Consider the following 288358-nt stretch of genomic DNA (forward strand, 5'->3'; position numbering starts at 1 on the left):
AAGTGCGGTATATTTAGACGGGGACCGAACGCATGCGGCCGTTCGTTCGGTCATGCGCTCGACACATAAAAGCTGGTCGGTACATCAAGGCGTTCGCCGCCTGCGTGCGCTTTCCAGATTTAAGAGTGCGTATTCTTATCAGAACGAACTTGAACGGTGAACAGACGAACGAATGAAAGTGCGGTATATTTAGACGAGGGACGGAACGAATGCGGCCGTTCTGGATTCGGTCGTGCGCTCGACCATCCGCTTCGAGTCGGTACACATCAAAGGCGTTCGCCTGCGTGCGCTTTCAGATTTAGGTGCGTATTCATTATCCGAACGAACGAACGAACGAATGAAAGTGCGGTATATTTAGACGGGGACCGAACGCATGCGGCCGTTCGTTCGTTCGTGCGCTCGACCATCCGCTTCGAGTCGGTACATCAAAGGCGTTTAGACGTCATGGTACAAAGAATACAAGGTATGCTCGATAGCGGCTCCAATTTCGTTCAGTTCGCGCATACCACCTGTGACGTCACTAGGAAAATAATGAATAAATAAAAAATAAAGAAAGTTGACAGGAGATCTGCATTTTTGAGGTTATGGTTAAGAATTGTTTATTTTTAAGACTTTTTAGTTCGTTTAATTTAATAACTACTAAAACCAGCAGTTCCAAAAATATATTTAAAAATAATAATTATCTATTAACATGGATTTGGACGATAATAGGTAAAAATACTAAATTTATTTCTATATTCGGTATAAAATTGTTTATTAGGTTTTTATTTTGCGATGTTATGGTAAATAATTTTCATTTTCATTGCCTCTGAATTCACATGAGGACAGAGTTGAGGATATCTATGGAAAAGTAACCACAAGAGGAATTGTTACATCATTTAAAAAATATTGGGAAGTTTATTGTTTCCCATCGAAAAGTAGAAAATGCCAATGCAGATGAACGTATTGTAATTGTGATAGAAGTAATTCTAAGGGTGAAGTTTATTATAATTAGTGGAAGTAATACCAAGGGTGAAGTTTATTATAATTAGTGACCTCTGCTTCTTTTTATATGTAGAAGTTTCTGGTTTTGAGAATAAATCGGTTGAACGACACCCAAAATTTAAAGGAAGTGTTTGCATACCCAGAATATGCCCATCAAGGATTATATAGCTCAAATTTCCTTTAATGGTAGGCAATTATTCAATGCAAATTAACTTTTTCAGTGACTGAAATATAAAAAATAAATAGTTTACAATATGGTATATCACTAAAAATATATTACTTTTAGGTACAATTAGAGCCCGATACATTTCAAAAAGTAGAATATTATTTTATATTAAATGAGGTATTGTACTAACAATCAATTTATATTAATAACGGAGATTAAAAAATAACAGAATAAATAGTTCTTTTTTTCATACTACAAAAATAAACTATAGAATACAACAGTATTCAAAAAAATAAATAAAAAGTTATGTCCCGGCCGAGATTCGAACTCCGGTCTCTCGCTTCCTAGCCCGACTCCTTACGCACTGCTCCACAGTAACTTGCTTAGCGATAATTCAATGACGGTATATAAACAAAAAAAAAAACAGGTTTATAACAATATCTTGACATTTGATTTGAACTGGCGCGCGAATGAAGAGAAATGCGTGCGGTCTTCTCAGTACGGATTTCTCATCATTGCGTTCCCCGTCCACTAGCAATTCGTTCGTTCGTTCGTCTGTGAATGTGAATACGCACCTTCAGCGATTTTTCTTGACGTATCGCAAAAATCAATGCTGTACCCTGCCAGTTGGAATCAATACAATTGGGGGTATACCAAAAAAGAGAGCGGAATTTCTTGGACTCTCCAACGCCATTGAATACACAGTGCCGGACTTAGGCCTAGGCCAACTAGGCCCGGGCCTGGGGCGGCAGATTTTTAGGGGCGGCAAATTTTGAGCATACCAAAATATTTATCTTTTTATTTAACTTTTATTTGTTCATAAAATATTTCGAATATTGCCTTAGCCGATTACATATTTGATGGCTGGCTTCTCTAAATTGCGTCAGCTTACAACACCTGATCTCCGAGACCGCCGCAGCGTGGCCCTTCTTTGAAAAACAAAGCTGGAGCAATATTGCGAATGTTGCATCATTCTTATAAGTTTAGTCAGTTTAGATCGACTTTCGAACCAGGTGGATGACACTTCTTATGGGAGAACTGGCAATGGTTGAAAACTTGACTACAAGCGATTTTCTAGGAATCTTCCTTACCGATAAATTATTGACAAGAGTGACAGATAAAACCTTGACGTTCTTTCAGTTTTCCAGTTCATCTCTTTTTCTTTCTAAAGTGTGCGTTGAAAGGAGACAAAAACAATTTTTGGTGACCCATAATTTGTTATTCGAACACCACTTTTCTCCTTGTCGGGTCGTTGACGTTGACTTGTCGCCATTTTATTTCTTTTGTTTACACGCTGCAGTTTGCTTTGTAAATTGAATACATAAATTATTTAGGCAAATATAGGTTTTTGATAAAACTCCTTGGACTAACGTGTAGGTAAGTGTTGATAAATAAGTTTTTTTTCATCTTAACATGCTCATTGTCATTCTCCTGATTTAGGTGACAGAAAAGGATCATCAAATGAAATTGAATTTTATATTTTTTCATCCCAGGACCGATAATAAAATATATATTTTATGGATACCTTCCTAAATATCAACGAGATGAGCCATCGGAAGAAAGGGACCATAGTACAAAACAGAAAGGTGATCTTTTTTCTTTCCACTTAGGATATTGAAATTATTATATACTGTAGTCGTGTTTGGCATTATGCTCTTAGAAATATAGGTAAACAAAGAAGAACAGATATAAAGCATCCCAGAGGAAAAGAGAGGCAATACCTGTACTCTCTCTCTGATATTTGTGAAAGTTACGGCAAAGTATTGTTGTAAATGTCATCTTTTTAATCGACCTGAAAACTTCGAGCAAAAAGATGACACTTTCAACAAAACCCTGACAGATATCAGAGACGATACAGGTTTTTCCTCTCTTTTTCCCTGGAATACTTTTAATTTATTATTCTTTGTTTATCTAGATTTCTCAGAGCACTATGAACGAACTCAGCTTGTATGTTTGAAATAATCGTCCAGTTGGCTTCAAAATGATGATCGATGACATTTCCTATATAATTTTACTTTCAAAATTATGATATATATCGTCATTTCTAAGCCATCTATGACGCCATTTTTTTCAGTTTTGTTATAATTAATTTTGTCTCTTGATCTACTTGTAACATTATTTTTTAATTTTATTAATTTATTGTGGTGAAATTAATTTCTGTTGTATATTTGATATTGATATTAAACATATTTTTAAAAAATGGTGTATTTTTTGTGTTTTTATCTATGTCATAATTAAAAATAAATGAAGAATTAAAAATTTTTATTTTTTTAAACTTCCCGCCATGCGTGACAATCTAGTCCGTAGTTCCTACAAGCGATATTGGGGGCGCTAGTAGCAGTAGACTTGTCAACAGTGTCAAATTTAAACGTCAATTTCACTTTCCAATATTTAGCAAGGCGCTCGCACTTCTCCTTGTGTATGTGTTTTGTGTTTCGAACTGTTCACGTACTTTTAAGCGGAATAAAACGTATTTTACAGGAATATAGTGGTTTAATTTAAGTAAAAAGACTAATTATCTGTCCTTAATCTAACATCAGAAGTGAGAGTATGCCCCAGTGTGCCCAAAAGTAGTGAAAAGTGAAGTTTTTGAACATTAAGACAGTATTGCGTAACATGACGAAATGTGCCAGTTAGCACTAGTGCCTAAAAGAATGTCATTTCGAATCTCAAATAAATATCAAAAACTGTCAATTTTGAAACGCCTTCACAAAAAACTATTTAAAATATCGTTTTGAAAGTTTATAATTTACCTGAGCAAGCCAAAGGAAAGAGTTGGGAAATCCCAAGCTAAATACGTATCCATTAGAGCACATTAAGTGTCTGAAATATTTAGACAGAGATGACCACACCTGCGTTGTCTCTGGATTAACGATAATACCAGAAGATATTAAAACGTGGGCCCGAGACATGACCGGGTGCCAAAGCTCAGGCTTAGGGTTCTTAAATTTTCTAATGAGACCCTTAAAATCATCGGTCGTAGGAATTTTTGAGTTTATCTTAGTATAATTCCTTTTGTTCAAATTGAATTTTACGGTTTATATATTTGAATTGTGCCCTCCAATCTATTTTTTTTTAATATGCAGAAGATAGTAGCACCACAGACATGTACAGTATTGTACAGAGTGTCCCATTTTCATGTGTTTTAGCGGGTTTCTCGTTTAGGAGTCCTGAAGTCAGTCTTACTGTTTAAAATAAACATTTATAAATGTTTACAATGTCAAAGAATAAAAAAATAAAAATAAGATTTAAAAATATCTAGTAAGTTTATACTAAATATAGTAATAGCAAACATTAGACCAGTGTTTACAAGATCAAATTCGATTATCAAAATATAAGTCATTTACGGCGTAGAAAGCCTTGTCTAGTAAATAAGAGTTCAATGCTTTGCGAAATGAAGAAAATGATGTTATGGATTTGATTTCAAATGGCAGGTGATTGTGCATTTTTTTCGAGTTGTATAATATTAACTCTAACTCTGAGCGTGGGGTAGGTAAATAAAGATCTTGCTCCGCGTTCCTGATTGGATAAGTGTGAGATGGCCTTTCTTGAGAAGCTGATACATGCTTACGTATTAGGCAAACGGATTCAAATATAAATAAGGAAGAAGGAGTTAATATTTTTAATTTTTTAAAAAAGTCCTGGCAATGAGTTCTGCTGTTTAGTCCCAGTGAATATCGAACAGCTTGAAAATGCGGTCAAATTGAGTCGCACAACACGTACCCCAGAATGGAAGGGCATATCTGAGATGTGATTCAAAAAGTGCATAATAAACAGTTCTAGCCACTGACAAGTTAAGCTCCTTAGAAACAGATCTTAATGCAAAACAGGCAGAGTTTAATTTTTTCGACAAAGCGTCGATATGCACGTCCCATTTTAGAGGATTGTCTACAACAAGCCCTAAGAATTTTACAGATTTTACGACGTTAATGGTGATGTTGTTAAGTACAAAAGGGTGCAGCGAGTTTTTATACGACAAAGCTTTAGTTTTAGAAATGTTGGAAGATTCGAATCGCGGCAAGATTTAATGGTGATTAAGTCATTTGATATAATCCTATGAAGTGCCGTGACGTTCTTGTTGCTCCAAGTGAAGCTAGTGTCGTCATTAAGAGACCTAGAGGAAGGCCAAGCCTAAGATGGGACCATGATATGTATTTGGAAATGATCGAATAAAAAAAACAAAGTTTGAGTTTTTTTATTTAGAAAATGACAGCTCCCAGCGAGTTACGCCACTGGATTCTACGTGGAAAACTCTACGGAACGCAGTTTTTACCACTTCCATAAATTATAAGATAACAATGTGATAATGGTCGAAAAATGCATTTTTTACAACATTTAGGACAAATCTGTGTAAAAACCGCTCTTAAACAAGAAACCCCGTAAAACGCACGAAGATGGGACACACTGTACAGTAAAAGTTGTCTATTTTATTTGCCTGAAATATTACTTCACATTTTTAACTGAATAATAAGAAACTTTTTGAACAAAACGTTTTTTTTTTGAAGAGTTCTTATCTCAGGCACTTAATTCGAAATTACTATTTTCTGTTTAATTTTGTACTTTACGAAAACAATTTTACAGAAAAAAAAACAATAAGATAAACCACACATTAGCCACAGAAACAATTCGTAGCAATCTGTGCATCAAATCTCACCAAAAAAAAAGATTCCTACATCAATTAAAATCCGTTTTACACGTTGTAAAAGCTGTCGAAATCGTCTTCCGTTTCGGAAAACCTTTTCTGACAATCGTATCGGCAACCATCTCGTCCGCCTAATGCCATTCTTTGTCCTGTCACCAGTTTTGTACCTCTTTAACCCCGAAAGATGAATAGATAAGCTATGCGATTTGTATCTGGTGGTTCTTTCACGTCTAATGATGTTCTTCCCCGTAATTTATAACGCCAAACAAATGTAAGAGAGGTGAAAAATCGTGACAAATTTGTTTGAAAATGGTAGGTAATGTTTGAAGTTTGCTCGTTTTTAACTCAAATTTATTAAGGTGATATTATGACTTACAGAGAAATGATGTAAAAATGTTTCCACAGCTTAGGGAGTGACAAATGGATCACCTGGAATGGAGAAGCAGGCAAAGACAGGAGTCCGAAAAGGAAGATCTAGGACTGGAGACTTGTAAACATCAGCAGGAATCTGAAATCAAAAAAATAAACACTCAAAAAACATATATAAAAATAAAAAACTACAATATTGTATTTGGATTTTTATGAACATATGACACACAATTGTATAGATATTATTATAGCTGGAGCAATATTGCGAATGTTGCATCATTCTTATAAGTTTAGTCAGTTTAGATCGACTTTCGAACTGTTCACGTACTTTTAAGCGGAATAAAACGTATTTTAGAGGAATATAGTGGTTTAATTTAAGTAAAAAGACTAATTATCTGTCCCTAATCTAACATCAGAAGTGAGAGTATGCCCCAGTGTGCCCAAAAGTAGTGAAAAGTGAAGTTTTTGAACATTAAGACAGTATTGCGTAACATGACGAAATGTGCCAGTTAGCGCTAGTGCCTAAAAGAATGTCATTTCGAATCTCAAATAAATATCAAAAACTATTAAGTTAAGTTATTAATATTAAGTTATTATTCTTCCCCAACTCAGTTTACAATAGTACCTAGTACCAGCAAATTGTCTCAAAAAAATATAGTTGGTAGTGCTACAATTTGTAATAATTGATTTTCATCTAAATTTCAAAGTACAATATGAATATTCTCTGACACAAATTGTGAGAATTACCATCACACCTTGTTCACTATTTTTGAATAAAATCAAGCATATTTAAATATACGAAATAAAATAAATGTACTGATTTCTTTCGAAAATCGACAACTATGAAAATATGAACCCTTCCTGGACACAAACGGTACATCGTGAGACAGGAAATTGTAGAGAAAAACAAGCCCTATAACATAGGATACAACATTTTAATGAACAGAGCTTGCCATTAAATCAATAAAATGAAAACTATACGAAATAAAATAAATGTACTGATTTCTTTCGAAAATCGACAACTATGAAAATATGAACCCTTCCTGGACACAAACGGTACATTGTGAGATAGGAAATTGTAGAGAGAAACAAGCCCTATAACATAGGATACCACATTTTAATGAACAGAGCTTTCCATTAAATCAATAAAATGAAAAATACATTGATAATTTCGATTCTAAATATCTCGAGAACCCTTACTCGTAGTGATTTTTAACAATAGACCCTTTTTACGTAAAAACATCGTAAATGTATATTTTTTATTCACTTCAAAATAGTTAAAACCTATGTAGGTGGCGCCCCCTACAAATAGGAGTCATATTGACCTCAAAATTCTTTCTAATCTTTCTCATGTTAAAAAACTCCCAGACACCAATTTTCATCCAAATATTGACGTTAATTCAGAAATTATTTTGAAAAAATCGAAATAAAGATGAAACTTTTACACCCTGTATCTCCGAAACTAGGCATTTTTGGACATAGAATTATACGAACTTAATAGTAGAACATAATAGAACTAACTACTACTGGCGGTAAGCACCATTAAAAAATAAAGAAGAGTACGGACCAAGTAAATGACGTCTAGAGGTTGACCTCGCCAAAATTATTATCGATTGTCCTCGGCCGTCTGTGATGCCGTTTTTTTTCGATCGTATGGTATAAGTAAGGGTATAAGTTCCTTGCCCCTCTCTAATGTCGTATTGTATCGAAACAGCAGAAGCATAAAATCGACGATTTTCTTTTTCATCGATTCGCATCGTGTTACCTACTTGCCAATCAAATTCGGCAACAAAAGAGCATCGGGGGCACAGACTATACAGGTCCTGCACGAAATCAGAGCCGGCCCTGTGTAATGAGCCATTAATTAAATGTGTATAGATTTCACAGGTTTGTAATTTTAAACTGCCTTTAAGTATCGCTATCGTTTTTGGAGGGCAATTTTCTTAATTTTCTTTGACTCTAAAGGCTTCTAAATAAATATCTCTATTTACGAAAATATTATAACTTTTTTCCAAGAATAATTAATGTTCTTAAAAATAAACAAAATATATTATTTTTATTTAATCTTTCGAGGACTTTAATAAACTTCTTCGGAAAGCATTTTAGTGCATATGTTCATAGGAACTTTTTGTTTTATTTTTAACTGCACAATCACCCACCAAAGTTAGATATACTATCTTTTGACACTCTGTATAACGCAATATCATACTTCATCAGCTAATTGTACTTATACAGGGTGTCCCAGAAATAAGTGCAAATGTTTTAAGGGGTGGTAGATCTCGATAAAAGAAACATATTTTCTCTTTATCGTTTTTCAAATAAGTCCAAAATAACGGAGCTATTTTACTTTGAAAATTTCCAAAAAAAAAATATTTTTTGCTAAAATTTTGAGAACCACTGGATCTTTTCTGGATTTTCTTTCTTGTAAATTTAATCTAATACCCATGTTGCCATATTATCAAGAAATTATGTTTTTGATAAAAACAAAAAAAAAATTTCGAATTTTCAAAATTTTTTTTCGCGAAAAAAACCTCATAGGCGTGTTTCTGGGGTTGAACTATACTACCAGTTAAAATATCTGCACTTATTTTTGGGACACCCTGTATTGTAGATTGTATGTGAGGAGGAAACTTAGATTTACAGCAAAATAACGAAGATACAGAATAAAAAACAGTATCTTCAATGTGATCGGTATAACAAAGCAACTTTTACTCTTAATTTCTGGAGCCGTCTCAGATACTGGCTTTTCTTAAAGCCCTGAGACTGTATGATGAGTTATAACTCGTTATAACTCAAGAAAGGGGAACACACAATAGATCTATAAGGTCGCGGTGATTAACTCCCCTTCTAAACATTCTACATTCTACATTCTACTCTTAATTTCTCACAAAAACATTTTTTTAATATACTGTGTTTTTCATTGGGACAGCCAATTTTTTTATATTATTTTTTCTCTGCATTGTTTATATCGTCGCACTGACAAAAGTTAATATCTCTGTACAACCCCGACAACTAAAACGCTTCGAAAATACACCGCTAGGAGGCCTTTTACCACCTAATCGCCTTAAATAAACGGTGAAGAATGGAAAAAACACGCAAACAGCACCACCGCAGCCGAGATCCCCGTCCCCCTGTATCTGGGGGCCGTTAATCCCTCTCCGTGGGGTGCTGAAAGCGGATTTGGGTGTCGGTGATTGACACCTCTGCTGCCTGATGCGATGGCCACATCAGATTTGCAGCCAGAGCTGGGTGTATTGTCCACCAATCTATTCCTACCTACGTATATTATGTATCGAGTTTCAGATTCTGGTTTTACTTACCGCAGAGAAAATGTATACATTTTTATTTCATGGTTTGGTATTCAATACTACGACGTTTTCAGTTCTAGGTTCCAGCTAACAACTCTTTATTTTGGATATTTTTATATCTACAAGGTTGCTCACTACATACGACACGGAGTATTGTAGCTAAACGATTACATTTTTACAAATTGTAAGTTTTGGGTTCGTCGAAGGACTATTAGAGCTACAATTAAAAAATATTTTTGCTAAAAGTTAAAAAAAAAGTTAAAAAAAGTTATATTTTTTAAATGGAACACCTCGTATATTATTACATTTTCAGTTTCTACCATTAAAATAAATGTAAATTTGATTAAGGTTTACGGTATTTTAATCTTACCGTTTTTGAAATATTTAGGTTTTTGTCAAAATACAGTAATAATTTTAATGCTTTATTTTTCCAAGGGTATCAAAGTTTTTTAAACCGAATATTGTATTAAAGTATTTCTATTTACTAAATTTTGTGTTGCACTAATATAAAATTATACTACCTTATACAGAGTCTCTAAAAATTATTTTAAATAATTACTAGTTTTAAACGGCAATAACTTGTTTAATTTAAACGGAACACTCTATATATTTTATGAGAATGAGATGCACAATTTAATTGTCTATCAAATTGTATTATACCATTTCTTACCTATCTCTTCAAGTTTTCGTAGAAAATGCATTTTATTATAATTTAGACCTCTTTTATCAATATACCCATGGAATATTGACATTTTAGATTATTTTTAAAGATGTAACAAATTTTTAAAGCAATTATACTACCTTTATATAAATTATTTATTTATTTACATAAAGGTAGTATAATTTTTTTATTATAAATAATATTTTAAATAATTACTAGTTTTAAACGGCAATAACTTTTTTAATTTAAATGGAACACCCTATATATTTTATGAGAATCAAATGCACAATTTAATTGTCTATCAAATTGTATTATACCATTTTTTACCTATCTCTTCAAGTTTTCCTAGAAAATGCATTTTATTATAATTTAGACCTCATTTATCAATATACCCATGGAATATTGACATTTTAGATTATTTTTAAAGATGTAACAAATTTTTAAAGCATACAGATACTAATATTGTCAATATAGTGCGTTTATTTCATTAAAAAATATAAAAAAACTGTTTAAATATTTGTTAAAGAGGACCAATTAATATGATTCCAGTGTTCAAACTACATTAATTGACTGTTTGCGTTGATTAATAATAATTGCTCCGAATACTAAAAAACTGAATTTGGTAGTAAAAAAGTACAGAATTACCTCCTAAATACTAGCATGTCATTAGGGAACACTCTGTATAGCTGCATTACTAGATCTAGACGACGATATATTAAAATATTTTAGAACGCATCTAAGTTTACTATTTTTCCAAGATTTATTCTTTTTTTATGTTTAAAAATGTTGTAATTATCTTATAAGTACAAGAAACCTTTATCCTTTAGCTTTAGTAACTTAAAGAAGCACACAAAAGCTCTGTTTGGTTAAACATCTCGTACAAACAACAGTCAGGATCCACTAGAGCACTCTAAAAAAGGGTACCCGGCGTCTTACTTACGCCCTCCCGACGCCAGGAGAGTCTTCTGGGGCCCCACATGGCCCCGAAAATGTTTCGGTTTTAAGTTTCAGCCCCATATTCTTATATTCTTCGGCGGGGTGAAACATAATGCCCGCGTTAGTACGCTTTTTTGAGTTTCAGGCTTCGCTGGACCACTAAAATCGTGACGTCGTTGTTGTTTTCCGCTATTTTCGTCCGATCCGGTGTCTGGTATACCGGGTGTATCGAGTTTGATAGCTCTTAAATAGGTTCACGTTTCAATGAGTTTTATCGTGTGATTATGGATTGTGCTGTTGGAGCTTAAACCATGAGACAGATAGACACGTTTTTTTGTTTCTAGTATATCATTATACCGATATAAAAAATTTAGAACATTACCTCAAAAAAATTTCGCCACTGCAAGAAAATCTACAAAATAAAATAGTTATTTTTTGTAAACACTGCTGTGCATGCAAACAAGCAAATAAATACAAAGAATAAAGAAAAAAACAATTTAAAATATTTAAATGCAACTATTCCAGAACATTTTTTTAAACAGATACGTCTACAAAAACCGTTGACGTTCTGTTAAAATTTAAAATGACATTATATCAAGTTAAACTTCAAAATTAACAATTAATTACCTAATAACAACTATTTATGGTAAAACCAGGGGCCGGAAAGTGATATAGCAAAAGCGGTTCCACCGTTTCCACGGAAATTTCAAATAAAATAGTTCCAGCCTCAGGCGCTAGGTGGTGGTGCAATTAATTTTAGCGCCAATCATCAAAAATGATTATCAAACCGTTTTTCAAACTATAATTTGTCATATGTGTTTTTATTAGACAATTCCTTTTGTTTGTGGCCCTAAAAATATAATGTAAGTCTTTTATTTTTGCCATCATTTAAGTACCTATTTATATTAACTCCATTTACAAAAATTTGGGCGTATTACGTTGGTCTTGTTTTATTATAATAAACGATGTTTAAATATTTGATTTATAAATAAAAACTTTAAATAATAAATAATATTTACACATGTTTGGCTTTAATTTTATTTAATAATTGTATAAATTATACTGTTAAATCATATTGTTTACACATCACAACGATACTTGTTATTAGTATTGTTGAATTTGTGTAAAAAATAAGATTTAATAATCAAATTTAATTATTTTATAGCAAAATTCAATAAATCCGCTGATTTAAAAAGCCCGCGCTTCGATCCATTTAAAACAAGCCCTACTCAATAGATGGCGCCACTTCTGAAGGACCATTTTTCAGTATAGCAGAGTCCATTCTTTTTCTAGCTAGGTATATTCTTTGGGTAAAATCAAAAAGCTTCAAACTTTCTGTATGATTATTTTTAATTTGTTTTTAATTTTTACGTATGTTATGTCCTTTAAAATCAAAGAAGCGATTGCAATACATTACTAACATCTACAGATTCATGAGCAATACATTTATTTTTATTAGATTGAATTAAAAAAGCCTCTTTTCTTTTTCTTTAGAGGCTATTGCTTCTTTCATTATAATTTTGGCGTTGTTAAAATCTGTTCTGTGCCCTGTGTCCCATGTATGCTGACAAATCTTAGGTTTGTGAAAGTCGCCCTTTCTAAAATAATATTTATGTTCTTAAATTCGAACATTTAACATTGATTATTAAATTCAGTATATTTAATTCTATTAAAAAAGTAGTGTAGATTCAATAATTATTATATTAGACTTTTCAGATGGCCAACCTTTCCATATTATTGTGGTCCTCTTCTACGGGTTTACATCCTCCAATCCTATCATTTTCAGAGATGGAAAACCGTATCAGATACTAGCTTTTGTCAAATCCTCAACTCAAGAAAGGGAAACACAAACAATCAACAGTAGCAGTAATAATTACAAGTTACAATTACAATTTCAATCTCAAACAATTTAAGGAAAAAATCATCCTCTATTTCTGCGTGAATTACTTTTCAGAAATATACGTTCCACCTATACACTCCTAATTGTTACAGTTCCTTCTCATTTCTCCCAATGAAAGATCCCCCCTCCTTCCCTCCGCGTAAGAGAGGAAAATTGAAAGGGGAGCACAGCGATCGGCACGTGTCGATGATCCCAACGTCGCCGAGCGTGAACGATGCGTAATTGTAACGATCTTACATTATTGATGCGACACCAATTTGAATACGACGTCATAAATATTGTAATTTGATGACAGAGTTCCTTTTACCCCGATCTAGTCTCTTTTTTAACTCCCTGCAACGTAATAGGGCGATTAAAAGCAGAACAATCCTCAGAGTAATAGGATAGAGGAAGTGAAAGTATTTTGGAATAGTAGTTACAAAAAAAATTGCAGAAAATTTAAATGTTGATTATTTTGAATAAAATAAGTAGCGTGCTTTAGATCTACGTATGTTGAATGCCATGCGAAAGTTTCAACGTATTTAATAGTTATTTAAAAAAGGATATAAATCTAAAAGTATATAAATAGTTATTTTTAAAGGAGGACTCAGTCCTCTACTACAACTTTTATCTGAAAACTTGTTGTCTAAAATAAATTATAATGGCATTAAGTTTGAGGTTAAGAATAATGGTTAAAATCAGAACTTACAAACATTAAACAATGTTATAATATTAAGTAAATATCTCATACTGTGCTAGAATATCAAACCCCAGCCTTTTTTTTAACAAAACTACCCAGTAGATAATAACCCAACTAAATCCTGTGTCTAGGTATCCCCATGAGACCTTATTTCGGAAAGGGAATAATATCCAGGACCGGAGGACTAACGAGGACACAAAAAGGAGAAGCGGGATAGAATGGAATCAGTATCCTCCCTCCTCCTCCTTTCAATGCTACTCCACCTGTCACCGTTTTGGGGAGTCTAACTGAGCAGACTGTGGGGGATATGGACATTTAGGGGATAGTGGGGGGAGTCGTATAGGGGATGGAGGAAAATTTGCTTCCGTTGTGGACACGGAAGAGTAGTGGATAGACCGGCTTTGTACAGGGTGAGTGCATCTGTAAATTAAAAATAATATTTCGTAATTCTAGCCAAGTAGGTAGGTAACTTTTTTTTTCGGAAAAACAATCAAAATTGGTATAATATATTTAACAAAAATATGTACCTACGGTTAAAAGTAATTTGATTTTCATGATATTATCAACAAAGGAAACTTATTAAGTTTTCTTTCTTTTAGGTAGTTTTTCACACAAACTCTCTTATCAGGATGATAACATGTTGTGTTGTGTAATGATGTGTCGGATTAGAAATAATAAAAAAAGAACAATAAATATAAATAGACCAGTAATTTTTGATGCCCCTGTATACATTAAAGAAAGCAATACAAGTTTTCAGTAAAGTATATTTCTCTGGCTTAAAATTCAAAACAAAAATTAATTCTGAAAAGTAATATACAGGGTGTTGACAAATTTATTTATTATAGATTGCATATTTTTAAATAATCTAGGTAGGTATAGTAGGTAAATTACATTTTTTACGCCCAGGGTTCCAAAACTGAAATAAAATACTGGATGATTCCATAAGAAAAAAAAAATGTTTAGTTCTGAAATATACAGTATATTTCCGTTTTTGTAGAATGAACCGAAGCGAATGAGACGCACCTAAGTGTATACTTTTAGAATCATTACAATGATTATTAAAGTTTTAATTAACGAATGTTGTTATCTAACACAAAAAACTCTGCAATTTAACAAAATTTTATTTTAATTTTTGTATTCACAACATCAAATTTAATATTTGAAAAAAAATTCCATAAAAAATCCATAAATTTTTCAAGCCAAAAACTGAAATTCCACACACATTTTTATTTATCGAAAAAGAACAAATCACCCGTATATCAACCCGACGCGACGTATATATACAGGGTGTCCCAGAAATAAGTGCAGATATTTTAACTGGTAGTATAGTTCAACCCCAGAAACACGCCTATGAGGTTTTTTTTTCGAAAAAAAAATTTTGAAAATTTAAAATTTTTCTTGACATTTTCCGGGAAATTTGAAAAAACTTTTTAGTGCCACTTGTTTATTCACCTGAGATTTCTCTACGGTGTATCTAAACCATGCAGTGTTGTAACCTCCTATGTTATCCACATTCTACATAGTTCTACATTTATAAATTCATAGAAAAATTTCTACTCAAAAATTAAGAATGTTAAATTTTCCTCAGTGCTCATTATTAATAATTATTATAGAAAAAAAAACACATTTATTATTTTTAGTACTTACCCTTTCAATGAAAACTTAACAAAAACCACCGAAAATTAACTAAAACATTACGTTTATGACGTTTACGAAAATGATTCATCATATTATTCACAACCAGGTCACAAAAAAGAAATTCCTAAAATGTTTATCGTAATTTAGAATTCAATATATGTTTTCTTTCACGTTTTTCTCTGTTTTATTTGAACCACTGATTTACAAAACACCTTGAAAAGCGCACATTACTTTGAATACCGTCTCTTATCGCCACTTTACGAACTACTTTCAATTTAAGACATGTTTCACTCAACAATTTTAAATACCTATTTTATTTTTTCGCTATTTTTTCGATGTATTTTGACAGACGACGTGTGACGTGAAGAGTGCCACGTGTGAACTGGTCCTTTGAGCCGCGCCGTCGTGGCAGGCTTGCGTCAGACGACGATGTTAAGCAACGTTGCCGTAGTTACAACAATTTCAAATTCAAGAGATTCGAAGCAATCAAATTTGTATTAAATTTTAAAAATAAAACAGAGAAACATGAAAGGAAACAAACAAAACGAAAATGAATTGATTATTCGTCGGGCTGTTTTCGATATATTGAATTCTGAATTACGATAAACAATTTAGAAATTTCTTTTTTGTGACCTTATCAATAATCAATTCATTTGTGTTTTGTCTGTTTCCTTTCATGTTTTTCTGTTTTATTTTTAAAATTTAATAAGAATTTGATTGCTTCGAGTGTCTTGAATTTGAAATTGGTGAAACTACGGCAACCTCGCATGACGCAAGCTCGACACGCCGGCGCGACAAAGAAGCAGTGAGCAGTTACCAACCAGTGATGCGTGGCTGTCTTGGCAGACAGATAGTTGAGCTGTTGACGGAATTGTCGAAATACATCGAAAAAATAGCGAAAAAGCAAAATACGTATTTAAAATTGTTGAGTGAAACATGTATTTTCTTAGATTGAAAGTAGTTCGTAAAGTGGCGGTAAAAGACAATAATTCTCAACATTTATTCATTCAGAAAGATTCAAAGTAATGTGTAATGTGTGCTTTTCAAGGTGTTTTGTAAATCAGTGGTTCAAATTGTAATGAAGCCTATACGAAAATAATGTGTTAAGTTAAAAATGGGGACTGTTATTTTAGCAGTTTTTATAATAGCACGTACAAGTAAAGCAGCACAATGAAGTGTATTTAGTTAAGTGTGTATCGAAAAAGAGAACTGTCGCAGTTACATCGATCTGCCATAAGTATCTTTTTTAATGTTGGGTAAGTTTTTTTAATTTAACTTTTAAACATTTAACTTTTAATTTATTTTATGTAATAATATCACAATCTTAAAAATGTAATGCATCTCTGCAAACTCCTCAGGTGTTGTGATTTTATGACTTACTTGTAAACATAGACTTTCTTGTCCATATGGCAACACAGTGCGTCGAATTAACTGAAATCCGGGCTTGATCCGGGTAATTGGATGTAGTTGGCAATATCTGCCGGCGGTTCTCAAAATGTTGCGATTATTTTTTTAACTTTTCAAAGTTAAATAACTCAGTTATTTTCAATTTATTTTAAAAATGGTAGAGAGAAAATATGTTTATTTTGACCAGATCTACCACCTCTTAAAATATCTGCACTCATTTCTGGGACACCCTGTATATACATCGGAATTTTCGCCGTTAATCAATACACCAACCCGACTCCCTTTCAAGTGACACTAATAATAACAGTCCCACCGTGTATAACCCCCAATCCTCGACACCCATACACAGCCTAGGTATCGAAACGAACCCCCACCCCCCTTTATCCCACCTCACCCTCCGGAAAGCTCAAACTTCCGCACATTCCCCCCGTTTGAAAAGAACAGGGGGGACCAGCGACGAAGGGGGGGACACCTATCCCCACGAGATTACCGCCCGCAGTCTTGGAATAACAGAGAAGGCGTATCTGAGCCGAGATCATGGTCCGGACGCTATTGAGCCGGCACGCGCGCAAATCCCGCCTTTTTACACAAATACCTTCACCCTATTGGTCGAGCGCATTAAGTAGAGGGTGGGGCTAAGTCAGCGGCGCAAGCGTAAAGAGTCAGGACTCAAATCTTCCGCGTATTGAGCTACCGGAGTGTTAGTTCTGTTGCGCTCGCGGTCGAAGTTTGGTTACATAACTTAACGCCGCGCGTCGTTGTGTATATATACATAGAGTAAACACGAACAAGTTTGTGATTGTTATGGTGCTGAGGTGAGAAAGCTGAGCATCCTGGCCGCTCACATGGCCCTGGGGCTGTGTTCCGGGAGCTCCGGGGCCCCCTCTGATGCCTCGTCATCCCCCGGAGTCGTGGCACCCGCTCCCTTGCTTCCTAGTCCTTTGTTCGCACTACCCACCCTGAATTTCTCGGTAGGCCAAGTAGCTGCAGTTTGCGAAACCCTGGAAGAATCAGGAGATATCGAACGCCTAGCTAGATTCCTCTGGTCACTACCTGTAGCTCATCCAAACGTCGCGGAGTTAAACAAAAGCGAAGCAGTACTCAGAGCCAGAGCGATTGTCTCTTTCCACAGCGGAAACTTCCGAGAGTTATACACCATCCTGGAATCGCACAAGTTCACCAAAGGTTCCCATGGAAAACTGCAGGCTATGTGGCTGGAAGCGCACTACCAGGAGGCCGAGAAGTTACGGGGGAGAGCGTTGGGACCGGTCGATAAGTACAGGGTGCGTAAAAAGTTTCCGTTGCCGAGGACTATATGGGACGGTGAGCAGAAGACGCACTGTTTCAAGGAGAGGACCAGGTCGTTGTTGAGGGAGTGGTATCTGCAGGATCCGTACCCGAACCCGACGAAAAAACGGGAGTTGGCGCAGGCGACTGGATTGACGCCCACGCAGGTTGGGAATTGGTTCAAGAACAGGAGGCAGAGGGATAGGGCGGCTGCAGCTAAGAATAGGTAAGTCGTAAATGCTAATTTTGTATTGGAATAAGGTGTTATAAGCTAAAAAGTATTGGAGATTTGTTGTTTTTGTACAGAATATAAAAAAAATATCGTAATAAACCCCACGATTGTAGAAAACACTACTGCATTTTGCGTCTAAGACGGTACTAGGTATCACGTTGTACGTTTTATTTCTATCAATTTGTAGGCTTCCAAAATAGTTAAATATGCTTGATTTTAAACGAAAATTGCGAACAAGTGTGGTGGTACTTCTCGCAATTTGTGCCAGAGAATATTCAGATTGTACTCGTTGAAATTTAAATAAAAATTATTATTACAAATTGTAGCACTACTACGAGTATATAACTATATTTTTTTGACACCATTTGCTCTTATTAGCCGCTATTATAAATAATAACAAGTAAATTGAGTTGGGGAAGAATAATAACTTAGTACCTATACAATGTTGTAATTTTTTACTTTTATATGTTTTTTTTTTTGAGTGTATTGAGACGGAGAATGAGCTATAATGGGAGAAGTATTGAAATTTGTTCGTTTTGTACAGAAATCGTTAACAAAAAATGAAAATATATTCACAAATGAATTGGGAGTAAGTTAACTATTTAATTGCAATCGTTCTTTTTTATTGGTCACTTTAGGAATGTGCGTCTATAGAGTTCCGTGATCGATGGGAACACAGTAGTTTATCTCAGATCATCAACAACTAAATATATTGCTTTTAATAATGTTAAACTAGAATAGATACATATTAATCTCTAGCTACAGCTAAACAACCTTTATTTTTCTCGTCCATTTCCTTCAACCATTTACATCAGTCTTCTTCTCTCATTTCTTTTATTTCTGCCTTTTCTGCATCTCCTTTAAGTCCTGGTAGGGTATATATGGCTTCGGCATCATCGCTTTCTAAAAAAAAATATTTCTTTTTGATAACAATTCGAAAGAATGGATTACAAATTCAAAATTGAAAAAAGTGATGTAGGTATTGGATTTGAAGGTTGGAAAAATTACATATTTAGGCATTTTTAGCACATTTCTTTATTTTAAAAATTCGTTTTGATTAATGGTATGGTTGTAATTAAAATAATATAGTCCGAAAAAGTAACAAAATAAGCGTTCGGCATTTAACGTTTTATGTAAAACTGATGGCTAGGTACTTTTTCCACAAATGAAGAAGGAACTTAAAGATATAGAATTATACTATATCCGATATTGATCACAAAGGCCAATTGTAAAGTAACAGTTGTATAGAAACATTACAATCAACTACTCCTAATCTTAAGAAAATCAAAAATATTATCTTTGATATCTTGTAAAAATAAGAGAACGAAATATCTCGAAAGCTTTTGACATTATGCTTCGTTGCAAAGCAGAAAAATGTATTCAGCGGGCAAAATAAGTTACAACAGAGCGAGATCCGACGCAGATTGCCGGCCATCCGGTAGTCTGCAGGCCTGAAAGGGGCCGTATATCATATTTTAAAGCTGTAATTAACGCCAGGTAAGAGCGAGAAGCTTCGTGGTACCGGTGCTACTGTTTTGCTCCACCGTTTTGTTCCTTTTTGCCTTATCTGAATACGTAAAACCGGCATTTTCGACAGGACTAAGTGTGTACAAGATAGAGAATAAGTTATAAAGTTTGTCAAAGTGATGGCTCATGGTCAAAATTAAAGCTAGCATTGAAGTTTGTTCCTCAATTGCAATGTAAACATTCAGCACGTTATAATTAGTGGTAGTAATCAGAGCTGTAACAAGTCAGTTTTAAAAAGACTTAAGTCATTTCCAAAATCAAAATGATTTAAATCTTAAGTCGAATTCACCATAAAGTTCAAATTTTCAACATAACAAATTCAACATAAAGGACAATTTTATTTCAAGTCAAGTCATTTTTGTAAAGACTTAAATCAATATTACGTTATTTAAGTCATTTTTATTACTTAAGTCTATATTTTTGACTTAAATCATGATGATCTGCAAGTTAAGTCAGTAAAATGACATAAAACAATATAATTTCCTTAAGTCAAGATAACAAGAATTCAATTTAAGCACCTTTTTTAAATGTTAGTATTACGTTTCTTGTATTCCAATTAGGCGATTTTTTTACCAAGAATCATTATTAATTTATTGTAGATACAGATGAGAATAAAACTATCTTAAAACAAAACGATTTATTTTCAGAATAACTAATATAATCAGCAATACAAAAATAAACATAAAAGCATAAAGAACATAAAAACACAACTTATACTAAATTAAATTTTATGATACTTTGTACAGGATGACCCATTTTCGCGTGTATTACAGGGTTACTCGTTTATGAGCAGAAGTACAAAGATGCGGTTTTCACATTGCTATGCTACTTTTTTATGAAACTATAAATGGTACACATATATTTGTCCTAGCCCTCTAAGTTCCTGAAATACAGGGCGAAATTGAAATTGTTGCATTTTTCGACTCCCCCCATATCTCGGACATAAAACCAAGATACGAAGAGGGTCGAAAGATGCAATATTTTAAAATTCACCTTGTATTTCAGGAACTAAGAACACTCGGTGTGTGCGTGTGAAAAAGAAATGATGCAATGTTTCCTCACTACTCGCTTTTTCTTTTCAAGAAGATTCGTTAGGTTTCATCAAACCGTTACTGTTTATCATTTATTTTCACCGATTTATGTATTTGATCAAATAAATATTTTTATGGTGTACTATAATTCACCACTAGGTATAATTATAAAGCTCTGTAATTATACATTGCTGAGATCTATAAATAGAAATATCTTTCAACCCCAAAACAATAAAAATATCATTCAGTACCAATTACATTTGATTTTATTGCTGGAAATTGCAAAGGGTCTTAAATGCCCTAATCTGGTATCAAGAATAATAATTTATTCAAAATCCCCACCATGTCACAATAGTGCCGTCATAATCATCGTTTAAAAGCAATGTTCACTGTCACCTCTTTGGGAATTCCCATCATTAGGCTAAGCAATAGTATACGCTCAAAGGATTTAAATTCCTTTTTGAATCACCTTTCGATAATGGATTTGAGGATTATCATTAAGGGATAATAAGTCTGCTACCTGGGTAGTGTATTTCCGAAAACCAGATTTTTTATTCAGAAGAAGTTTTCGATGACAATTTCGTATATTGTGGTCGTTTTGGGTAGTGACAAACGTTTGAATGAAACTGGAATTTGAAGTTTTTTTTATCTTTTCGTCTTTTATAGATCCTTACATTATTTCTTAAAATTGAAATAATTATTGAAATTAAGGTTCCTAATCTACAGATACTGTTTCCCAATTTCTATAATTTTTTCCGAGAATTTTTATATATTTTTTAATACAAATTATATTCAAAGAGTTTGAAGCTTTTTGGTTTCACTTCATTAATAAATTGAGAAACTCGAAATTAGTAGAACAAATTAGTGGTTTCAATTAGCGTAGAAGATTGTTCCTCTAATTTCAATTTCAGCATTAACAACATCAAAATTATTTGTAGTAATTTCCAATTAAGTGTTTCAAGTAATTTTCAAGTACACTTTATACTTTTTACTTTACGATCATTCAAAATGTTTAAGAAACATAATTAAAATTAATAGAATATCCTAGCAACAGCTTGCGGTAATCAGTTGGATCCATAGAGAAAGCCCAATATTTAGCTGATAAAACAATCAACTTTTGATTTTTAACCACAATTTCTAAAAAAATTTAATTTCACAATATAACTATTGGTTAGTCAATCTTTTATAATCAACTCATGTAGAAAATTATCATAAATACACTGTAAAAAATCAGCCTGAGTGAACACATATTTCTCAGGGAGTGAATTTTTTGAGTGAAATAATTGAGTACATTTTTATCTAAAATAGAGTAAATTCATCATTTTACTCAAATATGATCTCTATTTAATCAATAGCTATTGAATAAGCTCATGTTCGAGTTATAACCCCTATCTTTGAGTAATGGAATAGAAAAATTCACTTAAAAACTCATGTTATAGTTTTACACAACAAAAATTTGAGTGAAATCACCCAGTTTAGAGTATTTTCGCTCATTACTAATCATACGTCATACGCGCTTCTTCGATACCGAATAAGCTATTTCCCTGTTCCTCAGTTTTTAATTATCTGTTCGAGTCGTAGGTTGTCTTGTTCCTTCGAAGGTGCCCAGGTTACAAGTCCATAGTGTATGTGTGTGTGATGTAAAGTGTGACAGTGGCCGCGTGGCGTGGTGAAGCGAATACGAACTCATAACTCCTAAATATGTTTTATGTTAAGAACATTTTTTTTCACATCGCAGAAATCCGCCTAACATATATTCAAATTCGACTGCGTCTACTGATTGCCGCAATGCTCGGATGTTTCCTGGACTAATTAGCGTAGCGAAAATCTAGGTACTTTCCCTCAATCTGGAACTGGGAACTGGAACATTTGGCAGAATAACATTTTTTTTTAATTTTCAGGAGGAAAAGTATCTGGATTTTCCGGAGGATTTTCGTTATTAAAAGTTAGTTTAGAAATTAGAAATATTCGAGAATGTTGGTAGCCGAGCTGACGAATGCTCTTAATAAAGCGGATTTTTGCGATGTGATGCAACTTTTCTAGACATCTAGCTTAAAAAGTTCCTGTATTTTTTCCAAAAAGAGTTGAAAACTTTTTAAAATGTTTTTGATATTATAATAATAGTGTTATATTTGGTTTTATTTGTTTTTTTGTCAAATAAAAATGACAAATAAAAATATTTTTGAAGGTTCTACAGTTTTTTATTTGGTTTGTTAAAAAAAACGAAATATTCTAAATGATTTTTTTAAAAGCTATGTAAGCTAACTTGTTATTTTATTACAAGTGACCAGATGCCTCCCAAAAGTGAATTTTAGGAAATGGACATGTTCGAGACCATGTCCTAAACTGAAACTTACCTTTGAAAGGCACCTGCCCACCTGTTATAAAATAACAAGTTAGCTTACATATAGCTTTTAAAAAAATAATTTAGAATATATTTCTCAATACTGAGTGAAATTAATACTCAGATATGAGTACTAATCGAGTTAAGTGTAACACAAATTTGAGTAAAAGTCACTCAATAAAAGGTGTCTTGAACTCAACACTTAGTGAGTTCACTCATTTTAAAGTGAATAAATTATCAAAATCGATCAAAATCCTACTCAAGGTAAACAATATGAGTAAAAAGGAGTCTTTCGTCTAATCTCGATTGAGTGAAAACACTCAGTGCTTTTCACTCTGAGAATTGAAGATTCACTCGGTTCTGTAGAGTGGAAATTTCACTCAATCGGGTGTGGACAGAAATTGAGAAAGTATTGAGTGAAATCTGAGTGAAATTTCACTCATTTTTTTTTACAGTGTAAAGCTAAAACCCATTAGTTTGATTTTTTTACTTAACAAACAGCTAAAAAGAAATTCCATCGGTCACAGAATCGATAGTAAACTAGTTGAACACGTTATTTTTTAACAAAACCACTATAATCAGCGTTCTGATAAAACACAAAAGATTAATAGCCTATTTGTATACTCGGAGTGACATAAATCATAAGTAGAAAAGCCTTGGGGAGTAAACCATAGTTGTCAGAAACAACAAGTCTCGATACGACCGTAAATCTATTATTTAAAGTCTGTACAAGTATGTCAGTTCGAATTAGGGATGTTTAAAAGTATCGAATTTTTTTTTAGTCAAATAATTTTTAAATTTGAGCAGGAATCGTAGATGGTTAAGCCTTTTTGCTTACCCATCTACGCTACGATTACAATTGATTTTATGGAATTTGATTGGTTTATATAAAAAATAACAGCTCATATTTAAATACGAATGAACGAACGGATAGACGGTAGTAGTCACTTCGTGAAGCAACAGGAAGGGGATCATAATTTTCAAACAAAGCATCCCTCAATAGAATCCTCTATATCGATATATTTTCATTAAGATAGACATTCCTAGATCGAATATGGATTCAGGTTAGCCGATATTTTATTCCTTTCGTATTTGGGGGGGGGGGGATAATTTGTTTTGCTCCCCCATTTTTAATAGAACTCTCCATTTGTCAGCGTCACCCGACGAATTAGTTGACTAGAAACACCCATGGGGGAGGTTTTTGTTTGTTTTGTTTGCAATGCTTGTTGTTGCCGTGATACCATCGGCATTGCTTCTAATGATTTCTGTTGTTTGTGAGAATGTATGCTCAACCACTGGTCAGCGTAATGACTGTGACCAATATGACGAATAACTGAAGATATAAAAATTATAATATCTGTTTTAGAAGTGCATATTAAGTTTCTTTGAGAAAAAATGTATTCAAATATATTTTTCGGACACAAGCAAATATTATTTAATTTTTTATTGAATATCAGAAAAATTCCAGAAACATAAAGTCCTATCTACTCTGCATTGGGCTATGGAGAAGGCAGCATAAACAGTACCGCTAAATGAGTAAATTTCATCTAAGTCAATAATTTAAAATAACACTTATTATAATGCAAATTTTATCTGTGACACTGCATAAGAAATAAATAGTATCAAGTATTAGTTATTTTTTATACAAGACAATAATTTCGGGAGACGATAATGCAATTTTATCGTCTTGTATCAAACAATATTTTTTCCATAGCGAGTTACGTTTTAAAAAATATTCAGAAATTATTATTTCAAGGAATTTATTATGAGTAGAAAAAATATTGTGCTGGGTTGGCGTTGGTTTCTATGTAATTTGACAAATAAATAAAGCTGTCTCTTTAGTTGTTAGTTTTGAGTCAATATTTTTTTATTCTCTTTCGTGTCGATTGCTGATTGAATTGGAGCCAGAAATGACTCAAAACGAAATAAGCAAATTACCAACAGATATTCAGGCTGAGGCGACAAACGCCATATCCAAACTACTTCCATTTAAATCCCGAATAACTTATGAAAAGGAATACCTACAAAAATTTTCAAAAATGGAAGCAATTAAAAAACGTGCGAGAAGAAATAAAGTTTTTAACCTACCCTCGCTGTTACAGTATCATTTAATCTACTATTTTATTTTTGATAGATATAAGAATAAGGCAATTTTAATAGTTGCTATGGAAAAAAAAAATTAACTATCTATATTAATTCTAAACACCCTGTAGCGATACTGGGTGGCAGCCATGCTTAATCGATTTAATAGTGGAAACAATAAGCTCAGGTTATTAAACTGGGATTAGACTGATACTTAAAGTTTAATAAGACAAGCTATTAGAGCTGAAATTTGGTGGTCTGTCTGGTTCGTTACAATAAACTTGACATTAAAGTGGAATTTTTCAATTTTTGACCTGCCAAATATTATCGTTTTCTAATTTGTCTATTTTCTCTTTTATACCATATAGGAAATATATTTTCCAGACTTTAAATAAAAAGACTGAGTAAGGAATAAATAAAAAAAACTTAGGCGATGAGGACCAAAAATGGCCGACTTAAATCCCAGTTTATCAGTACAGTTCTAATTTTATTCAAAACGTGTAAAAATATAATGTAAGCTAGATTCAGTAATTTGTTGTTTTATTTTAGGTTGTCAATTAAAGTTGGTTGTTATTAAAATTGTTATAAAAATATATAATTCCAATAAAAATAGATAAGTTATAATAATTATTTATTAACACAAACATACGATACGCTACTGAAGCAGGTAAGTCAAATTGACGTATCTAAATTCTTTGACATCTAAGTGAGAAGCGATGGCGACAGCGCTGCCAGATTGTGATGAATTTATGAGATGAATCTTAATGTAAAATTGGAAAACGATATATTTATATAACTTTTTAAAGATTTTTACGTTTTATTTTTAATTTAATAATTAATATTTTAGTAATTGATGTAACAAGCACAGTAGAAATATTTAAATTTAAGACAGCTGCTACTCGCAGTGGCGGATACAGAGGGGGGGCTCATGGGGCCCGGCCTCCCCCTAAAATCTGTAAATTGGGTTAAAAAAAAATAATTAAATTATAAAAAATTAAATCAAATTCAAATATGTCAAACGAATGGTCAAACAGAACTGTCAAGGATCCCTACCCTAGGTCCTCACCTTCCTCTACCATGCACGAAAGTCACAAATAAACTCGGAAGAAAAAAAAAATTCTCCGGATATCAGAGCACACATTTTTGTCATTTCCAAAAACTTGCATGGAAAACCTACTTATCAACTAATGTTCCTAACATTTTCCGCTGTTTGTTTACGTAATTCGGGCATCTGTCACCTACTGCGTGAACTCACCCGTGCTCCTGCGACGCCATTTGTCCGAGAGGCACTTGTAGCGCCCCCTGGGGAGCACGGGACGACAACACGGAGAAACGTCAAAAGAAAAAAAAACGCCGCGGAGGGTGTGCAAATTGAGCACGTTGGCGGCGGCACTCCCGCTAAATTGTTTTGCTTAAACGCCGTTTTATGTTCTTACCGCTTAATTTTCGACAGCTCGAGGGCTGCAAAGGGGGTGGAAACTACCACGCAGGTCCCCAAACCACCCCCCTGGTGTTTAGGTAGGGGGAGTCGGGGTAAAAAAGACGGACGAGGAGTTGCAGTGTATAAAAAGAGGCGAGATGACGACGCTTTTTTATTGACTTTAATAAAAACGGCTTGATGAAGTGGCTTTATTAGAGAGAGGGAGTGAGTTTATTATAAAAATTAAGCGTTGTTTTATTTTGTAGAGGAAAAATGGGATTTGCATAGCAAAAATCTTCTTGTTTTCTGCCACTACAGATTAATTACCGACTTTAAAACCCTATACTCACTATAAGGGGTGGATGGGGAAGTGGAAACCGGTTCGGTATACCATTCTGGTCATCATAAATGCGTGGTCTGGAATTTAAAGTGTATGACAGTGATGCAACCAGCTTAATGGAAAATCAAACGTATTAAAAAGAGATAAAAATTGGGTTGACACATTTCTTCTATGCGGTATTGCCGGATTTTAAATCAAAATTTCAAACCGCACAGGTAGGCGTTAAGGAAAAATGTTGCATCTAGTATTGGAACTTTATTTTCCACAATTAGTTATTCATTTTACTACAGCTGCAATATATTATTTTTCCTACACCGGTAAAAACTGGCAACACTATGTGCCGCTTTTTATTTTGTCTCTCTTTTTGTCAACCTGTCATTTATACTTATCTCTGTCGCATGCGTTAAAATACAGACCAAGCAGATGAAGTGTCCAGGATGGTATACGGACATGGATTATGTTTAAAGTCGTTTCTCATCACGTTGTTTGATAAATGATTTCGAATTTTGATAAATTCACAAAAAGTATATACACAAAATTTATCCTTACCTTCCAAGACGAGGTAACCAATGTTATATAAACAATTAATCTTCAATCTGAAACAAACAAAAAAACATGTTAAACATTTTTGATAAAATTTTCCCAATAATTACGCTTGAAAAAAATGTACAATACTTGAAAATGCATAGCTCATTAAATTATTGTTATATTCATATTTTGTAAAAGCCCAAATGAGTACTACTGATTTTTATCAGGTGCTACCTACTTAGGTACGTCTTTAGAACGAACCAATGCGATAAAATCTTCACAGGTTGACAGAATAAAAATGCAAATGACAAATTTGGGTAACGACCCGTGGCAAACGATGATTTTTGGAAGTGACAACGAAAGAATAGACATTTCCTTTATAGGTACATAGATTTCTATCTTAGAAGTTTACAATGTTTTTTTCTGTCTATTTTAATTAACTGTTATAACCTTTGTTAGTCATTACTGAGTTTTTATTTAGATGTAATTAATTAAAATGCTACCGTGACAGATTGTTTTTTATTTCTGTAACATATGCAGAAATCGTTTGACAGATCTGGTTAGACATATACAGGGTGAGTTTCCTACGATGTTCTCTACTGGAGATAGAGAATCAGTTAAATGGGGAAAGAATTGCAGTTTTGTGGGATCATAAATATGCGTTTTTCAGATTTTCGAAAAAGTTCATGGCTTACTAGATATTTCGAAAAAAACAAATTACGTAATAAAAGTAACGACAGGAAAAAAATAAAATAGATTTTCCAAACCAAAAAACTCAGCAATCCTTGAAATTTTTAAAACTTTTTTAATGGCATTTTGGTGAACATCCCAAGACAACGGTTTCCGAGATACCAATGCTCGTACCACGAATTTGTAGCACCCTGTATACAGTTTAAAAAAAATATTAATAAAGATACGAAACAATTAAAACTATAGGTACTATTATAGTAGTGTCTGCAATTTTATGCTCTTTTAGTACATGCCTTTAATTTGATCTAAAAATGTTATGCTTAAAAGATCTGCCGTAAATTTGTATTAAGTAGTAAGTATTACATACTGATGGCTTATTTTAATGGCACTTTACTTTATTTACTAATTACATACCGACAAATCTTGAAAAAAAACATCATGCAAATGCACAAACCTTGTTCAGATTTACATTACTCGCGATTCCCGATGACGATAATCGCCACACCATTATGAAACATCTGCCTCGTGCCAAAATATGGACTGAACAGGCCTCAATAAAGTATCAAATAATTACAACGACCCCACTGCAATGAGGAGAAGATAACAAAGAAAGGAATTGGATCGATAAAGCCTCCCTTCCCAAATTTAAAACGACTTTTTATTTTAATTCGATATAGAAAGCAGTATGCACGTTCTTAATGGACGGGGTTGGTTTGTAGATTAGTATCTAGAGTATACTTCCGGGTGTAGGTATAATATACACGAAAAATAAAGTAGTGTTCATTTTTGAAATGTTAAAAATGGAAATGTATTTGTGTAGTACCTACGTCCGAACTCCAGTTGGAATGGTTTGAGGTTATTAATTTCCTTATGTTGGCATCATCTGTACAAACAAATTCAGCGTTCTAAACCAGTCCAATTTACAAAATTGGATTTGCAAAAAACGCAAGGGACATTTTTTTCATCAAGTTTAACTGTTTTTTAACCGACCAGTAGACCAGTAGTTTCCGAGATACCCATAGAGAACATCGTAGGAAACTCACCCTGTATATAAATCTATTAACTTTAATTCTTAAACTCAGTTTTTTATAAAATTTAGTATTTGGTTTATTATACAGGGTTAAATAATACGAAATGTATATGAATAAATAAAAAATAAATGTTTCAGGAAAATTTGCTCACGAAATTATTGCACAGGGTGTTTTAAAGAGAGGGTAAAAAAATAACTCTTTGATTAACCCTGTATAATAAGTCAAATACTAAAGTTTATAATAAACTGAGTTTACAAATTAAAGTTGATATATTTATATACATATTTGCCAAAAAAATATAACATTTTAAACTTAACCAAAAATTTGACTGTAGTTATAAGGAATATTATGTCATTATTATAAGAGTATATACATATTCTAAAATATATTCTTCTGTTGAAACAAAAGGACCCTCTTTATAGAGTACCATTTAGACCACTTGTGTTATATAATCACACCGGCGATACCCTAATGAAAAACTATACAGTATAGTTATGTTTCAAGAGCTCTTTATTTGACTCTTTGGTTTCTTTTCCTTTCCCATTGACTACTGTGAGAAATAACTGTGAGCAGAGGGGAAACTATGAGTACTTAGCTGGGTTGATTGTCGATGATATTGTTATAAAAAGTACTCGAAGAAGTCGAAAGCGTTTTAAAAAATAAGTGTAGAATTGTACGAGTAGAAGTGTATAGAGCTTGTATGAGAAAATTTTGACTTGAAAAATGAGTTTTGATTGGTTTCAACTAGTGATGTTAATATTTAACCTATCCTCGCTGTTAAAATATCATTTAATCTACCCTTGCGGTTAAAGTACTATTTTATTTGCTATTTTATGCTAACTTAATTCTTCGGTTGATTTCTGGTAGTAGAGATCCCGAGCTGTGCATTAGTTGTCTTAAATATGTATTCTTCTACTATTTCCAATGTTGCGTTATTTATCAGAATGTCTTTTCTGTCCACTAGTTCGTTGTACATTACTTTAGTTTTTGCTAAATTCATTATAAGACCTACCTTATTGCTGGCTGTATTTAGTTCTTTAGTCTGTAACATATAATAGACGAATAAATTTATTGTTGTTTGTTAGTCTAGTATGTTTAATAGTAACAGTATTATGCGTATTGTGCCCCCCTGACTGGGAAAAACTAGCTTTCAAATAAAATACTCCATATTTACAAATTCCATTGACAAATGAAAACAAATTTAAACTCTACGAAAAAATAAACTCGAAATATAAAAATATCAGTTTTCTAAAGTAGCGAACGGCCAATATCCTAAAAATCCCCATATATCCATCTCCCCAAATTGAGTTTATCGCACACTATACACTCCGGTAACGAGTCCAGAGATTGAATATCATAAACTTCTCCGTCAAATCGAAAAATAAAATTCGCCGCCTCGAAATTGTCACTCTCAACGCCTGGATTTTCCCATGGGGGGAATCCCCAACGGACCGGTCATTACGTCTTTTGTGGGGAGCAACTCTCTCTCCCCCTCCCCCCAGCAAATTGAATTTTCTGCCATTCACGGTTCTAATTCGAATGCGGTGGTTTTGACGTTTGGTCTAGATCGACCTGTATTTGAGTGCGCCTGTGGGTGTTTATGTACGTGGTCCTCTTAATTCACTGTGACGTTTATGTTTGGTCGTTTTTCGGTTTTCGATTGAGAGGAGGGACGAAACATTTACACAACGGGAGTGTATGAACGCCATATACTTATGAGGCTTTTCGGACATTCTATGGGTAAAAGTATGTGGTTAAATTTTCAGGATGGAAATCTTAGACTAATTTGTATAATTTTCTTATCATTTGAACTTTGAGGACTGATCTTGTCTAGTTTGTATGGATAGAGCCTTTTTTGCTGGATAGAACCTTTGAATAAAAAGTTAATATAATACTATAATGCTACTCATTCATGCATGGACCCTAAGGTAGGGATCCTTGACAGTTCTGTTTGACGATTCATTTAATACATGTTGATTTGAAATTGTGTGGATTTTAAGTCTTTACTGAGCTTTATTATGTTATTTATTATTTATTCTACAACTGGTAGTTAGAGGTAGTAAACTAGAAGGAAATTTATTGTGGAAGAACTTAAATTAACAGTGACACTATTGCGATTTATCGAAAAATACTCTAAAATAGTTGGTTGTATAGTTGTATAGCGTGCGGTAGATCTCGGTCAAAAATCAAAGGAAATAATGGAATAACTTTTCGCTAGTAAGTGACTATATGTACCTATAATATACATATACGTGTAGTAAACCGATCATTTATGAAATTGACGTAAAATTAACTAATTATATATTTTTTCTTGCATTTTTGCTTTTATTTACTACTTGTCAAAGATTAGATGTCAAAAAATTTAGATACGACCTATGGATACGACAACTTGACTTATCTGTTTCAGTAGCGTATCGGATGTTTGGTGGATTAGAATTATATATTTTAATAACAATTTTAATAACTACCAACATTAATTGACAACGTATAATAAAACAACAAATTATTGATTCTACCCTACATTATATTTTTAAACGTTTTGAATAAAATTAGAACGGCACTGATAAACCGGAATTTAAGTCGGCCATTTTAGGACTCTTCGGCGTTCGATCTAAGATTTTTGATATGCTCCGTCCTTACTCTTTTTATTTAAAGGATAGTACCTATACAAACTCAGGGAATAACAGTCCATCCACTGGAAAACGGACGATTTTTTTTCTCGAAGAAAACCTTATGCCTAGACATATTCTGGGGTCGAAATATACCAGCCCTAAAATATTTGCTTATAAACTTATTTAAGACCCACCCTGTATATACAACCCCTCGAAACGACACAAAATCAACTGGCCTCGTTTTTACCCTCTTCCTCCAGTTTATTCTAAATTCTCCAACTTCGTTACATCACCGTCTCCATCCAGTCCTTTCTACAGAGAACGTTACCTCCCCCTCACTCTTCTCCCTCATCCTAACGAGAGGGATAATGCCACACGGCACGAGGCCCAGGCAGTCGTCAACGACTGCGACTCCCAATCTAATAAAAGAGTAATTTCAAGGTTTGTTTAACCGTGTACCCGGCCTTAGTCCTACGGCTGGATCGTTGGAAAATTACTTTGCATGGTCTTGCCAGAGATCACAGAGAAACGAAACAATGGGGGTACGGAGGGGTACAGGGGGTTAGAATGTGGAGAGACTTGTTAGCAGACTGTCGACAATACTCAATACAAGATTTAATGTATAGGGTGTTCCCTCAACATTAAATCTTGTATTGTTATCTGACATTCCCCAGATAAAAATAAGTAAAAAATTTCCTATAAATGTATGTCCTAAAATGTTTAGTCGAAAATTCAAACTTCAGGAAAGATGGAAGATGTACAGGGTGGTCCGAACTGTATTTCGAAAACTTTGGCAGCATATTCTGCAGATAAAAATAAGTAAAGAGATTCGTGTAAATGTATGTCCTGAAATGCGTAGTTTTGGAGATACAGGGTGTACACGTTAGTTATAGAAGTCGTAAATTTTATGTTTTTGTGCCAAAAGTTCAACAGAAACTTATTTATCATCATTTTTTCGCAGAAAAATTTATGACTAATTTAAAAAAATAGTTTGAAACATGTAGCCCCGTTATTTATAAAAAAAATGATATTTGTGTCTTTGTTTCCCCATTAGAGGATATTCATGTATATTATTTTGTTGGGTTTTTCTTTGTTACATTTTACTCCCCTCCTCCTCAACACGAACGACGTCATCATCACCCTCCTCCGACTGTTTACCGAACTAATCATCCCGAACAAAAGACTAGCGTTTGAAATTTTAAATTCAATTTCGTTTGGCGCCGTTTCAAACGCACTGGCAATTGGCTTAAGTTGTCACGAGGTGCGATCGTCGGATTTTTCAAGCTTTACAGGGCCAAACCCGAACCCTCTGCCAGCAGTTTTCCCTTTTGTAATCGTGCCCGGTCCACATTAATTATTAAAATGGTTACAATGAGCGCCGCTGACCCTCTTTGAAATCGCTAAAATGAAATTTGAAAATAGTCAGGGGGGCACAATACGCATAATACTGTTACTGTTGTTAAACGTAATAGACTAACAAACTACAATAAATTAAAGAACTAAATGCAGCCAGCAATAAAGTAGGTCTTATTATGAATTTAACATAAACTAAAATAATGTACCACGAACTAGTTTACAGAAAAGACATTCTGATAAATAACACAACCCTGGAAATAGTAGAAGAATACATATTTGGGAAAACTTGCGACTTCGTCCACATAAAATTCGAATATCTAAATTATTTGACTCATCTTTGACAAGTAGTAAATAAAAGCAAAAATGCAAGAAAAAATATACAATAATTAGTTAATTTTAAATGAATTTCACAATTCACAAATGATCGGTTTACTACACGTGTATGTGCATTATATGTATAGTCACCCTGCTAAATAGTGTCACTAAATTTACTACCACTAAACAATAAACAACTACCAGTAGTAACATAAATAACATAAAATAAGTTCAGTAAAGACAAATTTATTAAAAAAAAAATAAAAATACAAATAGCTGAAATACTGTTGTTTCCAGTCTGGTTTTCATACAAATAGGAAATTGTAGACTAATTTCCTAATTGACCTACGTCTCCAAAAATAAAAAAAAGACTCTACTGACATTAATTAAACGTGTTCTGATTGATATAGTAAACAGATATTATACATAATTTTATGTTAATTTTACTTTAAACGCGCTTATTTAAATAAATGAAAATAATTATCAGTTCGGAATAAATCATATATGTATGATATTTATTTTAATATATATGGTATTAAGTCTAAATATGAAAAGTCTGTGCACGTTGGCATTTCTAGTGTTAATTTCCAATATTAAAAACAGCTATTAAAATAAATATGTTATAAAAAAGGTGATTTTAATTAAAAATTAATTTAAAAATAGCTGATTTAGAAAAATCGCTGCCTAGAGAGGGAGTTAATGATTGAAGATTTACTTGAATCACATGTTTTTGAAGTCAGTGAACAAGAATTCAAAAAGCTGGAGCAAAAATAATGAGATGAAGATGTAGTCCTGGCATCATAAGAGTTAACACTGAAAACTCTACACAAATGTCTTACCATAGTCTATGATCTTTGAAAATTGAGAAGAAAGAAGTTGGAAAATTAAACAGGGGATCTTTATTTATGTATCATGATATATTATTTATGTTCAAAGATACATATTTTATGTACTAATGTATATAATATTTACATACCATACTTGTAGAAATGTTCTTCATAATACAAATGTATTTACTATACAGGGTGGTCCAAACTCTATTCCGGAAACCTCGGTGACATATTCTGCAGATAAAAATAAGTAAAAAAGTTCGTATAAATGTAATGTAAACATTTTTATTTTTTTCAAATAATTTTTGAAGTAACGTCAATATTTGGATGAAAATTGGTGTCTGGAGGTTTTTTGACATGAGAAATTTGATTTTGATGTCAATATGACCCTTACTGGTAGGGGGCGCTACCTAAACTTTTTTAACTGATTTGAAGTGAAAAAAATACAGTTCGGACCACCCTGTATAGTTTATGTAATAAAAAGCTTACTCCTCCTGTATGAACTTGCACATATAGTGACACTTTAAAACTTCAACATCGATTTACAAAGAACTTTTCACAAACTGTGCCAGTTTATCGAAATTTTAAAGCCCAACCAGCTTGTTAAACGTATCGTATGTCCTTGAAAAGGTAATTTGATACTCAGAAATTAAATAAAGCTGATCAAATACCTTGCGGGCTTGGGTTACCTTTACCACAGCTCTTAATCGCCTATGGTAAAGGTCTTTAAGCTTGAATGGGAATAAAGGACTTTGAATTCAACAAAAAAATCTTATTTTCCAAGAAGTAAGAGCCAAAGAGTATAAATTTAATTTATTTAGAAAATTTTAATAGTTATTTTTTATACAAGACGATAAAATGGTATTTTATCGTCGTGTCTAAAACAATATTTATTTCCATAGCGAGTTACGTTTTGAAAAATATTCAGAAATTATTATTTCAAGGAATTTATTACGAGTAGAAAAAATATTGTGCTGGATTGGCGTTGGTTTCTATGTAATTTGACAAATAAATAAAGCTGTTCTTTAGTTGAGCTGTTTTGAGTCAATGTTTTTTAATTCTCTTTCGTGTCGATTGCTGATTGAATTGGAGCCAGAAATGGCTCAAAACGAAATAAGTAAATTACCAACAGATATTCAGGCTGAGGCGACAAATGCCATATCCAAACTACTTCCATTTAAATCCCGAATAACTTATGAAAAGGAATACAAACATTTTCAAAAATGGAAGCAATTAAAAAACGTGCGAGAAGAAATAAAGTTTTTAACCTATCCTCGCTGTTAAAGCAGTTGAAGCTAATTTTTATTGATTATATACTCCCATGAAAATTTTTCTATTTTTGATGACTAAAATCAACGAATCAGGCGATCAGAATGTAAAATAAACCGCCTAGCCTGTCTATTGTAACGCGCAGCCTTGTTGCTACGACCTTCTATTGTAAACAAATGCCTGTACAGATATCTATAATGCCGGCACGTCAAATTTGACGTTTCGGAAATGGCGCGAATATGATGAATGTTGACGGGGAATATGAATTATTGAATTTTTTCTTCGCTCGCCAAGGCATGTAAAACGTTATCATACCGTGATGAAGTTTGAACGTAACATTGAGATGAGGTTATTGATGAGACTTGAAACGAAGAATGAGGAATTCAACTTTTTTTTAATTTGTAATTGAAGGTCTAAGAATATCTATGTCGATTTTGTATTCATTTAGGTATATTTCGAGGTATCTACTTGTTTTAATTTGGTATTTTCTTTATTTTTAAAATTTCGGTAAACTATTTTGTTGGTTGTCTCACCTAAATATACCATAAAATTTTATTTGGAGAGGAATAATAAATAATGGAGAGGAACAATAAAAAAAATAAAACGTTTCCAAATTTATCATTTTAGTCAAATATCTATCTATTCAACATTTTTATTTTTTGTCAATAATGACATGTATTGATCATTTCCATTTTACATATCTTGAGAACGGTTGCTCGTAGAGATTTTTACCGAGAGGCATTTTTTGGGTAAAAAATCACGGAAATGTATATTATTTCACTAGGTAGTTTTATACAGGTACGGATAAAAAGTTATTACTCTTCAAAACACATGTAGGTGGCGCCTCCTACAAATAGGAGGATCAAAATCAAATTTCTCATGTCAAAAAACTTCCAGACACCAATCTTTGTCTAAATATTTACGTTATTTCATAAATTATTTGAAAAAAATCGAAATAAAAATAAAACTTCTACACCCAGTATCTCCAAAACTAAGCATTTCAGGACATACATTTTTACAAATTACTTATTTTTATCTGCAGAATATGTTGCCAAAGTTTCCGAAATACAGTTCGGACCACCCTGTACATCTTCCATCTTTCCTGAAGTTTGAATTTTCGACTTACGTTCAGTTTTAAAACTGAAATACTCCTCTATGCGTTTTGTCTTAAGTAAAATTACCTTTGTACCTTACAGAACTCTTTTAAACACTGGACAGTAAAAGGCAACATAAACTTTGCGCAGCCCGCGTTTAGGCCTCAATTTAACCTAGTTAAAAAAACGTTTTTACGCTGCCCTAATGACGGGTTGAAGTTAAAGGAAGGGCCTCTACCGGCCAAAATTGCCACAAATAATCATATGCCGGTAGAAGTTTTACTGTCTTATAAGTTTCAGCTTGGAGAAGGTAAAAAGAGGAAAACATTATTGTGCAGTAAATCTTCATTTTAAAATGAGAAGGCGCACGTGAAGTACCCTCGGGTCGGTACGTTTGCTAGATTTACTTGAATGTTTACCTCATAGAGTAAAGAATATTTGCAAAAGAGGCACCATAATTATAGAACGGCTAGAGGAAGACGTAGTAAATGAAATCTCGCAAAAACAAAGATGTTTCTCTGAATGTGGTAGCAGAGCTGCAATAAGTTTTAACGAGTCTATTACGCTGTATTCAGGGTTCGGGGAGAGTGGGTGTGCTGGCCGAAGGATATATATATCATATTTCAGAAATCTGCCTAATGCTTAGCCACACCCACCATCCAAACACACGTGCTTGGATTAACGCTTGATTAAGGTTTACAGAGCTTCAGCATTTGCCATAAAATATCGAGCAATTTGTTACAAAACCATATACATTATATATCACTGTAATCACAAAACTTCAATCTATTTCCGTATTGTAACGGAATTTGAAATTATATCTTTATTTTCGAGAACATTTAGTCCAAACATAAGGAATATTTTGTTGATGTTCCGCCTGTTTGCGGTGTTCGCTGCGTTCCCACCAGTAATCAGTGTGTGAATCAGTGTTAGTGTGTTTGTCGATAAGGATGCATCTGATATTACCATAGCCGCTGGTGCTTTTTTATTTATAGAGGCATTAGCGAGTAACAAAAAAGAGAAGAAAAGGAAAGGACGAAAAATGTGGGCAAGACGCCTCTTTTTGCGCCGTCAATATAATATGGCCTTACTTAGTGACCTAGATTATATGCATAAGAAGAATTTAATTAATTTAATATAATTAATTATTAATTTAATAAAATAGGCCGCCTTTCAAACCTCATCAATTAACTCTAAACACTTTGGTTCGTTCGGAGTGTTTTGTTGCAAGTGAATACCCACCTTTAATTAAAATTATTCAAAAAGTCAATTTCAACATAGTCAAGTTCAAATGATTTAAGTTTTAAGTCTTTGACTAATTATTTTCTTTCAAGTCAAGACATTTTTGTAAAGACTTTTATCAATGTAACGTCACTTAAGTCGTTTATATAAAATTAAATTTTGTGGTGCTTTGTTCATGGTGTCCCAATTTTGCCTGTTTTACAGGGTCTCCCGTTTATGAGCAGATATACAGAGATGCGGTTTCCACATTATTGTGTTACTTTTTTGGTACACACAGATTTGTCGTAGCCCTCTTAGTTTTGATGTTAATTCTTCATCTTCGTTTCTTTCTTCAGTTTCAATATATGTGAGTTCAATAATATATGATTCAAGTAGATCATTTACATCTTTCTAATGCAAATAATTAAATCCCTCTCCGGGTAACGACTTCTCTAAATCAGGAATTTCTTTAATTTGATCTCTGATATCAAGCACCTGCGCGTGGAACAGATTCTGGCCATATTATGTAGCCAATATTAGTTAGCATTTCTCATCGTATGCGATAACTTGATAACTCTTTGATTTCTAAACCTTTACAATCTAATATGGGATTAATAAAACCGTCTATAAACGAACAGCGTATAAAAATGCCGCGTATAAATGAGGGACTCATGTACTACCCAAAATACTATATCACATTTTACTTAAAATAATTCATTCAAATCGCTAAAATCTCACTTTCTGGCAATTCGTGTCTACTTGAAACTTTCCCGAATCAATACCCAATCAGTTCGGAACTTTCAATTTTCAATTGAAAAGACCGAAATCCGGCCTGGAAAATCGGTGCCGTCGGTGTAACGATCCCGTTCCAGACATTTGCAATTTCCGAAACCATGTCTGGTCTTCAGAGCGACAAAAAGTTATACCCATCCTTTTAAAAATTTGTGAAATTAATATGTTTGTTAAATTACAGTAAAAATGCTAAAATTTGACTTATATCGTTATACATAGAATGGAAAATAAATTTCTTGCAGTTTTTAGGTATATAATAAAATTATATAAGTGTTTCTTGCCTTGAACTGCTAATATAGAAATTAATTCCACGCTGTGTTCGATATAATGTGGATCAACCTGCTCTCACTACCGGTTTCGGGGCCCTACCCAATCATCAGGTGAGCTTGGGTCGTTTCGACAAAATGTCGAGCACAGCGCAGAGTATATAAATACGACTTCTCGTAAAGTAGCGGTAAGATCTCGCGAAGTATCTCTAGCGATGCGGGACTTAATATCTTACCGCTACTTTACGACAAGTCGTATTTATATACTCTGCGCTGTGCTCGACATTTTGTGGAAACGACCCAAGCTCACCTGATGATGGGGTAGGGCCCCGAAATCGGTAGTGAGAACAGGTTGATCCACATTATGTCTGCAACATGTATATTACCCATCTTTCTTGTATATTAACTTAATATTTATCAGTTTCTCTTCTTGTTAAATCATTTACTCAACAAATACTTCACTCTACAACCCCGTTGCCTCTCCACATACATCTCCAAATCGCCAGATCAAGCGGCAAGTTCCGTATAGGACAATTACCGGGACTCTGGCTAGAAAGGTTCGATCCCTCGGGACTCGAGGGCTTTATTAAATCTGCAGGAAGGGCTCGATCCACCCTCTGGACCGACTCGCGTCTCCGCTTATCCTAATATGAATATCTCGTTGTATGTGTATGTTTAGTCGTTTTGAGCTTTCCTTCTTCAAATCTTGTTACGTACGTATAAGGATAGAAACGATTTTGTTTGTTGTTTCAATGTAGTATATGTTTCGCCTCTTGAAGTTTGAGTTTCTTTAATAACACCGTTTAAGGGAATGTTCTTTGCGTTCTACTTGGAAAATATACAGGGTGGTCCGAACTGTATTCCGGAAATTTCGGCAGCATATTCTGCAGATAAAGATAAGTAAAATGTTAAGCATCAAAATTTAAAAGAAAAACATTAAAAACTACTAACAAAAAATAATTGTACAAAAGTTCGGTACCGTTCCCCATTCCTATTCTCATATACCTACGCCTATCGATAACATAACCGCACATATAAGGTGATTTCGTGTGGAAAATCGTCCGGCGGACCTACCGACTTACAAATGCGGAGGATCCGGTATACACCAATTAAATTCCGCCTAATCGGGCCGCAAGATCTTCATCGCGAGACACCGAGAACGCAGCAGATCGAATTTACCTGCTCGGAAACGCGATACGGGATAATTAGGAGGTCGATATCGATACCCTATATGCTACGCCGCTGATGGTCCGACGTGCCTAATGAGGCTGAAAAAGAGCAACCAGTGGCGTGGGTGCAGATGAATAATCTTATTTAATGGTAAAAACTATATTATATTATGTTTGGGTGTAACTAAAAACGTTACATATATATTGTACAAGAATTTTGGCCAATTGGGAAATTAAAAAAAAAACAAACAGGTGAAAGAGGCAATTGGCAAAAGGTATCGAAAAGACAATTGAAATTTGCCCTTAAATTAGCTTGGTACTCAATATAACCTAAATTTTCTAGATTCTGTCAATATATTTAGGGCACACACAAAATACAGGGTGAGTTTCCTATCTCGGAAACTACTGGAGATAGAGAGTCGGTTAAATGGGGAAAGAATTGCAGCTTTGTGGGGTCATAAATATGCGCCTTTCAAATTTTTGAAAAAGTTCATGGCTTAAAAAAACAAATTTCGGCTATTTTAAAAATTTCAAAAAATAAGCTATTTTAGACAAAAAGTTTTCAGATAAAAGTTGTAGATAATCACATTCTTAATGAGATTGTGTCCTCCGATTTTTCTAAAGCCTGTCATTTTTGACATATGACAAACATATGTTTTTTTTTAAATGGAAACCATAGTTGGCCATGACTTCATAAAAAGCGCTATTTTGAAGCTTTTCAGCGATATAAGCTATAATATATTTTCTTTTTTCTTCGAAAAATTACTGAGTTATAGCCAATTCTTATAATTTTTAAACAATTTCACTTAGTTAGTCATGGAAACAAGTTTAATCGTCTTTGCTCTCAGAAATGTGAAGCTGTCACATCCAAACTTTGTAAATTAAAATAAACAAGAATTGTAAATAAGAATTTTTTAAATGAAGAAAAGCGTGTAGGATTATTGGTTCAACTTTTCTTGACCATACATTTTCGAGGATACGTTGACCTGTGAATGTTACGTTTTTTTAGAGAACGGTTTTCAAGACATGTTAGAAAAGTTAAATTTAGTTATAGCCAATTCTTATCTTTCTCGACTAATTTCACTTAGATAGCATGGCATTCTTATTCTGTTATGATTTATAACTTATAAAAAGTCAGAAATTATTATTAGACGGTTCTTTACAATTTACATTACACAAACTAAAACTTAAAAAAATAATATCACTACATAGACTTTAAGTTATTTGAGAAAATGTTCAAAAATCAGCCATTGTTTTGAGTTGCATCTTTTTAAAACTGAATTACTACCTATTCTTCTCTCGTACCTCCACTTCGAGTGCCCCTCTATTAAGAGGGGCACTGAATTATCATAAGTTCTTTTGTAAACCTTGTTGTTAACCATACCGCATAAAAAAAATATAAAATGGATAGGTCAGGTGATCGGAGGAGACAGATTAGAATCTAGAATTTGCTTATACGGCAACAGAATAGGGCTTTCTGATTGTATGTTTCATCCACATCAATCACAATTTAATCAAACAAACCGAAAGGTACGCTACTGATTCTTTTCTACTGTAAACCGTCCCTTAGCGATACGCGAACCATAATATACACACGCCATTTGGCCTCTATATAAAGATTCAAAAAAGACGCTTATTCGCATTTTGCGGCGAAATCAGAGCTTGCGGGCCTCTCGAGTTACTCCCGCAGGTCCGCTTGGTTGGAAATCGGCCACCAGGTGGCCTCTGTCATTACCGTTTAGCTCTATTAGAGTTGGCTCACCGAAATTCGATAGCTAGCTGCTGACGATGACAGTTTGGAGGAGTTTTACCACCGGAGATGTTGGTCGTGTTCTTGAAGGTGGTTATTATTAAATTAAAAGATATTTCAAGAAAAATATTTCGGAAATTTTAAATATGTACGATTATTATTAAAACTTGTAGATATCTATACTAATATATAAAACCCTTAAGTGACTGACTCACTGATCAATCACGATCCTGCTTAAACCACTCAACGTAAGAAGCTCAATTTTGGCATACAGGTTGATTCTAGGGTTTAAAGGTTCGATAAGAAGGGATTTTTCGAAATTCCAGTTCCAAGGGGGTGTATGTATATGCAATATTTTTTATTTAAAAAAAACGGTCAAGTTTCCGAAAAAAAACGCTTAAACACGTATATTTTAATTTGTTTTTTACATATTTTAAGATTTTTTAAAAATGTATACAGGGTGTTTCATAAAATATGACCATTGAGTTATCACGATTCTGCTTAAACTGCTTGACGTTTAAAGCTGATTTTTGGCAAACGGATTGATTGTGGGGTGTAGAGGTTCGATAAAGAGGGGTTTCTCGAATCTCAAATTCCAAGAGGGTGAAAACGCCACTCAAATATTACAATATTTGTTATTTAAAAAACGGTTAGTCTTTCGTGAAAACGCTTGGACACGCATAATTTATTTTGTTTTTTACATATTTTGAAATTTTTTAAAAAATTATACAGGGTGTCCCAAATATTTGGGTAATTGATTAACCACGATTTTGCTTAAACTAAACTGCTTGACGTAAAAAGCTTATTTTTGGCAAACGGATTTTTCGAAAGTCAAATTCCAACGAGATGAACCCCTCAAATATTACCAAGTTATATAATAATATCGCCATACTGTTTTTTCTCATTCCGACATAAATGTGAGAAAATTTTATCCAGTTTGTATGTTAATAGAAATTCTTGCTTTGCTTTATCATCACCATTACAAATGATTAATTCGACGCGAACGAAGTCGCGGGTATGCTATATTTATATAAAGATATATTATAAAACAAACCCAGATAACGATTGAGAAAATAGATGGTGAATATCTTAACCATCTAAGATTCACTGATGACATAATTGCCAATAGTCCTGAAGACGAAACTGACGAACTAAATACAGTCAGCAATAAAACAGACCTCAAAATGATTTTAGCAAAAATTAAAGTAATGTTAAAAACGAACTGGCAGACAAAAAAGACATTCTAATTAATAACACAACCCTGGAAATGGTAGCAAAATATATGTATATATTTGGGACAACAAAGCTCAGGATCTCTACTTACAGAAATCAACCGAAAAACTCAGTTTAGCATGGAGTACATATGGATGAAACTTAAAAATATAATTCAGTGTCTTTATCCTTTAATGTGGCAAACTTTTAATTCGATCATATATCATGCTTTTCTACGTGTAACAAATCCTGTTTATTTTCTATTTATTTCCACTCTCCGTCGTCTTTTTTAATAAATTCACGTGCTTCACGATGCGCAACAATGGAAAAGACAAATCTAAAACGATTCGCAATTGCATAAGCAGATAATCGAAAAATGTCGGACAAAGACATCGACGGGGGCGCAACAATTGCATTTAGTTGACACAATTCGTCCTCTAACCTAATGCCCGGGGCGGTAAACTTGATTCTATGGGGGTAAAACGGGTGGCATAAGATAGGGGATGCCTTAATCCCCTATACCTCACGTCAAGTAAGATTTTAGTCATTAAAATCTGGTCTAAAATTAGATCTGGATTGTTGAAATTATACATTGCACGAATAATTTTTATACAAATATCTAGTTTTTATTATTATACAGGGTGGCCCATCGAAAACGTTCCGCAAGGCATAACGGCCAGGGTAATTTTTTTTTCAGAAAATTCAAAAACACGTCAATTTTGTGAGGGGGACAACTTTTGCCCCAAAGATGATTGCAAAATCTTCAACCCTCTAAGCGGGGGTGTCATCCCCCAACTTTTTTCAAATAGGAAAGGGGGTCAAGTGGCGCCGCAATGAAAAGCGCTTTCTATTCTCTATATTTCCCCGCTTTGTTTTTATAAATCGGTCGAGTCATTTTGAAAATATGAAGGATTGAAATTTGAAAAGTATTTTTTGCAAAAAAAAACGCATAAATTGAATTAATTAAAAAAAACTTACCTAATTAATGAAGCAAATGCTGAAAATGTTGCTCGTCAACCTCCATACAGTAATATAAATTATTTTCAAACCGTTCTCGAACATTCTGAAGAACTTGCGACAAACATCAATAATTCCTCTTCGCAGGTCTTCTAATGAGGCGGGTGGAGTGCTATACACTTTACTTTTTATGTGTCCCCATAGATAAAAGTCTAAAGGAGTCAAGTCGGGTGACCGGGGAGGCCACTCAACTGCACCCCTTCGTCCTATCCACCGACCGGGAAAGTTATTGTTTAAATAATTACGCACATTTTGAGAGTAATGTGGAGGCGCACCGTCTTGTTGAAATATTAGTTCCGCTTCAACGTATCCAGGATTGTTCTCTATGATGTCAGTTAGGGCTGGGTCGATGGTATTTTCCAGTAAATCCAAGTACATATTACCTGTTAGATTTCCAGGAAGAAAAAAAGGACCCACAATAGAATTTCCAAAAATACCAGCCCACACGTTCAATTTCTGAGGGTTTTGGGTGTGCACCTCGTGAAAAACCCTGGGGTTGTCCTGAGCCCAGTATCGACAGTTGTGCCGATTAACTACACAGTTCAAAAAGAAAATACACTCATCCAAAAAACACACATTAAATAGGAAATTATTATCATTCGCCACTCGTTCACGCATTGTTTCACAAAATTGCGAACGACCGCGACGCGACGATCAAAATCGTCTTCGTTGAGTTCTTGTACCAACTGAATTTTGTACGGGTAGAACTTGTGTTTTTTTTAATATCCTTTGGACACTTGTACAATTCACGCCGGTCTTATTGGCTAATTTTCTTGTACTCAGCGTACTATCCATGGCAACTTCGCCCAATACGAATACCTCCATAGCTTCATTTAAAAGATTATTTTTGGCAAACGGATTTTTAGAAAGTCAAATTCCAACGAGATGAAACTACCCTTCAAATCTATTATCTAATTATCGCCATATTGTTTTTTCTCATGCTGACATAAATGTGAAAATTTTTTATCCAGTTTGTATATTAATAGAAATTTTTGCTTTGCTTTATCATCATTATTACAAATGAATAATTCGACGCGAACGAATTCGCGGGTACACGCTAGTAATTGATATACAGGGCGTCCGAACTGTATTACGGAAATTTCGGCAGCATATTCTTCAGATAAAAATATGTAAAAAAAATCGTATATCCTAAAATGCTTAATTTCAGAGATACAGGGTGTAGAAGTTTCATTTTTATTTCGATTTTTTACAAATAATTTCTATTAAAAGTTCGAAATACAGTTCGGACCACCCTGTATAAATGATATGAAAAGAATCCGCCAAAGAAATAAAAGTATTTTTTATATTTTAAACGATTGTAAGAAAATAGGAAAATTTAGATATTGAGTAAAAGCAAACTATGTGTATATGTCTGGTCTATAAGTAAGACGTCAAAATAATACTTCATTACTCCTTAAAAGCTTTAAGCCAGATTCACACTTCCTCCTGCGTCAATTAATTTTAAGCACCCTTCTTCACACAATACCTACCGTCAAAATCTTTTGCGGCTTTTGTATACGCTTTGTTTGGAGACACGTAGCAGGAAAAACAAAGCGGCCGTTGTGTTTCCTGCTGTCCTGCGTCCACTTCATTGTCCATTGCCGGTCGCTGGACAAATATTTGGACAGGTCTAAATATTTGTCTGTGCTTTATTGTCCGGAAAGGTCGCTATATTGTCGCCAGCAGGAATCATCAGGTTCCTGAAGGGTTTTGTTTTATACGCTGAGGCTTTGTATTAATTACTTTTGATTTGATTTAAGATTAAAACTAAATATGAGTTTTTTAGAAAGAGTGACGAGTGATTTGATTTTGATCTGTTATTTTTTAAAAAAAAAACTATTTGCGACTTCGCTATATTTTCTTTTAATCAAAATATTTCAGGAAACAAAAATAAATTAATTATAAATATATACAGGGTGCTACAAATTCGAGGTACGAGCATTGGTATCTCGGTAACCGTAATAGATACGAACATGATTAAATTGGGCCAAAGTTGGCTTTGTGATGTTTACCAAGATGCCATCAAAAAAGTTTTAAAAATTTCAAGGATTGCCGAGTTTTTTGGAAAAACGGATTTTTTTGAAAATCAATTTTATTTTTTCCTGTCGTAACTTTAAAGAAAATCAAAAAACTAATTGCACATTCTCATAGCCACTTTATTAGGACTATCTGATAGTATTTTTAGATTTTCAAATTAGCTGATAGTTTGTGAGATACAGAGGCCAACTTAATTTTTTTAAATACGGACCTGCATTTTTTATTTTCTGTTTTGAAAGAACTCGGTCTCCTGAGTACAATGATATGCCACAATTTATACTTTTTTTGTTTTTGGTACCTTAACAACAAAAAACTATATAATTATTATTTAAAATAATTTCAAGTCCGACTCTGCTTTTTTTTAATTATTTAATCTGATTATATTCATCGTAATATACATATTGATCAGCGCTAATTAACATTGAATAAGGAAAATCGAGCCAATTGAAATAAATTATATCCAGGTCAGCAATTTAAAGATATTATTTTTATTTGTTTTATTGTGAATTTGAAATCTCAGTTTGGCGATCTAATAATATGCGTAATATTCATCGCAGTTATTATATATAAATAAACTTCTATAAACTAGTTTCTAATGTTCTACGAAAGGGTTACAACCCTCCCTATTGCACAAATTTATTTTTCGTTCAATTTTATTTATAGCTCTTTAAACTTTCTTCTTATACTTCCAAAAGCATTTTGTACTCTTTATTCTAAATGTTGAGATGTATTGATTTCACTTTTACAAATGACGTGAAGTAATGTATTGATTTGTATATTATTTTTTATTATTTTATTGCATTTGATTTTCAATATTCAATGTTTTACCCCACGTCATTTTTAAGTTTGAAAGCTTATCGATATGGTAACGATGAATAGATTAAATATTTAAAAAAAACAGAGCCGGACTTGAAATTAGTTTAAATAAATTGTGTTCAAATGTCTGAAACAAAAAAAAAATTAAGTGTGGCATATCATTGTACTCAGGAGATCGAGTTCTTTCAAAATCTGAAATAAAAAATGCAGGTCCGTATTTTAAAAAAAAACCTTTTTTGGCCTTTGTATCTCACAAATTAACAGCTAAATTTGAAAATATAAAAATACTATCAGATAGCCCTAATAAAGTGGTAATGAGAATGTGCAATTAGTTTTTTTTGCTTTTCTAAAAAGCAACGACAGAAAAAAATCTAATGCCGGGTCCAGACCAAGTAGACAACACAACGACAAGACAGAAACATTCATGTTTTACGACAAAATTGTGTCAAATCCAACAGGTACATTTCTGCGACATATTTGTCTCATTTTTGTTTTGTTTCAAAATTCGGAGACTTTTCAATGCCCCGTCTCGAGTCGGGAAAGATCAAAGCGTCTATGTTTTGTTCGTATATTTTGCGACAAATTGTCGGCGCAGCGTGGAAAGCTTGTGCTGCCAACAGTAGGAGACCAGTGAAATCACACATGGTTAATAAAACACATTCGCAATAACTAAACTTTTGACTTTGTTGTACTTTTGTCGTTGCGGTGTGAACAATTTGTCTCAAGTTTGTCTTGTCAGAATTTCCCATTTTTTGTCGCAAGTTTGTCTTGTTTTTTTCTCAAAATCGTCGCCTTGGTCTGGACTCGGCATAAGATTTTAACCAAAAACAGAAACAAAAGCCACAGTCTAGTGACGTTACTAGGGGGCCAAGGGGGCTTCACTCGCTCATTTCCAGCACGGCATTATTACCGTGGGGCCCCGTTAGTAGTACAATGGAACTTGGAGATGCGGAAGGGTTAATCGTTGGGAAAAATACGGGGTTCGCGCGCTCTTCACAAGCGGCTGCATGCGAACAAGTGCGCCGCAATTGGCACAAAGGCTCAATTTTCTATTTATTTTACCCCGGATGCTGTTGAATATGTATCTATTGGTCGCATTGTCGACGCAGCGAGTTAAATATAAATAAATGCCTTTATTGTCAAAAAATTTTTCAATTTGTGGACAAAGGTAAACTAACAAACATAGTAAAAAAAAACAAGGTACACAAACAAACAAACAAAAGATAATACAAAACATTATACAAATAATATTGTCAGTCTTATTGTTAAAATAAACATATATAAATGTTTACAATGTCAAAGAACAAAAAAATTAAATAATATTCAAAAATATTTAGCCAGTTTATAGCAAAATATCAATGACCTCTAAATAAATTAATTTCGATGTCATTAGTAAATATAGCAATAGCAAACATTAGACCAGTGTTTTCAAGATCAAATTCGATTTTCAATTCAAATATAATTCATTAACGGCGTAGAAAGCCTTGCCTAGTAAATAAGAGTTCAATGCTTTGCGAAATGAAAAAAATGATGTTATGGATTTGATTTCAAATGGCAGGTGATTGTGCATTTTTTTCGAGTTGTATAATATTGAACTTTTAACTAACTCTGAGCGTGGGGTAGGTAGATAAAGATCTTGCTCCGCGTTCCTGAGTGGATAAGTGTGAGATGGCCTTTCTTGAGAAGCTGATACATGTTTACGTATTAGGCAAACGGATTCAAATATAAATAAGGAAGGAAGAGTCAATATTTTTAATTCTCTAAAAAAGCCCCGGCAATGAGTTCTGCTGTTTAGTCCCAGTGAATATCGAACAGCTCTCTTCTGGAGCTTGAAAATGCGGTCAAATTGAGCCGCACAACACGTACCCCAGAATGGAAGGGCATACCTGAGGTGCGACTCAAAAAGTGCATAATAAACAGTTCTAGCCACTGACAAGTTAAGCTCCTTAGAAACAGACCTTAATGCAAAACAGGCAGAGCTCAATTTTTTCGACAAAGCTTCGATATGTATGTCCCATTTCAGAGAATTGTCCACAACAAGCCCTAAGAATTTTACGGATTTTACGACGTCAATGGTGGTGTTGTCAAGTACAAAAGGCTGCAACGAGTTTTTATACGACAAAGCCTTAGTTTTAGAAATGTTGAGACTCAGGAGGTTCGAATCGCACCAAGATTTAATGGTGATTAAGTCATTTGATATAATCCTATGAAGTGCCGTGATGTCCTTGTTGCTCCAAGTGAAGCTAGTGTCGTCCGCAAAAAGACATATTTTGCCACTGATGTTTATGTTAGCAATGTCGTTAATAAAAAGAAGAAACAAAACAGGGCCTAGTACTGAGCCTTGTGGTACTCCACATTCTATTGGCTTTCTAGAAGACAACGTGGTATCCACCCTCACAAGTTGACTTCTGTTGCTCAGATACGACTTAAACTATCCGAGAGATGATCCCCTGAACCCATAGTGCTGCAGTTTATTAATTAAGATCTTATGATTAACAATCGAACGCCTTAGAAAAATCACAGAAAATTGTTGCTGTAGAATGATGGTTGTTTAGGCTGGAGTAAACTTTATTAAGGAGGGAAAACATAGCGTCATTTGTGGACTTGTTGCTTAGAAATCCAAATTGATATTCAGTAAGTATTTCGTACTTAAACAGAAAAGATACCAGCCTTCTTTTAACCAACCTTTCTATGATCTTAGATAGCGTTGGAAGGAGTGCAATTGGGCGATAGTTAGAAGCTTCATCTTTGTCTCCTCCTTTGTGCAGAGGAATGATTATTGCCGTCTTAAGACATTTTGGAAAAACACCATTTTGGAACGACATGTTTATTAAAGTTGTTAGGTGATTCAGAGTGCTTTCTGGCAGATTCGAAAACATTTTTAAAGTTAGCCCGTCGGTCCCAGAAGAGGATTTATTTTTGATGGTATTAATTGTACTCCGAAGCTCTTCAAGAACTACGGGCGAAAAAAAGAAACTGTGTAAGTTTACATTATCATTAGAGAGATAAGAAAGTGGATCATGAGGAGGACATATGGTATTAGTTAAGTTTTTCGCTACATTTACAAAGTAATCGTTAAGGTTCTCAGGCGAGGTAGAGATATTGCTAGACGAAGAAAAGCTTTGTTTCTCAACTCATTCACAATAGACCATGTTTCCTTAGCAACATTACCAGAATTGACTATTCTCCTATTATAATAAAGGTCCTTAGCGGCTCTTATAGTCTTATGATAAATTTTTCTGTATAGTTTTACGTAATTGTGGAAGAGACTGTCTGAGAATATTTTTAAGTGATATAATGAACGTATGTTTTTAGAAGATATGCGTAGACCTTTAGTGATCCAAGGTTTATTATGCTTATTTTTTATAGGCCTAAGAGGAAAGGATTTGAACGCTAGACTGGTTAATGTTTTTACGAAAATAGAAAATTCGGTGTCGACATCATAAGAGCTAGTATCCCAGTTGGTTGTTTTACATGTGTCTGAAGCATTCTTTTCTGAAAAAATACGGCATAATTTACGAGGGGCATTTTTGATTTTGGACTTTATCGAAAATTCAGTTAAAACTGCTTCATGATCAGAGAGACCCGAGCTAAAGACGTTGCAGGCGATGGAGTTAGGATCAAAAGAGGACACAACATAGTCTATAGTACTAGAACTGGTATTGGATATTTTGGTAGGCGAGCCTACATGCATGGCTATTCCAAAAGAATCAAAAATGGACTGAAGAAACTCCTGAGCAGCACATACACTAAGAAAGTTAATATTAGGATCACCACACAAAATTAATTTGCTTTTTAAGGACAGGGACTCAAGCAAGCTTAGTAGATTATGACAGAATAATTACACGTCAGAGTCAGGTGTTCTATAAATACAAATAATGTAAAGGTCATAAGCATTATGGTGGACAATAGAAAATTCGAATACTTTTTCAGATAGCAAATCATTGTACCTACTATATAACTATAGTTACCTCGTTAAAAGTCGTTGTTTAAAGACATTATCATAGTACCTCCATGAGAAAAATTTGTTCTATTAAATCTAGCCAATGTGGTATAATTTTTAACAAACGCAGGCTCATCAAAATTTAACCAGTGCTCAGTTATGGCAATGATATCTAATTCAAGTTCTTCTAGTAAAAGATATAATTCATCTGTTTTATGTCTTAAGGACTGAATATTAATAAGGAGTAGACCAAGCTTGCTATCGCTTAACTTTTCAGAGGGTGTTTGATCCTCTGTTCGCGTCAATTCAACTAAAAATTTTTACTCTTATTTGGGGAGCCACTGGAATAATATTTGCCATGAGTTTCCCTAATCTTTTGAAGTCGTAGAAGGCTCTCCGCAGAAAGAATGACCTGAAAGCTGAAAGATCTGCATCAACTTCAGTTGAACCAATACCATAGGCGTTGTGGAAGCGGTAGTACAACTTACGCAAGGACTCCAGGTCACTAGGTAGCCCTTCTGATGCAAGCATCAATTTGATGCTGGTACTAGTGTGTCCTTCAAAACACACACTGGATGGTTGGTCGTGAAGATAGGCAAGGAATAGCCTAAGAGATTTCAAAATGGAGGGGTCCCTCAACCTGGCCAACACGTAACGTCCATTTACCGCATCTGAGTCCTGAGACAGCCGTACTATAGGTGGGGTCATCGGGTCCATAACTGCCAAACCATCTCTCTTCGCACTTCCCTGCACAATAATTTCTGGATTTTCCATCGCCAGGGACTTGCAAGCAGCTATAGCCTCCCTGTCAGACCCAATCTTAATAGTTCTTACCTCCCTTGGCATAGTTGCCAGTGGTGGGTCAAGTAGGTGAGGTAGCTTGCGGTTCTCAATGATGTTTATTTTGAGATTTTGAGCAGGTTCAACCGAAGAAGTAAACGAAGCTTGGCTTAAGGATGTTGAGGTTGAATCTATTATGGTTCCCGGCGGCCACATATTTATGTCCTTAAGCTGCACCAAGTGACACCTCTTTTGCACTCCAATTTTGAAATCGGAATGGGAACTGTCCTTATTTTTCAGCATTGGAAAGCATCTGATGAAGTCGGTGGTTCCTAGTTTTTCTTTAACATAGTGCGCAAGTTGATTCGCTGTGTAAGGAGGTGGAATTCTGGACACCACCACATAATTCCAGTCTTCTCTTATGGCGGCCTTAGGAGGTTGCGATGACACTATTTTGGGTGAAACTATTTTTTTTGGCGAATCTATAAAAGCTAAAGTACTATCTAAAGTACTATTTTGGTGATCTATAGGGCCCGTCTGCGTTGAAATGGATTTTTTCCGCTGCATATTATGATCTGTACAGGTCTTATCCCTTGTAACAAGCTTTTCCAATGTGAGCGACATTTGTTTAACGCTCTTCCTAAGGTCAGCCATTTCCTTCGCCATTTCTTCCTTAGATGGGTCATGAACTTGGACTTTAACAGACCCATCATGGTTGTCCATTAAAATTGATGATAAATTGAAAGTGTCTTGCTTTATCTCATTTATAGACTTAAATAAGGATTCTTGTGTGGTATCTGATATCCTGGATATGTCATCAATTTTCTTGAGTAAAATTTTCCACTTGGAATCGTGGTCACTCAGCATGTCATACATTTCAGTTATGACTGGAAAAATGTCAATATTTTTTTTTAAACAGAATCCTAGTGCTTCGATGATTTCTGGTTGGACCTGGCATTCTTGAAGCTGTGTAATTCTATCATGAACATATTTTAATGTAGGAGAATCGCAGACAGTGCAGAAAAATCTAACGTTGTGGTACTTTTGTTGACATAGCACCTTTGTTGTTGCCTTATCCAGTCCTGTACAGGTCATACAAATACTTCTTCGACACTCTCCACTCAGCGAACCTTATAACTGTCCTTTGGATTTTTTTGACAAGAGTCGCACTTAAATTCAGCCATAATAATGTAAATGATTAATAATATTAATAAAAAGTCGATGACAGCTGAATAAAATTCGGAAGTATAAACAAGCTAAAACTCACGCACAGCGGAAACAAGTACGGCGAAAAATTATCAATTAATGTTGCAAAAAACTAACACACGTAAACAAAGTCAAGTTTAAACGAACAGTGAACTTTGAGTTGATTTCGGGTCAGGAACAAAAACAAGTCAAATCAAAACAAAACAAAACGTTCAATAACCGGCAGACAAAACGCACGATCGGTAACACAACCTTCTCGTACGACTGCTAAACTGTTACTGAAAATGTCATTATTTTTGAAATAGCAAATGAAATGTGTGGAAAATTATGGATGAAATTAGTGTTGCACAAGACAAGAAATCTTGTCTTGAAAATCAATTTCCTGTCTTGTCTTGAAATTGAAGACAAGAAATTTTCAAAGTCTTGTTTTGCAGATTTCTTGAATGGCAAAGTCTTGTCTTGCAAGGCTCTTGAAATTTCTTGTCTTGAAAAATTTTACATTTTAACAAAAAGGTAATAATATTTCTATATTTTATTTCATAGAAAGCGTCGTATAGAAAATGTAATACGGAAAAATGAACAACAACGATGCTAATTTTAGCAAAAAAAAATCTTAACGGACCGCAAACGAACTACGTCAACTCGCTTGTTTGACGAAACAGGAGCCATTAGCAAATAAGTAAGGTTAAGTTCATTTTTTAGTTCTAGTTATTAATTCTTGTTAGTTTATTATGTTCTATTTTGGTTACCCGTTTGTTACTTTTATTTTTTATGGTATTTATTTTATTTTTTTATTATGGAAGATTGGTTGGAAAAGTTTGGACACAGGGTGTATACGTGTACGGAAAGGTCATGCTAGAGTTTTTTACTATTTGCGCTATTTGATACTATTTTTTGTTCGCGAAGAAATTTCGTGCATGAAAAGTAGTACCAAATAGCGCAAATAGCGTGCTCCACGAACCAACCATTAGTTTCAACTATATACCGTTATTTTTTTTATAATACCAATATACCAATATAATTTTGTGTTTAATACCAATTACCAATAAACTTTGCCTTGACTTTATTTTATTTCATTCATTTTCTTTCAAGAAATTTTGAAAGTCTTGTCTTGAATTTCTTGCAAGAGTCTTGATCTTGCAAGACTGTTTCAAGACTCTCTAACGAGTCGGGGAACATTCAAAAATGATAGACACACTCTTACTGTCATGGATCCTCCCATGGGACAGACCATAATTTGATGACATTAATTCTATGATGATTTTTACAAATTAATACAAACTTTTTAGTTATTCCAAAAATCTTTTTTTTTATTGCGAGGGGTGTTTTAAAAAACATGTGCCATCTCTTGTGGGGAGAATCCTTCATTAAATCTAATGAAATATCCACAGAGTATAATAATTATCCGCTCCCATATAAAACGGTAGGAAGTACAATACTTTGCATACTACTTTGATTCAGCCACTTTTTCTACCTCTTGTTTTTCATCTGGGTGATGAAAAACCTTTTCAGACATTCCGAGAGGAAGGCGACTGGACTTAACGCCATGCATATTCAATCAACGGCTAATGAGCTGTAGTAAATGCACGTCGAAAATAAGTAAAAAAGAAAAAGATATTCTATCGACCGACTGAGCAGCGTGTATTGATTCGGATCATTCAAACGAGCTAGGCGAAGTGAATGGTAAACAGAAATTAATACAGGATGGAGAAAAATTTAATTTAGCTATAAAGAAACCTGATAATATTGACTGTAAGCAAATTATATTCTATTAAGTGGTGATTCTTGCTAATATTTCTTCTGACAAAAATCATCTGCAGAGATAGTCTCACAACAAAGTTTACTAAATAAAATGGAAATAATGTCATGTTGTTGTATTAATGTTGAACTGACTGTATCCATTGAGATATACTTACAAGATAGTTAAGTGAGAAACTACTCTCTACCCTAATGAAAAGGTAGGTACCCTTTCAGAGCTGTTACAAATTTTGTACACTATTTTAACATTGCACTCGTTTTGACATTACAATTTGTGTAAGAATACCAAATTCCAAAGAAAATGGTTTAACAATTTTCTAGAATAGACAAAATACATTATTTTTATGTACCTTTTGTGTTACGCCACAGCGAAAATTCCAAACACACGTGCTTTGATTAAGGCTTGATTAAGGTTTGCAGAGCTTCAGCATTTGCTATGAAATAGCGAGCGATTTGTTACAAAACCATAGAAATTATATATCACCGTAATCACAAAACTTCAATCTATTTCCGTATTGTAACGGAATTTTAAATTATGTCTTTATTTTCGAGAAAATTTAGTCCAAACATAAGGAATATTTTGTTGATGTTTGACCATCGAAATCTTAAAAATAAAGAACTCGTCTAAAAATGTGCTACAATACGAATATAGTATAATCCTTTATCTTTAATTTTCTTCTTCATTTGTGTAAAAATACTTAGCCAGTTTTACATATAACGTTAAATGCCGATCGCTTATTTTGCTACTTTTTCTAGTCTTAGTAGAAACATTTTGATTTATTTTTATTCTGGCAGTATCACCCATAAAATAATTAACTAGAAAGAAGTGTCAACTCTGTGTTAAATCGTGGAAACACGATACGCCACCGAAAGCCTTCGTTGTCGTCTGGAGAACTAGTTTTCCAATTGACAGGTTGACATGATGGCTTCATTTTTATTTCCGTTTCCGGTTATTCAGTGGCGGGCCCTCTTTCAGTTTAAATGTATTTTGCACTCTTTCTTATCATAAATAAAACAAAACAAAATTTTATTCAAACATATTTATTTGAAATATGAGACAACGGGACTAAATAAATATAAAAAATAAAGAATTGAATGATTTCTACAGCAATTACTTAATTATATGCAATTTTAACGTAAATTAGTGAGGTATAAGCATGACTTACAGTAATTTGTAAATAAATATGCGTATTCACAGCCATCAAGGATAGAAAATGGGGCAGACATGAAAACGGGAGCCTTATACAAAAATCTGAAAACAGAAAAAAAAATTTTTTTATACTAAAATTAACAATGTAAAAATATCAAGGTATAAAATATAAATATACTGTTTAAAAAAAGCGTCCATTATTCCCAAAGAGACCTGGTTTGTAGATCAAAAAGAAGCAAAAAGAGACTTTTAGTCGGATAACAATCAGATTGTATCAGTCAGATTTACTGCATTATTGACAATAAATCGCACATACTGGAGATAACTAATGTTGACTATAGTTAAAAATGATCTTACCTTGCTGTAAATTGTTTCCATTTTCAAAAAAATCGCCGATCATAAACATAACAAAATTTTCTTGCATCTAAAAAATACAGAAATAGTGTTTATTTACTACCTATTTTTAATATACATGGGACATACCTAGTACTGCAGAAACGTCTTTTTCTCCAGGATTGTTCATGTAATAATATATTTTATATGCTTTACTACCTTTATATTTATAAATTTCTGCCGAAATATCAAATTGAATTTACATAACAAAACTAACCGGAGAGAATTAAAATGGCGTCGAAATTTGTTCTAGAACAAATCTGAAGTTGTCTCTGAAATCTGTGAATTCTAAACTGTGAAGTTAGACAATAGTTAGACAGAAACATTGCTGTCCTTGTCTAGGCGGCCATACTTGTCGTCAGGAGATGACAGGATTGACACTAATGACTGTTTCCAATTTTCCTATTTCACTGTCACCCCCCTGGTATCACCCACTGAAGTTTGGTACACTGTTTTTTTACACCCTGTATAATCTGAAAGTATTATACCCAAGAACGGTAAACTAATAGGATTGCTCATCCTCATAAGACGTGCGTTCGCCTCTTCCCGCGCTTCAGCTGACAGTTGTGACGTCATTGTAGTCCTTGTCAAAGCCTTTGTGGCCTTGTCATGATAGTGTGTATTATTAGTTGCCTATGGTAAACTTATAAAAATAACAGCTGAGAAATTTTGAGTTAATTATTTTGTCAATTTTAAATGTGAAAAGGTGTCTTTAAAGTTTTAGAGCTATAGAGTGTATAAATACGTTCATTTTGTGTTGTGGATTGTGACAAAGTGCATACTAAGTGCCCACGATTTTGTTTATTAATTATTTTAAAGCAAAATATGGAAGTACTCTAAAAAGAATGCTTGCAAAAGGTGATGCTGGGAACTGCTCTTCTTAAAAATGCATTATCCGAGTATTTAATACGATTTATACAGTTAATTTTCTATACTGCATACAAATAAGGTGTTTAAATAAATAAACTAAATAATGAACGTTTTGCATTCGGCAACCAATAATGCACGTGTGTGTATTATTGGTTGCCGGATCAGGACTAATAACCATGACAAGGACTACAATGACGTCACAAAGCGAGTAGTTTTCGCATGCACCTGGCGGACACTTTTGGTTGAATGAGCAGTCCTATTAGGTTAACTGTTCTTGTATTATACCTATATATATATCGATATGAAGTAGAGAAAATCTATAAGCGATAAGTAACGACACAAAGACGCGTCAAAGTAAAATAGAAAAAATCACATCGGTCCCCTCTGTAATTAGATCTCCTGCAACTAGCAGAATCGCCACAGTTTTGTCACATCCAAGCGCACCGACCAATCGTCTTAATTACTCTGCAGTAGCCTGCGGAACCGGAATCAGCTGTTCCACCATAGACATTCTAACGCATAGATCGCACGGTTAGTTGGTTAAAATGGCGAATACGACCGCTTGTGCAGACGAACTATACCTGAATAGATATTTTGATACCACTCACTCTCTTGGGACCCTATCCCTAATAGGGATAATACAATTGGACTGTTTCCCTGAGGACTGAGCCCATTTCATTAGTCCGAAAAAGTAGCATAATAAGCGTTCGGCATTTAACGTTTTATGTAAAACTGGCTAGGTATTTTTACACAAATGAAGAAGGAAATTAAAGATAAAGGATTATACTATATCCGTATTGTAGCACATTTTTAGACAACTTCTTCATTTTTAAGATTTTGATGGTCAAACATCGACAAAATATTCCTTATGTTTGGACTAAGTTTTCCCAAAAATAAAGACATAATTTAAAATTCCGTTACAATACGAAAATAGATTGAAGCTTTGTGTATACAGTGATATATAATTTATGTGGTTTTGTAACAAATTTTTCGCTATTCTACGGCAAATGCTGAAGCTCTGCAAACTGAAGCTTAATAAAGCACGCGTGTTAAAGCATTAATTTCAATTTAAGATTAGGAATAATATTTGCAACAAAATTTGTAATAACATCAAAATCAGTCAAAGTCGCAGTTTTTGAGATATTTCGTGTTTCCGTAGTCCGTTTTTGCGAAAATCCGTGTGGAGAACTCCAAACTCCCATCGTACGCGACCCCAGGTGGCGGATAGGGGAAATCACCGTGGACCAAAATTGGAAAAATTCCTTTACTTTGAAACAAAAAGAACTGCCTACCAACTTTTTATTAATATATTTTAGTATGGGCGGCTATACGTGCCTCCCGGCGCACGGTGGGGTATTAGCATGAAAAAGGTGATCGAAATTCGAAAAAGCAAATGTGTTTAAGATTTCCCAAAAAAAGATAAATGATAAGTTAAATCATCTCTGCCATGAATGGCGTTGCTATGGGTGTGTTTAGTTGCATCCATTTGTTTCAACGAACCGTCAAAGTTGTTACTTCTCACAGATAAGAGGTAAATGGCTAAATTTTATGTTTAAAATTATAAATTGTTGTTGTTCTTGTGCTCTTTTTACGTTTATATTATTGTTTTGATTGAAAATGGCTCAGCAAGCTGGAGGTATGTATTCTACAAAAACGTATTATTTATTTTGATATTCTCTATATTAACGATTTTTTTTGCAACTAGAAGTTAGGCGTTCAGAAAATTTGATTAAATTTGTGACATTTTTATTATTACTTAGAGATTTAGTTGCGCATTTCGAAGAATTCAGCATATTGTCTATATACGTTTTACTTAGTAAACATTGGGCTTTCATACAGTAAAATAAAATACTGCGACTTTTTGCGATTTTGCTGATAAAATGAGAAAAACATTCTTGATTTCCCCTAATTTGCCAATCAGTGATATACTAATGCGAGGTGTAAACTGCGATGGCATTGTTGTGTACAAAGCGATTGCATTAGTGCTATTAGCAGTATAGCACAATTTGGCATTAGTAGCAACTTTAGTGGTATGGGCATTGCTCGCGGATCAGTCGTAGCATTAGTAGTAGTAGTTGCGATATTACTACTGGCACTGACCGTGGAAACACTGGAACAGTGATTTTTCTTTCTTTTTTTAGAATCGACGAATTATCCTTTATTTTGTTCATATTATTTCCTCTTTAAATGAAAATAGCAATAATTTATATAAGGTCTACATAAAAAAATTTCGATCAACTATCAGTGTCAAATACCCCACTGTGCGGCGCCAATTTTTTGTCACATTTAACATCAATGTGTTTGCTATCTCTTACTTCTAATATCTATATGCTCGAACCAGCAGCTAAATCGATGAAGGAATAGCAAAGAAACAAGAAGACAGAGACAGATTAAGGCAACCAGAGGCATCTAAGCTCTAATTAGCACTTTGCGGAATTAAAGACTGGTTTTTGTCGATTTTCATGTGGTGTAGTACACGGCGAATCGTGGGAATTCAAGTACGTGTGTGTTTTCCTGCGTTATATGTCACACACGTCATTGATGGGGAGAATATTTATTGAGATATAGTGTGTACGGTCTACTGACCTACAAACCCAGTAGAGATTGAAGGTAGCTAAATGTGCATTAAAACTAATAGATGTTTGTGTGATATACTATTATTAATATTACTTTTTTTAATTCTCTTTCGTGTCGATTGCTGATTGAATTGGAGGCGGAAATGGCCCAAAACGAAATAAGTAAATTACCAACAGATATTCAGGCTGAGGCGACAAACGCCATATCCAAACTACTTCCATTTAAATTCCGAATAACTTATGAAAAGGAATGCAAACATTTTCAAAAATGGAAGCAATTAAAAAACGTGCGAGAAGAAATAAAGTTTTTAACATATCCTCGCTGTTAAAGTATCATTTAATCTACCCTTGCGGTTAAAGCACTATTTTATCTGCTATTTTTGATAGATATAACGCAATTTTAACCACAATTGATCTGGAAAGGTTACAGTGATTAATTTTATAGATACTCAGACACATTTTATAGATATAGTATGTAAACTGGCTGAATAGTATACGAATAAAACTAACAATTATTCGTAGATACTTTAGTAAAGGTATACAAATTTTACAGAGTATATATTATACAATTATATTTCATTCATGTTATTTTTATAATACTTTAGAGTCTTGAAAACCTATTAAAAATACATACTAATTATAGTGGTTTCGTTTAACTAAAATGATCTTTTTTCAAACCTATTCGTACCTAAATTACTCAGGTGATATATATCAATCTACCCGTATATCCGTACCAACTCTACCAAATACCATTAACTTAAGCCCCGAATCAACCTCATCGCGCCAGAGATAAACAAAAATAAACGTGAAAAAACGATATAGAAATAATAAAAATAACACGTCGTGGCGCCACACTTCCTGTATGGCGCTGGTATCGCTGCATGTGAACTGTCAACGCAACGTCACCGAACGTCGTCGTTCTTCTTCGCTCTTCATCTCCGGTTACAGTGCACACAAATTCGGGGTTTGCCTGCTGTTATTTCAATAAACAAACCTTCTGAAGAGTGCCCAAATAAGTTTGTTTTCACGAAGCGTGGAAATGGTAATTTATTTTTCATCGGCTGATGGGAATCGAATTTTGATATTCACGTCTCAAAATTCGGAAGTAAGATAAGTTTTAATATATCTTTACTAAAAAATTTAATCAATTTGACCGCATTTTCAGGCTCCAGAAGAGAGCTGTTCGATATTCACTGGGACTAAACAGCAGAACTCATTGCCGGGACTTTTTTAAAAAATTAAAAATATTGACTCCTCCTTCCTTATTTATATTTGAATCCGTTTGCCTAATACGTAAACATGTATCAGCTTCTCAAGAAAGGCCATCTCACACTTATCCACTCAGGAACGCGGAGCAAGATCTTTATCTACCTACCCCACGCTCAGAGTTAGTTAAAAGTTCAATATTATACAACTCGAAAAAAATGCACAATCACCTGCCATTTGAAACATCATTTTTTTCATTTCGCAAAGCATTGAACTCTTATTTACTAGACAAGGCTTTCTACGCCGTAAATGAATTATATTTTGAAAATCAAATTTGATCTTGTAAACACTGGTCTAATGTTTGCTATTGCTATATTTACTAATGACATCGAAATGAATTTATTTAGAGGTCATTGATATTTTACTATAAATTAACTAAATATTTTTGAATATTATTTTTATTTTGTGTTCTTTGACATTATAAACATTTATAAATGTTTATTTTAACAATAAGACTGACAATATTATTTGTATAATCTTTTGTATTATCTTTTGTTTGTTTGTTTGTGTACCTTGTTTTTTTACTTTGTTTGTTAGTTTACCTTTGTATACAAATTGAAAAATTTTTTGACAATAAAGGCATTTATTTATTTATTTATAGAGGCAACAACTAACCGTAATCAATGAGGAAAAAAAATCCTACTCGTGAAAGCAATTTTTAGTTACAGGTATGCAGGGTATCTCCAGGCTGAGCTTGCATTAGAAATTTCTAGAGAACTACAATATCTAGAACGACGATTTTTCGCTCGTCATTATTTCACAATAAAATCTATCAGTTAAAATATTTTCAATATGACGGCACTTCCCGATATACCGAAAGTTGATAACAACTTTCTTATTTTAAATGGGTAGAAAAAAGTTTTTCAATTCGTTAGTTTTTGATTATACATATGTTCCTATAAAGCAGAGCCCAGGGCAGGATGATATCCCAAACGAATTACTTAAATATGGCGGCCAAAGTCTCATACAGCAGCTAACATCCCTGATTCAAAAAATTCTTTATCAACACAGGATACCCGATGAATGGCGAACCAGCACCACTATCTTGATGTTTAAAAGAGGAGATAAGAAGCTGCCCTCAAACTATAGAGGCATAAATCTTCTAAGCACCACACTAAAACTTACGACAAAAGTGATAACAACCAAAATAAACGACTTAACGTGCTTAGCAGATGAACAGCAAGGTTTCAGACCGGGCAGATCATGCACAGACGCGGTTTTTGTCATAAGACAGATAACAGAAAAATCAATCGAATATAACAAACCAGCGTATATGTGTTTTATTGATTTAGAAAAAGCGTTCGACCGTGTGCAGCTAAGAGACGTTATACACCATCTTTACAATAGGCAAATCCCACACAACCTCGTTAAAACCATACGAAACATATATGAAGCGAACCAAATTCAAGCTAAAATTAACGAGGTCCTGACCGAACCAATAAATGTAGGCTGTGGTATCCGACAAGGTGACTCCCTGAGCCCTCTTCTTTTCAACATCACTATGGACGAAATAATAGGAAATGTACGTTTACTGAAGGGATACTTTGAAATACCAGGAAATTACTATTCTATGCTATGCCGATGACGCCATATTGGTAGCTGAAAATGAGAACGATCTACAGCGCTTATTACATCGATTTAATTGCACTGCCAAATCACTTAATATGATAATATCGACCCAGAAAACTAAATGCATGACGACATCAAAAGTACCACTAAGATGCAAACTGGAAGTCGAGGGCAATGTTATTCAGCAAGAGATGAAGTTTAAGTATCTAGGCATAGAAATCTCAGGATATGGTGATGTAGAAGCGGAGGTGCGAGAACGGACAACGAAGGCAACTAGAATAGCAAGATGCCTGAATGATACAATATAGCGAAATAAAAACATTGAGGTGGAGACTAAAGCGAGAATTTACAAGGCAACGGTACGACCAATAATGACATACACTGCAGAAACTCGACCTGATACAGCGAAAACTAAACAACTACTAGAAACAACCGAAATGAGAGTACTACGCAGAATAGCTGGAAAGACGCTTCTGGACAGGGAGAGAAATGAAAGCATAAGAAGAGCGTGCAAGGTGGAAAATGTAAATGAGTGGGTACTCAGAAGAAAGGAAGAATGGAACGAGCATATCAGCAGAATGGACAACAGAAGGATAGTGAGGGTTGCACGCGACAAATCACCGCTAGGTCGCAGAAGCTTAGGACGTCCACGAAAACGATAGAGTGACAACTTGTCAGTCTGACCGGTAGAGACGACGAAACCAAACAGGCGATTCGCCTAATATGAAGAAGGAAGAAGAAGAAGAATAATTAATAATAATATTATTATTTATTATATAATTCAGGATTTCCCTGGGGGGTGCCCAGCAGTACCCAGGGGGGTGCCCAGCAGTACCCAGGGGTGGCCCGGCACCCCCGGGCTCCCCTGTAGTTACGCCAATGTCTTTACGTCACAGTGGCTGTGGTGATTACTAAATTTGACGTTTAGGCCACGCATTTTTTTGACAGGCAGTGTTTTTCGTCCAAATATTTTAAATATTTTTTTCTGAAAAACGGTTAATGTAATTTTATAGAGAATTTAAATATGTAATAAAAAAGGGGGTAGCCATTTAAAATAAGAAAGTGTCGCTATATTGAAAATATTTTTAATCGATAGATCTCATTGTAAAACAATGATGTGCAAAGAATCTCCGATCAAGATATTGTATTTTTCTGGAAACTTTTAATGCACGCTCGGCCAGGGACACCCTGTATATATAATGGAGACTTAAAAAATAGTAAAGGTCTCCTAAATGGACATTATACGCTATCGAAATATGCGTACAACTTATCTTAGATAGGAATTATCGAAAACAAGAAATATACGTTTTATCCGATAGTGAATCAATCTTCAAGGAATAATTTTCAAATAATCCTTTGAAATTTTTTTTTTTTGGAAAATAACGCTGTTTGGGAGATTTTTTCATATATACTTTGTAACATTGAATTTACATCTAAAAACAAAAAATATATATTTAAAGGATTCAAAACTTCCTGAGGATATACACATTATAGGATATAAACATATTTAATCACAATTACAGTATTATTCGTTTACCAAGAGTGGGTTTATGGTGTTTTTCCAACGAAAACTGGAAGTAGCCGTGTTCTCACGTCCATCTCTATCGGCAAAAACGTGAGATTTGATGCCTACCTCGTCCGTTAGTTATCAATTATTCATCATAGATTATTTAAAATTGTCAATTAAATGCTTATTCGATCCGGATGTGTTTGTTCTAAGATGGTAAGAGCACCTTCCTTAACATATTCCGCTTCAGTTTTACACAATATAATATACGGAAAACATTGAAGAAACTAACTCTGCGATAATTAAAATACATATATTATTTAGTTTTTACCTTACTAAAAAACTTAAGAACTATGGTATAACTGATATATTTGGTACCAAACTTTTAGTTACGTACGTATAAAAGAAACATATTTTCTCTTTATCGTTTTTCAAATGAGTCCAAAATAACGGAGTAATTTTACTTTGAAAATTTCCAAAAAAAATGATTTTTTGCTAAAATTTTGAGAGCCACTGGATCTTTTCTGGATTTTTTTTTCTCATAAATTATGTATTATCTAATAGCTATGTTGCCATATTATCAAGAAATTATGTTTTTTTAACTAAAAACTAAAAAAAATTGCAAAACATTTTTAAAAAAATTTTGATTTTCAAATTTTTTTTTTGCGAAAAAAACCTGATAGGCGTGTGTTTCTGTGGTTGAACTATCTACCAGTTAAAATACTTGCACATATTTCTGGGACACCCTGTATAAAGTTGGCATTAGTTTTTGTTTTTGGAATCAATTAATTCAGGTGAAATAATATAACTTTTTCGTTAAGTTTGCCATACAAATGCAGTTTTTCTTCAAAACTATGCAGTGTTATTCAAAAAAAATACGCTGTTATTCAAAACAGTTTTTTGAATAGGATATTGTGGACTATACAGTCCATTGACAGCCTTATTTTACAATACTGTATCTCTGAAAGTTCAAATCTTGAGGAAAAACTCAAAAACTAAGTATGTAGTAGTGACGAAAGGTCACTATAGTCTGTCAATGACAGGAAAAATACCATTAGCCTGTGAATTAAAATGACAGATAACAACTGTCACTGTCAGTTATCATCTCGCTGAACAAACTTTAGCGTTAAACGACTCACTTTTAAGCCTTCACGAATATGAAAAATAAGTTGATCGACTACTGGCGCCGGATGATGTAATATTTTATTTTATACAGTTATATTTATTGATTTTAATTATACGTTCCTATAAGTAGTAACGTAAAAAGAGGGAAATCTGTCATAGTAAACAACGTTTTAATCACAGGGAGTATGAATCGGGCTATCGGCTTGTAAGCGATCTAGTTCCAGCAAAAAGCCGATTTTCTCACGATTAGCACGGCAGCTCTAATCATATTTTACCGGTTCATGTTAATATAGTCGTTCTACAGGGTGTTGCAAGTAAAAAGTCGCCATTATGAGATAGGAAAATACATAGACGTTAGTTTATATTTTTAAATAAATAAATAAAGCTTTTGTAAAACTTGGAAAATAAGTTCGTCATAATAATGCTTTTATTTATTCACTATTCTAATAAACAATATGCATTCCTTCGGAAACTCTCTATTTATTTATCTAGTAATGCTAAAACACTCTATTTTAAAGTCGATTAGAGAAAATAGTATGATTCAGCAGGTCAGTAGTTGTTAGGCCGGCAGGCTGTTGTGTTGTGTTTTGTCATAGAGCTGATATTTGGGGGTTGAGAGTCTTTTAACTAAACGTTGCAAGTACTGTAAGGCAACGGGTCGTTTGACCAGAAGAAAACCTCTTGTGACGTCTTGCCTTCGAGGTTGGTCTTGAGAGTTTGAGGTCTCCCTTGTCTTCTCGATTGACACGATACGGCGTTGGTGTAGAGAGACTAGTGAGGTACCCCAATTAGAGCTTATTCGATTGGGATGCGAATCTGTTTAGCGGCAGAATTGCGTCCGGGGGAAGCCCCTATACTATTTCAGGTGACACTAGCTAGTTGTTGAAGATGATTAATCAATATATAACCGAATTATATTTGAATTAGATGGAAAATATGGAATGGGATATATTGAATAGAATATAACAGTGGCTAGGGGGCGGTGTACCCCCGGGTGAGTCTTACTATTTAATTATCAATTTTATCCAGATCAGTAAATGTTTGTTTTGTTATTTTCATGTACAATGAGAGAGTGCTTGCCATTGACCATCTAAATGGATATTTGAGGTGAATTTGCATTGTGAGACCCGGTTGAGTAAGCCCCAGAAATAAGCGATTTTACACTTTATTGTACAAAAAGCCAAAATAGCTTCATCGACAAAGCATTTAAAAAACAAACAAAAGCACAAACATATACAAATAATAAAAAATATCATACAACTCAAAAAAATACGTCATTAAAATCACAAATAGAACATACATACATACATTGCAGAACACAAATTTTATTTTTATTTTAATTATTAATAAATTCACAATTGTTCAAGATTAAACATCAACAAAAAAGTCGCTTACCGCATATAGGGATGATTTCAGAGCTTGGCGAAATGCGGGAAATAATGAAAACGACTTGATATCCAACGGCAGATGATTGTACATTTTTTTGGCATTCTAGAATATTGAGTCTTTAACTAGTTCTGAGCTCGGGGTTGGCAGATCGTGCTCCGGCATTCTTAACTAGATAGTTGTTAGGTGGCCTTTCGGGAATAGTAGATATGTGCTTGCGGATTCAAAAACGAATAAAGACGGAAGAGTCAGTATTTTGAAGTTTTTAAAGAAATTCTGGTAGTGAGTTTCTACTACTGTTCAGTCCCAAAAAATATCGAACTGCTCTCTTTTGAAGTTTGGAAATACAATCAAATTTTGTCGTGCAGCAAGTACCCCAGAATAGAAGGGCATAACGAAGATGCGACTCAAAAAGACCATAATAGACTACTCTAAAGGTTGATATAAGTTAAGTTCCTTAAAATCCTGATCTTAGCGCAAAACAGGCAGCGCTTAGTTTCTTTGATAAAGCTTCGATGTGCAAGTCCCATTTTAGCGAGTTGTCTGTCCTAAGAATTTCACAGAGTCCACGACGTCATTAGTGGTGTTATTAAGTACAAAAGGTTGTATATAGTACTTTTATATGGCAAAACTTTAGTTTTTGATAGGTTGAGGCATAGGAGATTAGAATCTCACCAAGATTTAATGGTGCGTAGGTCACTGGATATAGTATCATATAGTGCCGTAACATCTGGGCCGCTCCAAGTGAAACTAGTATCGTCCGTAAAAATGCAGATTTTACCGCTGATGTTGGAATTTTGACGAAGTCAATCTCTAGACGTCACTTACTAAAAATTGATATAAAACTTGTCACAAATCTGTTTCCAAAAAAAAATTTTCTCCCGAATTTTAAACTATACACAATTTAAAATCATTTTTACTCAAGATAAAAATAAATTACAACCTTCCTGGTAGGCCAACTGGTAGTAAGTACCATTAAAAAATAAAGAAGAGTAGCGGCCAAGTAAATAACGTCTAGGGGTTGACCTCGCCAAAATTATCATCTATTGTCATCCTCCAGCCATTTGACGCCGTTTTTTTTTCGTTCGTATGGTACTTTTTCCATAATATTTTGATTCAAAGATGTTCTAACTAAATAAAATAGAATTATAAGTTCCAAAAATAACATAAAAAATTTCCTAAAATTCTGATGATGTTTTTTCTTCTTGTTACTATCCCGGTGGCACCGAAATCTCCAGTTTTGACTACTGGCGTAGCTTTTTAATTTCGTAATCTTGCCAAAGAAGAACTAAGAGGATGGACTGACACTAATCTAGATAATGCGACCTAGAACTGGTCTTTTCCATTACGCGAGCGACTGATCTGGTTCGTTCGGACTTCGGAGCAACGTATCATGGATTTAATCGTTGAGGACGAGCCAAACAAAAGCCTCGAAACGTTTTAATAAGGCGCTCGATAGGAGTAAAAAATAACACCGAGGATTAAACCACTATTAGATAAGCTAGACTTGTATTTTATTATTGTTTATAGGATTGTTTCTGTTGTTGTTTCAGAATGTAATTATAATGATAATGAATCGGTGTTAATAATTCTGTTTTAGTTAAAATAATCGTATACTACGGATATACAGGAGTTTTGCAAGGCATATCTAAACGCATTTTATAGACATACTAGCGTGTACCAGCGACTTCGTTCGCGTCGAATTAATCATTTGTAATGGTGATGATAAAGCAAAGCAAGAATTTCCATTAACATACAAACTGGATAAAATTTTCTCACATTTATGTCAGCATGAGAAAAAACAACATGGCAATATTATTATATAACTTGGTAATATTTCAGGGGTAGTTTCATCTCGTTGGAATTTGACTTTCGAAAAATCCGTTTGCCAAAAATAAGCTTTTTACGTCAAGCAGTTTAAGCAGAATCGTGGTTAAGAAATTACCCAACTTTTTGGAACACCCTGTATGATTTTTTAAGAAATTATTATTTTTTTACGTCATCTTATTCCCTCTTCATATTCCCTATATTCCCCATTTTCAATATTCACCCAGAATTGAATCCAGTGAGCGTACACGCATTTCCTAGCCAAAACAAACGCGATTAGGGATTATTTGGTTTGCCTTGCCGTCAAAATTAAGTGTTCGTTAAGTCTGGATGAGGGATTAGCCGGCGTAGGGCAATTATGGGGCCCTTTGTGGTCCTTCTTAACCGATTTTCTACCGAGAAGCACTAACCTAGTTTGTGTCGCGAAAATGAGAAGCCTCCGGGGCAGAGATTGACGATCATGATCTTGTATCATCGATAATCAAATCGAGGAAGCAAAGAGAATGGCGCTATAGGAAACGCTGAAACGGAGTGGCGAGACAGGGTATATATATCCCTTTGAGGTGGTAATTTACGATATAAAGTGACATCACGATTTTTATTAGCAAAAAGAGTTTAAAAAGTAACCAAATCGACATTACCAAGTTCTTAAAAAAGGCTTACCAGTTCTTAAACAAGCCGAAACATATTTTATTGATTATATGGAAAGTACTGTTCATTAAAATGTTGTATCCTATGTTATAGGGCTTGTTTCTCTCTACAATTTTCTGTCTCACAATGTACCGTTTGTGTCCAGGAAGGGTTCATAGTTTCATAGATGTCAATTTTCGAAAGAAATCAGAACATGCATATTATTTCGTATATTTTTCATTTTATTTATTTTATGGAAAGTACTGTTCATTAAAATGTTGTATCCTATGTTATAGGGCTTGTTTCTCCCAACAATTTCCTATCTCACAATGTACCGTTTGTGTCCAGGAAGGGTTCATATTTTCATAGCTGTCGATTTTCGAAAGAAATCAGAACATGTATATTATTTCGTATATTTTTCATTTTATTGATTTTATGGAAAGCACTGTTCATTAAAATGTTGTATCCTATATTATAGGGCTTGTTTCTCTCTACAATTTCCTGTCTCACAATGTACCGTTTGTGTCCAGGAAGGGTTCATAGTTTCATAGATGTCGATTTTCGAAAGAAATCAGAACATGTATATTATTTCGTATATTTTTCATTTTATTGATTTTATGGAAAGCACTGTTCATTAAAATGTTGTATCCTATGTTATAGGGCTTGTTTCTCTCTACAATTTCCTGTCTCACAATGTACCGTTTGTGTCCGGGAAGGGTTCATATTTTCATAGATGTCGATTTTCGAGAGAAATGGGTACATGTGTAGAGTTAAAGTTGCTCTTATTAAAAGTTTTTTGATACATCTAAAAGCGTGTTTTATTAAAATAGTAATATTTCATCGATGTTTCACAAGGAACCAACCACAGCTTCAGTACTATCTTTTTATAAATTGTACTTTTAAGAACTAAATTTTTGAGTTTTTGTACAGCATTTCTTGAAATTGTGTGTTGAAAATATGCCGAAGCAAAGAACTTGTTGCTTCCCTGATAATATAAATAATGCTTAGAATAATCTTCATAATGGACTAGTTTTTGCCAATATGTAATAAGTAAAATAAGCTATAAATCAATTAATTACTAAAATATTAGTTATTAAATTAAAAAACGTAAAAATATTTAAAAAATATATATATAATATAATATATTGTTTGTTATAATATAATATATTGTTGATATAATAAATTTATTGTTTGTCAATTTTAAATTAAGATTCATCTCATAAATCCATCACAATCTGGCAGCGCTGTCGCCATCGCTTGTCACTCAAAGTTGATCATTACGTGTATTTGAAATTGTTTTGCGATTACCATATCTGATCACCTTTTTCGATCACTATTTTCATTTCAAAAAATTAGAAAAAAAATTATATTATAAACGGTCAATATTCACAGCGTAACAACTGTTATGACTGCATCAACTACGTTTTTTTTTTCTGATGAAATAGGAGGGGAGATACGCTTAGAACGCGTTTAGCCCTCCTGGAGGCGTACCTCGCCGAAAATCCCTTCACAAAGGGTCTCCGCTGAGCGCGAACCTCTCGCGCACAAAGGGCATTAGTTCGATACACTGTGATTAGGGCGGTACAACAGTAACTTGATAGCATCGCGCACAATCTGCTTGTTAATCGGGAAAAAACTGGGACGTCATGGGAAAAAAGTCGACGTGCTTTGAACAATAACCACGCACCCTGTATAAATATAATAATATAATCTTCGATGTACGCAGTGTAGTGTTTAGTAAATGATTTGATACCAGAGATATGAATGGTACTGATACAGAAAGTGCTTTAATAATAATATAAAATTTAAATAATAATTAAATAATAATAACGAAAAAAAAAAAATAAAAATTAAATAATAATAACAAATTTTTAAGAAGTATTTAATACACTCTGACCATTATCATATAATGACGTTGTCTTTTGTGCCTAATCCTCCCAGTTTAGCCGGCCTACGCCGTCCCAGGATTAACACCCCGAGCGTCTTAAGAGCCCTAAGGGCAATTTGCCATGGCGAAGGGCCAAAACAGACCACCCCACGCCGCGGGGGTTCCTTCTAAGCCTAAAGGGTATTTCCGCACTTTCGACAGAGAACTCTGAAAGCCCCGTCTTAACGCTTGGTCTGACACAGGCAGCCCTTTGCTGAACAAGGGCATATATTTTGAAGGTTTGCTTTTAACATATAACGGGAATTTCCAGATTTTGAATACTTACGATTTTTTTTTATCTTAGACGAACAATATGTAGGTAATTTTTGAAATATTAAATTTAACTTTTTTCATTTATTATTATTTTTCTTATTTCTTATTATACCTAAGCTTACAAGTATATTGGTAAAAAACGCTACGAGCAACTTTAACAAAAAATAAACACGTTGAGTAGATAGTTATTTGACAGAAATAATAAATTTGGGAAATTTTTATTTTATTAAATTAATCATAAATTTTTCTGCCAAAAAATAAAGATAAAACAGTTTCTGTTGAACTTTTGGCACAAAATCATTTCAAATTTTTTGATTTCAGTTTAATAACTATTTAGTCAACATATTTAATTTATGTCAATGATGACAGGTATTGATAATTTCGATTCCAAATATCTCCAGAACCATTACTCGGTAGCAATTTTCACCAAAAGACCTTTTTTACGTAAAAAACGTCGTAAATATATATTTTTTTACTCAGTAGTTTTATACAGGTATGGACGAAAAGTTATTACTCTTTAACAGGAGTAATATTGACTTCAAAATCAAATTTCTCATGGCAAAAAACTTTCAGACACCAATTTTATCCAAATATTGACGTTACTTCAGAAATTATTTGGAAAAAATCAAAATAAAAATGCAACTTCTACACTGTATCTTCGAAATTAAACATTTTAGGGCATACATTTATACGAACTTTTTTACTTATTTTTATTTGCAGAATATGCTGCCGAAGTTTTCGGAATACAGTTCGGACCACCCTGTATATGGAATTGACCTACTATTAATAACATGCATAAAGATTACTTACAATCTTCTAAAGCAATCAAAAACTCGATAAAAACATAAAATACTTTAAAAGAATTAGGCATAACCATAAGAGTGTATTTATAGACAAAAACCAAATTTAAAATACCAGAAAACCATCATTCATAAAAACCACTTGCGCACAAAATTGCTCTTTTTACTGAACATTATTTAAAAAAAAAGACTCAAGTTACCCCATCGCATTCTTTACATCGTCCATTCTACCATCAATCAACGTGTAACGTACACCCTTATTTAAACCATATAATACCCTCAGAACAAAACTATACCCGTAACTATTGAAAAAAAATCCTCCTACTACTTTTGTTTAGCCTGTACAAAAGGCAGTATTGGTTTCAGAGCAGAGAGTCTTTTTTTTGTGAATAGTACACTGAGAAAAAAGGAAGATTGCATAAAATAAACCGCAGATTCCGTTCAAATCAATAATAAATATGTAAAAATACGTAAAAATAAAAAAAAAACATTAAAAAAAGTCTTCTTGCCTAGGATTCGAACCTACCTTACAACGGCTCCAACGTCATAGCAGTAAAGTCCTATCGCTTTAAATGCGACCACCGAGAACTTGAAAGATTCTATGTAAAATTCTTACTTTTTACTCCCGTTTTTACCCTTTGGGTACGGAACCCTAAAAACAACCCTGGTATACCCTATTAACCAGACGTTTTTCTTTGTTTCAGAATGCAACAGCAGCAGCTAGCGGCTCAACTGGCTCACCACGGTGGAGACAGGAGGCCACCCTTGAGTCCAGTCCCGTCGGACAGCGATTCTGACATTTCTTTGGGCGCCCATTCGCCAGTAGGCTCACCCACGCCACTCCGATTGGGACCTCAGAGTCCCAATCCGATGACGTCGTTCAGGTTTGGGCCTCATAGTCCCGGACCTATGCCTCCGCAGTTTAGGTTTGGGGGAGCGCATACTCCTCCAAATTATAAGTAAGTATTTTTTATTAAGTGACCATTTGCTTGTCCGAAAAAGTAATGAAATAAGAGTTCGGCACATTTTTAGACAACTTATTTATTTTTAAGGTTTTGATGGTCACAAACAACCAAATTGATTGATCTCCGAAACTAAAGTTCCAAGAAAAGTCGTAATATATCTACAAATTCATTTACCCACTAGTAGATATAAAAAGCATTTTTGGTAAACTCTGTCTCAAATAGTTTCTGAAAAATAAAATTATTTTTTTTAAAAAGGTCCGATTAAATGTATATCTACGAAACTAAAGTTCCAAGAAAAGTCGTAATATAATTCATTTACCCACTAGTAGATACATATAAAAAGTATTTTTGGTAAACTCTGTCCCAAAATGATTTGATGGTCAACGTTTACAACCAAATGTCAACAAAATATTCGTTATGTTTGGACTAAATTTTCTCGAACAGTACAGCGTGATAGATTCTTAAAATATAAAATTCTCTTAGATTTAAGTGTATAACAAAAATATAAATTATTTTATTTTTCTAAACTTCTCATTGGTTTTATGCTTTTAAAAAAAATTGCCTAACCAACAAGAACCGCTCTATTTCTATGTTTGGTTAGATTTTTGTAAAAATTGCATTTAAGAAGCTTGTTTTCATACTGAATAGCAATCCCAAATCATCAAGGAGACATTCGTTCGTTCAAGCTAATCTCAGTATCTTTGTTTGGTTTTAAAAATACGTAATAGAGAGTTTTTTTCTATTTATTCTAAATAATGACGTTAGGACTATATCGATTTTGTTTTGTTCCAGACTGGATAGACAATCCAGTACACCACCTAGTTATCGTCTGGATAGAGGTAGCTCAAAACTTGATGACTCTCCTCCAGGGGGAGCAGGTCATTACTCCGACGTAGTCAATTTAAGATTAGGAGGAGGCGATGAGAGTCCTATTGACGTCGATTCCAACGATTATGAGGTTAGGGTAAGTGTTTTTTTTATCTCAGACAAATAAAATAAATAAACAAATCTTACTCTACAAATCGAAGGTAGTCTACAATAGTGTTTATTGGTTTTGGAATGTTAAAATTCATATTATTATTGTTAGTTATCGGCTATTGTTACATTAATTAAACATGGTAGAGATGAACTAGATCTGCTAGAGTAACTGACAAAAAACCAATAAAAATATGACTTTTCAATGACAGTGACATTGCAAAAATAATAAACTCTATTTCATATACAGTATGTCCCCGGATTGTCTTTACAAGAGGACAAATTTTTCGTTATCGACATTTTGAGAAAAATGCATTCTTCATAAAAATTTTCGCTTGTTCTAAAATGGTTAATCCCGTATATACTTTCCAAATTTCCATACCGTTTTAGAGAAAATGAAAAAAAGCATGAAAGTAAGGTTGATTTTTTTGAATAAAATCCAAATTATATATTACCATAGAAACGCATTTCAATTTTTAGGACTTAGGAAAAATCAATCAGATTTTCATGGTTTTTATAATTTTCTCTAAAACTGTATGGAAATTTGGAAAAGTATGAACGAGATTAACCGTTTTAGAATAAGCAAAAATTTTTATGATGAATGTATTTTTCTCAAAATGTGTCAATAATAAAAGGTTTTTCGTCTTGTAAAGAACATCCTGGGACATACTGTATAGGAGTATTGCTGAGGCAAGGCATGTTTCTAATAGTAAAATGACTCTAAGTCGTTATACCATCTTGTTCAAAGGCAAATATTTCAGAAAAAGTTATTAAGAAACGTTCATCTTCATAACTTATTATAATATTGATTCTGAGCCAAATTCACACACACATTTATATTTAGAATACTTTATTAATTAAACTAAAACTAATTTTTGGTCGGAAATAATGGATATGTATATTTAATTGGTATACTCTTTCACAAAGATTTAAATAGTTTTTTTTGTATACCAATGGGCTTGCAATACATTTTGTACATATATGTTGCTTTAAAAAAATCTGAAATGTCAATATTCCATGGGTATAGTGATAAATGAGGTCTAAATTAAAAGAAAATGCATTTTCTACGAAAACTTGAAGAGATGGGTAAAAATCGTATAATACAATTTGATAGACAATTATATTGTGCATCTGATTCACCTAAAATATATAGGGTGTTCTATTTAAATTAAACAAGTTATTGCCGTTTAAAGCTAGTAATTATTTAATATACATTTTTGGACACTCTGTATAAGGTAGTAAAATTTTTATTATTGCCAACCAAACACAATATCTGATCAATAAATAATCGTCAGTAAATATTTAGTATTAAAAACTTTGATACCCTTGGAGAAATGAAGCCTTAAAATTTTTACTGCAATTTCATAAAATTGAAAATATTTAAAAAATGGTAAGGTTTAAGTGTGATAAACCTTAATCAAATTTACCTTTATTTCAATCGTAGAATCCAAAAATATAATAATATACAGGGTGTTCCATTTAAAAAAATACAACTATAATATTTTTTACTTATTTGGTACACTCTGTATCTTGTAAAAATATTTTTAAATTGTAGCTCTAATAGTCCTTCAACGAACCCAAAACTTACAATTTATAAAAATCTAATCGTTTAGCTGCAATAGTCCGTGTCGTATGTGGTGAACAACCCTGTATGTTTTTAGAGAGAGTGTTAAAGCGGGTTAAAGTGTGTATTAATTCAAATTATTCTTTACAGGATAAACTAAGTGGCAACAGTCCCATCCGGTTGGACCGCACTCCTCCACAAACAACCCTCCGACCTTCACCTCCGATGAACCTCAGCGGAGTCTTGCGACCGTGTCCCCCACCTCCGGAACTGTCCAAAATCGAAGCCCCTTTAGCACTACGTCCCCCCTTAACGACCCCCCTGCAAGTCCAGGTAGCTTCGCAGCAGTCCCGGATGATGGCGAATCCATCGCCTCACACTCACCTACTGGGACCCCACGGGGGGATAGTCCGGATAGCCCCCCCGAGTCCTCAAGGTGGGGGGCCTGTGCTGCACAGGCCTTATTCGCCGTCCAGGCTAACGTGATACGGGGGGACAAATACTAAAGAGATTTTCGTGTGAATAGTTTATTTAATAGAACTGAGAAAATTTTGGGGGGAAGACAGATAATTGTTGCAATATGTTTTTTAGGTTATGTTTGAGTACGGTTTTCGTGTACAGTTCTCGCGCTTGGATAATGCATAATACAGGGTGTCCCAGAAATAAGTGCAAGTATTTTAGGGGGTGGTAGATCTGGATTTAAGAAACATATTTTCTCTTTATCGTTTTTCAAATAAGTCCAAAATAACGGAGTTATTTTACTTTGAAAATTTTCAAAAAAAATAATCATTCAAAATAAAATTCCATCATTCATCATTTCAAATAAAATTCCAAAATTTTTTTTTCGCGAAAAGAACTCTAGGCGTTTTTCTGGGGTTGAAAACTATACCACCAGTTGCACTTCCACCAGTCCACCATACTTGCACTTATTTCTGGGACACCCTGTATAGGTTTGTGCCGCGTTGTGCTGTGAGGATTCTGGATAGAATAAGTGTACAGTGTGTCCCGTTTAGCTATTTTTTATGAAACTATGTTATGTCATACACAAATTTGTCCTAGTCCTCTTAGTTCATGTAATTCAGGGCGAATTTTAAAATGTTGCATTTTTCTACCTTTTATTTAATAAAAATATAGTAAAATCCAGTGGCGTAATTAGATTTTAGCTGGGAGCAACAAAGCCTATAAAATATATAAAAATATATTGTAGAATTTTGCTGATTTTTTTCTTTCTTTAGTCTTCAGGACGATACTGTTTTTCAAAGACAATAACAAATAAAATATTTGTAGTTCCTATCAAATAAACTTTTAGTCACGTGATTAAGCTTGACCGGCACAGCGTTGCCTACTTTTACATATTTTCTTTTAATCAAAATATTTTAGGAAACCAAAATAAATTAATTAAAGATATATTAACTATCTTGTACCCACTTCGCACTAAAAGAGGTTCTAAAAAGAACAATGTTCGACTGCAAGGTCTGCTAGTATAAACATTTCTAAGCTTAAAGTATCACAACACTATACAGGGTGTCCCAGAAATAAGTGAATGTATTTTAAGGGATAGTAGATCTGGTCAAAAGAAACACTTTTACTCTTTACGATTTTTCAAAAAAAAAGTCCAAAATAACCAAGTTAATTTACTTTGAAAATTTAAACAAAAAATACTTTTTCTACTACCCATGTTGCTATATTATCAAAAAAATATGTTTTTTAAGTTAAAACTAAAAAAATTTCCAAACATTTTTTCAAAAAATTCCAAATTTTCAAAAAATTTTTCACAAAAAAGACCTCATAGGCGTGTTTCTGAGGCCGAAATATACCTACTATCAGTTAAAATATTTGTACTTTTTTCTGGGACAGCCTGTATATTTAAATCAAAAACTAGTTATACAAAACTAAAGTGTCAAAACGAATGACAATGTCAGGAAATAAATAAATAAATCTGGCAACTTGACATTTTTTACATCAGAGCTAGCACTTGAATCTCCAGCACGAAATTTAAATTCCAATAATTAGTTAGCCCGGCGCCGAATATGTCCACAGTTGGCCAATCACGCCCTCGATTAGGTAAGTAAAAGTTTAATTGGTATCGAATATAATATGAATCAAGCACTATGTTTCTAAAATTCTAGGTGAATTACAAAAAGTCAATGAAATTAAATGAAACATAATGGAATTAAATGCATACTTATTCTATCCAAAACAAAAAACTTGCAGCACAATCAAATACAATGATTTTTTTAGTAGTTAGAAATATTATTTTTTTAGTTCAAGAAATTTCAAAAATATTTATTTATATTTTCTTTATATCGAAATATTGTCTTTTTTGTATAAAACTATTTGTTATACACTCTGTTACAATTTCTTGGACTAAAAAAATATAATTTCTAACTATAAGAAAGAAAAAAATCTAGAATCTATAATCAACTTTAGTCACATCAGGGTAAGTATCAACAAAAATATAGAAAAACTATACAGTGTGGAACAAAATTTATTTTTGACTGATGTTATCTTGAACGTTAATGTCCATTCAAGATAATGTCAGCAGTACATTAATACATTTTATTTTATTATTGATCATTGCCTACCGCTTTTAAGCAATAATATACAGAGTGTTCATGAAATAAAGAGGGTTTTAAAATATTTTTTTTTTGTAGTTAGATGGCTGTGACTGTGTGAAATATAACACCACTTTTTATAATGAGCTACATAACCAATTAACTTATTTTACGTTTTTTGTTGAATTTTACCATTTTTTTGAAGTTCCCCTGTAGATACACAAAAGCAAAAAAATATTCTTAGAAATTTAAAATAATTTTTTCTCATATAATATTATGTAGCCAGTATTTCTTGAACATACTGTATATAAATAAAATAATTTCTTATAAAATCCTAAAAGATAAATTTTCAATTAGAATTATATACCAAACGATCGAGAAAAAAAACGGCGTCAACACGGCTGGGAATGACAATCGATGAAAATTTTGGCGAGGTCAAGGTCTAGACGTCATTTACACATCGCCCGTACTCTTCTTTATAACGTTCTATATATAACCTTTTTAATCTTTCTATAATTATTAGTGTTTATTTTTGACAAGTTGTTTGTCAATTTTTAGTAAATGACATCGAGAGACTGATCTAGCCAAAGTTATCATTGATTGTCATTTCCTGGCTTATTTGACGCCGTTTTTTTTTCGATCATACGGTATAAACAAAATTTGTGTGGTTTTTAAAATGGTGATACTTATTCTGACTTTGGTCAAATTATTAAAAAAAAATCTTAGCTAAAAAATGAAAATTATGTCGATATACACTATTTAATAACATGTAAGATAAATATAAATATACTATTAAAGTTTGTATAATAAAGGTTTTTTTAGTTGAAGCACTGAGTCCAGAAAAATAATGGTTTTCCTTATAGAGCTTTCTGTTGGAAATAGTCCTAATATTTATTTTGAGATCATACTGTATAATTTATCCAGTACAGATTTATTCAGAACCTTAATTTTAAGGAAAAAAATAGTTAATGAAGTTAATAATTTTTTTTTCCATCATACATTTAATTGGCAAATGAATATTAATAATAAGTTTGTTGATTATTTCTGAACATTCAATTCGATTTTTGACATAATGACATTGACTTTTTTTCTGACAGAAAGCGCTATTAGTTTTTTTATGTACAGGATGATCGCTCCAAGTGGTCCAGTCCTCTATAAATAAATATTTTATATATTTAAATTGTATATATGCCTCTCTATTTTTTGTTTAATTTTGACAGTACGTAGTTATTATGGCCGAAATCGAACATATATTGTGTTATTTGCATCGTCCATCAGAATATAAATACAGTATAGATGATATATTTACTCTTGGCGTTTTATTTATTTGACATAATTTGACATTTAATTAGTGTGGGGGAGATTGGAGCAGTAGTAAAAGCAAGGTAAGACAAGTATTTTATATTTTATTATTTAGTTTTTATAATTTTTTGATAATTATTATTACCTCTACGTACCGGGTGTCTTTTAAACATTGTGAATGATCGTAAACTAAAAAGTGTAAAGTGTAATTGAAACCACTAATTCATTCCACTAATTGCGAGGTTCCGAGTGAAGCTTAAGCGTTAAAATGACGTTTTTATATAGTCAATCACGTCGCAAAAATTAATACTCTTGCGACGTTTGAAGAAATAACTTTTACATGTTTAAATTGAATGATTTTAATTTAAAGATATTTTTCACTAGCTTCCCCTACTTTCATTTAATAGCTCCAGAAATAGCAACGTTTTACCACGAACTAATGTGATTACAGGCATGCTAACGAGTCTTTCTTTACTCTAGCTTTAATTAGACCAGTTATAACGGATTATTCTGCTCACTATTGGCAAGAATGACAAAAAGCCGTCGCTAAAAATTGAAATAGATGACGAAAAAAGCTCAGAACCGGTCTGAGGCGCCTGCCCCGCCATAATAGGGCTTCGCTACGTCCGTTAATCGTTTTTAATTAATCAATTGGCTTAATTGGGGCGTCTAAGCGCCCAATTACCGCTAATAACGTTCAATTTTTCGACCAGTCAGAGACAATGCCGACGGAGGAAGAGGTAATTTAGTGGTGCGTCCCGCCAAACGTTGTCCTTCCCCTACGCAGCGGTCGGAAATGTTTTTTTTTGTCGGGACAAATATATAATTGAATAATTATTTAATAACATTTGTTGTTGTAAAATGGTTCAAATTTAGATACATTGTTGTCAAAGGAAGGTTTCTGGGGTTATGGGGTTGGAACTGTTTCTGGGGTTATGTGTAAGATTTACAGGGTAACCTATCTAGTTTATTAGGTTTGGTTTGGACCAAAATTGATTAATCATCTTAAATAAATGCCGAGGTTGGAAAGAATGTTTTTTGAAGATTTCTTTAGAGACTTTAAAATATTCATATGCACACTAGGGAAGGGAAATCTGATATACCTACATATTGAAAAATTAAAATTTTCATCAGATATACCGAGTGCGTCTCAAAAGTGACTCACCCGTATAACTCTTTTATTAGTGGTAATCTCTCTATATAACCTCGACAGGAGTAGGAGACAAGTAGGAGTCAAATTTCTCATAAAAAAACTACCAGACATCGATATAGGTACCTATATAGACAATTTGAGATCAATAAAAAGCGTTTTCAAATTAATATATCCATATTTTAATTTTTTGAAATATTTTTCTGCCAAGTGTATTCAGATTTCTATTGTAAAAAAGGTGATTTATGTATGTGTTCAATCCTAGTTCTTATTATTACTTTATGTTTCTTCAATACTACATACCGCATAGGTGTCTTAACCAGAACATCCTATATGTATTGATTTTCTGGGACATCTTCAACTTAAATACCGTGTTAGTTATTTTTACCATTTATAGAGTGATGCAATGTGCCAAGATGTTTGTTGTTCCTGAGAGTTTTTAATTTAATAAAAAAATGTAAAATTTTAAGTGTTTTATTTATAATCAATATTTACCAATCTTTAAAAAATGTAATGTAATATTACCGGTTATTCCTTGTTAATATTGTTTATACTCTGTTTATGTTTTTAATTTAGATAGTATTTATACGAACAAGTCTCTGACTTTATAACGTATACTATTTATTTATTTATATGTATTTATATGTATTTATGAATAAATTATTATTACAATTAAATAAAGTAAAAAGTTGGTAGTTTTACTACCATTATCGTAGTTAACTTCAAGTAAAACTATAGTAAAACAGTTTTAAAATTACCCTTAATTTACAGTCCATTGCTGTAAAATGTTGGTAATAGTGTGGTAATTCCACAGGAGTTTTCCATAAATTTACATTTTTTTTGGAAAATTACATGTTTATTCTAGTAGTTGTACATACGATTTACAATTAAAGAATGTAATTTGAGTGAAATAATTAAGTAATATTGCGTTAATTTTCACTGTAAAATTACTGACACAATATTACTTTTAACTTACAATGATTATGTAATATTACTAAAAAAAAGTAAACATACTATCAATATGGTAGGCATTAAATGACCTCCGATATTTGTAGTAAATTTAATTAATTTATTTTTACAGTGTGGCGTTGTTTTCAAAAAGTCTTTAATAGTTGTTTATGTATGTAGGAAATTGTAAGGGTGTGTAATTGCCCTAGGTTATCCACACTTTATAGGTCCCGGGGTACATAGATAATTTTATTCATTACTGGATTTAGTATATTTTGTCCCATTTTAAAACGACACAAATGTTGCATTTATTAATCTTCCCGTATATTTGTATTATAACGCTGCTGGTAAAAATGTTTTGTTGCTAGGTTATTATTGTATTAAATGACCTGTTTCTAAATTGACGGTTATAGACAATTTTTAAAAATGTCCAATTAAATGAATATCTCCGAAACTAAAGTTCCAAAAAAATTCGTAATATATCTAGAAATTCATTTACCCACTAGTAGATATAAAAAGCATTTTTGGTAAACTCTGTCTCAAATAGTTTCTGAAAAATAAAATTAATTTTCTTAAAAAGGTCCGATTAAATTTATATCTCCGAAACTAAAGTTCCAAAAAAATTCGTAATATATCTAGAAATTCATTTACCCACTAGTAGATATAAAAAGCATTTTTGGTAAACTCTGTCTCAAATAGTTTCTGAAAAATAAAATTAATTTTTTTAAAAATGTCCAATTAAATGAATATCTCCGAAACTAAAGTTCCAAAAAAATTCGTAATATATCTAGAAATTCATTTACCCACTAGTAGTTATAAAAAGCATTTTTGGTAAACTCTGTCTCAAATAGTTTCTGAAAAATAAAATTAATTTTCTTAAAAAGGTCCAATTAAATTTATATCTCCGAAACTAAAGTTCCAAGAAAAGTCGTAATATATCTACAAATTCATTTACCCACTAGTAGATATAAAAAGCATTTTTGGTAAACTCTGTCTCAAACAGTTTCTGAAAAATAAAATTAATTTTCTTAAAAATGTCCGATTAAATGAATATCTCCGAAACTAAAGTTCCAAGAAAAGTCGTAATATATCTATATTAGCGTTCAGTTTTTTTGACAAAAAACTGAACGCCTTTCGCACGAATTCGGCACACGTTCGGAGTACGTTTCCATTAAAATGGAGGAAATATTAAAAAAAAAACTGAAGGAGCACGACAAGCATTACTTTCACTTGGACATCACCAAAATGACAAAAAAATCAAAAGCCCGAAACGAAAGGTGCATCGTAATTTTTCTCCATCATTTCCTGCTGTGTGCTGTACGCGTTCCTGCAGCGAGAAGCCTCCTGCTTCGCTGGGCTCGGCTCAAGGCCACCGGGGGTATCGGTTTCATTGGGCGCCGCTTCTCGCCAGCTGATTGGCCGCGGTTGTTGACTGGCCCGCCCCCTGTTTGTCGCGGATGATTGATGATGAGAGCGTCTCTTTCCGTTGGGCTCGAAGGACCAAAAATCAGGCAGTGTTGATTCGGTAATGACAACAGCCGTGTCAGTTTTTGTTGACAAGATGGATAGATATACTGTGTAGTAGTACACTGATCTTGATGCATTAAAAAATACAATTCTTGAAGTTTATTAGGTTTGGTTTGGACCAAAATTGATTAATCATCTTAAATAAATGCCGAGGTTGGAAAGAAGGTTTTTTGTAGATTTCTCGAATTTCTCTCTTGGAGATGTCATTGCTCTGTATACAGATATTATCGACTTTAAAATATTCATATGCACACTAGGGAAGGGAAATCTGATATACCTACATATTGAAAAATTAAAATTTTCATCAGATATACCGAGTGCGTCTCAAAAGTGACTCACCCGTATAACTCTTTTATTTTTTCAGATAAAGAAACGAGATTTGGTATGTTAGGATTGATTGACGTATTCAATTGTTTTTGGTCACTTCCTGGTTTACCGGAAATGACTACATTTCCCTACACTTCTTGATAGAAAATGACACTCTAATAGAATGACTTATCATATATCAAATTTTGACATTTTCGCTTAAAAACCGTATTTTAAATTCCAATCTAGAGTGCCATGGCTGTGTTAAAAACACTAATTTTTAATTAAGGAAAAATATATTTGATCCACTAATGTTTTTCGTGCCGTGTCCTGGTCGGTTAAAAGATGCCCAAATCGTATTTTTAATCATATCTCAATTTTTTCAAATGGAACGAGGGTGGCTCATTAGCATATTTGGGAAAAACATTTTTTTACGAATAATTTGGTTCCACTCACTGGGTATTTCGACAAATTGTCTTTATGAACAGCATATTAGAATTTCAAATAAACCATATGAGAAAATATCAAAAGTTGACATGACATGTCATTCTTTTCAGAGTGTCTTTTTCTATTGAATAAAGCAAAAAAACCGAGGGTGCCATTTAAAAATCAAAAGTTGTAGTCATCCGGTGACACAGGAAGTGACCAAAAACAATTGAATACGTCAATCAATCCTAATTAATGTCATATACTAACATACCAAATCTCGTTTTTTATTATTAATCTCGTATACAGGGTGTTTCAAAACAAATGCGAAACACTTCAGGGGGTGATTCCTTGTTCAAAATAAAGGGTAGTTTGCTTTATAAACGTTGGGTCAAAAGTCAACCATTAGGGAGATATCGCGGTACAAAGATGGCGGAAAAATAATGTTTTTATTTTTTATCTTGAAAACTAAAAAAGATAGACTAATGAAATTTTACCGAATCATTACTGTTATGAAAACACACTTTCTGGTAATTTTTTCACTTTTTTAAAATGAGTGGAAGGGGTTGAAATAAACTACCCCTATCATTCTTGTTAATGAAATTTAAAGAAAAATCTTATCAAACACATGTAAAAAAAATTAATTTTGATAGTTTAGTTTATTTAGAAACTTTTTTATCTCTTGTGTTTTTTTTGATAAAATTCACCGATTTGAAATTAAAAAATAAAATGTAAAGCATTACATGTCAGGACAAAAAACATTTTTAGATAAAGAATCTAGTGGGCATCTGTGATTTTTTTAGGAAAAAATCTAGTCGGCCGCTGTCACTTTTTAGGATGTTTCTAATATTGTTTTATTTGACATTACCCTACTGCAATACGTTATTATCTAGATTATTATTATTATCATTATTATCACTAGATTCTTAATCTAAAAATATTTTTAGTCCTGACATGTAATGCTTTACATTTTATTTTTAATTTCAAATCGGTAAGTTTTATCAAAAAACACAAGAGATAAAAAAAGTTTCTAAATAAACTAAACTATCAAAATTATTTTTTTTGCATGTGTTTGATAAGATTTTTCTTTAAATTTCACAAGAATGATAGGGGTAGTTTATTTCAACCCCTCCACTCATTTTAAAAAGTGAAAAATTACCAGAAAGTGTGTTTTCATAACAGTAATGATTCGGTAAAATTTCATTAGTCTATCTCTTTTTGTTTTCAAGATAAAAAATAAGAACATTATTTTTCCGCCATCTTTGTACCGCGATATCTCCCTAATGGTTGACTTTTGACCCAACGTTTATGAAGCAAACTACCCTTTATTTTGAACAAGGAATCACCCCCTGAAGTTTTTCGCATTTGTTTTGAAACACCCTGTATATACAGAGTGGTCCGAACTGTATTTTGGACACATAAAGATACTTTTATCCCATTTTTATACTCGCGATTTCATCGCTGGGGAATTAATCTTTTCGGTCGACGATACAATACCACTATATTTATCGTCTTGTATAAAAAATAACTATTTTACTCAATAACTCTGACAAGGATGCCTTAAACGTCATCATCTTATTCCAAACCCATTAATTGATTTATTTCGGAATAGACAGATGACAGATGAGGGCGACGCCTCCCAACAAGGTGGCTCGTGTTTGTGCCGGCGACTGTACTACGTGTTAGATAAACAGACCAGATAAAATACGTTTTACTTTAGGAAAACATTGCCGATGGTGAAAATGAACGAGAAAGAAAGAGAGATGAGAGAGAGGGAATAGGAGAGAATGAAAGGGGGCAGCTGTTTGCTTTTGTGTCTGTGTGTGCGTGTATTTAAAAGCAATGTAGTGGCGCCAGGTGTCAGGCGGAATGAAGGAACACAAAACGTTTGTTGGTGCTTCTGCTGCTGATGATGATTAGCGATGGGAAATATCGAATGAATTAGACAATCGAATGGTTACTGAATGAATGATTTCAACTATCGAATGGTTTTATTCGAATAAAATCATTCATTCATTTGTATACTAAAGCATATGTGACAACCTCGCCGTGCAACTAAATGGTTATTGTTGAGCCACGACTATCGAATGCTTTTGATAAATGAAATTTAGTATTCGTTTGATTTCTGTGTGCGTCAGTGCATTATTAGTTCTTCCAAATATTTATAACTTCACCTTATAAATACTGTGCTATTTTTGCGTTTATTAAAATATTTAAAATACTAAAATAGTAGTTTTATTTAATTGATGATTGTGTGCGTGTGCAGGTGTCAAAATTTTTCCGAAAATTTGTGTGATTTTCCCTAGCCCGATCTCTCAATTATTTTATTTTATATGGTATATATGGTCTATTTTTTAATGGTAAATTTTGAGAAGTAGCAATTTTTAAGAGAGATGAGATGAACTTAGAATTAATTTTAAAAATACATATTTGTATTTTAGATGTTTTAATAATATGAATTAGTTGAACTTAATAATCATATTTAAGCAATGTGGTTAAGTAAATGGAGTTATCGAACTCAAACTATGGGGTGAGAAAATTAAATTGAAAGTTTTACACGTGCCAATTTAAAAAAAAAGTTAACGATGTTTGTATTTTGTTTATGCTCTTACATGTAGTTTTTTGCGAAGAAATATTTAATTTATTTTTTAAAGTAAATGCCAGTAAAAGTAAATATTATTTTTAAATAGTAATATAAAGTACCTAATATAAATAATTTTGATTTTTAATTTTTTATTTATATTTTTCTTCCATTACACTGCATGCTTAGAAAATTAATAAATGTTTATATATAATGATTTTAAAGTTTGTTGTTAATATAACAAATTAGTTCTGTAATTATTATTATTTAATAAACCAACGTTGCCACAAAAAATTTAAAGACTATATTATTTTTAAATAGGATCTAATATAAATAATTTTGACATCTAATTTGTTATTTATACTTTTCTACTACGCAAAAAAAAATTTATATTAAATTATTTTAAATTTTGTTGTTAATAGGTATAACAAATTATTACTGTTATTATTATTTTTATTAAACCAGTCTTTGCTTAAAAACATTAAAAATAATTTTCCTACATCCAAAATAACAAGTATTATTGCAGTGTAACAACAGAATATTAATAAAAAAAATGCAAAATATATAGACATACTATCCCTAACTAACTAAAGCCAAACAATAGTATTCTTTGCTAATATCAACTAATACCAATATATGGCAACAGCGCCCTTCGTAATGTATTTTCTGTGTAATGGTGGGTTCATACAGCCAAATAAAATAAAATAAGAATAAAATAAAATAAAATAAGAAAGTTGGTTATATGGGATACCGTACATGCGTTCATACAGCCAAATAAAATAACAAATAAAATAAGAAGTCTTTATCTTTTAACTTCTTGTTTTATTTTATGTGAAAACGGCTTTGCGCACGCTTAATTCTAACCTACAAATATTTTCAGTTTGGATTTAATTTATTTTATAATTTCACATAAGTAAAATGTATAATATAGTAGGCAACGAATAAATAAATATACTATAAATAGTAAAATTACTATAAACAATCGTAAAGTTAACTTTTATCCAGCCTCATCGTACTGCGCATGAGCAAATATATATTTCTTATTTTATTTTATTTGACTGTATGAACGCACACAAATAAGAATTCCTTATTTCTTATTTTATTTTATTCTTATTTTATTTTATTTGGCTGTATGAACCCACCATAAATACTAGCACCTCAATAAAAAAAATAATGTGTCCTTATCTTTATATGACTCCGCAAAAAATCAAAGATGCCGGCTTCTTTCATAGCATTGCCACCGACCGCTGTCGGGTTTCTCGGAAAAAAACCTACATCGCCGGGCGACAACTAAAATCCAGTTAATATTTTATTATAATCGATCCTGACGAATAAATGAATTTCATAAATGAATGAATTTTATAAATGAATGGTTTTTGCTGCCGAATTACTAGAATACAATATTTCTAGGCAGATGACGCATCTATTCGATAATTTTTATTCGAATAGTTTTCAACGAATGTTTTTTTACTAGCTATCGAATTATTCGAATGAATTGCAACTATCGAATGTTTCGATAGTATTCATTCGATAGTTCCCACTACTAATGATGATTATGATGAAGATTTCTATGGTGATACGTTGTTCTATATCGCGTACTTTGTAAATGCTGATGGCGGATTGGTTAAAAATGGACGGATAAATGTTTAAGGACTATGGTTTTATACATATAAAATTCCTTACAAGGTATTACTTTTAAATCTATTTATATTACTTGCAATGTTTGAAATTGTATATGGTTTTATTAGAAGTGAAAATGACACTTTTTGTGCCGAGCTGTACATTTGACATACAGGCCAGGCACAAAGAGTATCATTTTTACTCCTAATAAAACAATACACCTATTATTTCGAAAATAAGTGAAAATAGGGTTTCCATCGTTTCCCTACTGAACATTGACATCTTCCTAGGCTTACTAATAAGTCACTAACACAGACAAACTAAAATTTAAAAAAAACCTAACACATTTCTCCAATGTAAAACCTATTTATTTTATCTATATCCTCACGATCAAAAACAATAAGCTTATTCGAACTTTTTCGAAAAACATTTTAGTCCGAATCCATTAAAATACAAGTATTTCGGAATGCCACTGCGATTGCTGTCAAAACTTTGTAAAAAGGGGCCCCTTTTAGACTGGTGAGGGCTTAAAACCACCACAGATTTAATCCGGCGGAGGTAACTAATCCCCAAAGTGCGAGAAGTGACGAGGTAGAAACTCTGATGAAGAGAGACAATCTAACGACCTTGTGGTACGTGCTTTCTGTTGTTTACCACCTCTTATTTTCAAAAAAAAGTTAACGGACATCTGATTGGGATAAACTGTGTCATCAGTCTTCAAAACTCATATACCGTAAAGTTGGGTATTTTTGTTTGTTTTTTTTTAATAATTTTGTGAAAAAAAAAACATATAGCCTATATCGAAATGCTGAAAAGCTTAAAAATGGCACTTTTTGATTTCTTTCGAAAATCGACAACTATGTAATTATAATCCCTTCCCCGACACAAACGAAACATAGTGAGACAGGAAATTGTAGAGAGAAACAAGCCCTATAATATAGGATACAACATTTTAATGAACAGTGCTTTCCATAAAATGAATAAAATGAAAAATATACAAAATAATATACATGTACTGATTTCTTTCGAAAATCGACAACTATGAAACTATGATTCCTTCCCCGACACAAACGGTACATTGTAAGACAGGAAATTGTAGAGAGAAACAAGCCCTATAACATAGGATAGAACATTTTAATGAACAGTGCTTTCCATAAAATGAATAAAATGAAAAATATACAAAATAATATACATGTACTGATTTCTTTCGAAAATCGACAACTATGAAACTATGAACCCTTCCCGGACACAAACGGTACATTGTGAGACAGGAAATTGTAGAGAGAAACAAGCCCTATAACATAGGATAGAACATTTTAATGAACAGTGCTTTCCATAAAATGAATAAAATGAAAAATATACGAAATAATATACATGTACTGATTTCTTTCGAAAATCGACAATTATGAAGCTATAAACCCTTCTCGGACACAAACGGCACATTGTGAGACAGGAAATTGTAGAGAGAAGCAAGCCCTATAACATAGGATAGAACATTTTAATGAACAGTGCTTTCCATAAAATGAATAAAATGAAAAATATACGAAATAATATACATGTACTGATTTCTTTCGAAAATCAACAACTATGAAACTATGAACCCTTCCCGGACACAAACGGTACATTGTGAGACAGGAAATTGTAGAGAGAAACATATGTTTGTGTCATATGTCGAAAATAAAAGGCTTTAGAAAAAATCGGAGAACACAAACTCATTAGGAATGTGATTATCTACAACTTTTATCTGAAAACTATTTGTCTAAAATAGATTATAATGGAATTAGGGAGAATTTTTAAAATAGCCAAAACTTGTTTTTTTTTCGAAATATCTCGTAAGTCATGAATTTTTTCAAAAATCTGAAAGGCGCGTATTTATAACCCCACAAAACTGTAATTCTTTCCCCATTTAACCGACTCTCTATCTCCAGTAGTTTCCGAGATACCCATAGAGAACGTCGTAGGAAATTCACCCTGTATAGCTGTGTGTCCTTTTTTGGTACAAAATGCTTCTTTACCGCTATATTTACTTCTAAAATTTATCTGTCCCAAAGTTACCCTGACAGAAGAGGTTTCTTTAGGACAACTTTAAAGTGCAATAACTAAAATACTGCTTAGAATTTTAGTTTCATATTTTGGCTAGTTTTGTGTTATAATATAGAGGTTAATTGACACTGCTTGGGTTTAAATATTTTAAATAACAAGGACACTATATCAACAAAAATAGTATTTTTTCCATAGCAACTGTTAAAATTGCCTTATATCTATGGAAAGCTATGGAAAAATCCAATATAAACGTAGAGCTAATAAAAGCAGTGAAATCATTATATAAACAAACAAAAACTAGAATAAAAGTCGGCAAAAAGTTAACAACAGGATTTAATGGAACCAAAGATCTGAAACGAGGGTGCTGTATTTCACCAACACTGTTCAAGATATATCTCGAACACAAGTTCTCAAAGGTTGGAAGCAAAAATGTAGAAATATGGGAGTACCCATAGGGGATAACATGCTCTACACACTTTGCTTCGCGGACGATCAGGTGATCATAGCACAAGATTACGATGACATAAATTATATGACACGTAAGCTTATAGAAGAATATCAGAAATGGTGACTCGAGATCAATACTAACAAAATAGAATATATGTGTATCGGAGGAGAACAACAAGATCTAATACTAGAAGAAGGGAAGAAAATTAAGTGCTGCACAAAATACAAATATTTGGGTATGTAAATCACAAATGATGAACTGTTGGATACAGCAATTAAAGAACGAAACCAACTTGGAAGGAATGCTATCACGGTATTGAATGGGATACTGTGGGACAGAAGCATAAACAACAAGAACAAAACTAATATACAATACCATCATAAAGAGTATAACCACGTACAGCTGTGAAGTCTGGCCAATTAAGGAAACAACAAAACGAATGCTGGCAGCTACAGAGATGGATTTTTGGAGAAGATCAGCAGGCAAATCAAGACTCGAGCGAATAACTAATGAACGCATAAGAGAGATTATGGAAGTTAAACATACGATAGTGGACGACATAAACAGTCAACTCATATGGTACGGGCATGTCCAAAGAATGGCAGAACTAAGAATCCCAAAGCAAATTATAAACTGGAAACCTGCAGGAAGAAGAAAACCGGGTAGATCGAGAAGAAGTTGGCAGGAAGGGACTGACACGTTTATGGAGGAAAGATCTCTCGGAGACGGTGCATGGAGAGACAGACAGGCATGGAGAGATGGCATCGGAAGACGTAGAACGTTTTAAACCGATTAATATATATATATAAAAAATAACTCATTTTTGAACAGAAAAAAAATTGAGAAAAAAATCAAAAGTAACACATACTAAAACCTATAGGTCTTCCGAAAAAAAATCAACCAAGCGAACCAAATATACAGCACTTCCCAGAAAGAAAGAATGAAAGTACTGGCTTCTTCCGGCTCTCATTGTACAGGGGCGGTAGGTACCAAGGTGAGAAGGGTATTAGTTTGGTCCGTCGAGCCCGTACAATTCCTGTTTACCTAATGCCGGGATAATCCGGCTAAAGTGACAAAAATAGCCCGTAATAATCGGCCTTATCTCGCCAAGCTGTGGTGTGCGCACAGAATAGTCAATCAGAGACATACGACTCTATACCCAGTAAACACAGTTATGTCAAATATACAGGGTGTAAAGAAAAAGGTCTTATGAATGTTTTTATAGCCTTCACTTGAAATGTAGTATCTTGTCGATTTTCGATTTCTTCTACTTTCGAGTTTCAGTTTAGGCAACCATTCATGAGCGATGAAATCGCGAGTGAATTAATTTCGGGAGATGATAATGCAATTTTATCGTCGTGTAGAAAACAATATTTTTTTTCCATAGCGAGTTACGATATAAAAAATATTCAGAAATTATTATTTCAAGGAATTTATTACGAATGGAAAAAATATTGTGCTGGGTTATTTGACAAATAAATAAAGTTGTCTCTTTAGTTGTCAGTTTTGAGTCAATATTTTTTTGGAGAATGTAATAATACGAGTTATGACTTTATTTATGGTTAGCGCAACCACAAGACGATACAAGCTTATATTAATTCAGTAAGAAAATCACTAAGAACCTTAGTTCTATTATTAAATACCTTTTCACATACACAGGACAAACCCGAAAAAAAAAACTGACTTCTCATCGTGTTCTCGGGGCGCCGTATCTCTGTCTGGTGGCGCCCCGTAGCGGGACGCAGCCCTACATTACACGCCGAATTTTCCCATTTAAATTGAGATGTCTCGAGCGGCCTCGTATTTGTTCTAGATCGTAATCGGGCAGCGCGCAATCAATTTCACGTCGGACGCCGCCGCCGCTGGTCGAGGATGATGACGGGGCCGTTTCGGACGAAGAAACGTCGGGACGGAGTGGAGGAAGTGAGGAGGAGTACGAGGAAAAGAGGGAGGAAACTACGAGAGGTAGTACAGCGTTTAATTTTGTTGCGTGTTTATAAACACAACTCGGCAAAAATGATCGCATCGAGGTGCACTATTAAAAAAAAATTTCGTTAACAAAGTGTGTATTCCGTTGCTTACCTTGGTTATGGTTTTATGTTCCGTTTCTATCGGTTTCCTGAAAGTTTTCTTATTACGGAATATGGTTCCTGAAAAATTCGGTTATAACTGTCACCAAACTAACCAGCGCGAGAAGGCTGGTTTTTCTGGTTTTGTTTGTCAATCAATGTCATTTGTGTTTCAGTTTTTTAGTATTTGGAGCATTTATTATTAATCAACGCAAAAACTTAATTAATGTAGTTTGAATACTGGAATCATATTAACTGGTCCTTTTTAACAAATATTTAAACAGTTTTTTTAATTTTTTAATGAAATAAACGAACTATATCGACTATATTAATATCTGTACTCTTTAAAAAGCTCTTACAACTTTAGAAATAATCTAATATGTCAATATTCCATGGGTATATTGATAAATGAGGTCTAAATTATAACAAAATGCATTTTCTACGAAAACTTGAAGAGATAGGTAAAAAATGGCATAATACAATTTGATAGACAATTAAATTGTGCATCTGATTCTCATAAAATTTACAGGGTGTTCCATTTAAATTAAACAACTTATTGCCGTTTAAAGCTAGTAATTACTTAAATCAAGTTTTAGACTGCATAAGGTAGTATAATTTTTGTTACTTCAATACAAAATTTAGTAAATAGAAATACTTCAGTACAATATTTGGTTTTTAAAACTTAAATACGCCTAGAGAAGTGAAGCCTTAACATTATTACTGTATTTTGACAAAGATCTAAATATTTCGGAAACAGTAATTAAAATGCGGTAAATCATAATCAAATTTACATTTATTTTAATTGTAGAAACTAAAATTGTAATGATATACAGCGTGTTCCATTTAAAAAATACAACTTTGATATTTTTTATTTATTTGGGACACTCTGTACCTTTTAAAATAATTTTAAATTGTAGCCTTTTGTAGTCTTCCAACGCGATCCCATCACTCACAATTTGTAAAAATCTAATCGTTTAGCTACAATACTCCGTGTCGAATGTGGTGAACAACCCTGTAAAATTTAGTTAATAAATTATTAAAAAAATGAAAAAAAAAACCTTAAAATCTATCGAGTACGCCCCTGAGCGGGCTTCCAAACATCCGACGTATCGATTTTGGAAGCGCTCCCGTCCTCATCATCACTCCAATCGCGCCGACGATTTTTCACAAAGAGATTTGCGGCAGATCAGCAGGGCATCGCTACTACGTCCCCCCGAACCGGCGCTTTACATCCCCCTCGGATTCCCCACGACCCCCTTTTACATTTCGCGCTGGCAGTGGGGAGAATGGGGAGCTTTATAGAGCGGGGAGACGAAATCGCGTGGAGAAAAGAAAAAGCTGTGTGTGTTACTTTGACACGTTTTCTTTTCGGGGAAGTTCTTTTGCGAAGTGGGGGTGGATTTGGCTCGGGGTATCTGTATTAGATTTGTCTGATTTCTTTTTATATTTTTCTCGTCTTTTTCTGTGTATTTTTACTCTGTTCTGAGAAGGAAAAACGAGTTAGGTACGTGTTTCGTATAGATTATACAGGGTGTCCCAGAAATAAGTGCTGGTATTTTAAGGGGTGATGGTAGATTTCGATAAAAGAAACATATTTTCCCTTTATCGTTGAAAATTTTCAAAAAAAATATTTTTTGCTAAAATTTTGAGAACCACTGGATCTTTTCTGGATTTTTTTTCTTGTAAATTTAATTTCATACCTATGTTTATTATCAAGAAATTATAATTTTTAACTAAAAACTAAAAAAAAATCGAATTTTCAATTTTTTTTTCGCGAAAAGAACCTCATAGGCGTGTTTCTGGGGTTGAACTATATTACCAGTTAAAATACTTGCACTTATTTCTGGGACACCCTGTATAGGGTGATTCACGGCGATAGCACTTTAGACGTTTATGGAGAACTGCGGATAGATTTTTTTTGAATATTTGGATTTTTACCTAAAAATCTTTCTAAAATATTTTTAGCGTTACAGTGTTACCGCATCATTCGAAAAGTGATAGCATCTTTCTTATTTTAAATGGAACACCCAGTATATTATTACATTTTTTGAAACTACTTTCGTATCTATCTCATAATTTTTCTATTATACTAACCTATACTTATCTATCGCATTAATAATGCATTTCTTCTGCAACCAAGAGTCACAGCAAAGAATGAATGGATGACAGAGAATATCTTACAACTAATGGAGAATCGCAGGAAATGCAAAGTCAGTGGAGACCGTGATGGCTATACTTCTTATCAAAGAGGAGTTCGAAACGAGATAAGATTGGCAAAAGAGAAATGGCTAACGGAGCGTTGCGAGGAGGCTGAAAACTTTGTTCGTCTGGGGGACAGTTTTCATCTACACAAAAAAGTAAAAGAAATTGCTGGTATCTACAACAAAAGACCTACAACCACTCTTAGAAATGATCAAAACGAACCGATCATAGACCCAGACGAGTTACAGGAAACCTGGAAATCATACGTGTCCAGCCTTTTCAGTGACGACAGAACGCAGAGTACGCCCGAAGTTATTAACAATATACCGGAGGGACCGAGCATATTGGAGAGTGAAGTAAGATATGCCATGAAACTAATGAAGAACAACAAAGCTCCCGGGCCAGATGATATGTATGCAGAGACTATACACATGCTAAACGAAAATAACATGAAAAAATTAGTCAAGCTTTTCAACATCATATATGACACCGGACAACTCCCTAAAGACTGGCTGAGATCCACGTTCATCACTCTTCCAAAGACGGCCAATGCAAAATTATGTAGGGATTACCGACTGATAAGCCTCATGAGCCATTTTTTAAAACTCTTTTTACGCATCCTACATACTAGGCTATACAAAAAATGTGAAGCAGCCAGTGGGTACAGTCAGTTTGGATTTAAAAATGGGTTTGGCACGAGAGAAGCTATATTTAGTCTACAAACACTGGTCCAGAACTGCCTCGACCGGGGAAGGGATGTATTCATGGTGTTCATTGACTACGAAAAAGCGTTCGACAATGTGAAACATGACCTGTTGATAAGATACATGCAAGACCTAGGACTAGACAATAAAGATATCAGAATAATAGCTAACCTGTACTGGAACCAAACTGCCGAAGTAAGGCTTCAAAATTTTAAAACCACCGAAGACATTGAAATAAAGAAAGGGGTAAGGCAGGGCTGTATTCTCTCACCTATGCTATTTAACCTGTATGTAGAAAGAGCGTTTGCCGAGGTAATGTCAATGTGTACAATTGGTATAAGAGTAAATGGCATCCCAATCAATAATATTAGATATGCCGATGACACAGTAATCTTGGCAGACAACGCTGACGACCTTCAAGCACTTCTGCATATGGTTCAGGAGAAAAGTGAGCACCTGGGCCTAAAAATTAACTCAAAGAAGACCAAGTTTATGGTGGTTAGCAAAAATAACATCCCTGCCACCCCTTTATATCTAAACGGCATTCTAATAGAGGAAGTCACTAAATTTAAATACCTAGGCTGCCTCGTTACAAACAGATGGGATCCAGAAGTCGAGATCAGAAGCAGAATTGAACAAGCTCGATCAACTTTTCTTAAACTTAAAAAATTCCTAACGAATAATGATCTCAGCTTTCAACTCAGATATAGAATGGTTAAATGTTATGTCTGGTCCGTCTTGTTGTATGGTGTCGAAGCCTGGACTCTTAAAGTAACCTCGATAAACAGACTGGAGGCATTTGAAATGTGGACTCTTAGAAGAATGTTTAGAATCCCTTGGACAGACCTGGTAAGAAATGAAGAAGTCCTTGGAAAAGCCGGTCTGACTAGCCGTGAACTATTCGACGCCATTAAGAAAAGAAAGACGTCTTATTTGGGACACATCCTGCGTGGTCCTCGTTATGAATTCCAACGTCTTATCCTACAAGGAAAAATCGAAGGAAAAAGGGGAATAGGAAGAAAAAAACTTTCATGGCTCAGGAACATTCGACAATGGACGGGAATACATGACTTTATGTCTCTCCAAAATGCTGCTTTAAATAGAGAAATCTGACAGGATGCAAATGGACGGTCGCCTACGCAGGAATCTGCTTGGCACTTTAAGAAGAAGAAGAATACTTATCTATAATAGTTTTTGAGATAGAAACAAAAACATGGGTAAAATTGACCAAAACATGATCGTGAATAAGCATTGGTAAAATCATAGAGATTAGTACAGGTTAGTATAAGAGAATAATTTTGAGATATCAAAGAAATTAGAATAAAATAAACTATGTTAAAAATGTTCATGTATACTACTGAAATGAAGATAATATATTTAAGCTAAATGTAATCTATTACAGTTGTAGTAAAATGAGTAACTAATTGTTGAAAATCCAGATCCAACCCTAGATGCCACATTTTTTTGAAACGTCTACTTATGCGGTTTGAAATTTTGATGCAAAATCTGGCAATACCGGTCAGAAGAAATGTTCCCACCCATACCCACCCAACTTTTTTCTCTTTTTAATACATTTGATTTGCCATTAAGCTGCCTACATCACTGTCTTACACGTTAAAATCCTATACACAGAGTTGACCTGTCCCGATGTGTATAATGTGAAACACATCTGATTGGTTGTTGGCTCTTAATCAATTAAATCAGTAGCTAGAAGTGTCAAGTCGACACCTAATTGATGACATTACCTAACATTGAAACTGATGAAATATCACTTAGATTAAGCTGTAATTAAGGATAGTTAATTAGTTTGTTTTTATTAATATTATGTTATAAATTGCAACATAGAAAAAGTGGAAAAACACTGCTTATAGACTTGTCTGTAATCCTTGTAAATAATTATTTTTTTTAACTTTTTAAATATATTAATAAAAGCAAAACAGGACACTAATACACCACAATACACCAAAATACTTTACTTTAAAAGTGAGTTTTGATGTGTTACTGATGTGGGATTTTTTTTCTATATACAGGGTGGTCCGAACTGTATTCCGGAAACTTCGGCAGCATATTCTGCAGATAAAAATAAGTAAAAAAGTTCGTATAAATGTATGTCCTAAAATGCTTCGTTTCGGTGATACAGGGTGTAGAAGTTTCATTTTTATTTGGATTTTTTCCAAATAATTTCTGAAGTAACGTCAATATTTGGATCAAAATTGGTGTCTGGGAGTTTTTTGACATGGGAAATTTGATTTTGATGTCAATATGACTCCTATTTGTCGGGGGCGCCACCTACATGTGTTTTAACTGTTTTGAAGAGTAATAACTTTTCGTCGGTACCTGTATAAAATTACTAAGTAAAAAAATATACATTTCCTTCATTTTTTACGTAAAAAATGTATCTTGGTAAAAATCGTTACGCGCAACCGTTCTCAAGATATTTAGAATGGAAATTGGAATGGAATTGACAAAAAAAAATTGACTGAAATATAACAAATTTGCGAATTTTTTTTAATTATAGTCAAACTTTTCTGCGAAAAATATACGATAAAACAGTTTTTGTCGAACCTTTGGCAAAAAAACATTTCAAATTTATGATTTCAGTCTAATAACTATTTAGTCAACATGTTTAATTTATGTCAATGATGACAGGTACTGATAATTTCGATTATAAAAATATTTCAAGAACCATTACTGGTAGCGATTTTTACCAAGAGACCTTTTTTACTCAAAAAACGTCGTAAATGTATATTTTTTTACTCAGTAGTTTTATACAGGTATGGACGAAAAGTTATTTCTCTTCAAACCAGTTAAAAAACATGTAGGTGGCGCCCTCTTCTAACAGGAGTCATATTGACATCAAAATCAAATTTCACATGTCAAAAAACTTCCAGACACCAATTTTCATCCAAATATTGACGTTACTTCATAAATTATTTAGAAAAAATCGAAATAAAAATGAAACTTCTACACCCTGTATCTCCGAAACTAAGCATTTTAGAACACACATTTACACGAACTTTTTTACTTATTTTCATATGCAGAATATGCTGCCGAAGTTTCCGGAATACAGTTCGGACCACCCTGTATAGCACAAGTATATTTATAAGTCAGCGGTTCATAATAAATTTCTCATTTATTTTTCTTGGTTTTCGAAAAAAAAAACATTTTTTTGAGCTTTATACCTCCTCACAGCGCTGTACTCGTGGCCGCGCGATCGTTACAAAGCAAAAGGAGCCCGATGAATGGCAAGTCCGGAAAACTCCGGGGCTTTTCCAGCTATCGATCCGGCGGATATCCGGTCAGCGACCAATCCAGCGGCGACACGCCCTCTGGTGGCCGATGCGATCACTTTCATTATTTATATTCGGCTTTGTAGGGATGAAAAAAGGGATTGCGGACCCTTTTGTGGTTGTCTGGTCTAAATTGGCATCGAATTCCTACTACAAAATTACATTTTTGATGGTTTTATTATTTTAGTTACAACCATATCATATGTTAAGGTGCGTATACATCAAAGAAATACTGAAAAACAATATTCCAGATGATTGTTTGGCCTGGAAAGTATATGATAAGATGATTGTATGGTCTCGCGGGTAGAGGGTGTGGGGGGGGGGTCTTGGCTTAACCGCCTGGACCAAAAGGAGACAATCTCGGCAAAAACCTAAATCCTATGATGGCGGGACCAGGTCAAAGGGGTGCGTGGCTAGATAGAGGACTAGCCATTACTGGCCTCAACGTTGGGGCATCAGGGGGCACCCCATTGTATTTACCCCTTACTTCTACATGCGGGGCTCTGTAGAAGTTGGCTGACTATCCCTAGCGACTCGTGGGAACACTATGAGATCTAGCATTAAAAACACTAACGGTGAAGTTGTGGGGAAGCCCCCTAGCGACACTGGGAACATTACAAATGAAAGTTCCAAGGGACCAAATCCAAAGGAAACTACAAGAGGGGCGGCTGACACTTGCTTGGGATCATCCTCAACAAGTGGCACACAAGCTACCACCTTCTCCAGCAAGGGTCGGGAGCCTACCCAATAAGCGACATAAGCTACTGTTTCGTCTACCCGGCCTGGGTCAACCAGGCGGGCTAGACGATCCTCTGAGAGTAGGACCGCTGTAGGTTAGACTGGTCCACGAAGGACTTGCTCCAGAGGAAGTAAAAGCGAAAACACTCCTCCAAAAAGGGGAGAGTAAAGAAACCAAGAAACAACCTGACTCATCTCCATCAAAGAGCAAGAGAGGGAGAGAGAATATCTCACCTTTTCTCCGGCAGGGAGAGAAAAAAGTCAGGATGGAAAGCCGTCCAACACCGGGAGGCAAGCAGGGACGTATCACCAGCTTTGCTGCTATTGCTGGATAAGTGAAAATGGCGGTGCTGCCAAAGGATTTCCCAGAGGTCCTCTGACCACCGACCAGCAAACGTCTCTAGAAGAGGCTATACTGGACGAAGTAGTGGTTATCGGATCGCAACACAACGATCTACATAAATGTGGGTCAGCTGCGTTTTGCTGGGATACCCTTTGGGGTGGGCATGATCCTCATAGATTGTGTATCTCAAGAATCGGCGAATTGGTTGGTGGAAATCGCATATAAGCTTAAAAATTGGCAAGGGCCGAAACTGGTTGCAGTGAAGGGAGAAAATATCCCTAAAGAGGCAGCCATCATGGTCTGTCTGCCGAGGAGCAAGGGGAAAGACACAGGTCAGGTCCTCACAATAGGAATTGACCTCAAATCCAAGGAGGCGATAGAGAAAGAGGGACATATCCTCTATTACAGATACCTCTATTACAGAACAACACCGGTATCAGGTCTAATGAGAGACCAAGATAAAGAGGTGGAGAAAATGGTGAGAGCCTCCACCTCACGGGTTCCTCAGCCGGAGGCAAGCTCCTCGACTGTGAAGGGCACGGAGGGCCAAACTCCAACTGTGAAAGGGTGTGTACCCTCGGAGGAAGAACTGTTGTCAGAGGAAGATGGGAAATACTCCCCTCTACAACAGGGGTATGATGAGTTATAGTCTGTGTGATGACTCAAGGAAGGGGGGCACAATAGATCTTCAAGGTCGCAGTGATTAACCCCCCTCTTACTCATTCTATATTCTACATGGCCTGGAAAATGCTTGTAAATGCTTATTAACTTGCTGTCCAGACCGAAGTGGCAATTTGTTACAACAGTTGTTTGCAAAAACCGACCTAATTGCTTTACCACGTGATTAAAAAAAGTTGATTTAATAAAAATATATTTCTTATTACATACAATAATTAATATTAATACTATTTAATAATAAAGAGAACAGTTAACGTTTTTATCATCAAGCAAACCAGTTTTAGCAAACCCATCATCATCAACGCAATAGTACTTCAATGTATTTGTGTCATCCTGGTAATGTTGTACTATTACGTAGTTCCCATTACCTTCACAGTCCATGGAGTGGCTGTACTGTTTAAAATCCCTGGCACAATCTATCATAACGAGAAAAACGAGTTAATAAAGTACTGTCAAAGAAGAAAAAAAAATGAATTAATAATAAAAATATACTTACTGCAATTCAAATTTGCTGTGTTTGAAGCTATGTTAGACTGCCATGTTCCTATTTTACTGTTATCCCTCCAAGTACAATAAGCTCTGTAAAAGAGAAATTATGAAACGTACTGTATTATCTTATTTCAAAGTCATATTTTTATCGACAATTTTTTTAAACTATTTGGAATTTTTGGAATTTTGCCAATGTATCAAAAAATAATGTCACAATCTAATTGAATCTATACAGGGTTGCTCACCACGATTAAACGATTAGATTTTTACAAATTGTAAGTTTTGGGTTCGTTGAAGGACTATTAGAGCTACAATTTAAAAATATATTTATTAATTATTATTAATCAACGCAAACAGTCAATTAATGTAGTTTGAATACTGAAATCATATTAATTGGTCCTCTTTAACAAATATTTAAACAGTTTTTTTTTACTTTTTAATGAAATAAACGAACTATATCTGTACTCTTTAAAAATTTAGAACGCCTTTAAAAATAATCTAAAATGTCAGTATTCCATGGGTATATTGAGAAATGAGTTCTAAATTACAAGAAAATGCATTTTCCACGGAAACTTGAAGAGATCGGTAAAAAATGGTATGATACAATTTCATAGACAATTAAATTGTGCATCTGCTTCTCATAAAATATACAGTGGGTTCCATTTAAATTAAACAAGTTATTGCCGTTTAAAGCTAGTAATTATTTAAAATAAATTTGTAGACACTCTGTATAAGGTAGTATAATTTTTATCATTGTAACACAATAACTGATCAATAAATAAACTTCAGTAAATATTTAGTATTAAAAACTTTGATACCCTTGGAGAAATGAAGCCTTAAAATTTTCACTGCAATTTCACAAAATTGAACATATTTCAAAAACGGTAAGGTTTAAATGTAATAAACCTTAATCAAATTTACCTTTATTTTAATCGTAGAAACTAAAAATGTAATAATATACAGGGCGTTACATTTAAAAAAATACAACTTTGGTATTTTTTATTTATTTGGGACACTCTGTATCTTGTAAAAATATTTTTAAATTGTAGCCCTAATAGTCCTTCAACGAACCTAAAACTTACAATTTCTAAATATCTAATCGTTTAGCTACAACAATACTCCGTGTCGTATTTGGTGAACAACCCTGTATATTATTTTTGAGGAAATCACCGATAGAGTAAAATAAGAAGATTTAACCTACATTCCGGATGAAACAGAATATGCTCCGTAACTTCCATCAGCATTACACAATAATGTATCAGTTTGAACATATTTGGCACCATGGGCCTTCAATTTAGCTGTGATCATCGACTGAGCATACTTTTTACTCTCACATTGTCTCAAGTATTGTGAACCAACTGTTGTCGATATATCTAAGTAGAGAAAAAAGATAATAACAAATAAATTTTATAACAAAATAAAAATAATACCTATGTAAATTTTTGGATATACTTTACTTACAACATGGTAGTTTCTCCTTGGCTTTTTCTGGAACAAATGGTGCTGTTGGTTCACCTGTCTTAGATTCAGCACACCAACATATTTCTTTCTCCATGTCACACTGTAAACTTTCATAGTTACCCATACTGTCGCAATGTAACGTTACCATTGTTCTACCATTGGATTCCATGTCATTTTTCTTTCTACTGCAAGCTAGTGTTAATTCATTAGTAATATAATTCATCTATGGGTTCAATTCGAATTATACTTACCACAAGTCATATTATCTGCTTTTTGGTACAAAGCTTCACCAAACAACCGAACACCTGTGGAACTGTAACAAATACACCTAAAAAATATTAAGAAGATTAGTCAAAACTTACAAGTTGGACTAGAGAGACCAAGTTAGCAAAAGAGCATTGCATATTTCATAAAAAAATAACATGTTTTTGTAATTGGAATTTGTTTAATGGAACAGGAGCTAGAGTTTTTAGGGAAAGTCTAATGGTGCGTTTAGACTTGAGCACGCACGCACTGATCCTCCGCGAATGCTCAAGTGTAAACGGCTGTGCGCGCACTCTCACTCTGAATCTGCCTGTGCGCGAGCAGCCGCAAACGTGAGCCGTCTGGTGTCGGTTTTTGGTCCGTGCTCAAAGGGATTTTATGTGTGCGCTAACGCTCAGTTTGCACCAGCAATTTGTTTTGTCTGCGTTCGTGCGTGCGTGTGTGATTTTTTTTTTCGTTTTCTTTATTAAAATTATGGAGTGGATCAAGAAATCTTCTTATCTGATAGTCAAGCAGCGTTAAAGGCGATCAACTCAGTATCAATCAATTCGAAATTGGTCAAAGAATGCATAGAGAAGCTGAATAAATTAGGCAAAGAAAACAAAGTCCTCCTACACTGGGTGCCTGCTCACCAAGGGATAGAAGGCAATGAAAAAGCAAATAATCCAGCTAGGAAAGGAGCGAACACTCCACTAACTGGACCAGAACCGTTCTGCTTTCCAAGTGGTAACCAACTCAAGGCGGAACTCAAGAACTTGGAAGATTCCATCCGCAACCTGGAATGGAAATCTTGCAATGGTCTAAGACACTCGAAGAAGTTTCTGAGGGCTTATGATCAAGAAAAATCACAGATCTTCCTGGGTCTGACTAAGAACAATCTTCGGATTGTCACGGGGTTTTTAACAGGACACTGTCTCATCAATGAACACCTCAGTAGATTGAAACTAAGAAGAAACGGCGAATGCAGATTCTGTGGGGAAGATGGTGAAACACCAGTACACCTCATCACTGAGTGCGCCGAGACGACAACCATTCGTGCCATGAATTTTGGTACGACTGATATTGGAGATGGAGAACTACCCTCTATAAAGCCGTCCCAGATACTGGCTTTTGTCAAAGCCCTGGGACTGTATGATGAGTTATGATTCAAGAAAGGGGGACACAATGGATCTGTAAGGTCGAAGTGATTAACCCCCCTCCCACTCATTCTAAATTCTAAAAAAAATTCTAAGAAATCTTCGTTATTATTAATTGAAGAATATGAAAAGTTGCCTATATTATGGAATGTTAAACATTCTTTGAATTATTAAAAAATAAAAAAAACGCATGGCAAGATCTTGTAAATAAAATTAATATTGAATATGTCGATATTAATGAAATTGCTATTCTAAAATTTGTATCTTTTGTTCGTAAATTTTGGTGTTATTAAATTTTGTAAATATTCAAAGTCGGGTCTGGTCATTCTTGTAAAGTTTTTGAACTGATCATAGCCCATATCAAATTATATCGATTTTTAAAAATTTGGGTTTGCCACCAGCGACGATGTTTTCGATTTTTCTCCTTTTTAATGCGTTCATGTGTCGGCGGTACGGCACCCTGGTTTTGCTTCTATATAACATGGTGAGGATTATTATTGCTCGGTACACTGCAAACTGCAAGTTTCGTTTTTGTGCTCAAATCACGATTGTAGAAAACCATGTCTTTTAATTTCCAGAATGTTCTAACGTTCCCTTACATCCCCTTAATAGCGAGAAAAAAAAGTGAAACACTTGGATAGTTTAGTTATTTTTGATTTTACTACCCTGGGAAGTGAATTATTGACTAACTTTTATCATAATATATCGTATGCAATACTAACTTTCCGTGAACACCTCCTTTGCACTGTTTGGCTTCCCAATCCCCGTCATCGTTGCAAACTGGCTTAAAAATCAGCGCAGTCCAGTAACTATTTACAAATTCTGGCAAATTCGAGTGGTATGACATACAGGTCACTGCAAATCAACTTGAGATCAATTAAGAAATATATACAGAGAAGACCAGGCTACCAGTAACATAGCAAGTTGCCGGACGAATTTACGTTTACCCGTTTTGCGTTCGTACTCGAGATTGCCGGCTAGTCGGCTGGTCAGGCAGTACGCAGTTGCAGTTGTGCTTGGACGGGTCGGTCGTGACAGACTAGGAATACGACGCGAGGAGTGCCGAGTATTTATTATTTTCATTTTAAGGCCCGGTTGTACCAAAATAAACTGAACGAGAGTTCAACTGATCTGTTGGTCAAAGTTGAACTTGGATTGCGTTGCACCAACTCGCGTTCAGTAGAACGTCGATCAATATTTAGTTTCTTATGTTGGTATTGAATTTCACAGTAACTTTTGGAGTTTTTATATAAGTTGGCGTAAATGCTTTTAAAAGTTTGTTTTATTGATTGGCGGGTTCTCCTAAAATATAAATTATGGTACCTTTTTTCCTTTCTGTTGCCATAAAATACGACTTTTTAATACCTGTTCGCGGCTGACCGATTCGTTCATTTACTTTTTAGACCAGACTTTCTAGCTAATACATCTGTACATCATACCTTATTTTTTATATTATATTATTATATAAAGTGAAATATATATTTAGAGGGTATGTAAGGGGTTTAACAAAAAAATTAACAGATTGGAGTAGTTCAAAAATTGAACTAGCTGAGCTTCAAAAGAAATGTTTCCTAGAACAGCACAATTTAAAAATGTCTCAAATGCAAGAAAAGCAAGAAGCCTTTATGAGGCAGCAAGAAAGGGAGCATGATGAGAGAATTCAATTTTTAAAATTTAGCAAGGAACTAATAAAAAAAATAATTGACCAATAAATACTCTGTAAATATATAATTATTAAAAAATATCATATAAACACTTAACACACAATATATATGAATTTTGAAAATATGCATACATATTATATCGTTTTATTTCTTTTACATATTACATATCTAGTACAAACAAGTATACTGAATTGTATTAATTTAATATCATTTATTAATTATTGTTATTTAATTATCTACTTATAATCAGAATTATCAAAAATATAAAAATAATCCTATACATACAATAAAAAATATTAATATTATATACATAAATCAAAATATATACAAGAGTATGTAATGGTAATTTATTTTACGGTAATTATAATCACAATTTAATTAATTAACAAGTTATTTTGACTTTAAAACATTAAGACATTTTAAGAATGTTTTAGTAAAATAATATTGAAACATTTTCTAGACGTAAATAATTAGTTCTAGATGTAAATAATTAATACTCAGCAATATATTCTATATCGTAAAATAACATATTTACAGTGATTCAAAATATTCATTAATTAAACTATATCTAAAACTATTATTTATATCACCCAAGTCATTTGGAACATGTTCTCTTATATTATTTCCAATGTTTATTTCCGCTTTGACTTCCGTCAATTTCATCAGTTACTAATGGTGTTGGATCTGCAAAATGACACGCTATGTTATGAAGAACAGTAGCGGAAACCACTATTGCTTCTACTTTATCAACATTTAAACGGATTCCTGTCGCTAATATAGGAAATCTTCTTTTTAGTACACCAAAACACCTTTCTATTGGGTTTCTTGTTCTTATCTGAGCTTCGTTAAATAAGTTTTCAGCCCTCGTTGTTGGATTCGCCAAAGGGGTTATTAGGTATGGTTTTACTCCATACCCACTGTCCCCTAGTAATAAATTATTTCCATATACTCCATTTTCAAACTCAGCCTTTACTCTAGAATTTCTAAAAATCATTGAATCATGTGTAGAACCAGGCCATCTACACACAATGTTAGATATTTTCAAATCGCTGTCACAAATTGCTTGGACATTAAATGAAAAAAATCCTTTCCTATTGCGGTAATTCTCTGCATTTGCCCCTCCAGGAGATTGTATCTTCACATGCGTACAATCAACTGCTCCTATGCATCTTGGAAAGCGACAAATATTATAAAATCCTTGTGCCTTTGAATTTCTATCTTCCACTCCCATTGGCATTTTAATAAAGTCCTTGCTTAAAGATGCTATAGCTCTAGTTACTTTTGTAATCACGCGGCTCGTAGTAGACTTGTCTACACCACTGATATCACCAACACTTTGTAGAAAACATCCTGTTGCTAAGAACCGTAATGTGATAAATACCATGTCAGCTGGTGTTAAAGCATGATTTCTAAAAATAAAAGCTTAAATAAGATACAGTAAATATACATAATTAAACTTACTTGTTTGTTTTAGATGCAATTAAACCGGAAATTTCCTCTATTAAATAATTCACAATAGGTTTAGCAAGTCGAAATCTTTTTTTAAAATCCACGTCATTCCATTTTTCGAAATTGTTTGGTCGAAATCGTACTGTTTGTGGTCTCCTTAGCCGTTCATGTTGTCTCACTAATTCTAAAAAGTCTTCGTCGTCAGTTAATTCACCTAATAAAGGATCCATTACGAAAAATCTTAAGAACAACAACAAAACGATAATCAAAACAACGAAAAAGGCTTGGTACAACGCATTTTTTGCTTTGATCGTCGTTCACAGTTGATCTGTCGGTGAACTTCGTTGGTACAACCGGGCCTAAGTGTTTACCTTCACTTAAGGTAACATTTAAAATGAAAATACTTAAATATTTATTATTTGAGTGTGTTTACAAGCCAAAACTAAAAATAAATAAATTCTCTAAACCCAAAAAAAAACGAAATATTACTCTAAATAAGAAAAAGTTATAACAAGTGTTCAAAAAGACCATCTCCTTGTGCTAGACAGAAGCCTAGGCGGTCGTAAAATCCTCGTCTGACATTGGATAACATAATAGGGCTAATAGTTTGGAAAGCCCCTTGTATTTTAACTTGAAGCTCATCCAGGTTATTAGCCCTATTATGACCATACACTTTGGATTTTACATAACCCCACAAAAATAAGTCATTGGGAGAAAGATCTGGTGATCTAGCCGGCCACAAAATTGTTCCATATCCACTAATTAAACGGTTGGGAAAAGTATTGTTCAAATATTCTTGAACAATACGGGCATTGTGGGCAGGACAACCACCTCAGCAATTTGATTACTTGAAAACGTGGGATTTTGATCCGCGGTAGCACAAATGAACACTTGCTTTAACTCCTGTTCTTCATTAATCAACACATCAGGCTTTTTGTGTTTTTGTGGGAACAAGCACTCATGTGTTTCAAAATTATTAATAACTCTTGATACAGTAGGTAAAGATGGAATTGGCCTTTTTACAAAAGTTTGTGGAAAAATTGTTTGTATATTCCGATAAGACCTATTTTGGAAATACCATTTTACAATTTGAATTTTCTCACGAACTTCGTAAACATCCATTATTTTACTTAAAAAATAAATTTTACACGAGAACTGTCGCGAGAATATATGTATTCGTTTAGGCTATTAAAACACGAATAAATACAAATTATGAAACATTCTTATCACATATCTACCTATTTTTATTTTATCGCATTTTTTCGCCTGCTTTTTATCTGGCGGACGGGTATACGCTAATTCGTCCGGTTCTGCCTATGTTACTACTACGGTGGTCCGGTCTGTATACAACCTTTTTAAGGTATTTAGTACTTACCTCCACCGGTGGTACTTGGCAAAACGCAGTACTTCAGGCATTTGGATCTACCTCCCTCGGGTAAAGCTTGACAATCAGAATCGGTTTCACAAGTGTAATCTCTAAGATTATCTGTAATAAAATAAAGAAGGAAAAATAACGGAGTGATTTTGTGAAACGTCCTGTATATGTTGGCGTGTGATTTTGTTATTTTTTCAAATAAAAAACGAGATTTAATATGAAATGAGTCTAGTATCGATATGATATGAATGTAGTATAGTAATGATATGAGTATAGTCCTTATTTTTTTTTGACAATTATTACAACTTTAAATTATTACAATTTTAAATAGTACTACTCACGGTATTATTTAATTTATTTGATAGAAAATAACATTCTGAATAGAATGACATATCATGTTCAAATTTTGACACTTTAGTTTAAAAGTAAAAGTTCAAAAAATAGTACAAATTACTCGTATAAAAATGTTTGTGAAACAGTAAGTGACCAAAACTAATTGAATACATCAATCAATTCTGATTTGTGTCATATACTAATACACGAAATCTCGCTTTTTTATGTGAACAAATAAAAAAGTTATAGAGGTGAGTCACTTTTGAAACGCCCCCGGTATAATAAAAAAAAATAAACTTACTTTTTGGTCCACACCGGTTTTCACAGTAATAACCAGAAATACAGTCAGTGTTATCAGTACACTGGCCCTCCTCCACACCTAAAACACTAATTTGAGTTAAAAAACAGAAAAATAAAACACTAATTTTTTACTCACTGGTTGGGTATATTTTACATTTAGGAATACACTCGGTCCTGTCCAGGTAGTAAGCTTCTGTACCCGTAGCTCTATCTGTACAGTTTTTTTGATGAAAATTTGACACTAGTGTCCCTGGACAAGTTTCACTTCCGTTGACACACGCGTAAAAAAGTGACACTAAAGCGTAAACTAACGTAACTAATTTTAGGAATTGTGTCATGGTGACTATGTCGTGAATTACCGCAAAACACTAAACAATTTTGGTAAGGTTTAGTTTATCTTATCTCACTAGCTGAGATTAAAAAAATCTGACAGTTTGATTAATTTGATATTTTCTTTAAACAGAGATTATTAGACAATGTGAGTTTATCTAAAGTATTCGATACAGAGTAAACTAAAATATATTACTTTATTTTTTTACAAAATTCAAACAAAAAGAACTAAATTGCTAGATAAACAAAAAATTCTATGTAAAAAAAACAAGAAAATCTGCTTCTTCTCTAGAAAATAACCGAAAAAAATGATTTATTTGTTTTAATTAAAAAAGAAACACCCCTGTACAAGTGACGGGAAGAAGCAATTTTTCAAAAAAAGCAGAAACGGTTGCCCGTGAATTGAGTCATTAGTCATTTTGGCGCAAAAAAATTGGCCACAGGCGTGACCGATGGCCAAGTTGATTCCTGTATTTTTTTTTTTGGTGGCATGTGCCTACTATCTCAGCCATTAATTATATTATACCTTCCAAAAAAAAAATAAGAATGAGGAATAGTATTTCACTTTCATGTAGAATTATATCTATTATAGTATATTATTATATTTTTGTATTTTATAGTGAAATTGAACGAATCAATAATTATTTTTAAAGAAAAATTAAATTTACTTTAAGAAATACGAATAACTGTCTCATTTATCAATGTAATGTTATTCCAATAATATAATGCTTCCTTCGTTTATAATAGACGTTCATGGTTGGCAACAATGCATTTCAAATCGCGCCCTCGATAAATATACATATGTATATTAGTATTCGTGTTTTAGATCTAAATTTTAATGCTATTCAATTACTTTAACGCGATAAAAAGTTAATGTTATTTTTTAATACCTTTGTGTATAATATTTTTCATATTTATATCTGGCGAAACTATCAATAAATACTATTATTTATGCAAAAACTATATGCAGTACCATATGGCACAATACAAAAGCCCGACTATTGCGGTGACGTCACAAATCGATGTCTCTGGCCTGTATCTCACGTTGGTTATGATACATATTTAGTACTGTGTAAATAAGATTTCAGGGATTACATTTTACAATTTTATGAAAAAGTTTGTTACTTTTCATAATGAATGTGTATTTTTGAATATATTTTTTTTTATTTTCGATTCGAAAGATCGCTCTGTATTATACAGGGATTAATGTTTATCTACGTATCATTCATTAATACTAAAAAGTGTATATGACTTATTTCAATCAAAAAACCACTTAGAAATGAGTGTTATCAGGTTTTCAATATCAAAATCTTTCTTGATGGACTTATTTGAGGCTAAGATTGATTTGATATTTTTTTTAATTTTTGAAAATCTGGACTACATAATATTATCACTAATACTGCTAATGATAACATCAGTGTCTTTTTTATTGAGATTCGGATACTTTAACACTGGTAAAAAATGCTGATATACAGGGTCCGGCAATAGTGCGTCGGAAAACTTGGGAATTTTGTTTAAGTTCAAATCTAGTTTTTTTAAATGGAACAGCCTGTATAATATTGCATTTTTGGTTTCCTTTCAGATCACTTTACATAATCCTAAGATATGAGGAAATATATTTCGATAGTTTCCGAAATTATACGCCAAAAAAACATAAAATATAAAATAATTTTTCTTCGGTTTTTTTTTAAATGAAACTCCCTGTATATTATTTCTTCAGTAGAGGGAGAATTAAAAAATGAACATTTTTTGTATTTAGAGTATTTCAAAATTTTTAACGGTTTCGCAGATATTCGCGGTTTCGCACCCAATGAATTTTCTCTCGTATTTTACCGTTGAAAGATCCATATGAAATAATCTACATGTATCTATATCAAAATTAAATTATATTGTATGACATACAGGGAACTTTAAAAATGTAAAATTTTCTTGAGAGTAGTTTTTCAAAAATAGAAAAAAAAACACAAATAGGAGCGAGGAGAGTACGAAAGGAATACAAAATACAAACTAAGAATGAAAAATATCATAAAAAACGGAATATATTTCATTTAATTGAACAAGCAAACCAGAGAGCAGAGAATTTGTTCTGCCTCGTAATTATAGCCACTGATTAATGGGAATATTATGCAAAAATGAAGTCGGTATATTTTTTATGCAACGACCAGTGTACGTTACATACGCGTAACAAGTCAAAAAGAATAATTTAGACAGATTAATTATGTGATAAAAATAATTACTGCACTTTGTTTCACTGATAAATTACTGAAAGAAATACTGCGAAGAAATAAGTTATTGACTTAAAGTACTGTATGCAAATTTAAAACATTTCAATTTGTTTTTTTCAAGAGAAAAATTGTTTTAAACAAAAAAATAGGGCTAGGTGTGACTGTCAGAATTTATTATAGTTATTAATGGTACAAGTTCGATACGAACATCATAATGAAACGCGAACATCATAATGAACAACACAGTGTAACGTTAAGACTTCGTTACACAAGTTTCATTAAAAAGTTCGTATCGAACGTGTATCATTCAAAATCTAATCCACGACGCGACAAGAGGGATGATCCAAAGAGATTTGATTTAATTTAAAATATCAGAGATATCCTCATAAAAATTAATAAATTAAATTCAAAATTATCAGGTGCCCATATTAGTCGACGCCGTGGTAACCGTGCTTGTTGATTGTTTCCATTTTGACTTTGACAACTCAATTATTGATGTTCAATTTTGTGTTAAACGTTCAGTTTTAGCAAAAAGTAAAAAATAATATTAATATGGGTGATTCTGATTCTGAAAGTGTCCCTTCGGATATTGAAGGCATTGCGCAAAACGTTGTCGATTCCCTACTTCCTGAAAAATCAAGACAAACGTAGAGCAAGCCTATGTAAAACTTGAGAAGATTGGTGTAAAGGGAAAGGAATTAAGAATAGTAGTAACGAAAAGGTTCTCCTGGCATATTTTGAACATCTTTCAAAACATAGGAAGGCTTCATCACTTTGGGTATATTATTTCATGCTACGTTCAGTTATATCAGTGAAGAAAAATACAAATATTAGTAAGTACGTCAATTTAATTGCATTTCTAAAAAGAAAATCGAAAGGATTTCGGTCAAAAAAATCGAGAATTTTAAGAAAAGAAGACATAACTCGTTTTTTGTTGGAAGCTGATGATAAAACTTATTTCCTGACAAAAGTTTCATTGATAGTGGGACTTGCGGGAGCCTGCCGGCGTATCGAGTTGACAAATCTGCAGCTGCAAAATGTTAAAGATGAAGGACAATGCATTCATGTCATTATTCCCTTTACGAAAACACAGATATCACGAGATATTTTTATAACGAAAGGGAATGTTGAAGGAATAAATATGGTGGAAATGGTTCGAAGATATATAGCTATGCGGCCAAGCAACACAGAGCATACTCGATTTTTTATGGGGTACAGAAATGCAAAATGTATTAAGCAACCCGTTGGCATTAATACTTTAGGGAAAATGCCTTATAAAATAGCATTGTTGCTAAGTCTTCCAAATCCATAACAATACACTGGACATTCTTTCCGTAGATCGTCTGCGTCGTTGCTTGCAGATTCAGGAGTGGATTTATTAACTGTTAAAAGACATGGTGGTTGGCGCTCTAACACAGTGGCAGAGAGCTTTATAGAAAATTCCAAAGAAAATAAGAAAAAAGTGTCATGTAATATTTTGGGTAACATTTCTGGCAATGATGGGTCTTCAAGTTCAAGCACTCAGGAAATAAATTTACTTTCTAAAAATTCAACTCACCTGTCATCGTCTGGAATTAATTTAACCCATTGTACTGATATTATAATTAATATTTACAATAAATAAACGTATTTAGGTACCTTTTTTTGCTTGTTTCTTATTTTAAAATTTGCGTGTTATTATGAGTTCATAATAGCACTAGTGCTATTATGAAAGCCATAATGACATCCAAATGACAATGTTAAATTTGTCATAATGACATTGTCGTAGATTATTAAATTAGAAATAGTAGTATTAGCAAATTAAAAAATTCTCAAGTCCTGACTGACAAAATACAATGTTGGTATAACGCTAATTTGACTTTTGACATCTGATATGATTCTTTTGTCCAATTCTGACGTTAAAGGGTTCTTTTTTGTTATTTTTAAACTTATAATATAGTATTTCTCCCGGAAGAACCGCTATACTAAAACAACAACAGAGGGGAAAAATAGCTAACAACGAATAAAACCATTCGGGTACTAATGGTTCCACGCTCGAATCGACACATTCAGGTGTCAAAATGGTCTTTTATACGTTGTTACACCTGCTACCGCCCAAACGCTTACAATTAATTTGACATTACTGCTCGTTTAAGCAATTGAAGTCAAGAAAAAGGAAGTAAAATAAATTTAAAACCTTTTTTTTATATTAACTAAATAAAAGCTGTCTCTTTAGTTGTCAGTTTTGAGTCAATATTTTTTAATTCTCTTTCGTGTCGATTGCTGATTGAATTGGAGCAAGAAATGGCTCAAAACGAAATAAGTAAATTACCAACAGATATTCAGGCTGAGGCGGCAAACGCCATATGCAAACTACTTCCATTTAAATCCCGAATAACTTATGAAAAGGAATACAAAAATTTTCAAAAATGGAAGCGATTAAAAAAACGTGCGAGAAGAAGTAAAGTTTTTAACCTATCCTCGCTGTTAAAGTATCTTTTAATCTACCCTTGTGGTTAAAGTACTATTTTATCTACTATTTTTGACAGACATAAGACAATTTTAACAAATTGTACTGAAGCTGTGGTTGGTTCCTTGTGAAACATCGTTGAAATATTAGTATTTTAATAAAGCATGCTTTTAGATGTTTCAAAAAACTTTTAATAAGAGTAACTTTAACTCTACATATATGTTTCGGCTTGTTAGGCCTTTTTCAAGAGTTTTTTAAGAACTAATCGTCTAACTACACTGTAACTCTATATATATTTGCTATGGGGGTGGGTTCAGAGAGTTTACAATAGGGGTAATAAAAAATGTGTTTAGAAATCCTTGTTGGTCGTTAACATTATTTTCGTTTTTAACAGATTTTAGTATTTCTAACTATTCAATGTAATTTAAGGGTCTACCTTTTGTTTCTCTGTGTAGTAACTTAATTGAGTTTTCATTAATTTTGTGATTATATACTATACAATGAGTTGCAAGACCAGAACTATGCTGGAGATTATTAATAGACTTTACATGTTCTTTAATCCTTATATCTAAATTTCTACCTGTTTGGCCTATGTACACGGCATCACAATCATTGCAATCCACCCTATATACACCCGACTTATTTTTGACATTTGTTTTGTCTTTATTATTTAATAAAATTTGACCTAAATTTCTTTTATTTACGTTAATAGTTTTACATCCTATTTTATTGAGATTATTTGATATTTTGTTAGTTAAATTAGGAATGTAGTTTAAAAAGTCGTAATTGTTATTGTCTTTAGAATTAGCGGAATAAAAATTTTTCATTAATATTTTCTTTTGTTTTTCTTTAGCATATTATCAATAAGGGAACACTTATATCCATTGTTGATGGCGATTTGTTTAATAATATTTAACTCTTTTTTAAAATTCTCTGGGCTCAATGAAAACATTACTAATCTATGAATTAAACTATGAAAGGGTGACATTTTGATTTGCCAGGATTGGTGTGATTGACTATGTATTACAATGTCTGTGGTAGTGGGTTTTCTGTAAATATCAAATTGTAATCTATTAGACTGTTTTATAATTGTAACATCAAGAAAATTGATGGTATTAATACCTTTTTCAATACTAAATTGTATTCTCGGGTTAATTGAATTTATTAATGTTAAAAAACTGTTTAAATTTCTCTCGGTGCCTGACCAAATACAAAAAATGTCATCTACATATCTTGCCCAATAATTTATTTTTGATATTAAACTACTCTTGTTTTTAAATAGCTTCTTTTCAAAATCTGCCATAAATATTTCTGCGAATAACGGTGAAATTGGGGAACCCATCGGTAACCCATCTTTCTGTTTAAATATGTCATTGTTATACTGAAAATAGTTTTGTTCTAAACAAGTTTCAATTATTGTTATTAAATCTGATTTTACTATTATATTAAGATTAGATTTATCAATTAGTTCATAAATAATAGAGGACAATTCATGGGTTGGGATAGAAGTGAACAGGCTTTTGACATCGAAAGAAACGAGTGTTGCATTATGTGGAACTTCAATATTTTTCAAACTATCTAGGAACTCAAAAGAATTCTTTATGGCAAATTTTGATTAAAAATTGATCATGGAAGGAAGTGTTTTAGCTAGTATTTGACATAATTTATAAGAGGGAGCATTTATGTATTTTATTACATCGACAAAACTCACCTTCTTAACAGCGCTTAAGGGATATAAAGGGCTATTACTACCGCATTGTTTTTCTACAATTCTAGAGACTTGCTGACCACTCACTGTTTCCAAGTGAATTTTTAATTGCTGCACCACGGAGGGGTTTTAACCTGTGAATATCATTCTTCAATGAGATCATATTTGATTTCATATTGCTCTTCGCCTTAGCAAAAAAAAAACCCGTTAGATTCTGGTTCATTTAGATGTCCCTAACTTGATTGGCTATTTCTAAATTTATGATAAGAATGTCCAAAAATTCAGCTCCAAGTTATTCTCAAATATATGACGTCATTCCCTACGTTTCTCCTTATTCTTTATTCGTTTTATTTATTTATCAAATAAAAACGCTTGGTATTCATGCGATGTAGGTACCATTAAGGAACCTCTAACAAAACAGAATTAAATACCACAAAACATATAATACGCGGATACCAACAGGTGTGACGGCTTTTAGCTAGCCGTACCAAAGATTGATGGTTCTTTTTTTATCATCATCATATACCGGGTGCCTCTCAAAAGTGGTTCAGCTTCCCAAGTGAACCCACTCAAGAACGTGGAAGAATTTTCCAACGGTCTATAGACACTCGAAGAAATTTCCTTGATGAAAAGATTTTCCTTGATGTAAGAAGTACTGTCTTCGAAATGTCGGACTGTAAAATCTAACAGATATTTCTGAGTACTATTGTTCAAAATTATCACCCTGTCTATACGTATATTTAATGAACCATAAATGTGAAATAGAAAAAAAGGTGTGTTTCCGACAATATTATCCTAATGACCAGTTTTTAGACGACGCCGACGGAGGTCAATAGTTTCACCTCTGTGATGCTGCAACTGGACCACTTCTCACCCTTTGATCAGCTGTCAGCGTATTTTTTCAGCTGAACTTATCTCGCTGAATATGAACAGATATATTTAGGTTGTCGTTAAAATCAAAATAAACATTTTTACCGCAATATGAGGCTGCTAAACCGGTCTATAACCCATTCAAGAATGGATTTCTAACCAATGAATAATATTAAACCAGATTTGAAGAAGTCTAAAGGTGGTAATGACAGTAGTAGTAGTAGGGAGAAATATTGTATGTAAAATATTAGTAATTTTTTAGGTAAACTCAATATACAAACTAAACATCAAACTCAAATTTTACCTAAATTGATAAATAAATAAATAAATTTATTGTCAAATTTTTTTTCAATTTGTAGACAAAGGTAAACCAACAAACAAAGTAAAAAAACAAGGTACACAAACAAACAAACAAAAGATAATACAAAACATTATACAAATAATATTGCCAGTCTTATTGTTAAAATAAACATTTATAAATGTTTACAATGTCAAAGAACAAAAAAATAAAAATAATATTCAAAAATATTTAGTTAGTTTATAATATATCAATGACCTCTAAATACATTTATTTCGATGTCATTAGTAAATATAGCAATAGCAAACATTAGACCAGTGTTTACAAGATCAAATTCGATTTTCAAAATATAATTCATTGACGGCGTAGAAAGCCTTATCTAGTAAATAAGAGTTCAACGCTTTGCGAAATGAAAAAAATGATGTTATGGATTTGATTTCAACTGGCAGGTGATTGTGCATTTTTTTTATAATATTGAACTTTTAACTAACTATGAGCGTGGGGTAGGTAGATAAAGATCTTGCTCCGCGTTCCTGAGTGGATAAGTGTGAGATGGCCTTTCTTGAGAAGCTGATACATGTTTACGTATTGGGCAAACGGATTCAAATATAAATAAGGAAGAAAGAGTCAATATTTTTAATTCTTTAAAAAAGCCCCGGCAATGAGTTCTGCTGTTTAGTCCCAGTGAATATCGAACAGCTCTCTTCTGGAGCTTGAAAATGCGGTCAAATTGAGTCGCACAACACGTACCCCAGAATGGAAGGGCATACCTGAGGTGCGACTCAAAAAGTACATAATAAACAGTTCTAGCCACTGACAAGTTAAGCTCCTTAGAAACAGACCTTAATGCAAAACAGGCAGAGCTCAATTTTTTCGACAAAGCTTCGATATGTATGTCCCATTTCAGAGAATTGTCCACAACAAGCCCTAAGAATTTTACAGATTTTACGACGTCAATGGTGGTGTTGTTAAGTACAAAAGGCTGCAACGAGTTTTTTATACGACAAAGCTTTAGTTTTAGAAATGTTGAGACTCAGGAGGTTCGAATCGCACCAAGATTTAATGGTGATTAAGTCATTTGATATAATCCTATGAAGTGCCTTGATGTCCTTGTTGCTCCAAGTGAAGCTAGTGTCGTTCGCAAAAAGACATATTTTGCCACTGATGTTTATGTTAGCAATGTCGTTAATAAAAAGAAGAAACAAAATAGGGTGTAGTACTGAGCCTTGTGGTACTCCACATTCTATTAGTTTGCTAGCAGACAACGTGGTATCCCTCACAAGTTGACTTCTGTTGCTCAGATACGACTTAAACCATTCGAGAGATGATCCCCTGAACCCATAGTGCTGCAGTTTATTGAATTTATATCTGTCATTTTATTTTGATGATAATGATTACATATGGCAAATACAAGAAAAAACAAAATTATCACCACTATAAAAGGATGTTAAAGAACAAAATATAAATTAAATGTAGAATTTCAAAGAGTTGAATATTATTTTAACGTTGAACCCGTCATAAAATAATATTTAGGTAACGTTAGAGATACAAAAAGCTGATTAAAATGTAACAGTTATCGCCTATTACATGTGAAGGAACTGGTAAAAATTCACGCCTACCAACTGTCACTAATTTTATTTTTATAGGGACTGCTCAGGTGGTACGTCTTGAGCTGTTGGCATATTATTTAATTTTTTGACATAAATGTTCTATAATAATTAGGGCCGTGTTCTTAATACGTTATAGATAAATTAAACATTTTTTACACAGAAATAAAATATTTTTCTGCTATACTTTTGGAAATAATTTTGTAGTAAAAAAACATGTCTAAGTGGCATTCTAAATTTGAATATGATCGAATTTCTTCCATAATGAAACAAGACGATATCATAAAGTATAATACACACACACCGGAAAAATATAGGGATATCATTTTATTAAAGTTAAAAATAAATGTTTTGAATAAACAACCACATATTTGTAGGCCGATTCTTTCTACTTCGATTGAAACGAAGTAGTCACACTAGTTATTTCTAAATTTGGGATATTTGCAGATGTGTTTGTGCATTTTTTGTCAAATGTATAAAAAGCACCTAGCATCAATTGTTCGAATTTAACCTGTACTGGCTATGTTTTTATGACAACTGGCCAGAATTCATTCAAATAACTCTGTTTAGTATTAAACGACACTATGGAGCGTAGACATCTTAACAGAGACGAAATGCTAAGGGCCATGGGTATGCTCGAAGCTGGAATGCGCCAAATCGACGTAGCTAGAGCATTAAATACAATGCAAAGTGTAATATCGCGATTAAGTACACGCTACCGTGAAAGTGGTGATGTTGCTGAAAGGCACACACGGCGACATCGCATTACTACCTCTCAGCAAGATCATTTTTTACAATTAAATGCTCGACGCCGACCGACTCTTACAGCACCAGAGCTTAGTTTAATTCTCCAGGAAACACATAATGTAACCGTTAGTCCTGACACTGTTCGCAATAGATTAAGAGAGGTCAACTTAAGAAGCAGACGCCCCTGGAGAACTCAACCCTTAACGAGAGGAAACCGAGAGGTACGATATTTGTGGGCTCAAGATCATGTTCAGTGGTCGAATGAACAATGGGCCAATGTTCTCTTCACGGATGTGTCACGCTTTGGAATTCATCCGGATTCGAGAAGGCTTAGGGTATGGAGAGAACCCTGAAATCTTATTCGGTTGGATCATGTTCAGGAAGTGCACCCTTATCAAGGTGGAACAGTTATGGTCTGGGGAGGAGTCCAGTTAGGCCGAAAAACCGATCTCGTTTTTCTTGAAAGGTTTCTAACAGAAATCACATATCGTGATTTAATTCTTGAGCCTGTCGTGTTACCATATGCCCAATGATTTTGGGAGAAACTTCATTCTCATGCATGACAGTGCACGGCCTCATACAGCCAGAGTGGTAAGTGGGTTTATCAATGCTCATCAATTAAACATCTTACCCTGGCCGGCACAATCTCTTAACCTCAACCCCATCGAGCACGTATGGAACGCGGTCCAGAAAATTTTGAGGATGGGTATGCCTCGTGAAACTCGTAGGGATCTGGTTCGGGCCGTGAATGCAGCGTGGCAAGCTGTACATCAAGAAGAGATCGACAACCTGATCAGGAGCATGGAGAGACGATGGAGGGCTGTAATGAACAGTAGAGGAGGCCATACCCTTTATTAAGTAAAAATGGTTTTATCTTTTTTTTTAATTCACAGTTTAGAATAAAAAAACATGTGTGTATTTTTTTGAGTTCAATAAAAATCAAGGTAAATTTGAAAAATTCGGTAAATTTCGCATTTTTATTTCCAATACGTCTTGTAAACTATTTGTTTATTTTAATTTTATTATATCAGAAATGCAAATAATAAAATTACTGATAATGGCTAGATAAAATTGTAATATCCCTAGACTTTTCCGGTGTGTGTATATACAGAAAAATAAACAGGACAGTAATACCATACTATTTACATACTACGTCAGAGACATAACCCATCCCTGGTATACCCAGTAATTATTTTCTGATTTTATCTCTTTTGCCACACTTTAATTTAATTCCACCCGGTATATTGTAGAATATAATAACGCCCGGGTCTAATGACCGGCCACCGAAAGGATCATCATCATCATTATTATTTTAAGCGAGATAAATAAGACGGATTTGATTCTGCCCCGTCTTCGGTTGTGATTATTTCTTCTTCTCTATAGACGTTGGTTTTTTTGTGAGGTCCGTGGTCCTTTCTTCTTGCTTCAGGCTTCTTCTATTTGATCTAGCACACTGTATGGGAATAATAGAGATTTTAATCCGGTAGCTGAAGTTTGAGGTGAATATTCATTCATACAGGGTGTCACAAATTTTAAAAGATATCATTTTGTTTAAAAAATTTACCTGAAAAATTATAGAGTGTGTTTTAATAGTTCAATATGATGGGTATATTTCAAATAAAAAAAAATAAACATAGTGTAGAGTTATGTAGTTCACGATAGAACTAGAAGTAATTAATTAAAATTAGTAATTTACTCTGGTCCAGATAATGGTGTGTTCGCTCCTTTTCTAGCTAGATCATTTGCTTTTCAGTATTTCTTCAGCCTCTCTAGGCATTCTTAGACCAACCTGAAGGATGCTGGGGAAGCCCATATCCCTTAGACCAAGCCTGAAGGATGCCCATTGATTTGGAGTATTTAGTTTTCGGCCCAAACACTCTTATACCCCTTATACTACTCCACCCTTTTATTCCTGCTTTAGTAAGTTCCTCTTCCAATAGTACTATTACTAAGTACTACGAGTTTCTTCCAATTCTTTTTGTTAATTTTACACTGCTGATGGACACATGCCATTCAGTTCAGAAGAACCCAGTCCAAGAGAGCTTTCTCGTTATATTTCGGTTTTAATATATTCTTTTGATGATAATAATGTTATTTAAAAATGAAATTATACCCCACAATCCAAGAAACGTACTTCTTCAGCTTATAGTAAACTGCTGATGGACACATGCCATCCAGTTCAAAAGGACCCAGTCCAAGGGAGCTTTCTCGTTATATTTCGATTTTAATATATTCTTTTGATGATAATAATGTTATTTAAAAATGAAATTATACCCCCCATTCCAAGAAACGTACTTCTTCAGCTTATGGAAAACTGCTGATGGACACATGCCATCCAGTTCAAAAGGATCCAGTCCAATTGAGCTTTCTCGTTATATTTCGGTTTTAATATATTCTTTTGATGATAATAATGTTATATAAAAATTAATTTATACCCCCCAAACCCAGAAACGTACTTCTTCAGCTTATGGTAAACTGCTGATGGACACATGCCATCCAGTTCAAAAGGACCCAGTCCTAGAGAGCTTTCTCGTTATATTTCGGTTTTAATAAATTCTTTTGATGATAATAATGTTATTTAAAAATAAAATCATACCCCCCAATCCAAGAAACGTACTTCTTCAGCTTATGGTAAACTGCTGATGGACACATGCCATCCAGTTCAAAAGGACCCAGTCCAAGGGAGCTTTCTCGTTATATTTCGATTTTAATATATTCTTTTGATGATAATAATGTTATTTAAAAATGAAATTATACCCCCCATTCCAAGAAACGTACTTCTTCAGCTTATGGAAAACTGCTGATGGACACATGCCATCCAGTTCGAAAAGACCCAGTCCAAGAGAGCTTTCTCGTTATATTTCGGTTTTAATATATTCTATTGATGATAATAATGTTATTTAAAAATAAAATCATACCCCCCAATCCAAGAAACGTACTTCTTCAGCTTATGGTAAACTGCTGATGGACGCATGCCATCCAGTTCAAAAGGACCCAGTCCAAGAGAGCTTTCTCGTTATATTTCGGTTTTAATAAATTCTTTTGATGATAATAATGTTATTTAAAAATAAAATCATACCCCCCATTCCAAGAAACGTACTTCTTCAGCTTACGGTAAACTGCTGATGGACACATGCCATCCAGTTCAAAAGGACCCAGTCCAAGGGAGCTTTCTCGTTATATTTCGGTTTTAATATATTCTTTTGATGATAATAATGTTATTTAAAAATGAAATTATACCCTCCATTCCAAGAAACGTACTTCTTCAGCTTATGATAAACTGCTGATGGACACATGCCATCCAGTTCGAAAAGACCCAGTCAAGAGAGCTTTCTCGTTATATTTCGGTTTTAATATATTCTTTTGATGATAATAATGATATTTAATAATGAATTTATACCCCTCAAACCAAGAAACGTACTTCTTCAGCTTATGGTCAACTGCTGATGGACACATGCCATCCAGTTCAAAAGGACCCAGTCCAAGGGAGCTTTCTCGTTATATTTCGGTTTTAATATATTCTTTTGATGATAATAATGTTATTTAAAAATGAAATTATACCCTCCATTCAAGAAACGTACTTCTTCAGCTTATGATAAACTGCTGATGGACACATGCCATCCAGTTCGAAAAGACCCAGTCCAAGAGAGCTTTCTCGTTATATTTCGGTTTTAATATATTCTTTTGATGATAATAATGATATTTAATAATGAATTTATACCCCTCAAACCAAGAAACGTACTTCTTCAGCTTATGGTCAACTGCTGATGGACACATGCCATCCAGTTCAAAAGGACCCAGTCAAGGGAGCTTTCTCGTTATATTTCGGTTTTAATATATTCTTTTGATGATAATAATGATATTTAATAATGAATTTATACCCTCAAACCAAGAAACGTACTTCTTCAGCTTATGGTCAACTGCTGATGGACACATGCCATCAGTTCAAAAGGACCCAGTCCAAGGGAGCTTTCTCGTTATATTTCGGTTTTAATATATTCTTTTGATGATAATAATGATATTTAATAATGAATTTATACCCCTCAAACCAAGAAACGTACTTCTTCAGCTTATGGTCAACTGCTGATGGACACATACCATCCAGTTCAAAAGGACCCAGTCCAAGGGAGCTTTCTCGTTATATTTCGGTTTTAATATATTCTTTTGATGATAATAATGATATTTAATTATGAATTTATACCCCTCAAACCAAGAAACGTACTTCTTCAGCTTATGGTCAACTGCTGATGGACACATGCCATCCAGTTCAAAAGGACCCAGTCCAAGGGAGCTTTCTCGTTATATTTCGGTTTTAATATATTCTTTTTGATGATAATAATGATATTTAATAATGAATTTATACCCCTCAAACCAAGAAACGTACTTCTTCAGCTTATGGTCAACTGCTGATGGATACATGCCATCCAGTTCAAAAGGACCCAGTCAAGGGAGCTTTCTCGTTATATTTCGGTTTTAATATATTCTTTTGATGATAATAATGATATTTAATAATGAATTTATACCCCTCAAACCAAGAAACGTACTTCTTCAGCTTATGGTCAACTGCTGATGGACACATGCCATCAGTTCAAGGACCCAGTCAAGGGAGCTTTCTCGTTATATTTCGGTTTTAATATATTCTTTTGATGATAATAATGATATTTAATAATGAATTTATACCCCTCAAACCAAGAAACGTACTTCTTCAGCTTATGGTCAACTGCTGATGGACACATGCCATCCAGTTCAAAAGGACCCAGTCAAAGGGAGCTTTCTCGTTATATTTCGGTTTTAATATATTCTTTTGATGATAATAATGATATTTAATAATGAATTTATACCCCTCAAACCAAGAAACGTACTTCTTCAGCTTATGGTCAACTGCTGATGGACACATGCCATCCAGTTCAAAAGGACCCAGTCCAAGGGAGCTTTCTCGTTATATTTCGGTTTTAATATATTCTTTTGATGATAATAATGATATTTAATAATGAATTTATACCCCTCAAACCAAGAAACGTACTTCTTCAGCTTATGGTCAACTGCTGATGGACACATGCCATCCAGTTCAAAAGGACCCAGTCCAAGGGAGCTTTCTCGTTATATTTCGGTTTTAATATATTCTTTTGATGATAATAATGATATTTAATAATGAATTTATACCCCTCAAACCAAGAAACGTACTTCTTCAGCTTATGGTCAACTGCTGATGGACACATGCCATCCAGTTCAAAAGGACCCAGTCCAAGGGCTTTCTCGTTATATTTCGGTTTTAATATATTCTTTTGATGATAATAATGATATTTAATAATGAATTTATACCCCTCAAACCAAGAAACGTACTTCTTCAGCTTATGGTCAACTGCTGATGGACACATGCCATCCAGTTCAAAAGGACCCAGTCCAAGGGAGCTTTCTCGTTATATTTCGGTTTTAATATATTCTTTTGATGATAATAATGATATTTAATAATGAATTTATACCCCTCAAACCAAGAAACGTACTTCTTCAGCTTATGGTCAACTGCTGATGGACACATGCAAATCCAGTTCAAAAGGACCCAGTCCAAGGGAGCTTTCTCGTTATATTTCGGTTTTAATATATTCTTTTGATGATAATAATGATATTTAATAATGAATTTATACCCCTCAAACCAAGAAACGTACTTCTTCAGCTTATGGTCAACTGCTGATGGACATGCCATCCAGTTCAAAAGGACCCAGTCCAAGGAGCTTTCTCGTTATATTTCGGTTTTAATAAATTCTTTTGATGATAATAATGTTATTTAAAAAATAAAATCATACCCCCCATTCCAAGAAACGTACTTCTTCAGCTTACGGTAAACTGCTGATGGACACATGCCATCAGTTCAAAAGGACCCAGTCAAGGGAGCTTTTCTCGTTATATTTCGGTTTTAATATATTCTTTTGATGATAATAATGTTATTTAAAAATGAAATTATACCCTCCATTCCAAGAAACGTACTTCTTCAGCTTATGATAAACTGCTGATGGACACATGCCATCCAGTTCGAAAAGACCCAGTCCAAGAGAGCTTTCTCGTTATATTTCGGTTTTAATATATTCTTTTGATGATAATAATGATATTTAATAATGAATTTATACCCCTCAAACCAAGAAACGTACTTCTTCAGCTTTTGGTCAACTGCTGATGGACACACATGCCATCCAGTTCAAAAGGACCCAGTCCAAGGAGCTTTCTCGTTATATTTCGGTTTTAATATATTCTTTTGATGATAATAATGATATTTAATAATGAATTTATACCCCTCAAACCAAGAAACGTACTTCTTCAGCTTATGGTCAACTGCTGATGGACACATGCCATCCAGTTCAAAAGGACCCAGTCCAAGGGAGCTTTCTCGTTATATTTCGGTTTTAATATATTCTTTTGATGATAATAATGTTATTTAAAAATGAAATTATACCCTCCATTCCAAGAAACGTACTTCTTCAGCTTATGATAAACTGCTGATGGACACATGCCATCCAGTTCGAAAAGACCCAGTCCAAGAGAGCTTTCTCGTTATATTTCGGTTTTAATATATTCTTTTGATGATAATAATGATATTTAATAATGAATTTATACCCCTCAAACCAAGAAACGTACTTCTTCAGCTTATGGTCAACTGCTGATGGACACATGCCATCCAGTTCAAAAGGACCCAGTCCAAGGGAGCTTTCTCGTTATATTTCGGTTTTAATATATTCTTTTGATGATAATAATGTTATTTAAAAATGAAATTATACCCTCCATTCCAAGAAACGTACTTCTTCAGCTTATGATAAACTGCTGATGGACACATGCCATCCAGTTCGAAAAGACCCAGTCCAAGAGAGCTTTCTCGTTATATTTCGGTTTTAATATATTCTTTTGATGATAATAATGATATTTAATAATGAATTTATACCCCTCAAACCAAGAAACGTACTTCTTCAGCTTACGGTAAACTGCTGATGGACACATGCCATCCAGTTCAAAAGGACCCAGTCCAAGGGAGCTTTCTCGTTATATTTCGGTTTTAATATATTCTTTTGATGATAATAATGTTATTTAAAAATGAAATTATACCCTCCATTCCAAGAAACGTACTTCTTCAGCTTATGATAAACTGCTGATGGACACATGCCATCCAGTTCGAAAGACCCAGTCCAGAGAGCTTTCTCGTTATATTTCGGTTTTAATATATTCTTTTGATGATAATAATGATATTTAATAATGAATTTATACCCTCAAACCAAGAAACGTACTTCTTCAGCTTATGGTCAACTGCTGATGGACACATGCCATCAGTTCAAAAGGACCCAGTCAAGGGGAGCTTTCTCGTTATATTTCGGTTTTAATATATTCTTTTGATGATAATAATATTTTAAAAATGAAATTATACCCTCCATTCAAGAAACGTACTTCTTCAGCTTATGATAAACTGCTGATGGACACATGCCATCCAGTTCGAAAAAGACCCAGTCCAAGAGAGCTTTCTCGTTATATTTCGGTTTTAATATATTCTTTTGATGATAATAATGATATTTAATAATGAATTTATACCCCTCAAACCAAGAAACGTACTTCTTCAGCTTATGGTCAACTGCTGATGGACACATGCCATCCAGTTCAAAAGGACCCAGTCCAAGGGAGCTTTCTCGTTATATTTCGGTTTTAATATATTCTTTTGATGATAATAATGTTATTTAAAAATGAAATTATACCCTCCATTCAAGAAACGTACTTCTTCAGCTTATGATAAACTGCTGATGGACACATGCCATCCAGTTCAGAAAAGACCCAGTCAAAGAGCTTTCTCGTTATATTTCGGTTTTTAATATATTCTTTTGATGATAATAATGATATTTAATAATGAATTTATACCCCTCAAACCAAGAAACGTACTTCTTCAGCTTATGGTCAACTGCTGATGGACACATGCCATCAGTTCAAAAAGGACCCAGTCCAAGGGAGCTTTCTCGTTATATTTCGGTTTTAATATATTCTTTTTGATGATAATAATGTTATTTAAAAATGAAATTATACCCTCCATTCCAAGAAACGTACTTCTTCAGCTTATGATAAACTGCTGATGGACACATGCCATCCAGTTCGAAAAGACCCAGTCCAAGAGAGCTTTCTCGTTATATTTCGGTTTTAATATATTCTTTTGATGATAATAATGATATTTAATAATGAATTTATACCCCTCAAACCAAGAAACGTACTTCTTCAGCTTATGGTCAACTGCTGATGGACACATGCCATCCAGTTCAAAATGACCCAGTCCAAAGAGAGCTTTCACGTTATATTTCGGTTTTAATATATTCTGTTGGTGATAATAATGTTATTAAATAATGAATTTATACCCCCAATGCAAGATATGTACTTCTTCAGCTTATGGTAAACTGCTGATGGACACATGCCATCCAGTTCAAAAGGACCCAGTCCAAGAGAGCTTTCTCGTTGTATTTCGGTTTTAATATATTCTTTTGGCGATAATAATGTTATTTAAAATGAAATTATACCCCCAATCAAGAAACGTACTTCTTCAGCTTCTGGTAAACTGCTGATGGACACATGCCATCCAGTTCGAAAAGCCCCAGTCCAGGATAGCTCTCTCGTTATATTTCGGTTTTAATATATTCTTTTGATGATAATAAAGTTATTTAATAATGAATTTATACCCCCAATCCAAGAAACGTACTTCTTCAGCTTATGGTAAACTGCGGATGGACACATGCCAGCCAGTTCAAAGGACCCAGTCCAAGAGAACTTTCTCGTTATATTTCGGTTTTAATATATTCTTTTGATGATAATAATGATATTTAATAATGAATTTATACCCCCAAACCAAGAAACGTACTTCTTCAGCTTATGGTAAACTGCTGATGGACACATGCCATCCAGTTCAAAAGGACCCAGTCCAAGAGAGCTTTCTCGTTATATTTCGGTTTTAATATATTCTTTTGATGATAATAATGATATTTAATAATGAATTTATACCCCTCAAACCAAGAAACGTACTTCTTCAGCTTATGGTCAACTGCTGATGGACACATGCCATCCAGTTCAAAAGGACCCAGTCCAAGAGAGCTTTCACGTTATATTTCGGTTTTAATATATTCTTTTGATGATAATAATGATATTTAATAATGAATTTATACCCCTCAAACCAAGAACGTACTTCTTCAGCTTATGGTCAACTGCTGATGGACACATGCCATCCAGTTCAAAAGGACCCAGTCCAAGAGAGCTTTCTCGTTATATTTCGGTTTTAATATATTCTTTTGATGATAATAATGATATTTAATAATGAATTTATACCCCTCAAACCAAGAAACGTACTTCTTCAGCTTATGGTCAACTGCTGATGGACACATGCCATCCAGTTCAAAGGACCCAGTCAAAGAGAGCTTTCACGTTATATTTCGGTTTTAATATATTCTTTTGATGATAATAATGATATTTAATAATGAATTTATACCCCTCAAACCAAGAAACGTACTTCTTCAGCTTATGGTCAACTGCTGATGGACACATGCCATCCAGTTCAAAAGGACCCAGTCCAAGGGAGCTTTCACGTTATATTTCGGTTTTAATATATTCTTTTGATGATAATAATGATATTTAATAATGAATTTATACCCCTCAAACCAAGAAACGTACTTCTTCAGCTTATGGTCAACTGCTGATGGACACATGCCATCCAGTTCAAAAAAGGACCCAGTCCAAGAGAGCTTTCTCGTTATATTTCGGTTTTAATATATTCTTTTGATGATAATAATGATATTTAATAATGAATTTATACCCCTCAAACCAAGAAACGTACTTCTTCAGCTTATGGTCAACTGCTGATGGACACATGCCATCCAGTTCAAAAGGACCCAGTCCAAGAGAGCTTTCACGTTATATTTCGGTTTTAATATATTCTTTTGATGATAATAATGATATTTAATAATGAATTTATACCCTCAAACCAAGAAACGTACTTCTTCAGCTTATGGTCAACTGCTGATGGACACATGCCATCCAGTTCAAAAGGACCCAGTCCAAGGGAGCTTTCTCGTTATATTTCGGTTTTAATATATTCTTTTGATGATAATAATGATATTTAATAATGAATTTATACCCCTCAAACCAAGAAACGTACTTCTTCAGCTTATGGTCAACTGCTGATGGACACATGCCATCAGTTCAAAAGGACCCAGTCCAAGAGAGCTTTCACGTTATATTTCGGTTTTAATATATTCTTTTGATGATAATAATGATATTTAATAATGAATTTATACCCCTCAAACCAAGAAACGTACTTCTTCAGCTTATGGTCAACTGCTGATGGACACATGCCATCCAGTTCAAAAGGACCCAGTCCAAGAGAGCTTTCTCGTTATATTTCGGTTTTAATATATTCTTTTGATGATAATAATGATATTTAATAATGAATTTATACCCCTCAAACCAAGAAACGTACTTCTTCAGCTTATGGTCAACTGCTGATGGACACATGCCATCCAGTTCAAAAGGACCCAGTCAAGAGAGCTTTCACGTTATATTTCGGTTTTAATATATTCTTTTGATGATAATAATGATATTTAATAATGAATTTATACCCCCAAACCAAGAAACGTACTTCTTCAGCTTATGGTAAACTGCTGATGGACACATGCCATCCAGTTCAAAAGGACCCAGTCAAGAGAGCTTTCTCGTTATATTTCGGTTTTAATATATTCTTTTGATGATAATAATGATATTTAATAATGAATTTATACCCCTCAAACCAAGAAACGTACTTCTTCAGCTTATGGTCAACTGCTGATGGACACATGCCATCCAGTTCAAAAGGACCCAGTCCAAGAGAGCTTTCACGTTATATTTCGGTTTTAATATATTCTTTTGATGATAATAATGATATTTAATAATGAATTTATACCCCTCAAACCAAGAAACGTACTTCTTCAGCTTATGGTCAACTGCTGATGGACACATGCCATCCAGTTCAAAAGGACCCAGTCAAGAGAGCTTTCTCGTTATATTTCGGTTTTAATATATTCTTTTGATGATAATAATGATATTTAATAATGAATTTATACCCCTCAAACCAAGAAACGTACTTCTTCAGCTTATGGTCAACTGCTGATGGACACATGCCATCCAGTTCAAAAGGACCCAGTCAAGAGAGCTTTCACGTTATATTTCGGTTTTAATATATTCTTTTGATGATAATAATGATATTTAATAATGAATTTATACCCCTCAAACCAAGAAACGTACTTCTTCAGCTTATGGTCAACTGCTGATGGACACATGCCATCAGTTCAAAAGGACCCAGTCAAGGGAGCTTTCTCGTTATATTTCGGTTTTAATATATTCTTTTGATGATAATAATGTTATTTAAAAATGAAATTATACCCTCCATTCAAGAAACGTACTTCTTCAGCTTATGATAAACTGCTGATGGACACATGCCATCCAGTTCGAAAAGACCCAGTCCAAGAGAGCTTTCTCGTTATATTTCGGTTTTAATATATTCTTTTGATGATAATAATGATATTTAATAATGAATTTATACCCTCAAACCAAGAAACGTACTTCTTCAGCTTATGGTCAACTGCTGATGGACACATGCCATCAGTTCAAAAGGACCCAGTCAAAGGGAGCTTTCTCGTTATATTTCGGTTTTTAATATATTCTTTTGATGATAATAATGTTATTTAAAATGAAATTATACCCTCCATTCAAACGTACTTCTTCAGCTTATGATAAACTGCTGATGGACACATGCCATCCAGTTCGAAAAGACCCAGTCCAAGAGAGCTTTCTCGTTATATTTCGGTTTTAATATATTCTTTTGATGATAATAATGATATTTAATAATGAATTTATACCCTCAAACCAAGAAACGTACTTCTTCAGCTTATGGTCAACTGCTGATGGACACATGCCATCCAGTTCAAAAGGACCCAGTCCAAGGGAGCTTTCTCGTTATATTTCGGTTTTTAATATATTCTTTTGATGATAATAATGTTATTTAAAAATGAAATTATACCCTCCATTCCAAGAAACGTACTTCTTCAGCTTATGATAAACTGCTGATGGACACATGCCATCCAGTTCGAAAAAGACCCAGTCCAAGAGAGCTTTCTCGTTATATTTCGGTTTTAATATATTCTTTTGATGATAATAATGATATTTAATAATGAATTTATACCCCTCAAACCAAGAAACGTACTTCTTCAGCTTATGGTCAACTGCTGATGGACACATGCCATCCAGTTCAAAAGGACCCAGTCCAAGAGAGCTTTCACGTTATATTTCGGTTTTAATATATTCTGTTGGTGATAATAATGTTATTAAATAATGAATTTATACCCCCCAATGCAAGATATGTACTTCTTCAGCTTATGGTAAACTGCTGATGGACACATGCCATCCAGTTCAAAAGGACCCAGTCCAAGAGAGCTTTCTCGTTGTATTTCGGTTTTAATATATTCTTTTGGCGATAATAATGTTATTTAAAAATGAAATTATACCCCCAATCCAAGAAACGTACTTCTTCAGCTTCTGGTAAACTGCTGATGGACACATGCCATCCAGTTCGAAAAGCCCCAGTCCAGGATAGCTCTCTCGTTATATTTCGGTTTTAATATATTCTTTTGATGATAATAAAGTTATTTAATAATGAATTTATACCCCCCAATCCAAGAAACGTACTTCTTCAGCTTATGGTAAACTGCGGATGGACACATGCCAGCCAGTTCAAAAGGACCCAGTCCAAGAGAACTTTCTCGTTATATTTCGGTTTTAATATATTCTTTTGATGATAATAATGATATTTAATAATGAATTTATACCCCCCAAACCAAGAAACGTACTTCTTCAGCTTATGGTAAACTGCTGATGGACACATGCCATCCAGTTCAAAAGGACCCAGTCCAAGAGAGCTTTCTCGTTATATTTCGGTTTTAATATATTCTTTTGATGATAATAATGATATTTAATAATGAATTTATACCCCTCAAACCAAGAAACGTACTTCTTCAGCTTATGGTCAACTGCTGATGGACACATGCCATCCAGTTCAAAGGACCCAGTCAAGAGAGCTTTCACGTTATATTTCGGTTTTAATATATTCTGTTGGTGATAATAATGTTATTAAATAATGAATTTATACCCCCCAATGCAAGATATGTACTTCTTCAGCTTATGGTAAACTGCTGATGGACACATGCCATCCAGTTCAAAAGGACCCAGTCAAAGAGAGCTTTCTCGTTGTATTTCGGTTTTAATATATTCTTTTGGCGATAATAATGTTATTTAAAAATGAAATTATACCCCCAATCCAGAAACGTACTTCTTCAGCTTCTGGTAAACTGCTGATGGACACATGCCATCCAGTTCGAAAAGCCCCAGTCCAGGATAGCTCTCTCGTTATATTTCGGTTTTAATATATTCTTTTGATGATAATAAAGTTATTTAATAATGAATTTATACCCCCAATCCAAAAACGTACTTCTTCAGCTTATGGTAAACTGCGGATGGACACATGCCAGCCAGTTCAAAAAGGACCCAGTCAAGAGAACTTTCTCGTTATATTTCGGTTTTAATATATTCTTTTGATGATAATAATGATATTTAATAATGAATTTATACCCCCCAAACCAAGAAACGTACTTCTTCAGCTTATGGTAAACTGCTGATGGACACATGCCATCCAGTTCAAAAGGACCCAGTCCAAGAGAGCTTTCTCGTTATATTTCGGTTTTAATATATTCTTTTGATGATAATAATGATATTTAATAATGAATTTATACCCCCCAAACCAAAAAACGTACTTCTTCAGCTTATGGTAAACTGCTGATGGACACATGCCATCCAGTTCAAAAGGACCCAGTCCAAGAGAGCTTTCTCGTTATGTTTCGGTTTTAATATATTCTTTTGATGATAATAATGTTATTTAATAATGAATTTATACCCCCCAAGCCAAGAAACGTACTTCTTCAGATTATGGTAAACTGCTGATGGACACATGCGATCCAGTTCAAAAGGACCCAGTCCAAGAGAGCTTTCTCGTTATATTTCGGTTTTAATATATTTTTTGATGATAATAATGTTATTTAATAATGAATTTATACCCCCCAATCCAAGAAACGTACTTCTTCACCTTATGATAAACTGCTGATGGACACATGCCATCCAGTTTTATAGTAAAAATAGTAAAACAACAAACCTAACCGACAAACACGCACTATGTTAACCGCTCTATCTCACTATCGTAATCAAAAAATCAAAAAACTATTAGAAAAAAAGCTGCGCCAACACATGACGCATCAGGCCAAGATTAAGACGTCGAATAGGCACCCCCACGGACTTAAACACGTAGCTGGGCTTGTACCTGTCCAATGACGGGGCGATTTCCATCGTTCGATGATTATTTTATTTATTGGCGCAGGTATCGATCGATGCGGCCACGTCCAAACATCCTTTTCTCGAGAATCAATTAGACGATTACGAGGCGCATATCGACTGACGGTGGAAAATAGCCCTAAATAAATGCCGACGGGGTTCCATGCTGGGATTGAGTTGGCATATCAAGAGGCGTATAGTTAAAGGTCTGTTGGAACCACGAAATACTCGTGGAACGTGACATAGAAAATTTTTGTATTCCTTTTCATAAGTTATTCGGGATTTAAATGGAAGTAGTTTGGATATGGCGTTTGTCACCTCAGCCTGAATGTCTGTTGGTAATTTACTTATTTCGTTTTGAGCCATTTCTGGCTCCAATTCAATCAGCAATCGACACGAAAGAGAATTAAAAAATATTGACTCAAAACTGACAACTAAAGAGACAGCTTTATTTATTTGTCAACTTACATAGAAACCAACGCCAACCCAGCGCAATATTTTTTCTACTCGTAATAAATTCCTTGAAATAATAATTTCTGAATATTTTTTAAAACGTAACTCGTTATGGAAAAAATATTTACAGTATAAAAAAAATATTTACAAACATAAAATATCATATTTTATGTTTTTGAGCCCTTTTTTTGGTGCACCGTAGTGTCCTTCCTTACTACAATATCACCCTCACCCATATTATCTAAATCTAACGTAAGACGATAATAATGTTCTAACACAGAACTCTTGATTGCGTATATCCTCAATGACTCTCTGTTCGAGGGTGTTCAAAAAAGTCGAAAAACTGCTCATTTTTGGCTATTTTTTACTCATTTTCAAAGGTTTTAGAGAAATAGTAAACATAACACTAAAATTATGAAAATTTCAGCATTTGTAGGAAATTTTATGTAGATTCAGAATATATATAACATTCGAGGCTTAGATATTTTGGTTTTGTGAGAAAAATAATTTTTTGAACCCCTGTTTTTGAGGTATTTTTGATGGTGGTTTAAACGTCTTCTACATCCATTACTGTTCTCGTAAGACTATAATAGCCTATATTTCCTTATTCTACGCCTTTTAATTAGCAAAATAACAGCAATTTTGACCAAAATCACCAATTTTCATGACTATATGCATAAAAAAAAGTCAAAAAATGCATAACACTAAAATTATGAAATTTTCAGCTTTTGTAGGAAATTTTATGTAGATTCAGAATATATACACCTTTGGAGGCTTACATATTTTGGTTTTGCGGGAAAATTATTTTTTTGAACCCCTGTTTTTGGCTATATATAAGTATAGAAAAAAATTCTATTCTTTGTACACTTTCAAAGGCCTTGGTACAACTTGTACAACTAAAATTGCGTTTTTAATTATATTCAGCTATTCAGTATTGTTTTCCTATACCCTTATTATATTCTCCGAAACGCCCCAAATATCAAATGCAATATAAAATATTGATCATTTCGAAAAATAAAGAAAAAATATTTCCTAAAAACCACGCATCCTCGACAAGTTACTCTTTCTTGTAACCCTAACCTCTTTATACATTTACCCCGGTCCTCGAGAAGTTAGACAATACTCGAAATATCCTTTTGGCCGATTACAAACATCAAATATTTGCCTACCGCGACCGTCCACCGGTGGAAAAGACGCCTGTCATTGATTTGGCGCCGGTAAAACACCGAAAAACAGCCCGGACAATGACTCGAGTGCTTCCCGAAAACCGCCGTTCTCTTGGGAGAGTCAATAAAAATAAACCAGCGAGAGCACTCGAGGAGAGGTCGAGGTAGTGCACACACAGGTAGGAGAAGTGCAGGTAAAACAAGGTAATTGGCACTAGGTTTCGAGTGTTTTCTTTGTCAAAAAGAGTCAATGTAGCCATATAGAAAAGTAATACTATAGGTATACTGTTTATAACACACCTCCAAAAATACGATACTTTATATGCTAAATTAAAAAAAAAACGTTAAAGACTAAAGATATACAGTCCGAGTTTTAATAAACATTAATAACGATAACAGAACTAACGATATTAAAGAAAACATTTGTACTGTAAGTAAACAAACAGAAAAAAAAGTCAAAAAATATTATGTTAAAAATATTTTAGAAATATTATTATATTGCTAACTTCCCTTAATTACTGTTCAAAATTCATTTATTATTTTTGTTCCAAACATGCCAAAAAACAACGAAAAAACGAGCGATTTTTTACGGACCGTAAATATTTCGAATTAATTTAAAAAAAAACAATCCATTAATCACAGGCGGCGTGGCGAATTTTTGGCACAGGCCATTTTTCTTTGAGACGTCCGGTTTGGTGGCATTATTACTATACAGGGTGTCCCAAATTATTATTTTCTATACAATATTTTATTTTGAAAATGAAAAAAGGTTTTCAATTCTTTAGTTTTAACCTTTGAATAATAATATTAAGGAAACTTAGATCTATAATATAGATAGATTATTAGATGAAAGAAATCAGTACATGTATATTATTTCGTATATTTTTTATTTTATTCATTTTATGGAAAGCACTGGGCCCGAATTCTGTAACTTTGACATAAAACCGTTACGCTTTCAAAGCGGTGAGCGAAAGTATGCGATAAGCGGAACGTCAAGCAGTCGATTTTGGTATTCTCGTTGCTGTGCGAATCGTTTTCTGGATACGCGTTGAGCACATATTGACAGCATCGTAATTTCGCAGGTATCTAATAGTCAAATGTGACTAAAACAATGAAAAATGTCAATGTTACGTGAATTTTATAACCTATTGTTGAGTTATGTCAACCAATTTTTTTATGGATATGTCATTATTCTTATTATACGAGGGAAATGTTGAAGACGCTTCTCAGCATTTTCGATGTTTTGAACAATATTTATAGCTACCAACTTGTAATTTGTCGATTACTTATTTAGGAATTTATAGAACAAGAAGTAGTTTTCACTAAAGAGCAAGATAACGCACGAAATCACAATTTTTTAGATTTTCACTGACAGTTTGACAAGCAAAACGATCCTTTAAGGCAACCGTTTTCAAAGCGCTTAGCGCAATCAGTAAAGACGCTAAGCGAGTCAGACGAGAATACCCAAATCGTTAGTTAAGTGCGCGCTCAGCAAAAATTAACGTCATATACGCTGAGCGTCTAAAAGCGCTTAGCGTTTTCTACGTTACAGAATTCGGGCCCTGTTCATTAAAATGTTGTATCCTATGTTATAGGGCTTGTTTCTCTCTACAATTTCCTGTCTCACAATGTACCGTTTGTGTCCGGGAAGGGATCATAGTTTCATAGTTGTCGATTTTTGAAAGAAATCAGTACAGGTATATTATTTCGTATATTTTTTATTTTATTGATTTTATGGAAAGCACTGTTCATTAAAATGTTGTATCCTATGTTATAGGGCTTGTTTCTCTCTACAATTTTCTGTCTCACAATGTACCCTTTGTGTCGGGGAAGGGATCATAGTTTCATAGTTATCGATTTTTGAAAGAAATCAGTACAGGTATATTATTTCGTATGTTTTTCATTTTATTGATTTTATGGAAAGCACTGTTCATTAAAATGTTGTATCCTATGTTATAGGGCTTGTTTTTCTCTACAATTTCCTGCCTCACAATGTACCCTTTGTGTCGGGGAAGGGATCATAGTTTCATAGTTGTCGATTTTTGAAAGAAATCAGTACAGGTATATTATTTCGTATATTTTTCATTTTATTGATTTTATGGAAAGCACTGTTCATTAAAATGTTGTATCCTATGTTATAGGGCTTGCTTCTCTCTACAATTTCCTGCCTCACAATGTACCCTTTGTGTCGGGGAATGGATCATAGTTTCATAGTTATCGATTTTTGAAAGAAATCAGTACAGGTATATTATTTCGTATATTTTTTATTTTATTGATTTTATGGAAAGCACTGTTCATTAAAATGTTGTATCCTATGTTATAGGGCGGTTCTCTCTACAATTTCCTGCCTCACAATGTACCGTTTGTGTCGGGGAAGGGATCATAGTTTCATAGTTAACGATTTTTGAAAGAAATCAGTACAGTTTCAATGAATCACAACATTACAGTTTTAATGAAAGCACTGTTCATTAAAATGTCGTATCCTACGTTATAGGGCTTTCTCTCTACAATTTGTAATTGTCGAAACGTTTGTCTATAGACTAAATAAATATTTTTAAACAAAGTGAAAACATAACTCAGCATTTTCGCAACCTAATGTCCCAAGAAAATTAATTTAAGAATATATCGATACAAGGTTCGAGAACTTGAAATTTCCAAGGATATATGTTTGATATACCCTGTATATCGCTGACGAGTATCAAACGACTTTACTCGTCCAGTCTAAACGATAATGAAGACGCTAATCGATTTGCTTTTGAAATTCTTAACTACCGGTCTTTCCAACGTTTTTTTTTGTATTATATCTACACTTAATGGCATAGAACCGAAAAAAAAGAATTATATTTCTTGATCTATGAATTGATTAATTATCGCGTAGGTTATTAATGTTTTTCTTTTGATAGCTGTTTCTATAGAAGGTTTACACTAAATAAATTCATCAGCTAATGGGTCGTCTATTTTTTAAGGTATCATATTTTTTAACTGTCTGTATCAAAGTAAAAGAATAACAGTAAAACTACTGATGACGACATGGTTAGACAGTCAACTGAATATGAAAGATACTTTGGTGATGGCCAGTTTAAAATCGGAAAAGTACAGACCAAGTAAATGACTTCTAGGGCTTAACCTCGACAAAATTATCATCGACTGTCATTCCCCAGGCTCTTTGACGCCGTTTTTTTTTGATCGTATGGTACCTACCTATTCAAAAATAGATTCAAGAATTTATAAAACATATAGTTGCCTTGAATTAATTTTTAATTTTAAAAATATTTACGAAAACCTCTTACTTTTTTCCATTATTCCATAGAACGAAAGAGACCCAAACAAATAAAGTCCTGTTGTGAAACAACACGGAGACATTATGGCATCAAATTTCGATACCATTTTAAAGAAGGTTTTGTTTGTACAAACAGAGCAGATTTCCAGCACATGTGGCGCCTGATATGAGACTCACAGGATACAGTTTCCTAAATGTTATTTTCAGAGCACTGTAACTTTGTCTTTTTACTTTATCTTGTATATATTTTTAGGTGTTTTTGTTACAAAGAATCCGTTTCCATATTGACAAAAAAATTCCTTTGGATTCAACTGATTGTATTCTTAAAACAAACCATTTTTGACTCTATGTTGATATGAAATTTTCATCTAAAAATAGGTTTTAAGGACTATTAAAATCCCGCTATTAAAAACTTGACCACTCTGTAGATTTTTCTTTTACAATTTATAAAAGTCAGGCAGCCCTGTATATGTAGCATATATCATTCAGTATCTTTTTTTGATTAATTGAATCCCAGAAAAAAATGAAATTCTAAGGCTTTTATATGGATTTTTGACCAGTCACTTTGAGGATATCCCAGCTAAAGCATCGTTCACACGCACAAACGATGTTTTGACGTGAACCACAACAAAGTTAATGTGCAAGTCAACGTTTGTCTAGCCGAATTATCAGGTAATTGACAGGATATTAAGGTATTTTCGTCCGTGTATACTGAATGAAGAAAAAATATTAACGGGTTGTAACGTTTTTAGTTCGTTACACGTCTTTTTTATATATAATATATAATGTCTGGGCCTATCATCATCGGATTCCCTCTCGTTCAGGCCGGATAGTTTATTTGACGCGTAATTTTTACGTTCCCTAGTCGCCAACCCTGTTATCGTTCGACACAACCCTGTTATCGCTCTGAGGAGGCGCTGTCAACATCGCTTCTGTCAACTCTCTCCGTGCTTAACCTCACTTTGTTTTGACGCTCTGTTGTATCCCAGCTTTTAGAAATGGTGATTATTTAAATCTTGCTGTATAATTTGAATCAGCTGCTATTTCGAGGCTACAGGTAAAGATGAGGTATTACCTTTTATAGATTCGATATTATTATTGAATATTTTTAGGGTAGAGTTACCGATGTCCCAACTTGTATTTGTATTTTGCTGGCACGTTGGCGTCCCTTTTCTTTTGTCCTCCAGAATGTCACATGGAAGAAAGGACAGGTTGTTTATTATTTATTGAGCCCTCGGAAGTATTTCGAGGTAGGTTTATTTTGTTTATTAGACCTTGTTTGGTTTTAAACAAGAGTTTCATATTTTTAGGGTCCAAGGTACGGGTAGTGTCTTATGTACGGACATTATCTTATGTACAGATGTCCTGTAGACGAGTGTCCCCAGTAAGAACGATTTTTTCTTACATCTAAGTGCCACAGCGTGGATGTAGCTTGAGTCCCATGCTGCTTCACTCGCATTTCTAAGCCTAGTCAGTAGCTACAGCTGTAAGGATTCATGGTGTCCTCAATCTGGCCCCTTTTGTTGTTTTGACCAACAGGATCGCCGACAGACAGTACAGAGATGCTAGACCACCTCACGCTGCTACTGTTTGAAGCAAGGTTACATAAAAGAACAGCTAAGTGTATAGTTCTAGTTTTACATTTAACATCTAAAACATATTCAGTCTTAAGTTGTTATCACTCCTTACTTAATGTTTTTATTCAAAGGGTGTAAAGTACGCTCATGGCGTCTCCTAGCGGCTGGGAATAGCGTCAGGTGGCTTTGGGAAGACTTAACCAGACTTAACTCGAAAACCACAACATCCCCAACCCTCCACTCTGCATTCCGCGCCATCTACATGCACGTTAACCCAACTTTCCACTCCGATATAATCTGATTATGGCGATTATTTGAATATTTATACACATAAAAATGGCGGCGGGAAGCGGAAGCGGCCGCCTTGAGCATAAAGGCCGGATTTGAAAAATTGATGCAGTTCCCGCGGAGTTTTTCCGGAGTTTTCACTCGGAGTTTCCACTCTAATCGAGACCGGTGGAGTTTTCTTTACCGGGAAAGTTTTGTTTTTGTTTAAAAAATACCGAGAAAAGTCGTCCTTTGAATTATTGGAGTGTTGGAATCGTTAAAAAAACATTTTTTTTATTATTATGAATGCAAAAATAGTTGCTCTGTCTTGATTTGCGAATCATTAACAACTGTCAAATCATTTGGTCTCTATTATTCCAGATTATTTGGTCAATCAGTAATGCAAAAAATGCAAAAGCTATATCGCAAATATTTCTCACTGTCCAGAATGTTGGTTACTTGACATATACCGGATGTTGCATCGTCGAGCGGGACATAGGAAATCCCATGTAAATTTTAATGGGGTCAATTATTGACTTCCCTAATTATTTTAGAGAATAATTCTATTTAGGTTTATTGAAGAGCACTAAAACCCACATTCAAAAGAATAATTTTAGATATTTTGGATTAGCCCGTTTACGAGTTATCGCCGATTTCTTTTTAAATATTTCTCCTTTCTTATGGCCCTGTATTTACTTATGAGCACAATTCAAGGTAAAAGATAACTGTCAAATTAAGTTGTCATTTCAGGAATTTATCTATTTAGTGCCTTATTATTATTATTAAAAACTCATACCTACATCGAAAATATTAGCCATGAATTACACTACCGAAAAAAAAGTATTGATGGTATTATCAAGGAAATAGTTATCAAAAGGTGTCTGACATGTTTGCTGCTCTGTATCCGAATAGACCGATACCTGGAAAATCTACAATCGCAAGGAATATCCAGAGATTTGAGACCAAAGGTACCCTAATAAATAACTGCAGATGTGAAGCAAGGCAGGAACAAAGAGAAGTTGCAAGAAATGATACCGACTTGGAAGTTTTATTGTGCGTGGAAGAGAACGATGGAAAGATCAGCACAAGGAAACTTGAGGATGAAATTGGAATAGATCACACTACAGCGTTTCCAATTTTAAAACGACATAAATACTATTCCTTAAAATATGAAAAGCACCAAGAGCTACGAGATGGGGATGAAATACGGAGGCAGGCGTTTTGTTTTGATATGATGGAAAGTGCAAACACGGATAGGGAATTTTTAAAAAACATTGACGAATGCACGTTTACCTTAAATAATGAACCCAATGTTCAAAATTATCCATATTGGAACAAAGAAAACCAACACAGGCTTGTTGAAACAAGGACGCAATATCCACAGAAAGTAAATGTTTGGGCAGGTATATTCGGACACAATATTATCGGGCCATTATTTCTTACGCGAAATTTAAATGCAGAATCTTATTTGGAACTACTCGAAAATCATATTTTACCTGCTTTACATGATGCCGCCGCAATATTTAGACAATAGTTTAACGGAAACGTTATTGACCTAAATCATACAGTAAATTGGCCAGCAAGGTCTCCTGATATTTCGCCAAATGATTTCTTTCTCTGGGGCCATTTAAAAAACAGGACATACAAAGATAAAAAATACCCAAATCTAGACGAGTTAAAAAATGCTATTTCTGCCGAATGCAATAGAATTTCAGTTTACCAACTAGCGAATGTAAGAAGAGAATTTTATGATCGCCTGGGTTATTGTCTAGCAGTCGATGGAGGAATATTTGAACATCTTCTTAAATCCTAAAGTTCTAACAATTTAATAGTATCTAAATTAATAAGTTATTGAATATTGTAATAATACTATAGTTAACCTTCTAATTGATTACTTTATTTTATTTTAATTCATATTAATTTGTATTTATAAATACATCTTTAAGATTTCCGATGTAGGAATGAGTTTTCAATAATAATAAAACACTAAATAGAAATAGGTAAATTTCTGAAATGACAACTTCATTTGACAGTTATCTTTTACCTTGACTGGTGCTCATAAGTAAATACAGGGCCATAAGAAAGGAGAAATATTTAAAAAGAAATCGGCGATAACTCGTAAACGAGCTAATCAAAAATATCTAAAGTTATTCTTTTGAATGTGGGTTTTAGTGCTCTTCAATAAACCTAAATAGAATTATTTTCTAAAAAAATTAGGGAAGCCAATAATTGACCCCATTAAAATTAACATGGGATTTCCTATGTCCCGTCCGACGATGCAACACCCGGTATATAATTTGACACAAGTAATATTCTTTAATTTGACAAGTGTTTGACAAGTTTTAAGTCGACTTTGTACGCATCTGCGAACATGCGTCGTCCATTGTTCCGTCGCTCCAATCATATTGAGGTATGATCTGTATTTTTGAGAGAAACCAAAAAAACTAACAGTTATGTAATATAGAAAATAGAAACTTTTTTTAGTGAAATAGATGGATTGGTATGGCCGCCATATCTGCCTCTTTTCTGTCGAAATCTTCCCTGATATGTTTTCACTGTGCGACGGTTGTTTGAAATGGCCCCGATGCTATGGTCGAAAAAAGCAGTAGCCTGGGCTGTCAGTGTGTCATTCTTTGGGCCCCTTTTCGATAAAAGGTCTCAAATTAAGCTCTCGCTTACCTTTGGAGTGGCGCGTTTTGGTAGACCAGCCACAACAAGCGGCCATGACTTGCCGAAAGTAAGCTCAGTGACTTGAGAGCATTGGCGTACCTATAAATATTTGTTCCTTCTTTTGTTTACATATATCCTAACCTTAACATCAACCGTAAGAAATTAACGTTAAGAACTTAAAAAATTCCGTTCATACTTCTCTTACTTGTCAAAAGAATATTTTAATATGCGCTTAAGTTTATCTAATATAGACATTTTTACAATTTAGAAATCTGGATAGACTAATTCACAATTGATAAGATACACTTCTCTGTGAATTAACATTCATCATTTCTAGATCAAAAAAATAGATAATTATTAACATTTATATACCGTCAAATTCAACATATCCAATATTATTTCGAAAATTCTTAAATATCCTAGGTTTGAGCATGCACAAATTAATTTTGATTTAGCATTAGCCCGAAGAATGTAAAGTGTCCCATATTTTTTAAAAGTTGGATCATGAACACCAGCGTTCGTTAACTACTGTTCTTCTAATGTACATTATTCTAAAATTTAACAAAATGTCTGGTGATTGTGGCAATTTATATATCATTGAACATTTCGTTATGGAAAACAACATAATATTGATAAAAAAAAACAATATTTGCAAGGAAAATACATCGAGCTGTGTTAACTACGCCACTGCATCAGCAGATTGTTTTAACGAATTCTGTGCTTGAGGTAGACAGAGGTAGAAGATGCTATGGCCTGTATCATTATGAACTTAATTAGAACATATATTACGCTACCCTCAAGTAGCTAGCTTATAGAAATAAAACAGTTACTTAGATAGAAAAATAATATAACATGATATGGTGATTCAATTAAAAATATATGGTTTTCAGATTTTTCTCTTCTCTACAGATTGGTAGATGTTTAAAACAATCTACAAAAAAAATTGGTCAGCCATACATAGTTATGAGCGCGTACTTCACATAAAAACGTTTACGTACTTTAAATAAAAACCTGTGTAAAAACTATAAGGCACTGTTGGACTGGTCATAGCTTTTTCGTCTTATTCTTTTCACGTTAATTGTTATTATTCGTTCGTTATTATTCAACGTTTCCAGCGATGCTCGGCAGCAGGACGGGGCTCGTTAAAAAATTTTGTTTCAATGACTAGATAATGACCAGTGTGGTAGCATTAATGGAAGGTGTGGATACATAAAGCTGCCAAAGAGTTAGTGTTAGTGTTAGTGCGAAACGACTAACTAGATCGCATGGTATGATGATTTCTATAAAATAAATTCATCAATAAAAACATATTAAATATTGTTTTAATGAATATTAACTAACTGAATCATTTTCTTGGAATTTGATTTTAAGGTAATCATTTATATAAATACATTATAAACAGATATGATAAGATTTAAGAAACGCTTTAAAACTCAAGGTACCGATTTCTCAAAATGGTAAGCCTTAAGCGTTAGAGATAAATGACCATAATCAAGCTTCCTCGCTACCGTACTGCTGGGAATACCGGCTGTACTACCAACCGTATACACACAAAAAACCGACGAAAAATGAGCTGCCTGATTGGACGTGAATTCATGAATAATTATCGTTCATTCATCGGATTACTATTCACACGGTACGATGTGAGTTGTCCCCTCATTAAAGAAAGATGAAATTTTCTTTTTTCTTGTGAATCAATATAAGTATACAGTTTAGAGTGACAAAAACATAAATATAAATATTTCAATAAAATCAGTTAGTTATACAGGGTGAATCTTAAATTAGTGTAAATATTTTAGGGTAGCTAGATCTCGAAAAAAGAAACATATTTTCTCTATACCGTTTTTCAAGTAAGTCCAAAATTACCGAGTTATTTTACTTTGAAAATTTCCGAAAAAAAATTATTTTTTGCTTAAATTTTGAGAACCACTGGATTTTTTCTGGGTTTTCTTTCTTGTAAATTTAATCTACTACCTCTGTTGCCATATTATCAAGAAATTATGTTTTTTTTTAAGTCAAAACTAAAAAATATTTTCAAAAAAATCCAAATTTTCAATTTTTTTCGTTATATACTACCCCTAAAAATATTTGCACTTATTTAAGACTCGCCCTGTATATATGCTCTACATTATGTAAATAAATAAATACGAAAAAATGTGATTGCAAAAAATCATAAAAATAAAAATATCTACAAAAATTTTGGAGAGACACGAATTTTCCACTGAATATCGGTATACTATACTGGGTGTTCCGTTTAAAATAAAGGAATAATTTGCTTTTAAAAGTGACTAATGTTCAATATTAATTTTGTCTCACCTTGTATAACTTTTTGGGTCAAGTTTTTATTTGATTTAAAGTACAGTGGTTATTTTAACTACATATTAGACTATACCGGGTAAATTCGAATTTAGATAGCTTTTATTGAAATTCAAAATTTATTTTTTATTTATAGAAAATGTTAAATATTTCAAAAACCTTACACTTTAGTTACATGCATCTCTTATAAAACTCACATTATTTTTTTTTCTAGAATACGAAAATCAATTAATATATAGAGTATTCCATTACAAAAAAATACAACTTTGATGAGTACCTTTTTTAGGGACACCCTGTAGAACTCTATATAAAAATGCTATAAATTAACATACGTACATATACTCACAAAATTACATTACATTAAGTTCCTAGAAAAACTGTTTTTTAAAGATTTTCTATGTATAAATCATTTGCCTCTTATAAAAATTTAACAAATAAGTGCAAGAATTGCAAGACTCTTGCAGCAAGACTGAAAAATTAGACTGTCATTTGGTCATCATTAGATTATTTTTCAAAAATACTAGGAAAATAAAAAAAATAGTTAAAAGTAAAATAATGCAAGTTCGAGGTAGTTATTTAAACACTCTGTATACGACAGTACCAATACATCATTCTATCGAAAAACTTGGTTTAATTAGTACTATCAACACACTAAATTTCAATTTTCTCGTCCATGTTGTTTTTGAAATATATACCTAAGTCGATAATGTTGTGGATTTGGTCCACCCTGTATAATTAAATAACTTTCTAAAGAAACATTACATCAAAAGAAAAGTTATTTGAAAAACTCTTCTTAATTTTTAACAAACAGTAATCCTGTGTGTATCATTTACAGAAAAAATATTGTATAATTTCAAAAAAAAAAAATTTAACTGCATACCTTTATATTAATATTGTTCAAGCGAAACTTCACTATCAAAATCAAAAAAAGTACGTCCTTACCTTGATTTATACGGCCATAATAAAATATATCTAATTTTTGGTATTTCCCTGTATGAAGAGTTCACTGGTTTGATACGGATAGTTTATCGTATACACTAACCTGCAGAAAAAGAATAAAAATAGATAAAACAATCAATTCTCCTAGACAAACAGTACAAAACAATCGTTATATTGTATTTATATCAAAACTTTATTAAAAATATTCAAAATACCTTATGAGATCTCGAAGAAAAGCACCATCCTGTAGCTTAAATACCGCTTGTTTCTGTCTAATTATACAAAATGGGGCCCCTGTAATACAAAACATACCATAAATAAACGATAGAGTTAGGTAAAATAACTATATTTTAATAAAAACAGAATTGGCATCGATAATTTCTTACAGCTGTCAACAAATCCGCTCAAAATCGCCCAAAACAAACGACAAAGCGTAGTTTTTCGATCTATGCTGCCTGCCGCGCTCAGGAAATCCATCGCGATAGCCATGGAATTCCTGGCCGATATCGCTGTCATGCCATGACGTGTCGCCAAATGAATTAGAAAATTTGTTTAAAAAATCACGGAAATCACGTAAATAAATATAGTTTTCTGAAAACTAACCTGTTCAAAACATGCTCTGGACTTTTAGGAAGATTGCACGATAGAAAAAACCACTCCCGAATAAGAATTTCGGTAAAAATTTATAGAAAAAAGTCGGAGGAAGCTTAGTAACGTTTTCATGCCCACTAATATTTTCACTGCTGGCGAAATTGTTGGTGTTTTTAAGTGTGCTGTGACTGTTTGACGGGGAAGAAAAGAATCTCTGATGTTTATGATCTTAAAACAGACATACGTTATTGATGATTTTTAGTTTCAAATAGATTTTTTAATAAAAATTTTGTTCTTATGAATAAATGTAATTAGGGTAGATAATTAAATAGATTTTTGATGATTTTTTGGGTGTTATTTGGTTTAATAAAGTTTTTTGATGGAAAAATATGAAAGAAAATTAGGAAAATAAGGAAAGTACCGTTATTTGAGTAAAATTTCGTAGTTCTTATTAAAAATTTGTAGCAGGAAAAAAAAATATTTGTTTTTTTTTAAATTTTGGACATTTTTAGTCTATAATTTAAAAAAAAATACATATTTTTTCCTGTATATTGAGTAAAATTAGATTTTTATGACGTTTTTGGTTTATTATTTCGAAAAATAGAAATTTTTAAGTGATTTTTAGTAAAAATATATTCGCAGAAAATGATTTTCATTTGAAAATGTTGTATTTAGTTTACAATTTTTAAAGTTATACAAAAATTCCTCCTCATTAAGAAATTAAGAAACACTTCTCTGTATATTTTACATAGTTCAGTAGACCAAAAATTTCTCCTCTATTTTAATGAAAAAGACATCTGATATAAGCATTTTCAATGATTGTTAGTTCATGCGGGCATTATTACCAGTTCCAATGAAACACGATACCCCTTAAAAACCTATATACAGGGAGTAATTAAAAAGGCTATAAATTAAAAACCATGAATAGATGTAAAGTTATTTAGTATTGGTATATGAAAAATTATTTATTACCTATATATTATTTATTTTTTTATTATATATTAAATTTCACAAGACGAGCTACTGAACTTCTGTGACACATTTATTGGTATCTACCAACAGAAACTTCTTTTTAATTTGAATGAAAATGTTCTCTATTAATTTTAGTTCTTCCCATTTTCCCAAGGATTATTTAATGTTATTAGTGTGATTTTAGATTTTTGATTACGATCTAAACAATCTCATAATATACTTAAAATCCAATATATACAAAAAAAGTTTTGAAAGATCTCCCGTGAGACGCGCCCAACGAAATAAATTAAATATCAAATTTTTATTTCAGAGAAAGCAAGTATTGCTACAGATCATATATACAGGGTGGTCCAAACTGTACTCCGGAAACTTCGGCAGCATATTCTGCAGATAAAAATAAGTAAAAAAGTTCGTATAAATGTATGTCCTAAAATGCTTAGTTTTAGAGACACAGGGTGTAGAAGTTTCATTTTAATTTGGATTTTTTCTAAATAATTTCTGAAGTAACGTCAACATTTGGATAAACATTGCTGTCTGGGTGGTTTTTGACAGGAGAAATTTGATTTTGATGTCAATATGACTACTACTAGTAGAGGGCGCCACCTACATGTGTTTTAACCTTTGAATAAGAAGACTAAGGAAGGAGCATAATGCTATCCATGTATTCATGCATGGTGGGCGGAAAAAGCGCCATAAAAGCACTCTAGGGTGGGGATCCTTGACAGTTCTGTTTGACGATGCATTTGACACATTTGAATTTGATTTGAAATTTTGTGGATTTGTCAGTCTTTACGGAGCTTATTTTATGTTATTTATTATTTATTCTACTACTGATAGTTGTATAAAGGTAGTAAATCTAGATGGAAATTGTGGCAGAACTTAAATTAACAGTGACACTATCGCGATTTATCGAAAAGACTCTAAAATAGTTGGTTGTGTAGCGTGCGGTAGATCTCGGCAAAAATTGAGTGAAATAATGGAACAACTTTTCGCTAGTAAGTGACTATATGATATACATACGTGTAGTAAACCGATCATTTATGAAATTCACTTAAATTAACTAAATTATATATTTTTCTTGCATTTTACCTTTTATTTATTACTTGTCAAAGATTAGATGTCAAAGAATTTAGATACGTTAATTTAACTTACTTGCTTCAGTAGCGTATCGGATGTTTGTGGTAATAAATACTTATTATAACTTATCTATTTTTATTAGAATTATATATTTTAATAACAATTTTAATAACTACCAACATTTATTCACAACCCAAGCAGCATTTGGACGTCGGGACAACGTTGTGTCACGCGACCAAACGTCGGGGCGCAACGTCGGCACAACCTCGTGCCAACCCTAGTCTGCACTAGTTTGGAGAATAATTTTTGGGTCGAAACGACGTTGGATACCGACGTTGGCTAGCAGCCTAATTTAGTACAAACTGCAACGTTGTTTAAAATCCTAATTCACAGAAATACAAAACTAATATGGCGTCTAAGTCGCGTTTTATCCTAAATTGGGATAATTATAGTAAAAATATTATTTTTATGATTTAGTTAGAGACATATGTCAGATGGCAGTGAAGGAAAACAAAACAAAAGTATTTAAGTGTGGAGGATGTTTGAAGATCATAATTATTGAAACACTTTAACCGACTCTGTAACTCGTTACCCAAGGCAAAAAAGTTTAACGCAAACAACTTTATTGATAAATGTATTGTTTCTACTTTGAAAAATACTAATGGGCCTTAAAATTAAAGAAGTTTTAAAATTTTTCTTGATTTTTTTTTAGTAAAATGAGAATAATTTATTCGCAGTCGAAAAAATTGTTTCCGCGTGTTTTTTAGGGTCAAATATTTCAAGTTAATGTATTCAAAAAGCAGGAATTGCTATTTTAGGAACGAAACATTTTCTTATTTAACAGCATGGCGGCTTTCACTTTGTTGTTTTGGAGATTAAGATGGAGTAGTTCGAGTAGTCGTATACTGGACTAATAAAGTCGCAGTTCGGCCTTAACAGGTAGAATAGTAGTCGCAAGATTGCCTAATTTAGTCATCCTAGAGTCTAGCTTGTGCCGCCCTCTATAATATAAATAAACGAGGGAGTGGATAAACTATCGGTAATATAGGTCGTTGTATATTTAAATTTAGTTTTATATGTACCTTTCTTATGTCCCATTTTAATTATTTTTTTTTATAAAAACAAAAACAGCACTGAACTGTCTGACCGAACAGAACAATGAAGTGAAAATTTAAAATTTAAGGTTATGGTTCAATACAGTTGCAAAAAGGTAGTGACTCGACGTCCTACCAACGTAAGAATAAGGAAATCTAAACAACGTTGGAATTAGTAAAACAGACGACGTTTGCATAACGTTGGAATAGGTCCTGAAACTGACGTCGGAAAACTCTATATTGTCCAACGTTGTAATTACGTTGTCCGAATCACCTAAAGATCACTTAAGCAAAAAAGATTACAAGACAACGTTTATTCGACGTCGCAGAAGCTTCTACTTTGCTGTAGTACTAGTCCAACGTCGGCACAACGTTATAAAAACGTTTAAATTTATTTTAATACCCAAGGTAGGGAGCTAACTATTTTTTGTAACTAATCCAACGTTGTGTTTAGTAAACATGTGGTCGCAAGTCGTGAAAATGCTACTTGGGAACGTAAAATAAAACAACAAATTATTGAGTCTACCCCACGTCTACCCTACATCATAGTTTTACATTTTTTAAATAAAATTAGAACGACACTGATAAACCGGAATTTAAGTCGGCCATATTTGAGGCCCATCGCGGTGTACCTAAGATTTTTGATATGCTCCTTCCTTAGTCTTCTTATTCAAAGGTTTTAACTGTTTTGAAGAGTAATAATTATTTGTCTCCGTACCTGTATAAAATTACCGAGGGAAAAAATATACATCTCGGTAATTTTTTACGTAAAAAATATCTCTTTGTAAAAATCGCTACGAGCAACCGTTCTCAAGATATTTAGAATGGAAGTAGTCAATACATGCCATTATTGACGAAAAATAAACACGTTGAGTAGATTTCTTTTCTTTGGCTTCACTTTCCACTCATTGTGTAAATGTGGTACTAGCAATATATTCTTATAATATATTTCCTACAGATTTTCTTCTAAATATTATTTTTGGAGTTAAATGAGGGGTAAAATAATTTGTAAATACCGTTAGTGTCTTATAACACGATTTAGGAAAACAAAAACAATTTATGTGTTTCCGCTGTATGCGAGGTCCACCATCATCATCAATCAGAATTCGTGGAAATAATCGTTTAAGGACAATGACAAATTATTTTATATTGGGCAAACAAAAGCGGGCCATGATTGGAATTAATTAGATCATCGGGCTCCATTCGATTAAGAGAGACAGTCGAAAATAGGAGGGAGCCATTCAGCTTCCAAGTCCCACGACCTTAATCTATATACAGGGTGCTACAAATTCGGGATACGCGCATTGGTATATCAGTAACCGTAATAGATACGGACATGGTTAAATTGGGATAAAGTTGCGGTTTGGGATGTTCACCAAGATGCCATCAGACTTTTTTTTCCGGAAAAATCAATTTTATTTTTTTCTGTCGTTATTTTTTAGAAAATAAAAAATTAATTGCACATTCTTATAGCCACTTTATTAGGGCTATCTGATAGTATTTTTAGATTTTCAAATTAGCTAATAATTTGTGATATACAGAGACCAACTTAATTTTTTTAAATACGTACCTGCATTTTTTATTTCAGGTTTTCAAATAACTCGGTGTCCTCAGTACAACGACTAGAACAATAATGGATGTAGGAAACGTTTTAGTCATATCCAAAAATTTACATCAAAAACAAGAGTTCAAAAAAATAATTTCCTCACAAAATTAAGATACATAAGCCTCCAAAGGTGGATATATTATAAATCTGCATAAAATTTCCTACATTTGCTGTAATGATGTTTACTATACTTCTAAGAGCTTTGAATATGTGTAAAAAATAGCCAAAGATTGGCCATTTTTCGACTTTTTTCCATACAGATAGTCGTGAAAATTCGGCGAGTTGTCACAGATTTTATTAAAACAGCTGTTATTTACTAATCAAACAGCATAGAATAAGAAAATATAGACCACTGTATAGTCTTACGAGAACAATAATGGATATAGGCAGGGGCGGGAAAGTGAAATAGCAAAAGCGGTTCCACCGTTTCCATGGAAATTTCAAATAAAATAGTTTCAGCCTAAGGCGCTAGGTGGTAGTGCAATTAATTTTTAGGTTAAGAAGTTGCTACTCGTTATTGCCAGATGGCGCTAAATCAGAATATTTTTGTAGTTTCCATAGTTTCCAACGGTCATTGTCATACTATTGTCAAATTCTCAAAAAATATTGTCGTTGTCATAGCCAATCATAATATTATCAAATGAATATCGAAACGTTTTTCAAACTATAATTTGTTATATGTGTTTTAATTAGACAATTCCTTTTGTTTGTGGCCCTAAAAATATAATGTAAGTCTTTTATTTTTGCCATCATTTAAGTACCTATTTATATTTACTCCATTTACAAAACTTTGGGCTTATTACGTTGGTCTTGTTTTATTATAATAAACGATGTTTAAATATTTGACTTATAAATAAAAACTTTAAATAATAAATAATATTTCACATGTTTGGCTTTAATTCTATTTAATAATTGTATAAATTATACTGTTAAATCTTATTTTTTACACATCACAACGATACTTGTTATTAGTATTGTTGAATTTGTGTAAAAAATAAGATTTAATAATCAAATTTAATTATTTTAGAGTAAAATTCAATAAATACGCTCCTTTAAAAAGCCCGCGCTTCGATCCATTTAAAACAAGCCCTACTCAATAGATGGTGCCACTTCTGTAGGACCATTTGTCATTATGGCAGAGTCCATTCTTTTTCTAGCTAGGTATATTCTTTGGATATAGGGAATGTTTTAACCATATCCAAAAATTAGATCAAAAACAAGACTTCAAAAAATTAAGTTTCTCACAAAATCAAAGCATCTAAGCCTTCAAAGGTGTATAATATGGAAGAAACTCAATCATATTCAATTCTAGAAAAATCTTTTCAAGAAATTATATCTATAATTTATTCAAAAATATAGACATAACTTTCAAACTCTTTTTGCTAAACTACAACCACAAATTCTCCCCTATTTCTCCCCTACGTCCCTCCACCCTTTCATTGCGGCTTTGCTAACGCTTAATTCCGCCACGTTGGGGTTTAAACTACCCCCTCCTTTCTATTTCATGCCACCCCAACCCCCAGAGAGATTACTTATGTAAACATGATCTTCAGGGTGTAATTGGACGTGCAATCATTGACATTCGCCGCGGTCTCGGACTGTGGGGTCTAGTTGGGGGGTTGGGGGTGAATAAATAAAGGGGAGGCACGTTGGGGAATGAGGGGAAGGTTCGTTAGGCAATTTATAGAAAGTTGTAGTGAAGGAATTGTGGAAATAATTATTGATAAGTTTACTACGAGATTTCTTGAAGGAGTATAATATGAAAAACAAGCTGAATATAAGAAAGACTAGCTTATACCAGCGACTACGTTCGCGTCGAATTAATCATTTGTAATGGTGATGATAAAGCAAAGCAAGAATTTCCATTAACATACAAACTGGATAAAATTTTCTCACATTTATGTCAGCATGAGAAAAAACAATATGGCGATATTATTATATAACTTGGTAATATTTGAGGGGTAGTTTCATCTCGTTGAAATTTGACTTTCGAAAAATCCGTTTGCCAAAAATAAACTTTTTACGTCAAGCAGTTTAAACAGAATCGTGGTTAATCAATTATCCAAATTTTTGAAACACCCTGTATGATTTCTTAGAAAATTTCAAAATATGTAAAAAAACAAAATAAATTATGCGTGTCCAAGCGTTTTTCCGAAAGACTAACCGTTTTTTAAATAACAAATATTGTAATATTTGAGAGGCGTTTTCACCCTCTTGGAATTTGAAATTCGAGAAACCCCTCCTTATCGAACTTCTACCCACAGTCAATCCGTTTGCCAAAAATCAGCTTTAAACGTCAAGCAGTTTAAGTAGAATCGTGATTACTCAATGGTCATATTTTATGAAACACCCTGTATAAATTTATAAAAAAATCTTAAAATATGTAAAACAACAAAATAAAATATACGTGTTTAAGAGTTTTTTCGAAAAACTCACCGGTTTTTAAATAAAAAATATTTTAATATTTAAGGGATAGTTTCACCCCCTTAGAATTCGAGTTTCGATAAATCCCTTCTTATCGAACCTCTACACCCTAAAGTCAATCTGTTTTCCAAAAATCAGCTTTTTACGTCAAGCGCTAAAGCTTCAAAGCAGGATCGTGATTAATCAATGACCAGATTTTTCCAAACACCCTGTATGCATTTTTAAAAAATCTTAAAATATGTAAAAAAACAAAATAAAATATACGCGTTTAAGCGTTTTTTCGGAAACTTGACCGTTTATTAAATAAAAATATTGTAATATTTGAGGGGTGGTTTCACCCTCTTGGAACTGGAATTTCGAAAAATCCCTTCTTATCGAACCTCGACATCCTAGAATCAACCTGTATGCCAAAATTGAGCTTCTTACGTTGTGTGGTTTGAGCAGGATCGGATTTTATATATTAGTATAGATTGCTTTTTTAAAACACTAGAAAAAGGTTGAATGTGTTGAAAACATGTAATCTGTGATAAAACATAAACATTCTTCTCCTTCTTGTAAATTTTTGGGCGTGGATTGATGTAGATTGATTAGTTAAATTTTTAGTATACACAGTTTGTCAAAAAAGTATATACAAGGTGAGAAAAAAAAATAAAAACCGATTTTTCAATTTTCGGCAATTTTTTTAAAATACAATATATCCTAAAAAGGGGGTCAAATTGTATTTAGAATTCCTACATTAACGTCTTCTGACCGTATCAGGTAAAAAAAGTAGAAAAAGTTAATAAATAAAAAAATATTTCAAAGGGGTATATCCAGAAAATCGAAAATCGAAATCTTTCAAATTAAATATCTCGGAAACTATTCATTTTCGGAACACAGTTTAAATAGAGCGAATATAGATGTCCACTAGCTCTATCCGTAGAGGCCTCACTGGTCGTTGAGCTACTTACCGTTACCCAGAGGAAACATCTTATTTTTATTGACACCTCTTTTTTTTCTGCTGGTATCATTTTTTAATGTAGCGACCAAACACAATTTTAAAATTTGTAAAATTGTGTATTGATCAATCTTACCTTATTATTGTAAGTTCCTTTGACATTGTCACCTGTTTCTAAATGACAGCAACTGTCATTACGTCACAATATAGCGTAATAATTCAAAAAAAAGTTTCGGTGTCACTGTCATTCAGATTTCCATTAAAGTAAAAATTTGCAGTTTAAAAAAATATGGCGCAGTACAGATCAAAAAACGAGGACGAAGATGGTAACAAAAAGACTATTTAAATATTTTTTTTTGTTTATATTATATCACTGGTTTCTTTAAATGTTTATTGTAGATGAAAAACTTGAAAAGGCTTGCTGTGGCTTCAAATATACCCCTGTCGAAGAAAAAAGGAAGATTTTCCTGTCCGATATTCTCAGAGGTAACCAAATTCTTCTTATTTATATCTTATTTTATTTATTGATTTGATATTTATTTTTTCTTATTCTTTCTTCAAAGTCTTTCTATTCTAATGATGTTATTCCTAGATGCCCACGAACGCAAGAAACACCTTCTGGATAGCAATCATGTCCATCCAGCTGTGGAAAAATGGTTCAGAACCATGGAAACCAAAAACGAAGGACGCATTTCCTCCAAGGAGCTCCAGCAAGCCTTTGAGGTGTTCCAGGGCAAGCATTTTTCGGATTCATCCTGTAAATTTGTCGTAAGGTAATGATACATTTATTAACTAAAGCTCATTAACTAAAACTCATTCATAAATTCAAAATTAGTGGTTTCAATTAATGTAGGTTTCCTCTAAATTCAATGTAAGCATTCAAAACGTCAAAATTAGTTGTAGGATTTTTCAATTAGTTGGAAAAGTTAACAAACAATTTGCGAGTAGCATCATTTTGGCCTTTGATTATCTACCCTTAAGAGAAATCGTGGCTAAAAATAAAAAGTGTATTGTTTTATAAAAGGCTTTTATTAGGCTTTCTCTATGTTTTATCTAGCTCTAAATTTTGTCATTTACAGACTATTTGACTTGGACAAAAACGGTGGTCTCGACGTGAAAGAATTCGAGTCTCTCTATTACTACATTCGTCAATGGTTGAACGCGTTCAACACTTACGATCGTGATAAATCCGGGTTTCTTGATGAAAACGAGCTAGACTACGCCTTGAAGCAAATGGACATCAACTTTTCCCCGGAATTCATTAGATTTCTCATCACCAAAAACAACCCGAAGGCTAAGAAGATGGCTTTGGACCAGTACATCATCACTTGTATTCAGATTCAACGATTCACCGATGAATTTAAGAACAGAGATGTGAATTATTCGGGAAGTATCAATATTAAGTACGAAGATTTTTTGGAAATGATTCTAAGATGTTTATAATGATGATTTTAATCTGAAGGTTTTGATGCTTTAACTGAATAAATGACTGCGCCAAAAAATGTGTTTTATTTTGTAGAAAGTTCTCTTCCATTAAATAGTCTTCCAGGTTCTTCAGTTCTGGTTGTAAGTCTGTCTTCAATTCTTGTAAGTTGGTTTCCACTTGGGATGCAAAACGGTTCTAGTCCAGTTAGTGGAGTGTTAGCTCCTTTTTTAGCTAGATCGTTATTAGCTTCTTCATTATTCTATTCCTTGATGTGAGTACTTTATTTTCTTTGCTTAGTTTGTTCAAATTCCCTGGCATTCTTTGACCAACTTCGAATTGATGATTACTGAGTTAATTGCTCTTAAGGCTGCTTGACTATCTGATAATGTCAGATGGGGACTAGATGCCGATGACAGCTGAACATCAACAGAAGACACAAAATAGGCAATTGACAGAACATCGTCTTATTACAAGAAAGAGAAGAACATAAAGAATTTCAAAAGTCTACTAATATAGTACTAAAACCTTAGATCTTATAAACTTGAATTAATGCCACTTTTTTTGCTTATTGTATACTGTTTAACCCATGATAATAAAGAGTTGATTTGGATTTCCAACGATATTTTAGATTTGTGGTCTTTTTGAAAGTTGGTTTTTATAGTGCGATAAAGTTAGTGGATAAATAGACATTATGACTAATAAAAGTGTTAGCTAATATGTGAAGCTGTCAAAGTCAATGTTAAAAGAACTCCACAACACTAAAAGTATGAAAACCTCTGAAGTATGTTCCAGATTTTCCAAAAACAAGAGATGTGTCATTCAATATCGTTCTTTAAACGGAATTTTATTCAGTGAAATATATATTTTTTTCAATAGCAACTGTTAAAATTGCCTTATATCTATCAAAAATAGTAGATAAGATAATACTTCAACCGCAAGGGTAGATTAAATGATACTTTAACAGCAAGGATAGGTTAAAAACTTTATTTCTTCTCGCACGTTTTTTAATTGCTTCCATTTTTGAAACTTTTTGTATTCCTTTTCATAAGTTATTCGGGATTTAAATGGAAGTAGTTTGGATATGGCGTTTGTCGTCTCAGCCCGAATATCTGTTGGTAATTTACTTATTTCGTTTTGAGCCATTTCTGGTTCCAATTCAATCAGCAATCGACACGAAAGAGAATTAAAAAATATTGACTCAAAACTGACAACTAAAGAGACAGCTTTATTTATTTGTCAAATTACATAGAAACCAACGCCAACCCACCACAACATTTTTTCTAAAACATAATTTATTTAAATAATAAATTTAAATAAAAAATAACTATTATAAAACTTAATCACTTTAAACATTTATTAGGCAATTTACCTTTGATTTTTTTCTTTAAATAATTAATATATTAACAAATATTATCCAAAAAATAATTAATATTCGAATAACAATATAATTTTCTCTAATTTGTATATTTATATTTTCTATTTTATAACATAAAAATGACATATACCCAAAAGAAAGATAGACGATCGGTCAATCAGTTGTCAAAGACAAAGATAATCAGTGAGTCGAATGTCGCTGACGTGTCTTCAACAAAAATGAATCGAATTTACTTATCCACAAAGTTCATAAGATTTCAGACTAAAACCTAATTTTTGAATAAAGATTTTCAAAAATTTCTAACAAAATCTAAGTAGAACCATTTTGAACAAATCTATATTATAAAGAATATCTTTCATCCAAAATACGCGTTTCATTTACAGGATAATTTTCAGTAACTTTCAGCAGAGAGAAAACTTCACTTATTCCAGACTTTCCAGACGAGTCCCTTATCCAGGAAAATCTCGCGATCCCTATAATTTACCGGGAAAAATCGATATACCGGCAGTATACGTTTTCCTTCGGGGAAATTTTAGACGATTTCCATATTTTAGAATGGCACGGAGATCCTCAATTTACCCGACGATTCACTCACGTTCCAAAAGGCAAATTCCAAGATTTCAGATAAAGACTGAATTTGGGCGAGGGGGTTCTAAAAGGGGACGGAAGTAGGGGAATGGGGGTCTTAATATTCAGACTGTGTCCATATGCGGTACGTCTGTGTAGACAGTTTAGAATCTATAAAGGTTTTAGTATGGTTTGGTTTGTTTTAGATTCTTTTTTTTTGTTTTTTGAATGTTTAATGAGCTTATTTTATGACAGATTTTTCAAAGTTATTTCTTGCACTTATTTCAGGGACACGCTGTATATTTTTTTTGTTATATATTAATAGCACGGGAAGAAAATGGTAGAAACTTTAAGTGTAGTTTTGATTTCCAAAACCGTTTAATATATCTAGGTACATAGATAAAAACATCACTGTTTTTGTATTATGCGTCACTCGAATGACTTTATATATGTGATTTATACCCGGGTGAATAGAATCTGTGCGCGAGCGAGACGCGCCTAAGGCCCTATTCACACGCAGCGCTCTTTTCGTTGCTTGCGGCGCTCGCAGGTGGCGTCGCGATCTCTCTATCTGTTTCTACCAATGCGGTTGCCGCTTTGACTTATCTCGGTGTATCCCGAACGTGCCCGAGGGGTACTGCATACACTGATGCCAAGCTTCAGCATTTGTCGTTATATCTTCGACAAAAAAAAACTAGAATAAACAAGTCTATTTGCACAAGTTTTGTTGTTTGCTGTTGCTGCTTTGGTTTTTGTTTTTGAAAGCATGAATATACCACCGATTATAAGGTATGGTCTTTTACCTCATGAGCAAACGCTCTTTCATTTCTTTTTACTTGGTAATCATTCATTCCACATTTGAGTGTGTTCCAAGCTCCTGAGCTGACAATTCTTCCACTAAGTATTGTTTCCGTTCCCTTTCGACCATTCTAATCATTGTCGCATTTGCACTTGGTCTTGCTTTTTGTTCAATCCAAAACCAAGACCGATACACAGGGTGGTCGGAATTGTGTTCCAAATACACGCCGGTATTCAAAGCACATGAGAGCACTATTGGGAGCCTAAGGTTTCATCCTTGTAAAAATAAGTTATGTCTGATCGCTCTGGAATCTTGGACTATAAGGTAGATTTTGGAATTAGAATTAGATTTGGGGGAGACTCTTCTCCAGCCATCTGGCAACGTCGATGCGGCTTCTTGGTCCGGCATAATAATTAGCGAAAAAGCCGCGGCGGCCTCGCGTTATTAGGCGCTATCGGCGCCGCATCTCTTCGCGGCCGGGTGTGACCCAAACAATTATCCTAAAATATCGATGTATCACCGGTGCGCGGGTAGTGCCGGGGGGCGCACGGCGGGAGCCCCGATCCCCGCAATTAGCGACTGTAAATTAAACCGCGATAGCCGGCCCGGAGACAAGATTAAGAGAAACGCCGCCGATGTGGGGCCTTAGCGGCGCAGGCAAGATTCAGAGAATGCAGAAAGAGGGAGAGAGAGAAATGTTACGATCGTTTACCAGGAAATATCGGTGATATTTGCAAATACGAAGGAATTCATTTGACTTATTCAATTGATGTATAGCCTGTCCCTTTGAATAAAAAGACTAAGGAAGGAGCATAATGCTATCCATGTATTCATGCATGGTGGGCGGAAAAGGCATCATAAAAGCTCTCTAGGGTGGAGATCCTTGACAGTTCTGTTTGACGATTCATTTGACACATTTGAATTTGATTTGAAATTTTGTGGATTTGTCAGTCTTTATGGAGCTTATTTTATGTTATTTATTATTTATTCTACTACTGATAGTTGTATAAAGGTAGTAAATCTAGATGGAAATTGTGGCAGAACTTAAATTAACAGTGACACTATCGCGATTTATCGAAAAAGACTCTAAAATAGTTGGTTGTGTAGCGTGCGGTAGATCTCGGCAAAAATTGAGTGAAATAATGGAACAACTTTTCGCTAGTAAGTGACTATATAATATACATACGTGTAGTAAACCGATCATTTATGAAATTTACTTAAATTAACTAAATTATATATTTTTTTTGCATTTTAGCTTTTATTTATTACTTGTCAAAGATTAGATGTCAAAGAATTTAGATACGTTAATTTGACTTACCTGCTTCAGTAGCGTATCGGATGTTTGTGTTAATAAATACTTATTATAACTTATCTATTTTTATTAGAATTATATATTTTTATAACAATTTTAATAACTACCAACATTTATTCACAACGTAAAATAAAACAACAAATTATTGAGTCTACCCCACGTCTACCCTACATCATAGTTTTACATTTTTTAAATAAAATTAGAACGACACTGATAAACCGGAATTTAAGTCGGCCATATTTGAGGCCCATCGCGGTGTACCTAAGATTTTTGATATGCTCCTTCCTTAGTCTTCTTATTCAAAGGTCTGTCCAATGACAAGATTCTTGACAGTGATAGACATGTCTGTCATTTTAATTTCAAAGTAGTTTATTTTATTTTACCAAGAAATAAGTTGGTACAACTGGAACGCATAGCAGGAAATTAATACATTTAAAATTTGACTGTTAAGTGATTTACTTATTAATATTGTAAAAAAACTGTATAAAACTGAAAAAATGTAATCGAGTTATTTTATTTAAATAAAAACGGTATGTGTTAATACAAAACAAACAAGAACAAAACACCACATACCAAAAAAATATAAAAAAGAACTATTTCTTACTTTCAAGCTTCAAGAAAGTGCTCGCATTTATTATAATATTTATCAATATAACTTATGTACAGATATAAATTTGTAATATTCCACAGAAATAAATAAAACAACATAAATAAACCAAACTATTTGATTAATAATAACACTTAACATAATTTTTTTAAACCAGTACCTTTTGACATGATTTTTCTGCAGTACAGTTCCGCCGTAAAATCCATTATTTACCTATCGTGTGATGTCGATATTTTACAGCTAGTCCAGTAGAATATGTTTAGTAAGATCCTGGTAGCATATACGAGACGCACTTATCTACGACGAGATGGTATACAAACTTTATTGATGGTAACTTCATTGGTTTAAGACTTTCTGCTGTGCAGCGAGTATTAACTATAAACTGTGCTCTGCCTCTACAGTTAACTTTCCCTCGATTTTTCTTCCATTTGACTTCAAAAGACACAAAACACACATAATAACACGAATCAAAATGTATCGTCTTCCAAAACGCAGATATTTGGCAAAGTTAACACAAAATTATAACCCCTGACTTTTGGCTTGAAAGCTCTCCTCTATAACAATTTTAACAGAAGACTAACTAAAATTGGTATCGAAAAGAATTGCAATCGCCATTTTAAGCTATAGTAGTATAAAGAAAAAAATATGCACTAAAACTAATAGTCCATTCTCATTAGGTATACCATCCATACTACATTATCGAAGACATATTAATCTCTAACACAAATCTAGACCAGCCCGCTTCGGCGAACCCCATCATTAAATCACGTTTATCCTAAAACAAACCCATTAGCCGGTGGAACACGACACCAGGCCAAAAAAAATAATCTATTTCATCGTGTCCGAGCCACATACGTATTAATGGCAAGGAAAAAATCACTCAGAAATTGAAGCGGAATGATTGTACAAAATGCTAATCGCGCGCCGAGCGGTATACCTCGACGTTATACACACGTAGCCATATATACAGGGTGTTTCTTGATGACCATCAATAATAGATAATCGAAAAATGTAGTATTTCTTTGTTTAGGGGACTTGATGCTACACGGAAAAAATAAATTGTAACAAACCCCACAATTTTAGAAGACACTACTGCAATTTGCGTTTGAAATGGTACTATTAGGCATCACGTTGTAGCTTTTATTTCTTTTAATTTGTAGATCTCCAAAATAGTTAAATCTGTGGTTGATTTTGTACAAAAATAGCGAACAACTGTGTTGGTAAATCTCGCAATTTTTGTCAGAGAATATTCAGATTGTACTAGTTGAATTTTAAATGAAAATCACCATTCGAAATTTATAAAAAATCTTAAAATATGTAAAACAACAAAATAAAATATACGTGTTCAAGAGTTTTTCCGAATAAAAAAATTTTAATATTTGAGGGATAGTTTCACCCCCTTAGAGTTTCGAAAAATCCCTTCTTTTCGAACCGCTACACCCTAAAGTCAACTTGTTTTCCAAAAATCAGCTTTTTACGTCAAACGCTTTAAGCAGGATCGTGATTAATCAATGACCAGATTTTTCGAAACATCCTGTATACATTTTTAAACAATCTTAAAATATGTAAAAAAATAAAATATAAGTGTTTAAGCGTTTCTTCGGAAACTTGACCGTTTTTTAAATAAAAAATATTGTAATATTTGAGGGGTGGTTTCACCCTCTTGGAACTGGAATTTCGAAAAATCCATTCTTATCGAACCTCTACACACTAGAATCAACCTGTCCAAAATTGAGCTTCTTACGTTGAGTGGTTTGAGCAGGATCGTGATTAATCAGTATGTCAGTCACTTAATGATTTTATACAGTACGTCTGCTGGATTTGTGTCTATGAAAGGAATGCGGACAAAAAACATTTAAATAATCAGCAATATATTTTATACGTCGACTTGACGAGTACGTCACCGCAAATCGCTCCTACCACTTATTTTATTGGTCACTTGCAAATTTGTCGAATTCTTATTGATAGGACGCGTCGTCTAATTTTTTACGAAAAACATCGAGAGAATATCGTTTCCCCTCTCACGGATACCCCGTAGCTACAGAACGGACAGACGTACTGTATATTAGTATAGATTAAATGAAGTTGGCGATTTTAAAAGATAAATTTACAATGGTTAAGTAAATTTACTATAAGATATACATTTTTTTAAATAAATTAACAAAGAATATTGGTGAATATAAATAGAACCAAAAAGAACGGATGGTAAATTTACTAGAATAATCTGTGGCAAGAAATAACCCTCATTATTTTTATTAAACTTTGAATAAGAAGACTAAGGACGGAGCATATCAAAAATCTTAGGTCCACCGCGATGGGCCTCAAATATGGCCGACTTAAATTCCGGTTTATCAGTGTCGTTCTAATTTTATTTAAAAAATGTAAAACTATGATGTAGGGTAGACGTGGGGTAGACTCAAGAATTTGTTGTTTTATTTTACGTTGTGAATAAATGTTGGTAGTTATTAAAATTGTTATAAAAATATATAATTCTAATAAAAATAGATAAGTTATAATAAGTATTTATTAACACAAACATCCGATACCCTACTGAAGCAGGTAAGTCAAATTAAAGTATCTAAATTCTTTGACATCTAATCTTTGACAAGTAATAAATAAAAGCTAAAATGCAAGAAAAATATATAATTTAGTTAATTTAAGTGAATTTCATAAATGATCGGTTTACTACACGTATGTATATTATATAGTCACTTACTAGCGAAAAGTTGTTCCATTATTTCACTCAATTTTTGCCGAGATCTACGGCACGCTACACAACCAACTATTTTAGAGTCTTTTTCGATAAATCGCGATAGTGTCACTGTTAATTTAAGTTCTGCCACAATTTCCATCTAGATTTACTACCTTTATACAACTATCAGTAGTAGAATAAATAATAAATAACATAAAATAAGCTCCATAAAGACTGACAAATCCACAAAATTTCAAATCAAATTCAAATGTGTCAAATGAATCGTCAAACAGAACTGTCAAGGATCCCCACCCTAGAGAGCTTTTATGGTGCCTTTTCCGCCCACCATGCATGAATACATGGATAGCATTATGCTCCTTCCTTTAGTCTTCTTATTCAAAGTTATTAAATATACAAATTAATTTTTTCCGTGTACTGTCAGTTTTTCCATTTTGTCGCCCTCTCGTCTTGTACTGTGTTCAAAGTTCAAAGTATTTTAGAATTTGTCCGCGACATATTGACTCAGCTATTAACTGATAAATCACACTGTATATATCCTGTGTGTGTATATACCTGTACGCGACCGACTACACAAGAGCCGGAGCATAAATATGCATGGAAAGCGACTCCGGGCAGCGGTGCCATCCATCATCCGGGCCGGGTCAGCGTCAAAAGTCACGAACGAGGCGGCGAAGTGACTGGCGATCTGTCGGGGCGAGATGTTTTCATTACTCGGGACCGGTGACTGGGCCAGAACCGGCGATGGAATCGACGGAGACCATCATAAATCATGGTCTCGTTCGCCGGTACCATTTTAAATCCAGCCCCTAAACGTCTCCATCGAGGAATTGATTCCTTATCAACAGTAAAAGTGATAATTTGAGAGATTGTGTTAAAGAATAAGTCGCAAACAGCTTTATTACTACTACTACAACTGCCATTACTCGCGGACGAGTATTTGACACGCATCGGAAGATGGTCACGCAAGGCGTTTTCTTTCATGAGCTTTTCTGTGACTGAAAAGCCCGATACGTGATGTTATCTCTCTTCCGCACTCCGGACATTCAAAAATCTCGTTGCTTTGTGGCCTCTCTGTGTTTACAATTCTTCTCCATTACGTTTTACTGTGAGCTGCTTCTTCCAACTCATTCTGCATGTTAATTTCCTTTAACTTTTCGTGGAAAACATACTTGTACTTTTTGAGTTGTTGACCCGGCCTCCTCTTACCGTCTACAAGCTCACCGTAAAGCAGAGATTTTGGTATTCAGTTTTCTTGCATTCTGCATACGTGACCTCTGTCAGTACTTAAAGTTCTAGGGAAAGGTGTACGTCATGCGTTCAGCTTCACGATTTAATTACGTCTCGTGATACTCAATTTGTTTATTTATTAACGAGTCGTTGTAATTTTCCCTATAGCTTGAATTTTTTTAAGTGCAAGCTAGAAACACTTGCATTTTTGGTAAAAATAAGTGGAATTGAGTGGGTGTTCGATAGTGGTCGCGCTATTAGAATTCTGAATTCAAAAATCGATATCTCGAAATCTATTAGAAATAATAGATTTAATAATATATCTACAACCGAAAAATAAGAAAATGCTGTTTTAATTTTCGTTTATTAGTCGCCCACCTTTAACTATGACATTTGTTTTGAGATTTGTCACATTTTTTTCTGAAAAGTCAGTTTGCCCTGTCAAGTAAACGCGAGCACTTTTTGCCCAGAAAAATCATTTTAAAAATTACGATGAGCGATTCCGAAAGTCTCCCTTCATGTAGAATTCGCAGCAGTACGTGCCACGGAATCATTATTGCCGGAAAAGTTAATATATTTAGATGTTCGTAGTTGTTTTTCATTATTATAAAAACTAGTTATGTTATAGATTCATAACACCACTAGTTGTGTTAAAATGAAATACTAAAAAAATAGTGATGTAAAATCGTTATAACTAAACGGTTGTAGATAAACCATATTTATACAATATTTTTAAACTATTTTTTTAATTTTCTATTAAGCTATTTTCTACAATACAATATTTTTAAACTATTTTTTTTATATTTCTATTAAGAATTCTATTAGAGCACTCACTTGGACTCAACTTTGTTATATTAAATTTTGTGGGTATTTTGCACTGTGTGAAAAAAATCAAGAAACCACAAATGCATATGATTTGCGGTCGTTTCTTTGGTTAAACCAATTAGTTTTTATTAGCAATAAAGATGTTAAATGAGGTATTATTTTTTTCATTATGCTATTAGTTTTCGTTCATAATTTGAACTTTTCATGCTTAGTTTTTGAAGACTTGTAACGAAAATTCTAAACCAAACTAAAAAGTGCAATAATTTAGTTACAAAGTACGACAGTTTTACCGTAGTGTATCGAATAGAAATATGTTTTTTGAGTCATATATCGTACTTTTTCATCTTTTTTATTGTTTTTTCCTTGAAGTTCAAGGACCGGCTCCAGTACTTCTTCGCTACCGGGCGAGTACCAGTAGCTAAGGCCCCATTTACACCGATGACGGGCGCTTTTTTAATGACACCCCTCGTCGGTTTGCGATTCAACGTCATCGTATTTAATGCGTCCTCAGTGTGTATACAGGGTGGCCCAAATTACCTGAATCAAGGGATAATATTATTGAACCATAATTTAAGGGCTAACTTTTTTTTTATATGTACAGAAACAATGGTATTACACTTGAAATGTCCAGTAATTTTTGTAAAATAGACAAAATAAATTACCTGTATAAAAATTATATAGGTAGTTTATAATTAATTTTTTTGTCAGGTATACTTTAATGGCTTCTATTCTAGGTAAAATACTAAATAAGAGTAATTTAAATATGTCAAAGTTACATACAGGGTGTTTCTTAATGACATGCTAATATTTAAGGAGGTGAATCTTAGACCTATTCTAAAAAAAAATCAAATTAATATATGTCCTAAACATCTTACCTTTATAGATACAGGATGGTTAAATTTTCTATTTTTTTTTCGACATATCTCTGATATATAAAATGCTAATGTTTATCTATGTCGTCTCTACTAGTCATTACTACTAGTCTACTAGTCGTCTCTACTAGTCATTTTATTGATTTTATGGAAAGCACTGTTCATTAAAATCTTGTATCCTATGTTATAGGGCTTGTTTCTCTCTACAATTTCCTGTCTCACAATGTACCGTTTGTGTCCAGGAAGGGTTCATAGTTTCATAGAAAGCACTGTTCATTAAAATGTTGTATCCTATGTTATAGGGCTTGTTTCTCTCTACAATTTCCTGTCTCACAATGTACCGTTTGTGTCCAGGAAGGGTTCAGACTTTCATAGAAAGCACTGTTCATACTACTACTACGACTTACTCTAGAAAGTTGCTTTTTTACTAAAAGATAACTAATTAGCTCTTCTAAAAACTGTCGTCAACGGATTTTTTGTTTTTAATTTAATAAAAAAAAAGTATTTTTTCTTCCTGATGTCGTGGCGGATGCGCCAGGCTTCAACTACTATTATTTGATACGCGTCTTCCATGCATCAAAATGCTTATTCTGATATAACATAACAATTTTTCCAATTTTTAATGCCCTTTAAACAAATTGGCCGATCGTTTCCTGCAACAGTCAGTTCTTCTGCAGTTAAAATTGGTAGGTGGGTGGAATAAACACTATTATTTTTGGTTATTATATTACAAAAAGTTTATTTATTTTTATGTATAAATAAATATGTTTATAAAACAGTACAATTTTTGCTTTTTTTATAATTTCCCTTATAATAGTAGTATTCTTTCGTTCTGAAAGAAACTGCAAATTTTCACTTAAACTGATTTATTCCCTACACCACGTTCTAATTAGCTCTTCTAAAAACTGTTGTCGCCGAATTTTTTGTTTTTCATTTAAATAAAAAAAAATAAAAAAGTATTTTTTCTTCCTGATGTCGTGGGGAATCGCCAGGCTTCAACTACTATTATTTGATACGCGTTTTCCATGCATCAAAATGCTTATTCTGATATAACATAACAATTTTTCTGCGAAGTGAGTTACGATAAAAATACAACATAATCACGAAAAAATAACGCTTAGGAGTTAATTTTATTTAATTTCAAACACCCTGTACAGAAACATTGGTTTGTACAAGGTGTTCCATTTTTTTTGTGTTTTACAGGATTTCTAGTTTATGAGTAGAGATTCAAAGATGCGGTTTTTACATTGCTAAACTAAAGATGCTACACTCACATTTGTCCTAGCCCTCTCAGAAAAACTAGTTACCCCACTGGATTCTACGTGAAAAACTCTACAGGACACGGTTTTCACCTTTCCTATAAGTTATAAGGTAACCAAGATACGAAGAGGAATACGAAAAAAGCAACATTTTAAAATTAATTCATCTTCAGCTTCATAATAAGGAAGTATAACGGAAAATGGGACACCCTGTACACGATTGTCATAATTTTCTTTCTCCTCGTAATAAGTAAGGTACTTCTTTGGCTCCTTCGCAGCCTCCGATGGTACTCGTGGTACCATCGTCAGTCACTCATCCCATTCGAAGAAATGTAAATAAAGCAAACAGAACTGGGCGGTACCCATTTTTTAGCCTCTCGCCTTCTATAGAGCTCATAAACATATAATTAAGACTTCAATTTTTCAAGTACCGAAGGTTTTGATATGTTGTTGTAATTACTGTTTGAGTCTCTAACAAGGAATGAAGAGTTTTGGATACTAAGTAGATGATTTAATCATTTTTCTTACTTTCTTTTTGGTTACATTGTATATTATAACAACAGACAATCTTCTTCCTGATTTCATTTTAAAATTGCATATCCCACGATAAAAATCTCATCAGCTGCTGAGAAAAAAATTCGAAAAAGTCAATAACTCGGGAACGGTTGGTTTGAGGTACATTGTGTGTATTTCGATTTTTGATTAGCATTGAAGGAAGACTTGAAATGTGCAATAATATACAGGGGGTTCTATTTAAAAAAAATAAAACTTTGTTGTGCCACGACTTTATGACCGACTCTGTATACAGGAATTTATTATAATTTCTATAACTTTTGTATTTAACTTTATGCAGTACCTCCTATATTTTACCTAAAAATCAACCGTTTCCATACATAACAGCGACCCTGTATATCATGCGTAATAAAAAAATTACGCAATAATAGTAATAACAAAAAAATCCGGTTTAATTTAATTGAAGACAAGGATTAATATATAGATCCTCCTTATACATAATTAACCCTTCATTAAAAAAAATGTTACAATATAATTACCGAAGACTTTAGTTGGTTAATAATTATTTAAATTAAATATAAACAGAGATGCAAAAAGGGGTAAAGACAAATTAATTAAATCCATTTTCTGGTCTTTATTTCTATATTGGGACTGATATAATCAATTCGATTGATGTAATGAAGAATAAACAAAATTAAAATTGTTGTTTATTGAGACAAAAACCGATATTAGACTAGCTCTAGCGACGGAGCTGCTAGACTCATCGCTATTAATTCAGTTCCTGCCTTAGAAAAAAACGTTTTATAATTATTAAAACAAATTAGGATAATTTCGTACACAAAAAAGGAACATAAACACGTAAACAGAGTCGTTTGGTGGCTCTATGGATGGGAATATTTTGTAGGCAAAGAAAATTTACCAGCAATTTTTAGTATTTCATATTTAAATCTTTAGTTGTAACTTTATTTTACTTATACGCGGTTTGAAGATGTTGAAGAAGTAATGAAGATGTTGAAGAAGTAATGAAGATGTAGTCTTTGCACCACTGAAAACTCTAGATAAATGATAAATGACATATCATAGCATATTATTTTTGAAAATTGAAGGAAGAAGTTCGAAAATTAAACACGAGGTCTTTGTGGCATTGGCACCATAAATTTATTTTTGTGACTGCATTTATTTATGTTCACACATACATATTTGTAAAAATGTTACATGTACGTATAATATTAACATACATACCAGTAGAAATGTTCATCATGATACATTATGTATTTACTATACAAGGCGAGTCTTAAAAAACCCATAATAACCAAAAATTTGCATTTTTTCGTCTTTTTTCCGTACCTACATATATTTTTTTTGTTAAAACTGCTTTTATTTACTAACTAAAAGGTGTAGGATAAGAAAATACAGGCCATTGTAGTCTTACGAGAATAGTAATAGACATAGGAGATGTTTAACCTTCATTAAAAATTGCTGAAAAACAAGTATCCAAAGATGTATATTTTCTGAATCTGCATAACGTTTCATACAAATGCTGAAATTTTCATAATTTTATAATTATCTTTACTATGCTTGTCATGATTATGACTTTGTAAATAACATTATTATCATCAAAAGAATATATTAAAACCGAATTATAACGAGAAAACATTCCTGGACTGGGTCCTTTTGAACTGGATGGCATGTGTCCATCAGCAGTTTACCATTAGCTGAAGAAGTATGATTCTTCGGTTGTGGGGTATAAATTCATTATTAAATAACATTATTACCATCAAAAGAATATATTAAAACCAAATTATAACGAGAAAACTTTCCTGGACTGGGTCCTTTCGAACTGGATGGAATGTGTCCATCAGCAGTTACCAATAACCGAAGAAGTATGATTCTTCGGTTGTGGAGTATAAATGCATTATTAAATAACATTATTATCATCAAAAGAATATATTAAAAACGAATTATAACGAGAAAACTTTCCTGGACTGGGTCCTTTCGAACTGGATGGCATGTGTCCATCAGCAGTTTACCATAAGCTGAAGAAGTACGTTTCTTGGATTGGGGGGTATGATTTTATTTTTAAATAACATTATTATCATCAAAAGAATTTATTAAAACCGAAATATAACGAGAAAACTTTCCTGGACTGGGTCTTTTTGAACTGGATGGAATGTAACCATCAGCAGTTTACCATTAACTGAAGAAGTATGATTTTTCGGTTGTGGGGTACAAATTCATTATTAAATAACATTATTATAATCAAAAGAATATATTAAAACCGAATTATAATGAGAAAACTTTCCTGGACTGGGTCCTTTCGAACTGGATGGCATGTGTCCATCAGCAGTTACCAATAGCTGAGGAGTATGATTCTTCGGTTGTGGGGTATAAATTCATTATTAAATAACATTATTATTATCGAAAGAATATATTAAAAGCGAATTATAACGATAAAACTTTCCTGGACTGGGTCCTTTTGAACTGGATGGCATGTGCCCATTAACAGTTTACCATAAGCTGAAGAACTATGATTTTTCGGTAGGGGGTATACCATTCATTATTAAATAACATTATTACCATCAAAAGAATATATTAAAACCGAATTATAACGAGAAAACTTTCCTGGACTGGGTCTTTTTGAACTGGATGGAATGTAACCATCAGCAGTTTACCATTAACTGAAGAAGTATGATTTTTCGGTTGTGGGGTACAAATTCATTATTAAATAACATTATTATAATCAAAAGAATATATTAAAACCGAATTATAATGAGAAAACTTTCCTGGACTGGGTCCTTTCGAACTGGATGGAATGTGTCCATCAGCAGTTACCAATAGCTGAGGAAGTATGATTCTTCGGTTGTGGTGTATAAATTCATTATTAAATAACATTATTACCATCAAAAGAATATATTAAAACCGAATTATAACGAGAAAACTTCCCTGGACTGGGTCCTTTCGAACTGGATGGAATGTGTCCATCAGCAGTTTACCATTAGCTGAAGAAGTATGATTCTTCGGTTGTGGGGTATAAATTCATTATTAAATAACATTATTACCATCAAAAGAATATATTAAAACCGAATTATAACGAGAAAACTTCCCTGGACTGGGTCCTTTCGAACTGGATGGAATGTGTCCATCAGCAGTTTACCATTAGCTGAAGAAGTATGATTCTTCGGTTGTGGGGTATAAATTCATTATTAAATAACATTATTACCATCAAAAGAATATATTAAAACCGAATTATAACGAGAAAACTTTCCTGGACTGGGTCCTTTCGAACTGGATGGAATGTGTCCATCAGCAGTTACCAATAACTGAAGAAGTATGATTCTTCGGTTGTGGAGTATAAATGCATTATTAAATAACATTATTATCATCAAAAGAATATATTAAAAACGAATTATAACGAGAAAACTTTCCTGGACTGGGTCCTTTCGAACTGGATGGAATGTGTCCATCAGCAGTTACCAATAGCTGAAGAAGTATGATTCTTCGGTTGTGGGGTATAAAATCATTACTAAATAACTGGTAGATCTTGATAGAATCATGTTTTCTCTTTGCCATTTTTCAAGTAAAACCTAAATAGTCCAGTTATTTCATTTATTAAAGTTTGAAACACTGTTTTTTTTTGTTTTTTTCACACTCTAAAAAAATATTAAAACATTATATTTTTAACTGAAATTTTTCTAAGAAAATCTTTGTATTTGCTTTTCAGTGTAGCACCAAAGCGACTAAATTTCAACATTGTCACCATATTTTCTTCATTCCAGCCTTTATTACATATTTTACGACCCAGCTCATTTTGGAATACAAAGAGTGTTTTAATTTGTACTGCCATTCTTCGTCACAGTAAAATCCGGAGATATATTTCTCAGCTGACAGCTCGCTGTCCGCAAACCTATTGTTTTAGTTAATTTGTACTGTCAAATAAAGCTGTAACGAATGTTAAAAAAGTGAAATATGCTTGAGAGTATCTTCACGGAGTATATTACACCTCCGTAATGAACCATAATGATTTTTTTTAAATCTGTACAAAGAAACTAAATGCCCATTGTTCTAAGTTATGCTTACCTATAGAGAAATCAATAAGAAATGACGTCCACGTTATCATAGACGTCGAATATCCAACTACTTCCATTTAAATCCCGAATAACTTATGAAAAGGAATACAAAAATGTTCAAAAATGGAAGCAATTAAAAAACGTGCGAGAAGAAATAAAGTTTTTAAACTATCCTCGCTGTTAAAGTATCATTTAATCTACCTGCGGTTAAAGTACTATTTTATCTACTATTCTTGATAGATATAAGGCAATTTTAACAGTTGATATGGAAAAAAGATTTTTACTGAATTAAGAATGAACAATCTTCGGATTATTACGGGGTCTCATTGCGAAAAAAATGTACAATAAATTGTACAATTTCGTTTTTCTCTTTTTCTTTATTCATTGAAATAAGTCGGAATACCCACCCTTGGATGTGGACTAGAACGAGAGGACACTTGTAAATTCGACAGAATGCCCTAGTAGAGATGCGTCCGTGTCAAGTCTCGACACTTTTGTGCGCCTTGCGTGTAGGGGGAGACGCGGCTCTAGTGGAGGCGGGAATAGTTATCGTGGAGAGTAAATATTATCGCTTTTAAGACATATAGAGCAAAACGACTGCTTCGAGGGGACGATTTAGTCGGGTAAACGGGTGTAAGAGCGTTGTAGCTGTTAATCGAATGTAAAGAAAGAGACAGGGTGGACATCAATGGTTCATTTAATATTTAATGATCTTGAGGAGTCTTAATGGATTTTTGTACAGATTTCTGTTAAAAATTATAATTATTAAATATTTACTTTCGAGTTAGTGTCTCGTTGTTTAAGAGATTATCGAAATCTCGAGACTGTAATGAAAACTCTTCTTTTTTCTTTTCATTAATCAAAAACTTCTCGAGTTCTTGAGTTATCTTCATTCTTGAGTTGGGTGGTAAAAATTCATTATTAAATAACATTATTATCATCAAAAGAATATATTAAAACCGAATTATAACGAGAAAACTTCCCTGGACTGTGTCCTTTTGAACTGGATGGCATATGTCAATCAGCAGTTTACCATTAGCTGAAGAAGTATGATTTTTCGGTTGTGGAGTATAAAGTCATTATTAAATAACATTATTATCATCAAAAGAATATATTAAACCCGAATTATAACGAGAAAACTTTCCTGGACTGAGTTCTTTCGAACTGGATGGAATGTGTCCATCAGCAGTATACCATTAGCTGAAGAAGTATGATTCTTCGGTTGCGGGCTATAAATTCATTATTAGATAACATTACTATCACCAAAATAATATATTAAAACCGAATTATATCGAGAAAGCTTTCCTGGACTGGGTCCTTTTGAACTGGATGGAATGTGTTCATCAGCAGTTTACCATTAGCTGAAGAAGTATGATTTTTCGGTTGTGGGGTATAAATTCATTATTAAATAACATTGTTATCATCAAAGGAATATATTAAAACCGAATATAACAAGAAAATTTTCCTGGATTGGGTCCTTTCGAACTGGATGGCATGTGTCCATCAGCAGTTTACCATTAGCTGAAGAAGTACGATTCTTGAGTTGGGGGGTATAAATTCATTATTAAATAACAATATTATCATCAAAAGAATATATTAAAACCGAATTATAACGAGAAAATTTTCCTGCAGTGGGTCCTTTCGAACTGGATGGAATGTGTCCATCAGCAGTTTACCATTAGCTGAAGAAGTATGATTTTTCGGTTGTGGGGTATGAATTTATTATTAGATAACATTATTATCGTCAAAAGAATATATTAAAACCGAATATAACAAGAAAACTTTCCTGGACTGGGTCCTTTCGAACTGGATGGCATGTGTCCATCAGCAGATTACCATTAGCTGAAGAAGTACGATTCTTGAGTTTTGGGGTATAAATTCATTATTAAATAACATTATCACCAAAAGAATATATTAAAACCGAATTATAACGAGAAAACATTCCTGGACTGGGTCCTTTCGAACTGGATGGCATGTGTCTATCAGCGGTTTACCATTAGCTGAAGAAGTATGATTTTTCGGTTGTGGGGTATAAATTCATTATTAAATAACATTATTATCATTAAAAGAATATATTAAAACTGAATTATAACGAGAAAACTTTCCTGGACTGGGTCTTTTCAAACTGGATGACATGTGTCCATCAGCAGTTTACCGTTACCTGAAGAAGTATTATTGTTCGGTTGGGGGGGTTGATACAATTTGTTGATGTAAATAATAACTGTTCAAACGTTATTATCATCAAAAGAATATATTAAAATCGAATTATAACCAGAAAACTTTCCTGGACTGAGTTCTTTCGAATTGGATGGCATGTGTCCATCAGCTGTTTACCATTAGCTGAAGAAGTATGACTCTTCGATTGTGGGGTATCAATTCATTATTAGATAACATTATTATCTTTAAAAGAATATATTAAAAACGAACTATAACGAGAAAACTTTTCTGGACTGGGTCTTTTCGAACTGGATGGCATATGTCCATCAGCAGTTTACCATTAGCTGAAGAAGTACGATTCTTCGATTGTGGGGTATCAATTCATTATTAAATAACATTATTATCTTTAAAAGAATATATTAAAACCGAACTATAACGAGAAAACTTTTCTGGACTGGGTCTTTTCGAACTGGATGGAATCTGTCCATCAGCAGTTTACCATTAGCTGAAGAAGTATTATTGTTCGGTTGATACAATTTGTTGATGTAAATAATAACTGTTTATATATTTATAATTAATTTATTCTTGTTTCCTAATATATTTTTATTAAAAGAAAATATGTGGACAAGGCTGTGCCGGACAAACTTAATCACGGAACTAAAAGTTTGTTTGATATAAACTTCAACAATTCTTAAAAATCAAAATCGACTCATTACAACAAAATATATTTAATATAAAATATCATAATCTTGCAAAAACAGAATATTTCATACACGTATTTTACAACATTTCCGGGAAATAAAAATGGTAGTACTGATATGATTGTATCGGGAATGAAATAAGTGTGATAATCTGCGATTGGCTTATAATCCGAGCTCAAAAAAATCAGATAGAATACTATATAGCCACGTGAGGCATGAGAACCGACACCGGATTGCATCGAACCGATAACCTAACAGTCCAGGTCTCGATGGTGATCCATTATGGCCAGTTCGTGTCTGTCATTGAGGCCCCGCAGAGTGCCAACGGTGACTGATGTGTCCAGTGCACAGTGGCGTACGAATATTTATTATTTATACCACGATTTAATTTAAATAAAGATACTGATTCCTTAAAATGACCAGAAAGTCATAGAGTCAAACTATTCCCTGAATTCCCTGGATGAAGATGCTTTGACGGAGATATGCCTCTCCGGAATTTTTTTTTGTATTCCTCCAATCCATGTTGCTTTTAACCTTTCCTTTTCCTTCTTTCTGGTGGTTGAATAAAAATAATTTTTCTTAGTTTTTTAGAACATTTTTTGTATTCAAAGTATTTCAAAATTTTTAACGGTTTCACAGATATTCGCAGTAATATTACATATGGCTCTTTCAACGGTAAAATACCAGAGTAAAATCTTTAGGTGGCTTTGATAAAAATTTACTGTGAAACATGCCATATGTACTATATTACCACGAATAGATGAGGTATCGTTACATCAAATATTAAATTCTATTCGGTCTAATGCTGTCGGTGAAGATGATTTATCAATTAAAGCACTAAAGCTGTGCATGCCTTACTGTGGTAAAGCGGTAATAAATATAATTAATACTTCTATTTTAGACAATGTCTATCCCGAAATATGGAAAAAAGCGTTTATAATACCTCTCTGTAAAATTTCCAAACCTTTATATAACAATGATCTAAGACCCGTGAGTATTTTGCCAGCAATTTCTAAAATTATAGAAAAACATCTACATAATCAAATTCTTTCATTTGTAGATTCAAATAAACTAATACCTGTTTATATGCCTCCTGTATCATTATGCTGCTTATCTCCGCTGCTTATCTCCGCTCATTCCTGATAAAATTATATTTTCACTTTTTTTATATAATTTTAATTTTTTTAATTCTGTTTATTTTTGTAATTTAATTTATTTCTATTTTGTATTTGGGGTCGCACCACTCTGGCACTTTGTGCCATTGTATCGGTTTTTAACCGCGGTGCGATCCCTTTAGACACACATTTATTAATATGTACTAATATTATTCTGTAAAACTTAATGGGGTCTAATAAAGAAATTTGAATTTGAATTTGAATATTTGCGAAACCGTTAAAAATTTTGAAATACTTTAAATACCAAAAATGTTCATTTTTTAAGTCTCCATATAATAAAAAAAACAATATACATTCAGGGTGTTCCATTTAATGAAAAACTAAGAAAAATTATTTTATATTTTAGAAAGTTTGGCATAGAATTTTGAACATCTTGTATGATTTAATATTACAGTACTTATAGCAAAGTATGTACGTACTATCTATAATAGTAAACCCCTAATATACTTTTGACTTCAGGAGAGTTCTTGTATTTTTTAATTTTTTTTTAGGAGAGGCTGAAAATTTGTTATTTATTTATTATCTAATATCTCTCAAACTATAGAAACATATTTACTAATACCTTAGGATTATGTAAAGTGATCTGAAAGGAAGCCAAAAATTCAATAATAAACAGGGTGTTCCATTTAGAAAAAATCATCCCGATCCACTCACACATTTTTGAGCCACCCTGTAGAAGTTAAAATATTTTCCTGAAATACATCCCAGTACAAACTTTAGGTTTGGGCTTAAATAAAACTTTAGGAGCTACAGTTAGAGAGATAGTCATTAGACACTGTATATTTATGAGCTTTTCTGAGTAAGCTCTTCTATAATTTTTTTTTCTCGCAAAGATTTCTGTCTGGAATATATCTTTGTTACGCCACTGGGGGCTTATTAATTTTCTCTTTTCTTTCGAAAGGTGATTCATATTAACGCGTCTGATGCCGTGATTGATATTTCGATCGTCTAATTTATTTGGTTAGACACGATGTTCAGCGTCTTAGTAGTGTAATGCCCGAACAACCGCAGAGATAAAGGAAGATGAGATTGATCTGTGGCATCGGATATCGACTGAAACGGCATGAACCAATCACTGGCATTAAAAGTATGATTTTTCGGTTGTGGGGTATAAATTCATTATTAAATAACATTATTATCATCAAAGAATATATTAAAATCGAATTATTACGAGAAAACTTTCCTGGACTGGGTCCTTTCGAACTGGATGGCTTGTGTCCATCAGCAGTTAACCATTAGCTGAAGAAGTATGATTCTTCGGTTGTGGGGTATAAATTAATTATTAAGTAACATTATTATCATCAGAAGAATATACTAAAATCGAATTATTACGAGAAAACTTTCCTGGACTGGGTCTTTTTGAACTGGATGGAATGTGTCCATCAGCAGTTTACCATTAACTTAAGAAGTATGATTTTTCGGTTGTGGGGTACAAATTCATTATTAAATAACATTATTATAATCAAAAGAATATATTAAAACCGAATTATAATGAGAAAACTTTCCTGGACTGGGTCCTTTTGAACTGGATGGAATCTGTCCATCAGCAGTTTACCATTAACTGAAGAAGTATGATTCTTCGGTTGTGGGGTATATATTCATTATTAAATAACATAATTATCATCAAAAGAATATATTAAAACCAAATTATAACGAGAAAACTTTCCTGGACTGGGTCCTTTTGAACTGGATGGAATGTGTCCATCAGCAGTTTACCATTAGCTGAAGAAGTATGATTCTTTGGTTGTGGGGTATAAATTCATTATTAAATAACATTATTATCATCAAAAGAATATAGTAAAATCGAATTATTACGAGAAAACTTTCCTGGACTGGGTCCTTTCGAACTGGATGGAATGTGTCCATCAGCAGTTACCAATAGCTGAAGAAGTATGATTCTTGAGTTGGGGGTATAAATAATTATTAAATAACATTATTATCAACAAAAGAATATATTAAAACCCAATTATAACGAGAAAACTTTCCTGGACTGGGTCCTTTCGAACTGGATGGAATGTGTCCATCAGCAGTTACCAATAGCTGAAGAAGTATGATTCTTGAGTTGGGGGGTATAAATTAATTATTAAATAACATTATTATCAACAAAAGAATATATTAAAACCCAATTATAACGAGAAAACTTTCCTGGACTGGGTCCTTTCGAACTGGATGGAATGTGTCCATCAGCAGTTACCAATAGCTGAAGAAGTATGATTCTTGAGTTGGGGGGTATAAATTAATTATTAAATAACATTATTATCATCAAAAGAATATATTAAAACCGAATTATAATGAGAAAACTTTCCTGGACTGGGTCCTTTTGAACTGGATGGAATCTGTCCATCAGCAGTTTACCATTAACCGAAGAAGTATGATTCTTCGGTTGTGGGGTATAAATTCATTATTAAATAACATAATTATCATCAAAAGAATATATTAAAACCAAATTATAACGAGAAAACTTTCCTGGACTGGGTCCTTTTGAACTGGATGGAATGTGTCCATCAGCAGTTTACCATTAGCTGAAGAAGTATGATTCTTTGGTTGTGGGGTATAAATTCATTATTAAATAACATTATTATCATCAAAAGAGTATATTAAAATCGAATTATTACGAGAAAACTTTCCTGGACTGGGTCCTTTCGAACTGGATGGAATGTGTCCATCAGCAGTTACCAATAGCTGAAGAAGTATGATTCTTGAGTTGGGGGGTATAAATTAATTATTAAATAACATTATTATCAACAAAAGAATATATTAAAACCAAATTATAACGAGAAAACTTTCCTGGACTGGGTCCTTTCGAACTGGATGGAATGTGTCCATCAGCAGTTACCAATAGCTGAAGAAGTATGATTCTTGAGTTGGGGGATATAAATTAATTATTAAATAACATTATTATCATCAAAAGAATATATTATAACCAAATTATAACGAGAAAACTTTCCTGAATTGGGTCCTTTTGAACTGGATGGAATGTGTCCATCAGCAGTTTACCATTAACTGAAGAAATATGATTCTTCGGTTGTGGGGTATAAATTCATTATTAAATAACATAATTATCATCAAAAGAATATATTAAAACCAAATTATAACGAGAAAACTTTCCTGGACTGGGTTCTTTTGAACTGGATGGCATGTGTCCATCAGCAGTTTACCATTAGCTGAAGAAGTATCATTCTTCGATGGTGGGGTATAAATTCATTATTAAATAACATTATTATCACCAAGAGAATATATTAAAATCAAATTATAACGAGAAAACTTTCCTGGACTGGGTTGCAGGGACCTAGTAATTTTCCCACAGCTGGGTCCTAGTGATTTTCCTACTGCAGGGACCTTGTGATTTTCCCACTGCAGGGACCTAGTGACTGAAACGGCATGAACCAATCACTGACATTAAAAGTATACCGTGAGGTGCATCGGAACACGGAACATAGGAAATCCCTTCTAAATTTTGACAGGGTCAAATATTATCTCGCCAGATAATTTTATGCAAAAATTGTATTAAATTTTTTTGAGAAGGCGTTAAATTTGTCCTTTTGTCTCAGTGATGAAAAATATCAAGTTCTAATAATCCGAACTCGAATTATTTGACGAAATAAGTCAGAATAGCCTCCCTCTTGGGTCGATTTGAAGTGCGAACCTTTGCTAAAAGCCGCGGAACGAACAGCAGATTCTCTCTAACCTCGTTAGGGAGTTTTAGCGGTATCTGGAAGAGGGAAGAAGCGGCGACTGGCAGTTCCTGCTCGAGCCCGGCGCGGGATTTAATCGGGTTAGGCCGGCAGCCGTATTTTGATTAGTTCCTGGCAGATTCCCGAGTTAGAGAGATGTTTATTAACGCCTGGATTTGCATTAACCAAACTGGGAACGGAAGCTGTGACTGATTTTTCTCTTATAATTATACGAGAAAAGTATTTTTTTTTTAATTTATAAGCTAGTTACTAAGCCATTTTGTCCTTTGCCCTGCGTGGAGCACAGGGCTTCAGTAAAAGCTCTACAGTGGGTTCGGTTACTTGGAATTTTTCGTCGGTTTCGATCTCCTTTTTTATTGTCCATTTCTTCGACTGCCTTGTGGGTTCCACTCTGCCAAAGACATTGTTGCTCCTTCGGCTTAATGTGTGATCAATCCGGTGTTTAACCATAGTAAATTTTTGTTTTGAAACTTTTTGTTATTTTTAATATAAAATTCAATTGAAGTGATTAAAAAGTACTCCCTCAATACAAAAAGAAATGCAACGAAGTTACAATTAAGGAATAAATCAAATTCAATACAAATTTTACTGGTTCGAAATGACGCGTAGAAAATTGTGACGTCACACTGATAAGAAAGATAGACTTGAACTAAAGTCGTCATCGTTCTTGAAAAAAAAAATTTAGTGGCAAGAGAATTTATTTTAGCGTAAAAGAAAATATTTTGCCTGAAGAAAAACTCTCTTAACTCAAGAAAACTGGTTCTCTTGAAAAATTCGAAAATTTCTCTTGAATCTATTTTCATTCAACCAAGTGCAAGTTACTTTGTTTTAAGATAATAAGAAAAATACGCTAGGAAGTACTTCATTCAAGAAACATGGCCATTTTTCCAATAGCTAAATACTCTTGATGAAAAATAATAACGACACGCAAAGACGATGACGAAGGACGGTATATACAATCAGTCGGCAGTCCAATCAGTCGTACATCATAGTACGCACGGGTTTTGTTGCTTGGAATTTTTCACTTGGAATTTTGCATAATTTGCTTTTTAAACGCATATCGTATAACAAATTAGTGATCGTTATTAACATGCATTTGTCATTTTTTATGGACAAATTTTAGGATATATGGATTCTTTAAAGGAGTTTCTGAAAAAATGGAAATTAGAGCATTTAGTTGCTATATTTGAAGGTAAGAGACATTTACCTAATGCACCTGTTTAGATAATGCAAGTGTGACTATAGATAGAATAAGAATATAGGTATCGATTTTTTTTATACAAATAATTACAAAAATTTTAGAATTTCAAGTCGTCGTATTAAAAAATTCAAAATGTGACCAAAGCTTAACAAACAAACAAACAAACAAACAACGCTTTACTGTACAAAAACCCAAAACAGCTTCATCGACAAAGCACTCACAAACAACAAAATCACAAAAAAAATACAAACAACAAAAAATACACAATACAAATAATACAATTCAAAAAAATTCTTAAAAATTATTATTATAAAAAATTCTTAAAAATTATATATTATTCGTCTTTAAAATTACAAAAAGAATATACATGGACAATTTTAGAACAGTACGCAGTAAATAGATATAATTTTAGAGTTATAAAATATTAATATACGCTTATATATATGTTTATAATTATAATAACTTATTTGCTTTACTTTGAAATCGTGATGTAACATTTCTTTGTAATTTGTAGAGTGATGAACCACCCCAAAAAATACCAAGAAGTGAAGAAGCAGAAATAACTACTATCGAGGAAAATAATATCACTTTACTTACTACAGCCCAGGAAAACCTAAATTTATCAGAAAATAATATACCTCCTAATATGCCTGTATATGATGTATAGACTTGTCTTAGATCAAAATGAATTTTAATTGAGTCAATAGTATTCGCTATTGGTGTTAGAAAAGTGTCTCTTTAATCAAGAAATGTCCCTTTTCAATCAAGAATTTTTGCATGAATCAAAGAGACTATTGTTCTTGTAGCAAGTACTTCTTTCCATATTCATTTTGGGCCAAGAGTGGCCATTTTGGGCCATTTTGGGCCAAGAAAAGATAGTTAATGCTTTGGGCAAAGAAACGTCGTTCTTGGCCTTATTGAAAAGCGCCAATCTTTTGGGTCAAAGTCATATTCATTTCGACTGACAGATCCTTTTTTTCAGTGCACCTATCACCATTTGACTGAATAGTTGACAGAGGGTGCGAGCCTCTGAAGAATAATATTATCGCGTCTCTAGTTCTCTGCTAGCGTATTTACATCATATAATATATTAAAATCACGTTAGATTTTTCTATTTTTACTAAGATCGTTAAAAAATACGTTCTTATGTGGGATAATTCTTTATTACCCCAATATTAAATTTACTTTTATATTTTTTACTACTAGAAATTCTTATAATTAACAGGTTATTGCCATTTTTACGGAAGCACTAAACACTACCAAAGTTGTTCGGATGTTCCAGGCGTTCGAGGGTTCGAGGTTCGATTTGTATTTTGTGGATTTTGCGTTTGGCGTTAAATACTTTGAGTTTTCAATTTTGTTTTATTGTACCCTCTTTATTATTTTTGTAATGAAGGGTATTAAAGTTTGTTTTGTGAAGGGCTGTCTAAATAACTCTAAAGGCTCTTCAGAAAAAGTTTTTATAACTGTTCCTTTGGATGAAAGCCGTCGAAGAGCCTGGTTTGAAGCGGCAAGACAACAATATGTCAGCAAAAGTACGAGATTTTGCTGTGAAGATCATTTTAACGTAAGTTCCTTAAGTTTTATTTTACAATTAATTTTATATCTACCTTAAAATACATTTAGAAAAATGGTTTTTATTTACCTTTGTACCTGGTGGCAAACCGTGACACTTTTGATAGGTGACGTCAGAGATGGCAAAAGTGTAAATTTAAAATTCTTAATATTGATTAATTTAAAAAAAAATGGGACGAAATTGAAGTAAAATAAAAAAATACGGGTGTCATAAAATTGTATCAAAATTAAATTATTTGCAATAGAAAAAACTATTGTTAAACTCCGGATTGCTGCCTCTGCTGGTAATTACCTAAGTTAGACATTATTTATGTTAGTTTTTCAGTTAGCATATAATATATGCATCAGTAAAATGTCAAGACAACCAGAATTCAATTTAAATCCTTTTTTTAAATGTTAGTATTAATTTACAAATATTTGGGAGTGAACATTTGGGAGTAACACAAGAGAACAAGAGACGGAAATCATCGAAAGAACTGACAACACGTCCCGCTTGTATCAAGCCATTAAGAAAAGTTTTTTATATAAAAAAGAAATCTCGAGAGGCAGTGTGTGTATACAAGACAGTATTCATACCGGCGTTGATTTTTGGCTGTGAAAGTTGGGTATTAACTAAAAGATTGAAGAGTAAGATCCAAAGAATGGAGATGTTATATATCTACGAAGAGTACTTGGGGTAACAAGGAAAGATAGACTAAGGAACAGCTTTATAAGAGATCTGAAAAAATTATATATCGTTTAATGACATTAAAACACCATGGTGTTAATGACACACAGCTTTTTTCAAACCTACACTCCCTTCGGTCATCAAATATCGTTCGCTCATGTCGTATTTCGTTACCTACCCCGATAAAATCTCTTCATTTTCACCAAAGCAACATTAGCCTAAGTAAATTCGTTCTAGTATCATCGCTATATCGATAATTAAGGCCCTTAATATAAAAAAACTTTAATAAAGGTAAAATGAGACCCATCAATCATTCCGGGTAGACTTTCAGTAATGTGATTCGTTTTTTTTTCGACTTTTTTTAATTTTTGTTTAATTTTAATGGCGTTATACTCTCGCAGGCAGCTGGACAGGAAGTGTTGGGCCATGACTTTCACTAATTCGTCCAATTTCGAAAATAATTATATTTTTTCGAGGCGCTCGCGATTCTAGTGCCTTTTTGATTTAGCAAAGTGTTCTCTTTCAGGTTTTTGTACCACTGTTTTTTTTATCACCACGAATTTAAAAAAAAATAACTTTTTTCTCAATTAAATAAAAAAAGTTATTGAATTAATATTATAAATACTTTTGAAACGCTCTGTATTGTTTAATTATGACGACTCCATCATTTTTTGTTTCCATTGCAAATATACCGGGTGTTGCATCGTCGGACGGGACATAGGAAATCCCATCTAAATTTTAATGGGGTCAATTATTGATCCCTAATTATTTTAGAGACTAATTTTCTATTTAGGTTTATTGAAGAGCACTAAAACCCACATTCAAAAGGATAACTTTAGATATTTTTGATTAGCCCGTTTACGAGTTATCGCCGATTTCTTTTTAAATATTTCTCCTTTCTTATGGCACTGTATTTACTTATGAGCACCAGTCAAGGTAAAAGATAACTGTCAAATGAAGTTGTCATTTCAGAAATTTATCTATTTAGTGCTTTATTATTATTATTAAAAACTCATACCTACATCGAAAATATTAGCCATGAATTACACTACCGAAGAAAATGTATTGATGATTAAATGGTATTATCAAGGAAATATATAGTTATCAAAAGGTGTCGGACATGTTTGCTGCTCTGTATCCGAATAGACCGATACCTGGAAAATCTAGAATCGTAAGGAATATCCAGAGATTTGAGACCAAAGGTACCCTAATAAATAACTGCAGATGTGAAGCAAGGCAGGAACAAAGAGAAGATGCACGAAATGATACCGACTTGGAAGTTTTATTGTGCGTGGAAGAGAACGATGGAAAGATCAGCACAAGGAAACTTGAGGATGAAATAGGAATAGATCACACTACAGCGTTTCGAATTTTGAAACGACATAAATAATATTCCTTCAAATATGAAAAGCACCAAGAGCTACGAGATGGGGACGAAATACGGCGGCAGGCGTTTTGTTTTGATATTGCAAACACGGATAGGGAATTTTTAAAAAAACATATGTTTCACTGACAAATGCACGTTTACCTTAAATAATGAATCCACTGTTCAAAATTATCGATATTGGAACAAAGAAAACCAACACAGGTTTGTCGAAACAAGGACGCAATATCCACAGAAAGTAAATGTTTGGGCAGGGATATTCAGGCACAATATTATCAGGCCGTTATTTCTTACGCGAAATTTAAATGCAGAATAGTATTTGGAACTACTCGAAAATCATATTTTACCTGCTTTACATGATGCCACTAGGGAAAATCAGGAAGTTTGGTACCAAATGGATGGCTGCCCGGCACATAGTACCCTGGCTGTTCGGGAATATTTAGACAATAGTTTTAACGGAAACGTTATTGGCCTAAATCATACACTAAATTGGACAGCAAGGTCTCCTGATATTTCGCCAAATGATTTCTTTCTCTGGGGCCATTTAATAAACAGGATATACAAGGATAAAAAATACCCAAATCTAGAGTTAAAAAATGCTATTTCTGCCGAATGCAATAGAATTTCAGTTTACCAACTAGCGAATGTAAGAAGAGAATTTTATGATCGCCTGGGTTTTTGTCTAGCAGTCGATGGAGGAATATTTGAACATCTTCTTAAATCCTAAAGTTCTAACAATTTAATAGATAGTATCTAAATTAATAAGTTATTGAATATTGTAATAATACTATAATTAACCTTGTAATTGATTACTTTATTTTACTTTAATTCATATTAATTTGTATTTATAAATACATCTTTAAGATTTCCGATGTAGGAATGAGTTTTCAATAATAATAAAACACTAAATAGGTAAATTTTTGAAATGACAACTTCATTTGACAGTTATCTTTTACCTTGACTGTTGCCCATAAGTAAATACATGGCCATAAGAAAGGAGAAATATTTAAAAAGAAATCGACGATAACTCGTAAACGAGCTAATCAAAAATATCTAAAGTTATTCTTTTGAATGTGGGTTTTAGTGCTCTTCAATAAACCTAAATAGAATTATTCTCTAAAATAATTAGGGAAGCCAATAATTGACCCCATTAAAATTTACATGGGATTTCATATGTCCCGTCCGACGATGCAACAGTAAAGCTACGCTAGCCTGGATAGAGAAACTAGGTCTCAAGAACAACAAGAAGATATTGAAATAGACCAAAAGGAACTCCTGTAAGCTTATCTTTGAGTCTATACTAGATTATTATGGATACTCTACAAACAAGAAACATCGAAATATCGATTTGTAGAAGAGATACCAATTAACAGATAGAAATTCGAACAAATACGGGTCGAATTAAGGTATCGGCTGATAAAGAGCGCCATTCGATCACCGTAATTTCAATTAGGAACAGTCGCGAGCCAAATTAAAGGGTTTAGATGCCGGGGGCGCAAGGTGCGCCCCCTAGCTCGATTACAGGGCACAGTAAACGAGGTACATCGACTCCAGATGACTGAGGCGACAGTTTCGCACTTTGTTCCCGGATAATAACTCATTTTCGCTTTTCTTTTAAGCGTTTAAATTGAAAATTAATAATAATGTATTTTGAAAAACTCCCATTTTATCCACAAAAGTGTCTAGAAAGTGTATATTCATGTTTTCTGGTCATAGACAAATGCAGATCATTTTCTCCTATTTTGGGCTAATGGTTTTGCTCTTGTCCATGTGTGTAAAAATACTTTCTACTGTTTTGTTCCACGTTTTTCTTGGTTTGTCTCTATTTTCTTCACTAGAAAGTCGTTGTTCATACTTTGTAATGTCCTATTGATTAATATTGAAAACGTATTGAAATATACTTGTCGTATGGTGTTTCCTACCTGTAATGTTGTTTAATGTTTTTAAAACACAGTTTTGAATATATAACCCTTAATTTAAGGACCAAAAAAGAAACATTACTATTTTATTAGCCTAAATTGATAAAGCGAATTTCCTAAAAGACCTCAAATTCGAACTGAAAATCGATATGTTTTCCTCGATTGCAATTTTCCCGGCTGTTTTTCCTCCTTTTAAAACCGAGACTCTTTACTTGGAAAACTCGACGACACGGCTGCGTCTAATCGATTTTCTGTTTATTTATCAAACGAATCAACATTAGACTGCTTTTACAGGAATGTTGATCAGATTTTATCTGGGTTAGAATTAGAATAAATCCAGAATAATGCCTTTTGAGTTGTTTTGACACAATTTGTACTAGCATGAATAACTTAGTTAGCATCAAAATATATAAAATTATATATTATCAGCATATTCTAAAATTTTACAGAAAAAAAATATTATTAGTCTATTTTTAACTCTCGAATATCAGAATGAACTACACCCTATACCATACCAAAAAAAAAATATAAAAAATAACTATAAATAACTAAATATTAACTATAAACTGTGCTCTGGGTCTACAGTTAATTTTCCCTCGATTTTTCCTCCACTTGACTTAAAAAAAGACACAAACCGCACGTAATAACACGAATCAAAATGCATCATCTTCCAAAACGCAAGGTATTTGACATAGGTTGACTCAAAATTATAACCTATAATTTGGCAAGACTTTGACAACTCTCAAAAATCAAAAGGCCAGTTCATACGCATCGGCGTCCGTTTGTCGTTCATCGTTCCGTCAAACCAATAAAATTGAAATATGATCTGTCATTTTTGAAAACAACAAGAGACAACGCATGACAGATTTATATTTAAACCCATCCATAGTTAACTTAAAAAATATTAGAAAGTTTTTAGTAAAATAAATAGGTTGGTATGGACGTCATCTGCTTTTCTTCTGCCATCGTCTGTCAAAATATTGCCTGAGAAAAAAAAAAACCAGAGTATATACCAGTTCGTTGTACCTTACTATAGTATGGTATTAAAACGGATTGTCCCAATATTCTTCGCCAATTTATTTTTTCTCTTCACTAATACTCTTTCTTTATTCTTCTTCCCTCCTACACGGATTGCTGTCAGAACGTTTTGACATAGTGATTCATCTGACGTCACCCCTTCTCCTCTCTTCACACCCTCACCCTTACTTCCAGCAGAGCAATTCGGTTAAGGCCCTTCACTCTTCTTTTATTGTTTCTATCGGATTGGCGTCGTGTTTGATTTGTTCCGGAAGGGAACAACCTGCTAACTATCCAGTTTTATTATTGCCACTTCTTTCTCTTCTTTTCGTTTCCCTTTGCTTTGCCAGTGGCGTCGTAGCTCTCTTATCGAGACACAAAAATTGAATCCCCATAGAGAAATCATAACACATAAGAAGGGATTTTTCGAAATTCCAGTTCCAAGGGGATGAAACAACCCCTCAAATATTACAATATTGTTTATTTAAAAAACGGCCAAGTTTCCGAGAAAACGCTGAAACACGTACATATATTTTATTTTGTTTTTTTCATATTTTAAGATTTTTTAAAAATATATACGGGGTGTTTCAAAAAATCTGGTCATTGATTAATCACGATCCTGCTTAAAGCGCTTGACGTAAAAAGCTGATTTTTTGGAAAACGGATTGACTTGAGGGTGTAGAGGTTTGATAAGAAGGGATTTTTCGAAACTCGAATTCTAAGGGGGTGAAACCACCCCTCAAGTATTAGAATATTTCTTATTTTAAAACCGGTGAGTTTTTTGGAAAAACTCTTAAACACGTATATTTTATTTTGTTGTTTTACATATTTTAAGATTTTTTATAAATTTATACAGGGTGTTTCATAAAATATGACCATTGAGTAATCACGATTCTGCCTAAACTGCTTGACGTTTAAAGCTGAGATTTGGCAAACGGATTGACTGTGGGGTGTAGAGGTTCGATAAGGAGGGGTTTCTCAAATTCCAATAGGGTGAAAACGCCCCTCAAATATTACAATATTTGTTATTTAAAAAACGGTTAATCTTTCGGAAAAACGCTTGGATACACATAATTTATTTTGTTTTTTTACATATTTTGATTTTTTTTTAAATCATACAGGGTGTTCTAAAAAGTTGGGTAATTGTTTAACCACGATTCTGCTTAAAATGATTGACGTAAAAAACTTATTTTTGGCAAACGGATTTTTCGAAAGTCAAATTCCAACGAGATGAATCTACCCCTCAAATATTACCAAGTTATATAATAATATCGCCATATTGTTTTTTTTTCGTGCTGACATAAATGTGAGAAAATTTTATCCAGTTTGTATTTTAAAAGAAATTCTTGCTTTGCTTTATTATCACCATTACGAATGATTAATTCGATGCGAACGAAGTCGCGGGTACACGCTAGTGACGATATAAGCTTATAATAAATTCATTAAGAAATAAAACGAACTCAAATCATCACGTATACCATTTTTTTCCGGTAACCTCTAACGAAATTACACTCAATAATGCTAATAAGGGTAAACAAAACATGGCTAGACGAGGGTACACAGGCATTATTGAACCGTATAACCACCCTTGTTATTTTACGGTCTGTGCCGCATATACCTACACGCAGGCACTGGCGTTATTGAAAGGGTGGACTAATGGACTGTATGATGTTTCAGCTAATGCCCTTGTTTCTATTAGCGGTTACATAAATAAAATCAGGTGAGGTAAAGTGCTCGAGCAGTCTAATCGGTTTATTTGTCACAATAATGGAATTGCCAGAGGAAAAATAAGTTAAGGGATATAGAATTGGAAAAATAATATTGTTGTTTTGACGTTTTCCAAACTTTATAAAATCAATAATGCCAACTTTACTACCTACGTGAATGTAAATAGGATGCACACAGATATAACAGTTATTTTTTTCTTAATTAAGATTAAAAAGGATAGAACGTCTCCAGGCACACAAATCTTTTCCAAAAAATTTACAATGAATAAGTAAATTTACAAAGAGATACACACATTTTTTAAATAAATTTGCAAAGAATATTGGTGAATATAATATAACATAATTTACATACATGCCACAAATCTATACTAATAAATAAAATTCTTAAGTAACTGATATACTGATTAATCACGATCATGCTCAAACCACTCAACGTAAGAAGCTCAATTTTGGCATACAGGTTGATTCTAGGGTGTAGAGGTTCGATAAGAAGGGATTTTTCGAAATTCCAGTTCCAAGAGGGTGAAACCACCCCTCAAATATTACAATATTTTTTATTTAAAAAACGGTCAAGTTTCCGAAAAAACACGTATATTTTATTTTGTTTTTTTACATATCTTAAGATTTTTTTAAATATGTATACAGGGTGGTTTGAAAAATCTGGTCATTGATTAATCACGATCCTGCTTGACGTAAAAAGCTGATTTTTGGAAAACACATTTACTTTAGGGTGTAGAGGTTCGATAAGCAGGGATTTTTCGAAACTCGAATTCTAAGGGGGTGAAACTATCCCTCAAATATTAAAATATTTTTTGGTGAGTTTTTCGGAAAAACTCTTAAACACGTATATTTTATTTTGTTATTTTACATATTTTAAGATTTTTATAAATTTATACAGGGTGTTTCATAAAATATGACCATTGAGTAATCACGATTCTGCTTAAACTGCTTGACGTTTAAAGCTGATTTTTGGCAAACGGATTGACTGTGGGGTGTAGAGGTTCGATAAGGAGGGGTTTCTCGAATCTCAAATTCCAAGAGGGTGAAAACGCCCCTCAAATATTACAATATTAGTTATTTAAAAAACGGTTGGTCTTTCGGGAAAACGCTTGGACAAGCATAATTTATTTGGTTTTTTTACATATTTTGAAATTTTTTAAATAAAATCATACAGGGTGTTCCAAAAAGTTGGGTAATTTCTTAACCACGATTCTGCTTAAACTGCTTGACGTAAAAAGCTTATTTTTGGCAAACGGATTTTTCGAAAGTCAAATTCCAACGAGATGAAACTAACCCTCAAATATTACCAAGTTATATAATAATATCGCTATATTGTTTTTTCTCATGCTGACATAAATTACTGTAAATAATATTACAAATGATTAATTCGACGCGAACGAAGTCGCTGGTACACGCTAGTTAGACATATTTACAATCATGCCACAAATTAGCCATACAGGGATTTTAAAAACAAATTGTATAACTTAAGAACGGATGGTAAATTAACTACAATAATCTGTGGCAAGAAATAACCCTCAATATTATTATTAAATTCTTAAATTATTTTTTTCAGTGTACCCACAATGATTTTACTCACTTTTTCGAATATAAAACATTCTATCTAAAAATCTAAATCTTAAAAACGAAGTATAGGCATTATTTTCACATACCAAGCCTCACTTTTGTCTTTTATATAGAGCAAACCGGCCACAAAATGGACCCAAAGGGCATTAGGGAGCCCGAGGGTAACAGGACAATAGAAAAAAGGGGTGAAACTGTCGATAAATAGATTGTAGCTGGTTTCCGGAAGGTTTGTTTGTTTCCCCATCTCCAGATTTCTGGGAAAATTTAATATCGACACGATTGTTTGCTTCGCTCTATATGTCTTCCTTTGTCTCTGGATATTTACCGAGAGGATAATTGGGATTTTCGACTGTCAGATACAGCCATAGATTCGAGTTTGGTGTTCTTTGTTCTTGTTTTCTATCGATTTTAATAGTGTAGCTGTCAGATAATGTGAGATGTTGTTGTTGTTAAAGTACAGGATATGTGAACCCAAAATCAAAATACACACACCGGAAAAGTCTAGGGATATTAAAATTTTATCCAGCCATCGTCAGTAATTTTATTATTTGCATTTCTGATATAATACAATTAAAATAAACAAATAGTTTACAGGACGTATTGGAAATAAAAATGCAAAATTTACCGAAATTTCCAAATTTATATTGATATTTATTGAATTCAGAAAATTTTTTTTTTATTCTAAACTGTGAATTAAAAAAAAAGGTAAAACCATTTTTACTTAATAACGGGTATGTCCTCCTCTACTGTTCATTACAGCCCTACATCGTCTCTCCATGCTCCTGATCAGGTTGTCAATCTCTTCTTGAGGTACAACCTGCCACGCTGCATTCACGGCCCGAACCAGATTCCTATGAGTTTCACGAGGCATACCCATTCTCAAAATTCTTCTTTGGACCGCGTCCCATACGTGCTCGATGGGGTTGAGGTCAGGAGATTGTGCCGGCCAGGGTAAGATGTTTAATTGATGAGCATTGATAAACTCACTTACCACTCTGGCTGTATGAGGCCGTGCATTGTTATGCATGAGAATGAAGTTTCTCCCAAAATCATTGGCATATGGTAACACGACAGGTTCAAGAATTAAATCACGATATGTGATTCCTATTAGAAACCTTTCAAGAAAAACGAGATCGGTTTTTCGGCCTAACTGGACTCCTCCCCAGATCATAACTGTTCCACCTTGATAAGGGTGCACTGGAACATGATCCAACCGAATAAGATTTCCCGGTTCTCTCCATACCCTAAGCCTTCTCGAATCCGGATGAATTTCAAAGCGTGGCTCATCCGTGAAGAGAACATTGGCCCATTGTTCATTCGACCACTGAACATGATCTTGAGCCCACAAATATCGTACCTCTCGATTTCCTCTCGTTAAGGGTTGAGCTGTCCAGGGGCGTCTGCTTCTTAAGTTGACCTCTCTTAATCTATTGCGAACAGTGTCAGGACTAACGGTTACATTATGTGTTTCCTGGAGAATTAAACTAAGCTCTGGTGCTGTAAGAGTCGGTCGGCGTCGAGCATTTAATTGTAAAAATGATCTTGCTGAGGGGTAGTAATGCGATGTCGCCCTGTGTGCCTTTCAGCAACATCACCACTTTCACGGTAGCGTGCACTTAATCGCGATATTACACTTTGCCTTGTATTTAATGCTCTAGCTACGTCGATTTGGCGCATTCCAGCTTCGAGCATACCCATGGCCCTTAGCATTTCGTCTCTGTTAAGATGTTTACGCTCCATAATGTCGTTTAATACTAAACAGAGTTATTTGAATGAATTCTGGCCAGTTATCATAAAAACATAGCCAGTACAGGTTAAATTCGAACAATTGATGCTAGGTGCTTTTTATACATTTGACAAAAAATGCACAAACACTTCTGCAAATATCCAAAATTTAGAAATAACTAGTGTGACTACTTCGTTTCAATCGAAGTAGAAAGAATCGGCCTACAAATATGTGGTTGTTTATTCAAAACATTTATTTTTAACTTTAATAAAATGATATCCCTAGATTTTTTCGGTGTGTGTATATAGAGAGAATAAATAAATTAAAAAAAAATATTAAATAAAATTAATTTTTAATAATATTTGTAAATGAGCTGTTAAACTCGTTAGACAGTTCAAGTTTTTTTAACAAAAGAATGATTGAATGACATATGTTTGAGATACCAGAAAAAAAACTTACTTATATTGGAACTTAGGTATATTGGATGAAATCTGTAGGCTCTAATCAAAGTTTTATTGGATTTAAAAGTGTTTCTATAGAAGAACAAACAGTAAAAAGGGCTTGTAAACACAGGCAGGACCCTTCCAGCCCATTTAACGACTTAAAACCGTTGTCTAGCTTAACACAATGTGCCTTTGTTAGCCACCCCTACGCAAGCGGAGAGTCTTGTAATAGAATTATCATCAGCCAGTGAAGAAAAACGTATTTACTTAATTCACTCATCCACCCCTAATTTTTTTGTTCCACTCTGTACTGTTGTTACACTCTTTATTTGTTTTTCGAAACCCATTTATTTGATATTGCCTGTTTGTGTTTGAAATTAGAAATGTAATTCTGGTGAAATACTTATTTGAATTTTAGGATATATTTCCGATTGAAAAAAAAAACATCTGTATTAATAGTTATTTTTTATACTAGACGATAATGCAATTTTATCGTCGTGTATAAAACAATATTTTTTTCCATAGCGAGTTACGTTTTAAAAAATATTCGGAAATTATTATTTCAAGGAATTTATTACGAGTAGAAAAAATATTGTGCTGGGTTGGCATTGGTTTCTATGTAATTTGAGAAATAAGTAAAGCTGTCTCTTTAGTTGTCAGTTTTGAGTCAATATTTTTTAATTCTCTTTCGTGTCGATTGCTGATTGAATTGGAGCCAGGAATGGCTCAAAACGAAATAAGTAAATTACCAACAGATATTCATGCTGAGGCGACAAACGCCATATCCAAACTACTCATATTTAAATCCCGAATAACTTATGAAAAGGAATACAAACATTTTCAAAAATGAAAGCAATTAAAAAACGTGCGAGAAGAAATAATTTTAACAGTTGCTATGGAAAAAATGTATAAAAAAATATTTTATATATCACAAAAAAACATCCTGCTAGTCTTTACAATCATAAGATGATTTTTTAAATTTCTCTTTCAGTGGAGAAGTTACAGGCACTTTTTCAAGAAACCCTGTATATTATTATAATTTTGGCTTCTTTTTAATCGCTTTACATGATCCTAGGTTATTTTTAAATTTGGCTTTCATAGTTTCAAAAAAATATATAAAGTAAATCTATTTTACAGAGTTTTTTTAAAAATATTATTAAATGTACAAAATAATGTCCTAATATCTCTTTTTTTGATATATATGAATTTTGATATATCTTTCGTAATCGCAAATTATACAGGGTGTTTAAAATTTGTTGTCAAAATCATTAAAATATTATAAAGTAATATTTTTTGTTCTTTTTTTTGACAATAACACCCTGTAGTTTAAAAGATAGAAATTTTTGTATCTAAAGTGTTGTATTTAAAATATTTAACAGTTTTACAAATATTACTAGTGAAGTTTTTTCAAAATTCATTTTTTTTTTCAATACTTATCAATGTATGATAGGCAATTCTTCTTCAAAAGTAAAAAGTAGTTTTTTTTCTTATTAAACATTTAAAATAAAGTTTTCTAAAGATCAAATATTCATGATCAGGTAAATAAACTTTGTTACAGAATGTTGCAAAATAGAATATAGTTAACGTCAACTATTATACAGTATGTCTCCAGATCATCTTTACAAGAAAGAAAACGTTTTTTTTAATATTAACAATTTGAGAAAAATATATTCTTCATAAAAGTTTTTATTTGATCTAAAACGGTTAAATCCCTTTATACTAGATATTTCAAATTACCCTACCTTTTCAGGAACAAAAATCTGAAAATATGGTTGAATTTTTTGTAATGCCAAAAAATTAAATATCATCCCTATGGCAGAATCAATTTGTATATTACTAAGTAGTACCTGTTTTTGGGGCGCTGTTTTAATAATAATCAATGAAACAAACAATAAATATTAATTAAATTAACAATAAACAAGAAGAACAAAAAACATAACATTAATAAAAATTAATAATAATCATCTCTTATAGAATTAAAACTAAATAATTATATTACTATAGAAACGCTTTTAGAAAAAAATCAACCATTATTTTCATTTTTTTTTTCTCTAAAAGGGTATGAAAATTTGAAACACTCTGAAACAGTAGGTATACCTAAACAATATTATTCATTTTAAAACAAGCAAAAAATTTTATAATGATTGTATTTTTTTCAAAATAACATAACATTTTTTAAACAAAACATCAACGGTTTCTTGTAGACTGTTCTGTTTTAGAAAAGTAAAGTGTTCTCGAATAGTTGAATTTAAATATTTTAAATAGTTTTTTTCTTATTCTTTGTATTTTTTTTGCTTCCGACGACGGAAAGAGATAAACTTTCCGAAACGTTAAGAATTTTTTTCTTTGTTAGGCAAATTTGTATAACTGCAATCATAACTTCTGACAAGCAGTGTCCGTTTAGGTTTAACGCAGAAGTGTTGACACAAAATTAAGTGGCGAAATACCCATAAAGAATTTTTTGGATACAAATGTTTGCTCTGGTAAAGACGATGGGAGGAATAATATCTACTTTAGAGTAAAAAAATTTCTTATTCTTTTCTTTTTTATTCTATTCAAGAATACAATAAAATATCCATCCCAAACCACAACACAAAATAAATCCATCATAATACATTTATCAATCTCCCAGCGAACGACACAAACCAACACAAACCTCCACGTCGCGCCATCTACCGCGCCAATTTCAAATCACCCGCTCTCCCCAGTGGGCGGGGCCACTTAACTCCGCCCCCGAAAGCTCCGTGGAGGGGGCGCGTCTCGATTCAAGCTCCCTCAGAGTGGTGGGAGGCGTGTAATGGCTGCCGGCCTGTCACGCTACCAGACAGATAATATGAGATATCTTATTATACGGCAGCTTCTGGTTTAGCCTAATGCTTCTAATTTGATCCCGGAGGAATGATGGAAACTGGTATATAACAAGGGATGGGGAAGTGAAGGGAGGGGGGATGACGTAGGGGAAGTGGGAGGGATGTAGGGGAGGTCGTCTGGCGTTTTCTCCAAGAAGGAGAGATAATGGAGAGGGAAGATAGGTTGGAGAATGGTAAAAGCTTTTTGAGTTATTGGGTCGGAGTGTAAAGATTGAATGGAAGAATTTATTTTTAGAGATGTGTGATGTGTTTGTATTTGTCTGTATTTATATCTATATCTATAAATATACAAATTTGCCTAACGAACAAAAAAATGCTTAAAGTTTCGGAAAGTTTATCTCTTTCCGTCGTCGTCGGAAGCAAAAAAAATACAAAAAATAAAGAAAAAAACTATTTGAAATATTTAAATTCAACTATTCGAGAAACTTTAGTTTTTTTGAAACAGATACGTCTACAAGAAACCGTTGACGTTCTGTTAAAACGACATTATATCAAGTTAAACGTCAAAAATTAACAATTACTACCTGATAACAATTACTTAATAAGGTAAAACCAAAAAACCCCAAACTTTCTGTATGATTATTTTTAATTTTTACGTATGTTATGTTTATTTATGTTATGTGCTTTAAAATCAAAGAAGCGATTTCCATACATTGCTAACATCTAGAGATACATGAGCAATACATATTTAATATTTATTATTATATAACTCTTGATTTTATAATATATAACATTATTTTATCCATTTACAGTTTTCGTTTTGTAAAATTTTCTAGATACGCCTGTGTTCTGCAATGTCCATATATGTTTTATTTGTAATTTTATGACGTAAATTTTTTTGAATTGATTTGTATTGTATGACATTTTTTTTAATTTTTTTTATTATTTGTATATTTGTTTTTGTGCTTTTTTGTTTTGCTTTGTCGATGAAGCTGTTTTGGCTTTTTGTACAATAAAGCGTTGTTTTTTTAATTTTTTTTTTCTTACATTTGTTTTTATTAGATTGTATTAAAAAACCACTTTTATTTTTCTTTCAGAGGGTATCGCTTCTTTCATTATAATTTTGGCGTTATTAAAATTTATTCTGTGCCCTGTGTCCTATGAATGGTGACAAATCTTATATTTGCGAATTATTAGGTATAGACATTTTTTAGATATATTTTGCCTGCTTTTTTTATATAAGGTTATGGCAAAAAATAGACCTCTTGTTTTTCTTTGGGTCATTTTTTTCTTAGGTTGCTAGTGGAGATGAGACAATAAAAATAATTTTAAATTATAAATTCTGACCTTTCCTAAAATTTTTCTATTTCTTTTTCTAACATTTTTTTTAAATCCTTAAAACAAATGAAATAATAAACTTTATATATAATATAAGTGCTGATGAATATAAAGTATAATATTTCTAAGTGTGTGCTAATTATACAATTATAACTCCTCCCTTCGTAGAGGTGGAAATACACCTTGATTTCCTAATTATTATTTTTAAGGTATATAATTAATAATCAATAATAATGTAATAAAACAATGAATCAATTAAATTAATTTGTTAATAGATAATTGAATATAAAGTAAAATAAAATGAATAATGTAAAATATAAAATAGTAAAATGTAATTAAAATAAGCACTTATATTATTATATCGTCATTATCGTTCTTAACAACAATGCGTTTTATATTTTTAAAGTATTTATAAGCAATGAATAAAGAAAGTAAAATCAATAGAATATAGATTAATATTGTCCAAATACTAAGTCTTTTCACTGAAATATTATTATTTAACGAACTGAGAGAAAGTCTTTCTTCTTCGTTCACCATATGTTTATCTGTCAAAAGTATCTTAACATAATGGAAACTGAGTCAAATAGAAAAATGCTGCAGTCCAGCAAAGGCCACGTGGAGGCGGGACAATCTTTACCAGGAAAGGAATGAGGATGGGAATAGCTAGGTGTACATTGTAGAAAAGGTTAGTTGTACATGTAAGTTGATGCTGATGGTGGCGATGATCTTTCGACGTGAGGAGCTCATTCGAGGTCGTTTGCCACCACACAGGTCCTCAATCTTTCGGCGTGAGGAGCTCATGCGAGGTCGTTTGCCATCGCAGAGCCCCTCTATGCTAAAAAATACTCAAGAAACACACTAGATCATAATCAGTTACCAATAACAGAATAAAATCACTAAAAATAAGGTCACAACATAATAACTCTAACACAAATATTATTGGTTGTTTGAAATTATTTAAACACCTACCCGATTATATAAAACAGATAGAAAATATCGTGCCTTTTAAAAATCAGTTGCATACATTTTTAATAAGTTTGGAACCATATAATTTAAAGGATTACCTATCTATAAAACTAGGTTAAGATATTTTTGTTTCTTTGACTCTGTTTCGTATTATGTTATTTTTAACATACTTTTGAAATAAAGATTATTTATTATTATTATTATAAATATATATTCTCCTGTTGTTATCGTTGTCGTTATTAGAATGCTGCAAATCCTAATTATTTCACAAATATTTGTGTATTGCCTAATTTAGGGCCGTACAACTACGAAATTATCTTGCCATATAAGAATCAAATTACCGATTAGATTTAGTATTATCAAAAAAATGTTAATTTTGACTAATACAATATTGTTGAAAATAAACGGTACAAAAAAATATGTACACATGTAGCAAGTATATTCGTGCGTTTAAATGATAAAGGAATAATAATAATATTTGTTGGGGAACAATCAAACTCAACATTTCGTTAAAAATGTTACGTTAAAAATGATGTATTATTTACTTAAAATCAAAAATGATGTTAGCAGGTTATCACGTTTCACTGACGAATTCTTACTTGGTGGTAAATTTTCATGTTAAAAGCCAATCTCATTTGCTTTGCGAAGACCGATAAGGGCAACGTTAGTCCCCTTAAAGTTGTAACATACCTAGTTCAATCTCGTTCTGGGCTCAATCCTGATGGCTTGACTTCTCATCCGTGTGTTTCTGTCCAAGAGGTATGAACATGTGCCCCATGATGCTATCTCAGGAAGTTACAGTACTTGAAAGGGTAGAAAAAATATTATATTTTTGATTTTAACTTAATTTTCTTTTTAAATAATTTTTTACACCCTGTGTATCACTGATCACCGTTAACAAGAAAAATGTAGGTACTTGTCGAATATTATGAACATTTTTTCTAGAGTTTCAAATGTATTCTATTGGAGTTGAGAGTGATTCAATAGTACAGAAGAAGATTCATATCAAAAAGTTTCCAATTTGTCATTTTAGTTTATTATTTAGGACATCATAATCCGAAGATATTTCAAAAAAATCTTAATATACAAGATGATTCATAATGATTAAGCGATTTCTTTAAATTGTAACAAATAAACATTCTTAAATTAATAACTAACTAGCCCCAAGAGTCGGTAATTCATGTATATGATCAAACAAGAGCCATGTAAATGAATACATTATATATATAAGAATAATACTAAAATACACATACACCATCACACATTTCCGTTTTTTCTTCACTTAACTGGTAACACCGTATATATACCACGAAACTTTGACCTATATGTACCTAGATCATCTGAAATGACGGGTTCTTTTTGTATCCACTCTTATAATGAGACTCCCAAGTGCTCCCAAGCCATGGCGAGTCTCGGCTTCCTGTTATATGCACTCTGAAACGCGATATTATCTGTTTTGGTATTATTGGGACCAGATACAATGCCACAGAATGTATATAATTATGATGACGGGTGTCGAGAATACCTCGAAACGCTTGTCTTTGTTTACCTTTTAAACGGAGAGCTGATGGTTGAGTTGTGTATATTGCTCCCTTTTTTATTGTATCTAGTGGTTTTCTGGTTGCTTAGACGGTATGCATACTTTATAATAATTATATGTTTTCCCTCCTTAATAAAGTTTACTCCAGCCTAAACAACAATCATTCTACAGCAACAATTTTCTGTAATTTTTCTAAGGCGTTCGATTGTGTAAATCATAAGATCTTAATTAATAAACTGCAGCACTGTGGGTTCAGGGGATCATCTCTCGAATGGTTTAAGTCGTATCTGAGCAACAGAAGTCAACTTGTGAGGGTGGATACCACGTTGTCTTCTAGCAAGCCAATAGAATGTGGAGTACCACAAGGCTCAGTACTAGACCCTATTTTGTTTCTTCTTTTTATTAACGACATTGCTAACATAAACATCAGTGGCAAAATATGTCTTTTTGTGGACGACACTAGCTTCACTTGGAGCAACACGGCACTTCATAGGATTATATCAAATGACTTAATCACCATTAAATCTTGGTGCGATTCGAACCTCCTGAGTCTCAACATTTCTAAAACTAAAGCTTTGTCGTATAAAAACTCGTTGCAGCCTTTTGTACTTAACAACACCACCATTGACGTCGTCAAATCTGTAAAGTTCTTGGGGCTTGTTGTGGACAATTCTCTAAAATGGGACATACATATCGAAGCTTTGTCGAAAAAATTGAGCTCTGCCTGTTTTGCATTAAGGTCTGGTTCTAAGGAGCTTAACTTGTCAGTGGCTAGAACTGTTTATTATGCACTTTTTGAGTCGCACCTCATGTATGCCCTTCCATTCTGGGGTACGTGTTGTGCGACTCAATTTGACCGCATTTTCAGGCTCCAGAAGAGAGCTGTTCGATATTCACTGGGACTAAACAGCAGAACTCATTGCCGGTACATTTTTAAAAAATTAAAAATATTGACTCTTCCTTCCTTATTTATATTTGAATCCGTTTGCCTAATACGTAAACATGTATCAGCTTCTCAAGAAAGGCCATCTCACACTTATCCACTCAGGAACGCGGAGCAAGATCTTTATCTACCTACCCCACGCTCAGAGTTAGTTAAAAGTTCAATATTATACAATTCGAAAAAAATGCACAAGCACCTGCCATTTGAAATCAAATCCATAACATCATTTTTTTCATTTCGCAAAGCATTGAACTTTTATTTACTAGACAAGGCTTTCTACGCCGTAAATGAATTATATTTTGAAAATCAAATTTGATCTTGTAAACAGTGGTCTAATGGTTGCTATTGCTATATTTACTAATGACATCGAAATGAATTTATGTAGAGGTCATTGATATTTTACTATAAACTAGCTAAATATTTTTGAATATTAATTTTATTTTTTTGTTCTTTGACATTATAAACATTTATAAATGTTTATTTTAACAATAAGACTGACAATATTATTTGTATAATGTTTTTTATTATCTTTTGTTTGTTTGTTTGTGTACCTTGTTTTTTACTTTGTTTGTTAGTTTACCTTTGTCTACAAATTGAAAAATTTTTTGACAATAAAGGCATTTATTTATTTATAACCTGTGTAAAAAATAACCGAATTAGCCATATTATGTTTCTTCAGCTATCCACGCGTCAATAATTTTGAAAAGTTGCCAGAAAAATTTCAGGTTGCCCTGACAACCGAGACAAATGAAAATTACCATCATCCAGCATTTTCGATGCGAAAGTTTCAACAAAGGCGTCTTTATATTATAGTGATTTATTTTTTAACCTGGCGTGCATAGCATATTAACAAGTTAGTGTTTTGAATACTATACAGTATGTCCCCGGATTGCCTTTACAAGAAGAAAAACTTTTTTAATATTGGCATTTTGAGAAAAATGCATTCTTCATAAAAAAAGTTTGCTTGTTCTATGGTTCCAAATTTCCATACCGTTTTAGAGAAAACTAAAAAAAAACATGAAAATATGGTTGAATTGAAGTCCTAAAAATGAAAACGCGTTTCTGTATTAATATAATTTCGTTTTCACTCTTTGATAGATTGTTATTGAGAGAATTTTAATTAACGTCATATTTTTGCTATTTTAAAATGTTAAAGCACAAAATTTATTTAGTTCAATGCTACGGAAAGGGTGATAATAGTTATCGAAAAATGTAATACTTTAACAGCAAAGAATATGACGTTAATCAAAACTAATAATAACCAACTATCAAAGAATGAAATCGAAATTATATTATAACATAGAAACGCCTTTTGATTTTTAGGACTTCAATCAAAATTCAGCCATATTTTCATATTTTTTCTAAAAATTTGGAAAGGTATAAACGGGATTAGCCATTTTAGAACAAGCAAATTTTTTTATGAAAAATGCATTTTTTTCAAAATGTCAATAATAAAAATGTTTTACTCTATTTTTTAGTAATCTTTGCTATTATACAGCGTTATATCGTTAAGCCAAATTTAACTTTACTTATTTTTTTTGTGTATACAGGGTGTTTCAAAACAAATGCGAAAAACTTCAGGGGGTGATTCCTTGTTCAAAATAAAGGGTAGTTTGCTTTATAAACGTTGGGTCAAAAGTCAACCATTAGGGAGATATCGCGGTACAAAGATGGCGGAAAAATAATGTTTTTATTTTTTATCTTGAAAACGAAAAGAGATAGACTAATGAAATTTTACGGAAGCATTACTGTTATGAAAACACACTTTCTGGTAATTTTTTTACTTCTTTAAAATAAGTGGAAGGGGTTGAAATAAACTACCCCTATCATTCTTGTTAATGAAATTTATAGAAAAATCTTATCAAACACATGCAAAAAAAATTAATTTTGATAGTTTAGTTTATTTAGAAACTTTTTATCTCTTGTGTTTTTTTTGATAAAACTCACCAATTTGAAATTAAAAAATAAAATGTAAAGCATTACATGTCAGGATAAAAAACATTTTTAGATAAAGAATCTAGTGGGCAGCTGTAATTTTTTTAGGAAAAAATCTAGTCGGCCGCTGTCACTTTTTAGGATGTTTCTAATATTGTTTTATTTGACATTACCTACTGCAATACGTTATTATCTAGATTATTATTATTATCGTTATTATCACTAGATTCTTAATCTAAAATATATTTTAGTCCTGACATGTAATGCTTTACATTTTATTTTTTAATTTCAAATCGGTGAGTTTTATAAAAAAATACAAGAGATAAAAAGTTTCCAAACAAACTAAACTATCCAAATTAATTTTTTTGCATGTATTTGATAAGATTTTTCTTTAAATTTCGTTAACAAGAATGATAGGGGTAGTTTATTTCAACCCCTTCCACTCATTTTAAAAAAGTGAAAAATTACCAGAAAGTGTGTTTTCATAACAGTAATGCTTCCATAAAATTTCATTAGTCTATCTCTTTTCGTTTTCAAGATAAAAAATAAAAACATTATTTTTCCGCCATTTTTGTACCGCGATATCTCCCTAATGGTTGACTTTTGACCCAACGTTTATGAAGCAAACTACCCTTTATTTTGAACAAGGAATCACCCCCTGAAGTTTTTCGCATTTGTTTTGAAACACCCTGTATAAGTATAAAAAATAACAAGCAAAAAATAGCTATAATATCTCTGCGTAAAAAAATGGAGAATCTTTTTCAACACCAATTATACCAGTACTACCGTATTATTATATAGGTTCTTGTTTGTTATTTGGCGATCTGTCAAAGATAAACAGACCATCGGAAGGCGCCCACTTGATCCCGTCCTCAGACTGACCATTTGCGGCGTTTGCTTCGTCACTTGGCGTAATGAGGCGATCGAGACGCCATCTAAGGCTTTCTTCGTCCACACTTCGTCTCCGTATGTTCCTTAGGCCACTGTCCAAATATTTAATATCTACCTCAAACAGTGAGTTTGAAAAATCTGGTGAAAACACTTAGAGCATTTCGATTTTAGAGCTTTTGTTCCAGTGGCCCTCTTCTGATGCAACGAACAGCATTTAAAAGATTTAACCTAATCAATGTGTGCCATTTCTATATAGGCGCAATAATGAAAAGAGAGAAACTTTACCAGAATCCCATGTGGGCGACAGAGAGAGCCTTCGACTTGGCAGATAATATAAAAACTTTGAAGGAAATTGTTGATTACTGATGTCTCCAGATTCACACTTTCCATTTTTTAACCTAGTTTACAATTCAAAGTCAAAGTCAGACAATCATAACCGTCAGTTATGATTGACAGGTTTTTGAGATGGCTCCCTCAAAAGAAGGCAAAGAGGCTTCTAAAAGAGTGGACTATATTATAGTTGTCAAAGAACAAAACGTGTATGATTTAAAGATGTTTCTAGCTAACATGAAGACGTTAAAATTAGACTATGAAATTGTTAGGGGAGAGGTAATAGTTATTCGTTATTCTGTTTTCAAAATGTCTGAAATTTTATCTTTTCTTATAGTAATAAAATCTTTTTATAGTAATAAAATCAAGAATTTAGTTAGTTATCATATTATGTCAATATTATTAAAAACTGTGAATTTAAATGAATATATTCTTATTATTTGTAGACGATCGAATTGATGTTTATTAAGGTAACGATAAGTAACGATGCCTTACAGCATTTTTCGCAAGTTTATGATATAGGAAATGAAGAACTAGACGAAGAAATGTCGATATATACTGAACCAATCTATCCAATGACATACTTTAAAACACCAATATCCAATACTTTACCTAAAAAGAACAAGTAAGTCCTCGAAATTCTAATTACGCCCTTATAGTAATTTTTATCTTATACACTTTCTTTAATTTGTTACTGGAGCATTTATACTGTGTGACAAGAAAGGAGAACACATACAGGGTGAGTTTCCTACTATGTTCTCTATGGGTATCTCGGAAACTACTGGAGATAGAGAACGGTCGGCTAAATGGGGAAAGAATTGCAGTTTTGTGGGGTCATATACAGGGTGTTTCAAAACAAATGCGAAAAATTTTAGGGGGTGATTCCTTGTTCAAAATAAAGGGCAGTTTGCTTCATAAACGTTGGGTTAAAAGTCAACCATTAGGGAGATATTGCGGTACAAAGATGGCGGAAAAATAATGTTTTTATTTTTTATCTTGAAAACGAAAAGAGATAGACTAATAAAATTTTATAACACACTTTCTGGTAATTTTTTCACTTTTTTAAAATGAGTGGAAGGGGTTGAAATAAACTACCCCTATCATTCTTGTTAACGAAATTTAAAGAAAAATCTTATCAAACACATGCAAAAAAATTAATTTGGATAGTTTAGTTTGTTTAGAAACTTTTTTTATCTCTTGTATTTTTTTGATAAAACTCACCGATTTGAAATTAAAAAATAAAATGTAAAGCATTACATGTCAGGACAAAAAACATTTTCTGATAAAGAATCTAGTGGGCTGCTGTAATTTTTTTAGGATAAAATCTAGTCGGCCGCTGTTACTTTTTAGGATGTTCCTAATATTATTTTATTTGACATTACTCTACTGCAATACGTTATTATTTAGATGATTGTTATTATCGTTATTATCACTAGATTCTTAATCTAAAAATGTTTTTTTGTCCTGACATGTAATGCTTTACATTTTATTTTTTAATTTCCAATCGGTGAGTTTTATCAAAAAAACACAAGAAGTAAAAAAGTTTCTAAACAAACTAAACTATCCAAATTAATTTTTTTGCATGTGTTTGATAAGATTTTTCTTTAAATTTCGTTAACAAGAATGATAGGGGTAGTTTATTTCAACCCCTTCCACTCATTTTAAAAAAGTAAAAAATTACCTGAAAGTGTGTTTCCTCATAACAGTAATGCTTCCATAAAATTTCATTAGTCTATCTCTTTTCGTTTTCAAGATAAAAAATAAAAACATTATTTTTCCGCCATCTTTGTACCGCGATATCTCCCTAATGGTTGACTTTTGACCCAACGTTTATAAAGCAAACTACCCTTTATTTTGAACAAGGAATCACCCCCTAAAGTTTTTCGCATTTGTTTTGAAACACCCTGTATATGCGCCTTTTAGATTTTTGAAAAAGTTCATGGCTTACTAGATATTTTGAAAAAAGACAAATTTTGGCTATTTTAAAAATTGTCCCTAATTCCATTATAATCTATTTTAGACAAAAAGTCTACAGATAAAAGTTGTAGATAATCAAATCCCTAATGAGTTTGTGTTCTCCGATCTTTTCTAAAGCCTGTCATTTTTGACATATGACTCAAACATATGTTTTTTTAAATGGAAACCATAGTTGGCCATGACTTCATAAAAAGCACCATTTTATAGCTTTTCAGCGATATAAGCTATAATATGTTTTTTTTTTCAAAAAATTACGGAGTTATAGCATTAACTCCTATAATTTGTAGGAGTTAATGGTTTAGTCAAACATTGTTCTTTTTAGAACCTCTTTTAGTGCGAACTGGTAATCTTTTTATACAAATAAAATTTTAAAAAATATACTAATCAAAATAAACTAATGATTTTTGATTGATTTTGATTATTTTAGAGAGATAACAGACGCAGAACGGGTAGCTATAGTAAATTTAGTCTTAGAATCCATTAAGTTTGACGAAAAAGAGGCAGACTTTGGCATCAGCAAGTTGGTGAAAAGAAAAATAGTCGTTTGTGCTTACCCATTGCACGATGGTACAGGAACTCTTAATGGAGAAAACACTAGATCAGTAATATATTCATTTATTCTTATTATAACAATATCTACATTTTTTCCAGATCATGATTTTTGCTTTATTATTATAAATTAGTGTTTTTAACTTTTGACTAGATAGTCTTTGTAGGTATGTATAGGAAAATCAATGACGTGCTCGCCAACATTTATTGGTTCCCTAAACAGGCTGTCATTGAAATGGTGTAAAAAAAATCGGGGGGTGATAGTACTCCTAAAAATAGTAAAAGAAGTTCCTATAAGTATAGGGCAGAAAATGCATATTAAGGGAGTTAGGGGCACTGAAAGGGTGAATTTAAAAAACGCTTGTCTTAAAATTGTAGGCTTAAAAAACGAGATAAAATTTCGAAAAAAAGTCCTCTGCCATAAATTTTGACCCTAAATCAAATGGTAATACTGAAAAATTATTAGGAAAAGCGGAAAGGGTAGTTTTTGCAAGGATAGGGTTTTTTTTCGTGAATTACTTTTTTGAGGGTATTTTTTTTGCAACGTGGGTTCATTTTTTGAAAACTACATACTTTTTACCTACCTCTTGTTGCACATCGCCCAGAGCGATGGTTTTCGAGAAAATTGAAGACAAAGAGTTTGCTCTGATGTCTTGCTAACTGGTTAATCAACATAAACTTATGAAAGTTATGGCGGTTCAAAAGTAACCAAGTAGTTATCAAATAATTAATTGAAAAATCAAAATTTCATGATTTTTAAAACATCTTATTGCTTTAAAAAACGAAATAATCCAATTACCACAATTCCTTATTAAAATAATGCATTCCTTAATTCATTCATAGTAAATGTTCAAAGTGACCACCATCTTAGTAAATGTTCAAAGTGACCATCTGATCTTCTTCTCCACGATCTGCGTAGATACCCTGTGGAATATCCTTGGTGTTGTCCGAATTTGATTGGAACAGTCAATAATGCGTTGCCGTAGTTGCTTTTCAGTATTAATCGGCCAAACTTTTTTAAAACCAAAAAAGTTTATTTCGTTTTTAAAGCAATAAGATGTTTTAAAAATCATGAAATTTTGATTTTCCAATTAATTATTTAATAACTACTTGGTTACTTTTGAACCGCCATAAATTTCATATGTTTTGGTTAATTAGCAATTAACAATTAGCAATCTCTTTGCTTTAAATTTTGTGCAACAGTGCCCTTTTTGTAGGAAAAAGCATGTATAGTTTTCAAAAAATGAACCCACGTTTTTTTTACACCAGATTTTTTTATACCATCTCAATGACACCCTGTATATTGTTTCCTAATGTTACATTAAGATTCGTCCCATAAATCTGTCACAATCTGGCGGCACTGTCGCCATCGCTTGTCGCTCAAAGTTGATGACGTCCATCGGAAATTGTTTTGCAATTACTATATCTATTTTTCTCTATTACTTACAACTTACAACATTTTTTTCTTTTAGTTATTGTTGAGGTACTGGGCTAACATCTCATGCGTGTTCAAAGAACAGCCTTTGGACATGATATACCGATATTTTGGACAAGAAATAGCGTTCTATTTTGCTTGGTTGGAGTATTTTGTTTGGATGCTAATCATACCAGCGCTTGGCGGAGCAATCGTATTTGTAGCTGCCATTATATACACTCTCGGAGACACTTACAGTAAATGGTAAATACACCTTTAATCTAAATGGATACCTTTATATCAATTATATTATATATTATAATTATTTATTTTCGATTGTACAGGGTGGCTCGAATTCGACGCTCATCATTGGGATTTCGGAAACCGTAAGAGATACAGTATCGGTTAAAAGGAGACAAAGTTGCGCAATTTGATGCTCAATAAAATGCCGTATTGCATTTTGAAAAATTCCGAATACTTCCGAATATATTCGAAAAAAAAACGGAATTTTCAATTTTGTTTTCTATTGTTACCTGGCTTTATTTGTTAAGATAACTTAAAATGAAAAACAAATTTTCATGGCCACTTTTTCTACTCTGTGTGATTAAATATTGACTCTGACGTTTCGGCTTCTGGTGACCATCATCAACTTAATTTTTTTTTTAATACACTGATAAAAAAGATAGACTTCAACTAAAGTCGTCATCGTTCTTGAAAAAAAAAATTTAGTGGCAAGAGAATTTATTTTAAAGGAAAAGAAAATATTTTGCCTGAAGAAAAACTCTCTTAACTCAAAAAAAATTGTTTTCTTGATAAATTCGAAAATTTCTCTTGAATCTATTTTCATTCAACCAAGTGCAAGTTACTTTGTTTTAAGATAATAACAAAAATACGCTAGGAAGTACTTTAGTCGAGAAACATGCCAATTTTTCCAATAGCTTAATACTCTTTTGATGAAAAATAATAACGACAGGCAAAGACGATGACGAAGGACGGTATACAATCAGTCGACACTGTCGACAGTCTGATCAGTCGCACGTCGCATTTCATAGGTCGCACATCATTGTATGCACGGATTTTGTTGCTTGGAATTTTCCACTTGGAATTTTGCATAATTTGCTTTTTAAACGCATATCGTATAACAAATTAGTGATCGTTATTAACATGCATTTGTCATTTTTTATGGACAAATTTTAGGATATATGGATTATTTAAAGGAGTTTCTGAAAAAATGGAAATTAGAGCATTTATTTGCTATATTTGAAGGTAAGAGACATTTACCTAATGCACCTGTTTAGATAATGCATGCGTGACTATAGATAGAATAAGAATATAGGTATCGATTTTTTTATGCAAATAATTACAAAAATTTTAGAATTTCAAGTCGTCGTATTAAAAAATTCAAAATGTGACCAAAGCTTATAATTTTAATAATTTATTTGCTTTACTTTGATTAATCGTGATGTAACATTTCTTTGTAATTTGTAGAGTGATGAACCACCCCAAAAAATACCAAGGAGTGAAGAAGCAGAAATAACTACTATCGAGGAAAATAATATCACTTTACTTACTACAGACCAGGAAAACCTAAATTTATCAGAAAATAATATACCTCGTAATATGCCTGTATATGATGTATAGACTTCTCTTAGATCAAAATAAATTTTAATTGAGACAATAGTATTACTTTGGACAGATAGATTCTTCCGAGGGGTAAACCGCAGAGGAATTATGGTGTACACTATAAAGGAATTCTACAGGAATTCCAAGGAATTACGAGGAATTCCAAGGTATTAACAGGAATTCCAATGATTTCCGGAAGAATTCCGATGAATACCAAGGAATTCCTTAGGAATTTAGAGGAATTCCACAGGAATTAAGAGGAATTACAAGCAACTTTATACAAAATTAACGAACATAAGTAGACCATGAATACTATAATAGGTAGGACCGAATTTAACGAAAAACGTTTTGCAGGCGATTTTTTTACTATCCGTTTTTCATTTTCGAATCGCTTCCAAAATTTCCCAACATCAAATATCTACAGGTTAGATATTCTTTTAATTTAATATTGTACCCTCGATTATATATCTAAAATATATTCCAATAGTTGGCCGAACCACCCCCGAGAGATCTACTTATAACGTTCCTTGATTTCGCCATTTTAAAAAGAAACGCTCATAAGATTTTTTATTCAATACTCAGAAAGTGTAAAGTTGTTTTTTTCATTTCCTCGGAATAATACCGAGTATATACAATAGGAAAATTAATACAACTTTAGGTGCACTTCATCAATGACACCATACGTAATCTTGTGGAATTTACTGGTGATCGTATTATGACGTTCAACTGAAGTTTTATTAATTTCCTTTCCTATAGATATAACTAGGACCTATAATTTTCAAAAAAATCCCGAGAAAATGAATTTTAATAAGTAAGTGCCGACATATTTCCAGTATTTTCACCTCATGATCCCCTATTAGTCCTAAAATTTAACTAAAAAAACGTAAATCTTGTAATAGTACTTTTTATTGTTAGATCTAGGACATATAAAAATCACGACAAAATTCATTGCGGAACTGCGAAACGGAGGTGGCAACGCTGGTTGAGACTGAAAGAGTTACCGAGTTCGTACCAAGGAATTCCAAGGAAGACCTTGAATGATTGACCTTGACGTTGAAGACCAAGGAATTCCAAAAAATTCCGAAGGAATTACGAGGAATTCTGAGGAATTATTTGAGCAAAAGGAATTACGGTGTACACTTTTTCCTCTGCGGTTTACCCCTCGGATTCTTCTATTCTCTAAAGTAATTTTTTAAAGCTTATGAAAAGATAGTTAATGCTTTGGGCAAAGAAACGTCGTTCTTGGCCCTATTGAAAAGCGCCAATCTTTTGGGTCAAAGTCATATTCATTTCGACTGAGAGGTCCTTTTTTTCAGTGTACGGACCTGATTTTTTTTCAATTTAATTAAATCTCTTAAACACTATATATAGTCACTTTGATATTTGCCGACGTTTCGTACAGTAAATTCCATTACCAGAATATTTTATGCAAAAAAATAAAATAAAAAATAAAAATGCAATACGGCATTTTATTGAGCATCAAATAGCGCAACTTTGCCTCCATTGAACCGATCCTGTATCTCATACAGGTTCCGAAATCCCAATGATGAGCGTCGAATTGGAGCCACCCTGTACATATTTAACTAAACTTTTAGGTACAAAGCGTGCGAAAAAACGACTTGACCATGTGCGCCACCTGCGAAGACTTGCCCAACTGCAAATTCGGTAATTTCAACAAATTCTGCGAGTTGTTCCTGTGGACATTCGTGTTTGACAACTACCTGACAGCAGCCTTTGCCGTCTTAATGTCATTTTGGGGTAAGGTGTACAGGGTGGGTCAAATTCGACGCTTTTAAATGGAAACACCCTTTTCTATAGGAGATGGACGAAAACTAATATTGGTGTCTGGAGCTCAATTTTTCTCAAAAACATGATGGTGAAAACCGCATATCGATATCTGTTACCGTTTCGGAGTTACGGGGTGTTTTTCAAAAATATGCATTTTTAACAAATCGCTGTAACTTTTTTGCTATGGAAAATTTTGTATTTTTATGAAAACATTTCCAAAGCACCTTTTTACGTAGAATTTAATGATTTAAGTATATATTTTTTTAAATTAATAATTTAAGAGTTATCAACAGAAAAATTGATTATTTTATTTAGGACACCCTCTATATTTTTAATTAACTGAAAAGAATTTAAAATTACCTTTCCAAAAATATAGCACACTTGATATTTTGTGATAATTCCCTTCGAAATACAGAATATTTAAAAGTTCGCCACTTTTAACTAGTAGGCTTTGGACCCTTATTGATGATATGCCCTTAATGGAACTCGAAAACATATTTTTCCAGCGAGACGACGCGCCGCCTCGGAACGCTGAAGTTATCAGCAAGTTTAATAATAATAATAATAATGATAATAATTAATTTTTTAGCTACGTAATCGAGGAAGCGATTTTTAAATTGATTGTTTTTGATTCAAAACAATATTTAAATCGAATTTCCAAATGACTAGGGCTTATTTCAAATTAAAATTCCTATCCTAAATGACTAAATCGGTAAACTAACTCTGCCTGATACCGATAACATTAACAATTCTACGGAGCGTGTCATTTTTTTACATCGATCATCAAAAGAAGTTTTTTTTCAAACATCGCAAAAGTATTAATTTTTGTCATTTTAAAGCCTAGGTATGAAAGTAAAGCACTGTTACGTCTAAGCACAAAAGTAGAAAAAAATATTACTGAACTGATATTAAGTGTCAATTTCAACGAGTGTACAAATTGTTGCTCGATTACCGTTTATATTATTTGCAATGTTTGAAATTGATTAAATAAGTAATTGTAATGTTTAAAAAAAGATGTTCTATTCGGAGTAAAAATGTACTTTTTGTGCCTCCCTGTAACGTCGGAATAGCTTTACGATGGTCCTTCAAAGGTCGTCACAGCATCGTCAAAAAAAGTATAATTTTTACTCCTAATAAAACAACACACTATTGTTCGGAAATAGTCTTAAGTTGAGAATGGAATTAGTATGTATTATCTGTCCTATATGTCAAAGTGTAAAGTACTTACTGCAGATTAAAATGTCTAGGCTACTAGTAACATAGCAAGTTGCCGGACGCATTTACAGCGAAAATTATTAATAACTCTTGATATAGTAGGTAATGATAGAATTGCCCTGTTTACAAAAGTTTGTGGAAAAATTGTTTGTATATCCCGATAAGACCTATTTTGGAAATACCATTTTATAATTTGAATTTTCTCACGAACTTCGTAAACATCCGTTATTTTACTTAAAAAATAAATTTTACTGTCGCGAGAATCTATGCCCAAGTAGCATCTATCTGACTTCGAACTAAATCTGACCTGAAGCGACGTCAGACTTTGTGCAAATTTAGGTCGGGTGCTGGTGATACGACCGGTGACGTCGCTTTCCTATTAAAAGCGACGTCGTTCGATCCGAGTCGGTAAATCCAACGATCTGCCGACGTACAAAATAACAACGTACCATTTTTATTAATTTCCCAACGTCGTTCCCACGATGCGCGATGGCTTGCACGACGTACATATACTTGAACTAGCCCAATTGTTGTCTCAATAGTATACGTCTCACTGATAATCCCTAAAGTAAAGTCCAATTATATTTTGTTGTATTTTATGTTCATATTTATAACCTAATTTACGTATCCCTATTTACGTCCGTAAATACAATCCCATTAAGTAGTATTTGCGACCTAATGAACATCATGAATATAACCTAATAAAAAGTTTTTATAAAAGTAAACATACTTAATTTACGCCTAAAAAATTACTAAAAAGGCATTTAGACATTCATCTACATTTTACAGAAAGAGGTCGAAGCTTTTGCAAAATAATAATAGTAGTAGTGATGTCTTGCCTCCACCCATAAATGCTTTTTATCCTGAAGAGATGCTGCATTACACTGGTGCATCTTAATTTCATTTTTTAGCTTAGGAAACCAGCAGACCCCATCCTCCTCCCACATGTGAGGTTAGGCTTAAAAAAGTGGCTGCCCATTTTTTTTAAGGAGAAAACAAAAACTAAAATATAGTTGCACAAATCCACAAATCACTGATACGCAAAGTGAGGTTACGTGGCATACGTTGGAATTATATACGTCATAATACGATTGCCGGTCGTCCGGTTTGATGACTTCGGTCGTGTGAGACGACTAATGTTGCAGACCCGGTCGGCATTGGTATATTGGTAGTTCATATTAAGTCGGACACAGAAATCCGCCATTCTTAACAAGTATCAGATAGTCAGCCATTTTAAAATCGTTTTTTGTTTTTAAAATTTATATTCACATTTCGATTTCTAGTAGAATAATATTGATAAGGTTGAGTTTGGGGAGAACCACAGTACAATTTTATGATTAAACCAGCTAGAAAATTAAACAAATATTTTGCGAGTTACTTTTTTATAGATATTTTTATTTCATAAATCTACCTAATTTTGAAGGCGCTCGTTGTTTTCAGAATTATTTTTAATCAGATATATCAAAAAGTGACTTCCGTTGACAAAACTGATGTCTGGATTAATGATTCAGAATTATTATAATATGAAATTAGATAGGCACTTATAGTTATATTCGAGAAGAGTGATTATGAATCCATTTGTAATTAGGTAGTTTGGTTAGGTTTTTATGTATTCTTGGTAGCGAATATGAAACCAAACGTAACGTAAGTGCTTAGCGACGAATTTTAAGTGACTAAAATCCAACGTAATATGACGTTGGTAATTGGTAGAATTACATTCTCTATTAGGTCAGATACCGACGTCGAGGCGACCCGAATCTGTATTCCCCATTTAGGTGCAAATAAGGGTCGTCAGGCGGTCGAACCGACGTTGGTACCCGACGTCGGATTTATTGAACGCCACGTATACCCGACGTTAGATAACGTCCAAATGCTACTTGGGTGTATTTGTTTTGGCTATTAAAACACGAATAAATACAAATTCTGAAACATTCTTATCACATATCTACCTATTTTTATTTTATCGCATTTTTTCGCCTGCTTTTTATCCGGCGGACGGGTATACGCTAATTCCTCCGGTTCTGCCTATGTTTCAATCAAATTATATTTTTTTGATTTAAATCACATCATGATTAAAATTAAAAAAATCACTTGATTTAAATCATGATTTAAATCATGCGAACCCTGAAAAAATGTCAAGTAGCCACACTTATTTATTTATTTCCTGACATTGTCATGAGACAGACAGAGAGAGACCAACTGAAAAACGTGTTTATTTTTTTTTAAACGAAGCACTTTTGTATGGAGGTAAATTGTGTCCAATGAACATATTTTGATTTCAAAAATACGTAGTAGTTCTGTATCGAAATATTAGGACACCCTGTATTAACGTCGATATTAACAATTTCTAGCAATTTTCTTCATTAATCTCTGGCGTAGAAAAGAGAACAAGTTAAAATTACGATGGAACACAAACATCGAAGATTTCGATACAGAAAACAGGGCAGTTTTCGAAGATTCGGCAAAAAGCAAAAGAAGAAACACCATTACCGGAGAGCTAGAGCCTCACATTCCGAAAATAAATATTTTTTTTCGATATGCCGTCACTCTGTCCACCTGCGGTATTTTGGTAAGCTTTTGAAAGATTTTTTTTTGTTATATCTCAAGATTTTTAAAATTATACACTTGTTTTGTTTAGTAAAGCGCGGTCCACACGCAACGACTTACCGTACGATTTGCCTGCGCAACATATAAAACGCGCAGATCAAGATGCGTCCACATTAAGGTTGATTCTCACTGTACCTTCCGTTTCCATTCCATATCCGTTTCGTATTTTTGATTGTATTGACGCTATACGTAAGCTTCCGTTCCGTATCAGTTCCATACTTTTTATTGTACCGGGTGTTCCACTAAGAATAGCTCTCGGCTGTATCTCGGAAAGTATTAGTCGTAGGGCTTACGGAAAAAAATATTTTAACTAAAGGGGCTATGAGAAATTGCTGGAAATTATTTTCAAGTTCGTAAAACGGCCGCTAGGTGGAGCAAAAAACCAAACTCCGGACTGGATGATCAGAATCCAACAAACGAGGGCTTGTTTAAAAGAGCGTTTCTTACTCTATATTATACCATAAAAATAATAATAATAAGTTTTTGAACGTAGACGCTAGGGGGCGCTTTCTTACAATTTAACAAATATAGCGCTTTTTTTCAAAAAAAGTAAATACGATAGTATGTGTTATTTTAGCTGATAGGAAAGAGTAGCAAAATCTTAAAAAGTCAGCGAAAACCGCATCTTGATATCTTCTTTCAAACCGAAGATATTAGCAAAATTATAATAAATACCAAAAAATAAGCCCTTAATTACCTTATTTTTACAATACCATGGTACAAAGAAAACAAGGTATGATCGATAGCGGCTCCAATTTCGTTAAGTTTACGCATACCACCTGTGACGTCATACGCCATACAAAAAAATATCCATATTGTTCAATTGCCACTAATAAAAAAAGACCTAAAATAAGGAAGAGTTAGGACATAACCGCAAAAGTTATGTTTTGACATCGAGCTTGACATTTGAAACATTATTTTCACATTTTGACACAATCAAATTTCACAGATGACACAATCTCTTTGACAATTTGAAATTGGCGCGCAGGGCTTGCCGACCAATGGTGCCGTTTATCACCTGTGACGTAGTAACCAACCTGCGCAATATCATACCTTGTATTCTTTGTATCATGTTACAATACAGTATCAGTAGCCCTCTTGATTAGGCCCATTCTAACAAAAAAATAAGATAGAAACAGTTAGTTTATTTTAAAATCGTCGAAATACCAGAATACCATAATACCAGAGGTATTAATATCTAATAATTAAGATATTAATAATAGTGAAAAAGAAACGATGATTCAGTGAAGTCATGGTAGGCTTTGGAAAAAAGTTGCTTTTCGCGTAATAGTATAAACGTCAAATTGTTATTAGATCAACATTTTGATAGTATTAGCAGCGTTTTTTTATCTTTTAAATGCTTTTTCAAAATGCCTTTATTATTTGAAGTACTTGAAGTTGTGGGCATTTTGAAAAAGCAAGATGGTAGATAGGGGAAAATGGCTCTAACAAAAAATATTCAAAATTTACTGAAGATTATGAAGCTGTTACTTATAGTACACCTTATCTAGACAAAATTGTGTAAAAACTCCATCTTCTTATTTTTTGTTGCAGTTGCGCCCCCTAGTGGTCGTTTGGAGACCAACAAACAAACTGGAAAATAATTTCCAGCAATTTCCCATACCCTCTTTAGTTATAAATATTTTTTTTCGCAGCCGCTACGGCTAATGCTTTCCGAGATACAGCCGAGAGCTATTCTTAGTGGGACACCCTGTACAATTTATAGGTATCATTACGAAAGTTTTATTTTAAAAATTTGTATCTTTTGAAAAAGGTAATAGATTTAATCAAGAGGTGAAAGAATAAATAAATATTAGCAAAATTTCAATAGAGCTGGTACAAATGTAAGAACTTGACAACGCTGTTTCCGATACGCTTCAGTCCAGGGAAGGAAAGGATATGGAAAGGAAGTGAAACGGAACGGATAGTGTGCATTGTCCTATTCGTTTACATGATATAATATTTTATGTAAACGGAAGGGAGCTGATATGGAAGGTATATTGAAAATCAACCTTTGCAAAGACTTGTCGTTCAGTTTTTTGAATTCGGCCATATCAGTATAGGGAAAACACTGTTGTGGTTAGTTTTTGCTGTTTATTTAAATAAAGTTGGACGTTTTGTTGGCGCTAAGTCGTACGGTAAATCGTTGCGTGTGGACGCTCCTTTAGATATCATTATTTGTGATAAAAATACTTTTCATGCTTTTTTTGTCTCTTTTTAGTGGGTATTGTGTTCGATAATCAAAAATTCTCCTATCGTTAGTCCAATTTAATCTTGTTTTTTTGTAGATCGGGATTATTTTCCTTACAGTACTGGTTATAACAGCTTTCAAAGTGATATTTGCAAGGTACTGTGACGCATCTGAAACTAAATTCCTTTTATACCACTCCAAAATACTTACGATGTTACTGGGATCAGCCATGCAAGTGTTCTGTATCAAAATGTTTGAAAAGGTATACCGGGTGCGCCTCGAAAGTGACTCACCCCCGCATTTTTGTACGAATAATTTCGTACAACATACTTGGTATTTCGAGTCAAATTGTCGCTGGGAAGCGCATGTTACAATTTTAAATAAACCATATGCGAAAATGTCAAAAGTTGACATATGATATATGTCTTTCTATTCAGAGTGTTATTTTCTAAAAATCAAAAGTTAGTTCATTTCCGGTGAAACAGGAAGTGATTAAAAACAAGTGAATACGTCAATCAATCCTATTTTATGTCATATACTAACATACCAAATCTCGTTTTTTTATCTGGAAAAATAAAAGTGTTATAGGGGTGAGCCACTTTTGAGACGCACCCGGTATAGTGTAACTAATCGACTTTGTGTTATATATCTAAATATATTATGTATTTTATTGTAAAAACAACAATTTTAGATTTATGGACCTCTCTCTATTGAACTCACAAAGTACGAGAACCCAAGAACCCAGCAAGCCTTTGACAACTCGGTACTGTACAAGAGGTACTTGCTCAGTTTCATCAACAACTATACTCCCCTGTTCTATCTGGCTTTTATGAAAGTAAGAAAAATGAATCTACGACCAATGGAAATTCACATTTTTAATAAAATATTTTTATACTTTAACTATACTACTAATTTTATTAAAGTAGGCTCACCCCTTTATAGTACGAGAGCTAGCAACGTCGGAAAAAAAAGTATTTTAAGACGTTTGGCTCTTTGATATATCTTTTACTATGCTCTCTGGAACAGCATGCGGCCCGTCTGGCTGCCGGTAAACGTTGCGCACCCTACTGCGCATTGAAAGAAGATCCTATATTTTTATTAGTCCTTTAACTTCTAGTATTGAATATAAATCGAACATGTCTCCATACCGCAGTGCGTGGAGTTTCCGACCACGAACCGATGATTCAGAGTTCGAATCCGGGCCAGGGCAAAGACTTTTTTATTTTATTTTCGTTTATATTCTGATAGTAAAGTATTAAATATTTGTTTTTTTAAATCACCAGTACTAGAATTGATAGGACTAAATTAATAAAAAAATATAGGATCTTCTTCCGATGCGCAGTAGTGAACGCAACAGGTATCGGCAGCCAGACGGGCCGCATGCTGTTCCAGAGAGCATAGTAAAAGATATATCAAAGAGCAATGTCATTCTACTCAGAGGGTGCCATTTTTTAAAAATCGAAAGTTGTGGTAATTTCCGGTGAAACAGGAAGTGACCAGAAATAATTGAATACGTCAATCAATCCAAATTTATGTCATATACATAACATACCAAATCTCGTTTTTTTTTTATCTGAAAAAATAAAAAGTTATAGGGGTGAGCAACTTTCGGCACGCACCCGGTATAATAACTAACTATTATTACTAATGTTATAAATTACAGGGAAAATTGTACACGGTGCCTCACGAAATCAACTTTTTTCGAAGGGATGCGTGCATGCCGGCAAATTGCGTCTTAGCACTCTGTATACAAATGGCGTTTCTCATGACGCTTAAAGACCTTTTGGGGAATGTATGCAGTCTAATATTTTTGTAAGTACTCCTGTATTTAACTTAACGCAAGATTTATTCGGTCTACCATATCTTATCTGAGCTAAATGTTCTTTAAATCTAGTTAATATTGATCTTCTAGTTTGCCCAACATATTTCTGATTACAATCTTTACAAGAAATTTCATAAATACCCGACCTTTCCAGTGGAGGTGTTTTATCTTTTGGATTACCTAATAATTGTTGTAATTTATTATTAGCACTATACAAAAGTTTATAATTGACATTCTTAAAATTCCTTTTTTTTTAGACCACGGGATAACTCTCTATCAAACGGTATCGAAAATATTTAGACGTATCTTTCTCCACTTGAAAAGTCGAATTTTCAGAAATCATTAACCTATACCTACGTTTTCTAATTAATTTATCAACTAGTGAAGGAGAATATCCATTACACTCAGCTACATTCCTAATGTAATCTCTTTCTATTTCATATTTTTCGTTGGAAAGTGGGAAACTTCATAGATTACTTAGTTTCCCACTTTCCAACGAAAGATATGAAATAGAAAGAGATTACATTAGGATAAATTAATTAGAAAACGTAGGTATAGGTTAATGATTTCTGAAAATTCGACTTTTCAAGTGGAGAAAGATACGTCTAAATATTTTTCGATACCGTTTGATAGAGAGTTATCCCGTGGTCTAAAAGGAATTTTTAAGAATGTCAATTATAAACTTGTGTATAGTGCTAATAATAAATTACAACAATTATTAGGTAATCCAAAGATAAAACACCTCCACTGGAAAGGTCGGTTATTTATGAAATTTCTTGTAAAGATTGTAATCAGAAATATGTTGGGCAAACTAGAAGATCAATATTAACTAGATTTAAAGAACATTTAGCTCAGATAAGATATGGTAGACCGGATAAATCTTGCGTTGCCGAACATATTGTTGATAATGAACATTGTATAGATCTTAATAATTTAAAATTAATTAAACAAGTCTCAAATTACAGGCAATTAGATGCATATGAAAGCATCAGAATTAATAAATGTAAAGATAGTATGAACAGAGTCAACGGTCTAATTCCTTCAAGTTCTTTGTTCCTACTACTCTAGTGGCGGAAATCTAACTGTTACGCTCAGTTGGCTCTGACTCGGTTGGCTAGATTTTGCCACGCCCACTCGGTGCCCACGTAGTAGCGAGTATATAAACGCTCAACTTGTAGATCGTACTTTAGTTGATAATCATCTGCTGATGATGCTAACATGGTTAGCGAAACGCGCGTCCAGTGTAAAAGTAAAAGTGTTTTGGTGTATTGTGGTGATTTAGTGTTTTTATTTTGCTGTGTAACACCAAAGGTTCCAACCCTCAACTGTAAGAAAGGAGCTGTCCAAAGAATACAGAAAACATCTCAGCTTTGTAATTGAAACGTATCAAAATTATCATGTAAACAAATAAAAACCAGACTCTCAAAAAGATATTCTGTCATTATAAACGTCCAAAAATTTCCAGTAGAATTCGCTGTTGGGTGCCCACAAGGAAAAAAAAATCACTAAAATTTATCCGTTGCCATGGTGATTTGTCAAAAAACACGTTTTGATTGGTTAAAAATTACAGGTGTGGAATTTTCATAAAAATTCATCATCAGTTCTCCATAAACGTGTAACGTGCCATCGCCGTGAATCACCCTATATAGATGTGCATTGATTGGAACTGTTACTCTATTTTTCTTATATTTATTTTCAGTCAGATCAGAAAACTTATTAACTATTTACTGAACATTAAAGAGCCACCGCCCACAAACATACCACAATGGGAGGAAGAATACTGTTTGTTTCCTACCAACCGCTACTTGCTTACCACCGAGTTTACCGAAATGAGTAAGAAATTACTTAGTAATTTAGGGATTATCATTGTTACTTTTATAAACGTTATTGGATATTGAACTTACAGGGTGTTTCAAAAAATATGTGCCTTTTTTCGTGGTGAGGTTCCTTACGTTAAAATAAGATTTATTTTTCACAGCAACAACATAGGTCCCATTTTGCTTTGTCTTGTACCTACAGATTGAGTGACGTATTCAATTGTTTTCGGTCAATTACTACAACTTTTGATTTTTAAATGACACTCAGAATAGAATGACATGTATGTCAACTCTTGATATTTTCGCATATGGTTTATTTGAAATTGTAACATGCGGTTCATAACGACAATTTGACTTAGAATACCAAGTGTGTGGTGTCAAATTTTTTGTAAAAAAATACTTTTTCCAAATATGCTAATGAGCCACACTTATTACATTTGAAAAAATTAAGATATGATTAAAAATACGATTTGGGCATCTTTTACCGGCCCGAACAAGACACGAAAAACATTAGACGATCAAATCTATTTTTCCAAGTCTCCTTGATTAAAAATTAGAGTTTTTAACACACTCTAATGGCGAGAATGTCAAACGTTGACTACGATATGTTATTCTAGTCAGAGTGTCATTTTCTATAATTCGATTAAAGTAAAAAAAAGTAAAGTAATAGGGATGAGCCACTTTTGAGAAACACCCGGTATATAACTGACAATGAACCATCCTGTATCTTTACTGAATAATTCGATACATTTTTAGTAATAAAATATGGTTTTGTGACGTTTTTTGTGGCTGCATTTCCCCTAGCCCCCTTATGCGCACTGGCCAATAATCTACTTGAAATGCGATCAGACGCTTACAAGCTTGTGATGCTCTACCGAAGACCTATACCGCTGATGAAGTCCGGTATAGGAGCTTGGAACGGGGTTCTACTGAGCGTTACTTTTCTCAGCACCGCTACGAATGCAAGTATTCTTCAACCGTTTTGAAAAAATTCTACTTTTTTAATATTGTATTCAGATATATTTGTTAAACCACTCCGCAGGGTGTTTCAAACTTTCGTCAAAATAAACTTTTGTTCTCTCTAGTGTAATAAAAAAATGGGGATTAGAATTTTTAATTTAAAAAGAGCCTAAAAAGTCAAATATTATAATCGACTTAAAAATACACGAAAATTATAAGCTGTCCTGTAAAGGTGCGTCCAGACCTGACGAGACGAGAGCGAGACAAGAGCGAGACATTCCAAATTTGCTGCAAACTTGCCACGGAGCCTCATAGACTCGCTCGACTGATTGAAAAAACCGACGATGAATAAAATACGACGAACCAAATACCATGTTAAATATACAAACATTTATTACTGTATGATCGTTATTATTTGGCCATCGTTTGTTATATTCAATTACAATTTAATATGTTTGGGTCCCTTTCATTATGATCCAACTCGCTTGTCTCGTGGCAGGTTTGCCTCAAAAAACGGATAGAAGATGTCTCGCTCTCGTCTCGTCAGGTCTGGACGCACCTTTAGTGTATGAGTATTTATATTTTTTCTTTTAGGCTTTCGTCATAGCTTTTACCAGCGATATCGTCCCTAGACAGGTGTTCCGATCTTACAATCCGAGCAGTGATTTATCAGAGTTTCCAGTATTAATGCTTACAAGTAAGAAATACAATATTTCATATTACAGCGTGATCAAAAGATTTATTCGAATATTTATTTTATCCAGAATCATACAATAATGAGAGGTTCATCCACTCATTTAAAATGAAAATTTATATACTAGTAGGACAAAATAACTTTATTCCATTAGTGGTATAGATAGATACGCTAATTTTTTAATAATAATATTCCATGGGCAGATTGATAAATAAGGTCTAAATTAAAAGAAAATGCATTTTTAACGAAAACTTGAAGAGAGGTTAAAAATGGTTAGGTATAAATTCATTATTAAATAGCATTATTATCATCAAAAGAATATATTAAAACCGAATTATAACGAGAAAACTTTCCTGGAACTGGTTGGCATGTGTCCATCAGCAGTTACCAATAGCTGAAGAAGTATGATTCTGCGGTTGTGGGGTATAAATTCATTATTAAATGACATTATTATCATCAAAAGAATATATTAAAACCGAATTATAACGAGAAAACTTTCCTAGACTGGGTCCTTTTGAACTGGATGGCATGTGTCCATCAGCAGTTACCATTAGCTGAAGAAGTATGATTCTGCGGTTGTGGGGTATAAATTAATTATTAAATGACATTATTATCATCAAAAGAATATATTAAAACCGAATTATAACGAGAAAACTTTCCTAGACTGGGTCCTTTTGAACTGGATGGCATGTGTCCATCAGCAGTTACCATTAGCTGAAGAAGTATGATTCTGCGGTTGTGGGGTATAAATTCATTATTAAATGACATTATTATCATCAAAAGAATATATATAAACCGAATTATAACAAGAAAACTTTCCTAGACTGGGTCTTTTGAACTCGATGGCATGTGTCCATCAGCAGTTACCATAAGCTGAAGAAGTATGATTCTGTGGATTGTGGGGGTATAAATTCATTATTAAATGACATTATTATCATCAAAAGAATATATTAAAACCGAATTATAACAAGAAAACTTTCCTGGACTGGGTCCTTTTTGAACTGGATGGCATGTGTCCATCAAAGAAGTTACCATTAGCTGAAGAAGTGTGATTCTGCGGTTGTAGAATTCTCAAATTAATTGTTAAATGACATTATTATCATCAAAAAGAATATATTAAAACCGAATTATAACGAGAAAACTTTTCCTTAGACTGGGTTCCTTTTGAACTGGATGGCATATTGTCCATCAGCAACAGTTACCATTAGCTGAAGAAGTATGATTCTTGCGGTTGTGGGGTATAAATTCATTATTAAATGATATTATTATCATCAAAAGAATATATTAAAACCGAATTATAACGAGAAAACTTTCCTAGACTGGGTCCTTTTGAACTGGATGGCATGTGTCCATCAGCAGTTACCAATAGCTGAAGAAGGATGATTCTGCGGTTGTGGGGTATAAATTCATTATTATATGACATTATTATCACCAAAAGAATATATTATAACCGAATAATAACGAGAAAACTTTGCTAGACTGGGTCCATTTGAACTGGATGGCATGTGTCCATCAGCAGTTACCATTAGCTGAAGAAGTATAATTTTGCGGTTGTGGGGTATAAATTCATTATTAAATGACATTATTATCATCAAAAGAATATATTATAACCGAATTATAACGAGAAAACTTTCCTAGACTGGGTCCTTTTGAACTGGATGGCATGTGTCCATCAGCAGTTACCATTAGCTGAAGAAGTATGATTCTGCGGTTGTGGGGTATAAATTAATTATTAAATGACATTATTATCATCAAAAGAATATATTAAAACCGAATTATAACGAGAAAACTTTCCTGAGCTGGCTCCTTTTGAACTGGATGGCGTGTGTCCATCAGCAGTTACCAATAGCTGAAGAAGTATAATTCTGCGGTTGTGGAGTATAAATTCATTATTAAATGACATTATTATCATCAAAAGAATATATTAAAACCGAATTATAACAAAAAAACTTTCCTGGACTGGGTCCTTTTGAACTGGATGGCATGTGTCCATCAGCAGTTACCATTAGCTGAAGAAATATGATTCTGCGGTTGTGGGGTATAAATTAATTATTAAATGACATTATTATCATCAAAAGAATATATTAAAACCGAATTATAACAAGAAACTTTCCTAGACTGGGTCCTTTTTGAACTGGATGGCATGTGTCCATCAGCAGTTACCATATTAGCTGAAGAAGTATGATTCTGCGGTTGTAGAATTATAAATTAATTATTAAATGGCATTATTATCATCAAAGAATATATTAAAAACCGAATTATAACAAGAAAAACTTTCCTGGACTGGGTCCTTTTTCGAACTGGTTGGCATGTGTCCATCAGCAGTTACCAATAGCTGAAGAAGAATGATTCTTCGGTTGTGGAGTATAAATGCATTATTAAATAATATTATTATCATCAAAAGAATATATTAAAACCGAATTATAACGAGAAAACTTTCCTGGACTGGGTCCTTTTGAACTGGATGACATGTGTCCATCAGCAGTTTACCAGTAGCTGCAGAAGTATGATCTTCGGTTGGAGGGTATAAATTCATTATTAAATAACAATATTATCATCAAAAGAATATATTAAAACCGTATTATAACGAGAAAATTTCACTGGACTGGGTCCAATTAAACTGGATGACATGTGTCCATCAGCAGTTTACCATTAGCTGAAGAAGTATGATTCTGCGGTTGTGGGGTATAAATTAATTAATAAATGACATTATTATCATCAAAAGAATATATTAAAACCGAATTATAACGAGAAAACTTTCCTAGACTGGGTCCTTTTGAAATGGATGGCATGTGTCCATCAGTAGTTACCATTAGCTAAAAGAAGTATGATTCTGCGGTTATGGGGTAAATTAATTATTAAATGACATTATCATCAAAAGAATATAATAAAACCGAATTATAACGAGAAAACTTTTTCCTAAAGCTGGGTCCTTGTGAACTGGATGGCATGTGTCCATCAGCAGTTACCATTAGCTGAAGAAGTATGATTCTGCGGTTGTGGGGTATAAATTCATTATTAAATGACATTATTATCATCAAAAGAATATATTAAAACCGAATTATAACGAGAAAACTTTCCTAGACTGAGTCCTTTTGAACTGGATGGCATGTGTCCATCAGCACTTTTCCATTAGCTGAAGAAGTATGATTCTTCGGTTGGGGGGTATAAATTCATTATTAAATAACATTATTATCATCAAAAAAATACATTAAAACCGAATTATAACTAGAAAACTTTCCTGGACTGGGTCCTTTTGAACTGGATGGAATGTGTCCATCGGTAGTTTACCATTAACTGAAGAAGTATGATTCTGCAGTTGTGAGGTATAAATTCATTATTAAATGACATTATTATCATCAAAAGAATATATTTAAACCGAATTATAACGAGAAAACTTTCCTAGACTGGGTCCTTTTGAACTGGATGGCATGTGTCCATCAGCAGTTACCATTAGCTGAAGAAGTATGATTCTGTGGTTGTGAGGTATAAATTCATTATTAAATGACATTATTATCATCAAAAGAATATATTAAAACCGAATTATAACGAGAAAAAACTTTTCCTAGACTGGGTCCTTTTGAACTGGATGGCATGTGTCCATCAGCAGTTACCATTAGCTTAGCTGAAGAAGTATGATTCTGTGGTTGTGAGGTATAAATTCATTATTAAATGACATTATTATCATCAAAAGAATATATTAAAACCGAATTATAACGTGAAAACTTTCTAGACTCGGGTCCTTTTGGACGCTGGATGACATGTGTCCATCAGCAGTTACCATTAGCTGAAGAAGTATGATTCTGCGGTTGTAGGGGTATAAATTAATTATTAAATAACATTATTATCATCAAAAAGAATATATTAAAACCGAATTATAACGAGAAAACTGTCCTAGACTGGGTCCCTTTGAACTGGATGGCATGTGTCCATCAGCAGTTACCATTAGCTGAAGAAGTATGATTCTGCGGTTGTGGGGTATAAATTAATTATTAAATGACATTATTATCACCAAAAGAATATATTAAAACCGAATTATAACAAGAAAACTTCTTTCCTGGACTGGGTCCTTCTTGAACTGGATGGCATGTGTCCATCAGCGGTTACCATTAGCTGAAGATGTATGATTCTGCGGTTGTGGGGTATAAATTCATTATTAAATGACATTATTATCATCAAAAAGAATATATTATAAACCGAATTATAACGAGAAAATCTCTTCCTAGACTGGGTCCTTTTGAACTGGATGGCATGTGTCCATCAGCAGTTACCATTAGCTGAAGAAGTATGATTCTTGCGGTTATGGGGGTATAAATTCATTATTAAATGACATTATTATCATGCAAAAGAATATATTAAAAACCGAATTATAACAAGAAAACTTTCCTGGACTGGGTCCTTTTGGACTGATGGAATGTGTCATCAGCAGTTACCATTAGCTGAAGAAGTATGATTCTTGCGGTTGTGGGGTATAAATTCATTATTAAATGACATTATTATCACGCAAAAGAATGTTATTAAAACCGAATTATAACGAGAAAACTTTCCTAGACTAGGTCCTTTTGAACTGGATGGCATGTGTCCATCAGCAGTTACCATTAGCTGAAGAAGTATGATTCTGCGGTTGTGGGGTATAAATTCATTATTAAATGACATTATTATCATCAAAAGAATATATTAAAACCGAATTATAACGAGAAAACTTCCCTAGACTGGGTCCTTTTGAACTGGATGGCATGTGTCCATCAGCAGTTACCATTAGCTGAAGAAGTATGATTCTGCGGTTGTGAGGTATAAATTCACTATTAAATGACATTATTATCATCAAATGAATATATTAAAACCGAATTATAACGAGAAAACTTTCCTAGACTGGGTCCTTTTGAACTGGATGGCATGTGGCCATCAGCAGTTACCATTAGTTGAAGAAGTATGATTCTACGGTTGTGGGGTATAAATTCATTATTAAATGACATTATTATCATCAAAAGAATATATTAAAACCGAATTATAACGAGAAAACTTTCCTAGACTGGGTCCTTTTGAACTGGATGGCATGTGTCCATCAGCAGTTACCATTAGCTGAAGAAGTATGATTCTGCGGTTGTGAGGTATAAATTCAGTATTAAATGACATTATTATCATCAAAAGAATATATTAAAACCGAATTATAACGAGAAAACTTTCCTAGACTGGGTCCTTTTGAACTGGACGGCATGTGGCCATCAGCAGTTACCATTAGCTGAAGAAGTATGATTCTACGGTTGTGGGGTATAAATTCATTATTAAATGACATTATTATCATCAAATGAATATATTAAAACCGAATTATAACGAGAAAACTTTCCTAGACTGGGTCCTTTTGAACTGGATGGCATGTGGCCATCAGCAGTTACCATTAGTTGAAGAAGTATGATTCTACGGTTGTGGGGTATAAATTCATTATTAAATGACATTATTATCATCAAAAGAATATATTAAAACCGAATTATAACGAGAAAACTTTCCTAGACTGGGTCCTTTTGAACTGGATGGCATGTGGCCATCAGCAGTTACCATTAGCTGAAGAAGTATGATTCTGCGGTTGTGGGGTATAAATTCATTATTAAATGACATTATTATCATCAAAAGAAAATATTAAAACCGAATTATAACGAGAAAACTTTCCTGGACTGGATCCTTTTGAACTGGATGGAATGTGTCCATCAGCAGTTTACCATTAGCTGAAGAAGTATGATTCTTCGGTTGGGGGTATAAATTCATTATTAAATAATATTATTAGCATCAAAAGGGTATACTAAAACCGAGGTATAAGTTGTCGAAATAAAACGGCGTCCAGTTGGCTGGGAAATGACGTTCGATGACATTTCCCATATAAATTTACATATAAAATGAGAGCGATCTTCATTTCATAGCCAACGCTGACGCCGTTTTTTCTCGATCATACGGTATAATACAATTTGGTAGACAATTAAATCTGACTTACGTAAAATATACGGGGTGTTCTATTTAAATTTAACAAGTTATTGCCGTTTAAAGCTAGTAATTATTTAATATAAATTTTTAAACAAAACTAAAGAAGTCATAATATACGGGGTGTTCCATTTAAAAAAATACATCTTTGATATTTTTATTTATTTGGAACACTCTGTATCTTTTAAAAATATGTTTAAATTGTAGCTCTAATAGTCCTTCATCGAACCCAAAACTTACAATTTGTAAAAATCTACTCGTTTAGCTACAATACTCGTATGTGGTGACTAACCCTGTATATTTTTTACAGAGTACAAAACAGTTAAGTACGACGGGTACAGCAAATTGAATGATGTTCCGGAATACTGCTATTTCAGAGGACAGTACAGGTTCACCAATTACTTCAAGAGGCATGAGTTGAGCTTATACTATTGGAGGTACCTAACGTATCGACTGATAACTGTCTTTGTTTTCGAGGTAATATTTGAAATTCTTCATGTTGGATGACGCTATTCGGTTTTCCGATATCTCTCTAATAACTGTGCCGGTCAGGCGCTGTGCACAATTTTAGAGGCCATAAGTGGGCGTGCTATGTGCGCAAACTAGTAACCTAACTAGTGCCCGATTCCGAAAATTGGAACCACGAAAAACAATAAAGAAAAAACAAAGATTATAATCTGTATAATCTGTGATAGTAATTTGACGTGAATTAATGTGAATGATAAATATGGGAACTTCTTATTTTTTTAAATTAATCATAAATTTTTCTTCGGAAAAATTATGATAAAACAGTCTCTGTTGAACTTCTGGCACAAAAACATTTTAAATTTATGATTTCAGTCTAATAACTATTTAGTCAACATGTTGAATTTATGTCAATGACAACATGTACTGAATATTTCGGTTTCAAATATCTCGAGAACCCTTACTCGTAGCTCGTAGCTCTCCAAACCAAGAGACCTTTTTTATGTAATAAAGCGTAAATGTATATTTTTTTACTCAGCAGTTTTATACAATTACGGACGAAAAGTTATTACTCTTCAAACCAGTTAAAAATATGTAGGTGGCGCCCTCTACAAGTAGGATCTACATTGACATCTAAAATCTAAATTAAATTAATCAATGTCAAAAAACTCCCAGACAACAATTTTGATCCAAATATTGACGTTACTTCAGAAATTATTTGGAAAAAATCTAAACCAAAAACGAAATTTCTACACCCTGTATCTCCGAAATTAAGCATTTTAGGACATGAACTTTTTTACTTATTTTTATCTGTAGAGTATGTTGTCGAAGTTTCCGGAATACAGTTCGACATTCAATGGCAAAAACCATTAAAAACAGAAAAAACTAAACAGGTTTTTTTTGGATCTAGCACGTGATACTGGTCTGCAACGCCATTTTGTCGTATTCCATACCGAAGTTTCCAGTTTCTGTGGCCCAACATCTGGATAAGGCCAGGCTAGAAGTTAGAGAGGCGAAACACAAAGCTTTCCAGTCGGGAGTTAACAAAGAAGGCTTGAAAAACCAAGGAAATATTAAAGAAGTAAGACTGGCTTGAATTAATATGAATAATGTACAGGGTGGCCTATCGAAAACGTTCCGCAAGGCATAACGGCCAGGGTCATTTTTTTTTCAGAAAATTCAAAAACACGTCAATTTTGTGAGGGGGACAACTTTTGCCCCAAAAATTATTGTAAAATCTTCAACCCTCTAAGCGGGGGTGTCATTCCCCGATTTTTTTCAAAGGGGAACGGGGGTCAAGTGGTACCGCAGTGAAAAGGGCTTTCTATTCTGTATACTTTCCTGCTTAGTTTTTGAAGATCGGTCGAGTCGTTGGGAAAATATGAAGGATTGAAATTTGAAAAGTTTATTTAAACATTTATCAGAGTAAATGATAAGGGTAAATTCCTTCGACCAATTTGCTGTTTTTTCTTATTATTTCTAGATGTTTGCAATCGGGTTGCGCAGATATTCAATGAACGCCATCCTGACAAACACCGTTATGGCAAAATTGTTCGCCAGTTAATAGCAAAATTTCGCGAAACTGGTTCCGTTATGAATAAAAAGAGGCAGAGGGAAAATCTTGTAGTAAATGAAGCTATGGAGGTATTCGTATTGGGCCAAGTTGCCATAGATAGTACGCTGAGTACAAGAAAATTAGCCAATGAGACCGGCGGGAATCGTACAAGTTTCCAAAGGATATTAAAAAAACACAAGTTCCACCCGTACAAAATTCAGTTGGTACAAGAACTCAAGGAAGACGATTTTGATCGTCGCTTGCAATTTTGTGAAACTGTGAGTGAACGAGTGGCGAATGATAATAATTTCCTATTTAATGTGTGTTTTTCGGATGAGTGTACTTTCTTTTTGAACGGTGTAGTTAATCGGCACAACTCACAGTGCTTCGAACATATGGCTCTAGAGGACAAAAATCCAAAACTTCTCTTTTATTATAAGCAATTTATTCAAACTAGGTTTATTTGACACAATTGATGAGTACTCTCATTGTACTAAATGATGATGTTCTTAGTCCCACGTTTATAAAAAAAAATCTTATAAATAATAATAATGTTGGAGCTGTGTTCCATCTAAGCAAATAATAAGTTATAGTATGAAAACCGTGTAAGTATTAAATAAATTCCTGTGATAAAAAATTTAAATAACATTAGAATATGATTCCTACAATATAAGCCTAATATAAGATAAAAATGTTTTTCTTTAATGAAAAAGAAACATTAATGTTATATTTAATTAAAAAAAAACTTAAGATACTATAAATTTACTTTAGGACAACAAAATGCATAGATCGTAACTACTCTGATTCAGGAGAATCACTCTTGACAGAATCTTCCAAATTTATAGTATCCAAATCACAGGTAGATGAAGTATCCTCACATATAAGATATTTCTGTACATCATTTTCTAATATGTTACTTTTTCGCGTTGTTACTGTTCATTTTGTCGGTATGAGGGGTTCGGATGTTAATAGTTACATCTTTAATATACCTTCTCCATATATTATTTTTTCCTTTTCTTGGGTATAACATTTTATAATAAATTGAAAGATGGACATTTTTTTTATGCGACGTTTCGCTCCAACATAGTGGACTTTTTCAGGCACAAGTGGTGTCTCATTTGACTGGAAGGTTCATCAATATCTAATAAGAACATATTTTTTGAAATACAAATAATTTTGAGTTCTTATCCTTATGATCAAGCCAAGTATAGCCAGATCGGCATTGCTTATCAATTTTACTCCATCTGAAAAGTATTATAAAATAAAGTTCGTCGCAAGCAGACGCAGGTGAACTATACAAAAATTAAAAGTGTATGAATATGGGAACAAAAATATTCAATAAATACGATATGTTTTGATATGTTTTTTTTAAATGCCTTTTTGAAGTTTGAAAACGTAAAATTTTTATACCCATTTAAGAATCATCTTAAAAAATAAATAAGAACTAAACAATCACGAACTTGTTTAGAAATAAATTTAAAGTACATACCTTGTTTAACAATATCCATAGTGGCTTTCAATTAAGTACGTACCCGTTTAACTCCATAATATACAGAACTACTATGAATGTTATTCTTTTCACTGATGAGATAATGATCGCAAAATTTATTTTTAGTGAAAATATTTGGTAACAAAAACGCTGTTTATGAAAAATAATATACAGGATGGTTGAACATTGCTATAAGTATAAAATTATATATTCAGATATTAGTAAATTTTAACTTATTTTTTGATGTTTGTCCATGGGACGAAGCACTGTGCAACTGTCGGTACTGGGCTGAGAACAACCCCAGGGTTTTTCACGAGGTGCACACACAAAACCCTCAGAAATTGAACGCGTGGCCTGGTATTTTTGGAAATTCTATTATGTGTCAGTTTAACGATATTGAGAAGAACTTCAACGTACAAGTCACAGAACAGCTATCTAGCAACTACCGCACCTGATCGTTCAACGTTGTGGCAAGTGAAAAAATGCGTAAACATCTAGAAATAATAAGAAAAAACAGCAAATTGGTCGAATTTATTCTTAATTATCATTTACTCTGATAAATGCTTAAATAAACTTTTCAAATTTCAATCCTTCATATTTTCTCAATGACTCGACCGATTTCAAAATCGAAGCGGAGAAATATAGAGAATAGAAAGCTCATTTCATTGCGGCGCCACTTGACTCCCCTTTCCATTTGAAAAAAGTTGGGGGATGACACCCCCGCTTAGAGGGTTGAATATTTTGCAATCATTTTTGGGGCAAAAGTTGTCCCCCTCACAAACAAAATTGACGTGTTTTTGGATTTTTTATTTTATGCCTTGCGGAACGTTTTTGATGGGCCACCCTGTATATTTTAATAACATATTATTTATTATTTTTTCAGTCCATTAAACTTCACATGGAATAGATAGAACTAAACCTAAAATGAACGAAGCTGTAAAAAAGAAAATTTTTAATTTTAAGAGTTTTTTTTATAATTAAATATGTCAAAAGTTATATATAGAAAATACTAATTTATTTTTATTTTAAATAGAGTTTTTTATTGATATCTTCCTAATTCCTATAGTATTATTATTGTACTTAAGAGTCTATTATGCTTTCAGGGTGTGTGGCCGAAGGAAATACATACACACACCGGAAAAGTCTAGGGATATTACAATTTTATCCAGCCATCGTCAGTAATTTTATTATTTGCATTTCTGATATAATAAAATTAAAATAAACAAATAGTTTACATTCCAATACGTCGGAAATAAAAATACGAAATTTACCGAATTTTTCAAATTTACCTTGATTTTTATTGAACTCAAAAAAATACACACATTTTTTTTTATTCTAAACTGTGAATTAAAAAAAAATAAAACCATTTTTACTTAATAAAGGGTATGGCCTCTTCTACTGTTCATTACAGCCCTACATCGTCTCTCCATGCTCCTGATCAGGTTGTCGATCTCTTCTTGAGGTACAGCCTGCCACGCTGCATTCACGGCCCGAACCAGATCTCTACGAGTTTCACGAGGCATACCCATCTCAAAATTCTTCTTTGGACCGCGTCCCATACGTGCTCGATGGGGTTGAGGTCAGGAGATTGTGCCGGCCAGGGTAAGATTAATTGATGAGCATTGATAAACTCACTTACCACTCTGGCTGTATGAGGCCGTGCATTGTCATGCATGAGAATGAAGTTTCTCCCAAAATCAATGGCATATGGTAACACGACAGGCTCAAGAATTAAATCACGATATGTGATTCCTGTTAGAAACCTTTCAAGAAAAACAAGATCGGTTTTTCGGCCTAACTGAACTCCTCCCCAGACCATAACTGTTCCACCTTGATAAGGGTGCACTTCCTGAACATGATCCAACCGAATAAGATTTCCCGGTTCTCTCCATACCCTAAGCCTTCTCGAATCTGGATGAATTCCAAAGCGTGACTCATCCGTGAAAAGAACATTTGCCCATTGTTCATTCGATCACTGAACATGATCTTGAGCCCACAAATATCGTACCTCTCGATTTCTCTCGTTAAGGGTTGAGCTCTCCAGGGGCGTCTGCTTCTTAAGTTAACCTCTCTTAATCTATTGCCAACAGTGTCAGGACTAACGGTTACATTATGTGTTTCCTGGAGAATTAAACTAAGCTATGGTGCTGTAAGAGTCGGTCGGCGTCGAGCATTTAATTGTAAAAAATGATCTTGCTGAGGGGTAGTAATGCGATGTCGCCCTGTGTGCCTTTCAGCAACATCACCACTTTCACGGTAGCGTGCACTTAATCGCGGTATTACACTTTGCGTTGTATTTAGTGCTCTAGCTACGTCGATTTGGCACATTCCAGCTTCGAGCATACCCATGGCCCTTAGCATTTCGTCTCTGTTAAGATGTCTACGCTCCATAATGTCGTTTAATACTAAACAGAGTTATTTGAATGAATTCTGGCCAGTTATCACAAAAACATAGCCAGTACAGGTTAAATTTAAACAATTGATGCTAGGTGCTTTTTATACATTTGACAAAAAATGCACAAACACTTCTGCAAATATCCTAAATTTAGAAATAACTAGTGTGACTACTTCGTTTCAATTGAAGTAGAAATAATCGGCCTACAAATATGAGGTTGTTTATTCAAAACATTTATTTTCAACTTTAATAAAATGATATCCCTAGATTTTTCCGGTGTGTGTATTTTATTTCTCCGTCATACGCCCTAAAACATTCTTCTAGTGTCTTAGACCGTTGCAGATTCCCATTTCAGGTTACAGATTGAGTCTTCCAGTACATACCCTAAAAATTACTCGAAAAAAATCGATACCCCTGTTACTGTAGTCCCTCTACGCACACCCTATAATTTGTCCGTAATCACACCATAATCGACCCCTGTGGAGACGACCCCCAAGCCTGCCAAATTAACCGTTGCGAGTCAATGGCGTGCCTCCATTGGCCGGGGGGTTGCAGGGTGGTGTTAAGTACACATGGCGCGTTTTCGTCGCCATTGTTAGCGTATCGTCATAGCGCAACGCATAATGTTGTTAACGAGAAGAGGGCCCTGGAAAAGCGGAGAATAAATTACTGAGATGATACGAGGGGTTTAGGAATAGTAAGTATAATTTTTGTCGTATTGTAACATATACAGGGTTGTTCACCACATACGACACGGAGTATTGTAGCTAAACGATGAGATTTTTACAAATTGTAAGTTTTGGGTTCGATGAAGGACTATTAGAGGTACAATTTAAAAATAATTTTACAAGATACAGAGTGTCCCAAATAAGTAAAAAATATCAAAGTTGTATTTTTTTAAATGGAACACCCTGTATATTATTACATTTTTAGTTTCTACTAAAATTATATTATACCATTTATGGGTATTTTTACCTATCTCTTTAAGTTTCCGTAGAAAATGCATTTTCTTGGAATTTAGAACTTATTTATCAATATACCCATGGACTATTGACATTTTAGATTATTTTTAAAGATGTACCAAATTTTTAAAGAGTACTGATACTAATATTGTCGATATAATTCGTTTATTTCATTAAAAAATAAAAAAAAACGGTTTAAATATTTGTTAAAGAGGACCAATTAATATGATCCAGTATTCAAACTACATTAACTGACTGTTTGCATTGATTAATAATAATTGCTCCAAATACTAAAAAACTGAATTTTGTATGGGCATTAGACAGTGTGATAAAAAGTAACACCTTAAAAATGATATTTCATTTTTTAATAAATGCTTATTTATAACAACAGAGACTTTAATTTGATAACTTATTATTATATTGATTTCTGACTCAAATCCACATTTATTTATAATAATTTATTAACGAACACAATTAAGTATGTAATTAATTAGTATATGGGCGGAAATAATGGTGTTATATTTAATTAATGGTATACTCTTTGATAAAGATTTAAATAGTTTTCTTTTTGCATACAAATGGGCTAGTAATATTATCGTTTTGCTAAAAACGATAATATTACTAGTCTGTACATTTTGTACATTTGCTGCTTTAAAAACAATCTAAAATGTCAATATTCCATGGATATATTGATAAATGAGGTCTAAATTATAAGAAAATGCATTTTCTACGAAAACTTGAAGGGATAGGTAAAAAATGGCATAATACAATTTGATAGACAATTTAATTGTGCATCTGATTCTCCTAAAATATACAGGGCATTCTATTTAAATTAAAGAAGTTATTGCCGTTTGAAGCTAATAATTATTTAAAATAAATTTTTAGACACTCTGTATAAGGTAGTATTATTTTTATTATTGCAACACAATAACTGATCAATAAATAAACTTCATTAAATATTTAGTATTAAAAACATTGATACCCTTGGAGAAATGAAGCTTTTACGAATTTTTACTGCAATTTCACAAAATTGAAAATATTTCAAAATCGGTAAGGTTTAAGTATAATAAACCTTAATCAAATTTACCTTTATTTTAATCGTAGAAACTAAAAATGTAATAATATACAGGGTGTTCCATTTAAAAAAATACGACTTTGATATTTTTTATTTATTTGGGACACTCTGTATCTTGTAAAAATATTTTTAAATTGTAGCTCTAATAGTCCTTCAACCAACCCCAAACTTACAATTTGTAAAAATCTCATCGTTTAGCTACAATACTCCGTGTCGTATGTGGTGAACAACCCTGTATACAGGGTCTTTCATTTATAATCGTCTAGTAAATTTATTTCAAATATACCATTTCAAGACCTCAACAGTGAATAAACCAAGACATATATATCAAATTTTCTCCAACAAAACGACCAACGAATCTCTTATTCCTTCGCTGTCAACGAGACCACCGGGCTACGGCGCTACGCCCCCCTCATACCCGACACCTCTCGCCACCCCGAAAAACTATTTATCCAGTTATTTAATTTAGGATATCCAGCTGGTGGACAGCTCCCACAAAAGACCCGAGGTAATTTGATTCCGCCGAGGACGACGACACGTCTCGCAACATTGTACGAAATAATGGGAGCGAAAAGGGGGCCCCGGTGAATAGGGGGCGCCGCCCGTTACGTCATTAGGCGGTGTACAATGGCGGCGCAGCGGTACGACCGGAGAAAAACGGGACAAACTCATTTCTTCGGGAAAATAATAAATCTATACTAATATATAAAATCTTTAAGTGACTGACTCACTGATTAATCACGATCCTGTTCAAACCACTCAACGTAAGAAGCTCAATTTTGGCATACAGGTTGATTTTGGCAAACAGGTGTAGAGGTTCGATAAGAAGGGATTTTTCGAAATTCCAGTTCCAAGGGGGTGAAACAACCCCTCAAATATAACAATATTTTTTATTGAAAAAACGGTCAAGTTTCCGAAAAAAAACGCTTAAACACGTATATTTTATTTTGTTTTTTTACATATTTTAAGATTTCTTAAAAATGTATACAGGGTGTTTCGAAAAATCTGGTCATTGATTAATCACGATCCTGCTTAAAGCGCTTGACGGAAAAAGCTGATTTTTGGAAAACGGATTGACTTTAGGGTGTAGAGGTTCGATAAGATGGGATTTTTCGAAACTCGAATTCTAAGGGGGTGAAACCACCCCTCAAATATTAGAATATTTTTTATTTAAAAACCGGTGAGTTTTTTGGAAAAACTCTTAAACACGTATATTTTATTTTGTTGTTTTACATATTTTAAGATTTTTAAAAAAATTATACAGGGCGTTTCATAAAATATGACCATTGAGTAATCACGATTCTACTTAAACTGCTTGACGTTTAAAGCTAATTTTTGGTAAACGGATTGACTGTGGGGTGTAGAAGTTCGATAAGGAGGGGTTTCTCGAATCTCAAATTCCAAGAGGGTGGAGACGCCCCTCAAATATTACAATATTTGTTATTTAAAACACTGTTAGTCTTTCGGGAAAACGCTTGGACACGCATAATTTATTTTGTTTTTTACATTTTTTTAAATTTTTAAAAAACCATACAGGGTGTTCCAAAAGTTGGGTAACCTAAGATTAACCACGATTCTGCTTAAACTGCTTGACGTAAAAAGCTTATTTTTGGGAAACGGATTTTTCGAAAGTCAAATTCCAACGAGATGAAACTTCCCCTCAAATATTACTATGTTATATAATAATATCGTCATATTTTTTTTCTCTCATGCTAACATAAATGTGAGAAAATTTTATCCAGTTATCATCACCATTACAAACGATTAATTCGACGCGAACGAAGTCGCGGGTACACGCTAGTATGATATAAAATATCAATTTTTTGTAATTCTGTCCTGTTTTTCCTTGATTTCGGTCCAGTGCGTGGTGCCCGCCCCCAAGGGGCGACCGTGGGCCACCCTACGAACGTGACTCAACCGCCGCCAGACTCGCAACCGAAAGGAAATTGTTTTACATCGGCCGGCCCCAGCCGATGTACAGCTTTGACAGATTTGCATTTTCACGCTCATCGTCCTGAATATTTTCCGGGACAGGAATGTTTTTTTTTGGGACGCCGAGTAAAAAAAGAATATAAAGTTATCGTCTGAAAGACCAGCAAAATAAAAGAATAAATTACAACGAACGGATAATATTTATTTTCCGTGATATTTTATGCATTTTTACGTAATATTTTTACTTCATCGGTATATGCGCTAATACGACAATAATTATAATTAGAATCGTCACTGACAGAAAAAGTACTGGAAAAATTGTCAGCTTAGGGGCTTGGAACACTCTCAAAAGAAAAATTCCGCTCCTTCAACTTCCATTGGATAACTTACCAAGAATGTGCAATTTTGAGAAACATCTCTCTGTAGTATTGAACAATAAAAATAATCGAAAGAGAGAAACGCTTACTTAGCAGTTAAAGAACAATAATATTATAACGTGGTATACTGAGTTTGCCAAAAATAAGCTTTTTACTAGAGATGGGCAAAAGTAACCGGTTTTTTGAATAACCGGTATTTTCCTCTAAAATAACCGGTTATTTAAAGGTAGTTTTTTTTTCACCAGTTAACCTAAATAACCTTGCATTACGTTCAATAACCTATAGCCGGTTATTTTTTAAAAAATCGTACTTGTTTAAAACAAGTAACAATTAAATATTAGCTGTTTGAATTGTAAATTTCGAAGAAGCGAACGGCACGGATCTTCCAGATATTACGACGATAACGGGAGATCCCGCTCCCGCTCCCAAAACGAAAATATATGACATCAAACATCAAATGTCAAAATTAAATCAGGCATCAGGCGAACCCTGATGATAATCAAAACAACGGCCGAATGGCCCTGACAGGTCAGGCCGTAAAACAAAGTACTAATGGCATAGACTACTACTAGCCACCAGATGCCACCAGCTAGCCAAGTGATACGAACCTAACTTCAAATAGATTCTCTAAATTCTATATTTAAATTTTAACCGACTTTAACGGATTTTCAACGGTTCTTCAAAAGTTTTCCATGGTTTCGCCCAGTTTCACCCACGTTTCACCGTAAATATATTTTATTTGTAGTTTGATGTCTCTCTTGAAGCTTAGACTAAAGAATACAAAATTGAAGTTCAAGTAATGAATGAAGATACTCTTTCATTATCTATTCATTCAGTCTCCTTATTTTTCTTTGGTATTTGATTAAAATAACTTGGTTGTAGATTGTAGAACTTGTGAGTTGTGTGGTTTATTTGAACGTTAAGTAATTACTAGTTTTAATATCATATCCATGTCTACTCAAAAAAGTGAGGTTAGCATTTTTATTTAAATTCATTTTGTACATATACATACTTACATTGCTACAATCTCTATTTAATCATGCGATTTAACTAAGTTTATTATCTAAATTTGAAGTAGACCTATGGAGTGTAGAGATAAGTAAACCTATAGGAAAACTAAATATTTAGTTTTGCTAGGTTAGGTTATTTGAATAACCGGTTAATTTGTGTCGGTTAATTTTGTCAAGTTATTATTTTTTAAAGATAATTCCGGTTAACCTATAACCGGTTTTTTTACCAATAACCGCCCATCTCTACTTTTTACGTCAAGTAGTTTAAGCAGAATCGTGATGGTTAATCAATTACCCAACTTTTTGGAACACCCTCTATGATTTTTTTACAAATTTTATAATATGTAAAAAAACAAAATAAATTATGCGTGTCCAAGCGTTTTCCCGAAAAACTAACCGTTTTTTAAATAACAAATATTGTAATATTTGAGGGGCGTTTTCACCCTCTTGGAATTTGAGATTCGAGGAACCCCTCCTTATCGAACTTCTACACCCCACAGTCAATCCGTTTGCCAAAAATCAGCTTTAAACGTCAAGCAGTTTAAGCAGAATCGTGATTACTCAATGGTCATATTTTTCGAAATACCCTGTATACATATTTCAACAAATCTTAAGATATGTAAAAAAACAAAATAAAATATACGTGTTTAAGCGTTTTTTCGGAAACTTGACCGTTTTTTAAATAAAAAATATTGTAATATTTGAGGGGTGGTTTCACCCCCTTCGAACTGGAATTTCGGAAAATCCCTTCTTACCGAACCTCTACACCCTAGAATCAACCTGTATGCCAAAATTGAGCTTCTTACGTTGAGTGGTTTGAGCAGGATCGTGATTAATCAGTGACAGTGGCGTGTCGTATAGGGGGCCAGGGGGGGCGAACGCCCCCTCCGCCCCTATGCGCTTGGCGCCCCTGGCGCCCTTTGAAAAAAATAGAAAAACTAAATTTAACGCTAAAACAAACGGTGCCCTTCCGTGCCCTGAGCTCTTCAAGATAAAAAAATGACGTATATATTTCTCACATTTTATTTTTGTTTTTTAACTTAACTTAATTATAAGCAAACATTCTTATATTTAATAATTTAAATCTCTAATGAAGTAGGCGTATATACTACGTACGAAAGTTTCCATATGGGTTTGAAACTTGAAACTACGCTACCGCTAGACCATTGTCTATAAATAAAAATCAATGGCTAGACATAACGTTGCACCAGCGCGGCGTCGCCAAAGAAGAAGAGGAAAGCAGTCGCAATAGAAATAAATTCGGGAATCACCGACCAAAATATAATCGATTATAATGAAGTGCTGAATAAAATTAATATATTGTCCAATCGCACTTGCAAAAGGTTAATATCAACTTATGTACAGCTGCTCATATGAGTACTGCAGTAACTATAGATCTCAAATCATTAAGAAGTGAAAATATTTTGAAAATTTTTAGAAACAGGCTACTATTTTGGCAAATAAATGCAATACGTCAACATCATTTTTCCAAAAAAAGACAAAGAATAAAAAAATTCATGATGAAATCCAGAATGATTACCTACATCAAAATTCTGAAGATAATTTGAAGATATCAGTGTTTTATGGTACTTTAGACATTTCAACTGGTACTCTAGAGAATCATTTTGAAGACTTCCTTAATATATGCCAAAAATTTAATTGTTTATTGGATATGGACCAATATGGATGGATATGGACGTCAATGATGACAATTTAAAATGTCTTATGGATTGTTATGGATTATTCTTTAGTTGATGAATATAAACATTTTTGCAGTTTATTAGAAGAAATTAATGCAATGACAACAAATTTGCACCTGACGAATATTTATCATTTTTAATTTCCAATGACCTAGAGTCATGTCCTATCTACATAAAGATGTGCATTACTGAAGATTTTTACACTATAGCCACCAACAGTGCCAGGGGCGTAGATAGGTGTATGCTATGGGGTGGTACTATGATTAAGTCGCAAAAAAATCACCGTCGGAATTTTTTTGTCGAATTAAAACGACGGCGATTTTTTGTCTTCAAAAGATATAAAAACATAACACAAAAATTAAAATATAGATTTGTAAATAACATAAACAAAAATGAAACAACGACGTTTATTAGTTAATTTTCTATAAACTATAAATAAAAAACTCTAAACTATCAAAAAAAACTATAAAAACTATAAACTATAAATAAAACTACAAAAACAAAATCAAGTTTTCTAGTACGCTGTTTGGAAAACCTATCAATAACAGCATCAACATTTATTTCAATATCTTTATGGATATTGATTAGAGTTAACCCACTAATCTGTCCTGGTTAATAAGAACACTTTGTATGCTTTTAATTAGGTCGAACATATTATAAACGATAAATCAACATAATTAAAAGCATACAAAGTGTTCTTATATGTCGGATATTAATTTTAAAAAATCCTTTCATAGTCAATGACTATTTCAATTCTCGTATCTCGTCAAGCGTCAGAGGGGGGTACTGTCCCCCAGTACCCCCCCCCCCTTATCTACGCCCTTGAACAGTGCTGGTGCAGAAGGATCTTTCAGTAGATTAGGAAGAATTAATAATTACCAGAGGATTATTTATCACTTCTCAGTATGGAAGCAGACACAGCCCTGGATCTAAATATAGACGAAATAATTGATTCTTTTAAATCGGTTAAAACAAGACGCTTGCATCTTTGGAATAACTGTTTTGTATACTGCATCTTTGGAATAACTTTTTTAATAAACAAATTTATAATTAAAAAAAAAATAAAAGTTTTCATGTAGTCTTATTATTTAAAAAAAGGTTGTAATTTATTTGATCCTTTATTGATCATTGCGCCCCTTAAGGTCTTCGCCCCCTCCGCCCTTTTATCCACGACACGCTACTGATCAGTGAGTCACTTAAGGATTTTATATTTTATACATATATATTAGTATAGATTTGTAGTTAATATGTTTTTTACCATAAAAATATAATATACTGTCTATTCAACGAACTTAACCAAAGGTTCTTCTGTATTTTATCAACCCCAAAACCGACAGCAAGATCGACAGTTCAGCATCTCCGCCATACTACTCTCTAACGCTCTATTAAAACAGAAGTTGCCACTCCTCGGCACTGTGTAGGGCTCCATTGACGTCAGTCTGCCGCGTTCGAGGGCCCTCTGTCGCGCAGTCAAGGGCCTCTCGAAGTAGCGGGACCCCCTGGCGCAGCCCTGGAGCCTCCTAGGGCTTAATGATCGACGTACGGGATGGATTTGCGTCGTCGGTTTGGCTTTTCCGTGTCGAGTGGCAAATCCTGAGTGTAGTGTTGAGAGAGGGATGATGTTTGGAATTAATAGATAGGGGATACATGCGGGTTCTTTGTTGAGATTATTATTTTGTGTAGTATTTTTTTTTATTCAAAATTTATGAATTATTTAGATTATTACATATACAGGGTGTTTCAAATTCGGCCCTCGCCATTGAGATCTATATGAAACGGTAAGAGATACAGGGAGGAGAAAAGTTGCCTGAACTGAAACTTCCGGTTTTTATTTCACAAAAATACTTATTTTACATAAATTTACATATATTGTTTTTTTTAACATTAAATAGAAAAAAATATTTATAGACAAGAATAAGGATATAGACAATAATACACTCACATGCAAAAAACGCAACGTGTCGGTCTGTCTGTCCGTCTGTCCGTAACACGATAACTCAAAAACCGCTGAACCGATTTTAACCAAATTTGGCACAAAAATACTGTGGCACCCGAGAATCAGGCCATTAGTTTTTGGTGGGGGTGGGGAGTTGGTAAGGGTGTTAAAAATTTTAAAAAATCGTAACTCCAAAATTACACTAGCTAGCGAAACGCGGTTTTCAAATTAAGATTAGGAATAATATTTGCAACAAAATTTGTAATAACATCAAAATCAGTCGCAGTTTTGGAGATATTAACATATTTTAGTATGGGAGGCTATAGAGGTGTGTAGTTCGTGAACGAACTAGTTCCAATGAACTATTCCGACCCCGGAATGAAAGGAACTAGTTCCTGGTTTCTCAAAGAACTAGTTCCTCAGGACCTGTTCTAGAGGAACTAAATAAAAGACTAGTTTACGTATGAATCAGCCAGCGCGATTGATGCTCGGCAGGCGTGGGGAGTGCCAGCCGTATGTTATCGGATCCGGACATAGAGGAACTATTAAAAGACTAGTTCGCGGGAATCTATTCAGTCGGCAGATTCGAGATATAATACAAGGCGACGACGATGGATTCGGCCTTGTTTATTGCCACAGCCGACGCGGCGTAAATACCACAGAAAATGGTCGTGGATACTGTTTTTGACTTTTAGTTTGTTTTTTAAATATTTTATGGGAATGTTTCACTTTAGGTCCCTAAAATTAAGAAATATCTTATAAAACGAAGCAGATATTCTGAATTTTTAGACAAAAACAAAAAGCTTGAAGTGAGGAAAAACGCAATTTTTCGTAAAATTTTTGTAATATTTGCTCCAATTGATTTGTGATATAGTTTTTTAAATTCTGATTTGAGTTTTTTTTTTTATTTTCTTTATCTGCAATAAAACTTACCTATATGTTTTTAACACACACACACACACAATTACACGTCTCGTTATATCTCCGTACATTATAAAAATTATACAGATCATACTGTGAATAGTTCTGGCTGACAACGAAACGCATTAGCAAGCAAGGGGGATGTCAATGTTAGTCGGAAACTATTGTGAACTAAAGACCTAGTTCAAGGAGCTATTTCTCTGGAGGAACTAGAACTAAGGAACTAGTTCCTCCCAAGGAACTAGAATTTTCACCTCTATGGGAGGCTATACGTGCCTCCCGGCGCCAATTTTTTAAACAGTATATTTAAAATTTTAGAAAACGTAGACTACGCACAAAGTTTAAAATATCACAAGCTTTATAAGAATAGTTAATGTACATTTCAAATACTTTTTTAATATACAGAGTGATACGAACTTGATTAGAAATATTTTCTAAAATAACAGAAAATAAATTTAAGAATCGGAGAAAATTAAATAATATTTTTATCATTATATTACTATATTTTTTCATCCTACCCAGTAGAACAAAATGGCCGATATCTATATTCATTCCATCTACCCTCCGCTCTGTTCAATCTCCCTTTTTTCCAGTCAATATCCACCCCCTCTGATCGGTCCTGATAATGCACGACGTCGCATCGTCGAAACGTGAGTGCGTTTAAGAGATGTTCTATTGATCGAAAACAAACGGGAACAGGGGTGTGAATGGGCACAGTCGTTCCGGCACCCTCGCAGAATAATCTTTTATTAAAATAGAGTCACACTCTGCCAGATTGTCAGCTTAAAAAGGTATTACTTAATATCCAATCGGAGTTTTTACATCATTATTCTCATATCATTGTTTTACAATGAAATATCTCTCGAAATAGTAAATTAAAATGTTATCTGGGGGCACGTACCATCCTTTTCTCGAAGGTATTAGCGGCACTTTTGACCACCCTGTAACTTCTTTGTGGATAAAGCAAGAATATTAATTTTCACTACACATGAGGACATACCAGTGGCGTAACTATCGATGGGCCGGGTGTGCGAAGCACACGGGCCCGGGCCGCATTCCCATATCTATCACATGCTATCGCGAATCAAGCAGAATCGGGCGATCCCGAACTAAGTTCTTATCTACCACATGTCTTCTTAACTACTTAACTAGCACACGCTATCGCGAAAATAACTTATTACTTTACACTTGTTCTTGTGCAATTTTGTAGCTGTGTTTTCCTTTTTATTTTGCAAAATAAAAATAACTAGAAATATGTGATTTTTCATTAGAGCATTAAATTTGACAAAAAAAGGAAATTTGCTGTATTGTCACTGGATTTCTGTACCATCGAATAGAAATATTACTACGTTAGTTGTAGCATCAAAAAGAGTATGAAAAATTATACTGGCCAAACTAGTTAACTCAAAATCACTCTAGTTACCTAATGGTTGTATTAAGGGGACGATAAGGCAGCTGAGTTACGGCAACTATTTCAATAGAAAATGAAGTTACTCGTACAATAGACATTGATAATATTGTGTCAACTTTCGCCCATGCGAGAGCTAGGAAAAAAGAATTTTAACATGTTCATGTTCCTATTTACATTATTTATTTTAATTTAGTTAGTTTTGTTGTTGTTTTTTGTTTTGTTTTTATTTATTTTTTTATTTATTTGATATTTTATATGTTTTGGGTTACATATTCTGTGTTGCAGTAATAAATAATACTATATAAAATTTAATTTGATAATGTTATTTCTAACCTAAAAGATGAGTGCATATTATTCAGATTAGTATATATAAGTATTGAAATATATAAAAAAAATGTTCTAGCGTCACCACTGTACAAACATTTTCAAAAATGGAAGCAATTAAAAAACGTGCGAGAAGAAATAAATTTTTTAACCTATTCTTGCTGTTAAAGTATCATTTATTTAATCTACCCTTGCGGTTAAAGTACTATTTTATCTACTATTTTTGATAGATATAAGGCAATTTTAACAGTTGCAATGGAAAAAAATAATATGTTTTACGTTATTAATATTTAGAGTTTATAATAGTGTGCGGGCATTTTCTGTATGGCCCAGAAAAGTTGAACCAATAATCTTACACGCATTTCTTCATTTGAAAAATTCATATTTACAATTTTTGTTTATTTTAATTTACAAAGTTTGGATGAGACAGTTTCACATTTCTGAGAGCAACGACGATTGAACTTGTTTCCATGGCTAAGTAAGTGAAATTAGTCAAGAAAGATAAGAATTGGCTATATATAACTAGGTTCTGTTAATACAACTAGTATTTTAGTTTATGACCTGACATCAGTGAATTTGTTACACAACCCCTGTAAAAATCGCAATTCCCTCTAATGGCGTCCCCCGACAAAAGATAAGGGGGCCGGCAAGACGCATTCGTTCTCCCTCGTCGGGCCTCGATTGGCCCCACGCTATTCGCCCCCTCTGACAATAGCACAAAACAGCCCCTCGGGACCACGTTGACACTGTGGACCAAACGGAAAAGGGATGATAGAGACCCGCGCTGAATTCGTAATGCCGAGGACCATTTGGTGAGATTTTATTTAACATTAGAGTAAAAAGGAAATTGTAAAAAATGTGATTTTTATATTTTTGGATATATTAAAATGTGATAAGAGTATGAAATTATTAAAACTCTTAATTCCTTTTTTTTTAATTTAAATATCTTTGAATCCTTCATGATGAATGAAAAGCACCAAGAGCTACGAGATGGGGACGAAATACGGCGGCAGGCGTTTTGTTTTGATATGACGGAAAGAGCAAACACGGATAGGGAATTTTTAAAAAACATGTGTTTCACTGACAAATGCGCGTTTACATTAAATAATGAACCCAATGTTCAAAATTATCGATATTTGAACAAAGAAAACCAACACAGGTTTGTCGAAACAAGGACGCAATATCCACAGAAAGTAAATGTTTGAGCAGGGATATTCGGTCACAATATTATAGGGCCATTATTTCTTACGCGAAATTTAAATGCAGAATATTATTTGGAACTACTCGAAAATCATATTTTACCTACTTTACATGATGCCGCTAGGGAAAATCAGGAAGTTTGGTACCAAATGGATGGCTGCCCGACACATAGTACCCTGGCTGTTCAGGAATATTTAGACAATAGTTTTAACGTTATTGGCCTAAATCATACAGTAAATTGACCAGCAAGGTCTCCTGATATTTCGCCAAATGATTTCTTTCTCTGGGGCCATATAAAAAACAGGATATACAAGGATAAAAAATACCCAAATCTAGACGAGTTAAAAAATGCTATTTCTGCCGAATGCAATAGAATTTCTGTTTACCAACTCTCGAATGTAAGAAGAGAATTTTATGATCGCCTGGGTTATTGTCTAGTAGTCGATAGAGGAATATTTGAACATTTTCTTAAAGCCTAAAGTTCTAACAATTTAATAGTACCTACATTGATAAGTTATTGAATATTGTAATAATACTATAATTAACCTTGTAATTGATTACTTTATTTTACTTTAATTCATATTAATTTGTATTTATAAACACTTATATCTTTAAGATTTCCGATGTAGGAATGAGTTTTCAATAATAATAAAGCACTAAATAGATAAATTTCTGATATGACAACTTCATTTGACAGTTATCTTTTACCTTGACTGGTGCTCATAAGTAAATACAGGGCCATAAGAAAGGAGAAATATTTAAAAAAAATCGGCCATAACACGTAAACGGGCTAATCAAAAATATCTAAAGTTATTCTTTTGAATGTGGGTTTTAGTGCTCTTCAATAAACATGAATAGAATTATTCTCTAAAATAATTAGGGAAGCCAATAACTGACCCCATTCAAATTTACATGGGATTTCCTATGTCCCGCTCGACGATGCAACATCCGGTATTCCATTGAAGCAACTATCAAAAAAAATTATAGCCACAGAAGCAATGAAACTATAAATAGATACTTAACAAAATATAATACTCTTAAATACCTAGAACCCGCAAAAAAACTTCTTACTATAATCTCATTGTGCGTAATCTTCACAAAAACTTTCTATTATCAAAATTTAATTATCTATAATTGAAAAATAACACCTCTAGCACTAAAGCCACACCACTTATGCTCCATTTTTCTTAATCTTATTTTTTCCTTGGAAAATATATCGTTTTACGTTTAATCTCCTCAAGGGACACAATCTGACCCGATCTAAGCCTATTCTGTGGCATAATAGATGTCGAAAACCGCAAGGTGACAGTGTCAAAAAGGCCATTAGAATGGAATTTCCTGGTTTTTAGCTCGATACCTACATGCCATTGTGCGTGCGACATTTTTCTGATCATTTTCAAAGTAGGAATAGGCGAATGACAGTTATTTGATACCGGCTTGTCAAATAAAGACCACAAAAGCACAGGTAATTTGTGACAAAGGTGTTAAATTTTCTGTTTAATTTTAATAAATAGTTTAGAACCAATGTATTTGAGTTGTTTTTTCTTGTTTGGATGTGAGTCAAAATAAAACTCAGGTTTTTTTTATTTAGTGCTTGCATGGTGACTCGGCTGGGTCTTGGTCTTAGTTTTTTGTAGGTCTTGCACTTTTTTAATAAATTTTTACTAGAGGCACTTTCAACATAGAAAATCTTTAAACAAGGAAGTATATTATAGTAGAGTATTTAAAGTAATTTAATACAAATAAAACGTTTTGAAGAAAGAAGTAATGAATTTTTATATGCGCACATAGTGGACACACAATTTTTATTATTTAAGAAATTACAAGGCAAAGGGTACTAGTAAATAAAATTTTTCTTATTTTTTTTTTAAATTTATCTGGGAAAAATAGTATGTACCTACTAAAAAACAAACGTAAAAAGAAAAAGGCAAGACCGCAATACCTCATGAGTCTTGCATGCTTGGTCTTAGCCTTTGTCTTGGGTAAGTCCTGCACTGGTCGGTCTTGGTCTTGGTCTTGCAGATAAAACGCTAGTCTTGGTCTTAATCTTGCTTTTTGTGCAAGACCAAAACAAGTCTCTTTCATCACTATTCATATCATTAATACCGTATGATCGAAAAAAAACGGCGTCCAGTTGGCTGGGAAATGACAATCGATGACATTTCCCATGTAAATTTACATATAAAATGACAGCGATCTTCATTTCATAGCCATCGCTGACGCCGTTTTTTCTCGATCATACGGTATCTACAAATGCTTATAGTATAGGTACAGTCACTATTTTGTGCAAATTAAAAATATAGATAAGATTCAATCCGAGATGGATTAATAACTAATATACCTATTTATAAAAAAATATAAAAATGATTAAATATCTATTTTTATCGGAACCCAAGATACCGCTTAATCCCTTCTCGTAAATATTTGATAACAACAAAAATTTCATTTTGGAATGCGTAGCAAAAAAAACATTTAGTCATACAAAAATCTATGAGAGAAAAGCCATCACAAAAATGAAGGAAAGACATTTCTTCAGTAAATCGTTCGATGTTTTAAGCCCTTTGATGGTTTTATGCTCAATTTTTGGAGTTTGTCCTCCGGTTTACCCAAAAAATGGACCCAAACAAAATTTCGAGTTATTCTACAAGATTTTTAGTGGATTTTGTGTGCTGGGGTGGATTGGTGCGGCTATTGGAGTGTTATTTTTGAAGTACGAACTGAAAAGTACCGTACCTTACTCTGTACTGGTGTCTGATTATTTTGTTCATTGTGGATTAACACTTGTATGCGTCACAATGATCATCAGTTTGGTTTTAGGGTTCACCAAAGGTATAGTATACTTTTTTCAGTAAAGTGAACAGATTTTCTCATTTGAGTCAACCCATAACAGGCGGGGTAGCACAAAAAATAGCGGACATATACCGGGTGGTTGCATCGTCGTTGAAAACATACGAAATCCCATGCCCTGTTGATTTTACAGCAAAGTCGTAAATAGTTTTTTTAAAGGTCCGAATGAATTTAAAAAAAATAAGGTCTAAATTATACAAAAATGTTTTTTCTACGAAAACTTGAAGAGATAGGTAAAACTGGTATCATACAAATCGATAGACAATTAAATTGTGCATCTGATTCACGTAAAATATACAGGGTGTTCCATTTAAATTAAAGAACTTATTACCGTTTAAAGCTAGTATAATTATTTAAAATAATTTTTAGACACTCTGTATAAAGTAGATAGTATTATTTTCATTATTACAAGACAAAATTTAGAAAACAGAAAAACTTCAGTACAAATATTTGATTTTATAAACTAAAATACTCCTAAAGAAATGAAGCATTAAAATTGTTAATGCATTTTCACAAAATCGTAAATATTTCAAAAACGGTAAGATGGCGGTAAATCTTAATCAAATTTACCTTTATTATAATCGTAGACACTAAAAATTTATTAACATACAAGGCATAATTCCATTTAAAATCATACAACTCTGATATTTTTTATTTATTTGGGACACTCTGTAAACCTTAATCAAATTTACCTTTATTATAATCGTAAAAACTAAAAATTTAATAATATACAAGGCATTCGATTTAAAAAAATACAGCTCTGATATTTTTTATTTATTTCGGACACTCTGTAAACCTTAATCAAATGTACCTTTATTATAATCGTCGAAACTAAAAATGTAATAATATACAAAGCATTCCATTTAAAAAAATACAACTCGGATATTTTTTATTTATTTGGGACACTCTGTAAACCTTAATCAAATTTACCTTTATTATAATCGTAAAAACTAAAAATTTAATAATATACAAGGCATTCGATTTAAAAAAATACAACTCTAATATTTTTTTATTTATTTGGGCCACTCTGTAAACCTTAATCAAATCCACCTTTATTATAATCGTAAAAACTAAAAATTTAATAATATACAAGGCATTCGATTTAAAAAAATACAACTCTGATATTTTTTATTTATTTCGGACACTCTGTAAACCTTAATCAAATGTACCTTTATTATAATCGTCGAAACTAAAAATTTAATAATATACAAAGCATTCCATTTAAAAAAATACAACTCGGATATTTTTTATTTATTTGGGACACTCTGTAAACATTAATGAAATAATTTATCTTTATTATAATCGTAGAAACTAAAAATTTAATAATATACAAGGCATTCCATTTAAAAAAATACAACTCTGATATTTTTTATTTATTTGGGGCACTCTGTACCTCTTGCAAATAATATTAATTTTAATTAATTAGTCCTCCAACGATCCCTTACGCACAATTTCAAAAAATCTAATCATTTTTGGCTATAATACTGCTTGTCGAATAGCGTGAACAACCCTGTATATGTTTAAAAATTATTCTGACAAAATGGAAAATAAAATTTCTGGTCTATTATTTTCAATATCTTGCCACCTAATCCAACTTTTTTTGAGAGGGTAACTCCCCTGTACAATGCAAAACATATAAAATAAATACATTTTCCTGATACCTAACATATGGAAATTATAGTAATCGGTATTTTTTGCCACTGATTAAAAATATCGGAATGATTTCGCTCAAGACGTACATTGTCCGCGGCGCGGCGCGCCGTAAATCCATCGTGGTGTGCCATGGAAATATCTGACCGTCGATTGAACGCTCAAGATTTGACAGAACAAATTATTAATAAAAATTCAACCAAAAAATGATAGAAATAAGCTAAATAACTACAGATTTCGAAAAACTTACCCATTTAATAGACGCTGCAGACTCCTGGGAAGATCACAATGTAAAAACAATCACCCGCACTCAAGTTTTTCCGCGAAAATATTGGCGAGAAAATCGGAATAATTTGCCGCAAGTCTCTGGCCAGTTTATTTATTCAAAACTGGCAAAATTGTCGGTATTTTATAGGGTGCTGCGACCGAATATCAACCGATCTTAGAAAAGACACATGTAATTGAAGATTTTTACTTGTATATCGAAAAATTTAATGAAACTGTGGGTTTTCTTAGGTTTTCTTAATAAATGTTTTTAGATTAGGCAATAAAAAGGCTTTTTGGGGAAAATTTGTTTGTATTACTCGACTTGATAATGTTATTTTTGAAATAATATTGCTTAAAATCATGGAAATAAGTAAAATCGGGTTAATTAGTGGATTTTATTTATTGAAAATCCAATTTATTTCGTATTTTACACGATTTTTTGCTTTATAAAATATGAAAATTCATATTATTTGTAACAAGTTTCCAGTATGAAAGAAAAATATGCATACAGGGTTGTTCACGCTATTCCACACGGAGTATTATAGCCAAATTATTAGATTTTTAGAAATTGTAACTGATGGGATCGTTATAGGACTGCTAAAGCTCCAATTTTAAATTATTTTCAAAAGGTACAGAGTGTCCCAAATAAATAAAAAATATCGGAGTTGTATTTTTTTAAATAGAATGCCTTGTATATTATTACATTTTTAGTTTCTACGGTTAAAATAAAGGTAAATTTGATTAAGGTTTACCGCACTTTAATCTTACCGTTTTTGAAATATATACGATTTTGTCAAAAGACATTAACAACATTAATGCCTCATTTTTCTAGGCGTATTTAGGTTTTTAAAATCAAATATTGTACTGAAGGTTTTCTATTTACTAAATTTTGTGTTGTAATAATAAAAATTATACTACAACCTTATACAGAGTGTCTAGAAATTTATATTAAATAATTGCCAGCTTTAACCGGCAATAACTTGTTTTGTAATATTAAATATATTTTGATAGTTTCAGAGATATTAATAAATAAAAAAATATATTTCTTCTTCAGCCTTTTAAAAAAAAATATTAAAGATATAAGAAATTACCTTTAATATTTCAGGGACAAAATTGAAGAAGATATTTTGGTTGCTCCAAAACATCGACGACAAACTTGGATACGATATCAAATCATTCAAACCCAAAATATACTTTGGAATTGTCTTCTACCTCACTCTAATGGTAGTTTACGTCATATATGATGCATTTACTTGGATCACATTCATTGGGCTTGACTGGTACTTACTCTACATCCCCAAGAGCCTTCACATTTGCCAACTATGCCTGGCTCTACTCCTTCCGATGACAGTACTGAAATTCATCCATATCCGCATCAAACTTTTCAACACGACTCTGAAGTTCTACGGAAAAACCAACATGAAAGAACTCCAAGTCCAAATAAAAGACATGAAGAAACTACATAGTAACCTGTACGAGTTGGTCATCACATTTAACAAGGTCTTTGGTACTGTCTGCTTTGTAGGTACCATCATGGTGGTTGGATTGATAATACACTACGTACTGATGCTGTTGGTGTATTTTGAATTTCAAAGTGAATTGGTTGGGTTGAAAAAGAACTATGTCTTGGCCCAGTGTATTACAGGAATCGTACTACCTTTTGTAAGTATTTTTTTGTATTAATATATACACAGTGTCAAAAAAATAGTGTGGTAATTCTGTTATAGTGTGGTAATTCAGTTATATTAATAAAATATCGTTCAACAAATAATCAAGATATTGGCTTGTATCCATCTTAAGTGGGACACCCTGTAGATAGAGTAATTTCAACAAATGACTAGGACTTTTCAACGTAAAAAAGGTGCTCTTCGTTTGTTTCAAAACGATAAATGCGAAATGATAAAAAATGTAAAGAAATGATAAATAAATTAATCTAGGTAATAATTTTTTCTATAAGAATAAAAAATAGGACCACCATTTGTTTTATTTTTAACTGTAGAATCACCCACCGAAGTTAGATACACTTTTTTTGACACCCTGTATAGTAGGCATCCATTACATGAAGCGTTTTTGAGTATTATTTATTTTCAAAATTTCAAATTTTATAAAAAATAAATCTTATTTTCACTTAACGAATCTCCCAAAGAAAGAATTATTTTTTGAAACACCTTGTATATCTATTTTTTAGATGTTAATCATGTCAGTGGCTACAAGTGGTGACAGTGTCTCACACGAAGCTTCAAAAACCTGTCATATATGTCTGTCATTAATGAATAGACTACAGTGGGATCAAAACAAGAACCTCACAGAAGACTTACGTGAGTTAGCGTTGCAATGTTCATTCAGAAAGACCGCGATCACAGCCAAAAGGTTCTTTTCTGTGAATCACAGTATGCTAGGATATGTTGTATCATCTATAATAGCTTATCTCATTGTTATAGTTCAGTTTTTGTCTAGAAGTGATAGCCAAAATAGTACATCATAGCTGTGAATAATAATAAGAATGTTTTGTTGTTATAGAATAAGAATAATTTAGTTTTGTTAATAAATAATTTATTAATATATTTTTTTAATAAGAACATTAAAAAAGCCAGATCTACGAAAAGATTGGACTAATATATTTTTTTAGTCGTATAAATATCTTAAAAGTACATAAATTTTATATATTTTTGTTTCCTGCCATTATTAATATTTTTTAAAAAAAATCCTCCTGTTTCTTTACCAAAAGATTTTTAAAAAAACGCATTCACCATTATGTCAAGAAAAATACAATCTCCTTAAAATTTTACAAACAATATTTCCGTTTTTTTTTATATATTTTACTTATAATAAGAGTTTCATTTTTTTACGTACTTACATCTTCTAACAAGAAAAGGACAATGTGACCAATAATAAAAACAATTTCTCGAGAAATAATAAAATTATAGTTTATACTAACATATAAAACAACAAATAACAATAAAAAAGACGTATATAAATAAATAAGAGCTATAAAAAACAATCACACATGATCAGCTCTGAGACGATGAGTTGTTATAGTTGAGATTAAAAGAGGGAATGCTGTTTACCACATCATTAGTTTTTTTCTGCACATTCCCGATCACAGTGTTGCCGTACTTTACCGTGTTGGACACGGCACCAAACAGTCCACTAATCAGGCGTTTCGACGGGGAGGTCACACTCCCCCCGTCCACCGCCGAAGACCTCCTACTATCCACCAAATGTTTAACTAGAAGACTATTGAAAGCTTGCTGGTTTTCCTGGTGAGGAAAATGGCCACAATCGTCCACAATTTGAAGTCGAAAGGTTTCGCAGAACTCTGTGGACTTTACTACGGTTTCCAGATGGACAAACGGGTCCTTGCTTCCCACCACAAGCACCACAGGAACTTGGACTTGTTTCAATGGCTCGCTGATCTTGGACAGAGGCAAGTTCCTGTAGTAGTTCAACGGTCCAGTCCAATCGTCCTGGCGCGAGAACGTGTACTTATACGCATCAACATCTTTAGGTCCCAGATGCTTAAAATATTGATCTATAATCTTCACGTCCTCTTTCAGAGCATCTATTTCAGGAAGATAAGGTAATTGAACGTAATTCAACCACTTGACACTCTTGGAAGCATTCCAGTAGACGTTAGGATGTGGGCAAGACACAGAAACAAACTTATTCACAATAGAAGAGTTTTGGTGCACTAAGTACCACCCCAACAAAGCTCCAAGATCGTGTCCAATCACTGTACAACTTGACACACCCAAAGAGTAAACAAACTGAGTTAATTCTTCCAGGACTGTGTCGATTTTATAGCTGCTTCTCCAAGCTGGTTTGTCGGAATCGCCGAAACCTTTGAGGTCCAGGGCTATAACGCGGAAGTGTCTGGATAAGGTTGGAATTTGGTACCGCCAGCTGAGCCAAAAGTCCGGGAAACCGTGCAGGAGAAGTACCACAGGGTTGTCTTTGGAACCTGCCTCAACGTAGTGAAGTTTGACACCCTGGAAACATCAGAAAGAGTGTTATAAAAAGCTTCTTAAAAGAGTAAATATGGAACTCAAAGTAAGTAACTGAAAAATTAGACACATTGTTGTTTATTGTAAGATTACGTCATATATGATGCATTTACTTGGATCACATTCATTGGGCTTGACTGGTACTTACTCTACATCCCCAAGAGCCTTCACATTTGCCAACTATGCCTGGCTCTACTCCTTCCGATGACAGTACTGAAATTCATCCATATCCGCATCAAACTTTTCAGGTTACATCACCCTGTATACGTGTGTTCTCTTACACCACAGGTGTTTATTTATATCTGGTGTTGTTTTTGGTGTCACAAAAGTCAAAAGATATGAATGCATTTATCAATTAGTTCAGCCAAAATGCGCGAAATTGTTAAATATGTCTCAATATATCCTCTATACCATATATTATGAAATATACAATGATTAAAACAGAGTAAACTATTTTATATTTGAATTAAAATGAATTAGATTTTTTGACTATCAAAAATTTATATAAAAATATTTTATTTGTATCTCTGATATAATTTTTTGGAATAGTTATATAAAACTGCGAACGGAAAAAATTATTTTCAAAATTTCAAATGAATTTCCTAAAATGTCTGAATTTTTTTGTATGTATGTTTTGTACAGACTGTGAACGTAAAAATAACAAATGCTTTATATATTCTGATGTACTTTGTATTCTTAATTGTTTGAAGTACTTTTTAGAAATTGAATCATATATTTACTAATCTGTATTTGTACTTGATGTATCAACATTTTTCTACAAACTATATAATACAAGATGTCCCCAATTAGGAGGTTTATGACACAGAAAAAAAAATATCTCAAATAATAGAGAAGAATAAAAATTTTCACAGTTAAGTCAAATTAAAAATTAATGTAAATTTTAAATTAAAAATAACTAAAAGCAATTTCAACGTTTAATTATTTAGTTTTCAATCTTATAATATAAAAAAATAAGTTTATTATAATTTTGCAATATGTTTATAGCGGAATTTTCCAAAAATTACGTCAAAGTTAAGTAAAATAACTTTAATATTTTATGAAATATTATGTAAATTAATTAGGCTTTTCCCTTGAATTCCATACATACAAATTTTTCATTGATCGTCTATACATAAATTCATATAAAAAACAAAAAATATAATTGCTAAAAGATTATTACCTCCTATACCCGATATAATCAATCATTATTTCTCAATTTACTCATCCTGTGAAAAAAACTCATTATGAAATTCATTAGGATATTTTTAACTATACCAGGCGCGTCTCGAAAATGGCTCACCTATACCTTTTTTATTTTTTCAGATAAAAAACGACATTAGATTTTGTTTTTGGTAATTTCCTGATTCTCCGGAAATGACTACAACTTTTAATTTTTAAACGGCACCCCATATTTTTAGTTTATTCCATAGAAAATGACACTCTGAGTAGAATAACATATCATATGTCAACTTTTGACATTTTCGCTTAAAAAATCGTATGTTAAATTTCAATCTAGTGTGCCATGGCTGTGTTAAAAACACTAGTTTTTAATCAAGGAGCCTTAGAAAAATATATTTGATCGTCTAATGTTTTTCGTGTCTTTTCCTGGTCGGTTTAAAGATTGTATTTTTAATTATATTTCAATTTTTTCAAATGGAACAAGGGTAGCTCATTAGCATATTTGGAAAAAGCATTTTTTTACGAATAATTTGGTACCACACTCATGGTATTTAGAGTCAAATTGTCGTTATGAACCGCATGTTACAATTTCAAATTGAATTAACTCTTTTTATTTTTTGTGCACGTATACAGATACAGTTACACACCCTGTATATAATAAACAATAACGGTAAAACAAATTAGTAAACACATACTTAATACTTAACCCATTTACTAGATCAATATTCCGTTGAAAAATATCAGTTTATTTAAATCCCAACACGTTCAGTACTACTTATTTGTAGTAATGGTAGTACCATAATATATATCATTCACTCACCTTCAATTTGACGTGCTTATGTTGTCCCAAAGACGAGTCCACCAGACACGCAGGCGGCGTATCTCTTGCCCTAAGCTCCGCAGAGTCCTGCGGCCTCCACAACCATCGTACCAGCCTCTTGGACAGTACCCAGAAACCGAACAAGAAGGAAAACAGGTGGATATGGGCCTGATTCCAAACAGAAATCGACTGGATGCACGCGGACTTCGTCATACTCGCTGGCCGGTGCTACTATGCCTATCTGTAGTACTATCAATGTCTTGACGAACGATCAGCGACGTTATCAGGGAACAGGGGTCAAAATCACGTCGATCAGACGTCTGGAGCATCATGTTTTGGACTGGGACTGTGCGATAGTGAGAGTGGTACGATCATCTAGGGTACTGATACCTTATCGGCGCGAAACTTCTTGATTTAGGTCGATATCTTGATAATAATTGTTATAAAATTTACCCGTATATTACTAAAGAATATATATTTAATTTTAAACTAGAGTAGTAGTACCCGTACGTATAAAGGAGAAATACTTTTTTAAATCACTTTAAAAAACTGTAATATAATGTAAATATTAAAGAAAGCGTTATGTTAATAAAATATCACAATATTTCAGTAATTTTTAGAAACGTTTGACTGGTTTTTGTCTGAGGTACTATTTTATTTCGAAATTTAATAAAAAAACATTTAAATTTCTATTGTTAGGTAACCCAAAATACGAAGTTGTATATCTGGTTGCATAAATCTGTATACTATATTTAACATTAAATTTATTTTTATAAAAAATATAAATAATGATTCTTTATTGTATTATTGTAAATACATATTATATTTTTTTCTATAAATAACCGAATTTTTGTACTGGTATTATAAATTAGTCTGTGATACCAAATTCCTTAAAAAAATTATTTAATTATGAATATTATTGCAATAACTTCTATATATGTAACTGTAATTAAAATTTAAATAAAGTTTCTGTACACATCATTATTATTAAGAAATAATGATATATTTGAATTAAACACAATAAAGTGGTTTTAAAATAATTTTATTCTAATATATGATTTCTTGACAAAATGGTGAAGGAATTTACTTAAATGAATAATTTTTTGGAAAAATTACGTTAAAAATTTATTAAAAAAATACAGAAAAATATTTGAAAGCACAAATAAGTACACGACGTAAAGCAAGTGCACAAATAAGTACAAAAATGCCATAAAAGTGTCTAAAACACTGGAAAATCAGGATCAATTTTTCTGGAAAATTCCTGCAAACCCCCTTTGACACTGAAAAACTTCACTGGCAAATCACTCAAGTTTTCTTTGAGTTTCCTCACTGCCCTTTGTGAATCATTACCTCTTCGACATATAACATACACTAAAAAATATTTTTTAACAAAAAAAAACAATTTCAAAAACCTTAAAAATACCATCTTTTAAGTCAGAATTTTCCTCTTTTATTAGATGTCGCAATTTTTCCAAATTTTCCTGTTTGTCTATGCAGTCATACGGAAAATTATACGATTTAGGAAGCCCACACATTTGAAATTGTATAACAGGCCTTACATCAAGCACCAAACGCTTTCCTAACTTTTTAGAAAATTCCTCGACATTAACGTGCTCTTTATTTTCCAAAATATCTATATTAATAACCTAAAATTTTCGTTTAAAAACATACGAAAAAAAAACGGCGTCGAATAGCCCTCGAATATTTTTTTCTCAAAGGTTACTGGGACGCCAATTTTTTTTTAAGCATATATCGTACTTTATCGTGAGCAGCTGCGCCACAAAACTGTTCATAATCTACCAAATCTTTGATAACTGGATCATCACCACACATGTTACATTCCGTGTTTCTAGGTCTTAGTTTTATGTCCCGGAATTTGGTCCTGGAACCGTCAAACAAAAGAAGTCTTCCGGATAGTACTCCGGGCGAATTTGTGATGATTTTAATTGTTTCTAAGGCTTGTAACACCCCTATTATACCGGGGACTAAAAAAATATGAGCTTGTTTTATGGAAATATTGTATAAATCACCCTGTATAAGGAGAACGGTAATTTGAATTGAAATAAAACTTTGTGAGCTTATGCAGGTTAACTTAAAGCATTTTTTAAGAATATATAGAGTTCTACAGGGTGTCTCCAAAAAAAGTTAGGCATTAAAGTTTTGTTTTTTGTAATGGCACACCCTGTATTTTAATTGATTTTTGGATTCTAAGAAAATAAAGGTGAGTTTATTAGAGAGGAATATTACTGAAATGTAAGGATTTTGAAATATTTAACATTTCCTAAAATTAAAAACAAATTTTTAATTTCCATAAAACCTACCTAAATAATTATAATTTACCCTGTATAGCCTGATATGCAGTTAAAGTAACCATTGTCAATCAATTAATATACAGGGTGTCTCATTAAAAAACACAACTTTGCAAATTCTATCTTAAACTAACTTTCATAACCTCCATAAATTTCATTTGAATACAAACTATCGTTCTCCTCAAAGCCTCCGCGTCATATGAGAGGCGCCACCCTGTATAATGTAATACCATACCAGGGCCTAACACTCCACCATCTCCACAACTCGTCACAGTTTCCGGAGGAGGAGGCACTGGAAACAGACACCTATAACATGGACCCCCTTTGTAATTGTAAACTGTCAATTGACCTTCGAGTTGCAATGCACTTCCCGATACCAAAGGTATCCCGTTCAAGACACAGGCATCATTAAGAAGATACCTCGTGGCTACATTATCAGTTCCATCAACCACAACATCATATTTGTTGCTGCCAAGTAGTTTCTTTATTGAATCACTGTCTACGTGTAACTTTAAAGGTATAACTTTTATAGATCTGTTTATACTGTGTAATTTATCGTAAGCAGACTCAACTTTCGGTCGATTTATATCATCTTCACTGTGCAATATCTGTCTGTGTAAATTTGAAAGCTCCACTTCATCATAATCAACTATTGTTAGTTGACCTACTCCAGAACTTGCCAGATACACGCTTGCAGGGCATCCGAGACCTCCTGCACCTACTACTAGTACCTTTGCATTTCTTAGTAAAGCTTGTCCGTCTATACCTATTTCTGGCACAAGTACCTGTCTACTGTACCGAGTAATTTCTTCAGCGGACAAAGCATTGTTACAGTACTTATTTTCCTAGAATAAAACATCCCTGATTTAATGCTATATTATGGATAAATCAAACGTACCAAAACAGAATCTTTCTGAGTTGCTAGTAATGCTGATAATTCCTGTTCTTTTTCCTTTAGCTGTTGTTTAAGGTCTCGTATTTCTGCCAATAGCACGATAGCGTTTTTCTCTGGCATGGCTGTATTTTATAAATACCTTATCCGTCCACTTTAAATTATCTGCTTTGAAAATTTTGAAATAATTTCTAATTTAGTTAGAAAATTCTTGGAAAATTCTAACCAAACAAAATATAATGTATGCAACCAAATATACATCAATTACAGATTCCTTTCTAACGGCTCTATCTATGATCAGTGGTTATAAAAATTTTGACTTTGACAACACCATTTAAAAATATAACCTAAGAAATCTAAACGAACAAATATACGCAAACAGAGACATAAATAAATAAAATCTGGATAGACAAATATTTATTTTAAACTGTATTTGTAGAGTGATAAAATCAGGACCTTTATTGGTAATTTTAGAATGCACCTATCCATTCTTCTCAATGTAAATATGATATTTACCGACAAATACACCTTTGTTATGAGTCATATTCTAAATTAAACAGTAGACACACACTTAAGAGACTTCGTTTGATGGAATAAGAAGACTATGGATATTCTTAAGCCTATAATAAAAATAATAAGAGGCGATCTAACTCCTGAATCTCCAGAAAACATGGAATTTCACGGTCAGTTTACTATAGAAGATGATTCGTTAAATGGTGCAATCCTGAACAACATTCTACTTCCTGAAGAAATAATACTTAATATATTTTCATATTTGGAGCCTAGAGAGATTCTGAACTGTTCGTTAGTATGTAAATATTGGTGTAATTTAGCTAAATCTAATACTTTGTGGCAGCATATCTATAACGAAAGAGAATTTCCAAAAAAAGCGAAAAATCTGCCTTGGTATGTGTTTTACTGTTATTTTACTACAGACAATTTTAAAAATCTAATTAAGAATGGTAATGGGCAAGAAAAATTTAAGCACTGGAGCATAACGGCAAATGGAGGTGATAGAATTATAATTGAAGATATCCCAAGCGGATGTGATCCTCTAAATTTAGATATTCCTGAATTTAATAACTGTGCCAGTTGTTTTACAACATCTTACCACTGGTGTACTAAATACCAAGTAAGTAGTGATCTTTTTACTAATTTTGAACTATTTTTTCTCTTCTATCGCTTTCAGATAATAGATATAGCCAAAAAACATCTTCTATCGTATATTATAAAGAAATACACCCCAAAAATCTACGCCAGTGAATGGTATTGTGGCAGGTTCGACTGTGGAAGTGTGTACAGGCTCTATGTGATTTGTGAAACCCCTGTTGAAAGCGCTAGGGATTTGTTACAAAAGTCCGATCACCATTTTTCCTACAACCAACAATTTCCTGGGGGCTCTCTTGATAGAGAAGAACCTTCTGTCAATTATAAAATGGAAGTGGGTATTATTCAGCAATTTTCAAACCCACAATGGACGAAGGTATGTTGTGTTGTATTATGTGGCCCATATTAGTGTGAGGAAGTGAAGGATATCTTTGTTATTATAAAATTTTAATTCTGCATATTATTGTACACTATTTTTATTTGAAGCACTATGCAGTGTTGCCATTCTATTTCATATTTACTGAAACTTTGTTGTTAAAAACACTAAATCTATATCTGAAAAAGTATTAGTTAATAATACTTAGTTATATTTTCTCAAAATACCTAGGAACAGAATAAATCCACTAAGGAAAACTTACATTACCTTATACAGGGTATTTTTATGGCGTCGCCAACATCGCAATGTTTAAAATGCTATATCTCGTGTTTTTTAAACGCAACACCCTGTATATTATTTTTCGCTTAGATGCAGAATGAAACAGTGAACGTTTTTTCTATTTAAAGTGTTCCTAAATTTTTAACAGTTTTGCAGATATTCGCATATTTTTATATCTTACTGACTTGACTTCCTCGCACTAATGAGCCACCCTGTAGACGATTTTAAGGCGCTGATTTAACTACAGAAAATGTATTGAAAGAAATCAAATTTTTTATTTATAAGTTTTTTTCTGCAGGTTGAAATTGAATGGAAGGATTACCCTAAAGATATAAATGCCCTGTATTTTCGGCATCAGGGTAAAGATACCCAGTTTTGGGCGGGTCACTATGGCAGCAAATTTGCTGGTGGAGTCTTAAAATTTGTGTTTGAATCCATTGAACCCATTCCAGATGACAGTATGGACAGTGAGGATGTTTAATACAAACTATACCTTCATAATATTGTGATTTTTTATGCTTTTTTTTAATATCCTTGACTTTTTTATTTAGAGACTAAAAAATTACAATAATATTTTCACTAGAAATGTTGCCTAAAAGTATTTATAAATTTTATTACACTTTATTCGTTGTTAACTGTTAATATAAATAAACTATATCATTTTTTTTCTGTATTTATTAACGATACAACAATCCCCTTAAATGAGATAAAATTGTTGATTTACTAAAGAATTATACAGGATGTCCTATTATTCTGAAATAAATACAAACTGTTTACTGTTTGATCGAGAAAAAAAAACGACGTCACGGTAGCCTTTGAAGTAATAATCGGTAATAATTTCTGTCTGGTCAATCCCTACATATATTTTTTTAATACATTTTTTAATTGCCAGAAGACGTAGTCAAAATCATAGATGGTTAAAATTATAGTGAAATAAATTAAAATTTCTTTTCAGCAATGTTCCTTAACAGTTTAAAGCGTTTTTAAAGAAGCATTACTAATCTGTGGACGTAGGTTTTTTACGTTTTTATAAAACGTAAAAAGTATTTTTTTACGTGACAAAAATATATTTTACGTGTAAAAAATTATTTTTTTTTATCGAAAAAGATCTAGTTCCTACACATCTTAAAAACTATTTTATACACTTAATAAACTACTTTATACACATAAAAAACTACTTTTGTTACTTTGAAAATTGAGTTTTTTGTGTAAAAATTTACATTTTTTATACTCGTGCGTTTGTTTCTTTTACGTAGTAAACTATTTTTTACAAGTAAAAAATACTTTTAGGACGTAGAAAAATTAGTTTTTTATGTGTAAAATATAATTTTTACACGTAAAAAAGTGAATTTCGAAGCGAGACATATTTCGTTCACCATTTTTTTTCATTATTTTATGGCTTTTTTTTATTATGCAGGCTGGTCAATAAAATGCCGAAATGTAGTGATATAAATTCATATTTTTTTCTATAACTGCGGACGTAGAAAAAATATGCGTAAAAAAGTGTTTTCATTGTAAAAATGAGTTTTTTACGCGTAAAAAAATAGTACTTTACGTCGAAAAAAGAACTAGTTTCTATAAACGTTAATAATTGTCATTTTTACGCGCAAAAAACTATTTATTCTACGTAGTAATAAACTATTTTTTACAAGTAAAAAACTACTTTTATTACGCAAAAAAAATAGTTTTTTATATGTAAAAAAATTGTTGTTACGTCGAAAAAAGAATCTAGTTTCTGTAAACGTTAATTGTCATTTTTTACGCAAAAAAAAACAATTTCTTCTACGTAGTAAACCATTTTTTACACGTAAAAAACTACTTTTATTACGCAAAAAAATAGTTTTTTATGTGTAAAAAAATAGTTTTTACGTCGAAAAAAGAAACTAGTTTCTATACACGTTAATTGTCATTTTTTACACGCAAAAAAACTATTTCTTCTACGTAGTAAACTATTTTTTACACGTAAAAAACAACTTTTATTACGAAAAAAAATTGTTTTTTATGTGTAAAATATAGTTTTTACGTCGAAAAAAGAAACTAGTTTCTGTAAACGTTAGTTGTCATTTTTCATACGGAAAAAAACTATTTTTTCTACATAGTAAACTATTTTTTACACGTAAAAAACTACTTTTATTACGCAAAAAACAGTTTTTTATGTGTAAAAAATAGTTTTTACGTCGAAAAAAGAAACTAGTTTCTGTAAACGTTAGTTGTCATTCCTTACGCGCAAAAAAACTATTTCTTCTACATCGTAAATTATTTTTTACACGCAAAAAACTACTTTTATTACGTAGAAAAATTAGGTTTTTATGTGTAGAAAATAGCTTTCTACGTCGAAAAAAGAAACTAGTTTCTATAAACATTGTCATTTTTTACGCGCAAAAAAACTATTTCTTCTACGTAGTAAGTTTTTTAAATAAAAAAAATATTTTATTACGTAGAAAAATTAGTTTTTTATGTGTAAAAAATAGTTATTTCCGTGGAAAAAAAAACTATAAACGTTAATTGTCATTTTTTACGCGCAAAAAAAGCTATTTCTTCTACGCAGTAAACTATTTTTTACACGTAAAAAACTTCTTTTATTACGCAAAAAAAAGTTTTTTATGTGTAAAAAAATAGTTTTTACGTCGAAAAAAGAAACTAGTTTCTATAGACGTTAATTGTCATTTTTTACACGCCAAAAAACTATTTCTTCTACGTAGTAAACTATTTTTTACACGTAAAAAACAACTTTTATTACGAAAAAAAAATTGTTTTTTATGTGTAAAAAATAGTTTTTACGTCGAAAAAAGAAACTAGTTTCTATAAACGTTAATTATAATTTTTTACGCGTAAAAAGCTATTTCTTTTACGTAGTAAACTATTTTTAACACGTAAAAAACTACTTTTATTACGCAAAAAAATAGTACTTTATGTCGAAAAAAGAAACTAGTTTCTATAAACGTTAATTGTCATTTTTTACGCGTAAAAAACTATTTCTTTTACGTAGTAAACTATTTTTTACACGTAAAAAACTACTTTTATTACCTAGAAAAATCAGTTTTTTATGTGCAAAAATTCAGAATATTTTTTATTTATTTTTAAACAGTTTTTTATGTGTAAAAAATAGTTTTAACACGAAAAAATGTGAATTTCACAGCGAGATATAACTTGTTCACCATTTTTCACAATATTTTATGGTCTTAGGACACAAAATTCTCTATTAACCTCTGATATTTCTCTCTATAATCATCCTCAGGTTATTTTTCTCCATTTTTTTTTGCATATTTACACCTTCAAACTCTGTCAAATAAAAACCTTCTTCACACTTTATTATACAGGCTGATTTTAAAAGCCAGTTCCACCACGTTTTGGGGCACGGAATCCTGATAACACACGTATACTTCCTTGGGGTGGGGCATGTAAAAAAGTCTTCCAACCACCCAGTAAGATACCCGTCCCTTTTTGTCCTTTTCATCGAGGAAGGGACACTCAAAGAGGGTACCGTACTCTTTGATGGCTATCAGACTTTTATTCATCAGGCTTTTGGCTATTTCCTGAGCTGACATGTTCTGGAAAATAAATAATATATTAATTAGTACCATACGATCGAAAAAAAAAATGGTCAAATGCGAGACGGTTCTGTACGAAAGAAAGGTTCTGTACCATTCATTATCTATACAACATTAGATACTATATTATTATAAACTTTTTTTCCGATTTAGCTGAAATGTGCGTATAAGTAATTTAAAAAAAATGAAGAAACACATTACTAAAAATTGTATTAATCAATAATAAATATGTAAAAAGTAAAAATAAATATGTAAAAATTAAAAAAAACGATTAAAAAAAAGTCGCCTTGACTCAAGGATACTATAGAGATAAGGATAGTTCGATTCCTATCTTCCTGCACTGTCAGTTTTTTTACGTCATCTAGGGACCGAGTTGAAGTTGGCGCTAAAGATTTTAGACAGTGACAGCTATTTTTGCATTTGACGGACGAGCGCACAGTGCGTTGGAAGATAAATTTAGCGGGACAAAAGCGTTTGGTTAGAAATAAGCCAAAAAATGTGTACTGTTAAGAATAAATAGTAGACATTCCAATTGATACAAAAATGCACGAATATTCTTTGTATTTCGATACATTTTTATCAACCAAATTTGGTCGTTTTCTGCTCAGCAAGGCAGAGATCATACGAGAACAAAATATTTACAAGTGCTTATACATTTTATTAGAAAGCCAAATTATGTTGAAGATTGCCAAAGGTATGTACTTTTCTACTGTACGTATATTATTTGTTAAAATCCTTCGTGCCTTTGTTCTGCAGATATCTAACTTTCGCTTTTTTTCAAATATCGATATATTGAATGATGTAGATCTTTTGAGTTACCAATAGTTACCAACACAGGTAGTCACAGTCACAGGGAGTTCAAGCTTAACAGGTGAATGCCCAAAAAGATTCATTTCAATCGGATAGTATAAAAACAAAACAACTCCATCAAAAGGCACTGAGTTTAAAAAATTGTCTTAGATACTTACTATATATGAATTTACAATTACCGAGTGTTAAAATTAAAATTAAAATATCTATCTTAATTATTATTTTTAAAATAAAATATAATTTTATAAAATAAAATATAGAGGGTGTCACAAGATTACAAAGTAATTAAAAAATAACTGCTAAAGAGTTTTTTGTAAGTATTTCACCTGATATCATAATTTTATGTATTTGGCAATAGTTTAAAATACTGTTTTTGTGTGTCATGTACGAATAATATCATAGTTTTATTATCTTGTATTCATTTATTAATAAATTAAGTTGTTAATAAATAAATAAATTTAACCATATAGTTGCTATATATTAGACCATTTGCTACGTTCTTAGATTTTAAGTCCCAAACATTGCTCTTGAGATTTTGTCCCGCTAGAATACCATCCGCCGCACTGTGGAGCGCTGGTCAGGGTGTTCAAAACAAATGCGAAAAAACTTCAGGGGGATTCCTTGTTCAAAATAAAGGGTAGTTTGCTTCATAAACGTTGGGTCAAAAGTCAACCATTAGGGAGATATCGCGTACAAAGATGGCGGAAAAATAATGTTCTTATTTTTTATCTTGAAAACGAAAAGAGATAGACTAATGAAATTTTATGGAAGCATTACTGTTATGGAAACACACTTTCTGGTAATTTTTTCACTTTTTTAAAATGAGTGGAAGGGGTTGAAATAAACTACCCCTATCATTCTTGTTAACGAAATTTAAAGAAAAATCTTATCAAACACATGCAAAAAAATTAATTTGGATAGTTTAGTTTGTTTAGAAACTTTTTTATCTCTTGTATTTTTTTTATAAAACTCACCGATTTGAAATTAAAAAATAAAATGTAAAGCATTACATGTCAAGTCTAAAAATATTTTTAGATTAAGAATCTAGTGATAATAATGATAATAATAATAATCTAGATAATAACGTATTGCAGTAGGGCAATGTCAAATAAAACAATATTAGAAACATCCTAAAAAGTGACAGCGGCCGACTAGATTTTTTCCTAAAAAAATTACAGCTGCCCACTAGATTAACTTCATTTTTTGACAGGTTAAAAAAAGGTTTAGGTACCTTAAAACGTAGCGTATTCTGAAAAATGCCGTGTATGTTTTGACAGCACTTTTTGAAGTTGTTCAGAATGACGTCATAGGTTTGTGACAGCGTGGAACATTCGACAGGCCCGATAAGGACGCCCTCTGTCAAATCCAAGTGAACAAAGTGATAGAGCACGTTGTGAGGCCCCGTAGTGATCTGAGCTGGGGTGTACTCCCCCAGATCTGACAACAACGCCTGTCTGACCTCGGACACGTCGAAACTGCTTCCGCTTATCTGGCTGCTACCCTGGAATTTTTTACACGTAAAAAAATATTCTTTACGCGTAAAAAACTATTTTCTACGCGTAAAAAAAATATCTTTACACCTAAAAACTATTTTTACAGGTTAAAAACTATTTTTTACGCGCCGCAAAAAGCTACCTTATGATCGAAAAAAAAACGGCGTCTAGTTGGCTTGGAAATGAACATCGATGATATTCTCTATACAGTCACCCAATGATTTTTCTCTGGTATTTTATCGTTGAAAAAGCCATATAAAATAATACTGCGTATATCTGCGAAACCACACAAAAAATATAGATTTTTTAGCTCTCCATCTAATAAAACAATAATATACAGGGTGTTCCATTTTAGAAAACGAAGAAAAAATATTATATATTTTAGAAAGTTTGGCGTAGAATTTTGAACGTCCTGTATGATTTACGATCACCATATTTATAGCAAAGTAAGTACAAACCATCTAAAGTAAATACCTAATATAGTTTTGATTTCAATTCATTTAAAAAAAAGCCGAAAAATATATATTTTTCTTTATTTATTTATTAATATCTCTGAAACTATTGAAATATATTTACTCAAATCTTATTATAGGATTATGTAAAGTGATCTGAAAGAAAGCCAAAAATGCAATAATATACAGGGTGTTCCATTAAAAAAAATCATCCCGATCCACTCACACTTTTTTAAAACACCTTGTAGAAGTTAAAATATTTTCCTGAAATACATCCTAGTACATACTTCCCAACAAACAAAATTCCCAAGTTTTTTATTCTAGGAGCTACACATGCCCGACGCACTATTGCCGAACCCTGTATAATTTTAATATAAAGCGAAAGCGGTTTTCATTTCATAGCCATCGCTGACGCCGTTTTTTTTTCGATTATGGTGTATTTTTACACGTAAAAAAACTATTTGACACGTAAAAAACTAATTTATAAGTAATAACTTAATTTTTAAACGTAGAAAACTATTTTTTACAAGAAAAAAACTATTTTTGACATTACAGTTGAGGGTTGGAACCTTTGGTGTGACACAGCAAAATAAAATCACTAAATCACCACAACACACCAAAACACTTTTACTTTTACACTGGACGCGCGTTTCGCTAACCATGTTAGCATCATCAGCAGATGATTATAAACTAAAATACAATCTACAAGTTCAGCGTTTATATACTCGCTCAGTGGGCGTGGCAAGATCTAGCCAAACGAGTCAGAGCCAAGCCAGCTCTCATTAGCTCAGATAAGATATGGTAGACCGGATAAATCTTGCGTTGCCGAACATATTGTTGATAAAGAACATTGTATAGATCTTAATAATTTAAAATTAATTAAACAAGTCTCAAATTACAGGCAATTAGATGTATATGAAAGCATCAGAATTAATAAATGTAGAGATAGTATGAACAGAGACAACGGTCCAATTCCTTCAAGTTCCTTGTTCCTACTACTCTAGTAGCGGAAATCTAACTGTTACGCTCAGTGGGCTCTGACTCGGTTGGCTAGACTTTGCCACGCCCACTCGGTGTCCACTGAGTGAGTATATAAACGCTCAACTTGTAGATTGTACTTTAGTTTATAATCATCTGCTGATGATGCTAACATGATAAGCGAAACGCGCGTCCAGTGTAAAAGTAAAATTGTTTTGGTGTATTGTGGTGATTTAGTGTTTTTATTTTGCTATTTTTGACAGTTTAAAAATTATTTTTAAATGTAAAAAACAATTTTTTACACGTTTTCATTTCATAGTCATCGCTGACGCCGTTTTTTCGATTATATTGTATTTTTACACCTAAAAACCATTTTTACACGTAAAAACTATATTTCCAAGTAGTATACTAATTTTTAAACGTAGAAAATTATTTTTTACACGTAAAAAATTATTTTTTGCAGTTTAAAAACTATTTTAAAACGTAAAAACTATTTTTTACACGGAAAAAACTATTTTTACACGTAAAGAACTATTTTTACACGTACAAAACACGAATCTTACCCCAAATTCGTCCAAATCTGACTCTTCGTCGTTCGAGTCGTACTTTTGACGTGTCCTTCTACTACCAGAATCGTCACTGGTCTCACTATAAGCCTGACTCCCTGATTCCTCAGAGTACAAGTCGTACGCCTCCTCTTGAGACAGATGCTGTTCGACGTTTCTTCTTTTCAGAATGGACGTTACCTCGTTCTTCTTGGTACTGCCCGGGGAATCCCTGAGTACCATGGGGGAGGTAGGTTTAGAGAAATTCAGTGCTCCTAGATATTAAAGTGCCTACTGTACAGGGTGGCTCGAATTCGACGCTCATCACTGGGATTTCGGAAACCGTAAGAGATATACAGGATCGGTTAAATGGAGGCAAAGTTCCGCAATTTGATGCTCAATAAAATGCCGTATTGAATTTTTATTTTTTTTTAGCATAGAATATTCTGGTGATGGAATTTTCTGTACGAAACGTCGGCAAATATCAAAGTGACTATATATAGTGTTTTAACAGTGATGAAAGGATTTAATTAAATTGAAAAAAAATCAGATCCGTATTTGAAAAAATTAAGTTGATGATGGTCGCCAGAAGCCGAAACGTCAGAGTCGATATTTAATCACACAGAGCTATGGAGCAGAAAGAGTGGCCATGATAATGTTTTTTTCATTTTAAGTTATCTTAACAAATAAAGCCAGGAAACAATAGAAAACAAAATTGAAAATACCGGGTTTTTTTTTTCGAATATATTCGGAATTTTTCAAAATGCAATACGGCATTTTATTCAGCATCAAATTGCGCAACTTTGCCTCCATTTAACCGATCCTCCATCTCTTACGGTTTCCGAAATCCCAATGATGAGCGTGGAATTCGAGCCACCCTGTACAAGGCGTACAAAATATAATTGTTTTCTTTTTAGCCTTCTCAACACTCACGAATTTTTCTATATTAGATAGTGTATTCATTCAAAAAAAAATAAAAATTATTAATCTATAAATACTAGAACCAGGGTTGGGTAACGACGCGTAGAATATTAATTTTCTACGTGTACGTAGAAAAGTGCGTAAAAATGTAGAATATTATATAGAAAATGTATAAAATCTGGGAACATACAATATACAAAACAAATTTTTTAAGTCTGGACATGTAAAGATTGTAGGAAATAAATTTTAAATAATAAAATTAATTTTCTACGTGTAGCAAATATAAAATTTTCTACCTACCCAACCCTGACGAGGACGAATACTTTACCTATAAAGTCGTTTTTTCGCTTGTTAGGTGAGGGGGTGGGAGCGGCTACTTCATAGCCACCATTAGCCAGCAAACAGCGCTGAGCCACAACGCTCAAGCCTAGCTCTTGGACGTGAGCCAACGTGGCTTGAGCCTCTTCCACGTAAAAAGCATCCGGTCCCATGTTTTCTTCGGGAGGCTCCGTACAACCTCCTGCTTCCATTATTGTAGCCAAAAAGTCCTTTGAAACAAAAAAAAAATTCACTATTTCAGTCTATTTAAAAAAAATCTTAGATCATCTTACACCTAGACACAATTTGTTATCCAACTATGTAAAGGATTATATTATATCCGTATTGTAGCACATTTTAGACAAATTTTTTATTTTTAAGATTTTATGGTCAAACATCAACAAAATATTCCTTATATTTGGACTAAATTTTCTCGAAAATAAAGACGTAATTTAAAATTCCGTTACAATACGCAAATAGATTGAAGTTTGGTGATTACAGTGATATATAATTTATATGGTTTTGTAACAAATTGCTCGCTATTTTATGGCAAATGCTGAAACTCTGCAAACCTTAATCAAAGCACGTGTGTTTGGAATTTTGGGTGCAACTTAACATGACAGGATCCATTGGACCGGATACACTGGATGTACGCTGCTATCTTTGAATAAGAAGACTAAGGAAGGAGCATAATGCTATCCATGTATTCATGCATGGTGGGCGGAAAAAGCACTTTAGGGTGGGGATCCATGACAGTTCTGTTTGACGATTCATTTGACACATTTGAATTTGATTTGAAATTTTGTGGATTTGTCAGTCTTTACGGAGCTTATTTTATGTTATTTATTATTTATTCTACTACTGATAGTTCTATAAAGGTAGTAAATCTAGATGGAAATTGTGGCAGAACTTAAATTAACAGTGATTACTAGTCGTGATTTATCGAAAAAAACTCTGGTAAACATAGTTGTGTACCGCGTGCGGTAGATCTCGGCAAAAATTGAGTGAAATAATGGAACAACTTTTCGCTAGTAAGTGACTATATAATATACATACGTGTAGTAAACATCATTTATGAAATTCACTTAAATTAACTAAATTATATTTTTCTTGCATTTTAGCTTTTATTTATTACTTGTCAAAGATTAGATGTCAAAGAATTTAGATACGTTAATTTGACTTACCTGCTTCAGTAGCGTATGGGATGTTTGTGTTAATAAATACTTATAACTTATCTATTATTATTAGAATTATATATTTTTATAACAATTTTAATAATTACCAACATTTATTCACAACGTAAAATAAAACAACAAATTATTGAGTCTACACCACGTCTACATCATAGTTTTACATTTTTTAAATAAAATTAGAACGACACTGATAAACCGGAATTTAAGTCGGCCATATTTGAGGCCCATCGCGGTGTACCTAAGATTTTTGATATGCTCCTTTCTTAGTCTTCTTATTCAAAGGTCACCGCGATGGGCCTCAAATATGGCCGACTTAAATCCGGTTTATCAGTGTCGTTCTAATTTTATTTAAAAAATGTAAAACTATGATGTAGGGTAGACGTGGGGTAGACTCAATAATTTGTTGTTTTATTTTACGTTGTGAATAAATGTTGGTAGTTATTAAAATTGTTATAAAAATATGTAATTCTAATAAAAATAGATAAGTTAAAATAAGTATTTATTAACACAAACATCCGATACGCTACTGAAGCAGGTAAGTCAAATTAACGTATCTAAATTCTTTGACATCTAATCTTTGACAAGTAATAATTAAAAGCTAAAATGCAAGAAAAATATATAATTTAGTTAATTTAAGTGAATTTCATAAATGATCGGTTTACTACACGTATGTATTTTATATAGTCACATACTAGCGAAAAGTTGTTCCATTATTTCACTCAATTTTTGCCGAGATCTACCGCACGCTACACAACCAACTATTTTAGAGTATTTTTCGATAAATCGCGATAGTGTCACTGTTAATTTAAGTTCTGCCACAATTTCCATCTAGATTTACTACCTTTATACACTATCAGTAGTAGAATAAATAATAAATAACATAAAATAAGCTCCGTAAGGACTGATAAATCCACAAAATTTCAAATCAAATTCAAATGTGTCAAATGAATCGTCAAACAGAACTGTCAAGGATCCCCACCCTAGAGTGCTTTTATGGCGCTTTTTCCGCCCACCATGCATGAATACATGGATAGCATTATGCTCCTTCCTTAGTCTTCTTATTCAAAGGCTGCTATAGTTAGACCAATCATCACTTATGGAGCACTAGTATCGTGGGAAGCGGTACTTAAAGAGACTAATAGAAAAAGCCTCACAAAAGTACAGCGATTAGCAGCTCTAGGTACAACTGGAGCAAGGAACAACACAGCGCAAGCTGCGCTAGAAGCAATTCTGGACTTGCAATCAATCGACTGGCTCGTGAAGGATCTGGCCGCTAAGGGTGCCCTAAGATTAAGGGAATCCAATCTGTGGAACCAGACCAACTACGGTCACTCGAGGATATCGCCAGTGATAGGAAAAATCATGGTAAACAAGAGTCCACATCTGCTAGACCAGAAAACGGACTATTTGCTCACCAAACATGATTTTGGAGAAAAGATAAGGATTCGCATCCCGACAAGAGAAGAATGGGAAAGCAACCGAGTAATGAACACTCAAGAGATAGCAGTCTACACAGATGCTTCCGCAAACTCAGGGGGCACAGGTGTAGGCATCTTCTCAGAGAAACTAGACATCCGTCGATCTTTGAGGCTATCGGATGGCTGTAATGATCTACAATGGAATACCGACGCTTTAAAACTTCAGGGCAAGGTTTTTGGAGGGACTAAAGGAAGCAGCAGAAGCCAACATCAGCGACATCGGGAACTTTGCAAAGAGCTGGAAGTCCTTTAACGCAAAGAAAGAATGAGAGGAAGGTTTGGTAAAACAATACAGGGGTATCAGCAACCTAACCTAACCTAACCTAACCTAACATGACAGGATCGGGTTAAGCCTTAGGCAGATTTCTGAAATCTAATATATATTTCCTTCGGTCACACACCCGCTTTACCCGACCCCTGAGAGCCACCCGAACAGTACAGCGTCATAGACTCTTAAAATTTTATCATAACTTTTTTTTGAGACATACAGGATGACTACTAACCAACTACAACAAAATATTTTTAGGATATGCACCATTTTAAACCATGTAACATCTGTATAAAACTTTTTTTCATGTTTGTCAACAACGACGATATTATTTCACACTCTGTATGTTTAAAAATATCTTAGACCATAAAACACCTAGACTCGTTCTCCCTTAAGAATACTGAAGCCAACATAATTCAACCCGACGTCACCTCAACCGTGTATAGTTCATAATATAGCCTAAAATTTTCTCTGAATTAACCTTACCTTTCCACTGCCAACCACCAAGAGATACCGACTACCATCGGGAGCATTTAATGAATCATTACCACAGTTTCTTCTGCAAGACCTTGGGAATACCTCCCTCCACATTACCAAGGATTTCACAGGTTCGGTTCTAGACAGATGTACCAACCCTTGCTGCTTGCAGAAGTTATAAACTTCTACCAAATCTTCGTGAATCATGTGCGAGGCCAAAAGGTACCCTGAGTGAAATAAGGCACTGCCCAGGATGGTGAACAGTCTTTGACAGTCCAAGGGATCTTCGTTCTAGTAAAAAAAGTGAGGTTTTTGAGGTCATGACATAAAAAAGAAAAAAAAAAGGTGTCATGGTACCCATTCTCTATAGTCGCTTGCTTCGAGTTCAGCTAGGGCATCGTCAATCTGCATCAAAGCGTCGTCGTGCAGGCTTAATGTTGGCACCACTGGCATGAGTTCTTCGAAAAAACTATCCGTTCTGTCAAAAATCCGCTCTGGATTACCGATGCGCTCCAAAAATTGCTTGGTAGTAGCCCATTTGTTACCATTTACAATTCTTGCAAAATATCTTTAAAAAAAAACATTTTGAATTTGCCGCCATGTAACGGTTTAAATAAATACCACAGGGTTACTTTTATATCCAATTGAAGTCCCTAGATAATATAACTCTGCTCTGTCTAGTACTTTTGGAGTCAAAATGGCGGATTCTGGTGACATGTTGTTAGTAATTTAAAAAATAACTAGATTTTAATTCTCGTTTACTTATCTGGTGTTTATATATCGATATATTTCTATTATTTTGTGTTGAATTCAAAATTTATACTGAAATAATTAAAAATATACGTCGGATAGGAAGAGAAATGCCACTTTTCCGCCATCTTTGTACCGCGATATATCCCTAATGGTTGACTTTTGACCCAACGTTTATAAAGCAAACTACTCTTTATTTTGAACAAGGAATCACCCCCTGAAGTTTTTCGCATTTGTTTTGAAACACCCTGTATAATAATATCGCCATATTGTTTTTTCTCACGCTGACATAATCGTGAGAAAATTTTATCCAGTTTGTATGTTAATGGAAATTCTTGCTTTGCTTTATCATCACCATTACAAATGATTAATTCGACGCGAACGAAGTCGCGGGTACACGCTAGTTTTACATATAAAATGACAACGATCTTCATTTCATAGCCATCGCTGGCGCCGTTTTTTTTTCGATCATATTGTATAATATAAGCTATATAAGAAATCATAATATTTATCTCAGTGTATTTAAAAACTTCTTAAATAAAATCCTAGACCTTTTTTTTCAGTGTACCAGTTAATCAAACTATGCGACTTCAAGGTCAAAAAATTACCACACAAACTTCAAACAAACCGACGCGACGCTTAGTTTTGCTTCTGTATAGCTAAGATATTCTGTGGTTACGTCGTTTTTATGCAAAATTTACATAACAAATATCAAAAGCGGAAACAAACGAAAGAATATCAATAAAAAATAATTATTTTATTAAAGGAAAGTTTAAAGATATTAAAAAATAAAAACTTACCGAAAAAACAACCAATCCAAACGTTTAAAATTACAATTCTTCGTAAAACACCTCTCCAGATCTCCATAGAGAAATTCTAGAAAATTTATCAACTCCCTATTCATCAAAACGATCTCCTTAATGCTGGCCAGATCGTCTGGCAGCATGTAGAGCAGCAAATGCTTCTCGAATTGCGTGTAGACTATGTGAGCCAGTCTACCTTTGTGTAGTATCGAACTAGTTCTGGGTTTTGTATCGGTTAAGTCTTGCAAAAGGTGATTGAGGGTGATAAAGACACCTCTACAGATTGAAAGTATATTTTTCTTTAGTGGTTTTGGATAAAAATACAGAATATCTTCGTTGGCTTCGTTACATTTATCTTAAAACAGTATATATAAGTCATATAATAAATAAAAATAAATAAAACATCTACCTGTATCAAGAAAAATCACTCCTAAAGGATGAGAACAGAGTTTTTCTGATAGATTTTCATCATCTTCGTTTGTATTTAACAGTTCTCTCACAAAATCAGACTCTACACTCAATTCATTTATCGGAGGATCTTTAGTAACCTCGGTAGCAGCGACTCTTTGAAGAGTAAGAAGCACCTTATATGATTAAAATATAATAACTTAATAATATTAAAAAACCTAAAAAATACCTCAGAATGATTGATAAACTTTTGGAGAATATCATCAAGATTCTGCACATTTACGTCCATGTTATTAATACTCTTTAGCCAATCTCCTATCTTGATATTTCTCTCATGTTTGGCCTTACTGTCATAGGAAAATCCTGCTATCATTACTCTATTACCATCTGATAACGTACTGACAATCAGTCCTAACAATGACTCGGCAAGTGATTTATCACTGGACAAATTATACCGATTCTCGCTGTCTATTTCTAGAGTCACTATTTTCTGTTCCCCTTCTTGAAAATCTTGAAATTTTACCTTCTGCGTATTTATTTCACTCCCTAATTATAAAAAATAATTTTAATTAAAGATTATTCACAGTAAAACTTGTAATTCAACCTTCTTCAGTCGGTCTTAGGGCTTTTTTACTTCTCCTACTGCTTTCCTTACGTCTAATAAGCCTCAGGAACTTTCCTCTGGTACTTTTACGCAGTTGGGTCTTCGAAAAAGGTTCGCTTTTACTGTCTAACTTAATGTGATCTTTGTTATGTGTTACAAAGGGGTGGCAGTCGATGTAAAGTAGTTCTCCAGAAGAATCATCGATGTAGGGCTCCCAGTCAGGTATAGTACTAAAGTTATGAATGAAAATATTAATATTTTTACTTGCTTTTACTTGTACAGTCATTTAAAAAGGTCAATACCTATCAGAATCTGAATAATACGAACTTCCAGTTGATTCTTCCGCCCAGTCTTCTTCGAAACTTTCGTCGGGTGTTTGGACAGTCCCTTTCGACGATAACAACCGTTGAGATTCCATTTTCTGTAAATATTGTTGCGATTACACCATAAAACAAGGCTTGTTTCTGTTATTTATAACTGTAAATCGTGAAAAAAAGTTTCTCGGCCATTAAAAAACAATTTCAAAACAAGTTTCGAAGTTTCTGACGTTTCCGATACTTGACTTTACAGGTTTCTTTTGTGCTGGTGTCAAATCTAGTTTAGTAAGTTATCGCCAGGGGCAGCGTTGTCAGATCTTTTAAAAAATCATTAATTTTAGAATCATCATTAGTGATTTTTTACTCTATTTTTTTTTTGTAAAATATGCAAGCCCACAATTTAATTTTTTTTATATACAGGGCGATTTAAATGCGTATATACACACTATAGTTTACATTATAAAGTTGTAGTTCTTTTAAAGAAAGGTTTTACATATTTTTGCTTAGAAAATTTGTCGTGAAGTTTCTGTTTCAAAAATGACTTACCGAGTCATTCTTGAAACATGGCCATTTTTAGATTAAACTTTCTACACATCTCTTTTAATATTTAAACATAAAACAAATAAAAATGTTGAATAAAACTACATTTATTTATGCTATAAATACAGTGTGTTTTATTTGAAATAGTGGAGGAAAAATATAACATATAGTCTTCTTGATTTACCTTGTATAACAGCAATATAGTGCCAGGCTTAGAAATGATATAATCATCATATAATTTTACATTTAAAATGACGGCGATCTTCATTTCATAACCATCGCTGACGCCCCTTTTTTTTCGATAATATTGTATAATATTTTTATTTTTTAAGTCCTTCAAAAATCCAAAAATATTTCTTTATTTTAGGCCATCTAGAATTACAAATAATATATTAATGTAAGATAATATCGGCAACAGTGCGACATTCAAACAAAATAAAAGAAATCTGTAATATTGAAACTGAAAACTACGAATAGATGGCGCGAGAGAAAATATTTAAATTTACAGCACGCCATATTGATTTTCTAACAGATTATTTATTGCAGTACTTCGAAAAAATAGGTAAAAAAGTAATTTATATTTTCTTATCGATGTTAAGTTCGGGGGAAATAAAACAAGTAGACAGTTTTTTTTGTATAAATAATATATAGATTTATTTATGCAATATACACTCAGACAAACATCAAAAGACAGAAGATGAAAAATCAACAGTAAATGTTTGATGGCCCTCGCACACCCTAATCCACGTATTCCGTTATTAACTCTATGAAGGATATGAATGGTTGTTGCAGTCGTGTAGTTATTAAAATAAACGAAAATTCTATAAGCGTCTCGGATAATAATAATATTAATAGGTCGACAGTAAAGCGTAGTAATGTTGTGTGAACCTAAACCTAAACTAACAGAGTTTGTACTAAAGTCCGAGTAGGAGAAGCAGTTCAACGAGTCAAGTGACGTAGAAAAATAGACTTCTGGGAGCGCAGAGTTGTTTTGTCTGCTGACTAGAGTCTGAATAATGTTTAACAGGGCAAAGTCTAGGATAGGAACGCTCGCACCGTGCCTTCGAGAGGCTTCCGACACATCGGGCACTTTTTCAAACCCGGGGCACACTCCACGCAGGACACTATGTGCCCGCAAGGTAAAAACAAGACTCCTACTTCGTTCTTGTAGCAGACCTTGCACAAAGTCTTCGATTCCCCGTCCGAAATCGGCTCTGCAGAGTCCTCCGATTTCTCCGAGGTCTGTGAGGAAGCTTCTTCTTTGGTTTCTTCGTCCGAGGAAACAGGAAGTGGATTCCTTCGTTTCTCCATCTCTTTTATATAGTCCGGACCTTTTTTCAGGAAAAGATACTGGCACTTTGGGAACCAAATCGCGTGCTGCTCCCACGGATCGTCGCTGGCCTCCCAGTCTTTTAGTCCGCCTCCACAATGAAAGCACAACGTCTGGTCTCCCACTCCGACATAAAAAAATCCCGCTTCTGATAGTTGTTTTGGCGTTTGACGCATCGATTTCGGCCATGCTTTGAACGTAGCCAATCGGGTTTCCAGCAAAAACTTATCGGGATGAGAGGGACCTTTCGTTTTCTGTATACCCAACCGTTCCAAATTAACCTCGTCTTCCGGCACAGAATTAGGCAGTATCGCTAAGCCGTACAGTCCACAAGTGTCTCTGGCAGGTTCTCGTGGGTCCTGGTTGTCGTGCTCCAACATTGTCATGACAAAGGGACAATGCGGGCTCCAAGTGCGATGATCTCTCACAGGATCGTCACCAGCAACCCACTGGTACCCTTCAATGTTACAGTAAGGGCATTGCACGATATCACTGCGTTGTTTATAGAAAAACCCGGCACTGGCTAGAGATTCTTTGCTCACTTCCTGATTCGGCCAGGAATCGAAGGTTTTCAAACGTTGCTCATAGCTGATGTATTTGCGAAAGTCTGTGCTGGTACTCGTTTCGGAGCCGCTACTGGAAGTATCGCTGGGGGGTTCCTGGGAGGCTTTGGGCCCGTTGTCCGCTTCGCTGAGGTTCCTGGGAATGTTGCTGAGTGCTGTCAAGAGCTTAGTAGTCATAGTTCCTAATTAGACGACTGGCCGGCTACTACGGTACTTCTTCGCTGCTCACCTGTAACAAAAGATGGTTTCCTGTTAGTTATTGTTGTATTAATCTAGGCAGAGTAGGCAAAAATTGACATCATCATATCGAAATTGACAATAAAGCCTATAAAGCTTACTAAATGAAATTTTGGCAAAAATGTTTAAATTTGTTGTATAATTTAAGATACCCAGCACCTCTTCATTTTACTTTGTAGAGCAAATGATTGTAACAGATGTTTTATTTAAATTAAAGCTGCAAAAATTAATTTAAAGCGATTTTTGTTATCGCCATGTTGGTCACATTGCGCCGCGATCAGCAACGTTGTCGTTTATTATTTAACAAATGATATAATAAATATATAGCTTCCCAATCATCCCAAGCCATCGCTTGTCACCCAAAGTTAATCACGTGCATCGAAAATTGTTTTGCAATTACTTTACAATAATTACGCGATTATTGGTGCATATTTTTGTATCAATTTTAATAATTATTGAAAAATTTAGCTGCTAAATGTTTTTTCCCGCTATAGACTGAAAACAAAAACGCTAGATCTATCTGGAAAACCGCTGAGTTGGCAACAATGTCATAAATAAAATCCTCCAACACAATATTGACGATTTCAATTATTGTTGGTTGCTCTGTATCTCTCATAGGTAAGTCTGTATATCGTACTAAATATCTCTCAAAGCACTGAACGTGTAAACAATATAGTTTTGCAGTTTTTTCCATATTATCTAATCAAATTCTGATAAAAAACACAGCAGTATAACAAAAAAGAGTGTAGGTATGCAACTAACAATACCGATCCTAATAATATGACTGATTGTTTGCATAGATTTGTTTAACAGTTAAAAATAGTTTATTATATACATATATCGATAAATTGGGTACTTTTGCCATCTCTAGGCCCGCGGTTTGAAGCAAGAAAGAGCAAATAAGACAGAAGATAGAGAGTACGTCTCGGTGCGGCCGTACCGGCAAAGCAGCCGACGGAATTCGGAGCCATTCACGAGTTCCAGCATTCCAAAGTGTTCCCCTGGCCCCGCGGCCCTGGTACCACCCAGCCACTGGCCCTACCACATTCCACCGAGATCACATCAATGACCGAGAGCGAAGGAGAGCGCACCAGACAGAGATAGAGGCTCTAGACGGGTTCCCGGAAAAGCCGACGGTACGTACCTACCGCAGACCGGCCTAAAATGCCACGAAAACCTTGTAAAAACTTAAAAAAAACGCTTCATTAACCGACAAACAAACACAAATGGCGATTGTTTCGACATATGGCCGAACAAGTTCACGATATTTCCCCTTTTCCCAGCTAGTTTCCGCGAAAAAAACGCCAAAAAATGTATACTGACCTTCGTGAAACTCTACAGACCCTTTTTTGAGCACAAACTACCGTTCATAACGCGTTTTTTCCGGTGAATTTCGATGGAAAACACGCCAAAACGTCGGGAATATCACACGAAAAGTGCCTTGTGCAAGCAGCGCCAGTCTGCCAACTAATCAACTAAAGGATCCGGCCGCGGCGTTGCCACGTCTCAAACCCGTTCCTTCCAGACTGGGAGGAATGCCGTTGTCGGGGGGCCTATGTATGTCTCGGCCTCCGCGGCTTGTTTTTTTTTATTTAATTCTGCTTTATTTTAAGAGCTCTTCGCACAGAGTGATGACTTGTAAACGTTTTATCGGAAGATTTACAGTAATTTTTTGTTTGTTTCATTTTAAGATATTGTTACTTAAGTCTTATTCAGAACTTCAGAAAATGGTTGTTTTGTTTGTCCTTCAGAGGGCTTAAAATTTTAATATATCCAAAAACTTGTAAAGCAGAGTTTCAAAAATCATTTATGACACTGACATAACATATTAGCCAACTAGAATGTTATCACATACCTACTTGATTTGAAAAGAAATATTTTTTGTAAGTCAGCTTCGAAAAAACATTTTTTTTCTCAAAAACTACGAGACCTAGAGGTTTTTTACAAGAGACAAAAAATGTAGTAAATACTAAAAAGAACATTTTGCGAAACAGAAATCAGTCGTTGCCAAAGTTGCACAACATTTCAGCGAGAATTTATGTAAGGGTGAGGGTAGTTTTCACCCTTCTTGTACTCCAGCTGTATTTTTATGAAGGTCAAATGATTAAGTGCCTAGTAAACTATAGGCATTCTAAATCTCATTCATGTCGGAATATCGGTTCTTGAGATATCTCGAAAAGTGTGTTTATTTTTTTTTAAATTTGATGCCCTCTACCGGACAAACGAAGAACTTTTGTATAGAGATAAATTGTGTTCAATTAACATATTTTTATTCATAAAATACGTAGTATGTAGTTACTATGTCTACGGAATATTATTAGAATACTATGTATTTTGTTTTAGCCCCAGTGCTAGCATACAAAATATAAAAAAATCAAGAATAAGTAATTTTTAAAATCTGAAAACTACGAAATGATTATAAAAAATACTTTTTTGCCTACATATTCGAACTTTATGAGCTTTCAAATCAAATATAATGATAATAAAGTTACATAGATATTTTAGTTATCTTGTTGATATCTTTGGTATGCTTTAAAAATATCTACTAAATTGATATTTTAACTTGAAATCATGAATTTGATTTACTAAAACAGCCATATGAATATTATTTTCGTATTACCATTACAAAAACTATATTAAAATATATTTTAACTCTATAAAAACTATACAGGGTGTGTCTGAATAAATGTCCGATATTTTACAGGGTGATTTTTCAGGTATTTTTAAGATAAAAGGTCATATAAACATAAATATGTTTTAAAATGCTTTGTTTTTGGAATACAGGGTGTCAACGTTTTATTAATGGGCATTTCTCGACAAAAAAATGTTTTCTTAAATTATTTTATTATTACCAGTGCCGTACGTTAAGGAATTTTATTGTACCTTACGTACAAAACACGGTATCAGATTTTAGCAATTTCGCGATGCATTAAAATGGTTTTTATTTTTTTACGCAAAAACCATACGTCTTGCAAAAAATACCAAGAGACATAATTCGTTCTAAAATCAATGGAGATTCTAAAAATAATTTTTATTTTAAGAAAAATCGTGTGAGTGATGAGTGATCATTTTTTTTCTCAAAAATATCCAGTCAATTCCCCGTACGAACTAAAAAACTATGTTATTCCCGAAAATTTTGACACCCTGTATTTCGAAAACAAAGCATTTTAGAACAGATGTTTATATGATCTTTTTACCTTAAAAATACGAACACTTATTCAGAAACACAATTAAATCATAAATATCCTTTTAATTCTCATTTTTCTCACAATTTTTTTCACTTTTATCTTATCTAGATCCTTTAGATATTTACTCCATAACAATGACAACAAAAACAACAAACATGCCGCAGATAAGCAAATGAGAGCATAGTTTATTTATATAACGTTACATTTACAGCGTTTTACAAAATTATAAAACAAAATCCTTAAAACGAGAGAACGGAAACAATTATCGGCAACGCCGGCGAGATTCCGCGGAGGGAGTCAGCTGGTCGATCATTACTTTGTTTTTTGTTCGTAAAAATACGAAAAAATATCCAAATAAAAGCAATCGGTACTCACTCATATCCAGATACAGGAAAATAAGGAAGAACACAGGATAGAAGCCTCGAAATCCAGAGTTTTCTCGCTGTAATCGCACAGTTTTCAATCGTAAGTAAAGTTTATTACACACATACACGTCGATACTTCATGAATGAATGAATTCGATGGAATAGGGCTGCGTGGCTACGTGATGCGTCACGAGACGTACGCAAATGTTTTTCAATGTCGTCGTGGACTGAACTGAGTCGAAGCAGACTAGGGAAAATCGATGAAAATGCGAAAATCTGGCACGACGAATAAAAACGTTCGATCGGAGTGAAATGCGCGCGGGTTTAAGCTCTGCTAAGGCCGGTTCTACACGGGAAAGCGTGAGAAACTGACTGAATCGAGTTTGCTGTAGTCCGTGGCGCTGGAAGCTCTGGCGGTAAGGATCAAAATAAAACGGTTTTGTAGTGGGGAGACACCCGAAAAAAATTGGAATTTATTTCCTGGTAAACAATAGAATTTTGTTTATTTTGATCGTGGAATAATTCTGAAGAATTTCCGTTCATTGTGTACACTCTGTACGGGGTGTTTCGGAAGTTCTTTTTAATTTATTGTGTCTAAAAAAGAGTTCTTTTTCGATACTAATGAAGATTTCACAAATTTATGCTGCCCGTCTTTTAGAAAGATTATTAGACAGGGTGTTTATGTAAATATGGGTTAAAAAAATGTATAGACAACTTTGTACAGGGTGTATAACTACTTTTTCGCTGGAAGCTGTCGTTTTCGAAATATCACTGAAACTGGGACACCCTGTATATTATTTTTTACTGTATTTGCCTTATTATGAGCCCTCCTGGGAGCCTCCGCGTCGTATGAGACGCACCACGATCCTGTATACTCTATACAGGGTGTTCCGGAAGTGTATTTTTTCCAAAAAATTTAATTATTAAAAAAAAAATTTGTAATTATACAGGGTGATCTCGATAAAAGAAACATATTTTCTCTTTAACGTTTTTCAACTAAATCTAAAATAACTGAGGTATTTTACTTTGAAAATTTCCAAAAAAATGATTTTTTGCTAAAATTTTGAGAACTACTGGATCTTTTCTAGATTTTCTTTCTTGTAAATTTAATCTACTACCTATGTTGCCATATTATCAACAAATTACATTTTTTAACTAAAAACAAAAAAAAAATCCAAATTTACTTTTTTTCCCAAATTTCTTTCAATATTTGCACTTATTAAAGATTCACTCTGTATATATCAAAAACCCTGCGTCCGACACTCTTGAAATTTGTACAGCGTTGTTTCTAGTAGTAATAATGGCCTATAATTTTTAATTTACGCACAATTAAATTAAAATTATTAACTTAACAGTGGCGTACCAGTGGACACCATATCGAAGATAATTGAAAAAAAAATATGTACGCCACTGACTTTTCTTGTAATTTTTAATTTCTTTTCCTGATAAGGCAACTAAAAATACATATTTTTTTTTCTTTTGTGTCTTATTTTATTACTATCCAGTACTACATTCGAGAAAAAATATTACATAACCCCATTAAAAACCGTTTATAATACTAAATTTCAATTGAAAACTAGAATAAAAGTATTAAAATAATGGTAGGTATTTTTAATATTTAAGAAAAGTTACAAAAAAACTATTTTTTAAAATTTTTAACATCCTCTGTATCTAAAACATTTCCGGACCCATGTTTATAGGAACTGCATTTTTGAAGCACCCTGTATAATTTACTTCTGCTTTGCATCTGTCACATTTTTGACATAAATTTTAAAATATTTCAAACACAGTTTGTACTTAGGTATAGAACAATACACACAAAATGTATTTAGACAATAATACAATAAAAAAAACTATACACAGTAACGTCACTTGATTAATTTTTACACTATTTTGAAAAAAAATCCTCAATCTGAAGTATTGCCATTTTATAAACTAATGTCATACATACCAGACTAAACAACATCAATATTCGATATAAAAATTTTCAATTTTTTTTTATTTTTTTTATCTCTGAACGGTATACACCCTTCAGATATATTATTAAAACTGTCGATATGACCAAAAACGCAATTGTTAAAGATTATTTTATCAGCTAAATATTATCAGATAATACCTGCAAATATAAAAAAAATGTCTGGCGCCTAAGTACTTTACAATCTTAAATATTGGTTTATTATCTTTTTTATAACAAAAGATCGGTTCCAATAAGTAAACGTGGTCCATGGATACAATAAAATATAACTAGAATCTTCTATATTCTTGAAATATGTTTTTGAATCATCGTCAACTCAACAGTTTTTTTTTGAAATGGATGATAAAATACTTCAGGGAAACCTTTTAATAAAAATATTCAGGAAGGAGCATAATATCAAAATTATGTGGGATGCGATACTTATTAGTTATTAAAAAACATTATTTCTAATAAAAATAAGTTAAAAAAATATACCCCATAACAAAACAAATTCTAGAACAAATAATAAAAAACGTAAAATAAGTTCAGAAAAGCGTAACAAATCCGCAAAATTTCAAATCAAATTCAAATGTGTCAATCAAAACTTCAAACAGAGAACTGTCAAAGGTGGGGGTTTATGATGTCGATCCCATCTGTCTTTCCCGTCGACTCAAAATTTTCAGATAAATAATATACAGGGTGCAGATAGTAAACATAAAAGTATGTGGTAGTATTCTATGAAACTAAAGAAAGTTGTTATGGTTATGGACCTTAGTTTCCATGGTACAGGATTGGTTATTTATAGAACTTTATATGCGGAATTCAATGGCGTAGATAGTTTCTTAATTAACAATGTTATTTCTGAGATATTGAGACCAATTTTAAAGTAGTAACACGCCCACATACTATAGTTATTAAAGGAAAATTAAAACAATTAGTTTCCAGCGCAATATTCAATTAAATGCTAATTAAAAAAAAATGACGCATCAGTATTTTTTTTCCTGCGAATAATCAATACTATTGACGTCACAGATTTTCTACTAATTATTGCCAGTAAGATTGAGTAATTTAAAAATCATAAATAATGAATGAAACAATAGAAAATATAAGAATAAAATGAATGAGGAATAAATGTTTTAAAAGGCATATGTCATAATAAGTATATATTTATCTGTTTTATTGTTTTTTTCTGTAGAACAGTAATTCATAAATACTCAGGCTCAGGACATACAATTCCTGAGCCGATCATAACCCGGTATATAAAAGCCGGTATATTATGCACAAGTTAATATTCGCTGGTATCTGTTAAAAAAAAAATGGAGAACTATCAACTTTAAATAAACATTTATCAATGAATAATATTCGTAAACATGGTTATGGTTATGGTAGATATAACAATTTTTTCAACAACAAATGACTAAGAGAAAATAATTCATTCATTGTTTAATTCTTATATAAATATATTACTAAACTTGTTGGAAAATATCTCGATAAGTTGCTACATAAAAAAAAATCAGGGTGTCCCATACGAAACTTTTATTGTCAAAAATGAT

The 288358-nt window shown here is 33.1% G+C and overlaps 11 protein-coding genes and 1 long non-coding RNA gene across 15 annotated transcripts; 5 read left to right on the forward strand and 7 right to left on the reverse strand.

Moving 5' to 3' along the window:
• Positions 1 to 6171: 6171 nt before the first annotated feature.
• On the reverse strand, positions 6172 to 27538 carry LOC115891548. Its single transcript, XR_004051876.1, has 3 exons — positions 27503 to 27538; positions 18984 to 19112; positions 6172 to 6300 (listed from the first exon to the last, which is right to left on the reverse strand). It is a non-coding gene; the product is annotated as an uncharacterized LOC115891548 (long non-coding RNA).
• LOC115891495 (homeobox protein SIX3) lies at positions 17389 to 76156 on the forward strand. Of its 2 annotated transcripts, none has more exons than XM_030911961.1 (4): positions 17389 to 18203; positions 72649 to 72903; positions 73702 to 73873; positions 75599 to 76156. In XM_030911961.1, the coding sequence occupies exons 1-4, from the start codon at positions 17536 to 17538 to the stop codon at positions 75932 to 75934; spliced, it is 1431 nt and encodes a 476-aa protein (XP_030767821.1). In that variant the 5' UTR covers positions 17389 to 17535; the 3' UTR covers positions 75935 to 76156. The 2 variants fall into 2 exon arrangements, with proteins under 2 accessions (XP_030767821.1, XP_030767827.1); XM_030911967.1 differs by having other exon boundaries at positions 73702 to 73867.
• Positions 76157 to 100554: 24398 nt separating this feature from the next.
• Positions 100555 to 109238, reverse strand: LOC115891508. Its single transcript, XM_030911979.1, has 9 exons — positions 108986 to 109238; positions 108851 to 108928; positions 108217 to 108327; positions 104451 to 104583; positions 102580 to 102656; positions 102329 to 102520; positions 102069 to 102240; positions 100875 to 100957; positions 100555 to 100794 (listed from the first exon to the last, which is right to left on the reverse strand). Exons 1-9 carry the CDS (start codon positions 109185 to 109187, stop codon positions 100610 to 100612), a joined length of 1233 nt encoding a protein of 410 aa, XP_030767839.1. The 5' UTR covers positions 109188 to 109238; the 3' UTR covers positions 100555 to 100609.
• On the reverse strand, positions 105221 to 107087 carry LOC115891530 (putative nuclease HARBI1). The gene is made up of 2 exons (XM_030912016.1): positions 106854 to 107087; positions 105221 to 106801 (listed from the first exon to the last, which is right to left on the reverse strand). The coding sequence occupies exons 1-2, from the start codon at positions 107069 to 107071 to the stop codon at positions 106012 to 106014; spliced, it is 1008 nt and encodes a 335-aa protein (XP_030767876.1). The 5' UTR covers positions 107072 to 107087; the 3' UTR covers positions 105221 to 106011.
• A 45837-nt stretch (positions 109239 to 155075) lies between the features above and the next one.
• LOC115891540 (peflin-like) lies at positions 155076 to 156355 on the forward strand. Its single transcript, XM_030912029.1, has 4 exons — positions 155076 to 155190; positions 155264 to 155350; positions 155457 to 155637; positions 155944 to 156355. Exons 1-4 carry the CDS (start codon positions 155154 to 155156, stop codon positions 156305 to 156307), a joined length of 669 nt encoding a protein of 222 aa, XP_030767889.1. The 5' UTR covers positions 155076 to 155153; the 3' UTR covers positions 156308 to 156355.
• Positions 156356 to 208253: 51898 nt separating this feature from the next.
• On the forward strand, positions 208254 to 233292 carry LOC115891489 (anoctamin-3-like). The gene is made up of 12 exons (XM_030911954.1): positions 208254 to 208354; positions 211309 to 211471; positions 215068 to 215285; positions 217612 to 217776; positions 218206 to 218349; positions 219178 to 219326; positions 221036 to 221169; positions 221910 to 222115; positions 222708 to 222810; positions 229091 to 229257; positions 230156 to 230326; positions 233173 to 233292. The coding sequence occupies exons 1-12, from the start codon at positions 208352 to 208354 to the stop codon at positions 233194 to 233196; spliced, it is 1647 nt and encodes a 548-aa protein (XP_030767814.1). The 5' UTR covers positions 208254 to 208351; the 3' UTR covers positions 233197 to 233292.
• Positions 233293 to 250010: 16718 nt separating this feature from the next.
• LOC115891522 lies at positions 250011 to 254872 on the forward strand. The gene is made up of 3 exons (XM_030912005.1): positions 250011 to 250361; positions 253402 to 253958; positions 254485 to 254872. Exons 1-3 carry the CDS (start codon positions 250046 to 250048, stop codon positions 254779 to 254781), a joined length of 1170 nt encoding a protein of 389 aa, XP_030767865.1. The 5' UTR covers positions 250011 to 250045; the 3' UTR covers positions 254782 to 254872.
• Positions 254873 to 255098: 226 nt separating this feature from the next.
• Positions 255099 to 258755, reverse strand: LOC115891516 (epoxide hydrolase 4-like). Its single transcript, XM_030911992.1, has 2 exons — positions 258300 to 258755; positions 255099 to 256285 (listed from the first exon to the last, which is right to left on the reverse strand). The coding sequence occupies exons 1-2, from the start codon at positions 258510 to 258512 to the stop codon at positions 255308 to 255310; spliced, it is 1191 nt and encodes a 396-aa protein (XP_030767852.1). The 5' UTR covers positions 258513 to 258755; the 3' UTR covers positions 255099 to 255307.
• A 573-nt stretch (positions 258756 to 259328) lies between these two features.
• Positions 259329 to 261765, reverse strand: LOC115891554 (adenylyltransferase and sulfurtransferase MOCS3). Its single transcript, XM_030912044.1, has 5 exons — positions 261507 to 261765; positions 260844 to 261453; positions 260058 to 260284; positions 259723 to 259945; positions 259329 to 259670 (listed from the first exon to the last, which is right to left on the reverse strand). The coding sequence occupies exons 1-5, from the start codon at positions 261621 to 261623 to the stop codon at positions 259519 to 259521; spliced, it is 1329 nt and encodes a 442-aa protein (XP_030767904.1). The 5' UTR covers positions 261624 to 261765; the 3' UTR covers positions 259329 to 259518.
• Positions 261766 to 261836: 71 nt separating this feature from the next.
• Positions 261837 to 263928, forward strand: LOC115891561 (F-box only protein 6-like). Its single transcript, XM_030912052.1, has 3 exons — positions 261837 to 262632; positions 262690 to 262983; positions 263561 to 263928. The coding sequence occupies exons 1-3, from the start codon at positions 262105 to 262107 to the stop codon at positions 263741 to 263743; spliced, it is 1005 nt and encodes a 334-aa protein (XP_030767912.1). The 5' UTR covers positions 261837 to 262104; the 3' UTR covers positions 263744 to 263928.
• Positions 263929 to 265688: 1760 nt separating this feature from the next.
• On the reverse strand, positions 265689 to 278850 carry LOC115891567 (protein inturned). Its single transcript, XM_030912066.1, has 11 exons — positions 278614 to 278850; positions 278312 to 278541; positions 277937 to 278253; positions 277709 to 277883; positions 277297 to 277654; positions 276104 to 276314; positions 275756 to 276037; positions 272341 to 272560; positions 271110 to 271366; positions 268855 to 269124; positions 265689 to 266813 (listed from the first exon to the last, which is right to left on the reverse strand). The coding sequence occupies exons 1-11, from the start codon at positions 278727 to 278729 to the stop codon at positions 266565 to 266567; spliced, it is 2685 nt and encodes an 894-aa protein (XP_030767926.1). The 5' UTR covers positions 278730 to 278850; the 3' UTR covers positions 265689 to 266564.
• A 952-nt stretch (positions 278851 to 279802) lies between these two features.
• On the reverse strand, positions 279803 to 286925 carry LOC115891605 (death-associated inhibitor of apoptosis 2-like). Of its 3 annotated transcripts, none has more exons than XM_030912135.1 (2): positions 286803 to 286925; positions 279803 to 281290 (listed from the first exon to the last, which is right to left on the reverse strand). In XM_030912135.1, exon 2 carries the CDS (start codon positions 281236 to 281238, stop codon positions 280204 to 280206), a length of 1035 nt encoding a protein of 344 aa, XP_030767995.1. In that variant the 5' UTR covers positions 281239 to 281290; positions 286803 to 286925; the 3' UTR covers positions 279803 to 280203. The 3 variants fall into 3 exon arrangements, with proteins under 3 accessions (XP_030767995.1, XP_030767980.1, XP_030767988.1); XM_030912120.1 differs by lacking the exon at positions 286803 to 286925 and adding an exon at positions 284862 to 285254; XM_030912128.1 differs by lacking the exon at positions 286803 to 286925 and adding an exon at positions 282622 to 282819.
• Positions 286926 to 288358: the final 1433 nt, after the last annotated feature.

This window comes from Sitophilus oryzae, unplaced genomic scaffold, assembly GCF_002938485.1.
Source record: "Sitophilus oryzae breed Bouriz unplaced genomic scaffold, Soryzae_2.0 scaffold_1007_pilon_pilon, whole genome shotgun sequence".
NCBI lineage: Eukaryota > Metazoa > Arthropoda > Insecta > Coleoptera > Curculionidae > Sitophilus > Sitophilus oryzae.

Bases quoted from the DNA above. Each gene is read 5' to 3' on its own strand.
- LOC115891495 (XM_030911961.1), top strand. From the start codon at position 17,536: ATGGCCCTGGGGCTGTGTTCCGGGAGCTCCGGGGCCCCCTCTGATGCC. The intron at 72,904-73,701 runs GTAAGTATTTTT...GTTTTGTTCCAG, and splicing joins CATACTCCTCCAAATTATAA to ACTGGATAGACAATCCAGTA. The intron at 73,874-75,598 runs GTAAGTGTTTTT...TATTCTTTACAG, and splicing joins CCAACGATTATGAGGTTAGG to GATAAACTAAGTGGCAACAG.
- LOC115891530 (XM_030912016.1), bottom strand. From the start codon at position 107,071: ATGGATCCTTTATTAGGTGAATTAACTGACGACGAAGACTTTTTAGAA. The intron at 106,802-106,853 runs GTAAGTTTAATT...TTTTATTTTTAG, and splicing joins ATTGCATCTAAAACAAACAA to AAATCATGCTTTAACACCAG.
- LOC115891508 (XM_030911979.1), bottom strand. From the start codon at position 109,187: ATGACACAATTCCTAAAATTAGTTACGTTAGTTTACGCTTTAGTGTCA. The intron at 104,584-108,216 runs GTAAGTACTAAA...GTTGATTTGCAG, and splicing joins GCCAAGTACCACCGGTGGAG to TGACCTGTATGTCATACCAC. The intron at 100,958-102,068 runs GTAGGTTAAATC...TCTCTTTTACAG, and splicing joins TATTCTGTTTCATCCGGAAT to AGCTTATTGTACTTGGAGGG.
- LOC115891540 (XM_030912029.1), top strand. From the start codon at position 155,154: ATGGCGCAGTACAGATCAAAAAACGAGGACGAAGATG. The intron at 155,191-155,263 runs GTAACAAAAAGA...TGTTTATTGTAG, and splicing joins AAAAAACGAGGACGAAGATG to ATGAAAAACTTGAAAAGGCT. The intron at 155,638-155,943 runs GTAATGATACAT...TGTCATTTACAG, and splicing joins TCCTGTAAATTTGTCGTAAG to ACTATTTGACTTGGACAAAA.
- LOC115891489 (XM_030911954.1), top strand. The intron at 215,286-217,611 runs GTAAGCTTTTGA...GTTTTTTTGTAG, and splicing joins TGTCCACCTGCGGTATTTTG to ATCGGGATTATTTTCCTTAC. The intron at 221,170-221,909 runs GTAAGAAATTAC...ATACATTTTTAG, and splicing joins CACCGAGTTTACCGAAATGA to TAATAAAATATGGTTTTGTG.
- LOC115891522 (XM_030912005.1), top strand. From the start codon at position 250,046: ATGAAGGAAAGACATTTCTTCAGTAAATCGTTCGATGTTTTAAGCCCT. The intron at 250,362-253,401 runs GTATAGTATACT...TTAATATTTCAG, and splicing joins GGTTTTAGGGTTCACCAAAG to GGACAAAATTGAAGAAGATA. The intron at 253,959-254,484 runs GTAAGTATTTTT...TCTATTTTTTAG, and splicing joins CAGGAATCGTACTACCTTTT to ATGTTAATCATGTCAGTGGC.
- LOC115891516 (XM_030911992.1), bottom strand. From the start codon at position 258,512: ATGACGAAGTCCGCGTGCATCCAGTCGATTTCTGTTTGGAATCAGGCC. The intron at 256,286-258,299 runs GTGAGTGAATGA...TGATGTTTCCAG, and splicing joins ATAAGCACGTCAAATTGAAG to GGTGTCAAACTTCACTACGT.
- LOC115891554 (XM_030912044.1), bottom strand. From the start codon at position 261,623: ATGCCAGAGAAAAACGCTATCGTGCTATTGGCAGAAATACGAGACCTT. The intron at 260,285-260,843 runs GTATGGTATTAC...ATATTTTTTTAG, and splicing joins TGGTGGAGTGTTAGGCCCTG to TCCCCGGTATAATAGGGGTG. The intron at 259,946-260,057 runs GTACGATATATG...CGAAAATTTTAG, and splicing joins GCGCAGCTGCTCACGATAAA to GTTATTAATATAGATATTTT.
- LOC115891561 (XM_030912052.1), top strand. From the start codon at position 262,105: ATGGATATTCTTAAGCCTATAATAAAAATAATAAGAGGCGATCTAACT. The intron at 262,633-262,689 runs GTAAGTAGTGAT...TATCGCTTTCAG, and splicing joins ACTGGTGTACTAAATACCAA to ATAATAGATATAGCCAAAAA. The intron at 262,984-263,560 runs GTATGTTGTGTT...TTTTTTCTGCAG, and splicing joins CAAACCCACAATGGACGAAG to GTTGAAATTGAATGGAAGGA.
- LOC115891567 (XM_030912066.1), bottom strand. From the start codon at position 278,729: ATGGAATCTCAACGGTTGTTATCGTCGAAAGGGACTGTCCAAACACCC. The intron at 276,038-276,103 runs GTACCATGACAC...TTTTTTTACTAG, and splicing joins CAAGCGACTATAGAGAATGG to AACGAAGATCCCTTGGACTG. The intron at 266,814-268,854 runs GTACCTAAACCT...TTTATTTTCCAG, and splicing joins AGAATACGCTACGTTTTAAG to AACATGTCAGCTCAGGAAAT.
- LOC115891605 (XM_030912135.1), bottom strand. From the start codon at position 281,238: ATGACTACTAAGCTCTTGACAGCACTCAGCAACATTCCCAGGAACCTC.